The sequence below is a fragment of the Bos mutus genome, chromosome 7 (genome assembly GCF_027580195.1).
Source record: "Bos mutus isolate GX-2022 chromosome 7, NWIPB_WYAK_1.1, whole genome shotgun sequence".
In the NCBI taxonomy this organism is placed as follows: Eukaryota; Metazoa; Chordata; class Mammalia; order Artiodactyla; family Bovidae; genus Bos; species Bos mutus.
The window spans coordinates 94,045,343-94,333,700 of NC_091623.1; the positions used below are offsets into that span (position 1 = coordinate 94,045,343).

Consider the following 288,358-nt stretch of genomic DNA (forward strand, 5'->3'; position numbering starts at 1 on the left):
CATAGGTACGTGGATTTATCTCTGGGCTTTCTATCTTGTTCCATTGGTCTATATTTTTGTTTTTGTGCTAGTACCATACTGTCTTGATGACTGTAGCTTTGTAGTATAGCCTGAAGTCAGGAAAGTTGATTCCTCCAGCTCCATTCTTCTTTCTCAAGATTGCTTTGAGTATTCAGGGTCTTTTGTTACTCCATGTGAATTGTGAAATTTTTTGTTCTAGTTTTGTTGAAAAATGCCATTGGTAATTTGATAGGGATCACACTGAATCTGTAGATTGCATTTGGTCATGTAGTTATTTTCATAATATTGATTCTTCCAACCAAGAACATGCAATATCTGTCCATCTGTTTGTCAACTTTGAATTCTTTCATCAGTGTCTTAGTTTTCTGTATACAGCTCTTTTGTCATCTTAGGTAGATTTACTCCTAGATATTTTATTATTTTTTGTTGCAATGGTGACTGGGATTGATTCCTTAACTTTTGATTTTTCATTGTTAGTTTATAGGAATACAGATGATTTCTGTGTATTGATTTTGTATTGTGTGACTTTGCTAATTATAATAATTTCACTGATTAGCTCTAGTAATTTTCTAGTAGTATCTTTAGGGTTGTCTGTGTATAGTATCATGACAAGGAAGACACCTTCTTATAGGCTTTCCTGAAAATCAGCTGCACCTGCCTTTTGTATTCAAAGTACTTTGTACCAGGTGCTGATACAGTGAACGAAAGTTACACATTTGCTTACATCCACTCTTAGATATTGTGTGTGTGTGTGTGTGTGTGTGTATGCTACATACCATAAAACTTAAAGTGTAAATGTTAATGATTTTTATTAAAATTGCTGAGTTGTGTAGCCATCATTATAATCCAATTTTAAAACATTTCCATCTTCTCATAAAGTTCCCTCATACTATTTTCACTTGAGCCCTGATGCCGCCCCAGTCATAGGAAACCATTGACCTGCCTTTTGACTATAGCTTTGCCTTTTCTGGACATCTCATATACACGAAATCAAGTAAGATGTGGTCTCTTTGTGTGAATTCTTTTGCTTGAGGTTCATCCATATTATAGCATGCACCGCTGTCTCTTTTATTGTTGTGTAGTATTCTACTCTGCTTTGCTTATAATTATTTTCTATTGTATGGCTATACATAAGAACTGAAATATAGCTGTGCCACATTTTATGTGTTGATTCATTTGTTAATGTCTTATGTATTTATGTTGTTGGACATTTTGTTTTTTGTCTATTATGAAAAATGGTGCTGTGAGTATCTGCATGCAAGTCATTGTATGCCCAGGTTTTATTCCTTTTGAATAGATTCATAGCAGTGTAATTGTTGGACCACATGTCTCATCTTTGATTCCTTGAAGGCAGGAACATTACGTTGAAGTTTTTAGTATTGGCTTAGTGGTTGGTCTTTGAATTGGCTCCTCTAGCATGCCTGCCACACAGTGGGTCGGGCAACTGATCAACAGGTATTTAGGACATAATTTGATGTTCTGTGAACCCTTGTTTGGTTTTTATGCACACTATATCTCCTGTTATGCCCACTTGGAAAGAATTATTTTTTATCTCTATTCTTTGCAATGCTAGCAAACAATCCTAATGGTTTTGGATGATTTAGATTTTTATTTCCAGCATAACTCCATGTATACTCAAAGACAGTATGTGGTAAGACATACTCTAAGACAATGCCACATTAATAGTAACAAAAGCTATGGCTTATTTACACTGTGTATGCATATTATTCTGTTGATTTATGGAGAGGGTATAAAAGATGAATAATATAAACTGTCTTTTATTCAAGTAGGTTGGATAGAGTGAGGAAAGATTTTTGAGTGTCTGATGTGTTCTGTATGAACTGTTTTGTTCTGATGTTAGCTTGTCTGTGACCAAATAAAGTTAGTATGTCTGTGACCAAATAAAGTAAAAAATGTTTCCCTACCAAAGTATGGTTTCATTTTAACTGGGCAACGGAAGCCTGACATAAGAAGACTGGATTCTTTGCACTAAAGCAAATGCTATAAAGTTACTAATGCTGTTAAGAGCCAGGTACTGCCAGTTAATAGAAATTAGCTGAAGTTCTAAGAAAAAATACACTCAAAATTCAGGCTCTTATTTTACTTGCCAAACTAATCATAAATTTTGACTTACATCAGTTTTCATTTATAAATTACTCTCTTCCTCTGTTTGAGTGTAGCCTATATTCTCTACATAGCTTGAAGAAATGTGTTAATTTTCCTGTGGGTGTTAAGTGAGACAGGTTCCTTGTACAGTATATTTGACAAAACAAAGGGTATTGGACACATGGTAGAACACATGTTTTTGAGAAGGAATTATCATTGTTAAATGTGTAAGTCAAAATTGATATGGTTAAATTGATTAGGTTAAATGAGATTAGGTCAAAGGCTTGACATAGGATGCTCAACACTGGCTCATTTAATCTAGTTAGGAGCTTCATATTAATAATTTCTCAGTAACGTTTAAGAGCATGGACTCTGGAGCCAGATGTCCAGTATTTAAAAACAAACAAACAAAAGACAGACCTAAAAAATCCTGCTTAACCACTTGCAAGCTTTGTAACCTAGGTAAGTTGTTTAAGCCACAGTTGTCTCATATAAATACAGTGAGCTTATAAGAGGTCTATAGTAGCACTTTATAGAGTTTCTAAGTTTAAATGAGGTAATATATTGAAACATGATCCCTGGCGTAAAGTAAGTGCTCAGTTAATATAAAACACAAATTTAAAAACAGAAAAGCAACCCCAGTTCCCTTGGAATTTGTAGACTAGAGCCATATTCTCTGACGTGGTAAACAGCCTCATTACAAAGATTTTTCATTCAGATTTCAATAAAATGGGTTAGCAGCTATGAATCCGGTGTTTAAACTCTGAGCTTGTTCCCTTTTTATGAAATGGAGTTATGTTCCTTAGCATTTGTTTTTATTTCATTTGTTTATTGGGTAGGTGAGGATTAACTGCTATATGTGAAAGTATTCTACAAATGTAAGGCTAATACTTGGAGAGTAAAGCAATAATATGTATACATACTAGTAAGACACTGGGAAGGGAGGCTTCTTGCATACTTTTGCAAATGACTGAAGGTAGGAATAGTAATTTTCTTGTTCATATTTGAACTTCAATATTTATCATAGAGTGGGTACACAGCAAATACTTGGTACACATATGACAGGTAAGATAGACTTGGTTTTGACATTGTAATGCCTTTTCCTTAGGGGTGGAGGTCACATGTAGAGAGAAGAGTATTTATAGGGAAGTTTGTCGGCTCATCCAGTTTACGGATATGATTGGACACATTATGCTTTTGGAAATACCGTAAGTTGTACAGAATAACTGCTTTACCATTTGACCCCTCTTGCCTTTACTGTCTATAATATGCAGTATTGCTGTGTTCACCACATGTTTACGTCCTTTTTTGGAGAAAGAATTGATGTTAATTTAAGTAAGGTAAGAATCTTGATGAGCTAATCAGTTTGTTTACATAAAATAGCATTTTCATGGTAAAGACTGTTAGGTTTGGAAAAGGCTTGAATGAGTTCTTCCTTCCCTTAGTACCCTTTGCAGTAGTTGGCACATGACCGTTTGAGGCACAGATGGGACAGTTCTTGGGTCTTTGGTGCCAGGGTTAAGCTCATTTTGAATTTATGCCGTATTAGCATGTAAACCTGCCACATTGACATTTAAATGTCCTCTTTAGCAGCGTAAGCTCCCTGAAGTGATAACTCTAACTTCGATAGAAGAGGGAAGAAAAGCAGCAGGAAAAGTGAAACTGCATGAGTTCTACAAAAGCATGTTGGAGTCATATAATGAAAAAGCAGATTTTTTTTTTATTATGATGTTTCTCCATATTTGGCATTGCTGTAAATGGCTAACTAACATTTACTGCCAATTCAGTACAAATGTGTGGTTTGGTAATACCAGAACAGCAAATTTAAATGAAAAATAAAAGTTAAACATTTCCACACAAGATTTTACAGTCTGACATTTCACTGCGTAGGTAAAAAGACACTTTTTTTTTAAACTACATATTATTATTCAGCATGAATAAAAAACTACAACTTTTATTTTTTAAACAGGAGTCACTGGTTTTAATTTTTACACATTTTAAAATTACTGTGATAAAAAATAATGAAAAAGCTTCTTAATAATGCCATACACAGTATAATATAGATTTGTCCCCATTATATAGCATTTGTTTAATATACAAAATAGAATATTGACACACTTGAATCTATATGTAGTTAAGCAAGTTATTTGAGGAGGGTATTTTCATACAGCCTTTCGTCAGAAAATAAAATCCTTCTTTCAGGCATTTGCTAGAGAGAAGCTAATCCTTTCCCAAAAACCGGGTCACTAATCCTTGGTGGACCAGGCTGACTGACCATAGTCTGGAAAACGATAAACTTCCATTCCAAGTGGTTAACATGTCCTCCTTCCACTCTTAGTTTCTCTTCTAATTCTCAAACCAGGCACAGAAAAACACATTCATATACAGCTGCAGTCCTTTCAGTGATCTAGCAAGATCAAAATCTTACTGAGGGCTGTCTGTCACAGTTCTTAACTTTTGACAGATCAAAGTATAATAATGATGTCCATTCCATGGTGATGTAGTTTTAGGATATTTAACAGAGAACTAAAACGATAAGACTTAATGATAACTGGTTGTATTGGTAGATATGTAAAATTGGAGTTGCTCATTCTCCCATTCCTCAATTCTGAAGTGAGCCTGGCTTTCCTTTATATATGTATCCAGAGCTCATCCTATGCTAAATACAAAGTTCTTCATAGACACTAATCATATGTTTTCCTTTTGCTGTGTTATTTTTTTTTCCCCCAGGAGAAGGCAGGTGCACTTCTAGGTTCCCCTCACATAGTTTTAGACAATTGGGTATAAATATATATCCCCAAAACACTTGTCTTGTATCCTATAGCAAGACCTAAAAACACAGAGAGGGTCCCTTTTTCCACCAGTAATTAAAAATACTTTTCAGGATTTGTTGTGACTCATCTATGCATGTCACCTGTCACTAAAGTTACTATACACTTTTATAGTTTGGGATGGCAACATACCAGATATATAGAAAATGAAGCTCCTTTCAGATAGCACCATAGCTTTCTTCACTTAAGTCCATAATTACACTCACACACAATTAAGGTAAATTTCTTCTTTCCTACATTTTCTAAAAGGTCACGGCTTCTTTTTCCATTTAATGTACAGCTTCCTATAGTTTCATGAATGTCAGTCCATTTCCTTTTAACAACAAAGTGCACTTGTCTTTATTCATTGAGCTCGATTTTTTGGGAGCCAAGGTTGTTGGGGCTAAAATTAAGATTAATGTGTGGTACGCCTTCTGATTTTAACCAGATAATACTCTATAAATGATTAATAATTTATCTTTCAGAAGCTCTTTTTGAAACTTAACACTATCACTGATAATATTCAAGCAGTATTTCTTAGGCACCAAAAATTTCACATCCAGCTGGGTTACAAATCATTTTAAAATACTTTGAGATCAATTTAAAGAATTACAAAAGGAGTATTCCCTTTTTAGAGAGCATTCAAAAAGCAAATGATTACATTTTTATTAAATAACCTCCAAATACTGAAAAATAACAACATTCAAAAAGCATTCAAAGAAAACATAAACATGTCCTCATTTTATTAGGAAATGAACTCTTATAGTATAGAAAGGAATTAGTGTATTATTGGCAGCCTATGAGATTCTGCACTATTTACATATTGCTGGTACCTCTATGCATATTATTGCCAAACTGTTAAACTGTTGGGGAGGCTGTATGTGATGGTGCCTGTAAGTGTGTAAGCACCACCTTTCTGTCCTGTTAACACACTTTAGCGCAAGGGGAGATTTAGTAAACTAAACCTGTGCAGACAGACGCACTGTTGGAATGAAGAGGGTGGTCATTCTGGGAGGCAGAGGATTACTTCCTCTCCAATCTGAATGGGAGAGAGCCTCAATAACCTTCATGGTGCACAGGGCCAGTCTCCAATTCTCTCTTCCTCTAGAGCAAACCTGTTTGAGACCATTGCTGCCTGTATGAATGCTTGCACACGTTATAAATCATATAGGTTATCCATCAACATTTCTTTGACCCCTACAAAAAATATATAACATGTCATGATAAAACAATCTCATCTAAAAATCATTCTTATTTTACACTATACAAGCTATTTTACAATCATTTTAATAAATTGCATGTAAAGCTGCAGTAGCCCTTCCCTTCCCAGATTAGTGAATACCAATATGATATATATCTGAAACTATAACTAAATATAAAAATATATTAGAAGTTTCATATTTTTAATATTAGATTTTCCATTTTCTATTACACAAATAATTTGGCCACCTTGAATAGAAATCGGATTTCTTGTGGCTTAGTAAATGTAAGTTTTGAGTTTACAGAAAGTTGGTAAGGTGCACACAGAAAGGGCTACTACAGCTTCTATCTTGTTTAAAATGATAATTCTCAACAGTGAGAAGGAGAAATTCACGTGACTTTCATTGAACTCTATGGCACACATAAGGCTGTGAGGGATGTATAGTTTTATGAACATGGAAGTCTGACATACAGTTCTAAATCAGAAAAATCAGTAGCTGAGCTTTCCTGTATCCCCAGGAAAGAAAGACCAATTGGTGACAAATGGGAATGTGAAAATGGGTGTCTAGCCACTTTTGCCATATTAGAGATTTTTGGGAGGGGGTAAAGTTTAGTGGGAGGAATTACTTGGACTGGTTAAAAACACTCAATTGTGTTTCAGCTGGTTATCTGGAATTATAACTTTTAGGAAGTTTTACAAACTACAGCAGAAGGTCCTGAAAGACAGTTTACCACCTTTCTTCCCATCTAACCATTGCAGAGATAGGTAGGGCATTAGGTACAAACAGGGCCTCTTGATAGTTTTTTTTTTTTTTTTTTTAGTCTTTTGCAATCCACGGTTTACCCAGCAGGTTACTGGACTAGGTGCTCTACACCAGTTAGGACGGTTAATTTGCACAATCTATATAATTCTCCACTGAAGCAAATATATACAAAATGTGAGCTTTTTTGACAAGAAAACTGGAGATTTGAGTCAATTTTTGTGGTCTTCTGATAGCTAACTGCCATCAGGTTAGAAGCACCGACCCATTTTCACACAGAAGATTAATGTTTAGAGTTCAATTAGGAAAGCTATGAACTAGCTGCCCATCTTAAACAGCTGTACAATAACTTGAATACAAAAATTATGTAAGAAAAAATGAGCAAGCGTAGTTCACTGAATATAAAGGAAATTGTTAAAACCAGACAGTAATAGCTATAAAAGGCACAACTTCCCTTTTCTGATATACACTTGTAAACTTTGTTTCAGGTTTCCATGCATAAATCAAAAAAATGCTATCCTAGCTAAACAGGGGAAATATACCAACAAAAAGTCTAAAAAATTTTGTCCAGCCAACTGTGAAAAGTATGAGCAGAAAGTTTATCACACAGACTTCGGGCACTGGTGGTTTAGGTGCCATCCTTCTCTGAAAGTGGAGCTTATACACCCACGTTATTGGCTCTAATTTCGGGGATCCACCAACTCTCACTTTCTACGTTGCCCATCACTGAAAAGTGACAGCTCAACTGCTTCTGTTGCCAAGTCTTGGCCCTCTTTAAACCACATGTAGTGCATATTCAAAACAAAAACAAAATCCAGACAAAAACAAAAAAGTAAAACTGCTACAGGACAGATTGATAGTTTGTACAATAAAAGCTATAAATTCAACCTTCTTTAAGGCAACCTTTCTTATTAAGGCAGTCACTTTTGATGAAACAGAAGTTTTTTGATATTTCCACTTGAATATTTTGGTATCTGATTGGTGATGATTTCAGCTAACATCTCTGGGAATTCAATACTCATAGTCTTATCCAAAAATGTTTGGAAGCAATAGTTAAGAAGATTTTCAACCACCTGCAAGAGAAGATACAGTGATGATCAGTCTTAAGAACTTAGCAGTAGAGACATCTCATGCTTGTTTTGCCCCTCCCCCCCCCACACACTTTTTTTAAAATTTCTGACCTGGAATATACCAATCTGCTGGAATTGCCCGGGTAAGAAAGAAGTTTACTTAAATAAAATGAGCACTTGGTTACCAAAGACATTTTGAATTTCTTAAATTGTATATAGAATTACATGGAATTGAGTGTTTCATGATGAATTGTGATACCACAGTATATGAAGGACACATTCAAACTTACTGGATAAATTCATACAGAAACAGGGAATTATACCTTTTAAAAAAAAGTGCCATTACATTATGTACTAGTATTTTGATGTTAGATGCATATGACTAGATGAAATGGTATTTCATAATTGACTTTAGGAGAACTGTGTGCCAAACTGAACTTCACAGTCTAAAATTAAACCATGACCAAAATCAATGAGTGGGGGGACCCCAAAACTATTGCTATATAATTATATACACTAATCAGGACATACTTTATGTCTCAGGAAATTCTTTTGATACTTGGATTTTTTGTTTGACACTTACATCATGCATGGAGTCCAAGAGTTTTGTCAGTTGATAAAACCGCTGCCAGTTCTGACTGGAGTTTCCTTCCCTCTTGACAATGGCTTTTCCTAGCTCTTTGATATAGGTCATTCTAATTTCATCAAATAGTTCTTGACTCTTCAAGCCTTCCTTGGGAACTAAAAGATTAATTGTAATAAAGAATTTTCTTGTGATAACTTTTCATACATACAAATAGGACATTTATCAGTAATAGATCATTTCATGTTTTACACTGTATTTAATGCACTCTTAAAATATAAGCATTTTGAAGGATTATGAAACTATAGCCACATGAGAATATGGGATAATAGAAAATTGGAGGATGTAACTTTGGGTTTATCATGTTGTTTCTCATCTGTAAATGGATCTAGTAAACACCTTCCTCCTTAGTTCACAAAGCTAGTTTGAAGACCAAACAAATAATACACTGATTGTCATTCTGCCCTTGAGTTTAATTCTAGTAAAGACATAGGTGGCTTCAACAGTAGTGTTTATTCCACCAATTACATCTTGGAATATCTGTGATATAACCAATTAGGACCTTAAAATCAGCATGCAGTACATTTTATTAATGTGTAAACATACTGAGTTGATATGATTCTAATCTAAAAACAAACTTGATTTTTTTATGTGGTTTATATGTATACTTTACTGGGGAGCAAATATCTGCCTTTCCTTATGTATAGAAATACAGAAAATACCTCATGGATCATAAAATTAGTATAAGAGTACTCTTCAGGAAACAATACTAGGAAGAAGGACTGTGAACAGAGGATTAAGATTAATCATAGTTTCACTTGGTCTTGCAGAGATTATGACTTGTGGATACTACATTTCTTAAAGTGTGCTCCAAGGAACTCTGGTTCTGTGTTAATAATGATTAGGGGGAAAAAGGATTTGATGATCAGAATTTAGCAAAACTAGATGTTTCAATACCAAGTTAGGCAGATTTTTGGATTTCAGGACTTCTTAGAGCTATAATTATGCACTCTCCAGGGATCCCATGGACTGGGGCCTGTCAGGTTCCCCTGTCTATGGAATTCTCCAGGCAAGAGTATTGGAGCGGGTTGCTATTCCCTTCTTCAGGGGATCTTCCCCACCCAGGGATTGAACCTGGGTCTCCCACATTGCAGGCAGATTCTTTACTGTGTGAGCTACCAGGGAAGCCCACTCTCCAAGGAGGGGGAACAAATCCTTTTCCAAACGTAAACTTCATTTCTACTGACATCTTAGAAAATGCTAGAACAGAGGAAAAGCAGTGTGTTTAGGATAAGTCTTTTTAATTCTTACTTGCCAGGTGGACTTCAGTATAACCTCCCTGAGCCCTTGTTTCCTACTCCTTTCTTCCTCAGTGAGTTAAATATATTTTTAAAAATTTATTTTTTAAATTTAGATGTAATTAGTGTGTAACACTATTAGTTTCAAGTGTACACATGATGATTCAGTATTTGTATATACTGCAGAATGATCACCACAGCAAGTCTAGGTAACATCCATCACTATAAATTGTTTCAAAACTTTATTTCTTGTGATGAAAGTTTTAAAGTTTACTGTTAGCAGTTTTCAGATATACAATATCATATTATTAACTATAGACACCATTACATCTCCATGACTGGAAGTTTGTACTCTCTAAACCCTTCACTCATTTCTCTCATCCCCCAACACCCCCACCCCCAAACACACAGACCTCTGGTATTTGTTAATTTGTACTCTGTATCCATGGGCTTTTGTTTTTAGATTACATGTACAAGTAAGATGTATGTGGTATTTGTCTTCTTTGACTGATTTCACTTAGCACAATGCCCTCAAGGTCCATCCATGTTGTTGCAAGTGGTGAAGTTTCATTTTTTTCTTATGGTTGAATAATATCTCATTGAATCATCCATCAGTGGACATTTAGGTTGTTTTCATATCTTGGCTATTATAAATTATTCTGCAGTGAACATGAGGGTGCACGTATCTTTTCCAGTTTATTTCTTTGTATTCTACGGTTAAATACCCCGAAGTGAAATTGCTGGGTCATATAGTAATTCTATTTTTAATTTGCTAAAGAACCTCCATACTGTTTTCTGTAGTGGCTGCACCAATTTAAATCCCCTAAAGAGTGCACAGAGGTCTTCTTTTTCTCCACACCTTTGCCAATACTTTTTGTCTTGGGATGTTTTTATTAATAGTCATCCTGATTGATGTTAAGGTGGTATTTCAGTGTACTGTTGATTTGCAAGCATTTCCCAGATGACTAATAATGTAAAGCACCTTCTTATATACATATTGATTATTTGTATGTCTTTGTGAGATACCTGTTCAGGTTCTAAGCCCATTCAAAAAATCCGGATATTAGTTCTTTTGCTGTTGAGTTGTATGAATTCTTTTATTTGTAGATATTAACCTCTTATCAGATACATGATTTGCAAATACTTCCTCTCATTTGGCAGATTACCCCTTCATTTTGTTGATGGTTCCCTTTGCTGTGTAGCTGTCTAGTTTGATATAGTCTCATTTGTTTACTTTTGTTGCCTTTGCTTTTGATGTCTGAGCCAAAAAATCAACCTCAAGACTGACATCAAGGAGCTTACTGCCTATATTTTCTTCTGGGACTTTTATGATTTCAGAACATATATTCAAGTCCATATGATCCATTTTGAGTTAACTTCTGTGTATGGTGTGAGATGGTAATCCAGTTTCATTCTCTTGGATCCAGTTTTCCCAACATCTTTATTGAAAAGACTGCCCTTTTCCCATTGTATATTGTTAGTTCCTTTGTCATTAATTCATTGATAATACATATATTGTGGGTTTACTTCTTGGCTCTCAGTTGTGTTCCAATAATCTATGTGAATGGGCCTGTGCCAGTACAGTACTGTTTGGATGACTACAGCTTTGTAATATAGTTTGAAACCAAGATGTAAGTTCAGCTTTGTTCTTTCTCAAGTTTGCTTTGGCTATTCTGGATTTTCTGTGCTTCCATACAAATTTTAGGAATATTTGTTCTATTTCTGTGACACATGCCATAGGAATTTTATAGAGATTGCACTCTATCTGTTGATTACTTTGAATAGTAAGGACATTTTGACACTATTAATTCTTCTAATCCATAAGCATGGACTGTCCATTTATTTTTTGTTTTCTTCAGTTTTGTTCATCAGTGTCTTACAGTTTTCATTGTGCAAGTCTTTTGCCTCTGTGGTTAAATTTATTCCTAGGTTTTTAAATTCTTTTTGATGCAGTTGTAAATGGAATTGTTTCCTTAATTTCCCTTACTGCTAGTTTGTTTGGAATGCATTGAGACGCAACAGATTTTTGTAAATTGAATTTGTATCCTGAAACTTTATTGAATTTACTAGCTCGAACAGTATTTTTTGATGTCATTTTTAGGGTTTCTCTATATAAAATCAGATCATTTGCAAACAGAGTTTTACTTCTTAAAAATGTTTTTTTCCTAATGGTTTTACTTCCAGTTAAACAGGCAGTAATAATTAGAATACTCAGGATGTGCCAACCCCAATTGGAATTTTTACTTCTTCCTTTTTGATTTGGATGCCTTTTCTTTCTCTTACTTAATTGGTCTGGCTAGAACTTGGTTGACTAGAAGTGGCTAGAGTGGGCATCTTTGCCTCATTCCTTATTTCAGAGGAAGAGCTTTCAGCTTTTCACTATTGAGTAATGATGTTAGCTGTGGGCTTGTCATATATGGCCTTTATTATGGTCAGGTACTATACCTGGTTTATTGATATTTTCTATCATAAATGGATGTTGAATTTTGTCAATGCGTTTTCTGCACTTAGATTTTTATCCTTCATTTGGTTAATGTAGTATATCACTCTTACTGGATTTTGATTAGGATTAGACCAAAAACAACATATGAAAATATTTTGATTCCATAAAGCAAACTTGATACCTTTAGGATATCAGTGTTAGTGCAAATGAAGGCCACTTACTCAGGAGTGTTAGACCTGTGTTCAGAGTGGGTTAATTTTTACACATTATTATATTACAGGTAATCTAGTTATTGCTGATTTTTAAAGTAATGATTTCTTATTAATAACTTTTTTCCCATGCTGGTTTTCCTCATTGTAAAAAGTAGGTGAGAAACCTATTCAGTATTTATATTTAGAAGACTTTCATCCATCCCAAGTTACCACAAATATTCCTTGGGATTTTTGCTTTATGTTGTTTGGGGCCATATATTCAGAATTATTTTTCTGGTGAGTAGAATGCTTTATGTAGTGAAATCTCTAAATATAGAACTGTTTTGGGGGGGGGCCTTAGTGTTTATTTTTATAGTAATATAGCTGCTTCAGATTGCTTTTGGGTAAAACAGTGGTCAGCAATGGCCCCTTCCTACCTGTAGCCTGTTTTTGTAAATAAAGTATCATTGGAACACAGCCACACCTGTACTCTTTGAGCATCATTCATGACCATGTTCATGTCACAAGGGGCAGAACTGAGTATCTCTGACAGAGATTGTATGCAACGCTGAAATCATTTACCATCTGGCCTTTTACAGAAAGTATGCCACAAAGGCCATATACTACACTATGCATAGTATATCCTTTTACCTCAGCTACTCAACATCCATATATATATATATATATCCTATAAATAGCAGAGTTGGATTGTTTTCTTAAAACTAGTCTTGCACTTTCTGTATATTTTTATCTTGGAGCATTTAGTCCATCTACATTTAATGAAATTGCTGATATATTTGAACTTACTTATTTGTACAATCAGTGTATTTGTTACTTCCTCCTATCATGCCTTTGTTTATGCTTCCCCTCCGCCCTCAACTTTCTCTCATTTCTTTTATTCTTTTGTTTTTTTCTTACCATGTTCTCCCCCAAAGTCCTCATGGTTTGATAATGTACTTTGTATACTCTTTAAGAAATTTAAACACTCATCTTTAACTTTTCAAAGGCTCCTTTTTTCTTCTTTGCCTATATGTAATTATTGTGTAGTTCTATTTTATAACTTCCCAAAGACATTATTACTGTTATTTTACAGTTAGTTTAAATGTATCTAAATATTTGCCACTTTCTTTATTCTGTTTTCCATCAAGATACTACTTTCCCGTAGCCTAGGTATATCCCTTAATATTACTTTACTGAGGATCTATGGTGGCAAATTCTCTTTTGACCTTCATTAAAAAAAAAAGACTATGTATATTAGGCCTTTCAAATTTAAAGTGATTGTTTGAGATATCTACATTAATCTCTACCATGTTTGTAACTTATCTATTCATTTTTCTTATTTCCTTTTTCTGCCTTTTCTAGTCTGAGTATTCATGTGATTCTGTTTCCTCTTGGTGTATCAATTATGACTTCCTTTAAAAGTTGTTTTTAGTGGCTGCCCTAGAATTTGAAATATACATTTATAACTAATCTACATCTTCTTTCAAATAACACTTCAGTATTTTTATAGGTACTGTAGGTACCTTAAAACCTCATCAGTGGATGTTGAATCTATCATGGGTGATCTTTTTCTTTTAACGGTAAATAGTTCACTCTACTACTTTCCTGCTTGCATGATTTCTAATGAGAATTCTAATGTAATTTATATCCTTCCTTTATAAGGAATGGTAAGCTGTTTTCCCCTCTGGCCTTTTCCTTTATTGTCTTTAGTTTTCTGTAGTTTTGAGTACAATATGCCTAGGTGCAGCTTTTTTGGTATTTATCTATCTTTCTGGATATTTTCTGAGCTTCCTGGATGTGTTTTGCTGTCTGTCATTAATTTTGGAAATTTATCAGCATTTATTGCTTCAAATATTTCTTCTCTTCCTTTTCCTATCTCTCTTAACTGAGATAGGAAGGTAAAGGGGACTGGAATTGCCTATTTGCCCTTTCCCCTAGGATAGAAAGGGGATCTTCTCTGATTTTCATCATTAGAATTTGATGGGGTTTCTCAAGGTAAACTGTGAACTGTGGGGGGGAACAGAGAACTGTGGGGGGGAACCCCTAAAGACTGGGTCTTCAGAGTTCTTATATAGTGAAGTGAAAGTCGCTCAGTCATGTCCGACTCTTTGTGACCCCATGGGCTATACAGTCCATGAAATTCTCCAGGCCAGAATACTGGAGTGGGTAGCTGTTCCCTTTTCCAGGGGATCTTCCCAACCGAGGGACTGAATCCAGGCCTCCTGCATTGTGGGTGGATTTTTTACCAGCTGAGCCACAAAGGAAGCCCAAGAAAACTGGAGTGGGTAACCTATGCCTTCTCTAGCAGATCTTCGTGACCCAGGAATCAAACCAGGGTCTTCTGCATTGCAGGGGGATTCTTTACCAACTGAACTATCAGAGAAGCCCTGATATCAGGGTTCTTAACACTCCAGCTATTCCTTACTTGGTCTTCAGAAATACATCAAAGATACCATAAGTGTTTCTGCATTACTGGGTCCAGTAGCTTCTGTTTCCAGGAAACTGATCTTGGCGGTGGTCCTCTGTATTTGCCTGTTTCTCCAGATTTTGATGTTAGTGGTTTGTCCTGTGACCTTACTTCTCAGATGGATCTTTAAAAAAGTTATTGTCAGTTTGCCTAGCTTTTTCTTATTTGTGAGGATGGGAGCAATAACTGCAAGTTGTTTAATTGTGAGAGTTTAAATTGGAAATCCACTCTCTTTTTTCAGTTTTTCTCCCCCCTTAGCTTTTTAAAAAAAAGTAGTTCACTTTCTTCAATTGCTGCTGTTCTGGAAAGTTTCCAGCCATTATCTCTTTGTATAGTATCTTTTCACCTTTCATCTTGGATCTTTGATTATAAGATGACCATATGAATGGGTTACTAATGTGTTGTTAATGATCTGCTAAGCTGGTCACCACTGGTTGCAGGAAGCTTTATTCATTTACATCATTGTGCTATGAATGAATGTTATGTTTCTTATGTTATTATGATGTGAAAAGAGTTGTGAAGTATTGTTTTAGACTTTCTCTCTCAATCATGCCTCTTATCTTTGTTCATACATATACACAAATGCACATTAAAAATGTATTCTGGCTAACGTCTTTAGATGTATATTTCAGTTTAAATGTCTCTACAAATATGTCTAATCTGCCTTTAGATCCATTTTTTTTTTTTTTTTCCCCCAATTGCACTTGTCTTTAAATTTACTGAATATACTAATTTACCAGTCTTGGCAACTACCCTCTAAGAGAAAGCTAGCTTCAAGTGCAGCTCTTCTCTTCAGGTACCTGCCTGCATGTAGTGTTAAATTCTTTAAGTTCAGCATATCTTAATGGAAGGTTAGGACAGTTCTAGTGTTCTGTCAGGGTAGCAGTCTAATTGTATCTTAAGATACATATTTTCATCCTTCTAAGCACCGCCCCCCCCTTTTTTTAAACCAAAAGGTTAGTATCTTGGCACTGACCTGTACCTGGATATTATCAACCCTAATGATTGATTATCAGAACTTTCCCTGTTTACTTCAACAGTATCAAGCTCACTGCTTTAACAAGGGTACTGTTACAGGTAACCTTAAAAAATTAGCTTTTTTAAAATGGGTTGTGGAAAATTTTCTTACTTTGGAATATCACTAATATTCCTTAAGTCCCATGACATTAAACAGCAAAAATAGTATGAAAGCATTAAGGTTGATGTGTGGTTTGGAAACACTTAAATAGATATAGTCATGTAGTCATGTAAGGGGCTTCCCTGGTGGCTCAGACAGCAAAGAATCTGCCTGTAATGTGGGAGGCCCGGGTTTGATCCCCGGGTAGGAAAGATTCCCTGGAGGAGGGCATGGCAACTCACTCCAGTATTCTTGCCTGGAGAATCCCCATGGACAGAGGAGCCTGGTGGGCTACAGACCAAGGGGTCAGTAAAGAGTTGGACACAACTGAGTGATAAAGCAGTCATGTACACCATCTGTAGATTATTTAGCCACTTTGAAACCACAGTTACTAATGGAATGAAGGCTTTAAAAAATTGGAACGCTATTTATATGAAAGAGGTATTCAGCTATCAACTCCGCATCTTATAAAGTTTATAATGCCTGCTGGTTCACAGACCTTCTTTCATTAGTTGTTGAAAATGCCACATTTTTACTAATATAGACAAGATACTTGGTATTTTCCAGAAGTTTTCTAGTTTGCCTTTGCTTGCTGAAAGTAGTCTCACTGAAGTTCATATACCAATTTATGTAAACTTTCAAGATAGTGTTGTTCCTTTCTAGATAAAACACCTGTCCACAGTCCAGCTCCAGTGCTGCATTAACCTTCTTTAATAGTACTCAAGCTCACTTTTTGTAGGCCATCCTTTTCTTTCATAATTTCTTTCTTGTAAAGTAATTTTTATCGGGAGTATAGTTGACTCACAATATTCTTAGTTTCTGCTGTACAGCAGAGTGAACCAGTTATACATGTAGCCACTCTTTTTTTAGATTCTTTTCCCATACAGGTAATTACAGAGTATTGAGTAGAGTTCCCTGTGCTGTATGGTATGTTATTATATTTTATATACAGTAGAGTGTATGTTTCCCAATTTATCCCTCCCACCCATCCCCCTTGGTAACCTTAGTTTATTTCCCTACAACTATGACTATTTCTGTTTTGTAAATAACTTCATTTGTGTGTAAGCAATGTTGTTGTTGTTCAGTTGCCTAATTGTTTCTCACTCTTTTTGACACCATGGATTGCAGCATGCCAGGCCTCCCTGTCCCTCATCATCTCCTGGAGTTTGCCCAAGTTCATGTACATTACATCAGTACATGTAATGTACCATCCAGCCATCTCATCTTCTGTTGCCTTCTCCTTTTGCCATGTCATCTTCTGTTGCCCCCTTCTCCTTTTGCCTTCAGTCTTTCCCACTATCAGAGTCTTTTCCAATGAACTGGCTCTTCACATCAGGTGGCCAAAGTATTGGTGCTTCAGCATCAGTGCTTCCAATGCATATTTAGGGTTGAATTCCTTTAAGATTGGTTTGATTTCCTTGCTGTTCAAGGGACTCTCGAGTGTTCTCTAGCACCACAGTGTGAAAGCATCAATTCTCTGGCACTCTGCCTTTTTTAAGGTCCAACTCTTACAGTCGTACCATGACTACTGGACAGACCATAGCCTTGACTATATGGACCTTTGTCAGCAAAGTAATGTCTTTGCTTTTTAACACTGTCTAGGTTTGTCTAGCTTTCCTGCCAAGAAGCAGTTGTCTTATGATTTCATGGCTGCAGTCACCATCCACAGTGATATAAGCAGTATCACGTGATATTTGTCTTTCTCTGACTTACTGTGTATGACAGACTCTGGGTCCATCCATGTTGCTATAGATGGCATTATTTTGTTTGTTACTTTTTTTATGACTGAGTAATATTTCATTGTATATATGTACCACATCTTATTTATCCATTTCTCTGTGGATGGACATTTAAGTTGCTTCCAGGTTGCTGGCTATTATAAACAGTGCTGCAGTGGACACTGGAGTGCTGCATGTATCTTTTGGAATTGTGGTTTTCTTTGGTTATGTGCCCAGGAGTGGAATTACTAGATCATATGGTAGTTCTCTTTTTAGTTTTGAAAGAACCTGTATACTGGGGCTTCCCAGGTGGTGCTAGTGGTAAAGAACCCGCTTGTCAATGCAGGAAATATAAGAGATGCAGGTTCAATCCCTGCCTTGGGAAGATCCCTTGGAAGAGGGCATGGCAACCTACTCCAGTATTCTTGCCTGGAGAATCCCATGGACAGAGGAGTCTGGAGGGCTACAGTCTACAGGGTTGCAGAGCTGGACATGACTGAAGCAACTCAGCATGCACAACACATGCTGTTCTCCATAGTGGTTGTACCAATTGATACTCCTACCAACAGTGTAAAAGCGTTTCCTTTTCTCCACACCCTCTCCAGCATTTATTATTTCTAAATTTTGATGGCCATTCTGACTGATGTGATACCTCATTGTACTTTTGATTTGCATTTCTTTAATAATCAGTGATGTTGAGCATCTTTTCATGTGCTGTTTAGCCATTTGTATGTCTTCTTTGGAGAAATGTCTGTTTAGAGCTGCCTATCTTTTGATTTAGTTGTTTTGTTTTTGATACTGAGTTGCATGAATTGTTTGTGTACTTTGGAGATTAATCCCTTGTTCACTTCGGTTGCAAATTTTTTCTCTCATTCTGTGGGTTGTCTTTTTGTTTTGTTTATGGTTCTTTGCTGTGCAAAAGCTTTTAAATTTAGGTCCCATCCATAATTTCTTATACATAGTATAAGAAATATGTCATTGGATTTAATGTATTATTAGTCATTGTATAACTAAAATTTTTGACTAAGTAACTGAGTTTGAGCAAGCTCCGGGAGTTGGTGATGGACAGGGAAGCCTGGTGTGCTGCAGTCCATGGGGTCACAAAGAGTCAGACACGACTGAGTGAGTGAACTGAACGGTGTTGTATAGAAAAATCATTCAAGCTGGCATGCTTTCTCTGTGTCTTCTGTAGTGGAAGTGTAAAAAGTTGTAGGAAGGAAGAAGGCTATAGATATTCCAGATCAGCAGTGACTTCCTCCTTCCTGCCATGTGGTTCATATACCTCTCCATTTCTCCATGATACTTATCTATCTTATTAATCTTAACCTTTCTAAAATTTTACATTTATGAAAATCTAAAGTACCAGGAAATAGTAGAGGTATAATTATTTAGTGCTTTGTATACAAACAAACCTTTATTTCTAGACTTCTATGTTTTATGTTTTTGACATATTTCAGAAGTCAATTTTAGAAGAGAATAGGTGTTCCACCAACCTGAAGAGAGGAGCAGTAAGGTTTTCATACAGAGATACTCTTCGTAAGATACCTGAAGCCTGTTTAACTCAGAGGAAACATATAGCATATGTTTACATTGGTCATACATGCAGGGTAAAGCCATTCTCTGCCTGTGGAAGACAAATATCAAGTGTTTGAGTTAAACAGAAGTAATTCTTGTTCCGCAAAAAAGTACTTTTCTGTTTGATTTTGCAAAGCGTTCTATTAACTCATCTACCTATTGCAATTAACGTGAATTCCCTCTGATCTGAATTTTGGAAAGCTTTCCTTAAGTATTTAGAATTTATTCCTATAGAATCTATTATCAGTCATTCATTTAAATCAAGCTTTTATGGTAGTATTTGAATATGAGCAGTTAGACAACAGTTTTAAATCTTACCCAGTTGAAAATCAAGTAATTTTTTTTCATAGCACTGCATTCTAAAGACAACTGTGTGTGATAATGTTTACAGTTAGGTAGAGGGTCAGAAATAAAACTTGACTCTAGGCTTTCTGATACCCAAAAATCTGCCTCTGACCAATGTTATGTGACTGAATATTCTTCCGACTAAAGGTACTACGAAATGAATTTTCAGTTAGGGTTCTCAACAGTTAACGATCACAACTACAATTTTCAAGTAGATCTCTCAAGTTTCCTAACTTTTTAAATGACACACACAGCCTGAAACTGTGTCTCTTCATGGTTTAAAATAAGATGTTTTTTAATTTTTTGACAAAAAGTGACCTTGGACTTAAGAAAAAAATAAAAGGTTATTATCCCAATGGCATAAGGAGACAAGAATGGGAAATAGAATGCCCACTTAAAAACTATTGTTCTGTAAGCCATCCATAAAGTTGAACACTGAGAAAAAATTTCTGTAACTCCTACTTTATGTAAGAAATACCAGGTTATGCTATGATGGTTTAAATCTAAATTTGAGTACCCTCCCAAATAAATACTGAGTCAGATTAATTTTATGAAAGAAGATATGTTGGTGTTTCATAACTCTATTCACACTTTTATTCCAATTAATGACTTCAACTTTCTTTTTAGACAGTGACTATAGACATTGTCAACATGGTTTTAACTTCTAAAGTAAACATGGTCAGATTCTGAAATGAGCAGCAAGTACTTAAGAGATTCAAAGGTGTTTAAGCTTACATATAAGCTACATATTTTTAATTAAATTTAATCAAAAAACTTAAATCTTCTTAAGCCATGGCACGGCAGATTGAGCAGTCCTTTTTTGGCAATGGATGGTCAAGGTGCCATCTGTCTTTGAAGTGGACACCTGAAAGTATGTGTGGAGAGCGGGCCTGGTCAAGCACATGCAGTGCCTATTAACTGAAAATTAACAGAATTAAAGAGTTTGATTGCAGTACATATTTCACATGCCTCTTGTCATATTTCTTCTAACCATGAAGCCTGGTCTTTTCTCCTTCACGTCTCACTCAGTTACACCTCCTCCAAGAAGCCACTAGTGACTCATCTGAAAAAGACCTCTGTCTAGTAAAAACTCAAAATTATTTTGATGGTTATCTGTGTCTCCCCAACTAGAGTGTAAACAGTAAAGTTAGGGAACCCTGTTTGTCTTGTTCTCTGCTAGTACAGTAGCAGGCACATACTAGGAGTGCGGTACTTGATGTTCCCCTGTAATGCGTTTTCCTCTGTTTGAAACCGCCCCTCTCTCCTCCCAGCGCTGGCTTCTTCATGCTCCTAAAACAAAGTCTATCTTATGGCTTTTAAGATGCTGCTTGACTTGGTCCCTGTCCACTTATCTAAACTCGAAGAAAGTCCTTATTGGCTTTCTCTCAGTTCCTCACATATGCCAAGGATGTTTGTCAGCCTTTGTAGTCATCTCTTCTGCCTGAAATGCCCTACCTCTCCTATAAGCTTGTTCTTTTGTACTATTCAGTGCTCAGATATTTAGAGAGGTCTTCTATAGTACCCCACACTATAATGTTATGGCTCTCTGAAATAAATTTGGTCATTTGTTTGGTTTTCCTCATCTGCATGTTAGCATAGCCTTACGTATTACAGCTCAAGCTCTTAAAAACAGTGACACTTGGTAAATCCTCAAATATGATTAAATGAACACTGTGCTGGGAAACTTAGCCAGCAAGTTTAACTCAGCAGTTAAGCCTCTTTTAAAATATCTAGAGCTAGTATCATCCAGTCTCCTCTAAAACAGATACGACTTGACCTTTACTGTGTCATAAGGCAAGCCCTGCTGTTTAACACCTGGCTCAAATAGATGCTTTTTTATATCTTCTACCCGTTATTTTTGTGCTTGGTACACCCAACAGTGGAAACAGCAGGTTTGCTTGCTCTTCACAGGGTATCTCTTTAGGCTATCCTCATCATTCATTTTCTTCTTTACACATCCTCTGTTCATCCATTGATGTTAATTTCTAAACTTCTTGCCACTCTGGACATAGTTTTTTTTGCCAATCAGTGGCTATATTTATTTTTTTTAAACTTTACAATGGCATCCAGTTCTGAACAGAAACTACTAATGATGGATTAACTCACATGGAGTAGAGTGAGACTGTTATAACATGGTTGCAGATTTCATTAATTTTTTTTTTGGACCCCCATAGTCAACAGCCGGAGAAGGCAGTGGCACCCCACTCCAGTACTCTTGCCTGGAAAATCCCATGGACGGAGGAGCCTGGTGGGCTGCCATCTATGGGGTCGCACAGAGTCAGACATGACTGAAGCAACTTAGCAGCAGCAGGATAGTCAACAGCACCCAGAGCTCACAGTTTTAAAATCTTTTTCTCACATGAATACAGATCTCCTTCTGCCCAGATCAGTGGGTATGCATATGTGAGTGTGTGTGACTTCCCTGTTTGCTATCTAATAAAGGAGATAAGCTGTGAGTGCAAAAGTAGTAATAAAAGGTAGAATGTGATAAATGCTAGGGATATACAGGAGAGGTTTTTACCTGGTGGTATGACCATCATGAGCTAGGGGTATGTTTGAAGAACAGATCATCTGAGGGGAAAAAGAATATGTGAAGGAGAATAACAAGAGATAAAATGAGGCCAGATTCTGGAAAGCCAGAAACCATGCTGAGTACACACTGAGTGCTCAGTGAAGACACCTGTGTGTTAAGAAGAAAAACTTAGCATGATGGAGGATACACAGGCAGCAGAAAGCTGGTTAGAAAACAAGTGCAATGGGTACGGGGAATGGGTATCTGAAATATTTCACAGGCATAGACCTAGAGGACTAGAGAAAGCTGATTTATCAAATCTTAGTGTGGTTGGTTCTCTCCCATTTTCTTTACAACTCATACACATTGAGTGAGCCTTGCCATGCAAAGAGATGCTTCTTGTCTTTGGGTCCATATCTGTCATCCCTTCATCCTAGTTGTCCTCATCTGTTCATTGTCCCTGCTGAAAGTAAGATCAACATGAATTGTATTACGCTGTTTCCTTTCTGAAATACGATTACATAAATAAAACAATGCCACAGTAAGATTCCTTTTCCCTTGCTATAGACTTTACTGACCCCAAGAGATGCTATTTAAAAAATATCCTTCAGTAGGTCCTGGTCTGTAATAATGCCACATGCAATTTGCTCTGTAGTACATTCTGGCCTGCCTTAAGCATTGATAAATTCTGCATCAAGATACTTGGTAGGTTGCCCAGTTCCAAGATAATCTGGTAGGACTGATTCAGTCCTGAAGGAATATGAATAACAAATAACTTACTCATTAATAATCAGATCAGGAGCAAAACACAGCATATTTGCACATGATTGTCTGTATGATCTCCACCCCAAGGCAAATGCCATGAGGAACATCCATGAATATTGCAGTAGAGTCATTTGGTCATCCAGATGTAAGTTCCTGAATCCTGAATTAAGAGGAATAAAAGGTATGAGGAAGCACTCTAGTTGCCAAAGAGAAGATCCTCTCTCTGGGAACTGCCAGTTTTGGAAGATGCTAATAGAAGAAATGAAGTGTTAAGTGGACACAGTTCTCCTTTGTCATTTGACATGTAAGACCAAAGCTCTCAATAATTTTTTAATAGTATTCAATGTTAGAAAAAAGAGTAGCCAGTTTTTGTCACCTTTTGCTTATTTGAGTAAATATGGACTAAAGACTAAAATGCTATATTAAAAAGTACAACAGAAAGCCAAGAATCCTGGCAGACATTACTCATTCAGTGGATTTAAGTTAAAAAAATGCTCCTGATATTTATACCTCTTTACCTCATGGACGGAGGAGCTAAGAGTCGGACACGACTGAGTGACTTCACTTCACCCCTTGACTAAGTAGGGATGACAGGAAACCATGGGACCAAGGTGATACAGAGCCAGCGTGTTTTATGTAAAACATTCTAAGGTTTACACCTTAGTGCTGTTATCTTTTGCATCTTACCTGGTATTGCCTTTGCCCATTTCACGGCTGCAATCACCTGCCGCCCACCTAACATGTTGAGTGCGGTCATGATCCGCCAAGTTGAATCTGGAATAGAGCTGTCATATCCTGCATATAACACCTCGGGTTCAATGACTTCCAGCAGTGACACCAGCGTAGGTGTGAGTTGTGGTAATGTTGCAGGAACTATTGTTTTGTTAGCAGGATTTTCAGAAGTTTCTTGCGAGACTCCTGTAGTGGCCTGCTGAATTCCTTTTATCTTTTTCTTTGTTTTTCGAGCTGTGGGTATATTAAAAAAAAATACATAGAAATCAGCTGTAATGGGAAAGTTTGGAGAGCGTGGTTTATTCAAGAGGTATTTCAGTTGCTGAAACTAATTTGAAAAAGGAGAAATCTTTTATGTAGCAGTTATGATAAAGTGACACGAAAGAAGAGAAAAACAGTTTTTCCTGAAAGCAAAGAATCAAGAGGAACCCATTCATTTAATTTCCTCTACAAACAAGACAGTTACTTCTTCATTACAGTTAAATGTCTTACTATGTTAAAACAATATAAACATATCACTTACATATTCTTCCATTAAAGTAATTTCTGTCTCAATTTCACTCCAAAGTAAAAATTTCATTAGTTATACAAGGCAAATTACTATCAACTGAAAGAAAGAATTTAAGTTTGTAATACCAGTAACTGTGGTGGCTTAGGGTTAATCTAAATTGTGGGTGTAATGAAGAGAGTGATACTGTTTATCGTCTTGCACAAAGTCCCCTTCTTATCAAGATAGTAAGAAGATCTTGCACAGGAGATCATGCATGCAGAAAGATCCCCATTTCACCTTTATATTATGTATACTATACTATATGGGATTTAAAATCTTTGTGGCCATTCAGAGAAAATATATAAATTACCACTGGGTATAATTTCTTTTATAAGAGATTTTAACTGATGACTCTATAAGCCTAAAGTATCTATTTTCATATCATATATAAAGTAACTTTTATTTTTGACTTAGTTTGGAAAAGTATAATTGAATTAAAACATGGATTCCGTAGATTTTTTTAGCAGACATATTCATATTCTTGAATTTACTTGTTCCAGTGACAAATGAAAATATTATTCTTTTCTGGTTATATGTGGGGCCAAAGCAAGCAAATTATGGTATTCTTAAAGAGAAATTACTCAGAACTCCAAGGAAGGACAAGGAATGCAAGTTGTATGAAAGCAGAAGTGTATCTGTCTCAGTTATCAGGTATGCAGACCATTGTGTTAAGGAAAAGTAAATGATAGTCACATTTAAAAATAATTATTATATATTTTGTCCCTAAAATGACAAAGTACATAGTTTGCGGAGGACAGATGTAGGGGCAAGAACTATGTATATCCATGTGCAGTGTTGGGGGTAAAAAAAAAAAACAAACCCTGTCGTTTGGTTGGGTAGAATGGTCCCATTTCTTACTGTGCTCAAACATTTAAGAATTTTTAGTTAACGTTTCAAAACAGAGAAATACAATCACGACAGACATGCTCTAATTTATTTTACCATGCTCTATTGAAGACACAGTATGGTGCAGTAGAGAGCATAAATATGAAACCAACATGTTGGAATATAATCCTGGCTCTGCCACTGAGTAGCTGGGTATCTGTGCCCTATTCTCTGGGCCTTTGTTTCCTCTTCTATAAAATGAGGATAATGTCAGTACCTACCTCATAGGATCTGTTGATAATTAAATCAGTTAGAATATATAAAATGCATAAAACAGTTCTTGGCACATGATCACCGTCTCAACTGGTAGTAAAATACAGTTGGAAAATATTCTGAATTCACGTAGTCCAAGTTTAAAGAGGAGTGACAAAGTTAAAAATGGAAGAGCTCCTAGACATTAAGGGAACTCTTGAAACAACCAAAGTTATCATATCTTACTGACACCCAGGCCTCAAAATCAGGAAGTATATATTTTGTTGACAAATGAGAACATGCATGTCCCAAATAAATACACTGAAACAGTACTTTAAAAACTACTATTAACCATAACTTTAAATTTGTCTAGAATATGTGTTCTTACACTCTACATTAGAGCAGAAGAAAGAATAATGACAAACTGGAGGACTTTAAAGTATTCTCACCTTATCATAAAACTTCTATAAGAGAGCACAGGCAAAAGATTTTCTGACAATCATACCCATGTTTTCTTAGGTAAGTCTCACAAGGCAATAGAAATAAAAAGACAATCTAAAGACAGGAAGAAAATACTTGCAAATGATTCAACAGGGCTTAATTTTCAAAATATACAAACAGCTCATACAACTTGTCAACAAAAATCAAACAACCCCCCTTTTTTGGTGGCCTATAGGCATGTGAAAAGATGATTAACACTGCTTAGAGCTCCAGATGAAAGTTAAACTTGGTGTGTATTCGGGAAAGCATCTAAAGATGTTAAAGCAGCCACACTGTATTAGTGATAGGACCAAATGCTGAGTTTGTTCTTTGAATGAACTACTTGGGGAATTAAAGGAAAGCAGTAAAACTGGGGCTGGAGGGCAAAACATATAAACCAGTCAGTAAAACCTGGCATGCATTAATACATATTCATTTAAATGGTCAGAGAGAAGGAAGATGAAACTAAAATATGCACAGAGATGTAAGAAATGAGGAATAACTATCTGGTTTTGGTAATAAATTATCCTTGTGGCACTGAATGTCTACGTGAATTTGTAGTCAATCTCTGTAGCTTTGGTAACACCTATAAGACGATGGGCATTTATCATTTTCTTTAAATCAATGTTTAACACATTGGCACCCTGTAGTAAAGTTTAAGAACGTAGGCATGCTGGGAAAAAAGTGGGCTAAGTGATTGATGTGTCATGAATGTTTCTAAATATGGTGAAGACAAGACTAATCTTTTTTGCTATCAAAGTAATATGAAGAACTGAGAATGTTCTTGTGTGGATTGGGGAATTAAGACTGCAGTTACAGCCATAAATCTACTTTATGTTTTAAAACATGTAAGCAGTGTGTACTGGATAGCCCCAACAGTTAGTCTCTTTTCTGTCAGAAGAACCACATGGATTTCATCCTTCCTCTAATAGCGCCATATACAAGATTCAGTTCAGTTCAGTCACTCAGTCAGGTCTGACTCTTTGCGACCCCACAGACTGCAGTACGCCAGGCTTCCCTGTCCATCACCAACTCCTGGAGCTTGCTCAAACTCATGTCCATCAAGTTGGTGATGCCATCCAACCATCTCATCCTCTGTCATCCTCTTCTGCTCCTGCCTTGAATCTTTCCCAGCATCAGTCCTTGCAATGAATATTCAGGACTGATCTCCTTTAGGATGGACTGGTTGGATCTCCTTACAGTCCAAGGGACTCTTTCAAGAATCTTCTCCAACACCACAGTTAAAAAGCATCAATTCTTCAGTGCTCAGCTAGCTTTATGGTCCAACTCTCACATCCATACATGACCACTGGAAACACAATAGCCTTGACTAGATGGCCCTTTGTTGGCAAAGTAATGTCTCTGCTTTTGAATATGCTGTCTAGGTTGGTCATAACTTTGCTTCCAAGGAGCAAGCGTCTTTTAATTTCCTGGCTGCAGTCACCATCTGCAGTGATTTTGGAGCCCCCCAAAATAAAGCCTCTCACTGTTTCCACATCTATTTCCCATGAAGTGATGGGACCGGATGCCATGATCTTAGTTTATGGAATATTGAGCTTTAAGCCAACTTTTTCACTTTCCTCTTTCAGTTTCATCAAGAGGCTCTTTAGTTCTTCTTTGCTTTCTGCCATAAGAGTGGTGTCATCTGCATATCTGAGGTTATTGATATTTCTCCTGCCAATCTTGATTCTAGCCTGTGCTTCATTCAGCCGGCATTTCCCATGATGTACTCTGCATATAAGTTAAATAAGCAGGGTGACAATATACAGCCTTGACGTACTCCTTTCCCGATTTGGAACCAGTCTGCTGTTCCATGCCCAGTTCTAACTGTTGCTTCCTGACCTGCATACAGATTTCTCAGGAGGCAGGTCAGGTGGTCTGGTATTCCCATCTTCTTTAAGAATTTTCCAGTTTGTTGTGATCCACACAAAAGCTTAGGCGTAAGTCAATAAAGCAGAAATAGATGTTTTTCTGGAACTCTCTTGTTTTTTCCATGATCCAGCGGATGTTGGCAATTTGATCTCTGGTTCCTCTGCCTTTTCTAAATCCAGCTTGAACATCTGGAAGTTCACGGTTCACGTATTGCTGAAGCCTGGCTTGGAGGATTTTGAGCATTACTTTACTAGTGTGTTGTTGAGTGCCACTGTGCGGTAGTTTGAGCATTCTTTGGCATTGCCTTTCTTTGGGATTGGAATGAAAACTGACCTTTTTCAGTCCTGTGGCCATTGCTGTGTTTTCCAAATTTGCTGGCATACTGAGTGCAACACTTTCACAGCATCATCTTTTAGGATTTGAAACAGCTCAGCTGGAATTCTATCACCTCCACTAGCTTTGTTCGTAGATTAGTCTTTCCAAAATTCAAGTCTGATCCTGTCTCTGCCCCGATTTTCCATCTAACTCCTACTGAACATCTCTAGATTTAAAATTCAGTGTTGCCTTTTTTTTTTTTTGCCTTTTAGGACAGAATCAGGTGACCGACCTCTTGCTCCTGTTTATCTTATAGTGTGTTGTACCATTTTGTGTTGACTCTGCAACCTAACTAGACAGTAAAGTGCTTGAGTACAGGCACTATTTTACTGATTTTGAATACAGACACTGTTTTATTCATTTTATGTCTAATGCCTGCTTTGGTGAAAACTTGCTGAATTGAAGTGCACCACTACCACCTTCAACTAAAGCAAAATTCCAAACTTGCTACCCCAGGGAAAAGATTTCAAATAATATCAATGTTAATTACACTTGTTATATAAGCAAGAATATGAAACTCATTCATAACTAGTTTCACATTTCTTCTTTGCTTGAAAAAACCCATTGAAGGCTTTCCTCACTTTTTCCCCACTATAGGTTGGAAATAAAAGATTGATATATACATGTATATGCAAAGTAAAAGGTAAATAACAGAATAATTCTGACTTGTTTCTATACTAACCCTAGCCAATAGTTGTGTTTGAAAAAAGAAATAAAGACCAAAGTAATGTTTCTTCAAGTATTACAAGTTTGATTATTACATAATTTTCTTTCTTCATGTATAGTTTGGCTATAATGAAGTCAGTCTATGTAATAAGAGTTGATAACCTTAAACAGAATATGAAATACTCATTTAATAGACCAGTTAGACCTAATATCTATAGGATATTTCACCCCAAAACAATGAATTTCACCTTTTTCTCAAACGCACATGGAAACTTCTCCAGGATAGATCACATCCTGGGCCATAAATCTAGCCTTGGTAAATTCAAAGAAAATTGAAATCATTCCAAGCATCTTTTCTGACAACAATGCAGTAAGATTAGATCTCAATTACAGGAGAAAAACCATTAAAAATTGCAACATATGGAGGCTGAACAACACGCTGCTGAATAACCAACAAATCACAGAAGAAATAAAAAAATGCATAGAAACGAATGAAAATGAAAACACAACAACCCAAAACCCGTGGGACACTGTAAAAGCAGTGCTAAGGGGAAAGTTCATAGCAATACAGGCATACCTCAAGAAACAAGAAAAAAGTCAAATAAATAACCTAACTCTACACCTAAAGCAACTAGAAAAGGAAGAAATGAAGAACCCCAGGGTTAGTAGAAGGAAAGAAATCTTAAAAAATTAGGGCAGAAATAAATGCAAAAGAAACAAAAGAGACCATAGCAAAAATCAACAAAGCCAAAAGCTGGTTCTTTGAAAGGATAAATAAAATTGACAAACCATTAGCCAGACTCATCAAGAAACAAAGGGAGAAAAATCAATAAAATTAGAAATGAAAATGGAGAGATCACAACAGACAACACAGAAATACAAAGGATCATAAGAGACTACCATCAATAATTACATGCCAATAAAATGGACAAATTCTTAGAAAAGTACAACTTTCTAAAAATCCTACTTTTAATTATTGCATCTGCTTACTGATTTTTTTCAAAAGTAAAGTGATAAATTTTTATATGGTGCAAAGACATTCATTTTCGATATTTACATTACCTTCCAGGTTCATTCCAGCTTGAAGGCATTTTCTATAGCGGCATGCTGGGCAGTTTTTTCTTCGAATTTTATCAATGATACAATCATTTCTTCCAGCACAAAGATAATTGTGCTGTCCTACATGGAAAATAAAGGCACTGTTAAAATTTCCCAGGCCTTAAAGGATATTTTTATGGGGAGGCTCTTTTTTGTTGTTTTCGGGGAACATAGCCAAGGACCAAAGGCACTGATGAAGGCAGGCATACTGTACATCCAATACAAAGTGAGAGATCAATTTAAAAAGTAAAGTCTTTCACATTGTTTAACAAGTAAAGTCTTTCATATTGTTTAACAAGCATAGTTCATTAAAAAAAAATTACTGCAGTATACATACAGAAAAGTACACAAATCATAAATTTATCACCTAATAAACTTATTAAGAAGCAGAAAGTACCCCACAAACCCTCTTTTTGCCCCTTTCCAGTCACTACCTCTTCCTTGATAAACTGGTCTTTAAATTGTGCTTTAAACAGTTTCTTAACCATTATAGAAGACCTCTGTAATCAGTGTTTTATTATAACTTCTAATCTAATGCTTAGCAGGATTAAAGAAAGAGGAAACTGGTTTAAAAATATGGTGAGAGTACCAAAGGGAAAATTACTTTAATTCATCATTGCACCACCACATGCAAATAAAGTATGCTTCCCTTCCAAATTTTAAATGAAGTTATTAGTAAAGGCTTAATCTTAAATTGTGTTAAGGTGGCCAGCAATTAGGTAAATCACAGACTTGGCAAACTAAACTACTCTATCTGTAACTTAGGGAGATTTTTAAATTATTTCACATGTTTTTAGACACCAGCTACTGATGATTGTTACTGTCTAAAATCTTCTGGGACCCAGTATTAAATGTGTTAAGAGGTAGAAATGCAGTTTTTACCTGTCAAAAAATTTCAAGGGAAATTTAAAAGGGAAAGACAAAAAGTCTTCCTACTTTCCCTCTACCCTCAGTGTACCCTCTTTTGTTGAAGAAAGCTATCTGAGGATTTGCTAGCCTGGCATTAAAACTGAAAGGATCCTTCTACACAAGACCAGCATATCTAAATAGATACACTGGATAGTTAAGACTCCATGTCCTTACACTAGAGGGGGTGGTATTCAGAAGATTGCAGGACATTTGTCTTCTCAAAAATAAATCATATTCAAAGAAAAGAGAAACATAATAATCAATTCGTAAGGTTGAATATACCTAGTTCTGATATTAGGAAAAGATCCTTTATGTACAGAATAATCTACTTGATTTGGATAAAACAAACTATATTCACTTCTTCCTAACATGTTAAATCACAGGGCTTGTTAAGCATTAGTTTGGGGTAGATGGTTAACTACATCAGTTTCAGTTCTTTGTGAGGAACAGGCCACAGAATTTGACTACTGGTCTACAATTCAGCTTTGTTCCAGAGTTGTTCTCCAGTGCCAAGTGTCTGTACCAGTCATTTCTATTCCTTTCTGTATTGTGTAAGTTTCCTAGCTTCTTTTCTTGGACATGAAATAGAAGCTCTAACCCAATAATTCTATTATACAGAATTAAATAAGGAACAACAGATAAAATCATAGTTGAAGCAGTTATAATAATGAAAACGTTTTAACCCATAAGACTATCCCTGACTTATTGTTCTTCAGTAAACTAGAAGGGACAATTAAAAAAATTATTGGTAAACACAGAGAAAGTTTCAGTGCTTTATATCTAACCAAAAGCTCAGAATGTGCATGTTAAGCTAATATTTATTTTTTTTGGCTGTGCTGGGTCTTCCTTGCTGTGTGGGCTTTTCTCTGGTTGTGGCAAGCAGGGGCTGCTCTCTAGTTGCAGTGCTTGGGCTTCAGCAGTTGTGGCGCATGGGCTAAGTTGCTCTGTAGCATATGGGATCTTCCCAGATCAGGGATTGAGTCTGCGTCTCCTGCATTAACAGGTGGATTCTTTACCACTGACCCACCAAGGAAGCCCTAATAATGTTTTCTTTATCCCAGGTATATCTTCACCACAATTAAGAATCTGAGCTACAGAATCAGGGGGCAATGTACCTTCGTAAGTTCAAATGCTCTATCTGGTTATTAGTATGAAGTTGGACAAGTCTGTGGGTATCTTATCTATAAAAAGAGTTTCAACTAGTGGTCACTATTTACAAGGCATGGATATGTACTCCCTGTCAATACATATGATAAGACAAGACATTTCAGTTTGGAGTTTCTGTGTCTTCTACCACTTGGTAAATTTGTTTTCTAACGAGAGAGAGGGCAGATGTCAGGAGAAAAGCCTTCAGGCCAGCTGGGATTTCTCAGTATCATTTTGTTTGTATTGTCCTTATTTTTATAGTAAAAATGAGTTTTTGCACCCATTTATGATAAAAACTCTTCAGAAAGCAGGCATGGAAGGAACATACCTCAACATAATAAAAGCCATATATGATAAACCCACAGCAAACATTATCCTCAATGGTGAAAAATTGAAAGAATTTCCCCTCAATTCAGGAATAAGACAAGGGTTCCCTCTCTCACCACTGCTATTCAACATAGTTTTGGAAGTTTTGGCCATAGCAGTCAGAGCAGAAAAAGAAAGAAAAGGAATCCAGATTGGAAAAGAAGAAGTAAAGCTCTCACTGTTTGCAGATGACATGATCCTCCACATAGAAAACCCTCAAGGCACCACCAGAAAATTATTAGAGCTAATCAATAACTATAGTAAAGTTGAAGGATATAAAATTATTACACAGAACTCCCTTGCATTCCATACACTAACAATAAGAAAACAGAATGAGAAATTAAGGAAACAATCCCATTCACCAAGAATAAAATATTAAGAATAAATCTACCTAAAGAAACAAAGGACCTATGTATAGAAAACTATAAAACACTGATGAAAGAAATCAAAGATGACACAAATAGATGGAGAAATATACCATGTTCATGGATCAGAAGAATCAATATAGTGAAAATGAATATACTACCCAAAGCAATCTACAGATTGAATGCAATCCCTACCAAACTACCAATGGTATTTTTCACAGAACTAGAACAAATAATTTCACAATTTGTATGGAAATATAAAAAAACCTCAAATAGCCAAAGCAATCTTGAGAAAGAAGAATGGAACTGGAGGAATCAACCTGCCTGACTTCAGACTATACTACAAAGTTACCGGCATCAAGACAGTATGGTACTGGCACAAAGACAGAAATATAGATCAATGGAACAAAATAGAAAGCCCAGAAATAAATCCACACACCTATGGACATCTTGACAAACGAGGCAAAAATATACAATGGAGAAAAGACAATCTCTTTTAACAACTGGTGCTGGGAAAGCTGGTCAACTACTGCTAGCAGGATGAAACTAGAACACTTTCTAACACCATACACACAAAAAAAACTCAAAATGGATTAAAGATTTAAATATAAGACCAGGAACTATAAAAACTCCTAAAGGAAAACATAGGCAAAACACTCTTTGACATAAATCACAGCAAGATCCTCTATGACCCACCTCCCAGAGTAAAAATTAAAAAATGGGACCTAATTAAGCTAAAAGCTCTTGTACAATGAAAGAAGCTATAAGCAAGGTGAAAAGACAGCCTTCAGAATGGGAGAAAATAATGGCATAACGAAGCAACTGACAAAGAATTAATCTCAAAAATATACAAGCAGCTCATGCAGCTCAATACCAGAAAAATAAATGACCCAATCAAAAAATGGGCCAAAGAACTAAACAGACATTTCTCCAAAGAAGACATACAGCTGTAACAAACACATGAAAAGATGCTTAACATCAGTCATTATCAGAGAAATGCAAATCAAAACCACAATGAGGTTTACCATCTCACATTGGTCAGAATGACTGCTATCAAAAAGTCTACAAACAATAAATGCTGGAGAGGTTGTGAAGAAAAGGGAACTCTCTTACACTGTTAGTGGGAATGCAAACTAGTACAGCTACAATGGAGAACAGTGTGGAGATTCCTTAAAAAATTGGAACTAGAACTGCCATATGACCCAGCAATCCCACTGTTGGGCATACACACTGAGGAAACCAGAACTGAAAGAGGCACATGTACCCCACTGTTGACTGCAGCACTGTTTACTATAGCTAGGACATGGAAGCAACCTATATATCCATCAGCAGACGAATGGATAGGAAAGTTTTGGTACATATACACAATGGAATATTACTCAGCTATTAAAAAGATGCATTTGAATCAGTTCTAATGAGGTGGATGAAACTGGAGCCTATTACACAGAGTGAAGTAAGTCAAAAAAGAAAAACACCAATACAGTATATTAATGCATACATATGGAATTTAGAAAGATGGTAATGATGACCCTATATGCAAGACAGCAAGAGACACAGATGTAAAGAACAGACTTCTGGACTCTGTGGGAGAAGGCTAGGGTGGGATGATTTGAGAGAACAGCATTGAAACATGTATAATTACCATATGTGAAATAGATGACCAGTCCAAGTTTGATGCACGAAACTGGACACTCAAAGCTGGTGCACTGGGACAACCCAGAGGGATGGGATGGGGCACACATGTACACCTGTTGCTGATTCATGTCAATGTATGACAAAAACCACCACAATATTGTAAAGCAATTAGCCTCCAACTAAAATAAATAAATTAAAAAAAAAAAACAGAATCAAATGCCAAAAACTGATTATTTCTGGTAAAAGTTGTAGCCTGCCTCCAAGCTGACCCTCAGTGGTCTCTGTCTCTTGGTAATCACACTCTGATTACCCTTCCCACACTATACCAGGACTGGCGTGTGACCAACAAAATAGGGCCAAAGTGATTATGTCACATCTGAGATTAAGTAATAAAGAAAATACATTCTCATATTCATCACAGTCTCTCCCTGTGGATCATTTGTTCTGGGGCATGCCAGTTGCTATGTTGAGAGCAGCATTAGAAGAGACCCACATAATGAGGAACTGAAGCTTCCTGCCAAAAGCAGTGCTGATGAGCTGGAAGATTTTGTAGCCCCAGTCAAACCTTCAGATGACTGCAGCTTCCACCAACAGTCTGAATATAACTTCATGAGAGTCCTAGGACTACCCAGCTAATAAGCTGCTCCCAAATTCCTGACTCTTAATTATGTCACACAGTTTTCTTAACATCTGTTGTTTCTAGCCACTAATTTGGGGGGTCATTTGTTACACATCAACAGATAACTAACACAGTAGGGATAGTAAAACTAATAGTTATTTTAAATAAATTAAGTTATAAAAAAGAGTGATCCAAGAAAAATACTAGGTAGTAAACAGAAGAATGATACATGGACATGATCAAGATAATTAACAGAGTACAGGAAACGAGCCACACAGCAAATGGTATCATCTAGGGTTTTCTGTTATTTGTACATACTCTGCTGGAAGTACCCAAGTTTCAAATGTGAGCTGTGACTGTCAGCTTGAGTTAGACAGCCTGAAAGCTTCAGCTTCTTTGCTGCTCTCAAAACAGTGTAGTATAGTGCAAAGTACACTTGGCAAGGTTGCTAGGAAGCCCTTGGTCTGAATTGCAGCTCTGCTGCCTAGCTGTGTGATCTCAGTAATGTTTATTAACCTTTCTGAGCTCCCGGTTTCTCCATCTGTAAAGCTGGAAAACTAGCATCTACCTCACTGTGCTTCTGCAAGGGTTAAAGGCAGTTGTGAAGAACATTCTTAAAATAGTGCCTAACACATTGTAACACACTTATATGCAGAGTACATCAAGAGAAACGCTGGGCTGGAGGAAGCAAAGCTGGAATCAAGATTGCCGGGAGAAATATCAATAACCTCAGATATGCAGATGACACCACCCTTACGGCAGAAAGTCAAAAAGAACTAAAGAGCCTCTTGATGAAAGTCAAAGAGGAGAGTGAAAAAGTTGGCTTAAAGCTCAACATTCAGAAAACTAAGATCATGGCATCCAGTCCCATCATTTCATGGCAAATAGATGGGGAAACAGTGGCTGACTTTTTTTTTTTTTCTGGGCTCCAAAATTACTGCAGATGGTGATTGCAGCCATGAAATTACAGGACGCTTACTCCTTAGAAGGAAAGTTATGACCAACCTAGACAGCATATTAAAAATACTGCCATCTAGTCAAGGCTTTGGTTTTCCCAGTGGTCATGTATAGATGTGAGAGTTGGACTGTGAAGAAAGCTGTGCCAAAGAATTGATGCTTTTGAACTGTGGTGTTGGAGAAGACTCTTGAGAGTCCCTTGGACTGCCAGGAGATCAGTCCTGGGTGGTCTTTGGAAGGACTGATGTTGAAGCTGAAACTCCAATACTTTGGCCACCTGATGTGAAGAGCTGACTCATCTGAAAAGACCCTGATGCTGGGAAAGATTGAGGGCAGGAGGAGAAGGGGATGACACAGGATGAGATGGTTGGATGGCATCACTGACTCGATGGACATGGGTTTGGGTAAACTCTGGGAGTTGGTGATGGACAGGGATGCCTGGCGTGCTGCGGTTCATGGGGTCACAAAGAGTCAGACACAACTGAGTGACTGAACTGAACTGAACACATTGTAAGCACTCAATAAACACTATAAATAATTCCTTTGTTATTGCTTTCATCTCAGTATCTAACTAGATTATAAACTGCCAGGAGTTGAGATTTTTATCCTTTCAAGTCAGCGTAGCACTGAGGTTAAGAGCCTGTTTGCAGATAGCTATGCTTGAATCCTAAGTCTGTTGCTTAAGCTGTGAGTGTCAGTTCCCTAGTGTATCAAATATGGATCATAAGAGCATTTAAGAGCTCATAGAGCTGCTAATTTAGTAGTATGACATATATAAAACATAGTACTTGGGTGTGCTAGTCACTCAGTTGTGTCTCTTTGCTACCCCATGGACTGTCACCCGCCAGGCTCCTCTGTCTATGGGATTTCCCAGACAAGAATACTGGAGTGGGTTGCCATTCCCTTCTCCAGGGGATCTTCCTGACCCAGGGAAGTATGACATACGTAAAACATAGTACTTGGTAAATTATTAATAAAAGTAGCATGTGTCTGTCTCCATTATGACCCACCACAAAGATTATATGCAATTTGTGCTAAGGGAGCATAAGAAGAAGGGACTCAGTGAAAAAAGACCACTGAACTAATATACATCTGAAGAAAAGAAGCTATCCAAATTCTTTTCTGTACACAGAAAGTAACTTACAGAATAATGAATAAAATTCAAAATCTCAATCCTTGATCTGGCTTGTATGGATAAGTAAAACTTGTACAAATTTTCTAAAAATATTTAACTTTTGGATCTTTATGATACTATGTCTGGTGGATAATCTATAATTTCTGGCAAGTATTAAAAATGGAATGAATGTAGTGTAATGAAAATCACACAAGCTTCATCTTTGTAACTGTTCAAGAAAGTGCTCTAAAATCTGTATATGGGCTTAAAACAGATTCCCATCATATCTAGAAAGGGAAAAGTAGATCTGCTGTGAGTTAGGTTAGCAAGTGATTACAGAATTTTAGAGCTGGAAGGGACTCTGGAGAATATTTAAATCCAAATAAAGGATTTACTTAGGGCTTCCCTGGTGGCTCAGATGGGAAAAAATCTACCTGCAATTCAGGAGACCCACGTTCAACCCCTGGGTTGGGAAGATCTGCTACAAATTAGGTTAGCAAGTGATTACAGAATTTTAGAGCTGGAAGGGACCACGCAGAAAATTTAAATCCAAATAAAGGATTTACTTAACACAGTTTACATTTTAACCTTTTCTTGTTTATCATGTAATCTAGCTATCTCATATTTAACTGAAATACGTATATATATTTTGCAAGAGCATAGCTAATATTCACATACTCATAGCTAAAAGCACGTGTAGGAATTTAATTCTAAAGCAGAGAATTTAATCCTAAAGCCTAAGGGACATATGGCCTGCAGTGATGTCTTATTTGTAATATATTTAGCTTTTCATACTTGTAATATATTTAGCTTTTCTTTTCTTTTTAAATTGCATTTGGACGCTTTTAGGTAAGGCATGCTTGCACCCTCTAATATCAGTGACTGCCCTTCTTCACTCATTTGGTATTGTATTTGGCCAGAATGACACATACTCAATCCCTGTAGGCACTGGAACTGGAATTTGTAGCCCCATTTTAAAGAAATAATTTTAGTTAAAATGAGGGAGAGTGAAAAAAAATTTTTTTTAATACCTGTATTTCTTTTAGGGCTCCATTGTCTCATTCTGAATTTCACTTTCAGAATTAAATCTGTCAATATTACTTATTATATACAGGAATGCTGTAACACTGTTATCACATTTACACAATGGACAGAACTAATCAGTGAAGAAAGTGCTGAATAAAGTAAAGTGAGGACAAGAAGACGCTGTAACATCTACTTTGTCAGTAGCACTGCATTAATTAGGGATGAGCTTACTTAATGACTCTACTCAGTTGTTGGGTGATAACCAAGCTGGTTAAAGCCTGAATTCCTGTGCTCCCTATGGAATAACGTAAGTAATTTTATAGTTTGCTAATGTATTAAAAGCAATCCAAACAAAAGAAAATGACTCATCTAACCCTTAAGCATATGCAAACACAACTGAAGCCAAATAATAGTACTTCATGTACTGTGAATAAATATATTAATTTTTAAAAAATATAATTATCTAATCAGAGCTTTAGGTAATCCGTTCAGGCCACACTGCCTTCTAACTGCTTTACAAATAACTACTTTACACAACAGTTTTTCCCAAAAGGATTCACTGGTAATATTTAGTGTGACTTCAGTAATTTGCTTATGGAATGAATTTAAGGAGGTGACGGGCAGACTGAGTCTGTAACAAGGGTAAACATTATATGAATATAATATTTGTCAAGTGAAATCACTTTCTTTTAAACACTTTTACTGACCTCCCCAGGCAGTTTGTCACTTGATCCTCTGTATTATAATCTCTGTACCTTGTAACTATGAACTCATCTTTCACTTCCAAGTAGACTGTGACCTCCCAGAGGACAGTGGGAGGTCCTTACATCACATTTATATCACATAGCACAGCCCCGGCTTATTAGAAAACAAAACACTTTTCCCCCTCATTATCACTCATTTTTGCCAGACTACAATCGTTGGTGGCTCTCAAACTAGCTAACTGATGGGAATTAAAGTCGGTAATACTAATAAAATGAGCACTAGTTACTGCCGAAACCTAAAACCATCATTTCACATGCATAGCACTTTCTTATGGTTATTCTCCATTCTCTGACCATACTCCCTCCCTTCAATTTTTACTTGTCTGTTTTATCTTAGTTTGCTTTTAAAAGTATCTTTTTCCCACCAGAAGAGTTAGGAGCCACCCTCCTCTCCCTGATTTTAATGACTTATAGTGGTAACAGGCTTAGCATACAGAATCCAGTCTGAGAAAAAGGAACCAAATAGAGGAAAAATAAAACTCTTCAAAACACACACTACCTTCCACTGCTCTTTTGAAGAATACTTTACAGCTTCCACAAGTCAAGACCCCATAATGACATCCTGAAGCTTCATCAGAGCAGACTAGGCAGAGTTTGGGAGGTGGTCCCGTAGCTGCTGAGGAACTGGATGGAGGAGAACTTACGTCTGGTCTCATTCCAGGGCTAGAGAAGGAAGAAAGTAGTGTTAGGATTTAATTATCATGACTGTCAGAGAATTATCAAAATACAGTTCTCTTACCTTTTCACTCCACAGTAAACATGTTCACACTGAACGTATGTATTTCAAATACTGGCAAGCATTAAAAAAATCCTACCTAGACATAGTCAAATAATGTTTTATTCTTCTATACAAAATTAAGAGTCAGGTCATTTATTTTTAAGTATCCCTTAGAAGTTCCCTGGAGGTCTAGTGGTTAGGATTTGGCACTTTCATGTCCACAGTCCCAGGTTCAATCCCTGGTCAAAACTGAAATCCCACATCACGCAGCATGGCCAAAAAAAAAAAAAGAAACCCAAAAAACAAAACAAAAAAATCCTTTAAGAAGAATGGTGAAATTGTGCTTTGCTTAGATATAATTTTTAGTTGCTTAGCATCTGTTTACAATCATCTTTAAAGGAATAATTGTGTAATTACCACCATGATCAAGAGATACAGTATTACCCATCTTCCCCCCAAAGATTCCACCTATATAAGAAATTTCTCTCTGCAATATTCTTAATCAGCCTATTCTCTAAAAGAGATAGTATTTAGGAATAAACTTTGATTGGGTGTTAGTTGTCTCTTTATTAATGCAACTAATAACATGATTAAATATCAATTATAAATATGCTTAAACTAATTCACAGAACAAACTAACTTAAGAAATTGGGTTGTCAACATGGTTAGAAATTATATTTATTAAGTAACATCTTTTTCTTCTGTTTTAGGAATAAAAGTTATAATTGTAAATAATTGTAATAAATTGTAATAAAATAATTGTAAAGTAATAATTTCTTACTTTAAGCAGTTAGGCTGATAAACTCCAAGTTCAGTCACTCAGTTGTGTCCGACTCTTTGCGAACCCATGAATCATAGAACGTCAGGCCTGCTGGTCCAACGCCAACTCCTGGAGTTCACTCAAACTCATGTCCATCGAGTCAGTGATGCCATCCAGCCATCTCATCCACTGTCGTCCCCTTCTCCTCCTGCCCCCAATCCCTCCCAGCATCAGAGTCTTTTCCAATGAGTCAACTCTTCGCATGAGGTGGCCAAAGTACTGGAGTTTCAGCTTTAGCATCATTCCTTCCAAAGAAATCCCAGGGCTGATCTCCTTCAGAATGGACTGGTTGGATCTCCTTGAAGTCCAAGGGATTCTCAAGAGTCTTCTCCAACACCACAGTTCAAAAGCATCAATTCTTCGGTGCTCAGCTTTCCTCACAGTCCAACTCTCACATCCATACATGACCACCGGAAAAAACATAGCCTTGACTAGACAGACCTTTGTTGGCAAAGTAATGTCTCTGCTTTTTAATATGCTGTCTAGGTTGGTCATGATTTTCCTTCCAAGGAGTAAGCGTCTTTTAAATTCATGGCTGCAGTCACCATCGGCAGTGATTTTGGAGCCCCCAAAAATAGTCTGCCACTGTATCCACTGTTTCCCCATCTATTTCCCATGAAGTGATGGGACCGGATGCCATGATGTTAGTTTTCTGAATGTTGAGCCTTAAGCCAACTTTTTCACTCTCCACTTTCACTTTCATCAAGAGGCTTTTTAGTTCCTCTTCACTTTCTGCCATAAAGGTGGTGTCATCTGCATATCTGAGGTTATTGATATGTCTCCCAGCAATCTTGATCCCAGCTTGTGCTTCTTCCAGCCCAGCATTTCTCATGATGTACTCTGCATATAAGTTAAATAAGCAGGGTGACAATATACAGTTTTGACGTACTCCTTTTCCTATTTGGAACCCGTCTATTGTTCCATGTCCAGTTCTAAGTGTTGCTTCCTGACCTTCATGTAGGTTTCTCAAGAGGCAGGTCAGGTGGTCTGGTATTCCCATCTCTTGAAGAATTTTCCACAGTTTATTGTGATGCACACAGTCAAAGGCTTTGGCATAGTCAATAAAGCAGAAATAGATCTTTTTCTGGAACTCTCTTGCTTTTTCCATGATCCAGCAGATTTGATCTCTGGTTCCTCTGCCTTTTCTAAAACCAGCTTGAACATCAGGAAGTTCACAGTTCACATATTGCTGAAGCCTGGCTTGGAGAATTTTGAGCATTACTAGTGTGTGAGATGAGTGCAATTGCACGGTAGTTTGAGCATTCTTTGACATTGCCTTTCTTTGGGATTGGAATGAAAACTGACCTTTTCCAGTCCTGTGGCCACTGCTGAGTTTTCCAAATTTGCTGGCATATTGAGTGCAACACTTTCACAGCATCACCTTTGAGGATTTGAAAGAGCTCAACTGGAATTCCATCACCTCCACTAGCTTTGTTCGTAGTAATGCTTTTTAAGGCCCACTTGACTTCACATTCCAGGATGTCTGGCTCTAGGTAAGTGTGAGTGATCACACCATTGTGATTATCTTGGTCGTGATTATCTTTTTTGTACAGTTCTTCTGTTTTCTTGCCATCTTTTCTTAATATCTTCTCCTTCTGTTAGGTCCATACCATTTCTGTCCTTTATTGAGCCCATCTTTGCATGAAATATTCCAAGTATCTCTAATTTTCTTGAAGAGATCTCTAGTCTTTTCCATTCTGTTGTTTTCCTCTATTTCTTTGCATTGATCACTGAGGCTTTCTTATCTCTCCTTGCTATTCTTTGGAACTCTGCATTCAGATGCTTGTATCTTTCCTTTTCTCCTTTGCTTTTCGCTTCTCTTCTTTTCACAGCTATTTGTAAGGCCTCCCCAGACAGCCATTTTGCTTTTTTGCATTTCTTTTCCATGGGGATGGTCTTGATCCCTGTCTCCTGTACAGTGTCATGAACCTCCGTCCATAGTTCATCAGGCACTCTATCTATCAGATCTAGTCCCTTAAATCTACTTCTCACTTCCACTGTATAATCATAAGGGATTTGGTTTAGGTCATACCTGAATGGTCTAGTGGTTTTCCTTACTTTCTTCAATTTAAGTCTGAATTTGGCAATAAGGAGTTCCTGATCTGAGCCATAGTCAGCTCCCAGTCTTGTTTTTGCTGACTGTATAGAGCTTCTCCATCTTTGGCTGCAAAGAATATAATCAATCTGATTTCGGTGTTGACCGACTCCAAAGGTCCCCCTAAATTCTGTCTTCAAATGAAGCATACTGGACTTAGCCAACCCTATGTTTATCTAGAGGCTTAGTGAATAGGACAGCATTCCTACCAGCCCAGCTCTGGGAATAGACCCCAGGGTTTCATATTTTTCTCTCAACATTGTTGAAGAGAATTTCTGGATGCTTCTGTATCACAAGGTATTGATCCCAGCTAGATTTGGGAGAATAGACTGAGTGCATATTGAAAGCCTACAATGGAAGAGAATAACCTGAAATTACTCTGCTGTAGGTGTGGCACAAGCCATGTCTGATTAATGGAAACTTGTGACTAAGGCAGCGGAGCTGCTGCGGTTCGGAGTTTTACAGAGAAGTAGGAAGGTCTTGGCGGAGAAGGCAATGGCACCCCACTCAAGTAACTGTTGCCTGGAAAATCCCATGGATGGAGGAGCCTGGAAGGCTGCAGCCCATGGGGTCGCTGAGGGTTGGACACAACTGAGCGACTTCACTTTCACTTTTCACTTTCATGCCTTGGAGAAGGAAATGACAACCCACTCCAGTGTTCTTGCCTGGAGAATCCCAGGGACGGGGCATCCTAGTGGGCTGCCATCTATGGGGTTGCAGAGTCGGACACGACTTAAGTGACTCAGCAGCAGCAGCAGGAAGGTCTTGGAGTGAGTGAGCAGAGCAAAGTGTTAGGGAAGCAAAAACTTGTCTGGCTTTTGTTCTGAAGATGCTCCTACTCAAGTTCAGCCAATTTCTGTCATCTGACATCTATTTTTAGGGACCAACCAGTTGTTTTTATGTTTAGTTTATGGAAAATAAGTGTAATATTTAATGATTTCAAATGTTAATTCTGTACTGTTTCCTCAGCCAGTTATATATACATATATATAGTGTGTGTGTGTATATATATGTACATGATATATATGCACACACTGCTGCTGCTGCTAAGTCGCTTTAGTCGTGTCCGACTCTGTGCGACCCCATAGGTGGCAGCCCACCAGGCTCCCCCATCCCTGGGATTCTCCAGGCAAGAACACTGGAGTGGGTTGCCATTTCCTTCTCCAATGCATGAAAGTGAAAAGTGAAAGTGAAGTCGCTCAGTCGTGTCCGACTCTTCGTGACCCCATGGACTGCAGCCTTCCAGGCTCCTCTGTCCATGGGATTTTCCAGGCAAGAGTACTGGAGTGGGGTGCCATTGCCTTCTCCCATGCACACACTAGTATATATTAAAAATGTTTTCACAGTACTTAGGTGTAGTATTTAATAGTTTTGAAACACTTTCATGAATACAGTCTCATCCGTCCTCTCAACGACCCTGTGAAAAGGATGTTATCACCTCTAGATGAGGTCACTCAGCTGTCAGAGGTTGATGAGGGAGCCTGTTTGTGGTCGAACTGACACGTTTCGGATCTCAGTTCTACCATTTCAGAGCTTGTGTGACCTTGGATAGGTATCTACCACGAGCCTGTGTTTTCTCATGAGTACAGTGAGAGGATATCATGTGTGTCTGTGTGTTATGAAAATGAGAGAACACACTCAAAGTCTAGTGTACAACTCCTGCATTTAGCAGGCAGGCATTTGATAAATGTTCATTCTTTTTCAGGAAAACTGGAGATTTTATGAGAAAGCCTGGTGTAAGTATTATGTAAGTAGTATTAAGTCTAAAATCTAGGACAGTATTCCCAAATTCTCACTTATAATTAGAGCATATGCAAAATACATTCAGGCCAGTCAACTGTGAGCTAGAGATGACAAAAAGGAAAGTTAAAACTAAATGAACAAATGGATTGATCGAACTGCAACTAAGAATCTGCAACTTAAGTCAGGCTTTTGCCATCCCTTCAGGCAGTTATTCTAGGCTACATGAGGTAAGAATTGAGTCCACGGAAAGTTTCCAAGCATACCACAAACATCAGTGGAGAAAAACCAGTTTTTGTCACACTAATATGAGCACCAAGATGGCCTATAGTGAACACCACTGGGAGCAAAGGATGAACGCAAAATGGTCTTCAATTGTAAACATGACCCTATGATACTGCTTTAAAAGACTAGGGTTTAAGAAAATGGTTAGAACTCAAAAGGAAAACCATATGAAATCACTATATTTTAATAAGGATACATGACAGAAATAAAAATTACAACATAGTAACTGTGTATCACACTCACTCTGAATAGGAAAGCTAAAACGTCTTAGTCCTTGCTTAGTGTGTGTTTACAGCTGCGTCAAACATTCTGAAGATGCCAAGAGATTCTATTATGAACTGACTGTATCCAGAGCACTTTCTTTTAAGTGAGCAGCCAAGATAACAAAACGTGCTGTTTCAGATGAATATTTGAATGCTCTCTCCCATTCAGAATGGAGAGTATACTGGACATTGCTCTTCTTGAGGTCACTGAGTTTACATTTGAGAGACAAAGTAAGTATAAAGCAGGTTTTTCTAATTGTCTTGCAGAAAAAAGCAGTTAACGAGAGGAGGACCATGGATGGAGAATCATGGATGGATTATGAAAGTTCCTCACACACCTTGAAGAACAGGTAAAATGTGCAGGCAGATTACACCCTTTCACTCAGCAGATAATTCCTGACGTCTTATCATATATGGAAGTTGTCTCATACGTGAAAATGTGTTACTGAGATGATAGTAGACTTAGAAACTTTGATCTAGGTAGGAGGAGCAGAATTATTTTGGGTGCTTTGGTGTCGAGGTAGTACTTCTGCAAGAGATAGAACTAGGATGTATAGACAAATAGCACTGTAACAGCGGTGTCACAGTGGCTGACTTAACCCCCAACTCTGTTTCCTTATTAGTACCATTTCAGGAATTTTTAGGTAGATTATATATTTGAACTATATAAAGTACTGGTACACACTTGATGATAATCAAACAGTATGTTTTTCCTTAACACTCAGGCGTTACAGGCATCTTTTTTCCTCCTTCCCTCAATTCCTCTTTCCCTTCTGGAGGATCCCAAGGAATGAGAAGTGCTTTGAAGAATGTTGCTTGTGAGCCAGGGAAGGGTTAAATCCTCCAGAAACATCTCAATTGGGAGCAATTTTACTCTCCAAGAGATATTTGGTTAGTCTGGGGACATTTTTTGTTGTCACAACTTGGGGCGTGCCACTGGCATTGTGAGAAGAGGCTAGGGTGCTGGTAAACCTCTCATACGGCACAGCAGACAGTCTTCCACGACAAATAATTATCCAGCTTCAATGTCAGTAGTGATGAGGATTAAGAAATCTTTGCTATAAATCTTTAAGCAACATATAAAGTAGAGAAAAAGAAAATTCAACAAGGACCAGAAACTTACTGTAAAACCTTCTAAACTACATTTTATAGTAGAGCAACTGCCCTACTGAGGCAGCTGCAAATATTGTTTGATTCAAGACAAATCCAAAACGAGATTCAAAACACACCTGAAGTCAGGGGACTATACAGGTCTAGTGATTAGCTAGAGTGAGTAATTTTATTTTTCCCTTTAGCTCTAGCACTAAGAGGTAGTTTTTACACATTAATGTCACCTGCACTTTTCTTTTCTTTGTTCATTAGGTAAAATGTAAATACTCAGCTGCACACACCAAGTGATTATATTTTCTGACTGCCCATTTATCCCTGCATTAGCTAAAGGATTACTGAGTTGTTTGATAATAAGCTATGGGATAGTTTTCAAATCAAATAGAAAAATACTCTGGGGGAAGGCTTTCACAGTATTTCTGTTAAATGGTTTTAGCAGAGTGCATTTTATCTTATTTAGCAAGCCAAAGAAAGACTGAGTAATCTGCTTTTGCACTTGTTGACAGAAGTTTCTATTGGTTTTAACTTCAGGTGCATATTAAGACAGTTTCCTCCAACTTTGCATCATTTGTACTTACTCATCTTATGGAGGAGATTAGAGAACAAAGTCTGTACTGTAAACCTGTAATGTTCAGGAGCATTTTCAGTAAAGGATGTGTGATGGAGGAGATGTCTTTTTTCATATCTGAGACATCAATGGCGTGTCATTAAGATTTCTGCACTCGGTTTCCTTGTCTGTAAAAATAAAGGTGCTGAATAAAAAAACTCCAAAGAAGTTGTCCATATATCCTGAGGTAAGGGTAGGAAGTAGGGGAGAATACCCTTGGGTCTGTGAAAGCCTTCTTTGGACCTGTACATTTATTTATATGAAGAGAGAATACGTCACCTTATCTACGCTTCTTTCTTAAGTTCGTAACATGTTTTCTTGTGTTTTTCTTTTTCTTTAGAAGGATCAGTCTGCAGTGGAGTGATTGTGCTGCACAACTTAGTTCCTAACAGAAGAAATATTGTTTCATGTTTTCAGTTGTTTGCTTAGGCTTGCACTGAGGGCCATGCGTTCCAAGGATTAGTAATGATGTTCTAGTAACAGAACAAAGACCAAGAGTAAGTAGTAAGAACTGCGAGGAAAAACTTTCTTAAGCGAGGAAAAACTTTCTTCATTACATGGTTATTTGTAGAATGAAGACCTGATTTTGTTCTGATGCTTTCTCGCTTCGTAAGAGCACACAAGGATAATAACTATGATTTGGTACATGCAGAATTAGAAATGTGACATCTTCAACTAAGGCAGTAACAGGTTTGAGACAATGTTACACTCACTGCTTTCCTCATATGTGTGTGTGTATCTAGGGCTGAAACCAGTGGCTGTGGAGTGTTTTTGAGCTTGGATCTTACTTTGATTAATTTTTTTAAATGTCCTTTCAAGACTTCTTTTTTTCTCATAAACCATTGTATTTATAGTTTTACTTGGTTTTATTTTTAGGGAGTAGAGTGGTAATATCTTATCTTCCTACAGTGCTACTCAGTAGGTAACTTCAGAGTCAAGTCTTACTGCTGGATGCTGTTGTTACTGTAATCACTTGTAATTCCATTAGAAGCTTGAATTTGGGCTTGTATCTACATCTTGTATTTTGTACCTTCATTTATTAGATTTTGGGAGTCCTCTTTGGTTTTAGTCCTCTATGTCTACTTTGTAGATTTCATCAACTGTGGTCTATTTTAGGTTTGTACTTTGATTTAGAATGGCATTGATTGTATTTTATTTCATTTTACATTAGTTTGAAGTAAATTATTTAATTTTGGGATTCTGAAATTTTGATTATTTACTGAAATTTGTAATACAGAGCTGTGAAATACTTGACAGAAACAAAAACGCTGTTCATTTCCACCTCAACTACAACAACCACATATTTCTAAATACCTTATTACCTTCTCAGAGTTGAATTCTTCTCACTATACTTAGTAACTGGAGAAGGCAATGGCACCCCACTCCAGTGCTCTTGCCTGGAAAATCCCATGGATGGAGGAGCCTGGTGGGCTGCAGTCCATGGGGTCGCGAAGAGTCAGACACAACTGAGCGACTTCACTTTTACTTTTCACTTTCGTGCATTGGAGAAGGAAATGGCAACCCACTCCAGTGTTCTTGCCTGGAGAATCCCAGGGACGGGGGAGCCTGGTGGGCTGCCATCTATGGGGTCGCACAGAGTTGGACACGACTGAAGCGACTTAGCAGCAGCAGTCCTCCTGGCTCCGGCTGCTTTCCCTTCCTCTCTCCCACGATGCTAAAACTCATTCTTTGCATCGTGATTAAGTCTCCGAGGCTCTTCCATGTAAACAGTACAAGCCCAATGTGGTCTTCAATCTGGTTCCTCTTTCTTTCCCAATTATATGCCTTCCCATTCGTCTACACAAACCATTCTTCTACACTGCCATGTAGCACTTTACACATGATACATTCTGATTTATTAATATTTTTCCGTCAACAATTCCTTTTAGGTAGGGTCCATGTCTAGGTCTCTTATATCACCAGCATCTTGTACTGTGTCCAGTATCTGTTATTGTATTTAGCTTACTTATATATTACATCTTTATATGTTCTGCAGAAGAACTTGAGGCAACTCACATGTTAGATGTTTATGAGATTACACCCAGAATACAGGTATCACCTCACTGCTACTAGAAGCTGCTGTGCAAACCCCTTTCTTTAACCCCTTTAATCTTCTCCACAAACCTACGAAATGAGTACTGTTTCCATGTTTTACTGTAGGCAAGTCAGCTTCTCTGAATCTGTTTCCTCATCTGTGACACAGTAACTACCATAGACAGGATTCACATGCCTGCCTCTCTGATACCAAAATCAGCGTTCTTAACCAGTATTCTGCCTCATGACTACCTGAGAATCTGAGGTAGAGCTAGGTTTTCAAGCTGAGGAATAAACTGCTTTCTGCTCTTAAGGGCTAAGGTGTGATGTCTCAGTGATGTACAGCAAAAGGACGCCGATGTCCTGTGCCTTCTTCACACATGATCTGCAAAAGAGTTTTGCCCAAATAAGCCTTGCCGGAGCAGGTCAACAGGTAAAAACAACTGCCTTAGAACTGTATGACAGTCTATGGATCATTTGAAAATTTAGTCAAACTAATGTTTATCTCATACTCTACAGTTTTAACACAGTAACTCCTAAGATGTTTGTAAATGCAAACAAAAGGCAGAACAGCTGAGTCTATGAAGGAAGGAAAAAAACCTTTAACACCAACTTGAACTTGGTCTAAAGCCACATACTCCCTTGCTTTCTTCAATCCCTGGTGGCTCAGCTGGTACAGAATCCACCTGCAATGTGGCACACCTGGGTTGGGAAGATCCCCTGGAAAAGGGAATGGCTACCCACTCCAGTATTCTGGCCTGGAGAAGTCAGTCCATGGGGTCACAAAGAGTTGGACGTGCCTGAGGGACTTTCACTTTCCTTAGTCAAAAAGCCAAGACTTGATTCTTCAATTGTTATATTCTTAAATTAGTATGAGAACTTCCTTACTTCTGTGTATTTTCCTCAGGTTTTGGTAATGATACCCTCACTTCACACGCTAGTTCTTAGATACACATAGAAACAATCTAAAGGAATAATTAAAGTATTTACTATATGGTAAGTACATCGCTAAACATCCCTTTCTTCATCTTCTAGGGACAAGTTTACTGATGTTCTTACCATATAGTAAATACTTTAATTATTCCTTTAAGTTGTTAGGGACAAGAAAGTAGTCTCTGCAGTGATGTAAAGATTACTTATTCCTTTCTTCCTTCCTCTTCTAAGGATGTTTGCAATGCATGCAGTTAGATGAAAAATTTAAGACTGGGAAGGTTTTCTGATAGGTGGAACAAAACACTTCCTTCATAGTAATACTAAAATTTGACACCCACTGATTTCTTAGTTCTACAAGCCAAGATCGACGGCTAGGTACTTTAATAAATGGATTATATCAAATAATCCTTACTTCTAGTCCATTTTACAAACCAGAATATAGGAATGAAGCCATGTGCCTGCCCAAAGTTATATTAGCACAACCTGGAATTGAATTTGAATTCAGCACCATCTGATTCCAAAATCCATGCTCCTTACCCTCATCACTGTGTTATCTGGCAGGGACCTGCAGGGTAACATCTGTTCAGCTTGACAGAATTCTTTTTTTTTTTTTTTTTTAACTTTTTTTTTTAATTTTATTTTTAAACTTTACATAATTGTATTAGTTTTGCCAAATATCAAAATGAATCCACCACAGGTATACATGTGTTCCCCATCGTGTGGGGGTCATCAGATATCAGAGTCTTGATAAAGGTAAATATAAAAATTTGTTTTTCCCTCTTCTGATTATGCTTGATATCACACTGAAGTAGAAATTATTTATAATTAAAAGATATGAAACTATTCTGGTTACTTCTGTTTTTCCTTTAGATTATTATACTGACTGAAATCTTAAATTAGCATATTCACTTCTATACTATTAAGACAATGTCACACTAGCCATTAAATACTGAGTTAATAAAATGGAGACCTTGTATCAAAAATACAAAAATAGAAATCACTACTTTGCATACTCAAAATATCATTTTTGCCCTTAGAGGAGCTTTGTAGCAATTATGCAACTACCATATTAAGACCACAGAATTTTTTGAAATGCATTTAATTTTTCTAAAATACACTGCTCCACCAAAGTTTTCAGTTGGGAATATATAATGATGTGACTAATTTCTGTATTCTTCTGAAAAATGCATAACACTTTAGCCTTAGTTAGAAAGGAGCTGTCTGGTCACACTAACAATTTTACAGATCGAAGATTTATGTCTGTTCACTACACAGGCCAACTGTTAGAGCCAAAAAACTGTAGTTATTTACTGTAAAAGTGCTGAGGTAGCAGAATTTTATATTCAACTGGATTATGTAACACTTGAAATACTCTATAATCTCATCAATATCTGAAAGTAGATGTCACCAATCCCACTGTGTAGAAACAGAAAGTTAAAAACTCAGCAATTAAAACAGAGCTAGTTAGAGAACTACAGGACCCTTTTATACAAAATACACAGGAATCTGTATTTCTATACACTAACAATAAAAGATCAGAACAAGAAATTAAAAAAAAAAACAAAAAATAAAATTCCTAGGAATAAAACTACCTCAGGAAGCAAAAGACCTATTCTCTGAAAACCATAAGATGCTGATAAAAGGAATTAGATGGCACAAATGGAAAAGATATACTGTGGTCTCAGATTGGAAGACTCAATATTGTCAAAAACAACTGTACCACCCGAGGCAATCTACAGATTCAGTGTAATCTCTATCAAATTACCAATGGCATTTTTCATAGAACTAGAACCAAAAAATCTTAAAATCTGTATGGAGACACAAAAGACCCTGAGTAGCCAAAGCAATCTTGAGAAAGAAAAACAGAACTGGAGGAATACATTGTACAAAGGTACAGTCACCAAAACAGTATGGCATTGGCACAAAAAGAAATACAGATCATGGTACAGGATATAAAACCTACACATCTGTGGTCAATTGATCTATTATGACCAGAGAGGCAAGACTATACAATGGAGAAAGACAGTCTCTTCAATAAGTGGTGTTTGGGCAATGGGACAGCTACATTAAAAAAAAAAAAATGAAACTAGAACATTCTTTAACAACATACAGAAAAATAAACTCAAAATGGGTTAAAGACCTAAATGTAAGATTGGGTACTATAAAGACTCTTAGAGGAAAACACAGGCAGAACAGTCTTCAACATAAATCACAGCGATATCTTTTTTGATCATCTCCTAGAGTAATGGAAATAAAAAACAAAAGTAAATCAGACCTAATTAAACTGAAAAGCTTTTGCATAGCTATAAACAAAATGAAAAGACAACCCAGAGAATGAAAGATAATATTTGCAAACAATGTGACTGACAAGGGATTAATCTCCAAAATTTAATAGCTCATGGGGCTTAATATTAAAAAAAAATGGGTAGAAGACCTAAATAGGTATTTCCCAGGAGAAGACATACACATGGCCAAGAGGCACATTACAAAGATACTCAGCATCGCTATTGAATGGGAAATGCAAATCAAAACTTCACACTGTCAGAATGGCCATCAAAAAGTCTGCTAACAGTAAGTGCTGGAGAGGGAATGGAGAAAAGGGAACCCTCCTACACTGCTGGTGGAAATGTAAATTGGTACAGCCACTATGAAGAACACTATGGAATTTCTTTAGGAAACTAACAATAGAGCTACCATATGATGCAGCAGTCCCACTTCTGGGCATTTATCTGGAGAAGAAAATGGTTCAAAAGGATACATGTAGCCCAATGTTCACTGCAGAGCTACTTTCAATAGCTAAGGCTTGAAAGCCACCCAAATGTCCACTGACAGATGAATGGATAAAGATGACGAGGAACACACATAAAATGGAATACCACTCAGTCATTAAAAAGAATGAATAATGTCATGTTCAGCAACTTGGATAGACCCAGAGTATCATACTAAGTCAAGTCAGAGAAAGACAAACATCCTATGGTATTTGCTTATAGTTGGAATATTTTTAAGATACAAATATGCTTATTTGCAAACAGAAACAGACTCATGTACTTAGAGAAGAGACTTATGGTTACAAGGAGTTGGGGGGCAGCATGGGGAGAAGGGATAGATTGGGAGTTTGGGATTGACATGTACATACTGTTATATTTAAAATATATAACCAACAAGGGCCTACTGTATAGCACGGGAGAACTCTGCTCAATACTATGTAATAACCTAAATGTGAAAAGAATTTGAAACAGATACATATATAATAACTGAATCACTCTGGTGTACACATGAAACACAACGGTAACTGACTATACTTCAACGTAAAATAAAAAGTACTACTTCTGAGAGGCAAAGTAAACACTTGAATTCTAATATAAAAAAGTATTTCAATGTGTTTTCATTTTAAAAATCTACTGCTTTTTCAATTTTTTAGCACATACAGTATAGATTAAATTAGTACATTATAGTAATAATAGGATGTTATGAAACTAAGGTCAAGTGATGCCCAAATAGTTACCATCAGTCTAGAATTATTAACTTCCACCCATACTCGTTTATTATCTATTTGCCATACATTCTCCAGACATAGATAAAAAAGTCTGACTATATTTTGAAAACATAGGTGAGTTGTTTTAAAATTCAGTACTTTCCTTAACTTTAGTAAGATTCTTTGGTAAATTATTGGAGAAGGGAAAGGCTACCCACTCCAGTATTCTGGCCTGGAGAGTTCCATGGACTGTATAGTCCATGGAGTCACAGAGTTGGGCATGACTGAGTGACTTTCACTTTGACTTCACTTTGGTAAATTAAACATAATCAAAACATACTGAAAATATAATGTACTGTGGCACTGTATATAATGCATATGTACTATGACTTCAGTGTTTGTCTATATACAGATTTTTTCAGTAGAATTTTATAAATAACAGTGATAAGCAACATTAGCTATCGTGTAGTTTCACTTTGCTGAATTTAGTGATAAAGAACAAGCAAGCTTTGATTTGTTTTCTGTAGATTATTGCAGTTCAGTTTAGAATGTTATAGAAGTAACTTCTATTTCTTCCAAAATGGTGTATTTCAGAGACCTTAAAGGAATAGAAAAGAAACTTTGAAAGCAAGTGATGGCATGATTTTTGCCTTACGTTTTGGGCATAATCCTATAAAAATTTCCAGGGCATGAGCAGTACTTTTTCAAGAACAAATAAACGGTAGCTACTGTGGTACGAATCTTGCAGTCTGCAAGCTCTGAATCTGAGATGTAATTATGATTCAGTAATTAATTCTTTCTGTAAAATAATTTGCAGAAGATTTAAAAACAAAACCAACACTGTATTCTCACAGAATTATCTTAAACATTTTAACAAAACTTTGATCTTCACAGAAGTATTACAAAAACTGTTCTTTTAACTAACCCTTCCTTAAGAGCATATGAATAGTCAGCCATCAGAGAGTGTTTTAAAATTGAGTTCTTATGTAAGCAGCTAGTTCTGTATGCAGGAATCAGAATACCAGTGCAGATCTGACAACTTTGAAATTTTAATTTTTCTCACAGTGTCCAAAAAGAGTAATATGAAGGCAAGAATTTTATTTCTGAAATGTAGTATAAGCCTGAAAAAAATGATAGTTATAGGATAAAGAATCTGAAAGGCTCACACTTGGGTGCCACTGCAGTGGGTAGCTAAAATGACTGGCTGACTTCAAGTTTGCTTGTGGACTTGAAACTCTCATTTGGAATAGGAAAAAAAAAATTTTGGTTCTCTACCTGCTAGCATCAACAAATAACATCATGTACAGTAGAGTGTTACATGCTAAGGCAGTTCGATTTTTCATTCATGTGGAAAAGGAAAACTGAATAAACTCAATGTAACTATGATCTCCACACCAGAAAAACTTGTTATGGTGTCCATTCATAAAAAGCCCAGACTATCTATAATCTACCCCAAGGTTATTGCTTTACATTCATTTAGAAATGTGTAATAAACATTAACTTGCCAAATTAAACTGGAAGATACTTTTTAAAACTGTAAAAAATGATATTCAGTTAACAAATTTGGAAAACACCAGAAAGTTTAAATTAGAAAAAAGCCATCTTAATTTTTGTTAGAGAAAACCCAGCAAACACGTGCATGCTGCTGCTGCTGCTGCTAAGTTGCTTCAGCCATGTCAGACTCTGTGCGACCCCATAGACGGCAGCCCACCAGGCTCCCTGTCCCAGGGATTCTCCAGGCAAGAACACTGGAGTGGGTAAACACTTCCGTACAAATCCTTGTTTATTTTGGGGATAACGTTATAAATGGCTCAGCTTTTTATATGTGAGGCATGGTTCACTTGTTGCTAATTATTTAACATTTTTGAGGAAACATCCTATATGTCAATAGACATATTTCATTACATGGTTCTTTGACAGTTGCGAAGTTTAACTTGTTAAGCTGTTCCCTCACTGTAATAGTGAAAAAATAAAGAATGACCAATAAACACTACTGCATAAACCTTTGCAAACATCTTTGATTATACACTTAATTTCAATACCTCGAAGGGCAAGGAAAGACTGGATAATTGTCGGGCTTCACACACGTGTTAAACCGCCTACCCTCCCTCGTTCCAGGAAAGCAGGCACAGGCATGTCCCCACATCCACTCCTAATAGCAAACAAATCTGGTTCACTGTCAGGTAACCATCACTGCCGATTCCTCTACTAGGGTGTTTGTCTTCTCTTGATTTGTAAGAGTGTCCTTCAGTATTTAACACTTAGTCCAACGAGGATATATCTATAAAGCCCCAATTTTAAAATTGTTCAAGTCTGATAGTAAAGTCTATGATGATCAGACCCCATACTGTTGCTCACTTGATACTTCTTTTAGCCATATTATTATTTGAAGTGTTTGTGCGCTTGAAAATAAGATGATCAGACAGATACAGTTATGATTTAAAGACAGTATTTTTAACACAAGCTTTTATTTCAGCTCCCTCTGGAGCCCAGTAAAATGAAAATAATGACATTTGTTTTAAAAGGCATAAACCTCTAAGAATAAAAAGAAAAGAAATAATATTTTGTTATATTTAGGTTGGTGGAAAAGCAATTGCAGTTTCGGACCCTGAATTTTAAATCATTAAAACTAGACTCAAACACATTTTTATTAATCAAAATAGAAGCCATTACAATCAATACATTTTTGCCTAAGAGAAATAAATTTGTTTATTCCTGTAGCATAAAAATCCATGCTTCAGGATTCAACCAACTCTTTGGACAGCATTTTCTGCCTCCTGCTGGTTGTAGAAGTGTTCTCCCTGCAAAAGGCTGTTGAGTTGTTGAGATGCTTGAAAAAGTGCTAGTGAGGTTGGCGAGAGGTCAGGAATATGGCACATGAGGCAAAACTTCCGTAGCCCGATTCGTTCAAGTTTTGAAGCACTGGTTGTGCAGTGTGTAGCTGGGTGTTGCTGTGCAAAAGAAATGAGCCCGTTCTGTTGGCCAGCGCTGGCTGCAGGCGTTGCAGTTTTCAGTGCATCTTATCGATTTGCTGAGCATACTTCTCAGATGTAATGGTTTTGGTGGGATTCAGAAAGCTGTAGTGGATCAGATAGGTAGCAGACCACCTAACAGTGAGTGACCATGACCCTTTTTTGGTGTAATTTTGGTTGTGTTAAATGCTTTGGAGCTTCTTCTTGGCCCAGCCACTGAAGTGGTCATCAGCAGTTGTATAAAATCCACTTTTTGTTGCACATCACTAATCTGATCAATAAATGGTTCGTTGATGTTGCATAGAATGAGAACACTTCAAAACGATTAGTTTTTTTGATTTGTGATCAGTTCATGAGACACCAGCTTACTGAGTTTTTTCACCTTTCCAATTTGCTTTGAATGCCAAACGACCATAGAATGGTTGACACCGAGTTCTTCGGCAACTTCCTGCATAGTTGTTAAGGGGATCAGCTTTGATGCTCTTCTCGGTTAGTCACGGTCAGCTTCTGATGGCTGGCCACTACGCTCATCTTCAAGGCTCTCATCTCCTTTGCAAAACTGCTTGAACCACCAACTGCACTGTATGTCAGTTAGCAGTCCCTGGGCCAAATATGGTGTTGATGTTGCAAATTGTCTCTGCTGCTTTACAACCCATTTTGAACTTGAATAAAAAAATTGCTCAAATTTGCTTTTTGTCTAACATTATTTCCCTAGTCTAAAATAAATATAAACAGCAAGTAATAAGTCATTAGCAAAAATGCATAGAGAGAGAAATGTGAATTAAAATAATGTATAAATAATATAACCACGTTTACTTAAGAATATATTCCAATATCAAATGGCAAAGTTCAACAATGCCAAACCGCCATTACTTTTGTTATCAGCCTACTATCACAGAAAACTGAAGGGAAAAGAGAAGAGATAATACCAGCAACATTTTATATTGGATTTGGGTGTCTGGGGTCTGTTAAGTTACCAGTGGGGAAAGCTAAGAAGCTACCTATTAATATGACAGAAATTCCAAAAGGCTCAGAAACTTGGGATGAAGGTAGGGTCAAAATCAGGAAGACTGGTGCAAAGTCAGTTTTAGAACACATACAGGTTTCTTTTTATAGAAATGGCAGGCCAGGCTATGGGGCCAACTTGCCTGACAAAAACAAACTGTTGGATAAACATTTTTGAAAAATCATCTTAACAGCACGAGTGAGGTGACAAAATAATACAGGACTTAGGCTAAAATCTAAGGAAAAACACCGGATCCACTTGTACTCTGAGAATATTTACAAATTTAGGCAAATTTGGGTTTCAAATAAAAGGAGAGAAAACCTGCTAGGAAAAAAAAAAGGGCAAAAACTTATACAGATACTTTATAAAATAGGAACTCCAGCATTTTATCAGCTGTTGTTAGTAATCAGGGAGACAGAAAGTACAACCATTATGAAATACCATTACATACCTACTAGATTGGCAAATGTTAAATGAAAAGAAGGAACTGTGTTTAACTGGTCCATCACTTTTAAAGACAGTCTGGCGTTAGTAAGGATGAAGACAAGAATATCCTAAGACCCAGCAACTGCACTTCTTGACATATACCAAAAAATTAATGTGTATATGCAGTAAAATGTATAACAATGCTGACAACAGCAGTTTTTGGTAGTAAAGCAAGACTAGAAACTACTCAAATGTTCATAAAAATGGAACAGATGTATAAACAGTGGTACAATTCTAAACACCAATGGACTACAAGCTAAATATAACAACATGGATGAATTATACAATGTAGAGTGGAAGAAACAACACAAAATAATACATGTAATGTTATTCTATTCATTAAAGTTAAAAAACATGCAAACTAAGTTATATTGTTTAACAGAGTGTGTATGTTGTATATAATTTAGGAGAAGAAAATGGCAACCCACTCTAGTAGTCTTGCCTGGAAAATTCCATGAATGAGGGAGCCTGGTAGGCTACAGTCCATGGGGTCGCAAAGAGTCAGACACAACTGAGCGACTTCACTTTCTTTCTTTCTATAGTTTCTTTTGGAGAAGAAGATGGCAACCCACTCCAGTGTTCTTGCCTGGAGAATCCCATGGATGGAGGGGCCTGGTGGGCTGCAGTCTACAGGGTTGCAAAGAGTTGGACACGACTAAGCAACTAACACACACACACATATAATTTGTACATAGGTAGTAAGGGAAGCACAGAAGGCGATGGCACCCTACTCCAGTACTCTTGCCTGGAGAATCCCATGGGCAGAGGAGCCTGGTGGGCTGCAGTCCATGGGGTCACAAAGAGTTGGACACGACTGAGCGACTTCACTTTCCCTTTTCACTTTCATGCACTGGAGAAGGAAATGGTGACCCACTCCAGTGTTCTTGCCTGGAGAACCCCAGGGACGGGGGAGCCTGGTGGGCCGCTGTCTATGGGGTCGCACAGAGTCGGACACAACTGAAGCGACTTAGCAGCAGCAGCATTTGAGTACATGGGCTTCCCTTGTAGCTCAGTTGGTAAAGAATCTGCATGCAGTGCAGGAGACCAGGGTTCGATTCCTAGATTGGGAAGATCTCCTGGAGAAGGAAATGGCAACCCACTCCAGTATTCTTCCCCGGGAAGTCCCACGGACAGAGGAGTCTGGCAGGTTACAGTCCATGGGGTCACAAGAGTTGAACATGACTTAACTGAGTACTTTAAAAAATTGAAGGGAAGTTCTCTGATGGCTTATAGTAAAAGGAGGTCCTCTACTTAAGCAAAGTCATTATAACAACAGTGAGTTTGAACAGAAGAGTTAAAAACAGAAGTGAATCACTCAACAACCAGAATGCCAATGAACGATGAAGAACTATGTCCATGATTGGTCTTTTCAGGAACATCTCTATACATTTTCACAGATGCTCTCAGGAACATGCCTTTCCAATACCAGAAGACAAGTCTTCTAACTGCCTCAACTCTTTTAACATAACATGCTTCATATCCTTTAGTATTAATATAGTTATTTTGTTTCACAACAAAGTGAAAGGACATTAAATATTTAATGTAAACCTGTCCTTAAATATTCTTAGAGAATTCTTTCATAATCCTTGGGAAAGAAAAGATCTATTTGAAATAAATTATGACTGAATATAGAATTATTTAATTTACAACAGATAATATACACAGATGCCCTCAATTTTTATTATGAATTGAGCTGAACTGTTGTTACTATGGAAAATTTGGGCTTGACATAACTAGAGTTTTGTGGCAAAGAAAGCAGAGAAGAAAGGAGAAATGAATGTCTTTCATCCCATGAAGCCCTGGCCCAAACCCATCTGATGCTTGTCAGGGATGACATGATTGATGAATCATAAGCTCTGCTACTGACACCACGTTCAAAAATGACTATTTGGTCTCTCAGACCTTCAGCAGGAATCCAGGACAGCTACACTCAGAACAGTATGAATAACAAAGAGGTACCTTGCAGGTGTTTCACAGAACAGCTCTGAAACATGTTTTAACAGAATTTCTTTCCTTTTGGTACTATCTCATTTAATCTGTTAATTTACTAATTTTAATCTACAATTGTTCTTAATTTTCATTTAATATGTGTTAAACATTGTGCCAAATGCAGTATAGGAATTATCATGATTATTTTTATCTTGGTGACATCTTTCATAATGGGCTCTACTAATATCCTCACTTTGAAAATAAGCAAACAGGCCCGAAGGTCAACTGTCAAGGATCACATCATCCAGGTGGTAGCTCTCTGAGAACTAGAACTGATTCTCAGACCTATGGCTGAGGAGTCTCTTTACTAAATTCTGTTGCTTCTGTCTACTTTGATGACATATCAATAATATTTACTACACATTTGAAGAATCAGTTTTTAGGAGAAGTTGAAAAAGTCATCAAAAGGCAGTAAGAGAAAAATGTTACCAAAACCAATATGTTTTGAGATGGAATCAAAGTCCCGAGCAAAGGAAGGAAGGATGACTGAATTCTTATCCAGGAGCACGGAGCTAAGAAATGTGCTCTTATACTCAGGATTACAATGAGAAGTTAGACACAAGTTCTGTTTTCATGAAGCTTCATGAATGCCCATTATAGGAGACATGCAAGGAGATGGGCAGTTGTAATACTCTGTAAGTCATGCTGCCATGGAAGAATACACAAGGACCTTTAGGTAGAGACAGGTGTCTGGAAGTGTTCCTGGAGGAGATGACATCAATGCTAAGAGCTGAAAAGGTAAGGAGGAGAGAGAAGGGGGATCGAGGGAGAACAGATAGCATGTGCAGAAGTCTTTTGACATGAGTATGGCTCTTTTGGGAAATGGAAAGACAACAGAACAGGACTAGGAAAAATACTGAAGAGCATTAGAAGGTACTATCTAACCCAAGGTCCAAAGAGACCTGAAGTCACGAAGTGCAAATGTTCGATAGTGTCTCAGGAAAGGTAGTAAGACAGAAACTTTGGTAACACAGCGGTCACAGTGCGTTTTCATACTGAGAACGGCACAGCATTTCAGTGCAAAGCAGATCCCTGTCCCCTCTCCCAGACACGGGCAGGCAGAGAGATCCACATGTCCTGTCACCAACTCACTGGGTGACATCCGTAAGCTATTTAGCTTCCCTGGAATTTGAAGAGCTCTCTTCTGTGACAGATAAAGCCACTTCTCTTGCAGGTGGCAGGAGCTGAACCTGATACTTTTCTCAGGATTCTTTCAGTTCTAACATCCATGATTCTCTAAGACACATAATGGCAGACAACCAGAGGTGAACACCACCACCACCACCATCTTACTGAGAACCAGTAATAGTAGGTGTGTGTTAAGGGCCAAACAGTGTGAGTGAACTCAGTATTCCTTACCTTAAATCAGACCATATGAAGTAGGTACTATTAAGGCAGGTAATATTACTATCCCCACACAGACAAGGAGAACGCAAACTCAGACGTTACCTGTCCAAGATCCTACAGCCAGCTACCAATGGAGTCCAATTCCTCCTCCAGGCATCCCAGCTACAGAGGCCATGCCCCTAACCAGCAGCACGTGCTTGGCGCTGCCTCTCTCCACGCACCGTTAGAGCAGTCGTCACACTACCATCAGCATGATTATACTGAACCTTTCAAAGTCTGTTCACGTTAGCAATGCCGAAGAGTAGTATTATCCCTATTTAGAGATGAGGTAACTGAAGCTCTGCAAGGCCCTGAGGGATTTAGTGATGGCACTAAGACTAAGATTCAGGTTTTATAATCTCTATCTCTGTGCTCTTTCAAATACAGCAAATTATATAAATTTAAAAAGCCAACATCATAGAAAGATAAATTGCATATGTTCTCACTCAACCGTAGTTAATTAATTTATAAAAGGATGATTAATAAAAAGATTTTACTTTTATAAGTTAGTAACTTTAGGCGAGGATTTTTTTTCTGAATTACACTTCTATTAATTATGTTCCTATAAGGTATAACCTGGAGCAATCTTTAAGTTACTTTACTGTGATATAGTACTTAGCATTTAAATATTATATATTCCTATGTCTAGTTTGGGGAATCCAGATTTTAAAAGGACTGAGATAAATTAGCCATGAAAGAGAAAAACAAACTCCTTATAGTCTTCCATAACTTATCATCACTGTACAACAGTCTGCCTTTCTCTAACATGAAGTCAGTTCTTAAATTTTGTTTCAGTGGATGTTGTTAGCACACAAGTCAACCAAATAGAACCATATGAAAATAACAGCAATGACAACAGTAAATACTGAGTAATTACTATGTACTAAATACCGGTCTAAGTATTTCAAAAATATCAGCTCTTTCTAATCCTTACAAAAACCTTACCTTATTCAGTCCTCACTACAATCATATGAGGCAGATATTATTATTACCCCAAAGCAGACAAGGAAAATGCTTCAGAGAAGTTTACCTGCTCAAGGTGTTATAACTAGCAATTAGTGTAGTCAAATTTCTTATTTCATGCCTACATTATTATTATTGGCCCCATTTTATGGATGAAGAAATTTGACTCAGGTCAGGTAATTTTCCTAAAGAAAGAGATACAACCAGAAAATAGCTGTATCTGGATCCCAAATGAGGTAACACTCCAGATGCCACTGTTAACCACTATGCTAAACATACAATGATACAATATTATACCTTTAATAAAGAGCTGGTATTTAGGAAGCATCAGAATTCTAAATCTAGGTTATCAAGTTACTGGAAAGCTAGATAACAAGAGATTAAGCTGATAGCCACTTGGTTAAATAGCAGCTGTGGTCAGCCGAGGGCTATGTTAGGGTCACTATCCCACTGTTTTCCTTTCTTCCCCCTTCCTCACAACAAACTGATTTCCAGGGCATTTTCCATTTTAAGTATGGAAGTCTCCTAATTTGTTCCCACCTAGGTCCTACAGGGGCCTCCCAGGTGGTAAAGAATCTGCCTGCCAAGCAGGAGATGCAGGTTTGATCTGTGGGTCAGGAAGATTCCCTGGAGAAGGGAATGGCAACCCACTCCACTATTCTTGCCTGGGAAATCCCATGGACAGAGGAGCCTGGTGGGCTATAGTTCATGGGCTTGCAAAGACTCCGACACAACTCAGCGATGAAACAAGAGCGAGGTCCTACAGACCTCACACCCTCAATCCTTAGAGAGTGGGTCTCTCAAAGAAAAGGTGAGACAAGACAGAAGAGGAAAATAGGTCTCTATTCAACTACTTAAAAAGTCAACATCGGTTTGATTTCCTTATCTACTATGCCATGAGTATCTTAAAATAATTTGATAAAAGGCCTATGGCCTTGAACAATATATAGGAAACTGGATTTTTGTATTTTTATAATAAAATTATAAATCTAGAAAATTAAAATTTCCTAAATTTGGATACTCTCTAGATTATAAAGATTGCCACCAAAATAATTTTCAGATCCCAGGAATGGTTAAAGTGAAACATTCTTAAAATATATTAATAAAGTATAGCAGCAAAACTGAAATGACGAGATGCTTCAAAACTTTATAATACTTTTTTGAACTAAAAGTGTAGCAAGTAGTTCTTAAATTTAGGGGGAAAAATTAGAATCAGAAAATCAAATAAGATTCTTCTGTAATTAAAGACTGCTTAGCAGAAACACAGTAAATGTTAAAGAGTTACTGAAAACTGGTTTCTAAGGTTACCGAAGCAGCAGTAAGAGGGTGACCTTATATGTGCTCAGTGTTCATGCTTTACAGCACAGGCTTCACTCAGTAAGCAGCACTGTAAGGTACATCCCTTTTCAAAGGAGAAGCTCTTCTTAATGGGAAGTCTCCCACTTCCACTGGACTCTTCCTGATCCCTACATGTAACAGTATATAAAATGTATATATGATAAAGAAAATACCAAATATCCACATACCCATAAATATAAAAATCTCTTGCAAACTATGTTTAATTGCAATATATTCTAATTGTCTTTTATTATAAAGTGCTAAGAAAGTAGAGACTAAAATTCAAGATACTCTCATCTGGTTACAAAAGAGAACATTTTTATAAACTGCAGTCATTACCATTTGTAAAAAATGAAACTGGAATTAGTACTGGCATTTTCTCCCTATTTCTAACTTAAAACACAAAGAGAATAAAAAAAAAAAAAAAACTTGCACATGAAAACTGACTACTTAAGCCAGTGTCACTACTCGTGTAGGCCCCAAGTCTTATGGTAGTTATTTTTACAGGGTTATCAAATTGTTAAAAGAATTAAAGGTCTTCTTCTTCACTTCTAAGTCCCACTTAAATTACATGACATTTCGATCTGTTATAGACATCAGAGGGTATACACAAAGACTTTTTGGGAAAACTATTTTACTATGCATAGAAGTGGAGACTGCCAAAAGCTTAATTAGGCAGGATCTTTTGGTACCCAAGGATTTCAGCCTAAAAAGGCCACTTCCTCTCCCAAGGCAAGAATGTGCAATCACATTCCCACTGTAGAAACTTAAACCAAACTGTACATGGAGGAATATCATCTGGTGAAATGACACTGATACTTTCAGGCAGGTACAAGCTGTATCAAATATATGCTACTAAAATGCAGCTTTTATGCAACCCCTTAAAATCCAACAGCTTTGTTTTGTAGAGGATAAAGTCCTAATCTCTTCAGTTAGCAAATACAGCTTTCCACAGACTGTGCCCAGTCTGCCTTTCCAGGCTGAGCTTTTACTCCTTTAAGTACACACTCTAGTGTTAGCTTCCAAACTCTGTGCTCCAGCCAGGTTATCTGAATTCCTGTCCATTAGTGTCTTTTTTAGTCTGAGGCCTAGACCCTCAAAATACAAGTAGTCTGATAGAGTTACTCTGCACACAAGTCTTCAGTATTCATCTAAAATCTTGAGTCTCCATGCAGATTTAAAAATTTTCCAGCCCACAGTTACAATGATAGATTATCCATTGCTTTTGTCTCACATCTTCAGCTCACCTTTCTTACAGCATATTTTGGGACTTCAATTATAATATTTGAAATGTGATTTCTGATAAAACTACCGAAAATGCCCATTGAAACTATAAACTACAACATTAAGTGACTAAGAACCAGGGCAAGTTATAAGGTACTGTAATACTACTTTAAAAACTGATTTAATTATCAGATAAACTGGTAGGGGTGATTCTCATTATTTGAGTTTCCATATTTGCAAGTTCACCTACTTCCTAAAATTTATTTTTAACTCCAGAGTCAATGCTCACAGTGTTTTCCTGGCCTTTTGTGGATAAGCAGAGAATAGTGAAAATTTTGAGTTGCTTAATGAATAAGTTCCCAGCTGATGTCAAACAAAATGGCACTATGAAACACTCTTTTTGTTTCAGCTCTCATACTGCAAACAAGTGTCCTTTTTGTGGTATATTTAATGCCATGTTTTTGCATTTTTGTGCTTTTTGTTGGTGACTTTGCTGTTTAAAATGAAGTGGTTAGTATTCCTAAGCATAAGGTGGTTGTACATTAGGGAGGAATGATGTGTATCAGGAAAGCTTTGATCAGGCCTGATTTACAGTGCTACTGGCCATGAGTTCAATGTAAATAAATCAGTGATATTTATTAAAAAAGGTATCTTTAGGAACACACACAAAACAGGGTTACACACTGATACGTTGGTTAGAGTATTGTGAATAAAAGCTCATAGAAACCTAATCCTGTATTTCTCCTGGTAGCAAATGCCTCTCAATATTTGCTAATTCACATTGATACTACTGTGGAACCTAATTAGAGGGAATAGTGAGAACAGACATCCAGAGGATGAGTATCACACTCATTGAAAAGGATGATTAGATGAGGGGTCAGCTATTTGTTTCTGTAAAGGGCTAGACAGTAAATATTTTAGGCTCTGTGGGCCATGTGTCACATACTCTTTTTGTTTGTTTTTACTGTCCTTTAGATCTGTAAAAACCATTCTTGGCTCATGGCTTTAGGAGGGCCAGATTTGGGCTGTGGGCTGTAGGCTTGCCAACCTCTTAGGTGGATCTGGATGCAGTATCCACATCCGTCTACTCATCCGTTACGTACATCGCTCCATCTGTCCATTTATATACGTTAGCTCACTCCTTCAGTCAACAGATTATTATATGAGTATACTTTTTTCAATATATTAATTGATTTTCCTTTTTAAAAACAATCTAAGGGCTCAATTTAAAGTTTCTATATGAATATAAACAGAGAATGGGTTTTGGTATGTTTACGATATTTATAAATATTCTTCCAGAAATGGATTATTGGCAGAGGAAAGCATCTAAATAATTACTTTTCTCTCCATGCATGCCATCTGAGTGAAATGTTATACAAATTCCTAATTACTGTTGAGTAATATATGGTAAACACTGAAGTAAGGGATGGGGGTGGGTAGAGAAGCCTCTTAGAATCCAAAGGATTTTTCTCTTCTTCGCCCTCCTAAGTCTCTGAGAAAGAATGGAGAGGGTCAAAGATGATCATACTGTCTTTTTGTAAAGGTGGTTAAAAATGGTAACACAATCTTCCTTAGCTACACTGCTTTACAAAAACCCATGCTTCCCCATTGATACCATTTTCCTTACAATACTGTCTGATGATGGCTACTGCTTCTCTGTTTCCATTTCAGCTTAAAGGCCAAGAAAAAGAGTTAGAAACCTCTTCTTTCACTCCATCATTGCCGTTCCTCACTACCATGACTCAATCAGCCCTTAAGTGTGAGATCTGTATGCACATGGAGTAAGGCTTATCTTTCCCTCCCCTAATCCTTTTCTTGGTAGATTTATCATTTTACTCCTTCTCTAGGTCTACATTCATTCATTACAATCCCAAAGAAAGGCAATGCCAAAGAATGCTCAATGGCACTCATCTCACACGCTAGCAAAGTAAGCCTCAAAATTCTCCAAGCCAGGATTCAACTATATGTGAACCGTGGACTTCCAGATACTCAAGCTGGATTTAGAAAAGGCAGAGGAACCAAAGATCAAATTGCCAACATCTGCTGGATCATCAACAAAGCGAGAGAGTTCCAGAAAAACATCTAGTTCTGCTTTATTGACTATGCCAAAGCCTTTGACTGTGTGAATCACAACAAACTGGAAAATTCTGAAAGAGATGGGAATATCAGACCACCTGACCTGCCTCTTGAGAAACCTGTATGCAGGTCAAGAAGCAACAGTTAGAACTGGACATGGAACAACAGACTGGTTCCAAATCGGGAAAGGAGTATGTCAAGGCTATATATTGTCACCCTGCTTATTTAACTTATGTGCAGAGTACATCATGCGACGTGCTGGGCTAGACGAAGCACAGGCTGGAATCAAGATTGCCGGGAGAAATATCAATAACCTCAGATATGCAGATGACACCCTTATGACAGAAAGCAAAGAAGAACTAAAAAGCCTCTTGATGAAGGTTAAAGAGGAGAGTGAAAAAGTTGACTTCAAACTCAACATTCAGGAAACCAAGATCATGGCATCTGGTCCCATCACTTCATGGCAAATAGATGGGGAAACAGTGGAAACAGTGAGGAAACAATGGCAACAGTGAGAGACTTTATTTTTTGGGGCTCCAAAATCACTGCAGATGGTGACTGCAGCCATGAAATTCAAAGATGTTTACTCCTTGGAAATAAAGTTATGACCAACCTAGACAGCATATTAAAAAGCAGAGACATTACTTTGCCAACAAAGGGCCATCTAGTCAAAGCTCTCGTTTTTCCAGGAGTCATGTGTGGATGTGAGAGTTGGACTATAAAGAAAGCTGAATGCTGAAGAATGAATGCTTTTGAACTGTGGTGTTAGAGAAGACTCCTGAGAGTCCCTTGGACTGCAAGGAGATCCAACCAGTCCATCCCAAGGAAATCAGTCCTGAATATTCATTGGAAGGACTGATGCTGAAGCTGAAGCTCCAGTACTTTGGCCACCTGATGTGAAGAACTGACTCATTGGAAAAGACCCTGATGCTGGGAAAGATTGAAGGCGGGAGGAGAAGGGGACGAGAGAGAATGAGATGGTTGGATGGTATCACCGATTCAATGGACATGAGTTTGAGTAAACTCTGGGAGTTGTTAACAGACAAGGAGGCCTGGTGTGCTGCAGTCCACGGGTCGCAAAGAATTGGACACGACTGAGCGACTGAAACTGAAGATCTACTTGGGAGCTTGGCTGTTTCTGGCTGTTTCTCCCCATCCTGTCACCTACTGCTATCCATTGTTTGATGATTCTGCCCACACCCAGGCCTCAGTTTCTGCTTCATTTATAGTGGTCTAAACAGTATTTCCTAAAACAAATCCAACTCTTCTTCCACCTTTTATCTTGCTCCTTTCTACATCTTTCATAGTCTTGTTTTATTCTAACTTCCTCTCTCTTACTGCTCAATTTTTCATTTATTTGTATTTATTTTTTGCATAAATATTTTTACTTAATATTAATTTTATTAAATATTTATTGAGCACCTATCATGCAGGCACTAGGTATATCACAGTGAAGAAGACAGATATATAGTCCTTTCCTCTCACAGAACTTTTAGACTAATGGCAGATAGAGACAAGTAAACAGGTAATTGTAATACAGTGAGATAAACACTAGCATAGAGAAAATGCTGGATACTGAGGAGGGGCATCTAACCCATCACAGGGGATCAGGAATTGGCTTGCTTGAGGATGTGAATTTTAGCTGGGTTTTGGCTACCGAGGAGAAAGAGGTGGCTAGCCAGGTGGAAAGGATATGTGGTTAGAGGTGGGGTGAAGTATATGAAATAGCATAATGCAAAAGCCCAGAGGCAAGAAAGAGGGAAATAATATCAGTCTGGAAAGTTACACAATAAAAAGGTTATTGCTAGATCATAATAGTTCTTGAAGCCATCGTAAACTGTGAGACTGTCCTGAAGCAGCGGGGACCCTAAGGAATTATAAACAGGGGAATCATCTGATCATCATCTGCATGTATGAATGCTGCAGCTACAGGATAGCGTATGGATCAAAGAAGGAAGCAAAGGAAGCGTGGCCTGGAATAAGGTGATTTGTCATTTTGGACATGTTGAGTCTGAGAGGACTATAACTCATCAAAGAAAATATACTCAGCAGGTAGCTGGAAATAAGGGTCAGGAGGTTGAGAGAACATGTCTGAGCTGAGATACAGAAAATACAGGTGTCCACTGAATATGGACAGGTGGTAGCTGAAGCAACAGAAGAGGATAAGATTACTGAGAGAGAGGGAGAAAGTGAGAAGAAGGCCTTGGAGGAGCTCTGAGAAACACCAAGGAGGAGGAACTTGGAAAAGAGGAGGCCAGAGAGGCAGAAGGAGGGAAACCTAGAAGGAGTATTATGTTACGAAAATGCATGGACAGAAGCCTTTACAAGTGGGACCCTGGTATGGAGCTTAGGGCTGGTACACTGTAGGTTGCTGGAATGTGTCCACTGGATTTAACAAAAGCAGCTAACTGGTAACTTTGGAAAGATGTCCGTAGTGTAGACAGAAACTAAGGTCAATCCTATGCCCAAGTGACTGTCCACGTGTTTCCGTCTCCACTGCCACCACTCCAGTTCCTGCTTTTACTACCACTTCCCTGATCTTTATCAATGGGTCGTGGGACTACGTTTCTATTTAGTCTCTCTTCTACAACTCTCCCTTCCTCAGAACAAAGCAATATATAATTTATCTTACATACGACTGCTAATTTCTTTTTTAGGTACAGCTTGGAGCAAATCAATCCTGGGTCAAAACACAATGATTCTCCACCACCTTCAGGATAAAATCCAAGCTGCTTACTCATGATGTTCAAACACTTCCAATAATTTGTACCAATCTGCGTCCAGTCATTTTGCCCACACTCCACACACCTGACTTTTAAAAAATTACCTTAAAAATTATTAAACACTTTAAAAAGTCAAAATTTTAACTATAAGCATGTTGGTTAGAGTAATTTTTCTTTCATGGAGAAAAAAAAAGGGTTGGGGGTAGACGGGTCCAGGGCTCTATTTATCCCCCCTCGTGGTCTCCTAACTCAGATATTCCCTGGTGCGCTATGGCCTGAAACAGAAAGAAGAGGCAGTGGTGTCCTTCTAACAATTAACAATGCATTTTATAAACTGTTTTTAGAAAACATTTCCACCCTATTATCAGTTCATTCTACTACCTTCTCAGTGAAGTAAAATGACAAGAAAAAGAAATGATGGTTTTCTTTTCAAAGGCTTCCCCCTTCCCAGTCTTGGAGAAGCCGTCCAGCAGTTTCTAATAGGAAGACAGTAGTTTGTACACACTGCCCTAGACCAGCAAGTGTCATACTTGCCAGTTACACCACAGGCTTATTAGGAACTAATTACATGGGTCAGATTTTAATTTTAATCCAATTTTAATCCAAAAAGATCAGCGAGGCCTGTGACACACTGAAGGGAAATATTAAAGATGACCTAAAAGACCAAGTGGGTTTTGTTATGTAATCCCAGGGACAGCTGAATCCCCCACAACATTCCCATTCTCTTAATTTTGCTTTTCTTTGTAGCTTTAGAAGATTCTGCACAATCTCATACATGGGCAAACACACTTAATGCAGTGCAGTGATGATAAAATGCTTAGCAAAGTGCTGCCCTTTGATAATTTATGCTGCTTGCATTGGTACTAGATTACATGGTGAATGAAATAAATGATAAACAAATATAAATGCATGAATATGTTCACATATATAAAGATATATAAATGAAATGACCCTCAGATCAATGAGTAGATTATGTGCACTTTATCTTATATTCCCAAATAATATTTATGAAAATTTTCTTCTGAGATTGGTACAGTAAGAATTTATTATTGTGAACTTAAAATTTCACTTAATGGCATGAATTGATTATCCTGGACATATCTTCTTGGCTTTATAGAGGAAGTACAGAGTATGCCATGCAGTATGTTCCCCTACTTACTGTAACTGTAATTTAGAATGTTCTGAATCAGAGAAAAAACATTTCCATTCATATTGCTGAACATCTCAACATATTCTATAACATGTCTTTTTTACATGCTGGTTTTATCTTTCAGCCAGGAAACATTATTACTAATACTATCTAAGACGATATTATATTCCTATAATGGCCACAGCTATTACATTGCCAGTAGTTCTCAGAAGAAATACCTGAAGCATTTAGAGGACTTTCACAATACATAAATAACCAATCCTGAGTCCATTCTAATTTATTAAATCTGGTATGTAGCCTGAGAATTTCCCAGGGGATTCTGATTTGATGATTAGCTATTTTTTACTCATCACAGTCTTTGCACCAGTTAGAGGTGACACAATATGTAATTTACATTTTACATACTTGGGGCACACAATCTGTTTGGTGCCTCTGTTACTGCTAATTGTTTAGCTTAATTCATGTTAAAATAAATGTCTACTTAATTTTTTTTTGGTAAACTGCCATGAATACTTTAAGAGCTAATGGTCAATTTCTTAGTATTATTTACAGCATCAACTATATTAATTTTTAGCCTAATTGCTTAAGTTCAAAATAAGCAAAGCATTATTGGATGAAATGACAAATGCCAATCCTAGTTTTGACTTGTTTTTTTAGTTTTCAAGAGGAAAAAAGTTTCACATTATTTGAGTTCCTTAAACATTGTTAACAATAGAGATTTCAAACCTAGCCTTCTAGATTGTATTGTCTGCAATGTTGACAGACCCATAGGGCTTACTTATTGACTTGAGTTTCATGAATGAGCTTGAGTTAGTTCCAAGAATTTCCTCATTGATAAAATGATAAAATATTGTATGTATGTTTCATTTTTCTTTGGGAAAAGGTCAGTTACCTTCATTAGGTTCTCAAAGGGGGTTAATGGCCCAAGAAAAGTTAAAAATACTGATTCAGGGAGAACTGAAACATTCACTAAAGTACACTGTACACTAAAAAAAAAAATTTTTTTTTCTATTTTAACAGTGAAAGAAAGGCAGGCTATCTAAAATCAAAAGTCTTTCTGTTTCCAGCTTGCAGTTATGTTAGTTTTAAAGGCATTGAAAGGACAGACAGGGATTTCTATGAAATTTCTTAGAAAGCGAAACATACGCCAAAAGAAAACTTTTATGATGCAGTTAATTTTTATTGTTCAAAACATTTATTTTTTTAGATCTTAATGCTTTAATTTTTAGAATAAATTTCAATTTAGACAAAACTGCTTTCATCCAATTTACAAGTAAACAAAAATCTGTTAAAACCCTCCAAATTAGTAATTTGATTCCACAAAACAGGTCTAATCTTAATTTTAAAAAAACTAACCACAACCATCTTTTGCATTGTGGATACAATACAATAGAATATTCAAGAAGACCATTAGGCCTTGGCTAGTTTATCAGTTGGGCTTCCCTGGTGGCTCGGACAGTAAAGTATCTGCCTGCAATGTGGAGACCAGGGTTCGATTCCTGGGTCAGGAAGATCCCCTGGAGAAGGAAATGGCAACCCACTCCAGCACTCTTGCCTGGAAAATCCCATGTAGTCTTTAAAAGCTGTATTTAAAAGGTGGTTTAGTCACTAAATCGTGTCTGATTTTTGCAACCCCATGGACTGTAGCTAGCCAGGCTCCTGTGCCCATGGGATTCTCCAGGCAAGTAAGTATACTGGAGTGGGTTGCCATTTTCTGTCTGGAAAGGACAGTCTGACTCTGTAGGCGTTCATTCTGTGTGGTGTGATTGGTGGACGAGGAGTAAACAACTTACTGTAAATGGGCACCATGCCAGCTGGCTTCATGCAGCATCAAACTTGTGCTTTGCAGTTAGGGTTAGGAAAATGCCTTTTAACTTATTCATTTTAATTTATTAGTAAATATTAAATTTATTCATTTTAATTTATTCATTTAGTTTATCAGTAAAAAATTGTACAGAATTCAGGAGCCTCCACTTTTCATGTAGGGATGACATTCAGTTGGCTCAGGTGGCTGAATGATTCACCAGCTCCAAACAATTGCTTTGGGCATAATATACCTTTAGAGGAAAGGTATCTTTGGGTTTATCTTATCTAAGTAAAAAAAAAACCAAAAAACAAAAAAACTCAGTTTTTTTTATATCATATTTTTTTCCCAAAATAAATTGGCAAGTAAATTGAATTTTTTGAAACTAGGTCAGAGAAATTCCCAAATATAATCCCAAATACACAAGGTGAGGACAAACCAATTTGAAAAAATTCCTTTTAATGATTAAAACTGCCTTTTAAAACGTATCATTGTTATTTATGTGGGACGTATTCAGATCCTGTGAAATAGTACTAATAACTTCCGAGGAATTCCTAAAAGATCTTGTAAGCCTTAAAAGATCTTATGAGGTACTTAATGAATCAGTATAGTTGTTCCTTTTTCCCCCGTTTAAAAGAAGCGGAAATGAATAAGTTAAAAGGCATTTTCCTAACCCTGACTGCAAATCACAAGTTGGATGCTGCATGAAGCCAGCTGGCATGGTGCCCATTTACAGTAAGTTGTTTACTCCTCATCCACCAATCACACCACACAGAATGAACGCCTACAGACAGAGTCAGACTGTCCTCGCCAGACAGAGCAACAGAGAAAGAAAGGTTTATGAGCTTTATTAAATTCTTAGAGGTATTACTTTTAATACTGCTTGAATATTCTAATCCAGTTTCCATAACCTCAGCATTTTAAAGGCAAGTAACTGACTGACCAACACTTGTGGGCTTCCCTGGCGGCTCAGACGGTCAAGAATCTGCCTGAATGCAGGAGACCTGGGCTCAGCCCCTGGGTCTGCAAGATCCCCGGAGAAGGGAATGGCTTCCCACTCCAGTACTGCTGCCTGGAGAATTCCATGGACAGAGCAACCTGGTGGACTACAGTCCATGGGCTAGAAAAGAGTTGGACACAACTGAGTGACTAATACACACACAAAACCTTAATAACAGTACATCAGTGGAATGAGTGGTATCCTCTACTAAGTCTAAGTACCTTTGAAATATTGGAGAAGGAAATGGCAACCCACTCCAGTATACTTGCCTGAAGAATCCCATGGGCACAGGAGCCTGGCTAGCTACAGTCCATGGGGTCACAAGAGTCAGACACGATTTAGTGACTAAACCAGCTTTTAAATATAACTTTTAAAGACTACAATCTTAAAATGGATTTGAACTTAACTAGACTGAAACCTTTAAATATGCAGTGCTTAACATGAAAACCGAGAATCGTAAGAGAAACAGAATGTCCAGAGGAGGAGCAAAAAATAGAAAAAGTGAACTCTTATTATCAAGTGAGAAGTGGGTTAGAATAACACAGTGGTTCGAACAGTGATTCCTGGTCTGCCCCGAGGAATCATGTTTGCTACCTGGCACTTGGAGAGCCTCTCCCACCCACACTGGCTAGTTTAGAGAAAACCAGCAGTAATAAACCTTTTCTTCTGGATCAAACTTGTCTACTATTGCTTTTCTCTAAATGTCTCCCCACAGTTATCTGCCATCACTGGTACCAATGGCCACTGAAAGTTCAGAACATATCTTTCACTCAGTGTGTTCAATGAATGTTAAAATGAGTGATAAGACATAAAAAGGGAATGTCTCATCACATAATCCTAGAATCAAGTCACCAAGCATTTTGAATAAACCCTAGCTTAAAGGGCCTTAGGAACCAAAGGTACTTTTAAAATCATGTATCTGGAGCAAAAAGATGACCAACCACAGAAATTACAGATACTTTCAACATCCTCTGTGGAAAAGAAAGATGATGATAAGACTTCAGAAACATCCAAAGCTAGCCACTATAAAACATACAGCACAATTCTGTAGGAGTTTGCTTCTCTGGCTTCTTCCTTATATGCTTCTTGGGCCAACTTTTTCATGGGTTCTAAAAACATATCTTTTACTATTAGAGTACCCTAAGCAAATAATTTCATGACAACCATTTTCTAGATATCTTGGTAATTTTACCTAATTCCCAAGCCCAAAGGGCAGAGTGAGTAATTTTATTAAATGTAGGATTATTGAGGCCCTCAGAACTTGTATGGGTTGTTTTTTGTTTCTCCCTGTTCTAAGTCCATTATGCTCAATAAATTTGGGAGTGTTACTTCCTGCAACCTTTGGTTCTACGGTAATAATTCTGCCATGTCTTTAATTTTTTTCTATTTCTCATAATTTCCATTTCTTTAAAAAAAATCATGTGTAACTTCTGTCAAATAACTTAATAAATTATCCTGTACTACCTTCTAAAAAAAACTCTGAGGGGGCACTGAGTGCTAATGACCATCACAGTTGTTAAATTTCTCATTTAGGAGCTCAAGTGAGAAAGAATACACAGGGTGCTGGGACTAGGTATGGCTCAGAGCACATGTTATTTCTCATATCTCACTGGGGGTGAGGTTCAAATTAGACTTTAATCAGTAGGTAAATAAAACCAAATTCTATCTTTGTTACAATAGTTAATACCTGGAAAGGTGCCAGACTCATGGCCTTGGAAATTATATGGTGTATAAATAAGATTTTGAAATAATGCTGAGGCAAGAGTGGCACTTCCTCAGTTACTTCTAAACCCAAAGGACTAATGATCATCAGCTATTCATTAAATAGGTTGAAAGTTTTATTTTATATGGGTACTATATTTCCTGGTACATTTGCTGCTGCTGCTGCTAAGTCACCTCAGTCGTGTCCAACTCTGTGCGACCCCATACACGGCAGCCCACCAGGCTCCCCCGTCTCTGGGATTCTCCAGGCAAGAATACTTGCTATAGGACAGCAAGTTGGTTTGTTGATGATAAACATCTTGAAAAGAAGAATATGCATAGTATGGACAAAACTCAAATTTAATAGGTTGATAATTAAATATAATTTTTCTATAATTTCATTTCTCAGATAAATTTCTAACCTCAATTTCCCTTTCAATTTTAACCAATGGGGGGAAATTTTTTTAAATTACTCTTTTGTTAACAACTCTATCCGGTACAGAATGGAGCATCAAACCATGAGAAAGCTGAAACTGAAGATCAAAAGATGCACAATTTACCTATGGAGTGAAAAATAGTCCCACAATTAAAAAATTTAAAGTGAATTTTGTAATCTTCACTTTAGAGTTGAACTGAAAAAGGGTGATTTGGGCACTACAAATAGGGTCATGGGCTTTCCCCTCATTTTCTTCACCTCCCCCACTATTTTTATATATGTTTTCAGACTAGTACCTTCAAGTTAGCACTTTTAACACTATGAAAGAAAATTCTGTGATAGTATATTAGTCATCCTCACTGAAAAGTATATACCTTCCTAATTGTAGTTTAATTGTCTCATCTATTCCTAAGTATCTTCTCATCTTCCCTCAAGCCTCACTTTTCCTTACACTGTTGTTAGACATGAGAACTGAAATGAGTTCTGAAATTAAATAAGAAAAAACTTAAGCTTTAAAGATACTTTCTGGAACAAGTATCTTTTCAAGCCAAATGAACAGTTATTTCATCTAAAAACAGCCCAGTTAAGATGCCTTGATCTTTAGGTTATTATGTGTTACTGAATAGGAAATTTGTTTTCAGTGAAGTATGTTAGGATCTGGCTGAACGAGGTTGGGCTACAACGAAATAAAGGCAGATATCTCTCCTCTTCACATCCTCTTTTATCAGCATCTCTTCCCACACCCCACTCCAAAAAACAAAACATTTGTAGAATTGTTAAGTTTTGTTCTTTTTACTTCTTTATTCATCCATTTTCCAAAAGACATTATTATGTTATCATTCAGTGTGGTTCAGATGGAAAAGAATCTGCCTGCAATGCAGAGACCCTGGTTCGATCCCTGGATTGGGAAGATCCTCTGGAGAAGGGCATGGCAACCCACTCCAGTATTCTTGCCTGCAGAATCCCATGGACAGAGGAGCCTGGCGGGCTACAGTCAACAGAGTCATGAAGAGTCAGACACACACAGACTGTATCAGAACTCCCCACCAGAAGTTCTGCAGTGGACAGGTCACAAGAGGACAAGAAAGGAAGAAAGGCTCTGGGACACCTGCATTAACAAGCATTCCAAACAAATAAATGATATAATTTTGAAGAGAGATAGCCTTAATGTCATTTCAATCATGAGTCATGAATATTGTAGCATCCTTTGAACACTTCAGCCATTACAGCCATCTAATATCTGATATCATTAAATATTTATGAAAAGAATTCTACTGTGTAATATTACCAAAGAAACCTGAACACAAGAACCTCAAAACTATTCTCTTTGTTTGTAGTTTTAACCTGATCTACTTCATTTTCCTAAAAAAGGAATTTTCAAGCCCTTAGCAGCAAAATCCTGTTTTAAAAAATTAAACTTTATGCAGAACATTCAATACATGAGACAGGTAAAGTGGTATTATGCTGACAAAGCATATTTTATACATTTGGAATCATAATATTAATCTATACAGGAAGCAATCAAATCAGTGAAGCCGTTTTGCTAAAACCAGTAAAACTGAAACTGGAATGCCAGGTACCAGCAAACTTTGTATTTAAACAGAGTTTGGAAACCACTGCCCTAAAACCTCACATTGTTTCCATTATCAGCCCCAAGCCACATTTCCACATCTCTAGCAAACTGCCTTTTTGTTATAAAAATAAAGCCTGAGCAATAACAAGGCCCACCAAAATTTGTACTGTAACAACTCTCACCAACTTCTTTTTTTTTTCTATTTTAATTGGAGCTATTTACTTTACAATACAGTGGTGATTTTTGCCATACATTGACATGCATCAGCTACAGGTGTACATGTGTCCCCCATCCTGAACCCCCTCCCACCTCTCTCCCTGTCCTATCCCTCAGGTCATCCCAGTGCACTGGTCCTGAACACCCTGTCTCATGCATCGAACCTGGACTGGTGATCTATTTCACATATGGTAATATACATGTTTCAATGCTATTCTCTCAAATCGTCCCACCCTCACCTTCTCCCACAGAGTCCAAAAGTCTGTTCTTTATCTCTGTGTCTCTTTTGCTGTCTTGCATAGGTTATCGTTACCATCTTTCTGAATTCCATACATAAGCGTTAATATACTGTATTGGTGTTTTTTTTCTGACTTACTTTACTCTGTATGATAGGCTCCAGTTTCATCCACTTCATTAGAACTGACTCAAATACATTCTTTTTAATATCTGAGTAATACTCCATTGTGTGTATGTACCACAGCTTTCTTATCCATTCCTCTACTGATGGACATCTAGGTTGCTTCCATGTCCTGGCTATTATAAACAGTGCTGCAATGAACATTGGGGTACACGTGTCTCTTTCAATTCTGGTTTCCTCGGTGTGTATGCCCAGCAGTGGGATTGCTGGGTCATATGGCACTTCTATTTCCAGTTTTTTAAGGAATCTCCACACTGTTTTCCATAGTGGCTGTACTAGTTTGCATTCCCACCAACAGTGTAAGAGGGTTCCCTTTTCTCCACACCCTCTCCAGCATTTTTTGTTTACAGACTTTTTCGATAGCAGCGATTCTGACCGGTGTTCTCATCCAACTTTTTGCAGGGACTGTCTTCCAATCAGTATGTTTTCTCAGCACCCCTCAATAAGCCAGCTTCATTCCTTCATTCATTTACTTAATGAAATATGTTCTGAGTGCCTACAATGAGCTAGATTTTCACGTATTCTGCCCCTTTCACCTTAGAATCTTCCTCAATGATTCTCTACAAAAGCTTTCTCCTCTTATTTCCCAAAATACTCAGTGATTTCTGCCAATCATGAATTCTGAAGTGATTGCCTTTATTAATTTAATGGGCCACCTGATATATAGTTAAGACTAATAAACGTACCAAGAAATGTACCAAGTACACAATTGTTTCTTCAGTTTGGATTTTTAAAGATCAAACTTTTATTTCTATTAAAACGACTTCTGAATTTCAAAAATGAAGACTTGATTTCTGTATATTTTACAGAAAAAACACATATGAATGCATAGTTTAAGTGGTATGTGTGGTTTCAGCTTATTCAGTTAAATAATTAAAATCTTTAAAGTGTGACACTGTGAAAAACTCCTGGGTTGCAAAGGAAAAGCCATCATTTTTACACACATGACCAAAGAATAATCATCAAGGTATTTTTATAACACAATACTGGATCAAAATTTTTAAATATACTAAATGCATGAGTTTTACTACTATTTGCAAACTTAGTAAAATTACTTCTAGTGGATTATATATGATTCAATTTTGAAAGATGTTTAGGCTTTTTCTCCAATGTTTGTATACTATCAAGCTACTTTAAAAGAAAAATTGATAAAAGATGCCAGTCTTGTTTCAGCTTCAGAGGACTTGAGTCAGCTTTAAAAGACAGGTAAAATTCAAGGTGGTAAATTTAAAGAAGATGAAGTTTTCAAACTTACCAATTACATTTCTATAAGAGTAGCTTACTAGATCAACTTAAATTATTTAGAAACAAAATATTCAGGATACTCTCAGACTTTTTCTTTGCTGATTAAGACTAACCTAAAATGTACTGCTGCTGCTGCTAAGTCGCTTCAGTCGTGTCCGACTCTGCGCAACCCCATAGATGGCAGCCCACCAGGCTCCCCTGTCCCTGGGATTCTCCAGGCAAGAACACTGGAGTGGGTTGCCATTTCCTTCTCCAATGCGTGAAAGTGAAGTCGCTTAGTTGTGTCCGACTGCCACATAAAAGGAACAATGTCAACATAAGAATAAAGAAATATATTTAGTCACATAATTGCCAAAATTGGTACCAGGTTTTGTCTTACCTGTAACATTTAATGAAACATTAATGACATTGCTCCACCTACTGAGGTTTCTATGGTTTCTGTTATCTCGTTAAGGGAAAAGCAGCTGCTAAATGGCAAGCAGAGTGACTTCCAAGTTAAATATATGTAAGCACACAGCCTAGCTATACTGTAAATTTGTCTCCACAATCAATTGACGGCTGCACAGGACCTAAAAAGTTTTGTCTTGAGTCTCTCCAATGAAAAATAAAAACAAAACACACCGAAATTATGATGTACTGATCAGAATTTAAAATAAGGTAACCTTCCCACAGAAGGAAAAGTGTGGATGAAGAAAAGCAATCACACTGCAGAACAATTCTGGATGGAGCATTTTCCTTTTAGCAACTGGAGGGTACTGAATACTTAGTTTGAAAACAGTTTAGAGCTGTTTTTCTAAACTAAGTCGATAGCTTTATTTTTTGATTGTTAGATTAAGTTAGTTTCATTCATCATAGTCAACAAAAGAGTCCGAAATGCAGTACTTGGATGCAATTTTAAAAATGACAGAATGATCTCTGTTTGTTTCCAAAGCAAACCATTCAATATCACGGTCATCCAAGTCTATGCCCCAACCAGTAACAGTGAAGAAGCTGAAGTTGAACGGTTCTATGAAGACCTACAAGACCTTTTAGAACTAATACCCAAAAAGTTGTCCTTTTCATTATAGGGGACTGGAATGCAAAAATAGGAAGTCAAGAAACACCTGGGGTAACAGGCAAATTTGGCCTTGGAATACGGAATGAAGCAGGGCAAAGTCTAATAGAGTTTTGCCAAGAGAATGCACTGGTCATAGCAAACACCCTCTTCCAACAACACAAGAGAAGACTCTACACATGGATATCACCAGATGGTCAACACCAAAATCAGACTGATTATATTCTTTGCAGCCAAAGATGGAGAAGCTCTATACAGTCAGCAAAAACAAGACCGGAAGCCGACTGTGGCTCAGATCATGAACTCCTTATTGCCAAATTCAGACTTAAACTGAAGAAAGTAGGGAAAATCACTAGACCATTCAAGTATGACCTAAATCAAATCCCTTATGATTATACAGTGGAAATGAGAAATAGACTTAAAGGACTAGATCTGATAGATAGAGTGCCTGATGAACTATGGACAGAGGTTCGTGACATTGTACAGGAGACAGGGATCAAGACCATCCCCATGGAAAAGAAATGCAAAGAAGCAAAATGGCTGTCTGGGGAGACCTTACAAATAGCTGTGAAAAGAAGAGAAGCAAAAAGGAGAAAAGGAAAAATATAAGCATCTGAATGCAGAGTTCCAAAGAATAGCAAGGAGAGATAAGAAAGCCTTCCTCAGTGATCAATGCAAAGAAATAGAGGAAAACAACAGAATAGAAAAGACTAGGGATCTCTTCAAGAAAATGACAGATACCAAGGGAACATTTCATGCAAAGACGGGCTCAGTAAAGGACAGAAATGGTATGGACCTAACAGAAGCAGAAGATATTAAGAAGAGTTGGCAAGAATACACAGAAAAACTGTACAAAAAAGATCTTCACGACTAAGATAATCACGGAGATGTGATCACTCACCTAGAGCCAGACATCCTGGAATGAGAAGTCAAGTGGGCCTTAGAAAGCATCACTACAAATAAGGCTAGTGGAGGTGATAGAATTCCAGTTGAGTTATTTCAAATCCTGAAAGACGATGCTGTGAAAGTGCTGCACTCAATATGCCAGCAAATTTGGAAAACTCAGCAGTGGCCACAGGACTGGAAAAAGTCAGTTTTCATTCCAATCCCAAAGAAAGGCAATGCCAAAGAATGCTCAAACTACTGCACAATTGCACTCATCTCACACGCTAGTAAAGTAATGCTCAAAATTCTCCAAGCCAGGCTTCAGCACTACGTGAACCGTGAACTTCCAGACATTCAAGCTGGTTTTAGAAAAGGCAGAGGAACCAGAGATCAAATTGCCAATATCCGCTAGATCATGGAAAAACCAAGAGAGTTCCAGAAAGACATCTATTTCTGCTTTACTGACTATGCCAAAGCCTTTGACTGTGTGGATCACAATAAACTGTGGAAAATTCTGAGAGATGGGAATACCAGACCACCTGACCTGCCTCTTGAGAAACCTGTATGCAGGTCAGGAAGCAACAGTTAGAACTGGACATGGAACAACAGACTAGTTCCAAATAGGAAAGGAGTACGTCAAGGCTGTATATTGCCACCCTGCTTATTTAACTTCTATGTAGAGTACATCATGAGAAACGCTGGGCTGGAAGAAGCACAAGCTGGAATCCAGATTGCCAAGAGACATATCAATAACCTCAGATATGCAGATGACACCACCCTTATGGCAGAAAGTGAAGAGTAACTAAGGAACCTCTTGATGCAAGTGAAAGAGGAGAGTGAAAAAGTTGGCTTAAAGCTCAACATTCAGAAAACTAAGATCATGGCATCCAGTCCTATCACTTCATGGGAAATAAACGGGGAAACAGTGTCAGACTCTATATTTGGGGGCTCCAAAATCACTGCAGATGGTGATTGCAGCCATGAAATTAAAAGACGCTTACTCCTTGGAAGGAAAGTTATAACCAACCTACATAGCATATTAAGAAGCAGAGACATTATTTTTCCAACAAAGCTCCGTCTAGTCAAGGCTATGGTTTTTCCAGTGGTCATGTATGGATGTGAGAGTTGGACTGTGAAGAAAACTGAGTGCCGAAGAATTGATGCTTTTAAACTGTGGTGTTGGAGAAGACTCTTGAGGGTCCCTTGGACTGCAAGGCGATCCAACCAGTCCATTCTAAAGGAAATCAGTCCTGGGTGTTCTTTGGAAGGACTGATGGTAAAGCTGAAAAGCCAATATTTTGGCCACCTCATGCAAAGAGTTGACTCACTGGAAAAGACTCTAATGCTGGGAGGGATTGGGGGCAGGAGGAGAAGGGGACGACAGAGGATGAGATGGCTGGATGGCATCACTGACTCAATGGATGTGAGTCTGAGTGAACTCTGGGAGTTGGTGATGGACAGGGAGGCCTGGCGTGCTGCGATTCATGGGGTCGCAAAGAGTCGGACACGACTGAACTGAACTGACTGAAATAAACAGGCAGCACTGCTGAATAACAGAAGACCAAATAGGCAGCAGCAATACAGGAATTGATGTCACTGAATTAAAACTTTGGTGTGGATTATCGAATAATCCAAAATACTAAATTTTAGAAGAATTAGAAAAGGAAATGAAAGGTAAGTTAGTTGTCAAAAAGTTTTCTAGCGGTCACAATGGAGAGTCTTGATTCAGTGATAAGCATTCCTAGTTTCTGTGCACATGCCTTTTAAAAGCATTTGTGACAAGTGAAAAGACATATTTTACAGGGGGTTGTGGGGATGAGATGTGTAATGTTCTATTGCAAGAAAACTAAATAAAGTATACTACACAAAATTCTTATTTGTATTTCATTCTAAAGATACTGTATTCAGTGATATATTCCCATACTTTACACATGTTCTCTCATTTTTCTCCCTATATTACTGAACAAAATGTACATCTGATTAAGTGTAAGGAGCAAGCAGATGAAGCCAGGGATTGACTATCTGGTGCATATTCACAATTTCTAAAACTGTCCTAATTTTATTAAATATAGAAACCCAACATTTTTATCCCTATATCAGCACTGCAATTTTTCTATTTTCAGTTAACTTCACTAAATTCACATAAAAATATAATATGCCAAATGGCATTTGAAATAAAATTTAAAACCCTAGAATTCTTTCTTCAAAGAAAAGCGTCACTGGAAATGAGGTATGTAATAAAAGCTGGGTAGGTTTCTCTGTGCTAAATCCCAGCTTCTAGAGTTATCACTATAGTTCCTGACAGTTCTTCAGAGTAGTTTCAAAAACATTACTACAATAGTCAACTGCTCAGATACCACAATACAGATAAGGACATCACTCCTGCTACAACTGCTGGATGGCGGGAAGCACCACCACAGACTGGCTTGAAATGTCTGTCAGTTGCTATAAGACAGTTTGGTGAAGAAGGCATAAATATGTACTTTTCAGACAACTGCAACTTCTTTATAAAAAAGCTCAAAGCTCATCTGTTCCAAAGGTGAACTTGTGATGGTTCAGGACCACTTATACAGTAGTATACAGACAACAGATTGTAAAGTTAAGACAAACAGTAAAACGGTTTGCAAGAGCTCCAGTGCTGGCTTTTGGCGAATGTGAATTCATTTTCCAGCCATAACAGTATTTTCCATTATTCAGAACTGGGAGAGACTTCAGGGAAAAAAACAAACAAACAAACAAACAAACATTTGGGTTTCACAAAAAGTGCTTTATTATAGAAGTGGAATTAGCACTCTGTAATTACCTATATGGGAAAAGAACCTAAAAAGGAGTGGAAACATGTATAACTGATTCACTTTGCTGTACAGCAGAGACTAACAACACTGTAAATCAACTATATTTCAATAAACATTTTTTTTAAAAAAGAATGAAATTAGAAAAATGGTGGAGTAAGGAACTCCAGATTCCACCCTCAGATAAGAACAAAGAAAAAAGGCATAAACTGTCAGAATCCACTTTTCTTTGGAACCCTCAAAGGCTTGCAGCAACCCAGATGATGCTTATTTCAACACCCTTCCCCACCCACCCCCACCCACACACTGATTCTTGGTAAGAACAGCAAACTTTGCAGGGTTTTAACTTACCCAGTCCCGCCCCCTACTCTCCAGTTTACTAGTAGTCTTAAAAATAACAGCCCTCATTCCAAGCACCAGAGATAGCAAAATAAATTTCATTTGCAAAGAATTCTAAGTATTTGTTCTGACCATTCTGGTGGCTCCCTGGAAGACTACCTCAAAAAGACTGTCTTTATTTTCCCTAACTCGGACCTAGCTTAGTGCTAAAGTGCTACTATACTCTAGACATGGGGGCAAGTTTGTTGGCAGTGTTCATGCTGATGTCCTAGGTTGCTGTTGTTTGAGGTGATGAATAAAAATTGGGGCACACAATGAACTAACCAGAAAGCTTAGAAGGAAAGTCTAGAGCTTTGAAAAGGTCAGACATAATTCTGCAAATCTAGAAGACCACAAGCATGGCCTTAGGAAGGCCCTTAGAATTTCACCTCTTATTGACCTTGAAGCTCTATGGAAGCTGGAGGTAAAGGCTAAGGCAGAGTTGTAAGCTCTACGAGTGAGAGTTAAAGGCTCATCCTAACAAACACACTGAGCCCCTGGGCAAAGGCTGGAAGATGGTTTTGTTTGCAGATATTTAATAAAATCACTATTCAACCATTAGCTGACACCAAGCTAAGGGAACAGAGACTTCAGGGTCCACAATGAACAAAGAATGCAGCCTTTACAGAATTAGTTCAAAGAGTCAGACAGGAAGCTGCCTGAGGAAGCCCAGATGTTGATCTTCCTAGACAAGGCTATTTGTGTTCCATGACATAAGGTAAACTGTGTCTAAAGAACTAAAGGAAAGTAAAAACAAGAATGTGTCACTAAACTGAGTAGATTAATAAACAGATATTATAAAACTTAACCAAAATTTGGGAGCAGAAAATATAATAACTGAAATGAAAAATTCATTATTGGGGCTCACCAGCCGATGTGAGCAGGCAGAAGAATCAGTAGACTTGCAATGGACAAAAATAAAAAATATCCAAGAAACCCAACAGACTACATAAGAATAGACTTAAAAATATCCACACACAGACACATCACAAACTATCAAAAGTTTAAATACAGAAAACAGCAAGAGAAGCAACTCATTATGTTCAAGTGAATCTTAACAAGACTACCGAAGTGATGTCTCAACAGAAACTACGCCGGGTCAGGCCAGAAAACAGTACAATGACATGTTCAAAGTGCTCTAAGAATTCAGAATTAACCAAGAATTCTATATCTGGCAGTACAGTTCTTCAAAAATGAAGCAGAAACTACATTTTCAAATAATAAAAACTGAAGTACTTCATCATTAGCAAACCTGCCCTCCGACACTGCTAATGGGAGGTCTTCAGGCTGAAACGAAAAAAAAGTAGACAGTAAATCAAATACACATGAAGAAATAAAGTACACCAAGAAAGGGAACTACATAACCTCTGTCCATGGGGTTTCCCAGGCAAGAATACTTGAGTGGGTGGCCATTTCCTTCTCCAGGGGGTGATCTTCCTGATCCAGGAATCAAACCTGGGTCTCCTGCATTGCAGATTTTTACCAACTGAGCTAGGAGGGAATGCCTTGTAAATGCACAAAACAGTGTAAATATATCTTTTGTTTGTAAATCCTTTTCCCTTTCTTACTGAAAAGACAATAGAATCAACAATAATTATAAATCTAGGGGACAGGCACACAATATATAAAGAGGAAATCTATAACAATAACAGACAATCTGATATAGAGATACACAGAGACAATATGTAATCTCCAGGGCAACCAGTAAGAAAATAACCCAAAAAATATAATAAAAGAAATAACAAGGGAGTTAAAATTATAACACTAGAAAACTATTTAATACAAAAGAAGGTCATAATGGAGGAAGTGAAGAACAGGAGTCCTCCTTATCAGTAATTCCATTAAATATCAATAGATTAAATCCTCAAAAGGCAGAGGTTTGCAGAATGAATTTTAAAAAATGATCCAACTATATGCTGTTTACAGAGACTCACCTTACACACACAGATAAACTGAAAATAAAAGGGTGGAAAAACATATTCCATGTAAACAGCACATACGAGAGAGCTAGAGTGGCTACCAGACAAAATAAGACAACACAAAAATTGTCCCCAGGGACAAAGATGACTGTATAATGATAAAAGTGAATAACAAAAATATATATACACACACCTAACAACAGAGTCCCAAAATACATGAAGCAAAAGTAGCTGACAATTTTAATACTCTCACTTTCTGTATATTGACAGAACTAGACAGAAAATTAGCATGGGTGTGAAGACTTGAATACCACCCTACAACAATTAAATCTAAAAGAAAAACTGTCAAACACTCCAAATTACAAAGTAAGAATATTAATTCTTGTCAACTACACATGGAACATTCTCTAGGATAGATGATACATTAGGCCATAAAACAAAATTTAGAAGGCTGAAATCATACAAATTATATTCTCTGACCACAAGAGAATGAAGTCAGAAATTAACAGAAGTAAGCTTGGAAAATTCACACACACACATATAAATCAAACAAACATTCCAAATAACTGGCAGAAGAAAGAAAAAAAGTCACATTAAAAAAAAAAAAAAAAAACAGAAAAGATCAAGAAAACCCAAAGTTGCTGCAATGAAAAAAATTAATGAAAACTTTAGCTACATGGACCAATTGTGGGGGTGGGGGGAAGAGAAGAATTAAATGACCAAAATCAGAAGTTAAAGTGTGAATAGTTACTGCTGACCTTAGAGAAAATAAAAGGATTATAAAGGAATAAATGAACAATTGTATACCAACCAATCAGATAACCCACATGAAATGTACACATTTCTAGAAACAAACTACCAAAACTGTCTTAAAAAGTAACAGAAAACGTGAATAGACCTATAACAAAGAGATTAACTCAATAATCAAAACAATTCCAACAAAACCCAGATGGTTCAGCTGGTGAATTCAACCAAATGTTTAAAGAAGAATTAAAAACAGGAGAGGAGGGAACACCTCCTAACTTGGTCTGAAGCCAGTATCATGGTATCAAAGCCAGAAAAATATATTACAATGAGACTACAGAACACTATCCCTTTTAAAGACAAATGCAAAATTCTCAGCAAAATACTGGCAAACTGAATCTAGATGCATACAAAAACTGTTTTATGACCCAGCAATCCCACTGCTGGGCATACACACCGAGGAAACCAGAACTGAAAGAGACACGTGTACCCCAATGTTTATCGCAGCACTGTTTATAATAGCCAGGACATGGAAGCAACCTAGATGTCCATCACCGGATGAATGGATAAGAATTCATACACATATACACAATGGAGTATTATTCAGCCATTAAAAACAATACATTTGAATCAGCTCTAATGAGATGGATGAAACTGGAGCCTATTATACAGAGTGAAGTAAGCCAGAAAGAAAAACACCAATACACTATACTAACGCATGTATATGGAATTTAGAAAGATGGTAATGATAACCCGGTATGCAAGACAGCAAAAGAGACACAGATGTATAGAATAGTCTTTTGGACTCTGTGGGAGAGGGCGAGGGTGGGATGATTTGGGAGAATGGCATTGAAACATGTATAATATCATATGTGAAACAAACCGCCAGTCTAGGTTCGATGCATGATACAGGATGCTCAGGGCTGGTGCGCTGGGACGACCCAGAGGGATGGTATGGGGAGGGAGTTGGGAGGGGGGGTTCAGGATGGGGAACATGTGTACACCCGTGGCGGATTCATGTTGATATATGGCAAAACCAATACAATATTGTAAAGTAATTAGCCTCCAATTAAAATAAATAAATTTATATTAAAAAAAAAGAAAGAAAAAAAAACCATAATCAAGTTAAGAGTAATCCCAAGAATACAAGGTTGGTTCAATGTGTGAAATCAATTAGTGTAATAAACTATACAAGAAACTGAAAGCAAAACCACATAATCATTTCAACAGATGCAAAAAAAGCATTTGACAAAACCCAACGCCCTTTCATAATAAAAAAACAAACTAGGAAAAGACGGAACATATTTTCAATCTGATATAGTATATCTATGAAAAACCCACAGCTAACAACATATTTAAAACTGAAAAACTTCCCCCTGAATTCAGGACCAATACAAGCATGCCCACTTTCACCACCACTACTTAACATTACACTGGAGATTCTAGCTAGGGCAATGAGGCAGAAGCAGAGGTAAAAAGAATCCAGATTGGAAAGAAAGAAAAATATTTCTCTTTGCAAATTACAGTATCTTACTTATAGCAAATCTTAAAATTAGAGTCAATAAATTCAGCATTGCAGGATACAAAGTAACACAAAATATCAGTTGCTTTATTATACCACAGATATGAATAATCTGAAAATGAAACTACAAAATCATTTACGATAGTTTAAAAAAGTATAAAATACTTAGAAATAAATTTAACCAAAGAAGCAAAAAGAGTTGTATACTGAAACCTACAAAACACTGTAAAGAAATTAAAGATCTACAGAAATGGAAAAGATATCCTGTGTTCACAAACCAGAAGACTTTATTGTTGTTAACACGGCAACATACCCCAAAGTGATCTACAAGTTCAATGCAATTTTTTAATCAAAATTCCAACTTTCATTTTTCAGACTTGTAAGAAACGCAGAGTAGCCAAATAATTTTGAAAAAAAAAAAAAGTTAGAGGGCTCATATTTCCCAATTTCAAAACTTAGTATGAAAAAATAGCAATCAAGCAGTGTAGTACTGACATACAATTAGGCATGTAGAGTGATGGAATGGAATTGACTGTCCAGAAATAAAACCATACATTTATGATCAGCATGGGGTTGCAAAGAGTCGGACATGACTGAGCAACCGAACTGAACTGATTTCAACCAGGGCAATGAAATCATTCAGTGGAGAAATTAGTCTTTTCAACAAATAGTGGTGGGACAACTGGGTATCAACATGTAAAAGAAGAAAGTTTGGTCCCTGCCTCATATAAAAATTAACTTAAAATGGATCAAAAAGTTAAATTTAGGAGCTTAAACTATAAAAATTCTTAGAAGGAAACACAGGTGAAAAACACAAGCAAAGAAAAAAATAGGTAAATTGGACTTCATTAAAATTAAAAACATCTGTGATTCAAAGAACACTATGAGGAAAATGAATAGAACCCTCAGAATGGGAGAAAATGTCTGCATATCATGTATCTGGTAAGGGTCTAGTATTTGTAATAAATAAACAACTCTTACAAACAACAATAAAAAGACAAGCCAATGAAACAGGCAAAGGATTAGAATAGACAGTTCTCAAAAGGTATACAAATGGCCAAGAAGCACTTGAAAAAATGCTCAACTTCATTAGTCATTTGGGAATTGCAAATCAAAGCCACAATGAGACACACCCACTTGGACAGCCCTTAAGAAAAAGACGGAGAGTAACAAGCATGGGCAAGGATACAGAGAAGTTAGAATTCTAATGCATTGTTTGTGGAAACGGAAAATGGTATAGTCACTGTGGAAAAGTTTGGCAGTTCCTCAAAAGGTTAACATAGGTATCTATTACTACCCCTAACTAGGTTTCTATCAAAGAGAAATAAAAACCATAAAAATGTGTTATAGGAATATTATTTAGTCATAAAAAGCAATGTAATACTGTTAATTGAACACAACACAAATGAACCTTGAAAACATTCTAACTGCAAGAAGGCAGGTGCAGAAGGCCACTTACTGCATACCATTTATGTGAAATTTCCTAAATAGGCAAATTCACAGAGACAAAAAAAGTAAGGTTAAATAAGGTTGCCGGGAGAAATATCAATAACCTCACATATGCAGATGACACCACCCTTATGTCAGAAAATGAAGAGGAACTAAAAAGCCTCTTGTTGAAAGTGAAAGAGGAGAGTGAAAAAGTTGGCTTAAAGCTCAACTCAGAAAACTAAGATCATGGCATCCAGTCCCATCACTTCATGGGAAATAGATGGGGAAATAATGGAAATTGTGGCTGACTTCATTTTTTGGGGGGCTCCAAAATCACTGCAGATGGTGACTGCAGCCATGAAATTAAAAGACACTTATGGAAAGAAAGACCTTGGAAAGAAAGTTATGACCAACTTAGATAGCATATTAAAAAGCAGAGACATTACTTTGTCAACAAAGGTCCGTCTAGTCAAGGCTATGGTTTTTCCAGTGGTCAGTATGAATGTGAGAGTTGGACTGTGAAGAAAGCTGAGCACCGAAGAATTGATGCTTTTGAACTGTGGTGCTGGAGAAGACTCTTGAGAGTCCCTTGGACTGCAAGGAGATCCAACCAGTCCATTCTGAAGGAGATCAGTCCTGGGTGTTCATTGGAAGGACTGATGCTAAAGCTGAAACTCCAATATTTTGGCCACCTCATGTGAAGAGTTGACTCATTAGAAAAGACTCTGATGCTGGGAGGGATTGGGGGCAGGAGGAGAAGGGGACGACAGAGGATGAGATGGCTGATGGCATCACCGACTCGATGGACATGAGTTTGAGTGGATTCCGGGAGTTGGTGATGGACCGGGAGGCCTGGCGTGCTGCGATTCATGGGGTCGCAAAGAGTCGGACACGACTGGGCGACTGAACTGAACTGAACTGAATGTTAAATATCCTACAATGAGCAGACATCCTCCACAACCCAGTCCAAATGTCAGCAGTGCTGAGGTGGAAAAATCCTGTCCTAAAGGTGAAGCATAATCTATTAAATAGGAAAAAACAATCAATCATGTAAAATTGTGTTGCTGTCTAGTCACTAAGTCATGTTGGACACTTGCGAGCCTATGGACTGTAGTCCACCAGACTCCTCTGCCCATGGGACTTCCCAGGCAAGAATACCAGAGTGGGTTGCCATTTCCTTCTCCAATGCATCTTCCCAACCCAGGAATCAAACTCACATCGCCTGCACTGGCAGGCGATTCTTCACCACTGAGCCACCAGGGAAAGTGTAAAGTCAAAGTCCCTCAGTCGTGTCTGACTCTTTGCAATCCCATTAACTATACAGTCCATGGAATTCTCCAGGCCAGAATACTGGAGTGGGTAGCCTTTCCCTTCTCCAAGGGACCTTCCCAACCCAGGTGGATTCTTTACCATCTGGGCCACAAGGGAAGGGAAGCCCCCAAGTAAAATTACATTAGTAACTATTCAAGACAACTACTCTGAACTTTTCATACTGTTCTTGGGGTTCTCAAGGTAAGAATACTGAAGTGGTTTGCCATTCCTTCTCCAATTAAATAATTTCCAATGAAATTAAAAGATGCTTGCTCCTTGGAAGAAAACTTATGACCAACCTAGGCAGCATATTCAAAAGCAGAGACATTACTTTGCCAACTAAGGTCCACCTAGTCAAGGCTATAGTTTTTCCAGTAGTCATGTATGGATGTGAGAGTTGGACTGTAAAGAAAGCTGAGTGCCAAAGAATTGATGCTTTTGAACTGTGGTGTTGGAAAAGACTCTTAAGAGTCCCTTGGACTGCAAGGAGATCCAGCCAGTCCATCCTAAAGGAAATCAGTCCTGAATATTCATTGGAAGGACTGATGCTGCAGCTGAAGCTCCAATACTTTGGCCACCTGATGCGAAGACCTGATTCACTGGAAAAGACCCTGATGCTGGGAAAGACTGAAGGTGGGAGGAGAAGGGGAGGACAGAGGATGAGATGGTTGGATGGCATCACTGACTCAATGGACATGAGTTTGAGTAACCTCCGGGAATTGGTGATAGACAGGGAGGCCTGGCGTTATGCAGTCCATGGGGTCGCAAAGAGGCCAACACGACTGAGTGACTGAACTGAACTGAACTCTGAACTTAGTAGAGCTGTAATTCCTTATTCATTTTGACAATATCAAATTAGATGGTGAAGGAGTGTTCAAGTATCAGTTTCAAGTTTAGAGTGTACCTTAAAGGTCACCTATTTTAAGACATCTTTAAGATTTTGCAATTCAAATTTCTTTTTCTGAGAAGAGTTCAATCATATTGTATATAAGAATTCTGGGAAATTTGAAAGCCATCACAGTATTTTTAGAACTTGTTTTAAGGATATTTCATTTGTAGAAATCTTCCTATTGTACATTTACCCTCCACTCATTAAAGACAATGAGATTATTGGTTTGAGGCTGGGATCCAGGACTTCACAACTGGCTTGGTCATCAGGTCAGGTGTGCATCTTGCTGTAGAGGTGCTACACAATTATGTGTGTTACCTGTAAGAAAGTGTGAGCACACTAGTACCCGTGTGTCTTTTCTAATGTTTTCCCTGGAACTGGAATCTGACCAATCACTAGTCATTTTTCCTTCTTTGAAAGATGAGACAAAATATGTTCAGGAAAACTTTCAAAGGGAGCTCTTTATCGATGAGTGTTTGAAAACCAGGAACATGGGCAGAAACGGCTTAGTTTACCAAATCAATGCACTTCTGAATGAAAAATATGAGAAGTAAATTATCATGCTTATAATTCCGTGAAGCAGAAAGCACTGAAATATAGTGCGAAAAGGCACAGATTCAGAAGTAATGACCTAGTTTCAAATCCTGGCACTGCTGAATTAACATTCAAGTCACTTAATCTCTCTAAACCTATTTTCTTATTCAAAAAATAGGGATAATTTTATATTTGCTCTAAGTACTTCACCAGATTATGAGGATCAAACAATAATATAATTTATAAAAGGTGTTGTAATAATCACTTGCCTAATAAAGAATGTATTTCAATGGAGAGGTTTGGTGTTTTTTTTTTTTTTTCAAATGAGCAAAGTTAAAAATTTATGGAAAAGGAGATTAAGATGGAATATGGCTCTTTGGTTTAAGATATTATTACAATACTAAAGCAGCTCAATGGGATCTTTGTAACAGTAGCCCCCCAAAACCTCTTCCCCCAACTCTCAAAAAAGATGGTGCTAATATTTACTCAAAAATGATAGCTCAAAAACACATTACAGATGCTATCAACTGATTAAGTTCACTCTCTTTAGCTGACTTCATGTCATCTTGGGCTGGCAGCCAGGAGCCAATGGCAAATGGTACACCTGCACAGCCTCCAGGCAGAGGAAATCTACTGACTTTTTGTTTTTAAAAGACCTACAAAATGGTAATGATGCATTACTGTCATCCTTATAAAGAGTCACTAATAAATATGCCATTATTATTTAGCTGACTTGACTTAAAATGAGGGAATAAGTTAATTTGGGGATTTTTCTAGGGCAAAATGATAATGAGCTGCATATTTATGAAAGGGAGTCTTGAGACATGAAGCCAGCACATTAAGGACTCTGGCTACAGATCTGTACATTACAACACACTGGTCTTCCCAGGCTTTGGCAATGGCTGTACTGACTTCAGACTATTACTAGTTGTACCCCTACTCAAAAACCTGCCTGCCTGAGCAGCTTTATGACAGATGCAGAGGCCCCAAAGTTGTCACTTAGAAATTTTTACTGACTCCAAGAATTTCATAAAATAGCAACTGAAGAAAATAAAGCTCAAGTTTAAAAAAATGAAATTAGGTGTATATATATATATAAAAGCACATTATCAACTATAAGTTGATAGTTGTACCAACTATAATTAGTTGGAAGCTTAGTATCTGAGATCATGAATGCAAGTCTGATACTAAAGATGTATTAATTCATCTTTAGAAAACCTGTTAAAATTTGTTCTTTAAGTGTCCATGAATTTTTAGACCACAGCTAAATGAAAAGTCAAATGTATATGGAGGGTTACTAACAAAAGTATAGAAATACAAGAAAATATTTTCTATGAGTCTTACTCATAACTAAATATGGCAACTGACCAAAGGCAAAAAGAGGGAAAAACGATATTTTAGATTTGGGTAATGGTCTTTAAAAAAAATTTTTTTTTCATTATGTGTACACCCCTGTTACACTGGGTAGCTACCTGAAGTGACCTGACAAATAAGTATTACCTTAAATAACAGAATGAAAAGTATTTTTCTTAAAAGTCAATTTGAATTTTGAAAATAACTTTAACTTTCAATTCTGACTTTTTTATTCCACTCTAGAAAGTGCCCTTGATTTTGAGTTATAACTAAAGCAGAATTTTACTGCACAATCTAGCACTTAATCAGAAACTACTTTGACCTCTTCTTGTTTCATATCACTCTTTTTCATCATTCCACAATTCTAAGTTCCTGAGTAGGAATTTGTTTTTTTCTTTTTGGTCCTTTGCAGGACATCGTGTGCTAAGAAGGCAGAGGAGCAGTGCTTGCTGACAGACAGTATCCAGAGCAGAACGTGCAGCTGTGATGCTCAGGTGTCAAAAAAGCATGAAGCAAAAGAGCAGTGAGCTGGTGAGGAAGAGCCCGGTCGATTGGCAGATGGGTGTCAATTTGTTTCACCTCTCTTATCTTTTGTCTCTTTATCAGTAAAACAGTGGTAAAAGGCACTTCCTTCTAGCATTATCACTAAATGAGATAAGAATGGGAATGTTCTGTATACTGTAAGAGTTCTTTGTTACTATTAAGTGAAGTGAAGTCGCTCAGTCGTGTCCGACTCTTTGCGACCCCATGGACTGTAGCCTACTAGGCTCCTCCATCCATGGGATTTTCTAGGCAAGAGTACTGAGTGGGTTGCCATTTCCTTCTCCAGGGGATCCTACCAACTCAGGAATCGAACCCTGGTCTCCCACATTGCAGGCAGACACTTTAACCTCTGAGCTACCAGGGAAGCCTACTTTCTCTGCCACTGTTGCTAGGGTAAAACACTAATCACATTTTTTTCCTTTCTCAAATAATTGCTTTGCCTACCCCCAAACTGCCTACCTGATCCTTTCCAACCTTTTCCCTGCCTCTTTCTCAGCCTTCATCTGACACTTTATAGTAAATTTCAAAATTTCCTGAAGTAGTCTCCTGTATTTTCACACAGCAGGTCACCACCATTCTCATCTTATACAAGTCTTTAGACCTTGTGGGAACTTTTAGCAAATAAAAGTTGGGGAGGCCGAAACAGACCCACAGCAAGAGACCTTAGAACAGTCACTCAGAACAGCTTACTGTCATTCTGTCCAATAAGCACAACGATTGCTCTGACTTTTAAACCATGCATGCATAATTCAACATACTAGTTTTATTCAGTGAGGCAGAGGAGCTTCCAGAATACCAAAAAGATTTCCTTTTAGGCACTTTTGTAATCTCAACTTCTGCATTAAAAGAAAACAAAACAAACAAAAATCCTTCCTTGATTTCTTTGTATTAAAAAACAAACAACAAACTACTTATATGGTAAAATGAAAAGTTAAAATGTAAATATTTTGCATACACCAAACTGGCACGAAAGACCAGCACTAACACATGTTGGTGAGCATGTGGGGCAAACAGATCCCTTGTAACACCGCTCAGAGACGATCTGGCATTCTCCAGAGGTTGTCAGTGTGTGTATCCTCTGAGCAAGTTATTCCACTTCTAGATAGAATTCCCTAGGAGAACACTCTCACACTATATACACCAAGAGACATTTTCACAGCAATATTGTTCAAAAAGCAGAAAACTGGAGACAAAACCAAATGTCCATTAACAGTAGAAAAGATAAATATACTATATTCATTCAAACATGTAACATACATCTATATTAATATAGTTAAGATTACATGGATGATCTTTACCACGTTGAATTTAAAAAATGTTGTAAAGACTACATTCAATGTGAGTCTATTACATGAAGTTAAAAAATATCTAAAACTAAATAATGTATCATTTGGGGATATACAATTAGGTAATAAAATCATAAAACAAAGCAAAAGAAGGGAAAAACACAAAATTCAGTATTATAGTTACCAGAGGTTGCGCAGGAGGGTGAAATGCCTGGGAAGAGGCACGCAGTGAGCTTAAGAAAGAATAGTAGTGATCTCTTATACTGGGGTGAGTGTAAAGAAGTACTTGCTTTATTTTTCTGTAAATCATACATATAACTTATATACTTTTTCCAGTATATATGAAATAATTCACTTAAAAAGGTACCTATGATAAAACAGAAAAATGGTTTTTGAGATATCATATAAATTCTTTTTTTTTCTTTCCTGTCTTTCAGCTTCTACAACTTTTTTTTTTCTATTTTTTTTCTACAACTTTTTAATGTAAGTCACTCTATTAATATATAAAATATGCCGCTGACTTTATTGTCTTTTCCTGATGTTTGTTCACCATTCAAGATTTATATTGCTTAACTTTCTCATATTCTAAATCATTAATAACTTGCCTCGGCCTCACACATGCCTGGGCAATGTTTTACAGAGCAGTAGGATTAAAAACTTACAGTGAATCAAAAAGAAAGAGAGAAGGGACTTGAATTCTCAAGTCACGTTCTTATTTAGTATCTAGATTATGCTGCTTTTCTTAAGCTCCTTGGGCCTTTACATCCTACCTGTTTTCAAAGGCCCCATCTTATAACTTGGGATGGTTATCATGGAGTGATGAAAACCACACATCTCAGTAGTGGGATGCTGGCATGCAGGTGGATGCTGGATTCAATAAAGCACCTTGTCAGGCTCCAGGCTGACATCAGGTCAGCCCCTATATTTGAACTTTCCCAAATCCTTCTCAGGTCCTTACTCTTGGAGCTAAGAAAGTCTAGTCATTTCACCTGTTCTTACACTGAAGATTTCAGGAATTTCATGCAGAACATATCAGTGACAGCTAATCATATAGAGGATACTATTTTTTAAGAAAAATACAAGAAAGCTGTTTAATGTTTCTGTTGTTACTTAAGGCAGTTTTAGAACTATTCCTTTGTTAAGACTCAAACCTACGGAACACTTGAAAGAAAGAGTGAAAATGTATGCATACATACACACAAACAGAGATGTACATTGCAACACTGGAATAGCAACAAATAAATTAATCTAAATTCTCTTCAATGGAGGTCTAGTACATATAGTATATCCATTTAGCTGTTGGAAAGAAAGCAGCAGACCTACCATATGATCCAGCAATCTCACTCCTGGGCACATATCCAGAGAAATTCATAATTGGAAAACATACATGAACCCCAGTGTTCACTGCAGCACTATTTACAATAGCCAAGCCATGGGAGCAACATAAATGTTCATCAACAGGAATGGATAAAGAAGATGTGGTATGTATATAAATGGAATATTGCTCAGCCATGAAAATGAAGTAATGCCTTTTGCAGCAACATGGATAGATCTAGAGATTACCATACTGACTGGTCAGACAGAGACAGACAAATATCGTATGATTATTTATATGTGAAATTTCAAAATAAAAAAGGGTCCAAGTGAACTTACCTACCACATAGCAACAGAGTCACAGAGGCAGAAAACAAACATGGTGCCAAGGGGTGAGCAGGAGATAACTGGAAGACTGGGGCTGACACACGCACACCACTTAACAGACAAATACCAAGTCTACTGTGCAGCACAGGAAGCTCTACTCAGTACTCTAACAGTCTATGTGGGAAAAGACGATCAGAAAGAGTAAGTAGATATACAAGCATAACAGGTTCACTCTGCTGTAGACTTGAAACATTGTGAATCAACGATACTCTAATAAAAATAATTTCTAAAAAGTAGATTTGACATAGAAAGATATGTTATACACTTTCAAGAGACCATTTATATATATATTTATATATACACACACATGTATTTTACAAAGTAGAATGTTATTCAAATTTTAAAATATTTTAAAGAATTGAAGATTACATACTTTTATCTACAAGTAAATCATCAACTTCTGGAAAGCACAAAAAAATACCAAAAGTAATCAAAAGATCAGCGTCTATCATAACAGCACACGATCACTTAACAATTTCTGTTAATCCACTTCTCGGAGAACTGACTGTTTCACTTTCTATCATTTGCCCAATTGATTAATGAAAGAGGAACAGAAGAGTTAAAACGTAAAGTGCTTTTTCAAAAAACTAAAAAAAAAAAAAAAAAAAAATCCTAAAAAAAGTCCTGTTAGTTTCTTAATAGTCTCTGGATGAGTATTTGAGACACACAAAACGCAGGGCAGGGCTCGGGCCTTGCACCTTTTCGCTGTTCTTCCCCCTTTAAAGGAGGCGCGATGCTCTACTCCATTTTCAGAAACACTCAGTGCTGTTTATTTAGCTTTCAAGCGAGTCTTCCTGAAATTAGGTCTGTGCCACTTAGAATTTTTCTAAGGCAAAAGAGCAAAAATCGTTACCCATTAGAAAGTTGAAAGGTGTACAGAAAGAAGAGTAAACTTAGATGATGACAGGAAGCTGAAAAAATTCTCATACTTCACATACAAGAGCAGTGAGAGAAACAAACTTAAAAACTTAAGGGGGTTGAAAAGCACAGTTTCTCTTGGTCTCCCAAACGCAGTAACAATTTGATTGCTAAGAAGGGGAAGGAACCTTAGGTAAGTTCTCAGGTAAGGACTTGGAGGCCCTACAGACCTAAGACACGAGGGAGCCCCTCTACAGGATTCGTTCAGTCACACCTTCCCCATCTGGCCCTGGAGCACCTGTTAACAGTTCACTGTTCCTTAATTACTTCACGGATGGATATACATCATGTCTCCCCCACTAGATGGAGGCGCCTTTGAGGTCAACAAGAGTGTGATTTCACCACTTCTCTGGAGCACAATGTCTAAGAGTGAACAGGTGGGAAGGTCCTCAGTAATACATATATTGACCCACATGATCAGCAGGCAGTAGAGGGAGAAAAACTCTTCTGCTGCTGTCTCTTTATGACCATCCACTTTTGAGCACTGAACTTTGCCTGACAAAATTTCTTCTTTCCAAGTTATTGTTGTTTCAAACTAAGGTTCTTTCCTTAGCACAGTCTATTTTTGTTGGTTTGGCAAACATGTACTGACATGAAATTAGCATTAATATTTTGGGAAAATATCCCTGGATCCTAAATATATTTGGGGAAGCTGGTTTCCCCTGGTTTATGGTTTAAAATGGTCCCCGTAAAGGATGAAATTGGGAAATGATTTAAAAAAAAAAAAAAGCAAAGATTGAAATCCATAATCCAGTAGCTTAGCCTTAAAAAACAAGGGCTTCTAAACACTTTTACTGTCCACAGTAAAATATTTTATTATCATTAATCAAATGAGTACAGCTGACCCTTGAACAACAGGGTGCCAACCCCATGCAGTGAACAGCTGACCACAGCTCTACCGTTGGCCCTGCATAGCCCCTGTGCCCTGGTTTCTGCACTTGGTGGACTGTGTAATACGGTAGTACACACTCCGATTTTTTTCAAAACATAAATGGACCCCCAAGGTTCAAACCTGTATTGTTCAAGGGTCAACTGTATACTCAAATGTTCTTTTCTTAGAATAATTAGTATAATTATTAAGCATGAAATGTGGCTAAAGTGAAAGTCGCTCAGTCGTGTCCAACCCTTTGTGATCCCATGAACTATACAGTCCATGGAATTCTGGCCAGAATACTGGAGTGGGTCGCCTTTTCCTTCTCCAGGGGATCTTCCCAACCTTGGGATCGAACCCAGTTCTCCCACAATGCAGGTGAATTCTTTACCAGCTGAGCCACCAGGGAAGCCCAAGAATACTAGAGTGGGTCGCCTTTTCCTTCTCCAGGGGATCTTCCCAACCCTGGGATCGAACCCAGTTCTCCCGCATTGCAGGTGAATTCTTTACCAGCTGAGCCACCAGGGAAGCCCAAGAATACTGGAGTGGGTAGCCTATCCCTTCTCCAGGGGATCTTCCCCACCCAGGAATCGAACTGGGGTCTCCTGAATTGTAGGTGGATTCTTTGCCAGCTGAGCTACCAGGGAATCCCATGAAAGGTGGCTAAAGTGAAAGTGAAGTCGCTCAGTCGTGTCCAACTCTTTGGGACCCCTTGTACTGTAGCCCACCAGGCTCCTCTGTCCATGGGATTTTCCAGGCAAGAATACTGGAGTGGGTTGCCATTTCCTTCTCCAGGGGATCTTCCCAACCCAGGGACTGAACCCAGGTCTCCCACATTGTAGGCAGACACTTTACCATCTGAGCCACTGGGGAAGCCTCTAAGATACAGACAAATCACCTGTGTTTACAATTTGCTTGTGTAATTACAAATTGCTTGTGTTCACACCCTTAGCTAAAATCAGAGGTGGTTCAGGCTCAGTTCTCAGATCTTTGAGGACACGAACCTGGTCCTTCTCCTAGAAGAAGTTAACATTTCTGACTATTTGGATTCTGAAATACCTGGCTCTTTGAGCTGACCTGATTTAATTTTACTTTTACCATATATGTATGTATGTGCATGTATATGTATGTGTGAGAGAGAGACCTTTTCTATTCCCCACTAGTAGGACAAAGATCTGTGTCTAGTTAATTTATTTGACAACAGTTTTCAGCACGATGAAAAGATATTCATGCTGTTTTATTTCTATGTGGCACCTTTAATTTTTTAAAAGCAGCCAACTTAAATGTGGGATGGTACTATTCTTTTCCATATCACAAGTAATACCTGATTCAGGTATGACAGTTCCCAAATCTAACGTTAAGACACCCAGTGTGTCCAAGAGAGGCCAGAATTCTTTTTTTTTAAATGTAGATTTGGATTGTGTCTAATGTTACAACTCTCACCCCATGAATCAGTGAATTCTACCCAAAGAGACCTATGGATTTTCCTCTCTTAACTATGGGTCTCAGCCATTCTTTTCTTATAGGGAAATTCCCCAGTTAGCAGTCACTTCATTTTGAGGTCACAGTTAGTCACGTATTCTTCCTTCCTTCCCTAACACACTTTCCCTTCCCTTTTATTCCAAAGAAATAACTGAATCTGGCACTTTGATTGGACTATGGGAGCTGGGAATAAAAGCAATTTTGGCTTCCACGAATAAAAGCAATTATCTAAGTACTTCGTAGACATCCAACCTAACCCCTTCTTTATAATAAATTACACACAAAGAATCAAGTGAATCAACCATTACAGCGTGCCTATTAGGAAGGTTAAGTAAATTGTGCAGGACTGCAGAAATAAGCGATAAATCTGGAGTTTGAACCACAATTGGTCTCTAAATTTCAGGCTTTTATCCTTTTGATTGCAGTGACTCTGCCTCTCCACCATGGGCAAGCTTCATAAGTGATCAGAGTATCAGCAACTGAAGGATCACACTTTCAAACGCACCCATCTCCCATAACTACTGGCATACAGTGCAAAAGAGAACCGCCCCCCGGCCCCCGCCAAGTCATGCCCTCTGTAGCATAACTTCGCAGCTCCTCCACCTCCTGCCTGCATCTAGACCAGACATTCTAACTTGAATTGATCAACAGAACCTTTGACAATAGGGAGAAGTAAGTCTAGGCCTTAAGAAGCTTTGCATGCTTCTGCTGGTACACTCATAAGCTCTAGAGAGCCTGTCGGATGAGACACGACTGTCAGGCTTCACGGCCACAGTCAACCAGCCGGCTGCCACAGACACACTGAGTGAGCCTGGCTGAGATCAGTTAAGCCTGGCCAGATGAGCAGAGTTGCCCAGTTGACCTGAAGACTCAGGAGGAACGAAAAAATGCTTGTTATTTTAAAGGTACTGAATTTGGGGACGGTTTGTTATAGAGCAAGTACTACCTGATACAACTATCAAACAAATTAACTTTGAGCAAGCAGAAGTGAAACAAAAAAAATCTTCCTTCCAAAAGATGGTTCCAACATGGAAAAGGTCATTGATCTATAATAAATTTAGACATCAAAATAAACAATTAGGTATTTTAAAATCTACATCTGGAAAATAAAGTCCTTTTAATTGTGATAGTTAATTCACTTTGAGTCATTACAAAACTATTTTCTTAAAGTCTATCTTTGAAGAGATAGAAACTTTATATTATAAGATGATTTTTAGAGTTAATATTCTCTTTAATAAGGAGCTAAAGATATATAGAGATCAGATGACTGAAGCAATGAACTTATTTATAAAACCACAAGAATTTGTCAAGACATGAAAGGGTTGCTCTTCTTCAGTTACCTTGATTTAGCTTAACTGAGTTCCTAAGAGGATCAAATAGTGGGAGAGTGACTCGGAGTAGAAAAGCGTGGAGGCAGGGAGGACAGATTGGAGAGAGCACCTCAAAGGGAGCACTCAGTACTCATTTGAACACAACACCCATTGTACATACATTTTTCAGTTCCTCTTCAAACTTATAGGCAAGAAATCATAACGGTACCAGGGGTGAAAGTCTCCATTATGTAACCATAATTACTTAGTTTGAAAGTTAAGATCATAATGAAGCTAGTTGAAGAATTATCTTAATTGAAAATGGCTTATGACTAGCATGGTATGGCACAACAGACAGGGTTCTCAAGCAGGAACCTTTGGCATTTAAGGAGCTGACTCATCTTAGCCGCATCACTAAAAATACCACCTAACAGTTCATGAATGCTTTACAACTGCCAGACACTGTGTTATGAGGTCATCTCATTGTGCCCATTTTAAAGGTGAGGGAACTGAGGGCTTACAGAGTTTCAACCTTGCTCAGGGTCACACAGCTGTTCAACAGATTCGTATCCAGGGAACCCGAGTGGGAATCCGAATGCTCACCCACGGGACTGTACTAACTACTCAGCCTTAGTGTCCTCACATGAGAAGTAAGGACTAGACAGCAAGACTGGCTTCCACTGGGCTGAATGTCAGGAGCAACTCCCTAATGGTTCGTGCTTTGCAGCAGTGATGGGGATTGGCACCTTTCCTGAGCAAGGAATGCCCTGGAGCACACACTAACGCTCACTGCTCGGTCTGTCCCTTCGCCACACACACAGATGTGGGAGAGGCAGCGCTGGTTTGGGGACAGGTCTGCCGCCAGCAGCAGTCGCCTGGGCTGGTTTGCCGCCTTCCAGCAAACGTCTGGCTGCCCTGGGCTTTCTCCTCAGTGCCTGGCAGAGTTGTGCATGTGTGCGCTAAGCCACATCCACCTGTTTGCGACCCTGCGGTCTGTAACCCTCCAGGCTCCTCTGTCCGTGGGATTTTTGAGGCAAGAATACTGGAGTGGGTTGCCATTTCCTGTTCCAGGGGATCTTCCCAACCCAGGGATCGAACCCGCGTCTCCAGTATTAGCAGGGGGATTCTTTGCCACCCTGCCACCTGGTAGAGATGGCACTAAGTAAATGTTGAATGAATAAATATTCCACAGCCTCTGCTGGAAGGAGCCTGAAACTGGACACCACTGTTTCAATGTTTCCTACAAATCTTTTAAGTATAATTTCTATAAGACCATAAGTTTCGCAAGGACAGAAACAACATCAGCCTTGCTCACTGCTGCATCCTGCGCAATCTGACTTATGCCTCACATACTGTAACTGCTGAACACAAGTGTTCTTATTGTTACTGCTGGCACTGGAGTCTTACAGTTCCAATTTGTCCTGGGTAAAATATATGATTAAAGGTAGAGTCATGTTATTTGCTCTTTTTCTCTGTGGTTCCTTGTTTAAATAGTCAACCTAAATTGAGTATCTTAAGTGCTAAGTGCTATACTGAAAACATTCCTTGCGTTCAAGAAGAATGAATCTAGTTGAAGAGGTAAGAAATATATAAAGAAAACAGCATTAGTCCAATAAATATTTATTGGGCATCTACTATGTCCTCTATCACTGAGTGACATATAAAAAACTTGCATGATTAGCAGCTGCCATTGCACACCATCAGATGAGGAACATGGTTGTTACGGGCAGGGCTCATAAAGGAAAGTTAACAGAGTGGGCATCAAACTGATCTAGAAGGTGACACAGTGCTGAAAGCCGAAAGGATGAGCCTGAATCCCAGACAACAGTAGTCCTCGGCTACACCATACAGCACACTGCTACGCTGTGATCAATTTCAGAATCTGTGGCAAGGGATTTGTTATTAATAATGATTTATGTATTTTCATTATAAAGTGTAAACACTGCCAGGTTATACTGACCTGCTATAATCCTTGTGGAAAGTAATCTGGAAATACCTGTTGAAAAATGTAAATGTATATACCCTTGACTCAGGGTATATACTCTACTTGGAGGAATCTATGTTTAGAAGCAAAGTTGCTATGTGTAAGAATACACAGAAAAGGATGTCTACTGGAGCCTTGTTTGTAGTGGTAAAATCTTGAAACAACCTGAATGAAATACTGTACAAGTGATTTTAAAAAATCAGTTCTACATCTGTTGATCTGGAAGGATGTTCAGAGTGTACTGTTAGAAAAGCAAGCCGCAGAGAAACTGGTATATGATGACCCTATTCTTATTTAAAACAAACAATCCAGATGCCTTATATGTATGTATGCTTATATGATTATGCAGAAATGTGGAAGATAAGGAGAGACAGGAAAGGAAGAAAGAGGAAACGAAGAAAAAGTTTATTAAATGTTCTTGGTATAATTTTGCTGAAGGGAATGAACACATTATTTTTGTAAATTTTGAAAAGGCTTTAGTGAAAATAATAATAATAAAAACAATTTTTAAAAAGCCAACTCACAGACTATCCTACCATCTCATCCTACACTCAGATATGCTTTCTTGGATATGACAGATCAGGACAGAGCTGCAGGAGCTGTGCGTAACCCACATTCTCCAAGGTTCCGGAGTATCCACGCGGCTGCTATGTGGATACAGGCTGTGGTGGAAAGAGGATGGAGAACCACAATGCTATGAGCAACAGAACCACAGACATGTTTTGATTAGAGGAATAATAGCGAAAGCAGTGTTGTACTGGGGTATGGCTAGTTTTTGTTTTGTTTTGTTTTGTTTTTTCTGTTGTACTGGCTTCTCCAGAAACAGAAACCTAATTCCCTCCTGGTTTCCAGCCTTTTGTCTCTTACTTCTAACTCAGTGTCAGGGTCCCAGTGGTGTCACAAGTGTGTCACCACTTTAATTATTTTATCCACATTATCCACTTTAATATTTTCACCTAAACTTGAAAGACTGATCAGGCTCTAACTTAGGGATAATCAAATTAAGTCTAGTTATATTGTTGTTCCATTTAGGATTTCACTGATTTCTCTGGCTTTGACTTTTGAGAATGTTTATATATTTTACAGATTGGCTTCAACAGCAGCCTCTCAAATTTATGATGATCTATTCTCTCTCTTCTTCCCTAGTTGACTTGACAGTATATGCTACTTTCTCCCACCTCAGTTTAAAATTGTTGGTCTCCTAATTCTCCAGCTATTCATTATCTTTTGTGGCTGCTTTCTCTGGATGCCTTCCAGAGCCCTGTCCTTGGTCCTCCCCTCTTTCTTTCTGAATGCTAAAGCAGTTCGTTCTTAAACGACCTCATCTGATTTTCTTGCTTTAGTTAATACCTACTTACCTTACATTTTCTCTTTTCTATGACTGCCTTCACCATATTAAGTTGAACTCTATTACCATTTTTAGTAGACGAGATATCTTACTAGCTTTGAATTGCTGCTATGTTCTATAGATAAGGTCAAAACTAGAAACAGAGTAAGTCAAATCTAAATAAGCTAAATAAGCTTAAGAATGATAACTGGGAAATTCAGACAAAAATAAGACACCTTCTCTCTTTATTCAGTCATTATACACACACTTATCTGAAAACGGGCAAATTGGTTTCTTGCCTGACTTGTTCTAGATAAATCAACACAAGTGTATACATTACATGTCTGCAAGCGTAATCTCAATTCTTAAACAAATGAGAAGTAAGATGAAAGCCATGAAAGGTACTATCTAAAGCAAGATAAATTTCAAAAAGCCAGACCTCAAACTCTTATTTTCAAAGCTTTGGCTGCCTTAATTTGCCCAATGGTAAACGTACCAGACTCAAAGGACATGAATTTGAACAAACTCTGGGAGATACTGAAGGACAGGGAAGCCTGGTGTGCTGCAGTCCATGGGGTCGCAAAGAGTCAAGACATGACTGACTGACTGAACAATAATAGATGTACCAACACTGTTCTAAGAGTGTGAAAAAGCAATCCATTTCGAAGTCTTAGAGCAAGTTTAAAGGCCGACAGCAATTAAAAACACATTTTCTTTATGTACACATTATCTGCATAAGCACTAATCCATCTTAAAACCTATTGCCTATCTGGAGAACCTAACTTGGGTTGTCATCTCTCAGTGACACTATCTGCTAACATTTCTTTTCTCTGGAAAGACAGAGATGCAGTCCATCCCTACACATCTGAGTCTGTATGTCAGGTTTGTTTATTCATATATTCAATGTGCATTTATTGAGGTCTTACTATGCGTTAGACACTCTGTGACTTGCTGGGATACAAGAATAAGCAAAGCCAACAGCATCACTGCTCTTAAGCAACTTAGATTTCAGCAGGTGAATAGATAAGACATAAACAATTAGATATATAATGTTGAAAAAAGGTGCTACTATTTCAGATAAAGCAGTCAGAGAAGGTCTCTCTTAGGAGCTGACATTTAGGTGGAGACCTAAATAAAGTGAGAGAGAGAGAGCCGTGTAGATATGTGGGGAGGAGAACGTTTCCAGGCATAAAATGCATCAGGGGACCTAAAAAGAGGGTTATGCTTCTTGTAGAGAATAAGGAGATACTCTCAAGGGACTGGAAGAAAAGAAAAACGTCTTAACATCAAGGGTGCAAGTCGTGTGTCCTCCTCCTTATATCACATAACGTATAAGATGACAGTACTGCATATATTGGGCTTCCCTGGTGGCTCCGTGGTAAAGAATCCACATGCCAATGAAGGAGACGTGGGTTCGATCCCTGGGTCAGGGAAATCCCCTGGAGAAGGGAATGGCAACCTGCTCTAGTATTCTCCTCTGGGAAATCCCATGGACAGAGGACCCTGGAGGGATGCAGCCCACGGGGCACAGAGAGCTGGACGTGACTGAGCGACTGTGCGCATTGGTTTCCTGCACGGGGGAGTGAAGTCTCCCGCTGGCTCACTCCCAGCTGTGCACTGCTCATCTGATTGGCTCATTCTTTCCACCTCTCTCAGACTCCTTGTTGCCACCTTTTTATTCCAAATAGCTGAATCAACTGCTACTTCCCATTCATCCACAGACTCTACTCCATGAAGTTTCAGTTATGCCTTCTGGGGAAAGTGGACATTTCAAAAAGCAAACTGGGTGTGGAAAGTGATGGGGGACGCTGGAGTCGAGGGCAGAGTGGAAGAGGTATGAAGATCTCTAGGTCTGTGAGGTTCACAGTTGGAGATATTTATCTTCACCTCCAGACGCCCAGTGCCTAGCTCGTTAAGTGTGTGCTGCGGCCAGTGCTGTTGGGAGGCACTTTGAGACGTAGTTAACCTCCCACTCCACCCATCTCAAGAATTCCCTTCCTAAGACATGCCTTTGTAGCTCTTCCACCTATTACCACAATGTAACTGGAAGCTTATGTATTTCCCCGTGTTCATACAGAAACACTTAGGCATAGGAAAATCAGATTTAACCAGACCCTGGAACTGGCATTTAGAACTTTCATTTTCTTCTTTCATTGGTTTCTTAGTTCTAACTTTTCCTTCTGGCTTCACTTATTTACTCTACTTTCTCTTTTAAATATGTCTGTGGTACCCCCAAAGTACTGTACAGCCTTGTTAAATGATTATTATCAATTAAAGGGTTACTCATCCCTAACATATTGAGTTAGAGATTATTCCACCTACTTTTCCTACCTTTCTACTAATATTATTTCTTATATTGAAAACTTAGTGCCCGTAGACTGCACCTGCACCAGCCCACTGTATATGTTTAGTGATAAGAAGCATTTTCTACTGAATAGAAACACCAACCAGGCTCCTAGCTAAAAGAACAAGCTAGAATATTCCAGGCTAATAAACGAGTAAAAAAATAAAAGTGAATTTACTAGTAGAGCACCCTGGCCACACTATAATGGCTCTTTATTTCCTTTCCTTAGCCATCAAAAACTTACAGATCATTTTGAGGCAGAGAAAGAATAACTATTTGAGAAAACAGGTTGTTTTCAATATAGACATGGGAAACATACGAAAGTTATTAAGCAGAATCATCTCAAAAAGAAAATTCTCACAAAGAATTTCAGCACTAACAGAATGCTTACAAAAGGTATATCCTATTTTTAATGCCACTGCATGTATCTTCATGATTTCAAAGACTGGGATCCATTCCAATTCTAGCATTTTATGAATAATAAACATGGCTAAATTAAAAAAAAAAAGAGTACTGACAACCAAAATTTATTTAATTTTTAAAAGTACTTTCAGTAGGAGCAGAAAATTTCTTTTCAGCTCATAAGGAATAAAAGTAGAAAATACATGTAACTGTAACTCTGTTAAACTATTTTACGGATATAAATAATTTTAGCGTACTTGGGTTATTCTTCCTATATATGCTAAGTTGTTTCAGTCATGTCTGACTCTGCAACCCCACGGACTGTGGACTGTAGCCCGCCAGGGATTATCCAGGAAAGAATATTACAGTGGGTTCCCATGACCTGCTCTAGGGGATCTTCCTGACCCAGGGATCAAATCCAGATCTTTCAGGTCTCCTGCACTGGCAGGAGGGTTCTTTACCACTAGCACCACCTAGGAAGCCCTTGTTCTTCCTATAATTACCCTCAAATAGTTAATTCTCTGATACACTGATTGGAATGGGATATGAATTTTTTTGGATTGGGAAGTAAGATTGGATTTGGATTTTGGAAAAGGAAACGTATTGCTGTAGGAATTTACATTTATTGTACACCTGCTAACATCAGATTCCCTTCAAGTTCAAGGCAAAGACGGGCCCACTTTACTTGAATATAAAATATATATTAATTTCTATGAAAAAAATCCGGGTAAGGAGTAAATCTATTATCTTCTACCCTATGTTAAGAAAAGGGAGTATGTAAATTGATAGCATAAAGCTCCTTGACAGCTTAAATAAAGCAATCCAAACTTAGCAATCGAGCCACATTCACTTCAAATTAGTTATGTTGGGAGGAGCTCAGTGGTGTCAGACTCTTTTGTGACCCCGTGGACTGTAGCCCACCAGACTCCTCAGTCCATGGGATTCTCCAGGGAAGAATACCAGAGTGCGTTGCCATTTCCTTCCCCAGGGGATGTTCCTGACCTGGGGATCGGACCCTTGTCTCCTGCATTGGCAGGAGGATTCTTTACCACTGAGCTACCAGGGAAGCCCTATCTTGGGAGGCCGGGCACTTATTCCAGGGGTATTCCACAAACTTTAAAATTTAAGTCTTCTACAGAAATACCTACATGAGTTCTTTTAGATAATCTCAATGAAAACAAATGTTATAATTTGGGAGAGGATTACATTTCTACATTATTGGAAATACTCAAATCATTTGGAATCACATAAGTAAGGTAAATGATCAAGCTAAGGAATAAACACATTTTCTGAGTAAGCAAGAACATTCAGGTGCTACTATAGGAGGCTATGGTTTTTCCTGTGGTCATGTATGGATGTGAGAGTTGGACTGTGAAGAAGGCTGAGAGCCGAAGAATTGATGCTTTTGAACTGTGGTGTTGGAGAAGACTCTTGAGAGTCCCCTGGACTGCAAGGAGATCCAACCAGTCCATTCTGAAGGAGATCAGCCCTGGGATTTCTTTGGAAGGAATGATGCTAAAGCTGAAACTCCAATACTCTGGCCACCTCATGCAAAGAGTTGACTCACTGGAAAAGACTCTGATGCTGGGAGGGATTGGGGGCAAGAGCAGGGAACGACAGAGGGTGAGATGGCTGGATGGCATCACTGACTCGATGGACGTGAGTCTGAGTGAACTGTGGGAGTTGCTGATGGACAGGGAGGCCTGGCGTGCTGCAATTCATGGGGTCGCAAAGAGTCGGACACGACTGAGTGACTGAACTGAACTGATAGTGTAATAAGTCTTATAAGGTGGTTTTGAAGGCAATTTCAAAAGAGGAATGTATATCCCAAGGTAGAGGCTTAAAAAGAAAACATTCATTCTATGTTTTCTGTTTTTAAAAAATCAGTCTAGCTATTTTATAGTCACACTTTGTCCTTAGTAAACTCAGCTGGATTCCAGATGACAAATTTCACATTTAGTTCTAACTAAAAGTTTTAGTTTCCCTATAAGAAAGCTGCCTACAAACCAAGTTATTTTTTATATTACCAATTTAAATAAGCATATTACCAGTTTAAATTATGTTTTATATTATCAATTTAAGCAGCTTACCCGTTTAAACTGTCACTTGTTTCTGAACTTGACTGTTATCCAAAGAGATTGGTTTCATCCACTAAATTTGTTTTTCTAAAGTTTTTTTCAACCACTTTATCAAAAATAAAAATGTTAGTAAATAAAGTCAAGTCAACTACATAATTCTCCCAGATTTACGCCCTTAGGATACATTTTGGTATTCATTATAATCAGAAGTTCTTTTGCACACAGCTTTTCAGGTTAAAGTTTCTTAATGACAATCTTTGCATACTTGATTTTAGAAGAATACCAGACAATCAAACAGAAAGAGGGATATTCTAGCATTTATTTAAAAGGACAACAATGTGGCTGAAGTTATTAACATGGCTATTAAATTTACATCACATTTAAAAGCTAACAAAAAACCCAAACTGAAAAAAAAATGCAATAAAAAAGTGATTCGGCCCTTGAAAGCTTTAAATATATTTAGTCCTTATAAAACCGGGATCCATGACCCTTCGGGGATTATACATAATGGCACTGAAAATGTCTTAATGCTTCATAAATAGGAAACACCTACACAGGCACAGATGTCCCAATGTACTTAAGCCAGTGAGGGTCATGTTGGTTTGAGCTCAGGAGACTTGGCAGAGCTTTAAGAATTCCACACTGAATTTTTATAGTACTTTTTAATTTTCAAAGTAAACAACCATGCACAAATCCCTCAAGCAAGAGTGCTGAGTGTTCTCACTACTTTACAGAAGCTGAAACTGTGACAGAGAGCAGAAAGAGACTACACAAATATATGCAAGAGAGATAAGTGGCTTGATCCCACTTCTCCTTTACATATTGTTTAAAAATTCACTTATGACAAATAAATTTCACTTAAGACAAATAAAAAGTATCAGTTGGTAAAGAATCCACCTGCAATGCAGGAGACTCCAGTTTGATTCCTGGGTCAGGAAGATCCCCTGGAGAAGGGATAGGCTACCCACTCCACTTCTCTAGGAATTCCCTGGTGCCTCAGCTGGTGAAGAATCCACGTGCAATGCAGGAGACCTGGGTTCAGTCCCTGGGTTAGGAAGATCCCCTGGAGAAGGGAAAGGCTACCCACTCCAGTATTCTGGCCCAGAGAATTCCATGGACTGTATAGTCCACGGGGTCGCAAAGAGTCGGACACGACAGAGCGACTCTCACTTCACTTCAGAAAGGATTTCTAACACAATATTAAATACTCCCCCTTCAGATCACAATTAAGTATTCCTATTATTTTCTCTTTCTCTATAAAATGTCTCAAATTTCCCCACCTGTAAAATTAAGGTAAATAACAGCTGTCTTCTATACTACAAAGTTACTAACACAGTCAGTAACAATACAGAAACTAGAATTAAAAACCTTCATAGGGTTGTTAAGGGGTTTAAATAAGACGAATGCACACAAAGTTTTGAGCATACTGGTGACAGAAAATTACAGAAAAAATTATTAGAAAAAAAAGTTCAAAACATACAGGAAAGAATATGGATAATATGCATTAAAAAAATCTGACGTAGTTAACTTCATCATAACTTTTACAAAATATCTGACTAATCTGTATTTTGTTTCAGATCTCTAGAGACCAGATGTTAAGCGAGGCCTGCTGGGGAGCTTAGACTACTGAGAATTAGGCATTCTTAGTGTAATTGTTGCTACCGCTTAGTTGCTAAATCGTTTCTGGTAATACCACTAACTAATCCTGTGCTGTTTCTCTAAACACTTTCCATAGGTCTCATTTCCTCTTCTGAAAAAGTAAGTGGGGGCTGTAAAAGAGCTCTCAAGTCCCTTTAACTTCTAATCTAAAATCATCGTGCCTGACACGAAAGCAAGCTTCGAGAACTCGAGCCCTAAGCAACAACAGTGTTTACATGTTATTTTCTATGTACCACCGACTACATTATTTTAAATTACTATTTTGTAAAAAGACTGAACCTGGTTTCATTCTTGTCTTACACTTGACAGTGTACAAAGAATCAATTTTAGTTTTCCATTCCCTTCCCCAGGTGCCTCATTCACTAAAATAATAAGTTAAGAGGATTGTAGGATTTTAGAGACAGAAGTACATACATGTTTTGAAAATAATTCATGTATAATTGTAAGGAAAATATTTTTACTCTAAAACACCTGATTATTCAAGGTCACAGATCAGTTCAGCTCAGCATTAGAGCGTGAGTTTCCTCATTTTTAGTCTATCTCTTTCTACTACTTCTACTATTAAGTAACGGAATTGTCTGGAAGGGATTTGAAGTTTTTTTTTTTAATCCACCAAATTCGCAGTTTATGTCATCTTAAAATTAAGGAAACCCTTATCTCCAATAATTACAAAACAAAAACACAAAACATTAAAACAATAATAAAGTAAAACAGTGTCTACAGCAAACAGGGAGAGCTTTAATGTTCAACATGTGACAATCATAAGGTCATAAGTCACACATTGCCCCAACCAGCATGAAATAATAAATCGTGTACTAAATTAAATGTCATTTCACAACAGCTTTAAAAAATTGGCTATCAAATATACTTTCATAATAGCCACAGCTAAATATTAAGGACAATTATGAAATCAACCAGAATAAAGGTTAATTTTATTATAAAAAAATTAACATTTATTGCCACAAACCGTATGTCCTATATACTACATACTTAAGTTGAACTTAAGTTTAAAAAATAAAAATTCAATGTAAGATAATGGGCTAAATATTTACAGCTAATCATATTATTAAACCTTTCTCCCCTGAAGTATATATACTTGGAGCTCTACAGTGCAAATGAAAAAAATTCTAAAATAAGAGACATCTTCACTAAATTTGTTGTATTATAGACATTATTAGTCTTGTTGAAACTTGCTCAAAATAAAAAAAATTTAAAGCACTCAAAATTAATATGTTACTCTGAAAAAGTATATTTAATGCAGCTCCTTTAAGATAAATCATTACTATTTAAGCCGGGCCAGAGATAAAATTAGGTGATGACACACTTCTATTCAAAATAATTGGCTTTAAGGACTATATTGCAATATAAATAGTTTAAATGACCATCTAGCAACTGGAGAATTCCATAATTTATTATAGGCTTCCTCAATGGTTCAAGCGGCAAAAACTATCCCTGCAATGCAGGAGACATAGGACACTCAGGTTCAATCCCTGGGTTGGGAAGATCCCCTGGAGGAGGAAATAGCGCAACCAATTCCAGTATTCTTGCCTGAAGAATCCCATGAACAGAGTTGCCTGCAAGGATATAGTCCGTAAGGTTGCAAAGAGTGGGACATGGCTGAGCATGCACACACACATAATTTATTATAAATAGGTAAGATTAAATAAGAATCCATTTCCTTACTTTTCAACAGAAAAATACACACCCCATGGAAATACGTTACTACTACAGAAGAGGGTTCTACTCCTGGAGTGTCTGACGGGGTCAGGGGACAGTGTACGTCAAAGTGCACTAGGAAATGTACAGTGCTTATATCCACACAATGTATCATCACTGCTTCAACTACATGCCAGTAGTTAGACTTTTTTGAGTAAACAGCAGTCTAAATAAAAATGGGAAAAATACAAACTTGGTCTTAGCTGAAACAATCTAAAAGGAACTAAAATTTCCATTCCATCCTTTTTTTTTTTTTTGTAATAAAGGATAGCAAAAGACAACAAGGATACCTATAAACATCAGAGCTATATTGCCACAATTAGCTTTAGATTTTTACGTCAAATAAAAGAAACTAAATTGTAATCCTGGTTAATGCACTTCTTTATGTGCAAAGAGTTGATGTGCAAACACAGCCCCAAATTTCTCTTTTTTCAGTCCTCTGAATTCATGGCAGCTGATCCAAACTGTTGGTTTTTGGAACGTTCTTGATGTTTCTAAACTTCTCTTCCACCTTTTCATATCTCTACTGCTTCACCCTCTCACATCCCTTCCCTCAACACCTGTAATCCATAAACTCCACTGGAAGCCTGTATTCAAGGGATATATGTGACAGTGGTAGTCAGGAATAAAAAGGCAGTCTATCAAAATCTGGTGTTTGAGGGTAGAAACCACTCTCTCCAACTAATTTTGAACTACTATATTTTCTAAAATATACCTTCGTGGGTAAAAATCAATACAAAAATTTACCATTAAAACTCATACTCTAATCCAGTTTAGCATAAAAGTGATCATGTACAATTCAGAGAGAGAGGAACACTTAACAGATCTTTTTTTTTTTCCCCCCTAAATGGAAGTTCTCCATAAGGATATTTTTATTTACTTGAAAAATGCAAAACGTAAGTAGAACAAGCCAGAAGAAAATGAGGGCAACTGACTCTCTGAAATCATAGAAATAGGAGTTCTTCTATAAAGGTCAATAAGTCATTGATTTTTTTTTTCAGTTATAGCTAAATTCAACAAAATATTTCTTGAAAATTCTTTTGCAACACAATTCACCAATATACATTTTTCATGACTTAGAAGTATGGAAGCAAGTGCCCATTAATTTGGCAAACACCTATAAATATTGCATTACACAATTATCAGAATGTCCTCAGAAGGGTATATGCTATCAGGCACAAACCTATTTTGTGTATTTAATTTGCTCACATAAACAGTAGTACAAAATGAAAACTTTTTGCTCACTACAATTAGGTATGATGTTAAAAGTAAGAAAAAATATGTTTTAAGAAATATGCCCCAGGCTAATTTTAAGCCCAATGTAAATTAAGCGTTCCTAACAACTAGGCTATTTCAAATCACCTGCAGCCCAGAGTGGATTAAAACTTATATAATCAACCAAATAATACAGATATTCTTTTACAGTAGTCACTCATACTAAACACTTTTGATCCAACCTCTCCTTCACTAAAATCTCTAAAAGCCACCAATGTGATCTCTATACACATATGAATTTTACTGCTGTTACAATATACATTTAACCTATATATATGCGAGAAATGTTTCAGAATAAGTCTCTTATAGTTTGTAAAATTTATACACAGTCTATATAATAGTAAAAGTGGCCAGATTAACTAAAATATCTGTAACATCAATAGATAAAAGGCAAAACAGCACTGTAATATAAATTATTTTTATCAACTATAAAAATATAACGGAATAGCCAAAGAAACATCACAAGAAGTAATTTCAATAAAATCTGACCACATGCTAATCACACATCTCTGTACTGTAGTGATTTCAAACTAAACTAACACACCTGAATACACAATGTGTTTATCTTGTGTTTTTTTCTTTTACTAATAATAAAGCCATAACAATGCACAGGGTTTTAAAAAATGAAGACAAACAGCCAAAAGCTAGCCTCCTTTAACATTCAGAAATCATTTTATGAGTGAATATCAGAAATATTAAGCTTAAAAAGACACTGATTGAAACACTCGCTGCTAGAACATTTGGAAGGAGAGAAAAAAGGTATAAAGTATCCATTAAAAAAGGAGAGAAATGAGTAAAAATATCTTCCTCAGGTCTCCTCTCTCTCTGAGAATACCATCAACACAATGTTACTAAGAAAAATGTTAAGGGGACACAATTTGCTTCCTTCATCCTGTGTTTGTACAGGTCTTCATTCCCAGTATGTTAATAAGTGAGGCACAGATGCAAATAATAATGAGATGTTAAAATCTACATAAATTTTCATAGCTTCATTAAATGCCAATCAACAGAGCCTTAAACTCCACCTATGACTTAGGTTACAAATTCATCTTGCATCATTCTTTCTCTTCAATAACCATACCCTTCAGAAAACGATCAACTTTTTTATACTAAAGTTTCAACGTAGTTCCAATAAGAGCTCTTAATTCCACCGAAACCATTTACTTCTATGCCTCCTTTCAGCAGTTGCACCATTAATACTCAAGTGAAACGATGTTGAAAATCGAATTATGCAGAAATGTGCCTTCATCAATGTTACAAGTTTATGCTAAATTTTTTGAATTTCAGTATTTAAAAAGTATATGAAGGTAGAATGGCTACTGCATTTTACTTAAAGAATGTATCTGAGTATCAATAAGGTTCCTCTCATTTTACTATCAATTAACTTAAATCTTCAAATAGTCTACTATGGCCTATCGTGATATTCATAATTTTACAACAATGTAATAACTGGATGTTGTGCTATGCTGATACATCAGAAGGAATTGCCTTCCCTCACAAAAGAGAGTGAAAAGTGTTTTTAAGTGTTTTAAGAAAAAGCAATTTTAGGTGACATCTTAAAAAGTCAAATTACAATTTATGCTTTAAAAGAATTTAAACAGAATGCAAGTGAAATTATCAGTGGATTTAATATTTCTGTATCTCAAGTCAGAAAGGCATTACTTAACATAGTTGTGGTCTTAACATGTTGAATTATCTGCTGATTACTCAAGGTCATTGGTCATAAAATTTGGCTAGAACCATGTAACATATAGAGAAGAGAAAGCAATGGATTTTAGTTATATCAGGGTTACTGTTTGAAAACAATAGGCTAATTCAATGATGGTAAAAAGAAACACTGTTTCAATTTACTTAGAAGAAGCTTTGTTCTGGGTAATCACAGTTACCAATGTTAAGATAATGCCACGAAGCACAAAATTTTCAAACCTTCTCAAACTATCCTGTAAAGATATTACATCTTTTCATACGACACAAACTACTGATTATAATTCCAAACCACACATCAGCCTACAATAATCATTTCACTAAATATTAAAGAATCTGAAAGAGCCAGATCATCGTTTTGCCTACCATCATATGGTTGTTGAGGCTGACATACCTTAAATGTTACCAACGAATAGAAAAAGTATTAAAGCTAGCTTTAATGATTTAAGAATAACTATACTAAGATTTATTCTCCAGATCCTAGATTTTATAGGGCTTAATGAAAGTTAACTGACTAGAAAATGGGAAGTTCTTGTTCCACGCCTTTTTTACAGTAAGGAAAATGAAAACAATACCATGCTGAGTATCAGAACAAAAGCATTAATTATCACCAAGTGTTTCCTAAGATATATTATTTTTCTTTGTACAATTAAATGTTTTATAAATCAATGTAGCAGTTTCCTACAAATACCTTAGTCAAACCAAATGTACTTATTCTTTTAAAACAAATAAGCAAAATCATGAATTCCACTACCAAAAACTGAGATTGAAAAATTTAAAACACAGCATGTCTTTTAAGACTGAAGCACAACAGGCTAATGTAGTAACATCTCAAATCTTCTTACTGAAAACATTTTAAACCTTCAGTTCAGAATGACAGCAATAAAAAGTTGAAATGTTCTACATAAAAGATAATTAAGTAACAGATTAGTAGGTAGTTTACATTAAAACACACAAGAACCAAGGATTTTTTTTTCTTTTATAAGAAACGTGTAAGCCTTTTAAAAGGAATAGACCATAGCCTAAATATAAAGTTTTTCCCCAACGAGCAAAGCTTCCTACTTAAAGAGGAAAAAAATGAGTCACCTCAGTATTAGGGTATATCACCTCAGTATTAGGGTATATCATTAATAGAAAAAGTATTTTAAAAAGTTTTAAACAAAATTTTCAATGACTAGTTAGTGGGAAGTGACTACCATTAACACTTTAGAACTTGAAATACTTACGTACAAAGAAATCACGGTGTCTACTATGCCCTCCTCCCGGCTCAAAAAGTCTCACTGATTAATCAGTCTTGTGTCTCTACAATTAATTTTTATATTTTCCTTCACACCTAAAATGTGATACATATTTATCTGAATTGGCAATGGGCATGCAGGACAGAGCATTTAACTCCTACCAACAGATTCACGTACATTTAGAACTTTTTCTTGGTAATTACATTTTTACAGACCTTTTTGAGTCAAACAGAAATGTCAGTATACTTATAAATGATAGAGAATAAAGAAGATAGGAACAAATTAAACATAGCTGAGACTGAAGCTTAACAATGCTGGCCATTCGTTATATATGTGAGAACTTGCAGGAACATTTGAAAGTCAACTCAGCACCAATTTCTTTCTTAAAGAAACCAATCAGCAGACATAACTTATCTACGCTGGGTCAGGAACTCTATCCTACATCTAATACTCAGGTCAGGTAAACTGCTCACTGCATTGCTTTAGTAACCTCACGACTCAGTTTCTTCAACAGGAAGGTTCACAGTTTGAAGAAGAGGGTTCATTGTTAGTACTTCTAATTTTCCCCAGGCTAACACTTCACAGATGTACAAATACAGCACAAGGTTTGATTATGTAAGTATTAAAGGTGTTTTTCATTGTAATGTAAGAGCATATTTTAGGACAACTTAAAATTATGCACAATAAATACGTTTCCACACATTATCCGCCTCTGAATTTACATCACTTTTACTAAAGTTATTTGTTAATGAGCAATATTATTTTAAGTTTTCACATAAAATTTTCAATCACTGCCCAATGGGATACCAAATACCACTATTTCGGAAAAAACAAACACAAAACTTGAAAGGGTTTTGTACAGATAAATCACATAGTTTGTCTACCAAGCCTACTTTCAAAAGACCACTTAAACTTTTTCACATGAAAAAGCACTTGAATTACAGTCGAATACATTCAAATAAATGTTTAAATCTATCAATGGATCTTAAACATACCATTTTCAAGAAACAGAAAGCGTTAATCTTACCTTGAATAGCCGTTAGAAAAAACAGATCGACCAGAGAAGTTCAAAGTCCCCAAGGAAGTCAAGTTATCATCTCCAGACCCTTGGCATCTATTCCAATTTTCTGAACCAACAGGAATTGGTGGAATGACATTAAAAATAGGTTTCTGATCCTGCTGTTGAGAAAGGGATGCTGTATTCATGTCGTAGTGGTACATCTGGCCCCCAGAGGTACTCACACCGTGAACAGAAATGGCAGACATTTTATTACCAATTATATTGGCCCCAGAAAAGCTGGCCTGACAATAAACTGGGCCCAGTTTCTCCTGCTTAATTACCCCAGGGGTGCAGAGTTCGATAAAATCTTCTTTTTCTGTTTTCACTTGGGGCAGTGGCACACTGCTAGGACTTGGTAAGATCAAATCTCCATTATCTTTAATTTTAGGCTTAGTGTCCGGTAAAACAAGAGGCTTACAGTCCTCATTCGAGCTTCCTTCCAGAAGGAATGGATCATCCTCTCCTGCCAAAGGAGAAAGCAAACAGTTTTCATCTATCAAGAGGTCTGAGCTCCAAGGACTCTCACTTGTCTCTTTACTTGGGGACCCAGAAGAAAACTCCAAATCCTGGAGCTTTTTCCTCCAAATGTCAAAGGTGCTTTGGTCTGTGGTATACAACTTCATATTACCCCCGTTACTGCCCTTCTGGCCTTTCAAATTCTGCTGTTCTGAAGACACATCAGAGTGAGTTTTTGGAAACTCCTTCTCTGTGGGGGCAGCAGAAACAGCAGTGGATGCCGAATTCTTGGGGTTCTCTGGAACACTGGTTGACCTATTGAGGTTTGCGATGCTTTCTTCCAGAAGACGAAAGTCTGTTTCCCCAGAGGAAAGGCTGATTTGGCCCTGCTGTGGGAATCCCAGGTCATTTCCCATCACTTTTGTCTCTGTCTCTCCCATGTACAGTCCCATGGACAGTGAAACTGCCTTGGACAGATCTGGCTGCTGCGCATTGCTTCCTGAGCCTTTTGGAAAATCAACCAGAAGTCTTTGCTGCTTGGAGTCTGACTGAGAAGCAGCAGCCAGTGAGGGGGAAGATGCAGAAACCTTCACAGTAGCTCCTCCCCTTAGGGTTTTATAGAAGTCCATCACATTTCCCCTCTCTCGACCAAGCACACTGCTGGGGATTTCTTCTCTACTGGGGGTGCTTAATGACTCCTTGGGGTCCATCAGTGAGTATCAGCTACAAAAAAAGAAGGGGACATAATAAGCTACAAAATCACATTATCTCTGTGATCCGATTAGTAAGAGCCTGTTAAATGAACCTTTTAGTTAACACCGGATCTAATTCCTTGTTATCAAGAATAGATAGATTCTGTCTTCCAGAATACAAAAGCAGAGGCTCCTGCTCCCATTCAGTGCACCACATTTAAAAGTACAATGCAGTCCATTTGCACAGCTCTGAACAAAATTGTATCAATCTAAGCCTGGGTATTCATCCTGCCACTCACAAACTGGTAACTTTGTTAATCAGACATTATAATTCTGATTATTCTAAAGTTCCAGCTGATGTCAAAGTATTTAATTTTAAAAAAGTATGATCATTTCTTTTCAACTAATCAAGGTTATCGGCTTTTCTGAGAACCAATAAACATAAAATTTGATAAACACTATGCTAGAATTCTCTGTTTCTAATTACTCCCCAATTCCCCTCCTACTGGCTGGTCACACATCCAAACCTTTTAGTCCAACCTACTGGTGAACCATGTATTTTATTTGAAAAATAAACAATGATGGTCTGCTCATTTTCCAACAGAGTAGGAAAAGGCTCTTATTTTAACCCATATTTCCTACTGAATGTGCCTAATAGTGCCTGCCTTCAAATTTTGGACGTATGTAATGAAAGGCACTGTACACAGGCTAATCAAAATTTAGATTTAAAAAAGTAGAATAGAATGCATAGTAGCTTCACACTAAAATTTTAGCTTATTTAAATACTGTACAAGAACTATAGCTCTCTCAAACCCTTACAATAGAATCTATGAAACTACATGTTTTTAAACTGCTTAAGACCTCAGTATGAAATACTATTATAATCTCGAAATTAAATGTTGTCCTTTCTGAATATCTAAGTATTGAAAAAAACAAAGAAAAACAAAAACAAAAAAACACCCCAGACCGGTAAAATCACATTTATATAAATCCAAGTAAAATGCTCAGAACAATTTGCTCCGCATTCTAAAGCTTCACCTATCCTAATTCTGAGCCTTCTTTCAAGAGGGTTAGGTTGATAGGTTATTGACAATCAAGATGTTTTAAGAGGCAGGCAGAGTCTTTGATAAGCATTATTTGCGACATTATATTCAAATCCCGTTCAAAGAAAGAAAACTTTTCCTGTACGGAGACTTTAAGATGCTCAAACTTCACTGGTCCTCTCTAAAAGTGGAATGTGATGATGGTAGACAGTGGTAGGCACCCGCCTCTACAAATCTCAAGGGTAAACTGCTTTTCTCCCCGCCCCTCTGCTGTATTTATCTGATAACGATCTCTAAACATAAGGTATCAAATGGAGCCTAATGAATTTCCACGCCGCTTTGACAGCTGCCTTCAAACTCGAAACCAAAACAAAACTTCATAAAACGAAAAGATACCTCAAACGACTTTATCCCCCCGTTTAAGTTGCAAATAACCCTGTCACAGTAATCGGCGTTAACGAACCATGCCAAGGGGTCTTAAGCGGCATTACACGGCTGCAATCGTCAAGTCTGCAATCCCAAAACGTCAAACTAGCACTTGTCAAAAATTGCACCACAAAACTACAATGGTTAGGGAGGGTCTTTTTTCTAAAAGGGGCTACTTCAAACCTTCAGGCGCGAAGTGATGTCAAGCGCTAAAGAACAAACCCGGGGCCGAGGGAGGCGAGAGGGGAAAAAAGTGCGAGGTTAAGAGAGAAATGTGTCCAGACCTGTTGAGTTCTTTTCTCCGACACGCCCACTTCCACCAGATAACGCCAGCCCCGGCCGAAGTCTCCAAGTCGCAGACTGTCAGCCCCCTGCGTGTGTGTGTGTGTATGTGTGTGTGTGCGCGCACACACACACACACACACTGCGTGCCCGCCAGAAAGGAGACGCACTGGAGCCTCGACACAAACCCTGCTCGCGCTCGGGCGCACTAGGGTGGAGTGGAAAGATTCAGGCGAGGAGAATTCAGACGCCACTCAACGTTCACCAGAAAAATGGGTGTCAGGGAGGCCCCCCTAGGAGGGAAAAGAAAGGGGACTAGGGAAGGGAAAAAAAAAAAAAGCCCAGGATTCCTTGCCAGGGAACGCGAGACCCTGGAAACCTGGGGCGGCTCGACGAAGCTCCACTCGCAGGGAGCTCGGGTTCCTCCCCCTCGGCCCGGCCGGGGGACGGCGGCCCAGAGAGAGGAAGAGGCCAGCTCTGTCACCCGCGCGCTGCCCTTTCGTCACCGTCACCCGGCCCTCGCCAGCCCCCACCCCCACTCCCGGAGGCTAATAAAAGTTTGCGAGCTACCGCGGCGCCCCCGAGCCAGCCTCTAGGCCCCGGCCCGCACCTCGGGGAGCAAGCGCCCACGCGGGCCCCAGCCCCCGGCCCTCCCCTTACCTCTGCCGGCTGCGCCGCTCACCCGCTACTGTCCGCGGCTCCCACCGCAGCCGAGATAAACAACTTAGCGTGTGAAAGCAGGAGGAGCAGGAGGGAGAGATTTTTTTCTCTAAAAAAAAGGAAGTAAACAGCCGCCCCCTTCTCCATGAGGGGGAGGGGAGAGCCCCTATTTGAGAAAGTCTCCCATTTCCCGGCTGACAAGCCAGACCCCCGCCCCGCGCACGTCTTCGCGGGCCGGGGCTCTCGGGCGCGCGTCCTCCGTGCCGGCGCTCCGCCGCTCCGGCTGCAGCGTCTCTTTCCACCCACTAGAATCCGTCCCCGACGGGCGGGCGGTGACTCGGGCTCCCGTCACAGACTCGAGCTCGCAAAATGGAGGAGGAGGAGGAGGGGAGGCAGCGCGGACACGCGAAAGGGCCGCCCGGCCGCGGCGAGCGAGCGGGACCGAGGGGGGCGGGCGGAGGCGGCGCCACGGCGCGCACACACACACACGCGCACACACACCCGCGCGCGCGCGCGCGCTCCCACTCCACCCCCGGCCGCTCCCCGCCCGAGGGGCCGCGCGGCAGCGCGGGGAACGGTGCAACCTGTTGGCGACGCTCGGCAACTGCAGGAGCGGCCGCGGCCCCGCCCCACGCCCTCCGCGCGGGCCCCGCCACCCCGGCCGCGACGGCGCCTGCCCGCCCGCGGCCCCCCGGCGCGGCTCCCGCCCAGGCAGCCTCCTCGCCCTCCACCTCTCCACCCCGCAGGCAAAAGGAGATGAGGCGCCGGCGGGGCCGACCTGGCCTTTCTGGGGCGGGCTTCCGAGGGAAACCGAGTTTTCTCTATAGTTTCTCTTCTTGCCGCTCCTTCCCGCCCCCGCCCAACTCCGCCACTCCAGATCCACTCCGGAGCTCGCCCAGTCCTTCGGCGGTAAACGCCGTCAGCGCCCCTGCGGATGACAGCGGGCTGGCTGGGGGAGCCGGGGCGCGGCCGCAGCAGAGACGCGGGGCCGGTCCGCGCCTCCGCCCCCGGGCCGAGTTGAGCGAAGTGTGTCACTTCGAACGGGGCTACGGGGTTGCACGGAAACGGTGCCGCAGCGTCTCGGCCGCTCGCGGGACCGGACAGCCAGACACGCCCTCTGGGGAGGCTTCAGGGAGGGGCGGGCAGGGAAGAGGGTCGGCTCAAATGTACTCTTGGCCCACGGGGAGTCGCGTGCGGGCCGGTCCCCCACCCCCGCATCGTCTGGGCGGCCCAGTCTGCACCCGCCGAGCGCGCTCGCACCCAGAGTGAAGTTGCAAAGCAGAACCCACCCTCCCCCGCGCCGCGACAGTCCCCCACCCTCTTCTCCGAGTCTGCGAGGCGGCGACGGCGGCAGAAGGAGGCGCCGCCTGCCAAGTTCAACCCCCATCCCTCCCTCCGTCCTAGCGCGCTCACACTTGAAGGAAGTTGCACGCCAAATGCAAAACCTCCGGCGAACTAGATTTCTTTGCACTTTTTATTATTTTTAAGGAAAGCAGGAGGTGGCAGGCCTAAAAGCAAGTTGCAAGCGAAACAGTAAGTTGCTTGCAAAGTACGCCCTCCTCCCCCGCCACCCCCAACTCCTGACCTCTCCTTCCACCCCCCTCGGGGGCCCACGTTCAAGTTTCCCGCGGAGGCCCTTCCCCAGAATCTTGACATTTGCTGCACTCGCCTCAATGCGTTGCTCACCATTTCGTGTTCATGGGACCCTAGTCCCTCCAAATAAAATTGAACACACGCAGCTTTAAAATGTCAGCGTGAAACTCCTTCCAGCTGTTCCCGTTACGCACCTCCCCCTCCATCCGAGGGAAACACGTGGCTTGTCCCCATAGAGAGGGGCGTGGGGCGAGGGGAGTCGGCGCGGGAGGCCCCCGCCCCAGCCCCCTCCCCAAGCTCGCCGCCTCGGGAGGGCTAGGGCGACGCCGGGATCTAGCCTCCTACCTTGGGCGGCACATACTATCATTTGTGTGACTCGGGGAAAGGTTGTGTTTGTGTTGCTTTAGGGTTTGGGGAGGTAACTTTTGCGCCCCTACAGGTGACATCGCTTGCCTGCTGCTGCCAGGGGCGGAGGCTGCGGCAGCTCCACCTAGCCCTGCCCGGGCGCTCGGCTGCAGCTACTCTTTCCCCCAGCTGCACCCAGACTGGCAGCGGCTGCTCTGCCCTGACATTTGCAGAGGATTGGGTAAGCGCGTGCCGGAAACCTCTCGTCGCCATCTTGGTAAAGGCAGCTGACGCCGCTTGGCTGCGCGTCCACCATCTTGGCCGAGGTTCTCATTACCCGGCAGCCGAAGTCGCTCGCCTTTGGTTCAGAGGTGGTGGACGCTGCCCCGTGTGTTGTCCAAGGATGACAGGGGAGAACTAGGCTATTAGCAAGCCACCTGTGCGGAGGCGATCTGCACTGGCCGCCTCCAGATGATGCCAGGGCCACCATCTTGGCAAAGGAAAAGACGCTCACAGCCGGAGGCAAGAAGGGACCCAAGACCTTTGCCAGCGTAGAACCTTCAGCCAGGAGAATTTTTATGAAGAGCACTGAGCAACCCAGTTGCTAACAAAACCCCTTCTGTTAGCAACACCTCTTCTGATCCGGAAGAAATGACTTCTCTTTTCTTTTCCTTGTCAGTAGTCAACTGGAGGGAAGCCCTACTCTTGGGTGCTCACCGTGGCCTCTAAATGAGAATTGACTCCTAGCATGCTACTTTGCCTACTTTCCAGGCTTCTTACCTTCTAAGTTTCAAATACCAGAATCACATGTCTTTACCCAGTGGGTCCCTAAACAACCAACAGCTTCATGGAAAGAAAGTCAAGACCCAAACCTACAATGTTACCTTGCTGCTGCTGCTAAGTCACTTCAGTCGTGTCCGACTCTGTGTGACCCCAGGCAGCCCACCAGGCTCCCCCATCCCTGGGATTCTCCAGGCAAGAACACTGGAGTGGGTTGCCATTTCCTTCTCCAATGCATAAAAATGAAAACTTGCACTGAAATGAATATCCTTGTACATCTGCTTAGACGTCATATTAGGAATTATTTAAGTATTCAAACATATATAAAGGGAGAAGGGCAGACTTCCCTGGTGGCTCAGTGGTAGAGTCTGCCTGCCAATGTGGGAGATGCAGGTTCACTTCCTGGGTGGGGAAGACCCCCTGGAGAAGGGAATGGCTACCCACTCCAGTATTCTTGCCTCGGAAACCCCATGGACAGGTGAGCCTGGTGGGCTACAGTTCACGGGGTTGCAAGAGAGTCCCAAACGACTTAGCAACTAAACAACAAAACATGTAAAGGGACCCTAACATATCTAATCAAGTGTCTCTTCCCATACCATAATCCTGTTTCATGGTTGAATCTCTGCTTTTAAAAAACAAACAAAAAAACACTTCATCCCTCTTACCTGTTCATATTGCAGGTTGCTGGCACCCTGCATTTATGTAACATCCGCTTTTACAAGAGTTCCCAATTCTCCCCTCTCATTTTTTTCTTGCAGGTCCAGTGGATCACTTTAAAATGGGAGAGGACTCATTGTTTCAGATTAACAATCACCATTGAAAATACTTTCAGTGGAGCAAAAGTGTTAAATTTTCCTGATTCGTTTCTTTTCAGTGGTCTAAGTATGCCTATTAATTTTTTAATTTGATGGGAAACCTCTCATTCTTTAGTCTTTCATGTTTATCTGAAAGCAGGCATAAACTTTAGCCCTGTATCTGCTTTTCAGAGTATTAAAATTGTTGTGCTTTGTGGCTAACATTTATTGATTCCCCCAACACACCCCCCGCCCCCACACACAGTCTGCTGCCCACTTCTGCTGACAACAGCTGAATAGATAGGTATATATGGTTTTAACATGAGAACCCGAGGCTTACAGAGTTTGAAGTTTATCTAAGATCACATAGCTAAGCATGGAGGGTAGAAATAGACAATATTAAAGAGATATTTGTTCACTGATCTTGTAATTTCCACAAAAGAGTTTGCAAATCCTGTGATACACCTGCAATAAATGTGTATGGAACTTAATTTAAGAAATGAAATCCTGTGTACCAGAAAGGACATGAGATTAAGCATTGTAATAATAACAGCAATTCTAACAGTAAACATTCACTGAACTATCTACCAGGCACCACTGAAAGTGTTTTATATATATGATCTTATCTTTAAATATGAAAAATTACTAATAGATAGAAAATTATTAATCTGTAACACTGGGAAGTTATAATTACCAAAAAAGAAGAAATAGGATGAATCCCTATCTGAGGGGGAAGATATTTGATTGTCTCAGAAGTAAAGGTGGGAATGAGGTGATATATCCAAACTGTGACAAGGCAAGGACCTTCACTGTCTTGTTCATCACTATATGTTCCACTCTTAGAATAGAGTCCAGTACATAGTTATAATAAAACATTGGGTTAACTAGACATAATATCACTTTTACTGCATTGTTGCATTGTTGTGGAGGCCAAATGAGTTAATGAAATGTGTCCAAATATTACTCAAGGTCTTCATTTTAATTGACTTATGTTTAAACACCTGAGTACGCCTTCCTAAAAAAATTAAACAACAAACAAAGACCCATTACTGTTTGATCCTATAGTGTCCTGTACTTTAGCTTGGTAGCACATTACAGTGATCGTTTGCTATTTCTGGATTCGTTTGTTAAATTTCTTCTCCCCCTCTAGAATCTAAGCTGCTCTGGGACTTCCCTGGTAGTCCAGTGGTGAGGACTCTAGGCTCCCAGTGCAAAGGGGCCTGGGTTCGATCCCTGGTCAAGAAACCACATGCCACGTGCTGCAACTAAGACCCAGCACAGCCAAGTAAATAAATATTAAAAAATTTGTAAAAAGCTCTTTGATGGCAGAGCCTGTGTCTGTCTTTTTCAACACTGTATCACTGCTGCTGCTGCTGCTAAGTTGCTTCAGTTGTGTCTGACTCTGTGCGACCTCATAGACGGCAGCCCACCAGGCTCCTCTGTCCCTGGGATTCTCCAAGCAAGAACAGTGGAGTGGCTTGCCATTTCCTCCTCCAATGCATGAAAGTGAAAAGTGAAAGTGAAGTCGATCAGTCATGTCTGATTCTTCGCGACCCCATGGACTGCAGCCTTCCAGGCTCCTCCATCCATGGGATTTTCCAGGCAAGAGTACTGGGGTGGGTTCCCATTTCCTTCAACTGTATCACTAGTACATAGTAGGTACCCAGTGGCTGTCTGTTAAATGAATAAGTAAATGAAGGAAGGAAAGAAGAAATGGAATGGGTCTGAGACTATATCCTAAGGTGAATAAAACCTTAAACCTGAACAGTAACTAAACCACTTTTTTACATTTATACAGCAATTGATTATCAGAGTGAATTCTCCAATTCTGTTCATCTGTTGTATCATTTTAGATAGCTAGTTGGAACCTGATATAAGCACAGGAAGCTCTGCTTGGTGCTCTGTGATGACCTGGATGCGCAGTGGGATGGGGGATGGAGGTGGGAAGGAGATCTAAGAGGAAGGAATATATGTACACATTTAGCCTATTCACTTCATTGTATAGCAGAAATTAACAACATTGTAAAGCAATTGTATACCAATTTTAAAAAAAGAAAAAATCCAGGCCTCACTGCCAGAATGCTCCTCCAAATCATCAATTAAGTCCTGTCACACTCCTGCTTAAGCATCTACAATAAATCCCTATCAGTGTATACAGACCTCAACTCTCATTCTGGTTAGTATTTAAGACTACGACTTTCACCTTTGTAGAAGGCAAAACTTTGTCACCGATGTGATTGGACTGGTATTAAAATAAAGTCAGTTAAAGCAAGGGAATCATAAAAAATTATAGTTGTAAATTTGAAGCTTTAAAACCTAGAATTTATGACTGAATATTTAGTTGTTAATCCTTTGATGAGGGTCTAAAGCTTTTGAGAGTCCAGTGACTGGCATTTTGTGTTTTCATTCATGTATAAAGTACACCTGCATTGCATCAGCATAGCTGTTAAAAGCCAGACTGGCTGGCTGGCCTCCACCTCTATGAAGAACGTAACCTTGGGCAACCTAACTCTCTGTGCCTCAGTTTCTATTGTCTGTAAAATGGGGATGATATTGGGTTGGCCAAAAAATTCGCTTGGGTTTTTCCATAAGATATTACGATAATAGTACTAACTCAAATTATTATAAAGATTAAGCAAATGTGATATATATGAAATGCTTTGACTAATTCTTAGGGTATATTAAATGTTCAGTCATCATTAGCAGTTATTAATATGCGGTATTACTATTTTTCAAGTTTTCTTTAAAGTAGAGCAAGAAATTAAAAATACTTAAAAATAATATGAGTATAGATTTCTAAATTTTTATAATTCATCCTCTCTATCCTCACCCCGATCTTTTAAAGTAGTCTTAAATTCACCTAGTTTGACAGCAATTATTTATAGGGTGTTTTTCCATTTGGATTTTATAAACCAAAAAGTTTCATTACTCATGTTTCATCATTTTACTTAATATTTAATTAAATCAAGTAATTACTAGAACAATGCAAATGGAATAAACATAATTTGGGGGGAAAAACTGCCAGGAACTGTTGGAGAGCATAAATGGTAGAAACAGCAATGTGTGGAGCATAGGAAGTAACTGCGGCCCCAGTGTTCAGCCTGTCCTGCATCAGTCGGTATGTTTCCAGGGAGAATGGAGAACCTGGATTAGTTGAGATGAATGCCTTTAGTAGTTTTAGTTAGGAGAGAGCCTGATGAAGAAAGAGCACAGTGTACATGCCACATTCATTTCCACCTTTACCATTGTTTACCACATGTATTTCCTTTTACATAAAGAGACCTCCTTGTAACTTATTTTCCTACAGCCCATGATTCCTTGTCATGACTGAACTTTCTGGTTATTCTATCCTTTTATCCCCCCACCTCACTTTAAATCTATGACATTAAATGTAAATTAGAATCAATAAATTTTTATCATATTCATATGTATTAATTTGGAGTATGGCAGTTCATTGAATATGTTAATTTTACATTAAGCCAGCAAAAGCAGATTTCATGGGTTGTTGGAACTTACTTAAAAAAGATTACTTCTACAGCTACCATAGCTATTAGATGCCTCTTTAAAACAGTGTCCTGTCTTTAGGAAACACTTGTTCTTGTTTAACTTTGTAAGGTCAGAATTTCAATGGAACCCAGCTGAGTTCCAAAAGCCCTGTCTTTCTTTGCTTCAATATTTGCATTTTACACCAGACGTGCTTTTTATAAACAATTCACATTTAGAACAGCAAGTTCTTCATCATAATGAATTCCACTTTGGTACTTCTTTTTGTAATTGGAATTAACATTCCCACATGAACTGGGAAATGCTAAACTGTTACGGGCATCCCTGGTGTTTTGCTGATTCTCATGATGTTTCAATGGTTTCATCATAAGCTACCTAAAATATCACAATTTATATTCATATGCATGATATGCTTATGGGTGTCCTATTAAGTCTATATTCTTTATGCTGCAGAACTTAGTTTAAGCAATACCTGATTCAAAGAGGAGGTAAATATCAGCAGATAAATGAGATAAATGTTGCAGTGAGCAGGAACCTAATGTTTTCTAGTGTTTGCAGACATTAGAGCAAGCACCCTGTATAACTGTAACAAGTATTACGTACCTTGTTTTTCATTTGTGGCATTTGTGGCTGGCCATTATGTCATTAGCTTTCTTCCTCTTTCTGATTTAATCTCCTTTTCTATTCCATGTTCCTTTAGTAGAGATTGTTTCTATCGGTTCCATTTCCAGGTGGAACCTTTCAGCTCATTTTCAAAAACTTACATTTCCATTTTGGTGCTTATGCCCTGTTTGTTTATTAGGTCATGCTGGATGGTGCATACAAAAGGAGTTTTTAAACACTAAGCTTGGGAAAACAAGTAGGGGTGTGTATAATTTTTCATTGTTAGTTCATCACAACAAAAGTAATTATTAATTTTATTGACAATCATCATTGCCTCTCTTCACTCCTTCCCCAGATAGTGCAATGGGTGGCCTGACAATTCCAGCAGAGGAGTGGCAATTCATGAGTGCTGGAGCCGGATGCACCTGCTTGGGGAGCTGATTGCTAAGTTTTCAGGAATTCTGTAAGTCAGTTGTTCATCATGGCCAAGATTCAAAACTAAACCATTTAGAAACTTACAATTAAACAAAATACTTAAAAAACCAAGGTAATAAATGCTCAAAACTTTACTTCTTAATTGCTTTACCATTATCTATGCTTTAAAGTTGTTTCTGTCCATCCTTTATAATGCATATCCCATATAATGGTGTGATACAACATCTCTTCCCAACTCTGCATTCAGAAATGTTATCTCAGTAGTTTGAAATCTATCATGATGGAGTATGTACACTATAGAAATTGGAAAACACTGCAAATCAGAGCTTGACTTATTGTGTTATTGTATAAACCTGAGAAAATGATAGAAGAAAATTTAGCAATAAAGATTGAACGTCAATGTGTGTTCATTCATGAATAACACAAAAAATTGATGAAATATTTTTCCAGTACTTGAAAACTATCTGATCAACAGAGAAGCACTCACATCATTGCCAAAGTGTAGTCCAAACATAATCTTTGTTGTTTTACTTTCATCTTGCTCATTAATGTAAAAAAAAAGTCATCAACATTCATGTTTGAACTTCAGTGGCATGAGTGACTTCTTTGCTGAACTGAATATTAACCAAATATGATCTGCTTTTGCCAAACATAATTGAATTGCATCTGTAGGCTGACTGTGGGTACAAGAGTTTAGCAAAAACCATTGAAACCAATCTGAAAATCAATGGGCTATATAGAATTTACTCTAAAAAGTGTTGTGTATTTTATTATTTTTTGGTAAACTGTATGCTATGCATTCTTTGTATCAGTAAAACTGTATAACAGATACAGAGATACTCCCTCGCAGCAGCTGTTACACATTTATCAGCACACTGATTATGGATGTAATCTAATTTACTATTTGAAAGCTCATTCCACCTGTCATGTGGAGCCTGCGTTGTAGGAGCTAAGGCAGGAAGCAGGGGGAACAGTGAGGAGGCGGGCTCACAGGATTCGAGGACATACACAGATTTGCTCTGGGGTGGTGCCAGTGGAGGTGGGAAGCTATGGCTGGACAGGGGAAGCATTTTGGAGGCAAAGGAAGGCAAACCAGTCATGTGGCAGCTCCATGGAAGAGACAGACGTGTGCAGGAACTACCCGTGCTAAAGGAAGATTGTCTGGCAAAGACTGAGAAGGCTCAGTGGTTGGAGGAAGTGAGTGCTTCTATGAGTTGCACCTGAGAGCAGCATGAAGGAAGCAGCGTGTGGAAGGAGAGAAGTAAATGGTCAGCTCAAACTCATATCTTTGAAGCACATGCAGAAAGTTAGGCTTGACTGCCTTGCAGTGGGAGAAAGGAGGGAAAACCTAAATACCAGTAACATGTCCTATTGCTACTGCTAAGTCACTTCAGTTGTGTCCTACTCGGAAGTTTTCTTACTCATCTAGAAATTTTATTAAGATTTTTGCCCATATATCTGGAGAAAACCTTAATTGGAAATATGCATGCACCCCGTTATTTACTGCAGCACTATTTACAATGGTCAAGACATGGAGGCAACCTAGAAGTCTGCTGATTTAAAAATGAATAAGAAAATGCGGTATGTATATACAATAGAATATTGCGTGTGTGTTCAGTCACTAAGCAGTGTCTGCCTCTTTGTGACCCCATGGTCTGTAGCCCACCAGGCTCCTCTATTCATGGGATTTTCCAGGCAAGAATACTAGAGTGGGTTGCCATTTCCTCCTCCAGGGGAGCTTCCTAACCTAGGGATCTAACTTGCATCTCCTGCATTGACAGGCAGATTCTTTACCACTGAGCCACCCACGGAAGCCCACAATGAAGTATTGAAAGTGAAAGTGAAGTCGCTCAGTCAGTCGTGTCCGACTCTTTGCGACCCCATGGGCAGTAGCCTGCACCAGGATCCTCCATCCATGAGATTTTCTAGGCAAGAGTACTGGAGTGGGTTGCCATTTCCTTCTCCAGGGAATCTTCCCGACCCAGGGCTCGAACCCAGGTCTCCCACATTGTAGACAGACGCTTTACCATCTGAGCCACCAGGGAAGTCACTTAGCCATAAAAAAAGAATGAAGTACTGTCACTTGCAGCAACATGGATGGACCTATAGATTATCATCCTAAGGAAGTCAGACAAATATCATATGATATCACTCATATTTAGAATCTAAAAAAGGGCTACAAATGAACTAATCTACAAAACAGAAATAGAGTTACAGATTATGGTTACCAAGGGGGAAAGGGTAGGGGGAGGAATATTGGGAGATTGGGATTTATAGATACACATTACTATATATAAAATAGATAACTAATAAGGACCTACTGTATATCACATGGAACTCTACTCAGTACTCTGTAGTGACCTATATGGAAATAGGATCTAAAAAAAGAGTGTATATGTGTATATCTTTGCTGTACAGCAGAAACTAACACAGCATTGTAAATCAACTATACTCCAATAAAAATTAATTAAAAAAAGATTTTGTCCACATAAAGGGATTGTTATTCCAATGCCTTGATCCTATCCCAATGTACAGTAGATTTTTCCCCCCATCATTTGCCCATATTAACTGTAAAACTCACTCAACCACCCTGTGCTACAGAGATGGTGCCGCCTCTTTTTATTCTCCTCAGGACCTTGTTATTCTTTGCTTTGTCACAGAAGACCCCTACCATAAGCCACCTACTATACTGCCTACTGGTTAGCAGCAAGATTCTGGTCACCATTGCTCTCCTGCTTCCTCCCTTACAGCATAAAACCTATACTCCACATTGCAGGTTGTACATTTCAGTTTTAAAACATGTTGCAAGAGGTTATTAAATTTTATGGATTTTTAAACAAAGTTTTGCCGAAAAAAAAAAAAGGACCATCTCCTCCACATTCACCCAGCTTCTTAATCCTAATGATCAGAGAAAGGACAATTTCTCAACTAGACACCCACTAATAACTGACAGTTTGAGGATTCCATGTGAATATATTAATTTGGTTTACTCTGGCCTTCTGATACTAGTTATTTTATTGACAATTTCAATCATGGAATCTTCATTAATAGAAGGGATTTCCCCAACTATTTTCCTCTCCCATTCATTCATTTCTTCAGGAAAACATAATTTATTCAACAAAATAGCAACTATTACATGTTAGGTCCCAGTGTAAGGTTGCAAGGATAAAAATGATCAAGATACAGCCTGGACTCTGGAAGAAATGGAGACAGAGTAACAAGTCATTATCAAACAAGGAAGATGTGTAGAAATGTGGTAACAGCTGCATGGAGCACTACATACCCATCAAATCACCTGGATGTTTAAGGACAGGGAGGTAGTTGTGGGTCTGGAGGTGGTGGTCAGGGAGAATTTCCAGGAGGTGAATAGGTCTTGTTTAAATTATGAAAGTTCTCCTCCAGGTTATTTCTTATGGAAATAACACAAAGAAAACTTGCCATTAGGATTTTATCAAGATTTTTTTTTTTTTTATGGATTTAAAAGAAACCCAACTGTTAAATAGGAAGTTTACTGATTTGCTTAAAAGTCAAGAGGAAATTTAGTTTTAGGCATGCTTGGATTCAAGGGCTCAAATGATATCAAAATGACTTGAGAACTTCCCTGTTGGCCCAGGGATTAAGAATCTGCCTCCCAGTGCAGGGGACGTGGGTTCCATCCCTGGTCTAGGAAGATCCCACATGCCACAGGGCAACTTAGCCCAAGCACCACGATTACTGAAGCCTGTGCACCTAAAGCCCGTATACCAAAACAGAGAGTAGCCCCTGCTCACCGCAACTAGAGAAAGCCCACCTGCAGCAATGAAGACCCAGCAAAACCATAAATAAATACATTTTAAAAACTTCTTTTAAAAAAGGACTTGACTCCTATCTCTTAGCTTTACTTTCCTCTGTTTTGGCTTTATTCTTGAGAAGGTCACCCCCACCTGGTGCCCCATAGCTCTTGGATTTAAAACTCTACCAGCTTAGTAACTTCAATGGAAAGAAAGTTCTTCTTTTCCAAAAATTTTAGTGGATGTCCCTGGGAGTAGCTCCATGGATCTCGCTGGCATGGATCTGACTGGCAAAGCCTAGGTGAAATGCCCACCACTGATACTTAATAGTGGGGTACAAATGAGAGAGAAAGAGAGAGAAGGAAAAAAAAAAAGAGGAGAGAGATGCTCTTTCCAATAATTAGGGTTTTAAATTAAAGTAGGAGAAAAGGCCACACAGAAAACAACAGATGTCTACTGTGACAGCTATTTATCAAAATATTAACAGTGACACAAATATCATATTTTACATTTTAGGGGAATTAATCATGACCTAAAATTTTTGCAATCATGACCTAAAATTTTTGCCAGCAATGAACGCTGAAAATTAAGTATAGTTGTTGTAAGTCCTATTGATTCCCCTTCCCAGCTTTAATAGGAAAAGCATAAGGATTTTTGTTGTAAACGTTTCAAATAGTGCACAAATGAATTAACTATTACTTTGCAGAAACAGTACCTCTGCTAACTGGCCCTTTTCAGTTGATATAGTGATATTCACAATTTGTAAGCTAGGTTTGTAGTCTTTCACAGAAGGACTTTATCTTGCTTGCTGTGATCCCAGTGAACGTGACAGGGTACAGAAGGCTGCTGTGAGCCTCTGCCTGCTTATTTGGCTCCTTCTGTCCTGACAGGCTGACTGTCATGCAATTGTCTCCAGCCTGGGCGCGGGGCAGGCAGGAAGCCAGAACCAGTAAAAGAAGCAGGAGGCACTCTGTGAATACTTGCTGATTAATTTTAGCTCCATAGGCCTGATGGGTTTTCCATCCCTATAATTACCATCAGCAAATAGTTACTGAATGATGTCCAGCATATTTTTATTCCCCTTTCCTTGGTCCTGATTTTCATCTCGTATTTTACCTCCCTGTGATTTTACCAACAGAGCCTCCTTGATCTGTTTCAACTTGCTCAATTTTATTCCACATATGAAATATCTATGTATCCATCCATCTATCCATCCCTGCATTCATCTTCCCATCCATCTATCTAAATTTAGTTTTATTATAAACAGTTTAAGTATTCTCTGGGTTAGTGAGGGGATAAATTGTGAGGGAGGAAAGAAAGAAAAGGATACTGAATGGCTACTCTGTTAGTACATTCCACATACACCTTACAAGTCAATCTTTTTTTGTTAGAAATAACGCCTAATAAGCCCGTAAGTCCTGACTGGGTCTTTCAATAGAGCAGCAGTCCCCAGCTCGCCAACTTTTTTGGCATCAGGGACTGGTTTCGTGGAACACATTTTTTCCACGGACTGGGAATGATTTCAGGATGATTCAAGTGCGTTCCATTTACTGTGCACTTTATTTCTATCCTTTTTATTGTATCAGCTCCACCTCAGATCATCAAGCATTAGATCCCAGAGGTTGGGGACCCCTCTATAGACCAAATGGAGAGCAGTGAAGGGTGACAGTATGAGTTATGAAAATGACAAGTGGAGAAAGATCTTACAGAGAGAAGATTGGGGGCTCTCAAGAAAAATGACTGTCTTTGTGTGCAGCATGGCATTAGAAGAATGACACAATTTTAGATATTACTTCTGTCTTTTAAAAAACTTTAAAATATACATGCTAAAATACATCCTTGTTTTTAAAACGTGTACCTATTAACAGTCACTCCCAATTCCCTTCTTCCTAACTCACCTGGCAACCACTCATCAACTTTCTTTCTCAATGGACCTGCCTATTCTGGACATTTAATATAAGTGGAATCATATAATATGTGGCCTTTTATGTCTGTCTTCTTTCAATTAACATAGTGTATTAAAGATTCATCTGTCTTATAGTATTTATCAAGCAGTAGTATATTCCCTTTTATCACTGAATAAACTTCTGTTGAATGGATATACTACATTTTGTTTATCCATTCATCGGTTGATGGACATTTGGGTTATTTCCACTTTTTGGCTATTATGAATAATTCTGTTCTGAACAGCCATGTGTAAGCTTTTGTGTGAACATGTGTCTTTATTTCTACCTAGAAGTAGAATTGCTGGGTTATATGGCAGCTCTGTGTTTAATTTTTAAGGAACGGCCACAGTGGGTGAACCATTTTATAATCCCATCAGCAAAGTTTGAGAGTTCCAATTTCTCCACATCCTTACCAGCACTTATTATTTTCCTTTATTTCTTATTAATTCTAGCTATCCTAGTGGGTTTGAAGTGATACGTCTTGTGTTTTTTATTTGCATTTCCCTAGTGACTAATGATACTGAGCATCTTTTTATGTGTTTATTGGCCATTTGTCTGTCTTCTCTAGAGAACTGTCTATTCAATTCATTTGGCTATTTTTAACATAAAATTGTCTTTTTATTGTGCTGTGCTGTGCCGCTGTGCTATCATGTCCGACTCTTTGTGACCCCATGGACTGTAGCCTGTAAAAGTCACATGGTAAGAAATGGCAGAGCCAGATTCAAACCTAGGCAGTTTTGCACCAAAGCTCACACTCTTAGACTGCTTCTAGAAGAAAAAGAAAAAGAAGGAATGAAAGATGAGACCATTAATGGGATCAAATTTTCAGGAGACATGAACACACAAGCCCTCTGAGGCCCACTGATGCTGGCCCCGCTCTGGCAGGAATGTTCAGAAGACCATGGGAGCCCAAAGGGCACTTAGCCCCTCCCCTGAGAGACTATGGGAGCTACTACAGGTGGCTGGTCATTTGACCTCCATGGCAATAGAGACAAGCCAAGACCATTCCAAGTTTCTAAGACTCCCAAATAAGGGCTAACTGAGTCTCTTTTTGGTAAATTTCATTAAAAAAAAAAAAAGCTATCCAAAAAAAGGGGTATTTGTCCTGAATTATCTCAGTAAGGGAAAATGACTTTTTAAAATTATCATTACTTTGGTAGCAAGAAAAGTCTAAATGATGCTATCAGGGGCTCTGAAGGACTTTTATTTCTGCAGATGTTGAAACATGTATGATGTCTGTAGGATAAACGTTCACATCTGAAATTTAGATCTTGAGAAGCACTGCTTTGCTGTGTTTCCTGATGGTGACTGAAAGCCAGCTGCAAGTGGGTTACATCAAGGGCAGGGATTGTTGAGCTCTGCACTGTAGACATTTTAGGCTGGATAATTCTTTGTTGTGGGGACTATCTCGTGCATTGTGGGATATTTGGCCACATCCCTGGTATCTAGCCACCAGATACCAATGAGATTCCCCCTTCCAGCTATGATAACCAGTCATTGCCGACTGGGCAAAAGTTACCTATAGATGACAACTACTGATCTAGGAGAAACCATTATAATTAATGGCTCCTCCATGATCTCTTCAAGCTTTGCATGAAATGTTCACTTTTTAATCACAGTGCTTCAAATACGTGGGTGTTATCCCTAAAAAATATTTATAAACAAAATATATTTAGTAGTGGGATATGAATATGTTTGTGTCCTTAGAAGAGTGAAAGGAGGCAATATGTTCTTAGTGATAGTAAATTGGTAATATTACCAGTATTATTATTATTAGCTATTACTAACTGTAATTAATGTCAAGTACTGTGCTAAAATTGGCATAAATAATCTCATTGAATCCTCACAACGTCCCTAAGAAGGAATCTAGTCATTATGCCTTTTTAATAGACTGGGAAACGGGGTAACTGGGCCAAGATCACGCAGCTGGAATCATCAGAGCCTGTGTTCTTGTAGTTCTGCGTAGTTCTGCCTTCATCCAAGCCAGTTTCTTTCTCTTAGCATGATCTTGTCATCTTACAGGAAGCTCAGACTCTATCTATCTGCCCTACCCGACACCAACTCTTGCTTATCCTTTAAATCTCAACCTTCTTCCTCCAAGACCTTCCCTGTTCCCTGACTTCACCCTCTGACGTCTATGCTCCTGTCATACCCTGTACACATCTTTATTATTGCATTTACTATATTATGTCATCTCTTTGTGTTTCTGACCCCTCTTTACTGGGAGAGCTTTGAGGGCCAGAAGCTTCCCTTATTTATCTCTATCTCCAGTGCTTTACATATAGGCATACAATAGGAGCCAAATGGCAGAAGTGAAGAGGAAACTAAAGAGCCTGTTGATGAAGGTGAAAAGAGAGAGTGAAAAAGCCGGCTTAAAACTCCACATTCAAGAAACTAAAATCATGGCATCTAGTTCCATCACTTTATGGCAAATAAAAAAGGGAAAAGTGGAAGCAGTGACAGATTTTATTTTCTTGGATTCCAAAATCACTGCAGGCTGACTGTAGCCCTGAAATTAAAAGACACTTGCTCCTTGGAAGCAAAGCTATGACCAACCTAGACAGCATATTAAAAAGCAGAGACAGCACTTTATCAACAAAGGTCTGAATAGTCAAAGCTATGGTTTTTCCAGAAGTCATGTATGGATGTGAGAGTTGGACTATAAAGAAGGCTGAGGACCAAAGAACTGATTATTTCAAATTGCTGAAGAAGACTCTTGAGAGTCCCTTGGACAGCAAGGAGATCAAACCAGTCAATCCTAAAGGAAATCAGTCCTGAATATTTATTAGAAGGACTGATGCTGAAGCTGAAACTCCAATACTGTGCACACCTGATTCGAAGAGCCAACTCATTGGAAAAGACCTTGAGGCTGGGAAAGATTGAAGGCAAAAGGAGAAGAGGGCAGCAGAGGATGAGATGATTAGATAACATCACTGTCCCAGTGAATGTGAGTTTGAGCAAACTCTGGGAAATAGTGAAGCATAGGGAAGGCTGGTGTTCTGCAGTCCATGGGGTTGCAAAGTGTTGGATACGACTTAGCGACTGAACAATAAAAGGAGCCAAATAAATATGGGCTGTCTAGTAAAAACTTCACAGTCGAAACAGAATTACTTCTGTTTGGGTTGAAAGACATAGGAAGTAAAAGTCCAGGGACCTAATCAAAGAAAGACAGTTAAAAAGATGAAAAGAAACCTACCCAAGATCATGTAGTTGGGGGTGGGGTGAGGCAAGAAGGGGTCCCCAAAACCAAAACCCAGTCCCCTCCCCACTGCTCCGTGTCTTGTCCACTTGTTATACAAACACTGATGGTGAAGTGAAAGGAGTTTTCATGGCACTGATATAAGTAAACAAATGAATCTGTGGGTTGACACATGGCCAGCAATAAATTCATAAAAGGTAAATATTGACATATGAAGATTATAGATCACTGTATTTACCATGTAGAGAACTCAACCAGTAGTTAGGATAGCTTGTGTGTTCATTTTGGTTCCTTGGCAAATTAGTGAGATTCTAGTCAAATTATTCCAGTTCTTTGTGCTTGTATTTCTTTTGGCTGTAGGATTTTGCTGATTAAAGAACATACGATCCATTTCTATGCTTTTAAATGTCTTTCTCTATTTGAGCATGCTCAGCTGGAAGTGGAAATATGTGGGCTTCACAAGGATAAAATCCCACCATGATCTGTAACTTGTGTGGTTTACAGAATTATTGAACTCCAAAGCTTTGAGGAGCCTGATGCACTGAAAATTTCCAGCTAGTGGCTGAATTTCTTTTGCAGAATCCCCAGCGGGTGCTTAGCGAGTCTCACCTCACAATCTGTGATGTGAGGAGGAAAGTGATTTAGACTGAAGGAAGCTAGGGTAGTGTGAGTGTATGTGTGTGTCTTTCTGATGGGCGTATGCCTACATGTCCATCTCACTTTCTGCAGGGTTATGATTTGTTGGTTTCTTTACATTACTAATCTTTAGCACAGGGCTTAGTAACAACAATCATCATGTAACATAACAAGCACTTATGTCAGAGACTGTGCTAAATGTTTGACATAGAATAGCTTTATTCTGTATTCTAATCTGTATAAGAACCTTATGAAACAAATACTATTATTACCTTTATTTTTCCAATAAGGAAATTAAGATTCAGAGAGGTTAACTAATTTGCCTAAAGACACATGTCCTCCAAGAGCTAGAGTCTCAAGTTTATTTCCGACAGAGCTGGAGTTATCAATAACTAAATAAATATTTACTGTGTCTAACTAATGAAATCCCCATCCACCACCATGCCTTATTTCCCTGCTATAGATGAGAGAAGAGTATAAAGCTTACATATACCAAACAGTAACAATATTTGTATAAATGTTGTAGGTTTAATTCAGCTGAGGGACTGGTTTTTCATATTATTGGAGGTTTTTCTTCAGCTATCAAGTTTGAGTTTCAAAAACACAAGTTAGAAAATATATAAAAATACACATTTTTATATATATTTAAAGATATAAAAATATATAAAGTATTTCAATATGTACTTCACTAGGCCATATTTACAAATGCTGTAGTTAAGTTAATATATTATTAAGTCTACTATTATCAAGTCTACTATAAACAAAGCAGTAAAATATAAGGCTGGATCAATAAAGCAGGATAGTAATTTAGGCTTCCCTAAAGAGAAACTGGGGCATCTCTAGTGCCTCAGCAGTAGAGCATCCACCTGCCAATGCAGGAGATGTGGGTTCAGTCCCTGGGTTGGGAAGATCCCCTGGAGAAGGAAATGACAACCCACTGTAGTATTCTTGCCTGGGAAATTTCATGGACCAAAGAGTCTGGTGGGCTACAGTCCATGAGGTCACAAAAAGTCAGACACGACTTAACATTTCTTTGGGAATATTACCAGCCTTTATTTTTTCTGTTAAAGCACAACCTAAAGTAGAGAAGTAATTTCTATATTAATTTTAAACAATGGAAATCTAAGGCAGATATAGCCAAAATGAGTAAATTAACTGAAGGTTGATGTTCTCATTTATGGATATATAAATAAAGAAGTTTGGCCATCTCACATAGTTAATTATTAATGGGGAAATGTGAGCCAAACTCATGAAGCAGGTAAAGTTTATTTTTAGACATTCAGCTGGCTTCTCTCTCTGGCTTCTCTTTTGGGGTCACCCTAGATGCCTAGTAACCTTAGCCTGCTTCTGTCTTCCATAAGAAGAAATGTCCTATGTTTTAGACCTTTACTTCTTCTGTCAGGATCCTTTCTGATGCCAGTGTTACAGAGCTAACACCAACTGGCTGAAGAGAGGAAAAATAATTTATCAGAGTGTGTAATTGTCAAGTCTAGGGGTAGCCCTAGGCTGAGGACCTAGATATTCAAATTACATAACTGAGAAGCTGTCTGTCTCCAGATCCCTTTCCTGTTTCTTTCTTTTTTTAAACCTCTTTCTGATGGAGGTTCTAAGTGTTAGAATACAGCTGCTCCACATAGACATCTTACCAACTTAGGGGCTCCTGTTAAAAAAGGGCAAGTTTCTGAATAGTCCCTGCAGGCCTCGACAGGCTCATTTGGGCCTGTCATGTGCCCATCTCTGACCTAAGGACAGGCCTGTCCTATCTATAGACTTTGGTATCACAAATACGTATCACAAATACGTGGACTTAAGTTGGGAAGACGATAGTCTTCCAAGGAAAGTTGAGGTCCTAGCACCATACGTGGAGAATGAGTGTGTGGCAGTCACAAACAATATCTACACCCATCTGGTTATCATAGAGAACATAACAGGTACCCTCATAGGATGGAGACTGACCATCAGAAGCATTGTGGTATCCCTAAATGACCACACGCAGGTGACTCTTCACAGTTCATACGTAAACCAATCCTCTTGAATTTATAATATAGTTAACATAAGGATGAGTACAGCAAAACTGGATCATAGCAATACACGAGGAATCTTTAGGTAGTAGCCTATTCTGCATAGCCATCCGTGACCCCTGCTTTAATTGAATCTTACTGTAATATCTCAAGGAAGATGAAAGTAGAAAATGAGCTGGTAATGGACAAGCAGTTTTCTAACAAGCCCACTAGTGTGCCACATTTGGGTGCTTAATGATTGTTATGAATCACATTTGTCTGAGTAATTTCAATTATATAGTACAGAAATACTTTCACAATGGTATGTAAAGATATACAAAGATATTCATTGCAGCGTAGCTGACAATTGTGAAAAATTGTGAATGACTTAAATATTTATCAATAAGGTAAAGGTTAAATGAATTATAGCCAAACAGTAAGAAGCTCTGCTGGTGTTACCTGAAAATGTTGACATGGAGCGATGTCCCCAAACATCTTATTTGATGAATAAAGTTGAAAAAAATATATAGTAAAACCGTAGCTTTGTTTTCTTAAGAAACTATATGTATGTGTATACATAGACAAGAAAGGTCTGGAAGAATGTACCCCAACTTGTCAAAATTGTTACATCTGCAAAATGGGATCATATGGAGGAGAGTTTTTACTTTTTCATTTATGCGTTTCTCTCTTCCATATGTTTGAATTTTTATTGTTGGGCTGATGGAAATGCTCTGGCAATAGATAGTGGGGCTGGTTGTACAAAACTATGAATATAGTGGAACTCATTGACTTGTACTTTAAAAAGTGGTGAAGTTTACATTATGTGAATTATGTCAACAGTAATAATAAAAAAGAAAAAAATGATTAGAAACCAACCAACATATGCTTTCTATTTTCTTTGGAATGTTGATACATTGATACAAATCAGCTAAAATAATAAAGCAGAAGAGTTATTCCATTAATATTTGTTTTGTAAGAATACATGTGTTCCATACTAGGTGAGAAGTTCATTTATATTGTTATCAAGAGTAGTCAAGTGAGCAAGGGAGGGCAGAGTTTAAAGGACTTGATTGTTAAGACTCTTCTGACTAATTTTTAAACTCCTGCATGATAATTCAACTGTTCATTAAAACAGCACGTTGAAAAAACAAATTTTATTACAACTTTATGGTACACTAATTCGTGGGTCAAATACTGTCTTAAAGGGACAAGTGAGTTATTCTTAGAGACGTACAAGCTCTGGGAGGGTACTTAAGGGGGGTATCTGGGGCCAACCTGTGGGTTCCTGTGATTACTGCCTCCCCTCAGCTTGGTTCACCGTGAAGACTCCACCAATAGTACCCTGCTTGCTCTTTGAATGGAGGAGCATGTCTGTTAGTGGATGTAGGATCTGACTTGTTCTTGGGGATGTAATTCATAAATCATAAGGACCCAGTCTTGTTTACTGAAGCAGGTATATTCATTTCTGCTTTCTTTGAAAGAGTTCAAAAGTTGAGACACTCTCCCCAGTGAACATGCCTAACCCTTGTCATTTGAACCTCCATGGCAATAGAGACAAGCCAAGACCATTCCAAGTTTCAATGGGCCTCAGAGGGCTTGTGTGTTCATGTCTCCTGAAAATTTGATCCCATTAATGGTCTCATCTTTCATTCCTTCTTTTTCTTTTTCTTCTAGAAGCAGTCTAAGAGTGTGAGCTTTGGTGCAAAACTGCCTAGGTTTGAATCTGGCTCTGCCTTTTCTTACCATGTGACTTTTACAGGCTACAGTCCATGGGGTCACAAAGAGTCGGACATGATAGCACAGCAGCACAGCACAGCACAATAAAAAGACAATTTTATGTTAAAAATAGCCAAATGAATTGAATAGACAGTTCTCTAGAGAAGACAGACAAATGGCCAATAAACACATAAAAAGATGCTCAGTATCATTAGTCACTAGGGAAATGCAAATAAAAAACACAAGACGTATCACTTCAAACCCATGCCTAACCCTTGAGGAAGAGTCCTAGTCTACACTGTTGGAGTTAAGGATTTTCATTATTTAATGGGACAAACTGTTCTTATTGACCATTCCACTCCAGATATGGCTTATTTCTTTTCTTTCCTTAAAAAAATTTTTTTTTTAAGTGAGGATACAAATAGAGATTCTGAAGCACTTTGCATCTTACTAGATAGGGATGATTAATCGTATTTGGGGACTGCCCTGATGGTGGAGTGGGGTGGAGTGGAAGGAATTACCCCTCATAGTTTGACTATGAAATTTACATGAAATAGATGCAGTCATCTAAAAGGAAAGAATGGCAGATAAGACCAGATGCAGAGGGAAAAGTGTTGGTAAAACAAAACTCAGTAGTGCTTTCTCGGGCCCCATCTAGGGGATAACAGGATTTGGGAATTCCTGTTTGAGTGGCAATGTCACAGCCAGTGTGGAGCTGGATGGAGGGTTGTAACCAAAGGACTTTGTGAGCTGAGGATCTGCTGGTGAAGTCACTCTTCTGTGAAATGGATGCACCTGAAAACTGGATTCCCTGCTTTCATTTCTCTATGGATTTAATGTCTTCTAGCAGCCTTCTGTGGAGAAGGCAATGGCACCCCACTCCAGTACTCTTGCCTGGAAAATCCCATGGATGGAGGAGCCTGGTGGGCTGCAGTCCTTGGGGTCGTGAAGAGTCGGACACGACTGAGCGACTTCACTTTCACTTTTCACTTTCACGCGTTGGAGAAGGAAATGGCAACCCACTCCAGTGCTCTTGCCTGGAGAATCCCAGGGACGGGGGAGCCTAGTGGGCTGCCATCTGTGGGGTCGCACAGAGTCGGACACGACTCAAGTGACTTAGCAGCAGCAGCCTTCTGAGCATATTTGCCTTCTATAGGACGCTATGGTGTACAGTTAGGAGCCCCAACTCTGGTTTATACCACGTGGTTCAGTTCCCGGCTCTACCGCCCACTAGATTTGTCATATTACAAGTTATATAACCTCTGACTTTCTCTGTAAAAGGGGCTTAACCACAATTCCAACGTGATAGGCTTGTGGTGAGGACCAAAAAAGGTTATCACACTGAGTGCTTCATGCTATGCTCAGCACATTGTGAATAAATGACAACCATCATAATTATTGTTATGTTATTCCAATGTAAGTATATCAGGGGAGACAGCTCACACGTGGCAATTATGTTTTTCATTGACAGTTACTATGATGAGCTTCTGACTTCATATGTCGATCACTTTAACTCAGTGTAAGTCTGACAGGGAGAAAGAGATGTGGGCTGACAGATTCAAGGTTCTGATCCTGGCTTGGATTAGCGGTAAAAGCCACAGCAAATTCACCAAGGTTATCAGTGCTGCCTTGTGAGGTGCCTTAGGGTTAGCTGCTGGTCATACCCTGAAGATACCGTCTCAATCAGGAGTGAATTTCCATAGGAGGAGACTCTACAGAGAAACTAACCAGGTGGGACCAGTGATTCACACGGTGATTGCAAGCTGAAATACTGGTCAGCTGAGGGCAGGGCTTATATATACCAGGTCATATTCTTTCCAAAACTCCATGAAGGCTTCCCTTCTACTCTTTGGGTAAAAAGCAAACTTAATGCTAGGGTACACAAGATCCTTCCTGTTGGCAATTTCTGCCTTTCCCACCCTGTGGTACAACTCTTCCTCGCTTGTTGTTCTCCAGTCCAGGGGCTGACAAGCTACAGAGAAGTTCTGGAAGGCTGTAGGGGACACAACCACACACATTTGTTTGCGTCCTGCTGAGGGCTGCTCTCATGCAGCAGGGGCAGAGGTGGGTGCTTGAGACAGAGACTACAATGCCTACAAGGTCACATGGGAACACCTAACTGCACGGACCTGGGAATAAGGTCCACTTTTGGGTCCATGGAGAAATGGTTTTGCTCATCAGCTAACAATTTTGAACTGATGATGGCAAACAATTTTTTGCCATGAAAGCAAAGCTATGTTCTTGGCTGGGGGTGGGTGGATGGGTGGTGATGGTGGTCTTGAAATTCCCAATTGTCCTTTCCATTCTGATTACCATACTGTTTCCCATCAGGTCCCTGCAAAACTGATATCTTACAGGCACACCTTTTGAAAAACACTGGCTTTACTAATTTGCTTAGGCCTTTTGAATAAAGTTACCTTTGTATTCTGATAACATTTGTAATTACATGATATGGATGTACTCACACTGTCAGTGCTTTAGGAACATTCAACAGAAAGCCAGTGACTTCCAAAGGGCTTCAAACACACTGAATCTAAATTCATTGCTTAATAATAAGCAACAATGATAAGAGTAACTTGCTACATACTTTAAAAGCATGATCTTATTAATGCTCACCTATAAGGTGCTTTGCATTCATCTGATAGATGAGGAAATGGAGGAAAAGAGAAGTTAAGTAACTTGCCTAAGTTATATCATAATAAGTAATGAATGATGGATCCAGAAGTCAAAACCAACCTCTGATGCAGAGCACTGATGAATTCCCTTAGCCCTATAAGCACCTTACATAGTTAAACTAATACATTATCCTTGTGCAATAGTTTATAGTTTACAAAACTGATGAGATGATCCTTGTTTTCTAAAAAAGGGAACCAAGGCAGGTAAGTTGTGATTTGACAAGGTTATGTACCTGGTTTAAGGGAGAACATTAGGAACTGGGTAATGGATTCCTCCCATCAGAAACAAAATCTGAAGCTGAACCATGTGTAGCTGCTCATTCTCCAGGCCAGTCACCCATCTAGAACCCGGTACCACATTACAACTGGCTGTCTGCATGGCATTATACTCCCAAATGCCGAATATCTATCCTTGGAAGTTCCATTCCTAACAATACATCCTACCTCACTAAGAATAAGAGGGGCATTGTGTGCTAATAAAAACTAGAAAGCACCCTGATCTCAACGCATGGGAGAACGGTTAAATATGTTGCATCCATAAGATTGAATGATGCCATCAAAAATCATGACCACTATGTTGTTAAAAACACACAAGAAATTAACAAGTGATACAGTATTATTAACTAAAGTACAGATTTTGTTCAAATTTTACAAAATTTTATGCTAGTGTCCATTATTTGTTTTCATGTCTTATTTAAGACTCCACACTCTATTCAGTTGCATCAAGCAGCTTCAGCTGCATGCAACAAATTCTGGTAAATTACCTTTTCATGTTTATTCTACTACAAATGTTTTCTAAATTCTTTTGTTTCAGCTGCTCTGTGCATAGGATTTTAGTTCCCCTACCAGGTATCAAATCCACACCCCCTGCAGTGGGAGTGCAGAGTCTCAACCACTGGACGCCAGGTCCCAGCCTGTTTAGTGCTGTTGAACATTTACACGCAACCACTAAAAACACATCCCCATTTTGAACTTGTAAATAATTCTGACTTCCAGTTAGGAACTTCCAGTTGACCATTAGTAACAGCTAAGTGTGTCTTGAATTTAATCATGTACAATGTTCCTTGAGCAGAGATGTGGGGAGGAGAGAGGAGGTTTAGTTTTTGTGTCTTCATGGGATGTAGTGTTTGGTGTCTTTTCAGAGGAGAAGAGGGAAAAGATTCAGACATAGTTTAGGACCACAGTATCCAAGACCAGACATGGCCATCTGATGCAAAAAGCTGACTCACTGGAAAAAAACCCTCATGCTGAGAAAGGTTGAAGGCAAAAGGAGAAGTGGCAACAGAGTATGAGATGGTTAGATAGCATCACCAACTCAATGGACATGAGTTTGAGCAAACTCCAGGAGATAGTGAAGGAAGGGAAGCCTGGTGTGCTGCAGTCCATGGGGTTGCAAAGAGTTGGACATGATTTAGCAACTGAACAACAATAACCCAGGACCAGATATGAACTGTGGCCCTGGAGCTTCTCAGAGGGAGTTAGTCCACTCTCTTCCCCAACACCTTCATCTGTTTCTACTGATTTTCAACAGGAGGGCTTAGGAACGTCCAGAGGAAAGACTGGAATCCTGCTTACCACCGCAATTGCAAACTGACTTCTGCAAAATGAGGTGCTCCCAGGTGGAGGACAGGTGTGGAGGAACAGGTACCTCCAGAGAAGAATGAAACTGGCACTGCAATTCCAGGAGTAAAGGTTGATGGGTGTGGAGAGTAGGGATTACAGTTAGTCTCTCAACTGAGCCCAGAACTTGTCCTGACCTAGGCCGCCTGGGGCCTATCTGCAGCCTTGGTGAAAGGGACTGTGGGTAAAATATCCCGATTTGCCTCATGTCGTAAGTGTTTCTCTGTCATTTGGAGGAATGATACCCTATAATGGTAGGAACACATTGGCACTCAAGCAGCTTTGCAGGGGGGCCCCCCCTAGATCAGTGTACTATGGCCGTGACATGCTCTGCCTTTGAATCTCACTTATCTTGTCTTGGGCACAGAGATGATTCTACCCGAGGAGATGACCGTGGCCACAGAAGTGACAGCAGAGTTTCAACCTTGGAGACATGGTGCATAGGGAGAGGCAGGGTGTGGGCTGAGAAGTGCCCTGCTTGGCTCCCCGCACCTCCAGTGAGGAAGCCCTGCCATGGCCACTATGACAGTTGAGGCTGAGCAAATCTGCTGTGGAACTTCTAGCCGAATGTCACCCCGTGTGTCCTTCCACTTTGCTGAGTGGGCAGGTGACAACTGCTTCCAGTTTAGGGAACTGGCGGATATTTCAAATTTACCAGGATTGCAGGCAGTGGTCTCTGTGACAGCCATGGGGCTGGGGACAGATTTCTAGTCCTGAGGGGGAATCTTTGTGGAAGCACTGAAGCCTGGATCCATGGATTCCCGCCATGATGGGGACACTCAACCAAATTATTTCTGGTCACATTTAAGTACCCTTGGCAATTCCAGAAATATTTAGAGGGAAAGGGCTCTTTAAAAGGCTGAGGTAAAGCAGGGACATTCATAATTAGAAAAGAGCGAGATGCCTGGGGCAAGTTTATTTAAACAAAGCAAGCCAAAGGGGCCACTGAGGCAAGTTGAAAGTGAAAGTGAAAGGGGGAAAGTGGCTCAGTCGTGTCTGACTCTTTGCAACTCCATGGACTATACAGTCCACGGAATTCTCTAGGCCAGAATACTGGAGTGGGTAGCCTTTCCCTTCTCCAGGGGATCTTCCCAACCTTAGGGATCAAACCCAGGTCTCCCGCGTTGCAAGCAGATTCTTTACCAGCTGAGCCACAAGGGAAGCCCAAGAGTACTGGAGTGGGTAGCCTATCCTTTCTCCAGTGGATCTTCCCAACCCAGGAATCAAACCAGGGTCTCCTGCATTGCAGGCGGATTCTTTAACAAACGGCATGTTTTTCTCTACAAATTCAACGTTTTTCTAAAGCAATTTGGCTTCCATGGCTACTTGTTATAACTGTTCCAAGGAGGTGCTCTTGTAGGACTTCATTTTTTATCAGATGAGACAAACACTATGATGTGAGGCAAGTCTGGATAATATTTCATTGACAGAGTTTATTTTCAGAGGTTCTCCCCGCAAGGGATCTTCTCAATCTGCCCACAGTATACTCAGCAACCCCCCAAATGTCACATCTCTGCCCCATATTTATTCTTTCCTTCCTCCCATTCAAACTTAAGCCAGCTATCATGGCAGAGATGTGATGTAAATTCACCTAAAATGGCAAATGACTGACGGTAGCTCGAGTTTCTGTCTTAAAGGAAGATGTCTGGGGTCCACAGTGCCTGAACAGGGAAGAATCAGGCTAATTGTGAAATTCTTTCATCCCGAGAGGCAGTTAGAAGGAGTCTTCTGGGCTGGGGAGCTTCCTGGAATCTATTAATGATACCCCAAAGGTAACTCAGCTGACTCATAAAATTAACTCTGAAGGTGCTAATGATGTAAGTAATAATCCCTAAACCTGAGCTGCCTAAACTCTAGTTTTGTTCAATGACTCCTTTTGCAGTAGGGAGAGCAGAAATGACCATCCTTAATTCTCAGCCAAGATACTGAGGAGCGGAGAGGGTCCTTCATATGCCCTAGTCTCTCACCTAGTAATGGGTGGAACCAGGATTAAACAGACAGTCTTCTTGTTAGGCCAAAAGGCCCAGCATCCAAGAGAAGGGTGTTTTCCTTGGCCCTGATGGGTATCATGGAATATGAAGCTGTAAGGGATTAACAGCTCATCTAAGTTTTCTGATCTGTAAGCCTCTTTTTCTCTCACATCCCATATCCCAACCTCCAGCCTGTTCTACAGACTTCATGTTGGGAATCCACAGTGAAACGACCACCTTCACCAGCCCCTGTGTTCCACCCTCACCTGGGTCTTCACCGTCTTTCCTTTACGGTATCAGTTTTAGCATCGGCTTCCTGGCTACCTCCCTGCTTCACACTTGCCTCACCACAGTCTGTGCACACACCAGCCAGAGGGATCCTGTTAAACTAACCCAGGTCGTGGCAAGTCCTCCTTGGCGTAATACTCTCAACGGCTCCCCATCCCACTCAGCATCACAGCCAGAGTGCCCCTGGCTGCCATGTTGGCTGCATCTCCCCACCGCCCCAAGTTCTCTGCACTCCTGCATGCTGCTCCTCTTGCTGTTCCTCAACCTTGACAAACACCTTCCTTTCCACTTGCTCTTCCCCTGCTCCGAGTCCCCCAGATACCACATAATGAACTCCTTCCCTTTCATGAGATCTCTGTTCAAATGTCACCTCCTCAGAGAAGCACCGCCCCCTCCTCTCTATACACAGCCTCCTCCCAGCACGCTCTACCCTCAGTGTTTTTGCTTTCTTCATAGTATTTTTCATCTGACACATTAAATATTTTTTCAATGCTTTGTCTGGCTCTCTTATCTAGCACTGTGTGAGTTTTGCTGTATCTCCCATTGCTAGACTAGTACCTGGCACCTATTTGCTGAATAAATGAAACTGAGAAACTCAGAGCAACCCATTTCTTTTTTAGATAAGAATGTTTTCTTCCTTTACAGTTTAAACTACCCAGCACATGACATCAGTCTTGTGATCATTTCTTTTCTGAAGCTCTAACCTCTGGGTGACTTTAGCAAGTAACCTGACTTTGTTAGAACTCACTTTAGCCAGCTGTGGAATGGGAATGAAAAGACTACATACCTTTCTTCCCTGACACTTGACTGGAGCAGGCTCTGAGAAGCCTTCTCTGTTCTGAGAGGGAAGGAGCCATGAGAAAATTCTCCTCATGAAGTTGCAATGAAAGTCCCAGGAGGGTAGGGGCTGTGCTTTCTCTCCATTCTCGCACAAAGTAGGCATTCACTAAGTGCTTATCCAAGTTAGGATCTGTGGGACATCAATTACACCTTCTTCTGCAGCCCTGCTCACAGAAGCTGGCCCCTTTCTGAGCTAACGCTCTGAAATAGCAGAAGAACGAAGTCTAGCTTAGAGGTGACGCAGATTCTTTTTCTAGAGGAAGACAACTGCACAGCCCTTGATGGACTGTGGTCACGTCATGACTTTCCACGTGGTCTTTGCTTTGAACGTGAAGCAGGGAATTTCACAAGAGGAGAAAGGTTCACATCAGAGGATTCTTCTTCTCGGCTATAAGTTTTTCTGGAGTGACTCTGACTGATACCGTTACTCTCTTAATTTGGGTGACTGTTCTGGTTCAGTTCAGAGCTACTGATTCAGCAGATATTCCCAGAGTCAGACCCTAGTGGAAACTAATATATATGTGAAATCTGGTGCCAGGCACTTCCTGATGTTCAACAAGGATTTCTAGAATAGATGAGTGCATGGATACTCATGCCACACTACTGGCTTGTCATCACCTCTTAGTCTTTCCTTCTTCTCTTCCCCTTCTGACTCTTTTGATTCCTTCCCTACTCATGCCTCAGTGCTTCTTTGAGATACGTGGGCATTTTATGGTTTTGTTGGACTTGACAGATTACTGACCTTTCAAAGTCCAGTGATTTGGTGTCAGAAGATCTAAGTTTTCTCCTTTTTCTCTACCCTCTAAAGACGCACGCTGTAATTTCCCCAGCAGAAGTGAAAGTGATTTCAGGCAACTCAGATGTCTGCACAAGCACAAGAAAGAGGGGAAGAGGGCACAAGAGCAGAGGGAGAGGTGACCTTTGGAGGGGCTGAGAGCAACCCCCTACACATACTGCCCATCCAGCGGAAAGAAATGATATCTTGCAGGAAAATAATTGTCATTTGGATTTTTGTACATTCATTTTAACGACTGAGACGTTCTCATTTGCCTGAGGAGGAGCTGTATGAGCATGCACACTTTATAGTTGATTTGAAGATGAATAAAATATTAACATACCCTTTGCTGCCCCTAAAACACAACACCCAAATTAGCACTGTGCTCTGCCTGCTGTCCCACACACGCATTTAGGTTGTAAATGAGCTCGGTTTCAAGCACATTTGTAACGGTTGAACAAGTGAGGGACCAATTAGGTGGCCATATTGATACTAATGAGGGTGACCTCCAAAACTGTCCCAGCCCAATAACGCCCACAACGGAACCAACGATCCTGGCTTTAGTCCCAGTCTGGAGGCTTTCATTCAGTCCTAACCATAGCAGAATCTGTCAAATGGATTTGTTTCCAGAAAACTTCCTTGACACAGGTCAAATGGCAGAAGTTGCAGAAATGTTGTTTTACATAAAATTTCTGCAAAAATTGTGCCCAGAAACTGCTGCCTTTTTAACCCATTAACTGGTGGATACAAAACAGCCAGCTCCAATGGCTACCATAGTGTCAAGGGTTATTTTATGGTACGTTTGTAATTGTTCTAAAAAAACTGATATGAAATGAAAGTTATCAGGATTAAGATGTTTTCCTTAAGAAGTAGAAAAGATGAACAACTTATTAAGAGCCTAAGAAGAAACTGGTTCTATAAAACATGTTATTGTATTTGTTGGAAGAATATTGTCAAGGTCTTGATCCATATTATGTGGCTCCTCAGAACATAGTTTCTTCAGATTTTAGTCTTAAGTTCTGCAGGAGTGCTGATTTGTTTTAATCTTGTAGAAACTACAGGTTTTTATACATATTTTCCTCTTTGCTTTGGTTGGTAGGGAGCTCAGAATCAGACTTTCTGATTATCTCTAATTACTCTGTGAACTTCATCTTTGCATTTCTTTTTTCTTTTTCTTAGGGAGATTAGTGATTGTTCATTAATTTTATCCTTGGCTTTATTTTCTTCTCAATATTTTCTCTTTGCTGTGATTCCTTCATTTGTTACTTTTCTGCTTTTCTACTATATACATTCTTAAAAGCTATCATACAAGGATATGGAGCATGAATATGTAAGTATTAGTAAATCTGGTCTCAATGCGATAAGACATCCAAAATCATCATCCTGGTGCTACTATTTATCCTATCTTGCTAGCTTTTTAGAACATTTAAAATGTTGTTCTCCTTCTTGAAATTATAAAAACATTTCCCTGAATTAGCATATACTGAACTCAGGCATTCCTCTTAGTCTTTTAAATTTTGTTCTCTCTTTTTTTATGCTTTGCCTCAAAATAAGTTCACGTGAACCATTACCTAAGTTCTATTAATCATCAACTTAGGGACACAATCCTGCTGCACTGGCAGTGAGTATCTTCGTGTTTTTGATAGTTCCAAGAGGAATGATGAATCTATCCTGAGCCATCACATTCTTCCACTCTGTCTGCCCAATGGATGTCTCCTTGCATTTACTTCTTTACTTTCCAACTCAACTTACCTATTTATTATTTGGCCATTTCATATTATCTCTCTTCCTCTCTTTCTCTCTCTTACCCCCTTCAGCTCTTTCCCTTTATCTCTTTATTTTTTTTTAAATCTAAGTATAGTTGATTTACAATGTGGTGTTTGTTTCAGGTATAACACAAATATATATATATATATATATATTTTTTTCTTTTTCAGATTCTTTTCCCTTATAGGTTATTATAAAGTACTGACTGTAGTTCCCTGTGCTATACAGTAAGTCTTTGTTGGTTATCTATTTTATATACAATAGTGTGCATATGTTAATTCCAACCTCCTAACTTAGTCTCCCCCCACTTTCCCCTTTAGTAACTATCAGTTTGTTTTCTATGTCTATGGGTCTATTTCTGTTTTGTAAATAAGTTCATTTGTATCATTTTTTAGATTCTACATATAAGTGATATCATATGACATTTGTCATTCTCTGTCTAGCTTACTTCACTTAGTATGATAATCTCTACGGTCCATCCATGCTGTTGCAAATGGCATTATTTCATTCATTTTTATGGCTGAGTAATATTCCACTACGTATATATACACCACATCTTCTTGATCCATTTCTCTGTTGATGGACATTAAGGTTGTTTCCACGGCTTGGTTATTGTAAACAGTGCTTCAGTGAACATCAGGGCGCATATATCTTTTTGAATTATGGTTTTCTCTGGATATATGCCCAGGAGTGGGATTTCTGGGCTGTTTGGTAACGGTTTACTTAGTTTTTACAAAATAATGTTATTTATTTATTGAATTTATTTTTGGCTGTGCTGGGTCTTCATTGCTGGATGGACTTTCTCTAGCTGTGGCCAGCGGGGGCTACTCTCTAGCTGCGTTGGATAAACTTCTCAGTGCAGTGGCTTCTCCTCCTGTGGAGCATGGACTCTCGAGCATGTGGGCTTCAGTAGTTGCAGCTCCCGGGCTCTAGAGCACAGGCTTCATTGCCCTGCGGCAAGTAGGATATTCCTGGACCAGGGATTGAACCCGTGTCGCCTGCATTGGCAGACGGATTCTTTACCACTGAGCCACCAGGGAAGCCCCATATTTAGTTTTTTAGTGAAAGTGAAAGTCGCTCAGTCACGTCCAACTCTTTATGACCCCAGGGACTCCATGGAATTCTCCAGGCCAGAATACTGGAGTTGGTAGCCTTTCCCTTCTTCAGGGGATCTTTCCAACCCAGGGATTGAACCCAGGTCTCCTGCATTATAGGTGGATTCTTTACTGAACCTCCACATTGTTCTCCACAGTGGCTGTACTATCCCTTTGTCTCTTTCCCCATCCATCCATCCCTTCCTTCCCTCCCTTCCTTCTTCTCTCCCTTCCTCCTGTATATGCTTTTCTAGTTTAAAGTGAAAGTGAAAGTTGCTCAGTCATGTCCGACTCTTTGTGACCCCATGGACCCCATTACAGTCCATGAAATTCTCCAGGCAAGAATACTGGAGTGGGTCACCTATCCCTTCTCTAGGGAATCTTCCCAATCCAGGGATCAAACCCAGGTCTTTTCTAGCTTAAAAATAACAGAAGCTCATATACAATCAAGCCATGAAAACATAAATAAAATTCTAGAAACCACAGAAAAAGAAGAATAGACACATACAACAAAAATCTAGTTATGACTACAGTCTCAAACTCAGTTTGGACTCTGTAAATTCATATAAAGGGAAAATCAGAAGAGATTATATATTTCCAAATGGCAGACCACTTGTGTTAACATCTGGGCCTGGGGCGGGTGAAGGTCGAGAAGAAGTGGGTTGTGGTAAACATTGAAGATTTATGTGACTATATAATGGAATGAAGATAGCCGATCCATTTTGGAACCATCCCAACTCCTCCCTTTCTTTCATACCTCACATGTACTTTGTTGACAGATTATGTCATTTCTGGTCTCAGTATATCAGGATCTGCCACATACTTCCAGTACTGCCATGACATGAATCATCACCTCCTGCCTGGTCTGGCTTGGTCCCTTTTGGTGGTCTCCCCTTCCTTTCCTGCTGTTCGCCACCCAGTAGCCAATGTGACAGTGTGAAAACGTGGGTCATGCCCTCTGCTCAAGCATCCCCAGTGCTTTGTCTTTTCATCTAACTCACAGAGCTGAAGTCTTCCTAAAGGCTGCTCAGCCCTACAAGCTCTGGGGACCACCTCCCTGCGCTCCCCTGCTCACTCACAGTGCTTCTGCCACGCAACCTGAATGCCTCTCCTCAGGGTCGTTCCCTTCTCCTGAACAATGCCTCAAAGTCAGCCCTCAGTATCCACGGGTTCCATATCTGATTGCAATTTGATCATTTCACATAAGGGGCTAGTGTATCTGTGGATTTTGGTGTCCACCATGGATACTAGAACCAAGGGGCTAGTGTCTCCTTATCTCTTTGAGGTCTTTGCTCAAGCATTTTCTCATCAGAGAGACCACCTGCCTTGACTCTTTCTCATCCTACCTAAAATTAAGGCTCCTCCACTAACCCTGCCCTCTCTAGCCCTTTGTTTCATTTTGCATTACAGCACTTACTACTTCCTAACACACCATATGTGTTCATACCAATTTGCTTATGGTTTATCTCTGCCTACCAGCAACCCACTTGAGTGCCAGCTCTGTGAGGGCAAAGTTTTTAATCTGGTGTTTGTGCTGTATGCTCAATACCTAAAACAGTGCCCAATGGGCACTTAGCTCAATACCTATTTGTTGAATGAATGGATGAAACTAAACACTCTGACCTTGTTGGCACAAATCTTAAACAGCTAAGATAATATAGCAGAGTGCCATTCAAAATAAATTAATAGGATGGAACAAGCTCCCCACTGTCGAAGTAAAATAGAAAGTTAAAGCAATAACTGTTAAGTAGGGCAAAGGGGCTTTTATTTTTTTCTGTTAGAGGATCATATAGTGTCATAGGCAGTTCTCATTCTGTCCTGCCCCCTGACAGCAAGAATGAGGGGCACATTTACATCCCATGAAAGGGGATCTTTTCTGTATTTAAGGGCATTTGGAGAAATACTTTGGTTTTCCCGTCGTTCACAATTTTTCCTTTTGATGTTCAACCACTCACTATTCCCTCCCCTTCTTAGAAAAGTCATATCTTGAACTGAAATCATGCTCACTGAAATGAAAAGCCAACTGCAATTACATCCGCCTCCTGCTTCCCTTTCTCTTTGATTATCTGGCCCTAAACAGCAATAGAAAAAAGCACAGTGTTCCTCAAGTACCTATGGCACAAAATCAAAATTCTACCAAATAGTACTGAAGACTCTGGCCTTTTCCTAAGTTGTCTTAAGTCATTTTCTTTGAAATACATTTTTCTATCAGAGTTTGCAAACAATTTTCTGTTTTACTTTTTTTTAAGTAGGGAGGAACTGTTAGCCCATTTGCCTTTTGATGTTTACACATCATAGGTCAAATTCTGTTATGACAATATGTTACAACCTAAAAAAATCACATGGGGGTGGATTTTCTGGTCTATCAAAAGGCCCACTTTTGGCTATAATATCATTTATGTTGGAAGTTGTTTGAAGTTAACTCAAACCAATAGCAAGTTTCCAGTGAAGCAAAGGTGTGTGAGAAGGTATATTAGACTGGAAGTCAGGAGACTGGGCTGGAACCTGATTCTCATTCTGTTATGGACATGCTTTGTGAGCTTGAGGTAATTTGCTCAATATTTCTGGGCTTCAGGTTTAACTCCTGCAAAAGAAGAGCTTTAAAGGAACTTTGCATTCTCTTTCATCCCTAGGATTTATGATTCTTTGCGTGGTTGAAATAAATTTAGTCTGAGGATTTATATTTTGATTTCTTTCCTCCCTCCCTCTCTTCCGCCATCACTTCTCCCCACTTCCTCCCTTTTCTTTCCTCTCATCTATCCATCTATTCACCCATCCATTATATTTTGATTCCCTTTTTTCCTTCTATTCTTTCTTCCCCCTTTTAATTTTTCCATTGTATTTCAATAACTTTCTTTATCTTTTTCCTATTTCTTTCCTTTTCTTTTATCCCTTTTTCTTTATTTTACTCTCTGCCCTCTTTTCAGCTTTCATTCATGCTTCTCTTTCTTAAATTCTTTCTCTCAGCAGCAAATCACTCGACATTTCAACAAATTCATAAAGTAGCCATGGTTTTATGGGCTGGTGTTAACACCTATTCTAACCAACCAGGCACTGCAAACTGATGTGAGTGCTGATAGTGCGGCTTCAAGGCCTGGTATGGAAAGTAGCCAAATAGCACATGGCTATTATTTAATGATGCCCGGAGACTAACAGGAAGCCTTCTGCAAATTGCCTCACAAATTACACAGTGGCTCCCTGCCTTCTTTACTGGCACAAAATAGACTTGTGAAACTAGGCTTAACATCCAAATTCTTTCCCTGTTACAGGAAGCATCAAAGTTACCTTTTTAAGCATAAAAATGAAAAATAAATTTATACAGAAAATGCCACAAACAAAGAAAATATAAATGACAGACTTGGGAAATACAGTATAATGTGAGTCAAAAGGTCTAATTTTCATAATATATAAAATGCTCTTGTACATCTTTAAACATAGCTTTTAAAAAATACTTTCTCTTAATAAATGACTTCACCAAATCTACTCCCCTTCCTGTTCTCTTAAAAATGTAGGTTATAAAGAAATGCGGGCTATTTTTCTAAGTAATGTTTTATTTAAGCCTAATTCTTCAGACTGGGTCACCAATTTTTATTCCTCATTTCCCATCCTTACTGAAATTCTCAGAATATTAGGTATCACTACAATTTTTCAAATATATGCTTTAAAAACTTCATGAAACAGGAAGGAATTGGGCCACCTTTGAGATCCCTTCATGCTTATCTCTTGCTTAGTCAGTACAATGGCAAGGTAAGATCACAAGATTTGGAGTCAAATTGAGCCTGAGTTTAAACTTAGCTCTGGTATTTAGTTACTCTATATCTAAGTTACTTACTTTCTGAAGCTCAATTTTCTCATCTGTAGAACGGGACTAACACAGTCTTTCACAAGGTTGTGGTGGGGCATAAATGACACAAGGCATGTGGAGACTTAAAGCAGACACAGTAACGGAGGACCAGATAAATACATTGCTGAAACAATGATGGTGATAATGATGACAGCTTAAGAGAGTGAGAAAGCTCATCAGAACTATGCAAGAAACTCCACGCGGTATTTGCTTCATTTAGAAGGAAAAGATGGAATCTCACCTAAATGCTAAGAAAAGAACTTTGCAATTTATTCAAGCAAGGTTTGAATATAAACCCACTGAAATCCCACTGAGTCAGTATGTACAGAATGATATCTCATTCTGGGAAAGAGCCAAGCTTTAAAATCTTTCACCAATTTGAATGCAGTAGAATGAGGGAAGCAGACAAGAAAGGAGAGGGACAGTGGTCAGAACATTAAGGGAGGCAAACATACATCCAGGCCCGCGTATAATTTGGCACAATATGGGTCAATCTCTAATAATGTGCCAAAGATGATGAGAGGTAACCTTGACAACCCAGATGATGCAGGCTGAAAGAATAAGAGATTTGCAGGGGGACATAGGAGAAAATCTGGGCCATTTTCTTGGTTGACTGATGGCTTGTAGCTTTTACTCTATAGAAAACTTGCTATAACTAGTAAATCAGTCTTTTTAACATCATCAATAAACATCTATTAAACATTCATAACATGCCAAGACACTGTGCAAGGGATACAGAGATATTCCCTGCCCACAAGAAGCTTAAGAAGGACATTCCCATTTATAGGCAACTAAAAAGCACCATGGTGTGATCACTGACCTAGAGCCAGACATCCTGGAATGTGAAGTCAAGTGGGCCTTAGAAAGTATCACTACGAACAAAGCTAGTGGAGATGATGGAATTCCAGTTGAGCTATTCCAAATCTTGAAAGATGATGCTGTGAAAGTGCTGCACTCAATATGCCAGCAAATTTGGAAAACTCAGCAGTGGCCACAGGACTGGAAAAGGTCAGTTTTCATTCTAATCCCAAAGAAAGGCAATGCCAAAGAATGCTCAAACTACTGCACAATTGCACTCATCTCACATGCTAGTAAAGTCATGCTCAAAATTCTCCAAGCCAGGCTTCAGCAATATGTGAACCATGAACTTCCTGATGTTCAAGCTGGTTTTAGAAAAGGCAGAGGAACCAGAGATCAAATTTCCAACATCTGCTGGATCATGGAAAAAGCAAGAGAGTTCCAGAAAAACATCTATTTATGATTTGTTGACTATGCCAAAGCCTTTGACTGTGTGGATCACAATAAACTGTGGAAAATTCTGAAAGAGATGGGAATACCAGACCACCTGACCTGCCTCTTGAGAAATCCGTATGCAGGTCAGGAAGCAACAGTTAGAACTGGACATGGAACAACAGACTGGTTCCAAATAGGGAAAGGAGTACGTCAAGGCTCCTTTTTCCAATGAGTCAATTCTTCGCATGAGGTGGCCAAAGTACTGGAGTTTCTTGTCCTGTATATTGTCACCCTGCTTATTTAAATTATATGCAGAGTACATCATGAGAAACGTTGGACTGGAAGAAACACAAGCTGGAATCAAGATTGCTGGGAGAAATACCAATAACCTCAGATATGCAGATGACACCACCCTTATGGCAGAAAGTGAAGAGGAACTCAAAAGTCTCTTGATGAAAGTGAAAGTGGAGAGTGAAAAAGTTGGCTTAAAGCTCAACATTCAGAAAACGAAGATTATGGCATCCGGTCCCATCACTTCATGGGAAATCGATGGGGAAACAGTGTCAGATTTTATTTTTGGGGGCTCCAAAATCACCACAGATGGTGACTGCAGCCATGAAATTAAAAGATGCTCACTCTTTGGGAGGAAAGTTACGACCAACCTAGAAAGCACATTCAAAAGCAGAGACATTACTTTGCCAACAAAGGTTCGTCTAGTCAAGGCTATGGTTTTTCCTGTGGTCGTGTATGGATGTGAGAGTTGGACTGTGAAGAAGGCTGAGCACTGAAGAATTGATGCTTTTGAACTGTGGTGTTGGAGAAGACTCTTGAGGGTCCCTTGGACTGCAAGGTGATCCAACCAGTCCATTCTAAAGGAGATCAGCCCTGGGATTTCTTTGGAAGGAATGATGCTAAAGCTGAAACTCCAGTACTTTGGCCACCTCCTGCGAAGAGTTGACTCATTGGAAAAGACTCTGATGCTGGGAGGGACTGCGGGCAGGAGGAGAAGGGGACGACAGAGGATGAGATGGCTGGATGGCATCACTGACTCGATAGACGTGAGTCTGTGTGAACTCCGGGAGTTGGTGATGGACAGGGAGGCCTGGCGTGCTGTGATTCATGGGGTCACAGAGAGTCGGACATGACTGAGCAATTGAACTGGACTGAATTGAAAAAGCACCAACACCCCCAACCCCTATCCCCGACCCCACTCAGAGCCCCTGCAAGCCTTGGCTTATTAGTGCTATTTTATTGTTCAAGGAAACTGAAGTTCAGAGAAAATACAATTAGAAAGAACCAAGGCTAACATTTCAACTTCACTCTGCCTAGGTTCAATTCTCAGGAGGAGAGTGACAAAAATAAAATGATTTATTTTTATTGGGATAATGGTAATAATGAGGATAAAAATAGGCTGTTTGTTTTAGCAGCAACATTAAAAAAAAAGCGCCTCAAACCTCAAAAAAGCTTCAGTTGTGTGGCTGAACACAACTTCATTTCCCGATCATGGTCCATCTGTGTAGGCCAGCATAGGACCCTACAACATGGAGCCACTGAGCTGCACCGTCTCAGTGGCCAGTGACCTCCTTGGCTGCAGAGGCAAAGGAGAAGGGCATGGAGATCATCTGGTATTGGCTCTTAAGGGTCACTTCCAGGTGCAGCTCACTGGCCAGCCCTTACCACATGGTCTTACTCAGGGTTAGGATGAGGCTGAGAGGAGTGAAGCCCTTAGTGTGACATCTAAGCAGGCACAGGCTCTTTGGGTCATGCAAACACAGGGTTGGCACTAGTGTGACCCCAAAAGCCAGCGGCTCCTTATATTTTTAATCTTAGGCAACTTACTGGTCTCACCCTTGTCTGGGTGGTGGCCCCACCTAACTGATAGGAGGGGAAATGCAGTGTCTCTCATATCTGGGAGGGAGAGGTAAGGTGGGTACTGGTGAGGACTAGAAAATCTAGTAACCTGGGCTTGAAACCTCAGCTTCATAAATGATGCTGCCTTCTGCTCCATTTCTCTCCCCTGCTCTTTAATTCAGGAAGTTGCCAACCTTGGGATTTTAACCAAATATAGCAAACGCTGTATGTCAGATGCTTGCTATGTGTCAGGTATTACACTATCTACACTCATGCTCATCAACGCATCTATTCATTCCTCACAACAGCTCTCTGCAAAAGTTCCTATTTCAGTTTTTAAATAAGAAAACCGAGGCTTACAGAAATGGAATAACTTGCCCAAGTTCGTTTCTATAAAAGTTAACAGTCGCGATCTGGACTCATATCTAACTGTGAAGACTTTTCTCTTGCTCTTGGGAGATTACAATTGTGTTGTATTCCAAGTGTATTAAATGAAAGTGTGGCTACGTTAGCCCAACTCATGACATAGTTGGAGCAAAACATTGACTTGCCACTGGTTGGGAGTGTATGTAGGCATCATCCTCAGTGCCAATGTAACTGATATTAATAAAAGATGAAGGAATTTTGTTATTTTGTTTTGGGTTTCCACATGAAAATTCAGTACCATCTGTTATTAACAGATGTGGAGTAGAGAATGAGAGTCAAGATGTCTTTACTAATCAGATGTATGATTGGGGCAACTCCCTCTGTTTTGCTAGATACCAAATAAAGGGGCCAAATCAGATTTTCTAAGGTTATCTCCACTACTGACCTTACAAAATTCAGCATGGATAATAGCAGAGATAGGTAAGATCATAAGCATGGAAAATATTTTAGAACACACAAAAGTATTTCTCTAGTAAAGCTGAAAACCTTATTATCTGAAATAAAATAGAGCCTGACTGCTAATATGGATGCAAACTTATCACAGAGTGTAGACTCATCCCTTAATCAGACAAAACTGTACGGCTATCTGGAGAGAGAATAGTCATCTCACATGCTAATTTGCCATGAATGAATTTTTGTCAGTCAAAGAGCTTAAGTGTTTATTTTGGATTTTAAACAGACAGGATGAGTATGAGTGGAGCTAAGTTTGATTCCCTCTGAGGACACACAGGACAGACACACATGGCTGAAATGCTGAGACGTTGTGAAGACAAGAGACAATAGATACTCTTGACACAGGAACTGGTGGGTGGGGAGGGGTTGGGGGGGTTGGAGGTGGGGGGAGGAGGAACTAATTCTCTTAATTAAGGAGGGGGAGCATTTTGAGGCAGTCATTAAGGATGAAGTCATATGCACCAATGCACAAAAAACCTTTGCCTTTACACTTTTTTGTGTGGAAACATCTGGCAAAAACATGTTGAGAAAAGAGAACTTTTGTGCAGCAGGATCTTGCTGTGAAGAGATGAAAACTTAAGCTAATTACAGGATGTCTGTAAAAAGAAAGGGCTAGCTTTATATTTTAGGCCCATTTTTCCCCTACAGGGTAGACATCTAATGTAAAAAGCAGTGGTATGCTGTGGGAAATGAATATGGGGTAAGAAACAATGAATTTCATCTAATATATAATACTACACCATAAAGATTATTAAAATAGCTTTCAATTTATACTTGCCTTTATAACTCTGCCAAGAGAAAACCAGACAAGTCTGAAACCTGTATGATACAGACCACAAAACTGTACATTTTCTTATATGTAAAATGTTTCAGACCTCTTAATTAAAAATGACCCAGCTATTGTCCTATTTAGAAGTAAATAATGCAGTCTGGAATTTTTCTTCACATCTATTTTAAAACTACAATCACCTCACACTCTTTTTGAAATCTCCTCTCTCAATGTCCTTTAGTTCCTTTTGCTTTTCTTTATAATCCTACCTTCATTCTGTTCCTTTTCCAGAGTTCTGTGATGCTTCAGCTTAAAGACCAAAATTACAAAAAAGAAAAGCAAAGTTGAGTGCAGCCTGGTCCTAATCTCAAGATTGAGGCATCCCACGTGACTCTATCAAGATTCTAATCATAGGCACCCAAGAGGCTAAGACCAACCATAGGCATTCAACAAGTTCTTCTGATATTAACCATTCTAAGAGCATTAGGATTTAATCTAGCAGAGGAATGTTTGACCCTACTACAGGCTTCTTCCTGCAGGAACAAGGTGCTTACAATCACCTGGAGAGGACATTTCTGACAGTCTTCTCGAGATGAATGAAATTTGCTTTCCCTCTTGCCCATCTCTATAATTTGGGTGAATATTAAGAGAGATCCTTATAAAGAGGCAGGCCAGTTGAGACCTTCCTCCTAGTTGGGCAACATCACTACACTGTCAGGTACTGGCTGAGACATACGGGCTCACAGACTAGGGGATCTGGCTCCTAAAACCCAGTCCTGTGGGGATCATATTGTCCCTAGCTCATGGCCCTCACAATGGCCTGCCATCCTCTGTCCTTTATAAGTACCCCACTGCTGGAAGTCAGTTCTCTTCAGACTGATCTGAGCCAGAATCTCAAATCTATTTGGAGACTGTGTCACCTTTACTGTTCAATAGGGACATTCTCCCCTGCAGTGAGCCATACTTCTTACCAGGCACTATTGTCTCCAAGACTGAGACTGTAGCATCTGCCATCTACTCCATTAACTAGCAAGTCTTCTAATGTTGGTTTTCTTAAAACCGAGAATGATTTCTTTATGACTACCTGTCTATCATAAGTGGGAAAGTTAAAGAGGCCAAAAAGATTATGTGACTTTTCTGACATCTTCCTATTCCCTGGGAATTTTTGATTTGCAGTCTTTGTAATGGGACTACCTGGGAGAAGGCAATGGCACCCTACTCTAGTACTCTTGCCTGGAAAATACCATGGATGGAGGAGCCTGGTAGGCTGCAGTCCATGAGGTCGCTAAGAGTCAGACATGACTGAACGACTTCACTTTGACTTTTCACTTTCATGCACTGGAGAAGGAAATGGCAACCCACTCCAGTATTCTGGCCTGGAGAATCCCAGGGACAGGAGAGCCTGGTGGGCTGTCGTCTATGGGGTCGCACAAAGTTGGACACGACTGAAGCGACTTAGCAGCAGCAGCAGCAGATAGCATATTCAAAAGCAGAGACATTACTTTGCCAACAAAGGTCCGTCTACTCAAGGCTATGGTTTTTCCTGTGGTCATGTATGGATGTGAGAGTTGGACTGTGAAGAAGGCTGAGCACTGAAGAATTGATGCTTTTGAACTGTGGTGTTGGAGAAGACTCTTGAGGGTCCCTTGGACTGCAAGGAGATCCAACCAGTCCATTCTGAAGGAGATCAGCCCTGGGATTTCTTTGGAAGGAATGATGCTAAAGCTGAAACTCCAGTACTTTGGCCACCTCATGGGAAGAGTTGACTCATTGGAAAAGACTCTGATGCTGGGAGGGATTGCAGGCAGGAGGAGAAGGGGACGACAGAGGATGAGATGGCTGGATAGCATCACTGACTCGATGGACGTGAGTCTGAGTGAACTCCGGGAGTTGGTGATGGACAGGGAGGCCTGGCGTGCTGCGATTCATGGGGTCACAAAGAGTTGGACACGACTGAGTGACTGAACTGAACTGAACTGAACCACCTCCATGAGGGCTATGACTGCACCTGTTTTTGCTTATCTTTGTTCCTTCTTTCAGACCCTGGTACTGATTTGGGTATCTGGTAGATGCTCAGAAATTTAACCTGTCCAGTAGAGGATTGAATGCATCTACTTTGGCTGTGCACTGTCCTAGGTGCTTTGAATATAATATGTATAAGACACAGTTCTTGCCATCAAAACCTGACACAGGACTAATCTTTCCAACATGTCTTTCAGTGCTTGAGCAAAACAATTTAAATGGAAATTCCTGTTAAACCTCTGGTTTAGGGATTCTAAAGGAAATTCTGCTCCCAAATGTCTCTCCCATGAGCCAGGCAACTCATGATATTTTCTGCATTTATTAACAATGACGACAGGGACTTCCCTGGTGATCAGTGCCTAAGACATTGAGCTCCCAGTGCATGAGTCCTGGGTTTGATCCTTGGTTAGGGAACTAGATCCCACATGCTATGACTAAGAGTTCAGATGCCTCAACTAAAGATCCTACTTGCCACAACTAAGACCCGGCACAGCTAAATAAATGTTACAAACCAAAACAGGGCTTCCTTGGCAGCTCAGTGCAGGAGACATGGGTTCAATCTCTGGTCCAGGAAAAACCCACATGACACATAGCAAATGAGCCCATGCGCCACAATGATTAAGCCTGTGCTCCACAGTCAGGGAACTGTGACCACTGAAGCCCGTGTGCCTCTACTCCACAAGAGAAGCCATCACAATGAGAAGCCCACACACTGCAATGAGAGAGTAGCTCCTGCTCAACACGACTAGAAAAAAGTGTGTGCAGCCATGAACACCCAGCATAGCCAAAAACAAGTAAATAAATGCAATTATAAAATAGACATCCCCCCAAATGATATCAGTCATGGCAAACAGAACTTATGGATGCTTTCACTGTGCTTGACACTTGTACAAAGTGCCTTGCATATATTCTATAATTCTCACAATCCACCCTATATATTAACAGTAGGTATTATAATAATTTTATTGATAAGGAAAGATAGGCTAAGAGAGGTTATATGTCCCAGTCGGTATACCAACTACACAGCTGGTAAGTGGAGACAGTTGCTTTCAGCCTTGCCTGGTCAGATTTCAAAGACCAGACCTGTAACCATGCTCTGTTCTGCCTCCTACTCCTTCCTTAAGAATAAAGTAATATTTTCAAAAAAGGGAAATACATTGACAGGAATTACTTGGTATGACTCTGTCCCTTGTGGAAAACAAAACTGGGGACTTTTTGATTTGATTCTTCTCAGTATTCATTATATGGGGACCAATTATTGTACCTGTACTTTGTGAGGGACCTGGGCCTCTCCAGGGTCACACAGGGAACAAGCGGCAGACTGCTGGTCTGACTAGATCACTTTATAGTATTCTTTCTACTGTATGGGGAGCGAAGCCTCTGGGCATTTCAGAAAGAGATTTTCTGTTCCATGTTTTTACCAGAGATGGGACTGCATGGAGAATTTTTGCATCTGGTCCAGAGTAGTTTAAGGAGACCAAATTGGTGACTGGAAAAATATATGCCCATCCACATCTCTACAAATGGTGTGATTTCATTTCCTTTTATGGTTGAGTAATATTTCATTGTATATATGTACCACATTTTCTTTATTTATTCATCTGTTGATGGACATTTAAATTGCCATGTCCTAGCTATTGTAAATAGTGCTGCAATGAACACTGGAGTGCATGTGTCTTTTTGAATTATGGTTTTCTTAGGGTGTATGCTTAGAGTCTATCAAACAGAGTGAAGTCAGAAAGAGAAAAACAAATACTGCATATTAATGTGTCTATGTGGAATCTAGAAAAATGGTACAGATGAATCCATTTGCAAGATAGGAATAGAAATGCAGATGTAGGGAATGGATGTGTAGACCTGGAGAGGTGGAGGTGAGTGGGATGAACTGGGAGATTGGGATTGATGTATATACACCCCTATATATAAAATAGATAACTAATGAGAACCTAGTGTATAGCACAGGGTGCTCAGCTCAGTGCTCTGTTGTGACCTAGATTGGTGGGATGGAGGTGAGGGGGTGCAAGGGAGATCCAAGAGGGAGGGCAATATAGGTATACTTATAGCTGATTGACCTCACTGTACAGCAGAAACTAACACAACATTATAACACAACTATACCCCAATTAAAGGAACAAAAAGCCGTTGTACTTCTCTGATGATCCAGTGGTTAAGAATCCACCTGGAAATGCAGGGGACACAGGTTCAATTCCTGGTCCAGCAAGATCCCATATGCCATGAAGCAACTAAGCCCATGTACCACAACTACTGAGCTCAAGCTCTAGAGCCCAGAAGCCACAGCTCCTGAGCTGGAGTGCTGCCACTACTGAAGCCCACGTGCCAAGAGCCCGTGCTTCACAGTAAGAGAAGCCAGAGCACCAGGGCAAAGAGCTGTGATGTTGGAGGAGACTCTTGAGAGTCCCTTGGACTGCAACTACAGAAAGTCCTCGGGGAGCAATGAAGACACAGCACAGCCAAAAATAAAGAAAAAAGAAAAATATACCAAAAAGGCCAATGATGGTCTTGTCTGATCTAGGTCTGCCTTTCTTGAAGGATGTAGAAACAGTCTGCCTGCCAGCCTCTCCCTCCCTCTAAACCAACAGTTCTCAATGGTGATGATTTTGCCTTCTAGGACATGTGGCAATGTGGTGGGACATTTTTGATTTTGTAACTGTAGCCCATGTGTGCCACTGGAATTTCATGGGCAGAGGCTAAACATCCTACAAGGCACAGAAAATCCAGACAGTTAACAGCTAGGATATCTAAATTAATTCTATAAAATACGCTGTGTAGGCCCAGACCACCTTATCTGCCTCCTGAGAAATCTGCATGTAGGTCAAGAAACAACAGTTAGAACTGGACATGGAACAACAGACTAGTTTCAAACAGGGAAAGGAGTACGTCAAGGCTGTATATTGTCACCCTGCTTATTTAACTTATATGCAGAGTACATCATGTGAAATGCTGGGCTGGATGAAGCACAAGCTGGAATCAAGATTGCCGGGAAATATCAATAACCTCAGATACGCATATGACACCACCTTTATGGCATAAAGTGAATAAGCACTAAAGAATCTCTTAAAGTGAAGGAGGAGAGTGAAAAAGTTGGCTTCAAACTCAACATTAAAAAAACTAAGATCATGGCATCCGGTCCTATCACTTCATGGCAAATAGATGGGAAAACGGTGGAGATGGTGAGAGACTTTATTTTTTGGGGTTCCAGAATCACTGCAAATGGTGACTGCAGCCATGAAATTAAGAGACTCTTGCTCCTTGGAAGAAAAGCTATGACCAACCTAGACAGCATATTAAAAAGCAGAGACATTACTTTGCCAACAAAATTCCGTATAATCAAAGCTATGGTTTTTCCAATAGTCATGTATGGATGCAAGAGTTGGACTGTAAAGAAAATTTAGCACTGAAGAATTGATGCTTTTGAGCTGTGATGTTGGAGAAGACTCTCGAGAGTCCCTTGGACTGCAAGGAGATCCAACCAGTCCATCCTAAAGGAAATCAGTCCTGAATATTCATTGGAAGGACTGATGCTGAAGCTGAAACTCCAATACTTTGGCCACCTGACGTGAAGAACCGACTCATTTGAAAAGACCTTGATGCTGGGAAAGATTGAAGGTGGGAGGAGAAGGGGACGACAGAGGGTGAGATGGTTGGAATGCATCACCGACTCGATGGACATGAGTTTGAGTAAACTCCGGGAGTTGGTTATGGACAGGGAAGCCTGGCGTGCTGCAGTCCATGGGGTCGCGAACAGTAAGACAGGACTGAGTGACTGAACTGAAGCTGACTGAGGCCCATTAAAGAGAAGGGAGATGTTTTACTTATTTATTTGAACACGATGTTCTTTAAAAATATTTCTCTCACTCCCAAGTATGACAGACACGTAATAGTATCCTGAATTTTTTTTAAACTCCTGTATTTTGAAAACAAATTATTATACAGCAACTAATAAAATATTAATTGGGGTCCTTTTTCTATCTAAATAACCTAGAACAAAACAGAATGATGAAGCTACTTTTTAATACAGTCAGTGAAGTAAACATCAAACAGATGGTCATGGAAAATTAAAATAATTTCCTGTAAATGAAGAGAAATGTGAAATGAGGTTAATATAAACCTTTAATTCACTGACTGCTTTCTGGGACTTTAAGAAGCATTCCGTTTAGCAATAATTCCACTTACGTGGCACGCAGTCTGTGTTTTTTTCCCTCTGCTATTTGTTTTGGGGATATATGTGGGTAACCAAGAGTTCACCTTTAAGTATCCTGCGAAAGGAAGTGGGACCCCAGAGCTGCAGTTGCTCAGGGCCTTGGGTGTAACTGGACCAAGAGCTTGAAGCCCAGAGACTGGGTGGGATCTCTCCAGGGACAGCAATAGCAACCTGTTTTCTTCTTCTTTTAAAATTGAAGCATGGCTGATTTACATTATTATATTACCTTTAGATGTACAACATAGTGATTCAATACTTTTATAGACTATACTCCCTTTAAAGTTATTACAAAATAGTAGCTGCTTTCCCTGTGCTTAACAATATATTTTTGTTGCTCATCTATTTTATACATAGTAACTTGCATCCTTTTCATCCCATTTGCTTATCTTGACCCTCCCCTCTCCCCCTCTCAACTGGTAACCACTAGTTTGTCAACATGGCTAATTGTCAGGGAAATGCAAATCAAAACCACAGTGAAATATCACCTCACACCTGTCAGAAAGGCTATCATCAGAAAGGCCACAAATAGCAAGTGTTGGGTAGGGCGTGCAGAAAAGGGAACTCTCATACATCGTTAGTGGGAATGTAAATTGGTACAACCACCTGTCTTCTGAAGCCAGCCTCCTCATTTTAGGCTTCTCAAGGCTGTGACCTCTGCAGAGTAAAGCCTTCTTCTCATAAAATACTTTAAGAAATATTTATTTTATTTTGATGCAAAACAGAGACTGTGTGAACACTGAGAGTATGTACAGTAAGAAAATGATTGATGTGACCCCTGTCAACATGGAGATTACAGCCCAGCCAGGGAGAGACAGAGGCAACTGAAAATCTCATAAATGACTAACTACAAATGTGGTAAGTGTGATGGGGTAGATACCAGAGGATTTGATGAAGGCATACACTAGGGAACCCTGACCAAGTCTTCGTATCTGGGGATAGGAGTAGGGTAGGAGGATAGGGAGGTTTGTTTGGAGGTGATGTTTAAACTGAAATCTGTAGGATTAATGAGCAGTCTGGGGAAAATGTGTTCCAAGCACCACAAGCCACCTCACAGCTTCTGCTTGCTTATACTTTTGGTTCAAATGTAAATTTACCCCACATACGGTCTTCATGCCTTTTCAGCTCCAGTTATTAATACTTCCACGTATAGCCTGACTGTTGCATAGTTCTGCCTTCCCTTCATAAAGGAAGCTGACTAGGTCAGTTCACTTTTTACCCTTGGCACGTAGGACTTGCAAGTTATTCCTATTTCTGCAACTAGAGTCAGATTTCTTCATGGGCAGAAGCCAGGGTCTTCCGATAACCTTACTTTGTGTACTCTGGAAATCTTCCTGGCCCTTGCCATATGACAGTTCCTCTTTCACATGGGCAAAGAGGGAGTTGTGGACTGCATGGCAGTGCAACACTTGGGCTATTCCAATATCATGTGTAATTTCCCTTGTGACAATGAGCGTGAAAAGGAAAGCATGAAACACTCTTCTCCATCTTTGTGTCTTTCTCTAAATTGGTCATTCTGTGCACAAAAGAGAGAGGCATGTCCTTGCTCTACATCTCCACTGAGCTCAGCTACAGATGCACTTCTCTATCTGTGCTGCTGAAAACAGAGTATGATCTTGTTTGGATTTCTCAAATAATTCAAGTAAGAAGCCTTATAGTTAGAAGCAGAGAAGCAGTAGAGATAATATTTTTATTTAATATTATCTTGAGTAGAAAATAAAATGACTTCATTGAAAAATGCCTTTGGATGACGCCCACCCTTTAGAGTTCACAACCTTTCACCAAATGACTTAATTTAGGTTTGACAAAAAGAAGGGGATCTCTTATGTTAGGCCATGAATTACCCTAAAACAGGCAGGGATGCGACCTGATACTTCTTTGGTATTCATGACAATGCACACAGTAGGGGTTGAATAAATGGTGATGCCTGAGAAGACTGCCCTGTAAATATTTAGTTTAATGAACAGAAGTGGGACAGCATGAAGTCTTAGCCCCGTTCAACTCTTTAGGATCTCGTCAACATCCTTTCCCAAGACATTTTTTTTTTTTTGGGTCATTCTTCCATTGTAGCATTTATATTACATCATCATCAATATTATTATTATTGTCATCATCATCACCAACACTCACTCTGAGTTGCCTAATAAGAGTTGTTATTAAGGGTGACCTTAACATGTGTACAGAAGCTTGGTTGTCTTGCTCATTCATCTGTCTGTCCACCCATCCAAACACTGAGCATTTTAAGTAAGACTGTCTTGGTTCTGAAGCTATTTAAAGTCTGGTAGCACCATTTTGACCACAGGCAAGTACTTCTTAGTGGTTTACATTCTTCAGTTCAGTTCAGTCGCTCAGTCGTGTCTGACTCTTTGCGACCCCATGAATTGCAGCAGGCCAGGCCTCCCTGTTGGAGAAGGCAATGGCCACCCACTCCAGTACTCTTGCCTGGAAAATCCCATGGACGGAGGAACCTGGTGGGCTGCAGTCCATGGGATCACAAAGAGTCGGACATGACTGAGCGACTTCACTTTCACTTTTCCCTTTCATGCATTGGAGAAGGAAATGGCAACCCACTCCAGTGTTCTTGCCTGGAGAATCCCAGGGATGGTGGAGCCTGGTGGGCTGCCATCTATGGGGTCACACAGAGTCGGACATGACTGAAGTGACTTAGCAGCAGGCCTCCCTGTCCATCACCAACTCCTGGAGTTCACCCAAACTCATGTCCATCGAGTCGGTGATGCTATCCAGCCATCTTAAGTTACATATAATGGGAGAGTGGGGTAGAGTGGGGGACATCAGAGAACTGTGTGTGTGCGTGTGGTGTGTGTGAATATGAGTATACTTAGTAGCAAGCAGGTACAGATTTCCTTATCAGCTACTTTTGAATAAGACAAATGAATATGTAAAACTATTTTGGAGATTTATATGGCTTTCCTTGGGAAAACCCCAAGGTTTTTTCTTGAACAAAGACCTTTTATGAGAAGCCACAAATAATAAAAGCCACTCATTTAAAGAAAGTATGCACAAATAAGAGACTCTAACTCAAAGGAAACATTGAGAAATAGGGAGGCCATTGAGAAATAAGGAAGAACCTTAATGAAGAGGAAGTAGGGTAGGAAGGGGGTAAGCAAAACCTATCATGCTTAAAAAAAATTAGTACAGCTCTCTTACGTCTCTGCCAAAAATAGTCTCAGACATTGAGGCAGAAATTAGGACTCCAGGAGGTAAAAGGACCCTGACTTTAGCCCTAAAGAATTCCCTGTGGTTCCCCTAGACTCTCTGCACCCCAACTCTGCCACTCAAAACCACCTAAAGTCTGTTTTTCAAAATTTCTATGAAGCTGTCCTTGATGCTTCAAGACAGTATAAAGTATAATCTCATTTCTGCAAACATAACTCCCACACTGCTCATCTCTCTCCTAAGGACTCCTTATTTTATTATATGTTATTTACTTCTCTGGACCTGCTAACCTGGCTATGGATTTGTATACAGGCAGGAGTTTTGTTCAGGTTGTCTTTTAATTTCTAGAGCTTAGCACAGATACCCTATTGATACAATAAACATTTGAGAAAGGGAAGAGAAATAAAGGAGTACTTAGATGACTTTTATATTAACTAGATAAAAAGACATATTCAGTGAGACTTTAGACATTCATTCATTGTTCAATCAACCAACAAATACCAGTATTAACTAAATGCCAATCATTGGGATAAGACATGGTTTTAGCCCATAAGGGTTTAATCTCTATTAGGGGATTCAGTCATGTCCAGGTGTTTGTGACCACGGGGACTGTAGCCTGCCAGGCTTCTCTGTTTCTGGAATTCTCCAGGCAAGAATACTTCAGTGGGTAACCATTTCCTTCTCCGGGGGATCTTCCCAACCCAGGAATCAAAACTGGGTCTCCTGCATTGCAGGCACATTCTTTACTGTCTGAGCCACCAGGGAAGACCCTGATGCTGGGGAAGATTGAAGGCAAAAGGAGAAGGGGAAAGCAGAAGATGAGATGGTTAGATAGCATCACCAACTCAATGGATATGAGTTTGAGCAAACTCTGAGAGATAGTGAAGGACAGGGAAGCCTGGTGTGCTGCAGTCCATGGGGTTGCAAAGAGTCAGACAGAACTTAGCGACTAAGCAGCAATAACAAAGTGGACTCAGACTTATCAATAGGCAAGTAAAATGCAATGTGATACTAAGAGGTAGGTAGTGGTAATGGTGAATGTGATTAATGCCACAAAATTGTATATTTAGTGATGGCTAAAGTGGCAAATTTTAGTGAGTTGGTGATTACATGGGTGTATACAATTTTCAAAACCCACCAAACTGAATATTTGTGATCTGTGCTTTTAATTGTATGTTATTTCTAAATTAAAAAGACAATTAAAAAAATAAGAGGTATTTATATGAGCAACAGGAGGGGCACCAAATCCTAAGTGTTGGGGGTCAGAGAATGCTTCTTAAAGGACAGAAACCCAACTACATGTGACATCAAAGAGAGGTTTATACATTTGAAGGAAGTGAAAAAAGAATCAGAGATAGGAAGTGACATGTCCAAGGTCACATCCAGCTGATGGCAGAGCTGGAAACAAAACCCAGTGTTTTGATTCCTAAGCCAGGGCTCATTTCATAAACCCATTGTGCCAGTTATTGTCTAATGGCTTTCAGTCCCAAGCCCACTGCTCCATGTTCTGCTCTGTGATGCTGCATTTCCCAGACACTCGAGTTTCCAAGTTAGGTCCTGCCGGTGAGAGGTAGTGGTAGAAATTTTTAGGCAGGAGGCAGGGAGAGGAGGCAGTGTGCAGCTCTAGTCAGAGTTCTGAGTACTGGCCCTGTAGTGACCCTTTGGAGATCCAAGTACTAGCCATCTAGTGATCCCATCAAGAAGCCCTAGTGCCAAGCCCCTAACCCCAGAGTATGAGTTCAGGTCTGAATGGAAATGAAATCAAACTTATGATCTTTCTCCCCAGACTGAGTCTTCTAGTGCTTCCAAGCTTGGGGAATGACAGGTTATCCAAGGAGTTACTCTTGACATCTGCCTTTCCCTCACTCTGTCTGTCCAAAACCAACACCAAGTCATGGCCATTCTACTTCCTAAAAGCCTCTTGCTGCTAAGTTGCTTCAGTCGTGTCCGACTCTGTGCAACCCCATAGATGGCAGCCCACCAGGCTCCACCATCCCTGGGATTCTTCAGGCAAGAATACTGGAGTGGGTTGCCATTTCCTTCTCCAATGCATGACAGAGAAAATTGAAAGTGAAGTCACTCAGTCGTGTCCGACTCTTAGCGACCCCATGACTGCAGCCTACCAGGCTCCTCCGTCCATGGATTTTCCAGGCAAGAGTACTGGAGTACGGTGACGTTGTCTTCTCCGAAAAGCCTCTTAGATATGTTCATTTCTTATCCCTACTCTCACCATAGGCTAGGCTACTACCACCTCTTGCCTGGACGTCCATAATCCTTTCCTAACTGATCTGGCATTCACTCTGCCCATCCTTCTTGACTTTCCATTCTCCCTTGATTTAATGTAGTTTTCAGCCACCTAATCAGGAGACTTAATGTCCAGTTACAGTTCTGTTGGTATCAGTACAGTCTTGGGCAAATTAGTTCATTTTACTTGTTTCTAGTTTCCCCAGTTATAAAATAACAGGATTTATATGTATACCAACAGTTTTATGATGAAGGTAGGTTTAAAAGAGGAAGTAGCACTGTACCTGGACATTGAAGGATGAAAAGGCCTTTGATTTGTGTTTCAAGAGAAAACTATGGCCCAAAGGATGGATAAAGTGTTCATATGTGTGTGTTTAGGAATAGCACAAAACCAGAAAATAGCTGGCAACTGTATTATAAAGTTGATTTCCTGGAATATGTGATGAGATGGCCTACAACACTGTTCCTTATTGTCTTCGTCATCTTATTAAATGCCACGAGCATCCAGGACTATGACAAGGCTGTATATTGTCACTAAGCTTATTTAACTTGTATGCACAGTACATCATGTGAAATGCTGGGCTGGATGAATCACAAGCTGGAATCAAGATTGCTGGGAGAAATAACAACCTTAGATATGCAGATGATACCACCCTAATGGCAAAAAGTGAAGAGGAACTAAAGAGCCTCTTGATGAGGGTGAAGAGCAGAGTGAAAAGTTGACTTAAAACTAAACCTTAAAAAAATTAAGATCATGGCAGCCAGTGCCATCACTTCATAGCAAATAGATCGGGAAAAAGTGGAGGCAGTGACAGATTTTATTTTCTTGGGCTCCAAAATCACTGTGGACAGTGACTGTAGCCATGAAATTAAAAGATGCTTGCTCCTTGGAAGGAAAATGATGACAAACCTAGACAGTGTATTAAAGAAGAGAGACATCACTTTGCCGACCTAGGTTTGTATAGTCAAAGCTATGGGTTTTCCAGTAGTCATGTATGGATGTGAGAGTTAGACCATAAAGAAGGCTGTGAGCACTGAATAACCGATGCTTTAGAACTGTGGTGCTGGAGAAGACTCTTGAGAGTCCCTTGGACAGCAAGGAGATCCACCCAGCCAATCCTAAAGGAAATCAGTCCTGAACATTCATTGGAAGGAATGATTCTGAAGTTCCAATACTTTATTATTATTATTATTTTTTACTTTTGGCCTTTGTATTTAGTTCACATGCAGTGTGCATGAGAGAGAGAGAGAGATTATCTAATGCACATGTCTTTTGTCTTGATGGTGATGCTGTCCCATAATAAATCTCTTAGGCTTTCTTAACTCTTTTTCATTGTTTTCCCTCTTGTTTTATTGAGTGTGCTGTTAAAGTCTCTATTGATTTCTTCAACTCTAGGGTTTCTTCTTTTTTTTTTAAAGGCTTGTAAGATGATTGATGCGAGACAGCAAAAGAGACACAGATGTATAGAACAGTCTTTTGGACTCTGTGGAACAGGGCGAGGGTGGGATGATTTGGGAGAATGGCATTGAAACTTGTATAATATCATATGTGAAATGAATCACCAGTCCAGGTTCGATGCATGATACAGGAAGCTTGGGGCTGGTGCACTGGGATGACCCAGAGGGATGGTATGGGGAGGGAGGTGGGAGGGGGGTTCAGGATGGGGAACATGTGTACACCCATGGCAGATGCATGTTGATGTATGGCAAAACCAATACAATATTATAAAGTAAAAAAAAATTAAAAAAACACCAAAAACCAAAAAACCAACTACATAAATGAATCAATCATCTTACAACCCTGTTCCAATACTTTAGATGTGAAGAGCTGACTCCTTGGAAAAGACCCTGATGCTGGGAAAGATTGAAGGCAAGAGGAGAAGGGGACAACAGAGGATGAGATGGTTAGATAGCATCACAGACTCAATGGACATGAATTTGAACAAATTCTAGGAGATAGAGAAGGACAGGGGAGCCTGGTGTGCTGCAGTTCATGAGGTCACAAAGAGTCGGAGATAACTTAGTGACTGAACAACAACAACCAACTAGAAACTGCTTAATCCAAAACCTCAATCCAAAGCCATTGTCTATGATTCCTCTATTTTTTTCCCACCTACCCACATTCTTTGAGGAGATAGCCCATGTCCAGGGTCAGAGAAGCCCCAGCAAGATGGTAGGCGCTGGAGTGGTGACTGTGTGGCACTGGAGCGACTTTGAGGAGATACCCCACATCCAAGGGCAAAGGAGAAGCCCAAGCAAGATGGTGGGAGGGGAGCAAATTTGCATTTAGAATCAAACTCCATTCCCGCCAGAGACGCTCAGAGGGCTCAAACAAACCTTGTGCACACCAGGACCCAGAGACCCCACAGAGACTGAGACAAAACTGTTTGAGTGTCTCCTGTGGAGGTACGGGTCAGCAGTGGACTGCTGCAGGGGCAGGGGCTCTGGGTGCAGCAGACCTGGGTATGGCATAAGCCCTCTTGGAGGAGGTGCCCATTAACCCCACCATAGAGCTGCCAGAACTTATACAGGACTGGGAAGTAGACTCTTGGAGGGCACAAACAGAACCTTGTGTGCAACAGGACCCAGGAGAAAGAAGCAGTGACTCCACAAGAGACTGACCCAGACTTGCCCGGGAATGTCCAGGGGTCTCCAGCAGAGGCATGGGTTGGTAGTGGTCTGCTACAAGGTTGGGGGGCACTGAATATAGCAGTACATGCGTGGGACCTTTTGAAGGAGGCTGCCATTGTCTTCATTACCTCCACAATTTGGCCCCAGGTAATAACAGGGAAGGGGAGGGAACACAGCTCCACCCATCAACAGAAAATTGGATTAAAATTTACTGAGCATCAGTTCAGTTCAGTCTCTCAGCCCTGTCTGAAACTTTGTGACCCCATGGACTGCAGCATGCCAGGCTGCCCTGTCCATCACCAACTCTTGGAGTTCACTCAAACTCATGTCCATTGAGTTGGTGATGCCATCCAACCACCTCATCCTCTGTCATCCCCTTCTCCTCCCACCTTCAATCTTTCCCAGCATCAGGGTCTTTTCAAATGAGTCAGTTCTTCCCATCAGGTGGCCAAAGTATTGGAGTTTCAGCTTCAGCATCAGTCCTTCCAATGAATATTCAGGACTGATTTCCCTTAGGATGGACTGGTTGGATCTCCTTGCAGTCTAAGAGACTCTCAAGAGTCTTCTCCAACACCACAGTTCAAAAGCATCAATTCTTCAGCTTTCAATTTCTTTATAGTCCAACTCTCACATCTGTATAAGACTATTGGAAAAACCATAACTTTGATTAAATGGCCCTTTGTTGGCAAAGTAATGTCTCTGCTTTTTAATATGCTGTCTAGGTTGGTCATAGCTTTTCTTTCAAGGAGCAAGAGTCATTTAATTTCATGGCTGCAGTCACCATCTGCAGTGATTTTGGAGCCCCCAAAATAAAGTCTGTCACTGTTTCCACTGTTCGTCTATCTATTTGCCATAAAGTGATGGGATCAGATGCCATAATCTTAGTTTTCTGAATGCTGAGCTTTAAACCAACTTTTTCACTCTCTTTCACTTTCATCAAGAGGCTCTTTAATTCTCCTTCACTTTCTGCCATAAGGGTGGTGTCATCTGCATTTCTGAGGTTGTTGATATTTCTCCCAGCAATCTTGATTCCAGCTTGTGCTTCTTCCAGCCCAGCGTTTCTCATGATGTACTCTGCATTTATAAGTAAAACAAGCAGGGTCACAATGTACAGCCTTGACCTACTCCTTTCCCTATTTGGAACCAGTCTGTTGTTCCATGTCCAGTTCTAACTGTTGCTTTCTGACCTGCACACAGATTTCTCAAGAAGCAGCTCAGGTGGTCTGGTATTCCATCTCTTTAAGAATTTTCTGCAGTTTGTTGTGATCCACACACTCAACGGCTTTGGCATAGTCGATAAAGCAGAAATAGATGTTTTTCTGGAACTCTCTTGCTTTTTCAATGATCCAGCGGTTGTTGGCAATTAGATCTCTGGTTCCTCTGCATTTTCTAGATCCAACTTGAACATCTAAGTTCACGGTTCATGTACTGTTGAAGCCTGGCTTGGAGAATTTTGAGCATTACTTTACTAGCGTGTGAGATGAGTCCAATTTTGTGGTAGTTTGAGCATTCTTTGGCACTGCCTTTCTTTGGGACTGGAATGAAAACTGACCTTTTCCAGTCCTGTGGCCACTACTGTGATTTCCAAGTTTGCTCGCATATTGAGTGCAGCACTTTCAGAGCATCATCTTTTAGGATTTGAAATAGCTCAGCTGGAATTCCATCACCTCCACTAGCTTTGTTCATAGTGATGCTTCCTAAGGCCCACTTGACTTTGCATTCCAGGATGTCTGGCTCTAGGTGAGTGATCACACCATCATGATTATCTGGGTCGTAAAGATCTTTTTTGTGCAGTTCTTCTATGTATTCTTGCCACCTCTTCTTAATATCTTCTGCTTCTGTTAGGTCCATACATTTCTGTTCTTTATTGATCCTATCTTTGCATGAAATGTTTCCTTGGTATCTAATTTTCTTGAAGATATCTCTAGTCTTTCCCATTCGATTGTTTTCCTCTATTTCTTTGCACTGATCACTGAGAAAGGCTTTCTTATCTCTCCTTGCTCTTCTTTGGAACTCTGCAGTCAAATGGGTATATCTTTCCTTTTCTCCTTTGCTTTTCGCTTCTCTTCTTTTCATAGCTATTGTAAGGCAAAATGCTTTTTTGCATTTGTTTTTCTTGGGGATGGTCTTGATCAGTCTCCTGTACAATGTCATGAACCTCTGTCCATAGTTCTTCAGGCATTCTGTCTATCAGATCGAACCCCCTGAATCTATTTGTCACTTTCTCTGTATAATTGTCAGGGATTTGATTTAGGTCATACCTGAATGGTCTAGTGGCTTTCCCTACTTTCTTCAATTTCAGTCTGAATTTGGCAATAAGGGGTTCATGGTCTGAGCCATAGTCAACTCCCGGTCTGGTTTTTGCTGACTGTATAGAGTTTGTCCATATTTGCCTGCAAAGAATATAATCAGTCTGATTTTGATATGCACCATCTGGTGATGTCCATGTGTAGAGTTTTCTCTTGTGTTGTTGGAAGAGGGTGTTTGCTATGACCAGTGCATTCTCTTGACAAAACTCTATTAGCCTTTGCCCTGCTTCATTCTTTACTCCAAGGCCAAATTTGCCTCTTACTCCACATGTTTCTTGATTTCCTACTTTGCATTCCAGTCCCCTATAAAGAAAAGGACATCTTTTTTTGAATGTGAGTTCTAGAAGGTCTTGTAGATCTTGATAGAACCATTCAACTTCAGCTTCTTCAGCATTACTGATTGGGGCATAGACTTGGATTACTGTGATACTGAATGGTTTGCTTTGGAAATGAACAGAGATCATTCTGTTGTTTTTGAGATTGTATTGCATCTCGGACTGTTTTGTTGACTATAATGGCTACTCCATTTTCTCTAAGGGATTCTTGCCCACAGTAGTAGATATAATGGTCATCTGAGTTAAATTCACCCATTCCAGTCCATTTTAGTTCACTGAATCGTAAAATGTTGATGTTCACTCTTGCCATCTCCTGTTTGACCACTTCCAATTTGCCTTGATTCATGGACCTAACATTTCAGGTTCCTATGCAATATTGCTCTTTACAGCATCGGACTTTGCTTCTATCACCAGTCACATCCACAACTGGCTGTTGTTTTTGCTTTGGTTCCATCTCTTCATTCTTTCTGGACTTATTTCCCCACTGATCTCCTTTAGCATATTGGGCACCGACCTGAGGAGTTAATCTTTCAGTGTCCTATCTTTTTGCCTTTTCATACTGTTCATGGGGTTCTCAAGGCAAGAATACTTCAAGTGGTTTGCCATTCCCTTTTTCAGTGAACCACGTTTTGTCAGAACTCTCCACCATGACCTGTCCGTCTTGGGTGGCCCTATATGGCATGGCCCATAGTTTGACTGAGTAAGACAAGGCTGTGGTCCATGTGATCAGATTGGTTAGTTTTCTGTGACTGTGGTTTTCAGTCTATCTGCCCTCTGATAGAGAAGGATAAGAGGCTTATGGAAGCTTCCTGATATGAGAGACTGACTGAGGGGGAAACTGGGTCTTGTTCTGATGGGCGGAGCCATGCAAAGATAGGCACAATAAAGGACAGAAATGGTATGGACCTAACAGAAGCAGAAGATATTAAGAAGAGGTGGCAAGAATACATAGAAGAACTGCACAAAAAAGATCTTTACGACCCAGATAATCATGATGGTGTGATCACTCACCTAGAGCCAGACATCCTGGAATGCAAAGTCAAGTGGGCCTTAGGAAGCATCACTATGAACAAAGCTAGTGGAGGTGATGGAATTCCAGCTGAGCTATTTCAAATCCTAAAAGATGATGCTCTGAAAGTGCTGCACTCAATATGCGAGCAAACTTGGAAATCACAGTAGTGGCCACAGGACTGGAAAAGGTCAGTTTTCATTCCAGTCCCAAAGAAAGGCAGTGCCAAAGAATGCTCAAACTACCACAAAATTGGACTCATCTCACACGCTAGTAAAGTAATGCTCAAAATTCTCCAAGCCAGGCTTCAACAGTACATGAACCGTGAACTTAGATGTTCAAGTTGGATCTAGAAAATGCAGAGGAACCAGAGATCTAATTGCCAACAACCGCTGGATCATTGAAAAAGCAAGAGAGTTCCAGAAAAACATCTATTTCTGCTTTATCGACTATGCCAAAGCCGTTGAGTGTGTGGATCACAACAAACTGCAGAAAATTCTTAAAGAGATGGAATACCAGACCACCTGAGCTGCTTCTTGAGAAATCTGTGTGCAGGTCAGAAAGCAACAGTTAGAACTGGACATGGAACAACAGACTGGTTCCAAATAGGGAAAGGAGTAGGTCAAGGCTGTACATTGTGACCCTGCTTGTTTTACTTATAAATGCAGAGTACATCATGAGAAACGCTGGGCTGGAAGAAGCACAAGCTGGAATCAAGATTGCTGGGAGAAATATCAACAACCTCAGAAATGCAGATGACACCACCCTTATGGCAGAAAGTGAAGAAAAACTAAAGAGCCTCTTGATTAAATTACTGGCATAAAGACATAAATATAGATCAAGGGAATAAAATAAAAAGCCCAGAGATAAATCCACGCACCTATTGACACCTATCTTTGACAGTGGAGGCAAGAATATAGAATGGAGAAAAGACAATGTCTTTAACAAGTGGTGCTGGGAAAACTGGTCAACCACTTGTAAGAGAATGCAACTAGAACACTTTCTAACACCAAACAGAAAAATAAACTCAAAATGGATTGAAGATCTAAATGTAAGTCAGGAACTATAAAACTTCTAGAGGAAAACATAGGCAAAACACTCTGTGACATAAATCACAGCAGGATCCTCTATGACCCACCTCCCAGCGTAATGGAAATAAAAGCAAAAATAAACGAATCGGACCTAGTTAAACTTTAAACCTTTTGCACAACGAAAGAAACTATAAGCAAGGTGAAAAGACAGCCTTCAGAATGGGAGAAAATAATTGCAAACAAAGCAACTGACAAAGAATTAATCTCAAAAATATACAAGCAGCTCCTGCAGTTCGATACCAGAAAAGTAAGTGACCCAATCAAAAAATGGGCCAAAGAACTAAATGGACATTTCTCCAAAGAAGACATACAGATGGCTAGCAAACACTTGAAAAGATGCTCAACATCATTCATTATCAGAGAAATCTAAATCAAAAGCACAATGAGGTACCATCTCATGCTGGTCAGAATGGCTGCTATCAAAAAGTATACAAACAATAAATGCTGGAGAGTGTGTGGAGAAATGGGAATCCTCTTACACTGTTGGTGGGAATGCAAACTTGTACAGTCACTATGGAGAACAGTGTGGAGATTCCTTAAAAAACTGGAAATAGAACTGGCATATGACCCAGCAATCCCAGTTCTGGACATACTCACCAAGGAAACCAGAATTGAAAGAGACACGTGTACCCCACTGTTGATCACAGCACTGTTTACAATAGCCAGGACATGGAAGCAACCTATATATCCATCAGCAGATGAATGGATAGGAAAGTTTTGGTACATTTACACAATGGAATATTACTCAGCTATTAAAAATGATGCATTTGAATCAGTTTTAATGAGGTAGATGAAACTGGAGCCTATTATACAAAGTGAAGTAAGTCAAGAAAGAAAAACAGCAATACAGTATATTAATGCCTATATATGGAATTTAGAAAGATGGTAATGATGACCCTATATGCAAGACACAGAGGTAAAGAACAGACTTCTGGACTCTGTAGGAGAAGGCTAGGGTGGGACGATTTGAGAGAATAGCATTGAAACATGTATATTATCATATGTGAAACAGATCACCAGTCCAGGTTCAATGCATGAGACAGGGCACTCAGGGCCTGGTGCACTGGGATGACCCTGAGGGATGGGATGCAGAGAGAGCTGGGAGGGGGCTTTAGGATGGGGGATACATGTACACCCATGGCTGATTCATGTCAATGTATGGCAAAAAACACTACAATGTTGTAAAGTAATTATCCTCCAATTAAAATAAATACATTAATTTAAAAAAATAGAGCTTCTTGACGAAAGTGAAAGACGAGAGTGAAAAGTTGGCTTGAAACTCAGCATTCAGAAAACTAAGATCATGGCATGTAGTCCCATCACTTCATGGGAAATAGATGGAGAAACGGTGGAACAGTGACAGACTTTATTTTTGGGAGCTCCAAAATCACTGCAGATGGTGACTGCAGCTATGAGATTAAAAGATGCTTACTCCTTGGAAGAAAAGTTATGACCAGCCTAGACAGCATATTAAAAAGCAGAGATATTACTTTGCCAACAAAGGGCCATCTAATCAAAGCTATGGTTTTTCTAATAGTCATATACGGATGTGAGAGTCAGACTATAAAGAAAGCTGAGTGCAGAAGAATTGATGCTTTTGAACTGTGGTGTTGGAGAAGACTCTTGAGAGTCCTTTGGACTGCAAGGAGATCCAACCAGTCCATCCTAAGGGAAATCAGTCCTGAATATTCATTGGAAGGACTGATGCTGAAGCTGAAACTCCAATACTTTGGCCACCTGATGGGAAGAACTGACTCATTTGAAAAGACCCTGATGCTGGGAAAGATTGAAGGTGGGAGGAGAAGGGGATGTCAGAGGATGAGATGGTTGGATGGCATCACCGATTCAATGGACATGAGTTTGAGTAAACTCCAGGAGTTGGTGATGGACAGGGCAGCCTGGCATGCTGCAGTCCATGGGGTCACAGAGTTGGACACTACTGAGACTGAATTGAACTGAACCCACATTCACTCCATCAGTAAATCATATTGTCACTATGGCCAAACCCTTCCCACCTCCCACTTGTCTCCCCTGCCACCACTTATGTGCATGCCACCCCTGCAACTGCCTCTTAAGTGTCTTCTCTTCCTCCACACTCTCCCACACTTAAAAAACCCAGATAAAGCAGCCAGACCACTCTTCAAAATGGTCAATCAGATTATTTATGACTTGCTTAAAACTCTCCTTTGGCCTCCTCCTGCACTGGGAATAATATTAAAACTGTTTACCATAAGCTAACAGGCCCAGAGGGATTTGGTCTTACTGTGTTTCGCTGCCCAGGTTCCCTTCCAGGACGAAGAGCTGATCCTCACATCTGCTGGCATTGCTGCTACCTGACAGCCCTGACCTAACAGCAGTGGCTGGCAGAGAGCAGCCCATGTCTAATGACTATTCAACATGGAGACATGAAGGCTGTTCCCTTGGCCCAACACTGAAGGGCCATCCCAGTTCAGAGCTCCCTGCGGGGTTGGCTGAGGTCTTCCTGTGATCGCACCATGGCACAACTTCTCTATCCACTTTGTCTTACTCCTTCCTCCTCTCCTCCTAATTAGTGATCCCAAGAGTCAAGGAACCCAACTGACAATAACCCGTGTGTAACTTGTATGCCATTTCCCTCCTCTAAGTCAATCACCTCACTCTTCCTTCACTTTCTGCATGGCACCATGCTCCTTCTGGCCTTGGAGTCATTGCTGTTCTGATTTTCCCACTCTCCTTTTTGCCTGATTAGTTCCTACCTCATCAGAATTCAGTTCCAAAGAGACTTCCTCAGGGAATTCATCCCTGATCTGTCAGACTAGGGCAGGGGTTCCTGTTACAAACTCTCACAACACTTTATAACTTTTCCTGGCACTTAGCTGTTATGACATCTTTAAGATCAACCTTTCATATTAGAATATAAACTTCAGGCATGTAGTGACATTGTGGGCTTTTTTTCATCATGTTTGCTTAACATAGAGCATGCTGCCCTACCTTCAATCGATGCTTAACACATTCATTTGTTGGAAGAGTGAGTGAGTGAATGATTGAATTCTTTTGTTTTGGACCACAGTGATAGGTAGGAAAGGGCAATGATAAGGATTTCTGAATAACTGTGGCTGACACTTGCTTGTTTTTCCTATTCATGAGAAAACAAAGCAATGCAACTAAAGAAACAAAAGCAGCAACTTAGAAAAAGTGTCTGGACCACACTCAGAGTGAGAAACACGAGTTCCCAGTAAGAGCTAAAGTTATGTTTTAGACAACAGGACAATCAAAGTATGTCCCCAGGCAGGATTAGCAAAATTCTTTCTCTGTGTCTAATGTCAAGTTAGTGTGTCCCCAAACATGGAAAATCTGTCAGTTAAACTGGACTCAATTCAAGTCAAGAAGCATCTGTCTTTTCTTTTAATATTCCCAAAGTTTCCATTTTTATCTTGAAATCTTCCATCTTTTTGGAATGTGAGCTGTTGGACAATGAAACAACCAACTCAAAAAAAAAAAAAACAGTCTTACTATGAGTCAAAATGTAGAAGCCATAAGACAAAAGGTTAATAAAGTATGTAAAAATTAAAACCACTTTGTGTGGCAGAAATCACAAGAGCAGAGAAAAAATTCAAAGGACATACTGAGAAACTACAATTCATACTGCAAAGTAGTTCTCTTTCTGATATATAAGTGATGACTGGAAATGAAAAAAAAAAGACCAGGGACCGTGTAGAAAAATGGGCAAGGGATAGGTACAGACAATTCACAAAGAGAGCAAAACAAACAGGGTCTCAGGTTCCTATACGAGAAACTACATTGAGACACCATTTTCTACTTATGATTTTGGCAGAAATCTAAGTGTTTAATCACTCATTTTTTATTATTTAAAAATAATGGAAATAACCTATAGCACATTAATCAATGGAACATTTCATAACTGATCTCTAAGTAGTGATCTGCAAAGAGGTTTAAAATGTATTGTTAGTTGGGAAAGAAAGCCCCACAAATGCACAACTGATGGTAGCTACTTTTTACACAACAAAGAGGGAGAAATAAGGATAGATATCATAATTTCATAGAGAAATGCATGGAATAATTAGTTTTTTCTTCCTATTTTCTTTACTTTTTTGGTGGTGTTGGGGTCTTGGGAACCAGGTAAAAGAGATTGCAAAGAGATTGGGAGGAGATTCTTCATTGAATAATTTTTATTATTTAAAATTCTTGAACAACATAAGAGTCATTACTGAAATCCCTTCATAAAATTTTGTTTTACCTATTCACAAAGTAAATAACAACACGGAGAAGCACATATGGAACACCACAGGGCATGGAAATGGCAGAGAGAGCTCTGGTCTCAAGAAGCCTGAAGTCTACTATGGGGGTCACATTTAGACACATGGAAAAAGAGGAAAGTGCTAGAAAGATAATGACTTTATCAAAATGTGAGGTGAAGGAACAAAGTGCTGAGCGAGAGAAGGATCAAGAACAAAGTGGTGAGAACTAGAGTTTAAGGGGGTGACTTCATAGAAAAGATACAAGGAACTAGTTCTTCAAGCCTGAGCCTATTTGGGAAGGCAGGAGACCAGACCAGGCACAGTGCAAAACCCTTTTCAGGGGCTACATTCTTTAATCTTCTCAACAACCACAATGAGATAGGTACTATCATCATTTCCATTTTTAGATGAGGAATGTGAGTTATGGAAGGGTAAGTAATTTGCTCAAGGTCACCTAGCTAGTAAGTGGTAAAGCCAGGACTCATAGGTACCTCTTCCTTCAGCAGCACCCTGTCCCCCCTTTAATGGAAAAGAGATAATTGTTTTCACTGAGGTAAATTTTATGTATGAGAGATGCAAAGATCCTAAATACCCGTTCAATTTAGTGAGCTTTGACGAATGTATACACTTTTGTAACCAATACTCTAATCAAGATACAGAATGCTTTCATTACTTCATTATTATTTTATTACCTTAGAAAGCTCTCTTGTGCTTCCTTCCAATCAATCCCAATCCACTGAAGAAAACCACTGCTCTGATTTCTATCACAATAGCCTAGCTTGTCTACATGGTTGGACATATCAGTACTGTGTTCATTTTTATTGCTGAGTAGTATTCCATTATATGAACATACCACAATTTGTTTATCCATTCTCCTTCTGATGGATATTTGTTGACAAGTTCTGAATATTAAGAATAAAGCTGGTTTGAATATTCTTGTATAGGGTTTGTGTAGACATATATTTGGCAATGGCACCCCACTCCAGTACTGTCGCCCGGAAAATCCCATGGACGGAGGAGCCTGGTAGGCTGCAGTCCATGGGGTCGCTAAGAGTCGGACACAACTGAGCGACTTCACTTTCACTTTCCACTTTCATGAATTGGAGAAGGAAATGGCAACCCACTCCAGTGTTCTTGCCTGGAGAATCCCAGGGACGGGGGAGCCTGGTAGGCTGCAGTCCATGGGGTCACACAGAGTCGGACACGACTGAAGTAACTTGGCAGCAGCATATTTTTATTTCTCTTGGATAAATACCTAGGAATAGAATTGCTGGGTTATAGAATAAGTGTATCTTTAAACTTATAAGGAATTGCCAAACAGATTTACAAAGTGGCTATCACATTTTGCAATTCCATCAAAAACATATGAGAATGCCAGCTGCTCTACAATGCTTACCAAAATTTGGTATTGCCTTTTTCAGTTTAGCTGCTCTAGTGAATATGAAATGGTATCTCATGGTTTTAATTAAAAGTATTGAGTACTTTTATGTGTTATTGGCCCCTCACACATCTTTGTGAGATATCCAAGTCTCTTTGTTCATCTTTACTACTTTTTAGTTGTTGTTGATTTGCAATAGCTCTTTATATATCTGGATACAAACCCTTTGTATATGATCTACACATTACAAAAAATTTATCCCTATCTTTCAATGAGCAGAAGTTTTAGATTTTCATGAAGTTTAATTTATCATTTATGATTAGCATTTTTTGTTTCATCTAAGAAATCTTCATTTATCCCAAGCTCATAAAGATAGTATTCTAAGGTTTTTTCTTTTTTTTTCCTAGAAGTTTACATGTTTAGGTCTAAAGTTCAAGCTTTTATGTTCAGCTCTAGGATCCATTTAAAAATAATTTCTGTATATGGTACGAGATAAGTCTCAAAGTTGTTTCTTTCTGCTTTTCCTATATACTTATCCAGGTTTTCCAGGACAAATCACTCAAAAGAGTTTGTTTTCCCCAGTAAATTGCCATGGATTCTTTGTTGAAAATCAATTGAAAAATATGTGTAGGTTTTTTTCTGGACCCTGTATTCAGATTAATTGATTTGTTTACACTTATACCAATGCCACACTGTCATGACTCCTATAGCTTCATAGAAAGTCTTGAAATCATGTAATGTGAGGTCCTCTAAATTTGTTTTTCTAGATCAAAACTGTTTTGGGTGTTTCAGGTTCTTTACACTTCCACATATATTTTATAATCATCACTTTCCTCAAAAAGCCAATTTGACTTTTACTGGAATTGCTTTGGATGTCTTTCAAGGAATTTGTCCAATTAATCTAAGATGTCAAGTTTTATTGGTATGAAGCTGTTCATAATATTTTCTCATTACCCTTCAATGTCTGTAGGATCTGTAATGACATGCCTTCCTTTACTTCTAATATTTGTAATCTGTGTTCTTTCTTCATTAATCAGGCTTGCTATGGGTTTATCAACTGTATTATTATTTTCAAAGAATAGCCTTTTTGTTTTGTTAAATTTTTTCTATTGTTTGTTTTTTATTTCATCTCATTGAATTTTGCTCTTATATTTATTATTTCTTTCTATTACTTTGGTATTGATTTGTTCTTCTCTTTCTAATATCTTAAGGTTTAAACATAGATCACTAATCTTTGCCCTTTCTCTTCTTTTCTAATACCGGCATCTACATTCACAATTTTCCTTCTAAATGCAGTTACCAACATCTCACACATCTTGATATGCTGTATTGTCTCTAGCATTCATTTTGAAATATTTCCTAATTCTTCTTTGGTTCATGTATCATTTAAAAATGCATTGTACAGTTCTAAAATATTTGGGGAGTTTTAAGATATTGAATTGGTATTAAGTTCTAACTTAATTTCATTGTGGTCAGAGACTATGGTTTTATCTCAATCTTTTATAAGTGATAGAGACTTATTTTATATTTGACAATATGGCATATTCTGGTGAATGTTCCACATGCACCTGGAAGTAATGTCTGTTCTGCAGTGATTTCATATGGTCCATAAATATCATTTAGGTCAAAACGATTAACAGAATTTGGATACCCTATATATAGCATTTGCTCTATCAGTTATTGTCTACTTATTTTGTTAATTACTGAAAGACGGAAGTTAAGATCTCCAACTATAATTGTGATTTTTATATTCTCTCTTTAGTTCCATCAGCTTTTGCTTCACATTTTTTGAACCTCTATTTCTAGGTTAATACACATTTGTAACTTCCATGTCTTCCTGATGAAATGACCCTTCTATCATTATGAAATGTTTGTCTCTATCTCTGATGTTACTCCTGATTAAGTCATCTTTGATATTATATAGCCATGTTGGCTTTTCTGTGCTTACAATTTGCACGGTAAAATTTTCCCAATCTTTTGCTTTTAATATAACTTGATATTTAAAGCATGTTTCTTACAGAAAACAAATAGTTTGCCTTTGTTTTCAGTTTAAAAGTCTTTTGTTTTCAGTTTAAAAGTCTCTTCCTCTTAATAGGAGGCTTAGGCTATTTATTTTTAAAGTACTGATTGATAAGGTTGGATTTAATATTACTATCTAATTATTTTTCTTTCATTTGTCCATTCCTCTGTGTTCCTTTATTCTTTCCTATTTCCTGTTGGACTAATCAGATATTTAAAAATATTCCATTTAATTCCTTTCTTGGCTTTTTAGTTTTTTTCTCTAGGGATTTAAATAGGTATTATCTCCTAATGGCAGTCTACTTAGATTAAATATTGTACTACTTCCTACAAAACACTTAGAAAATTATTTTATTTTCTCTATGTCCTTTGTGTTATTCCTGTTTCGTTTCTTCCATCTGGCACATAGTAGGAACATGATGAATATATCCTAAATGAATGGATGGCATATCAGAGTAAAATATCTAAGAGAAGAGAATGTTTCATTATAACGTTGACCACAGTTAGTCTTGCTGTGTTTGCTAAGTCCAGTGTTAGTGATATTCTGATAACTTCACTGAGAGCATCATTTTCAAGTAACTGCTTACGAGAATCAGGGGGTACAGAGGTGACAGAGCTGAAAGAAGAGGAAACAGAGTCAGGACTCTTTTTTGCAAGTTAAAGAAACCCAAGTAAAACTGGTCAAGCTAAGAACGAAGAAGGACAGGTATTTATCAGTTTTCATAAGTGAGATGTTTAGGGATGCTGCCTCTGGAGGCTTAAACAATGCTGTTAAACCTCTTTATGTCTTTCTCTCTCTCCTCTCTCCCCTGTTTCTCTCTGCTTCCCTTCGTGTGTTGGCTTCACTCAGTCAGCTGGAGGTAGACCCTCCCTACCTGTCAGAAAAATATTTTCTGGAATCCCCAGGGCTGTATTTTTTCGGCTTGGCAGTTACAGATTCTGACTGGCTCCACTTCAGTCCCATGATCTGTGACCCCATCACTGTACACCAAGGAATGTGGTATTGTGATTGACTTTGAGTCATGGGCTCTCATGCTCACTGGTCAGGGAATAACTGATATTCCCAACAGGGTCTCATGGAATGAGGGATGAGTTCCTCTAAGGAATCTGAAGAAGGCAAATGGGAACACATATTGGGCAAAAAAAAAAAAAAAAACAACTGGCCACTGAAGGCTCCTATGTGTGCTATGCTCAGTTGTTCAGTCATGTCCAACTGACTCTCTGAAACCCTTTGGACCGTAGCTCACCAGGCTACTCTGTCCATGGGGTTGTGTTCAGGCAAGAATATTGGAATAGGTTGCCATTTCCTCCTACAGGGGATCTATCTGACCCAAGGATTGAACCCTTGTCTCCTGTGTTGCCTGTATTGCAGGCAGATTCTTTACCACTGAGCCATCAGAGAAGCAGAGTACTATTAATAGAATCTCTTTTAAAGTCCTTCTCCACTAGTTTCTCTATGACTTTAGCCAAATCACTTCCCTTGCTTAGCTACCTTTTCATTATTATCATTTGTATAATGATCTCTGAGATTTATTCTATCCCTACTTTGGAAGCAATGTAAAGGTCTATGAAATGGAATGAATAAATTAAAAAAACACTCATATAATGAAATACAACACAGTAATGAAAATAGCTTCCCTAGTGGCTCAGTGGTAAAGAATCCACCTGCCAATACTGGAGACACAAGAGACAAAGGTTCAATACTTGGGTAGGGAAGATCCCCTGGAGAAGGAAATGGCAACCCACTCCAGTATTCTTGCCTGGGAAATTCCAAGGACCGAGGAGCCGGGCAGTTATAATCCATGGGGGTCACAAAGAGTCAGACACGACTTAGCAACTAAACAACAGTGAAAGTGAATGAATTAAAATTACATATTCTAACATGGGTAAATCTCAAAAACATAATGTTGACCAAAAATGCAATTTGAAGAAGGCTATAGACAGTACTATATCACTTAAATAAAATTTCCAGAACACAAAAGTACAAAAAAAAGCATGATTCATAAAAAACGGGACTGTAGATACTGCTCTGAAGGGAAGGATGGGAATGGGAGGTGGGAAGAGTACAGAGGGGACTCCAACTTAGTAACACCTGGAATGTTTCACTTCTTAAAAAGATATGAAAAAATATGGCATAATATTATGATCTGACAAAGTTGAGTGCCTGGATGAATATTTGTTACTTCCCATGCTAAACTTTTCTGTGTGCTCAAAATACTTCAAAATGACAATGCCAACAGCTATCAGTACAATACTATTGACTGTGTTCCAGGCACTCAGGTAATGACTTTACATAAGTCATCTAATTTAATCAATATATTAGTTATCAGTACACAGCATGACTGTGCAGGTAGGTAGTGCGAGGCAATTCTAGAACTACAGGACATAGTGGAGTGATGGAGGCCAAGAATACCAGCACAAGGCCGAAGGAGGTCTACAATGATAGCAAGGTGGAGAGAGATGCCTCAGAGCTGGGCTTTAGGAAGGACAAGGGAAAACTGGCAGGGTGGTGGCGGGGGGTGGGGGGGGCGTAGAGGGAGGAGCCTAAAGTATGGGAACAGCTGTGAGGGTGTCCAACAAAGAGGAGGGAACAGAGGTGGTGGCTGACAGGTGGACATGGCCCAAGAGTGTCTGAGAACTGAGTTAAGCATTCTGTTTGCTATCTTCTTTATTTCTCACTAAAGCCCTACTGGGGAAGTTCTATACCACCTATTTTGTTGATGAGGAAACTGAGTTCCCACTGCCAACTTTCTGAGGCCTAGTTCCTGATGGTGTAGAAAGAAAAAAAAATATCTATGACATCTACCTTCTGTCAGCTCTTTTCCAACTTGAAGTTTCTGAGAACTTCCCTTCAATGACCTAAAAAAAAAAATTCCTTGATGCCAAATATAGACCAGTGAAATTACTCATTATTAGATAGTTCTTGCCTTAAAAATAATCCACAGATAGATTCCTGGAATGGTGGAGTAGGGCAGAAAATAGCCTCGTTTCTTTTAAAAGTAAATGGGCCTGCTGGAGGTGGTTCATGCACTGGCGTTTCACAGGAGAATTAACCCCAGGTAAAACTGTGTGTGGCAGGAAGTTTGCTTTGGTGGTGCCCTACCTCTGTGCCAGGGGCTTTTAGGAAGACAGGCAGTGCTTCCCAGAAGTTTTCCCCGAAAGAGACTGTCACCAGCTTTGATGAAGACTCATGGGAGGCCAAGCCCTCTATGTGGCTGGGTGGGAAAGGATCCTGCCCTCAAGCTGCTGATGAAAGCTCAGCCACAGATAACAGCAGGGCTCAGAGAACCTTCACAACTTAGGCTCATAAAGCTAAGTTTCTGTTAGTCTGCCTGTCATCACATCCTAGGAAACAGCTGGATAGACTTTTATGATATCCAGGGGGTATGTGTGGGATAGTCTGACATAAAACATAGGTTCTATGGAATAGACAAAAATTAACTTTGAAGGCCAAGGAGGACATTTCAAATAGATGGGCAGTTGCCCTCCAGGGCACCTGAAACTGGATAGAACAAGTTTGTGGTGGGGAGAAGTATGGTGCTATTGATAGTAATAATGCTACTAAGAAGAACTAATGTTCGTTGAGTGCTTACAATCTGTTAAGATGAAGCGGACAAAGAATGGAAACAATGGTTTTATGTGAGCCTCTAGAAGACAGTCACTGACAGCAGATGCTCCCAACTGTCGACACTTATTAGCAATGTCCTAGATGTTCTCACTAGGGCAAATATACACAGGGCTCCAGGGTGAGTAGCAACAGGAATTTGTTTATTTCACTATATTTATTCATTCTTCTGAGCAATGTCAAAGAGGCCTATTATTTCTTCTATTACCACCGTTAATAATAGCTACCATTTGCCATGGGCTTGCTACATGCCAGGCAATGAGCCACATGCTTTTACATTGGTTATTTATCCCTCATAACAACCTATGATGCCCATGCTACAGAGAAGGAAACAGAGGCCAAGGAATGAACCAGTAACATGTGCTAGGCTGCCACAGTAAGGGTAAAATATTCTCAAACCCCAATCAGACACATGGAATGACATTCTTATGACTTCACTGAGAGCATCATTTTTAAGTAACTGCTTACAGAGTATCAGGGGGTACAGTGTTGACAGAGAAGAAAGAAGAGGAAACAGAGTCAGGACTCTCTTTTTTGCAAGTTAAAGAAACCCAAGTGAAACTGCTCAAGCTAAAAACAAAGGAGAGAGGACAGGTATACATCAGTTTTCATAAATGAAAAGCTTAGGAATGCTGCCTCTGGAGGCTTAACCAATGCTGTTAAGCCTCCCTATATCTTTCTCTCCTCTCTGTTTGTCTCTGTTTCTCTTTGTCTGTTGGTTTCCCTCAGTCAGCTGGAGGCAGACCCTCCCTATCTGGCAGAAAAATAATTTCTGGAATCCCCAGAGCTGTATTTTTTCAGCTTGGCAGAGTTACAGATTTTGATTTGCTCTGCTTAAGTCACATTATCTTCTCTGACCCTATCACTGAATCAAGGAATGTGGTATTGTGATTGACCATGATTTATGTACCTATAAGAGTTATAACCAAGGTATAAACATTGACATATGCTTATTCAATAATGAATCATTTTTATTGAAAATATTAAAATGATATCAAATTAACTGTCCTTAGAAAGTCTCAACTGGAGGGTGACTAGTTTGGGGTACAGAGGGGAAGTCATCCCTATCAGAGGGCTGCCACTGCCACTTGACTTCTCCCTGTACCACCTCTGCCTTGAGTATCTGTGCCCAGACTTCTGTGGTTTCCAGCATTTCAGTTTCTTTCCATTGTCACTGCTAAAATTCAGGTCTAATTTTACTCTTCTGCTTAGAAACTTTTAATGACCCATTAAAGAGAAGACACTACACATGGACATCACCAGATGGTCAATACGGAAATCAGATTGATTATATACTTTGCAGCCAAAGATGGAGAAGCTCTATACAATCAGCAAAAGGAAGACCAGAAGCTGATTGTGATCATGAACTCCTTATCGCAAAACTCAGACTTAAATTGAAGAAAGTAGAGAAAGCCACTAGACCATTCAGGTATGACCTAAATCAAATCCCTGACAATTATACAGTGGAAGTGACAAATAGTTTCAAAACTATGGATGGAGGTTTGTGATGTTGTACAGGAGACAGGGATCAAGACCATCCTCGAGAAAAAGAAATACAAAAAGGCAAAATGGCTGTCTGAGGAGGCCTTACAAATAACCAAGAAGAGAAGAGAAGCTAAAGGCAAAGGAGAAAAGGAAAAGAGTTCCAAAGAATAGCAAGTAGAGATAAGAAAGCATTCCTCAGTGGTCAATGCAAAGAAATAGAGGAAAACAGTAGAATGGGAAAGACTAGAGATATCTTCAAGAAAACTAGAGATACCAAGGGAACACTTCATGCAAAGATGGGATCAATAAAGGACAGAAATGGTATGGGCCTAACAGAAGCAGAAGATATTAAGAAGAGGTGGCAAGAATACACAGAAGAACTATACAAAAAATATCTTCTTGACTCAGATAACTACGATGGTGTGATCACTCACCTGTCCATCCAGACATCCTGGAATGTGAAGTCAAGTGGGCCTTAAGAAGCATCTCTATGAACAAAGCTAGTGGAGGTGATGGAATTCCAGTTGAGCTATTTCAAATCCTAAAATATGATGCTGTGAAAGTGCTGCACTCAACATGCCAACAAATTTGGAAAACTCAGCAGTGGTCACAGGACTGGAAAAGGTCAGTTTTCATTCCAATCCCAAAGAAAGGCAATGCCAAAGAATGTTCCAACTACTACACAATTGTACTCATCTCACACTCTAGCAAAGTAATGCTCAAAATTCTCCAAGACAGGCTTCAACAGTATGTGAACTGTGAACTTTCAGATGTTCAAGCTGGTTTTAGAAAAGGCAGAGGAACCAGAGATCAAATTGCCAACATCTGCTGGATCATCAAAAAAGCAAGAGAGTTCCAGAAAGACATCTATTTCTGCTTTATTGACTATGCCCAAGCCTTTGACTGTGTGGATCACAACAAACTGTGGAACTCTTAAAGAGATGGGAATACCAGACCACCTTACCTGCCTCCTGAGAAATCTGTATGCAGGTCAAGAAGCAACAATTAGAACCAGACATGGAATAACAGACTGGTCTCAAATAGGGAAAGGAGTACGTCAAGGCTGTATATTGTCATCTTGCTAATTTAACTTATATGCAGAATACATCAAGCGAAGTGCTGGGCTGGATGAAGCACAGGCTGGAATCAAGATTGCTTGGAGAAATATCAAAAACCTCAGATATGCATAAGTGGTGTCATCACTCTTATGGTAGAAAGCAAATAAGAACTAAAGAACCTCTTGATGAAAGTGAAAGAAGAGAGTGGAAAAGTTGGCTTAAAACTCAACATTCAAAAAACTAACATCATGGCATCCAGTCCCATCACTTCATGGCAAATAGATGGGGAAACAACGGAAACAGTGAGAGACTTTATTTTTTGGGGTTCCAAAATCACTGTAGATGGTGATTGCAGCCAAGAAATTAAAACATGCTTGCTCCTTGGAAGAAAAGCTATGACAAATCTAGACAGCATATTGAAAAGCAGAGACATTACTTTGCTGACAAAAGTCCATCTAATCAAAGCTATAATTTTTCCAGTAGTCGTGCATGGATGTGAGAGTCGGACCATAAAGAAAGCTGAGTGCCGAAGAAGTGATGCTTTTGAACTGTGGTGTTGGAGAAGACTCTTGAGAGTTCCTTGGACAGCAAGGAGATCAAACCAGTCCATCCTAAAGGAAATTAGTCCTGAATATTCATTGAAAGGACTGATGCTGAATCTGAAACTCCAATACTTTGGCCACCTGATGCAAAGAACTGACTCACTGGAAAAGACTATGATGCTGGGAAAGATTGAAGGTATGAGGAGAAGGGGACAGCAGAGAATGAGATGGATAGCATCACTGTCTCAATGGACATGAGTTTGAGCAAGCCATGGGAGTTGGTGATGGACAGGGAATCCTGGCGTGCTATAGTCTATGGGGTCGCAAAGAGTCGGACACGACTGAGCAACTGAAATTAATGATCCATTGTCTTTAGAATCAAATTCAAATTCCTTCACACATCTTCTGGGACTCTTCATAATGTGCTCACAGCCTGCTTAATCATCTCTATCCATCCTCACACCACGAATAATTTTAAATATTTAAAAATAATTTAAGTAAAAATTTAAATAATAGTTTTATTGAAATAATATAACCTTGAAATCCATTTTATATTCATGGTATACATCAGAATTTAGCAAGTCACTCACATTAAGCCATTTGTTATTCATAGTGACCATACAGGGCAGGCAAGCAGATGAGCATCTCTGTTTATTAAAATAAACTTTTAATTTATAACAGATTTAGATTTACAGAAATGTTTAAAGACAATGCAGAGACAGACTAACATCCCGTAGTCAGTTTCTATTATTATATTTTGCATTAATATGGTACATTTGACACATTTGTGAGTGAGTATTGATCCACTGGTATTAGCTGAAGTCCATACTTCATCCAGATTTCCTTACTTTTTCCCTACTGTCCTTCTTCTGTTCTAGGATCTCATCAAGGAAACAACAGAGCATTTAGTTCTCATGTCTTCATAGGCTTCTCTTGGCTGTGACAATTTTTCCGACTTTCCTTGTTTTTATGACCTTTATGAGAGCTTCCGAGGAGTACTGATCAGGTATTCTGTAGAAAGGCCCTCAATTGGGATTTTTCTAAGTTTTTTTTCCCTCTTGATTATACTGAGGTGATGCATTTTTAGGAGGAAGATCCCAGAGAAGTGCCTTTCTCATCTCATCATTCTAAGGGTGCACAGGATCAAGTGTGGTACACACATACAATGAAATATTGCTCAGATTTAAAAAGGAATGAAATTTTGCCATTTGTAGCAACATGGATGGACCTAGAGCTTATTACACCAAGTGAAGTAAGTCAGATAGAGAAAGACAAATATTACATGGTATCACTGAATATGTGTAACCTAAAAAAGTCATACAGATGAATCTATCTGCAAAACAAAAACAGACTCACAGACATAGAAAAAAACTCATGGTCACCAAAGGGGAAAGAGAAGCATTAGGGAGAAATTAAGAGTATGGGATTAACAGACACATACTACTACATAGAAAATAGACATGCAACACGGATTTACTGTGTAGCACAGGGAACTACATTCAGTACCTTATAATAACCTATAATGGAAAATAATCAGAAAAGATAGAAAACGGAGTTACTGTGCTGTACCCCTCAAGCCTGAAATTAACACACATCTGTAAATCAACTGTACTTCAAAAAAAAAAAAAAGATGGCTTATCACTATTGGTGCAAGTTTTGGTTTACCTGGCTGAGACAGTGTTTGCCAGGTTTCTCTCCAGTAAATTGAGCTTTTCCCCTTCGTTTTTCACACTGTACTGTTTGGAAGGAAGTCACTAAGCATAGCACACCCAGTGGTAGGGAGTGATGCCCTCCTTCTGGAAAACATATACTTAAGTTGTTTGGAATTCTTCTGGATGGGAGACTGATGCTAGGAAAGATTGAAGGTGGGAAGAGAAGGGGAATACAGAGGATGAGATGGTTGGACGGCATCACTGACTTGATGGACATAAGTTTGAGCAAGCTCCAGGAGTTGGTGATGGAGAGGGAAGCCTGGCATGCTGCAGTCCATGGGGTTGCAGAGTCAGACTATGCTATCTAGGTTGGTCATAACTTTCCTTCCAAGGAGTAAGTGTCTTTTAATTTCATGGCTGCAGTCACCATCTGTAGTGATTTTGGAGCCCCCCAAAATAGAGTATGCAACTGTTTCCACTGTTTCCCCATCTATTTCCCATGAAGTGATGGGACCAGATGCCATGATCTTCGTTTTCTGAAAGTTGAGCTTTAAGCCAACTTTTTCAGTCTCCACTTTCACTTTCATCAAGAGGCTTTTGAGTTCCTCTTCACTTTCTGCCATAAGGGTGGTGTCATCTGCATATCTGAGGTTACTGATATTTCTCCCGGCAATCTTGATTCCAGCTTGTGTTTCTTCCAGTAAAGGTGTAGTTAATTTTGGCAAAAATTTTTCTTGGGCTCCAAAATCAGTGCAGATGGTGACTGTAGCCATTAAAGATGTTTGCTCCTTAGAAGAAAAGCTATGAGAAACCTAGACAGCATATTAAAAAGCAGAGACATTATTTTTCAGACAGAAGTCTGTATAATCAAAGCTATGGTTTTTCTAGTCGCAGAAGGCAATGGCACCCAACTCTAGTACTCTTGCCTAGAAAATCCCATGGATGGAGGAGCCTGGTGGGCTGCAGACTATGAGGTCGCTAAGAGTCGGACACAACTGAGTGACTTCACTTTCACTTTTCACTTTCATGCATTGGAGAAGGAAATGGCAACCCACTCCAGTGTTCTTGCCTTGAGAATCCCAGGGATGGGGGAGCCTGGTGGGCTGCTGTCTATGGGGTCGCACAAAGTCGGACACGACTGAAGTGACTTAGCAGCAGCAGCACCAGCATGGTTTTTCCAATAGTCATGTATGGATGTGAGAGTTGGACCATAAAGAAGGCTGAGTGTGGAAGAATTGATGCTTTTGAACTGTGGTGCTGGAGAAGACTCTTGCAAGTCCATTGGACTGTAAGGAGATCAAACCAGCCAATCCTAAAGGAAATCAATCCTGAATATTCACTGAAAGGACTGATGCTGAAGCTGAAGCTCTAATACTTTGGCCACCTGATGCTAAGAGCTGACTCATTGGGAAAGACCCTGATGCTTGGAAAGATTGAGAGCAGGAAGAGAAGGAGGTGTCAGAAGATGAGGTGGTTGGATGGCATCACTGACTCAATGGACATGAGTTGGAACAAATTCCAGGAGATAGTGAAGGACAGAGAAGCCTGCTGCTGCTGCTGCTGCTGCTGCTGCTAACTCGCTTCAGTCATGTCCGACTCTGTGCGACCCCAGAGACGGCAGCCCACTAGACTCCTCTGTCCCTGGGATTCTCCAGGCAAGAATACTGGAGTGGGTTGCCATTTCCTTCTCCAATGCATGAAAGTGAAGAGTGAAAGTGAAGTCGCTCAGTCGTGCCCGACTCAGCGACCCCATGGACTGGAGCCTACCAGGCTCCTCCGTCCATGGGATTTTCCAGGCAAGAATACTGGAGTGGGGTGCCATTGCCTTCTGCACAGAGAAGCCTGGTCTGCTGCAATTCATGAGATTGCAAAGAGTTGGATACGACTTAGCGACTGAACAACAACGGCTCTTTGCAAACCAATTATTTTTAACCAGTCATAACTCTGGCACCAAGTCCCCTTAAGGCTGTAACTTTCCATTCTGTGAAACATTTTCTTCCCAAGTTCTGTTTTCAATATTCTCTGAAAGGTTCAAATCACTCAGAAACCCAGAAACTTAGTGCAACTTTTTCCCAAACTGTGCTGACACAATGGGAAGAAGTCACGTGTCAAGTCCCCATGGATCGCTATCTCCCTCATGGTACCAGCACCCGCTTTTCCTATATAATGAAGAATCTGCCAATGTGGTAACTGTGCAGAAAAATGTTTTCCTGTGTTTGGTTATTGATGTTTCTGGAATGAAAAATTGTTTCCATCATTCATTTAGCTTCCTCTTGACCTAAAATATGATTCTCTTAATTTTACATTCAAGAGTGGTGTGGGGAGGAAGCTACAGTCTAACAAAATCACATCATAGTGCTTTTAGAATAGAGAACATATTTTCCAAAAATGAGCCATTCTTAACACCAAGTGGTTATGAGAGCAATTTGATGGTGTTTTTCTACCTCACATGTAAGTTCCTTCTTTCCTTTAATTGGTCAGCAATATTTAAGGAGTACTTCCTGTGGAGGTTGTCACTGCTTAGTGAACAAAACAGACAAGATCCTTGCCTTCATGAAGATAACAGTATATCATAGAAGGTGTAAAAACAGAAGAACTATTTTTTCAATTTTCTTTATTGACACATACTATGATTTTCCCTAAATCAATAAGAGATGAATAAACATTTTTGTTTTGAACCTTTGTAAGGATGGAACGGCCTCCATTTCAGTTTGGGCTAGCTGATTTCAGTCAGTTTTCCTGTGGTTACAGAAATAAATCTCTCACCTACCAAACCTTTTGCAAAATTCATTCTATTGATTGCAGAGGGCCTGCATGATAGAATATAGATAGATGAATCTGCCCTTATCCTGATTCCTAGACCAAGAAATTAAAGTGTGTGCCCTATGGACTGACTGATAATGCATCTAGATGGCTGATCTATCATCAAATGCCATCTGATTGCCTCTTCATCATGCCTCCTAAACACTTGCTAATAAACAGAATTCAATGTAAACTAAATAATGGAGAAATAGATCATCTCTTTATGTCTCTTGGAGTTAAACTTAAGTCTCATGCAGAGGCTTCAAAGTTCAAAAGTGAAGACAGTATATTTAGCACTAGAGAATGTAACATTTCCATTTCGCTATCAAAATAATTCCCATCTTTTATACTGAAACAATAGAACTCACTATTCATCTGTTCTTTCATTCACTAACTTATTCTTTTCACAAGCACTTTTTACCTGTCTGTAATAGGCCAGAATGCAATGGAGGAGACCCCGGTTTGATTTCTGGGCTGGGAAGTTCCCTTGGAGAAGGTATAGGCTACCCACTCCAATATTCTTGGGCTTCCCTGGTGGCTCAGTCAGGAAAGAATCCACCTGCAATGTGGGAGACCTAGGTTCCATCCCTGGCTTGAAGATCCTCTGGAGGAGGTCATGGCAACTCACTCCAATATTCTTACCTGGAGAATCTCCATGGGCAGAGGAGCCTGGCGGGCTGGCTTCCATGGGGTTGCATCCAAAGAGTCAAAGACAACTGAGTTACTAAGCACACGATGGGCCAGAAACTACGCAAGCACTGCCGAAAGAAATATAAATAGTATTTGGTTTGTAGTTTAAAGCACCTTGCAAACTGGAGGAGGAAAACACAGCATGCAATGCAGGTGTTAAGTGTGTGGGACTTAAAGCTTGAATAGAGGCCTGGTCTGATGTTTAGGGAGGGTTCAGAAAGAAAACCAAGCTGTGAGTGAGTTTTAAAAGATACGTAAAATTTTTTCCCAGGTGGAGGAAGGGGACTGAGGAAAGTGTGAGAAACAGTTTATCAAGTTTTGCAAGCAACTTGGAGCAAGGCTCAGCATAGATTGAGTCAGGGGAGATTAGTAGGGAGGGCTGCCAGAGAGGAATCCATCAGATGTAAGATGTAGGAAGTAAAGAGGCGCCTACAGCATACGTCTGATTGCAGAGTTTTGCAAGTTAAAAACTTCTTAGAACCAAGTTTGTAAAAGTCAATTTTTTTTCCCTCCCTCTTTGCATTAGTATCACAGGCTGTTTGAGTTCTGTTTTGTTTCCACTTGAACAAACTTTGTCCTACATCATAACGCAGTCTCATTGCTGTAATTTTATGTTTTTGACTGTAACCTTTCCAAGCAGGTCAGAAGTACTATAGCAGGAAGGGAAACTTACACAGTTCAGGAACTTTGTACCTCAGATCAGAGAGAAAATTAATCCTGGGACTGCCAAACTGGCAGGTTTCCTGGTGCTGAAATCAGTGTAAATTTGTCAAATTTCTTACAAAGAAATTTAAAAACATCAGAAATTATGTAAGCTGACTTTGAGAACTGTTTTCTCCTTTTGGGGGTATTGGGCCTCTCCTCTTTGCCTAGTGTGAAGAAATGTGCTCATCTGAGTTGCTCCCAGAATGGGCCTCATGCCCTCCTCCTAGCCCTTCAACCATGGTAGATTTTTCTGATCGAGCAAAGCCCCTTTGTTGGTGAGTCAGATATGCCCAATGGATATGGATCTCCGATATGCATCTCTTTTGTCTGAATGTGAGTTACATATATAAACTTTTCTAGGGCTTCCCTGGTGGCTTAGTGGTAAAGAATCTGCCTGCCCGTGCAGAAGACAAGGGTTCAATCCCTGGTCCTGGAAGAGCCCACATGCTGTGGAGCAGTTAAGCCCGAGAGCCACAACTATTGACCCTGTGCTCTAGAGCCCGGGAGCTGCGACTACTGAAGCCGGTGTACCTAGAGCCTGTGCTGCACAACAACAGAAGCCCCTGCAAGAGAAGCCCACACACCATGACTAGAGAGTAGCCCCTGCTCACTGCAACTAGAGAGAAAAATTTGTGCAGCCACAAAGACCCAAAACAGCCATAAATAAAAACAAACTTTTCTAATATCGACATTAGGACACATCCCTAAAAAGGAGGCAGGGGAAATTAATTTTAATCATAGATTTTATTTGACCAGATGTACCCAAAATATTACCATTTCAAGTTAGAATCTATGTGAAAAACTATTCATGAGATATTTTATACCCATATATTCCCACTAAGTTTTCAAAATCTAGTGTGCATTTTTGTATTAGTAACACATCTTAATTCACACATTTCAAGTGTTCAAGATCCACATGGGGATAGTAGCACATCTCTTTGACAGTTTGGGTCTCAATGTGACCTCAGGTCACAAAGGGGAAGCTGAGAGAATGGGTTTGGAAACACTTCTCTTTCTTTTGTGACTGAGCCCTTTCTGTGGTGGGGAGGGGCCCCAGTGGGGTGAGACGAGAGAAAGCCCACTTTGACACTAGCCCCAGAGCGTGTTCTAGGGCAGCAGGAACTGCCCTCTACAAAAAAAAAAAAAAAAAAAAAAAACAGGGAATGTCTTTAAACTGGCAATTGACAGAGCCAATCAAAATCACATATTTTCCTACAGATGTTAGAAAAAGTGTGTGATCAAAGTGAAAAACATATGTTTCATGGAGCTTTTGCTTCTTTTTTTTTTTTTTTTGCTTCTTTTAAGAATAATTTAAAGTTGGAGATCATAAGAGGACTATAAACAGAATACTGGTGTTTAGAGAAGATATTCAGAAGAGATCAAAGACTCCAGAATGTTAGAACTGGAAAAAACTTTGAGGTCGAATTTACATGCTTGGACACTGAGAGCCACAGAATTTAAGAGGCTTTATCAGCCAATGGCACCCCACTCCAGTACTCTTGCCTGGAAAATCCCATGGACGGAGGATCCTGGTGGGCTGCAGTCCGTGGGGTCGCTAAGAGTCGGACACGACTGAGCGACTTCACTTTCACTTTTCACTTTCGTGCATTGGAGAAGGAAATAGCAACCCACTCCAGTGTTCTTGCCTGGAGAATCCCAGGGATGGGGGAGCCTGGTGGGCTGCCGTCTATGGGGTCGCACAGAGTCGGACACGACTGAAGCGACTTAGCAGCAGCAGCAGCATCAGCCAATAGCTGGGGAGAGACAATGCTGGGTCTAAGACTTAGTTCCCTCAAATCCTTACCTTAATAAAGGCATGTTGGCCCTGTATCATGAGGTCATTTGATGTTAGGAATGAAACATTACTGGAGGAATATGCAGCTAATTTTAGGACTGTAGTTCATAGCAGAATTATTTACAATTGCCAAGGTATGGAAGCAATCTAAGTGTCCATCAACAGAAGAATGGATAAAGAAGATGTTGTATACACACAAAGACACACAGACACACCAAACAGACTACTACTCAGCAATAAAAAGAATGAAATGTCATCTGCAGCAACAAGGATGGATTTAACATCATCATACTAAGTAAGCCAGACAGAGAAAGACAAATATCATATGACATCACTTATATGTGGAATCTAAAAAACAACAAACTAGAGAGTACAATAAAGAAAGAAGTAGACTCATGGATACAGAGAACAAGCTAATGGTTACCAATGGGAAGAGGGGCAATATTTGGATAGGGGAGTGGGAGACACGAACTAAGGGATGTAAGATAGGCTCAAAGAATGTATTCAGCACAGGGAATATGGCCAATATTTTATAAGTGTAAATGGAGCATAATCTTTAAAAGTTGTATTAAAAAAGATTGTGACTTTTTTAATACAAAAAGCCAGGTGACAGCTGCTCCTTCCCATCTCATTTTGTTGGACTTCAAAACCTCGAGGGTTCCCATCAACATTAAGAGCCTAAGAGTCTAAGATCTGTTTGACATTGCCTCCCAGAATTAGGAGGGAAACGTTTCTGAGTGATTTTTAAAGAGAAAAAAATATAAGCAGATGATTTAATTACCAGTCCTTGAACTGATTTATTTTCAGCAGTAACAACAAAGTCATACCACCCAGTGACACAAATCAAGTGATTACTCCTTAAATGTGGGCAATGAAGAGGAGAGGGGGAGAGAGAGAGAGAGAGAGAGAGAGAGAGAGAGAGAGAGAGAGAGAGAAATCTCTGACTTCATATGATGGCTTCAAGCCAGACTGCAAAGAAGGAATCTGTGAAATTCAAGGTCCTGGAGTCTATTATTTCTCTTTGCTATTATTTCTGAAATAAGACCTGGGCAAAATCAATTCAGGTTCAGAAAGAATATGACTTTAATTTTCTACATAAAATTGTCAGGAAGTCTGATTTAGAAGGGGAGAAAAGACAGACAACTATCACCCAAGAAGAAATTAAATGAATAAATTAAACAAAGCAAAGTACATTTATACTACCAAAACTCTTGGTCATGAGACAAAACACATTTCCTGGCACAAACACAGAGGGATTTAAAACACAAACCGCAACACAGATGATGAGGTAATGCTCCTGAAAACACACTCCTCTTGCGTGTTAGAAAATCAGTGATGGATCAGTCAAATAGAATTAGTTTTATTTTGATGCAAATGCATCCTTAATGCTTTGATTATATTTAATCCTAGAATATGTGATCTTCTTAAAATTTTAACTATATTCCACCCTCCTCAAGTAACTGACATTCAGTTTTTGAAAAATCAGGAAGCTCTTCAGCCCGTCATTCTGCTTTTTTTTTTTTTTTTAAACTTTACAATATTGTATTAGTTTTGCCAAACATCGAAATGAATCCACCACAGGTATACCTGTGTTCCCCATCCTGAACCCTCCTCCCTCCTCCCTCCCCATACCTTCCCTCTGGGTCGTCCCAGTGCACCAGCCCCAAGCATCCAGTATTGTGCATCGAACCAGGACTGGTGACTCATTTCATACATGATATTATACATGTTTCAATGCCATTCTCCCAAATCTCCCCACCCTCTCCTTCTCCCACAGAGTCCATAAGACTGATCTATATACTGACTCTTTTTGTCCTTCTTTCAGCATAGGTTTTCCACTAACCATAAATTCTATCTGCCTCTCATTCAATCTCTATCAGATGTCAAAAGAACAGCAAAGAAATCTGAAGAAGTGGGTGATAACAGCAGATGAGACTTCCTTGGAAATATTCAAGTGGTTTACAGTCTGCTGGGACTATCTCATTGCTCTTAAGCTTTTAGCATTTTATGGGACTTCAGTTTTCACTCTTTATTTTTTGCCTTTCCCTTTTGGCTAGCAGAAGCTTTCTCACAGGTTTTTCAGCTTAAACTACAGGTCTGGTGGGAATCCATCAGCATAGTGCGTGGTTGTTTGTATGACACAAATACATGTTCCCTTGACTCTTCCCTTACCAGGCAAATGCCAATCCATCTTCTGGGTGGAGAAGCAGAAAAAGTTGGGCTTTGGCATTCCATTCAACAAAATTGTTGAGTGCTCACTCTGTGACCAGTGCCCACGAGATGCTGTGTCTCTAGTGGCCACGTGCTGTACGTGGGCATCTTACATCTTGAGATAAAACAGCTTTACTTTCCATCACTTTGTTTTGGTTGCACACTAACCTTATTCTCTCTTAAGTATACAGAATTCATGTGCTGCCCAATTTGGGCCATGATATTGTCTCTTGATTACTTATTCTGAATCTCTGCCCCTAAATCAAAACTCACCTTCTCTGTGTCTCATTCTTTCCTGATCTTTCTCTCTAGTGACAAGAGCTGGAGTGATCTGTGACCATTCAGAGCTAGAAGGAATCTCGTAGCTCATACAGTCCAAAGTTCTCATTTTAGGTAAGAAGGAAAGGAGTCCTGAAATATTCAGTTCAATAAACATTTAATAAGCATCTCTTTGGGGCCAGTGAGCATACCAGCACCTGGGTGACACATATAAGAAAGACAGGATTTCTACCACAATTCTTTTGTTGGAATAGAATCACAAAAAGGTAATTAGAATACTTTAAGTGCAAAGAAAAGAGGTATGTTTAGGGTAAGATGGTGCTCATGGAAGGACAGAGGGGAGGGCTTCTAGGAGATGATATCTAGGCCAAGTTATCAAGGATGAGACGGAATGGGTAAGATAAAAGTTCGGTGAGGAAAAGTGGAGGGTACTACAGGGAAAGGCACAATTAAATTCATGAACAGACTTAGCTTGGTGTGCGCATGTGTGCTACAGGGAGCTCAGGGTGCTGGGATGGCAGTCTGAAGCCGAGGGAGATAACGCTGAAGAGCAAGTAGAGGGTGTTGCATGCTGTTGAGAGCCTTTGCGCTTGATCCTGCAGGCCGTGGGGCTGGGGTTGGGAGATAGGTGTGGGGTGGGCAGCAATGAAGAATTTCAAGCTGAGACATAGTTAGATTTGCGTTTTAGCTGGATCATCATGGTAATACCATGGAAATGAATCTGGGGATAGATCAAGAGGCAGGAGGACTAGTGAGTCTAGAACTCTGGTCTCTTCTTTCTGAGTCCGGGGTTTCACCTACTACACCACGCTGAGTCCCCCAAGGACTCAGCTGGAAGCAAATATCTCCAGAAAGCCTTTAAGTTATTCCCTTGGTTTTCTGGGCATCTGCTATTTTTGCCTGATGGGCATCCATTCCTTTATTCTTTTTTTTTTTTATTTTTTTTTCATTCCTTTATTCTTATGGCAATAGTATTTCAATTTCCTTTTGGGGGAACTATTCCCATCCCAAACTCAATCTGAGCTTCCACAGGAGGCCCAGGCTCCGTAGACTGGTACCTGACCCAGATCAAGCTACTCAATATATTCTGTCCTCCTAGAAAAGTGACCGGGTCAGTGACGGACATGGGACTAGGCCAGACCAGTGAGACTCAGTGATACTCAGGACTTTTCGGCTATGCAAAACACTCTATTGACTTCAGCTTCATTAGCTATTCAAAGGTTTCTAACAAATACATCAAGAAACATTTCTGAACAGTTTCTACATCCCTAACTTTCAGACCCTACACAGTGAGTTCAAGTTCCATGGCATGAGTCACAGCTCCTGTCACTGAGGGAGCCACTCGGTGATGACTGGTGGATTGAAGACATCACTGAGTGATCCCTTTCCTTGGTCCCTCTAAGGTGCAGTTTGAGATTTTAAGGAGCAGAGTAGCTTGGGAAACCCAGTAAGGCATAAAGAATAATAAAAGTATCACCACAGTCCCACTATGCAAAGTTACCTACTATTAAGAGTTTTGTGTATTGACTTCTATGCTTCTTTTCTATGCAAACATATTGATGCATATCTCTAAGTACTTGAGCACATAGAGACACCCAGGGCACTGGATGCTGCCTCTGTTGCTTTGCCCCTGGCTTTTTCCACCGCACAGTGTAGCTTGGGCATTTCCCTCATATGCATGGCATTCTTAAGCGGGCTCATTTAACCTCTAAACAGTTCCAAGATGCCCTTATCTGACTCCCACATTTCTAAGTGTGTGCCAGCTGCCTGAAAGCAGTTTCTCTTGGCCACTATTCCAGGGGAACATCTGCCTGCTGCCTCTTTCTCCTGCAGCAGCCAAGTGATCCATGTAGTGGTGGTGGTGTAGTCGCCAAGTCATGTCCAACTTTTTTGCAACCCCATAGACTGTAGTCCACCAGGCTCCTCTGTCAATGGGATTTCCCAGTATAGAATACTGGAGTGGGTTTCCATTTCTTTCTCCAGGTGATCTTTCCCTCTGGGATGGAACCCTTGTCTCCTGCATTACAGGTGGATTTTTTATCATAGCCCGGAAAAAGTACAGGGCCAGGACCAGGGTCAGGGACAAACCTAGGCAAAGGAAGAGGAGGAAGCATCCTGGTAACTCAAATATGTATGACATGCTAGTTGCAGTAACCTTCACATGCTTATTGTTATTGTTGAGGATTCAAATATAAATCTGATCTTGCCATCCACCTCCTGCTTAAAATGCTCCTTGGCTGCTCAGTGCTTTTAGGATAGCTACCTATATCCTGATCAGCTGCGGGGTGGCACACTGGGTAGTTGGCCTGAAGACCTCCCCAACCTGACCTTGTGGTCTGGCCTTTCTTCCTCATTCTTAGCAGTCAGTATGCACTCATTATGTTTGCAAATGCACATCAGTCCATGTAATCGCCTGAATCTCTGTTTCTTCCTCTAGACTGCAAATTCCATGAGGGTAGGGAGACCATCTGAGCTGTTCCCTGGGTGATCTTTAGTGCCCAGGTCAGAGCTGAGTGTGTAGTAAGTTCTCAAAAGTCAGTGAAGGAAGGAAGAATGTTGGGAGAGGAAGGTGGCAAACAGAGAGAACTCTGCTTCATGGCTGTCCCTCTCTTCTTGCCTCTCTTGACTGCTGGGGCAGCTCCTCTGCCCCACAGTCCCCTAGAAAGGACTCCAAACTCCTTTATCTTGCTTTCTTCCTCTATTTCCCTGCTAGAAATGGGAGGCAGGAGGCAGGGGGGTCAGGACCACAGTATTTTGTTTCTCAAACACACATGTGAATCCCTGCTCACAACTGCCCTAAGGGCCTTGAGTGCACCAGAGCAAGCAGAGACCTCACGGTAGTCAAATGAGCCAAGGTCATGGAGGCAGAGGAGACTAAAGCCCTGCTGTGGGAACCCTGGACCCAGTACAGCCCCTCCTTATGTAACTCACTCAGTCAGAAATTATAAGAGGAGAGTTGTTACTGTTTTCCTACTTTCTGCCTGGGGCTCTGGTTTTTCTACTCTTTCTCTTGGAGGGAGAGGCAGTGGCTATTACTATAACAACAACATCTCTAAATAGGGCCTCCCTCAGAGGGTGGAGAGTTTCCCATCCATGAGCTCATAAGACGGTACAATAAATCTGCCCACTCAAGAGTGTTTTTGTCCTTTGTTACTGAATCTTAGCTTGATTTTGTGTTTTGGAAGTGTGCCTCCACCCAGTTCGTGAGTAGGACTGCATCTCCCATAACTACCAAGCGTGTGTCATGGCTTTACAGAGTCACTTCTAGGCTCAGGAACCAACGATGGGTCTTTTTGGTTAGAAAGGAAAATCCAAGTTCTTTGCCAGACACCCAAGGCCCTCCTAGTCCAGGCTTCTTCTCCAGTGTCCCCTTCTGGAAGGTGACTAAATGGGAAAGTTCCACTGTGACACACGTCAAACCCCAATGGCTACTCTGCTGTCCGGGTTTTAGGTGGTGCTATTCCCCTTCCCAGAATGCCTGTGCTCTTCCTCTCCATGTCTGGGTACCATCCTCAGCCTGCACTTCGCAATCAGCAAAAGCCCTGACCTCACCATCTCAAACTAAAGCTAGTAACCCCTTCCACACCCTCATTTACTTGGCATCTTGGCAGCATTCAACTCTGCTGACCTCTCCTGTCCCCCTACCTCTTTGTGATACCCACCTGTCCTCCTCTGCCTCCTCTGAGGATACACCATTTTCTACCCAGCATTTTCCCCAAGTACAGCCCTAGGCTCTCTCTTCTCCTTTGCCACATATGTACAAACAACTCACAAATTAGTATCCTGTCCCAGATATTCCCTCTATGCAATAAACTCTTATATCCAACTCTTGGACTCTCAATCATATCCCCAGTACAGCCAAGACAGATTCAGGATTGTTCCGCCTGTTGCCCGCTGCCTCTGCTGTCCATCTTGACCTTGCCAGAGTCCCTTCTCCCAGTGAATGGCTTTACCATCCACCCAGGCACAGAAGCTAGAACTCTGGACTCCTTCCTGGGCTCTCTCGTTACAAACACACTTAATGATGCTGACTATGGACCAGACTCTGGCTTCCATTCATATCTATGATAGTGTCTCTGTTCTCTATATATGTGACCTCTCTCTCTCCACTAAGGCCAAAAGTTCCTGGAGAGCAGTGACTCTCTTACGACCCAGCCAGGTCCTAACTCCAGCACACTGAAAAATTCCCAGCAGGCACTCCAGTAAGTGTTTACTGACCACTTAAGCGGCCATACAGCCATCTACGGTGTGCAAACAAGGCAGATATTCAGAGGAGTGCTCTTTGATTCTTCAGTGCCGCCCAATACCAGAGGCCTGACTTGCGTAAACGTAAAGGATTTTATGGTCTCCTCCTCTTTAAAATCTGTGATTCTAGGAGAAACCGTGTGTTTTTAAACCAATGGGGAGCCTAATTCCATGCTTGATGCTTCTATGTTTTCAGGTACATGTATGGTAACAGAATGTTTGGATTCAGAGCAGTAATTTTGTTCCTTATAAAGGAGTGCTGGGGTAGGAAGCCAGTCTTTCTTCACCTTTTCTTAAGCATTAGGGTGTAACACAGTAGGTCAACTGCATTAAATAAAAGGTTGCGTCCATTCCGTTATAATGTGAAGAGTTATGTAACTTGAAAAGGCTATAAAGAAAATGATTTATGAAACTTATCACAGGCATAAGAAAAGGTCAGATTTATGGCATTTTGTGAATAATTTCAGGTATTTGAATATGAAAATCATCAGATGGACAGATATGAATTTTATACTTAATTATGAGCAATAGTTTTAAAAAGTGGAATCTTGAGTTAACTAAAATGATGCATTGCATTTTATAAAATTTCAGGGAATAGAGAAAGACCTTACCTGGTGCAACTCCTTATCTGATATTCTATTCCTTTTACAATGGGTTTGCTCAGTAGTTAATCAGGCTGTACTTGAATACCCCAGTGGTGGGGGTATTCACTACTCTATCTTTGAACATATCATTATTAGAAAGTTTCTGTTATGTTTGAGCCCATATCTTCCCATGTAGCTTTTATCTGTCTAAAATTACTTTTCCCTTTAGACTGATACAGAGTAAGTTTGAGGACTTGTCCACACAAAGACCACAGAGACAGCTCTCAGATTTCTTAGAATTGTGTTTATTGGTTATTCATTCAACAACTCTCTTTATGTGCCAAACATACGTGAAGAATATAAAGACATAATAACAACTTCAGGGCAAGGATCTGAATCTCCAATGCTTCCACGGCGTCTAGCATATACACAGTGGATATTAACTGAATGAATGGTGGAAGCCCTGACTCAACTAGAGATGCTCACTAGTCTGGTTGGGGCAGAGAGATATAGAAAGATGTGAAAGATAGGGAAAAGATAACACACTCATGGGAAAATAGGCAAATGACATCAGCAGGAAATTAAATGAAGAGGAAAGCCAAATGGCCAATAAACATCTTGCATAATGCTCAGTCTCACTAGCAATCAGGGAAATTAAAGATAGTACACCCACACTCATGAGATTGGCATAATCTGAGAAGTCTGACAATGCCAACTGTTGACAAGAATGTGAAGCAATTAGAACAATAACACCTTGTGTTGGATGGCTAACTGAGAGACCAGTTTGGAGAGCCATTTGGCACTGTTTTGTAAAATTAAAAGTTGAGAGAACCTTTGACCCAGCAATTCCACCTCTGGGTATATGCCTCAGAGAAATAATTTCACGTAAGCAGAAAGAGGCATGTACTAGAAATTCATTGCAACATTTTTAGAGTAACAAAGAAATAAATAATAATAATAAATATAAATAATTCAAATGTCTATCAGTGAAGGAATGGGTAAATAAATTATGCTATATTCACCAAATACTTATTATACAGCTCTGAAACTGAATGAATTAGATCATATGTATAAGCATGAATCTAATTAGCTAAGACAGGAAGTTGAAGAGGGCAGGCTAAGTTACAGTATTTGCACAAATTTTAAAACAGCCCAAGCAAGATTATGAGAGTACCTATATACAGTGAAAATATGTGTGGGAATAATAGATTTCAAATTCAGGATAGTGATTGGTTATGGGGTCAGAGTAAGGAAGTGCAGCTGACAAATATACAGGAGCCTTCAATTGGATTTGCAATGTCATTTTTTTTTTTTAGCTGGGTATGCTTGTTTGGGTGACATTACAAACATTTTTTATAGTAACAAACCTGCAGTTGTGTCTGTATCTTAGCCATAGCTGATGAATCAGGGAGGATACTTGTCTAAGCTAGACCAGCAAGACTCTCTCTTTTGTATATCCTTGAAATATTTCTTTCCTTTTTTTTCCCAAAGGGAGAGGAAATAATGGCAATTGTGGCAGATAACAGTGTTTGGCTGAAATACAGCTCTTATAGATCTCATTCTTCCTAGGTGCCTTCCACCCAACATATCCCCAGCTTTTCTTGCATTAAAGATGATTATGAGACACAGTTCTAATGAATGAGATATAAGGGAACATCTTCTTGGAGTTTTCTCAGAAAAAGCTTTTGCTTTTCTGATACTGTGAACAGATCAAGTCAATAGCCTGCCTTCTCCCCTTTTTCCTTCTGTGAACATAGATGACATGTCTGGAGTGCTGATAGACATTTTGCAACCACAAGGAAAGGTTAGCTGAATCACAGAGATGCCAGCCTTAACATCATTGGACCAATGACCCAATGCCAGAAAAAACCTTCTTAGACTCTTTGCTATGTAAAAATAAATAAATACATACATTTCTGACTGTTTAAGACCCTGTGGATTAGAGTTTGTTTTTTTTTTTTTTTAAAGCTTTTCTAATTCATATGAAGATATGCTGTAAAGTAGCATTATTAAATTTCACCATGGTGGTGGTAGTGGTTTATTTGCTAAGTTGTGTCTGACTCCTATGACCCCATGGACTGTAGTCCACTAGGCTCCTCTGTCCATGTGATTTCTGAGGCAAGAATGCTGGAGTGGGTTGCCATTTTCTTCTCCATAGGATCTTCCTGATCTGGGGATTGAACCTGGATTTCTAGCACTGCAGGTGGATTCTTTCCCAACTAAGCCACCCAGAAAGCCCCAAATCCCAGCATATCTTACTTCAATTTGCCAATATCTATTTTAGTGAGGTATCTCAAACAGAAGACTATTCTAGGAGAATCCGATTTTTATCCAGTGGAAGAAGGTTGTCGTTCAGTTCAGTTCAGTTGCTCAGTCATGTCCAACTCTTTGCCACCCCATGAACCCCAGCACTCCAGGCCTCCTTGTCCATCACCAACTCCCAGGGTACACCCAAACCCATGTCCATCGATTGCTGATGCCATCCAACCATCTTATCCTTGGTCGTCCCCCTCTCCTCCTGCCCTCAATCTTTCCCAGCATCAGGGTCTTTCTGATGAGTCAGCTCTTCACATCAGGTGGCCAAAGTATTGGATTTCAGCTTCAGCATCAGTCCTTCCAATGAACACCCAGCACTGATCTCCTTTAGGATGGAGTGGTTGGATCTCCTTGCAGTCCAAGGGACTCTCTAGAGTCTTCTCCAACACCACAGTTCAAAAGCATCAATTCTTCAGCACTCAGCTTTCTATATAGTCCAACTCTCACATCCATACATGACCACTGGAAAAACCATAGCCTTGACTAGATGGAATTTTGTTGGCAAAGTAATGTCTTTGCTTTTTAATATGCTGTTTAGGTTGGTCATAACTTTCCTTCCAAGGACTAAGCATCTTTTAATTTCATGGCTGCAATTACCATCTGCAGTGATTTTGGAGCCCAAAAAAATAAAGTCTGACACTGTTTCCACTGTTTCCCCATCTATTGCCATGAAGTGATGGGACCGGATGCCATGATCTTAGTTTTCTGAATGTTGAGCTTGAACCCAACTTTTTCATTCTCCTCTTTCACTTTAATCAAGAGGCTTTTTAGTTCCTCTTCACTTTCTGCCATAAGGGTGGTGTCATCTGCATTTCTGAGGTTATTGATATTTCTCCCAGCAATCTGGATTCCAGCTTGTGCTTCGTCCAGCCCAGTGTTTCTCATGATGTACTCTGCATATAAGTTAAATAAACAGGGTGACAATATACAGCCTTGACGTACTCCTTTTCCTATTTGGAACCAGTCTGTTGCTCCATGTCCAGTTCTAACTGTTGCTTCCTGACCTGCATATAGGTTTCTCAAGAGGCAGGTCAGGTGGTCTGCTATTCCCATCTCTTTCAGAATTTTCCACAGTTTATTGTGATCCACACAGTCAAAGGCTTGGGCATAGTCAATAAAGCAGAAATAGATGTTTTTCTGGAACTCTCTTGCTTTTTCGATGATCCAGTGGATGTTGGCAATTAGATCTCTGGTTCCTCTGCCTTTTCTAAAACCAGCTTGAACATCTGGAAGGTCATGGTTCACGAAGCCTGGCTTGGAGAATTTTAAACATCACTTCACTAGCGTGTGAGATGAAAGCAATTGTGCAGTGGTTTGAGCATTCTTTGGCATTGCCTTTCTTTGGGATTGGAATGAAAACTGACCTTTTCCAGTCCTGTGGCCACTGCTGAGTTTTCCAAATTTGCTGGCATATTGAGTGTAGCACTTTCACAGCATCATCTTTCAGGATTTGGAATAACTCAACTGGAATTCCATCACCTCCACTAGCTTTGTTCGTAGTCATGCTTTCTAAGGCCCACTTGACTTCACATTCCAGGATGTCTGGCTCTAGGTCAGTGATCACACCATCGTGATTATCTGGTTTGTGAAGATCTTTTTTGTACAGTTCTTCTGTGTATTCTTGCCATCTCTTCTTAATATATTCTGCTTCTGTTAGGTCCATACCATTTCTGTCCTTTATTGAGCCCATCTTTGCATGAAATGTTCCCTTGGTATTTCTAATTTTCTTGAAGAGCTCTCTAGTCTTTCCCATTCTATTGTTTTCCTCTATTTCTTTGCATTGATCGCTGAGGAAGGCTTTCTTATCTCTCCTTGCTATTCTTTGGAACTCTGCATTCAAATGGGTATATCTTTCCTTTCCTCCTCTGCTTTTCGCTTCCCTTCTTTTCACAGCTATTTGTAAAGCCTCCTCATACATTACTCTCATTTTATTATATATACTTATTATGAGCCAAGATGATGATTGCTTTTTTTGGCAGCCTCATAAGACTTGTGATTCATCTTAAACTTATAGTCAACTTAGGTCCCCAATCCTTGACTAGTTGTTTAAAGTTTACAGAGCCGTGATCCTTACAATAGGAAGTTCAATCTAGTTCACTGAAAAGCTGTGGCTCACAGAGGTGAAATTATTTTCCCTGAGGTCACACAAGTGAGATAATTCCTTTAACCCTTCTTTCCTCTGAGAGTATCTTTTCAGTCACCTGGGTGGGCTCCAGGTACCCATGCTTGCATTCTTGGTCCTAGTTATTTGGCTCAGGAATGGATACCTGACTGAAGCTGGACTACTTATATTATCTGTTTAGAATGCCTTCAGGATTGGAAACTGGCTTTGGTTTTTTTAGAATTCACTGCTATGAATATGAAGTGAGACTCACAAGTCCAAATATTATTTTAGGGACATGTTAATCTTATAGAGCTGGCATGCACAGTTAATCAGAGATGGAAATGAAAAATGCCTTCTGCAGAAATTGGTGTGCCTCTCTTATTCTGTCCTCACACCTCACCTGACCCAGCCCTGGTAAGCATGTCCATCCTGCCCAACACCACTGTGGTTTAGGTACCCCATGTCCCTTTCTATCTCCTGTTCTATTTGCCTCTCCACATCCAACCTAACATCTTTCTTTCTTCCTTTCTTGAAGCAACTGTGTGCTATCACATCTTTTATCATGGAGTAAGAAATTAACATCTTTTTCCTAAATAACGTATACTTATTTTGCCTCTCTATCTACCTATGGTCACATCTACAAAAAGAAAGCAATGGGAAGAAAACACTCTTAATGCCAACATAGGGAAAGACTGAACAAATTGCGAGTAATTAGGGATTGATTATATTTTCCCTCCTGGATTATTAGGAATTATAAGGCAGCTTTCACAGAAGGTAGAATTTAAGCATTAGAGGAAAGTAGATTTTAGGGCCTTTCTGGCAACAAAGCGACAGCACCTATGGGTTGGCCTCCCTTGCTTGTGCGTGTGATTAGCCATGAGTACAAGCCAAAACTTTATGTAATAACTTGGGTGGATCTTGGACTTTCATTCTTGAGGAGTGCAATGAACTTTTTCTCCTCAGAAAGCCTACATTTGAATGGCATGTTTTAGATCACAAGAGTCCTCGAATTTCAATTAGATGAAGCAATCTGACATTTTTTGGCATAGAAGACTTGAAGAATAATGATTATTCTTTGTCTCTGGAATAGCCTTTAGGAAAAACAAAATAGTTAAAGTAATTTCCATAAAGACCCCTGTGCATGGCAGCAAACCTCATTGATAGTTAAACCCATTCAGAGAGATGAATATGGAATTCAGCTAACATCTTGTTTTTCTGCAGGAAATGTTTAAATATCTCCATGCTGCTCACTTTCACTTGGGACTAAGAAAATTTTAGTCTATAAGGGGAAGACAGAAGAGACCGCTCGGAAGCAAATCAAACAGTCTATTAGGTCAAGATGATCATGCAGAGAGCCCCAGTGGGTTTTGCATTGAATATAGCTTTATAGAAAATACAGATTGAGGCAATTAGTCCCTTCCAATTTTAAACAAGCAGTAGCAGTGGGAAGTATGCCAGGAAGGATGATTAAGGATTAAACAACAGCATGGGAACTTGATCAGAATTTCCAAAATTTCACTGCCAGCACCTGATCTTTCTACATCACCACCTCCTTGATTATGAAAGGCGGGGGCCCTTCTCCTGGACCCCACCCCACCCAGTCCCTTACTGCTTAAGGGAAAGTTAGGGAAGAGAAGGCTTCTGTCTCCACCAACTTCTAAGAGGGAACACAGCCAAGAGAGGCAGGAAGAAGCATGCTCACTTCCACCCTTTTTGGCAAGCTCAAGTGGGAGCAAAAGCCACTGCCAAATCTATTTTTTAATACAGATTTCAAAAGGGTTGTGTCTACACATGCAAAGGGAAGTGCACAGTGCGCTGTGTTAAACAACACAACAATTTTTAAAAATCAAACACACAAAAAAAGCCTAAATCTTTGCCTGACTATCCAGGTATTTGTTTGCCATATGGTAGGTGCTCACTAGGGTGAGAGTCTGGATTTGCAGCAGTGTCTTCTGCAGTCATATGAATGGGACCCAGCCGCAGAGCTTTCACCCTATCTGGCCCAGCTGGGCAAGACACAAACCCTGGTACTTCTTAATCTGATCCAGGAGGGAGGAACTCTCTTTGCTTTTGGAGATAGAGTTGAGTTCCTAGATCTGGTGTACCCAGACATGATTGGCACTTTGGTACTTAGAGTTGGATAGCCATCAAGTGAGAGGAAGATACCAAAGAGAAGCGGGGGTAAATTAGGAGGCTGGAATTAACACATGGACACTACTATATATGAAACAGATATCCAACAAATACCTACTGTGTAGCACAGGGAACCCTACTCAATATTTTGTAATAACCTATATATAAGGAAAAACAGGGCTTCCCTGGTGGCTCAGATGGTAAAGAATCTGCCTGCAATGCAGGGGACCCAGGTTCAATCTCTGGGTTACGAAGATTCCCCTGGAGAAGGGAATGAGTAGCCACTCCAATATTCTTGCCTAGAGAATCCATGGACAGAGGAGCCTGGTAGACCACAGTCCATAGGGCACAGAGTTGGACATGACTGAGCAACTAATATTTTCTTTCACTTTCAAGGAAAAACAACCTGAAAAAGATTACATATATATATTTTTTTTTTCATACACACACACACAATTGAATCACTGTGCTGTACACCTGAAACTAATATGGCACTATGAAGCAACTATATTTCAATAAAGTGAAAAAAATAAGTTACAAAAAAAGAAGAGAGAGAAAGAGAATGAGAGGGAGAGATACATAAGTCCCAATTCTCTCCTCCAGTCTCTGAATATTTCCCATAGCTTGTTCCCCAACAATATTTAGAGAGTCAATTTTCCATGAAAATTTGTGCTTAAAAGATCACATGGGGAGAAACATTTATTTATTTAGTTTGTCCTAAATTTAACAGTCTTTTTAACAGTCTTTTTATATTCCAGTCTTTTTGCTGAAAATGTATCCTGGTCTGATGCCATCACAAATAATGTTGCAATGAGCATTATCCCTGGGCCTTTATGTACTTGTTCCAGTTTCAGTCCAACTCTTAGAAGTGAGACTGATGATCAAAGTACATTTCTGTCTCTTGAACACTCCACAATGCCCAGCAGCACTTGCCGAGTAACGGACACATGGCCTGTGCTTAACAAGAGGTAGTACAGCAATTGGAGCATCGGCTCTGTGACCAGCCAGTGCCAGCTCTGCCACTCATGGCCTGTGTGACCTCGGGTAAGTTATTCAACCTTTCAAAGCCAGGGTTTACCATCTATTAAGTGAACTAACAGTAATAACACATTGAGGGAGTCATGTGCCAGGTACTGTTTTAAGTGCTCCATTCATTACTTCTCAAACTACTTCATGATGAAGCTTCTATTAGTATCTCCTTTTACAGATGAGGAACTAGGCACAGGAAGGCTGCACACTTTGTCCAAGGTCATATAGCTAGTAAATAGTGAGGCCAGGCTTATCCCCAGAAAGTCTGGCTCCAAAGCCTGTCTTTTAAATACTTTCTTATAGGGGATTTGCATATGATAATGAGAACTGATAGTGAGAAGAATATGGGAAAATACGTAGGTAGGTGGGTAGGTAATAGACGGAGAGAGAGGGAGAGAGAGAGAATGGATTTAGCATGATGTGCAGCCCTCAGTGAATTCATGTGGCCTGGCTGGAGCAGAGATGTGATGCCAATCCTTCCTCCTGCAATGCGCATCTTTTAAGAATGGACCATCAGCTACTCTCTCCATTCATCTCACCCTCTCCTTCCTTCCCGTCTACCATATGCAAAATGGATAGCCAATGAAATTTGCTGTATGATTCAGGGAACTTACACTGGGGCTGTGTAACAATCTACAGGGTGGGAAGGACGTTCAAGAAGAAGAGGACATATATATACCTATGGGTAATTCATGTTGATGTATGGCAGAAATTAAACCAGTATTGTAAAACAATTATCCTTCAATTAAAAATAAATTTTTTAAAAAGAATGGATAAGCAGCAATATAAAACAAACAACTCAGTTAAAAAATGGCAGAAAATCTAAATAGACATTTCTCCAAAGAAGACATGGGCTTCCCTTGTAGCTCAGTTGGTAAAGAACCTGCCTGCGGGGTTGCGAGAGTCAGACACAACTTAGTGACTAAACCACCAGCACCAAAGAAGACATACAGATGGCCAACAGTACATGCAAAGGTACTCAACATGCTAATTGTTAGGGAAATGCAAATCAAAACCACAGTGAGGTATCACCTCACTCCAGTCAGAATGGCTATAATCAAAAAGTCTACAAATAATAAATACTAGAGAGGGTGTGGAGAAAAGGGAACCCTTCTGCGCTGTTGGTGGGAATGTAAATTGGTACAGCTGTTATGGAGAAAAGTACAGAGGTTCCTTAAAAACTAAAAATAGAATTTTACAATCCAGCAATCTCATTCTTGCACACATATTTAGAGAAAACCATAATTTGAAAATAATAATAACCAATGGTTATTACAGGCTATTACATAGCTAAGACATGGAAGGAACCTAAATGTCCATTGACAGATGAGTGGATAAAAATGTGGTACATATATAAATGGAATATTACTCAGCCATAAAAAGAAGGAAATAATGCCATCTGCAGCAACATGGATTGGACCTAGAGATTATCATACTAAGTGAAATAAGCCAGACAAAGACAAATATATGATATTGCTTATATTTGGAATGTAAAAATAAAGACAAATTAACTTATTTACAAAAGAGAAACAGGCTCACATACTTAGAGAAAAAAACTTATGGTTACCGGGGGGTGAGGGGGGGCTAAGTGTGGGAAGAAGGAATAGATCAGGAGTTTGGGATTGATGTGTACACATGGCTATATTTAAAACAGATAGCCAACAATGACCTACTGCATAGCACAGGTAACATAGTCAATGTATTATAATAACCTATAAAGGAAAAGAATCTGAAGAATAATTATATATATACACACAACACACACACACACATGTATATATATGAATTGCTGTGCTATATACCTGAAGCTAACATGATATTGGAAATCACCTACACTTCAAAAAGGAAAAAAATAGATGAGCTGACTTCATGGATTTCCTTAAGATTTCATTTCTAGGAAGAGGAAGGTTGGGAATGGAGAAGCATGTTACTCTGGAAATCAGTTAAATCTTCTAGCCCAGAAAGCAACAGAATCATTGGAATATGTATATTTTTTAGACTGGGGAGATTAAGGAAGTTGTAATGACTATAAAAAATTCATGTTGATATATGGCAAAACCAATACAATATTGTAAAGTTAAAAAAAAAAAAACAAAACCTTCTGTCCAAGGAAGCCAAAACAGGGGGGTGGAACTAGTTATGGAACATGACCTTGGCTGGGAACAACGAACTGTTGGGCCAGACCATCTGGGGAAATTCTTTCCTATCAAGTGAAGCATGATATTCCAGAAGGGGTGGGCGGGGTTCCTAAAGAGTGAGGCTGCTTCTTCCAGGTTAAATGCTTTACATGTATCATTTCATTTAATTCTCATAGCAGCTAACTGAGGCAAATGGGATTATTGTCCCTGTTTGATCAATGAAGAAACTGAAGCACAAAGAGGTAATATGACTTATCCTGGAGTCTGTGCTCTTATCCATCACAGTTAGCCTGAAGAAGACGTGCCTGTTTGTCATAAGGAGAGCACAGTCAAGACTACAGAGATGGGGGTTTGTCCAGGTGTGTAACCTTGGGCAACATACCTCACAGCTCCAAGCCTCTGTGTTCTCATCTATAAAATGGGCACAGATCTGGTATCCAACGTACAGGTAGAGTGATAGATAAGGGAATTCATATAGCACACTGAGCACAGTGGCTGGTACGTGGCTAGTGACTGGTACTGGTACACGGTACTCGTACTCTTGAGGAATACGTTAAGAACCAGAATATACAGATTTCTTCTTCTGCTTCTTTTTTTTTTTTTTTTTAAACTGGTATCAAAAGTCACAGTGATTAAGATTAGGCCCTTTATATATAGATTGTAACTATTTTATATTGTAATGAGTACCAAAGTGTCTCCTGCTCAGGAAGTAGAATAGATACAGCATAGATCATATGTCACTAGTTCTAATGATGCCAAGATGACAGTTATGGATTGACTGTTTTTACCAGCAACTTGCCAGACTCCATGTGGTTTCAGAATTTTCCCTCTGTGGGACTCAATTGTACCATCCACAGAATAAGGATTCAACTATAATTTCTAATTTCTTAACAAAACTGAGAAACCTAAAGAAAATTCTAAAAAATAATCACCCAGCATATAGAATAAACTCTTGCTTGGCTCTTACTGATGGAAGAGTTTGTTCTAGGGGTAAAAAGTGTGAGTTACAGAAGTTTTTTTTTTTTTTTTTTTTTAAAGAGAAATGCTATTTCATCATGATATGATAATAGTCACTGTTTATGAGCCCTATGACTCAGCCTGGGCCATGTGCCTGACACTCATCAGTTTATTCAGTCCTCCCAACAGTCCTGCAAAGTCAAGAGTTATAGCTTTTCCTTCTTAAATAATAAAGAAGCTGAGGGTCTCAGAGAGAAGTGACTCACAGGATATACCAGTTTCTCTGTTATCTTGTTTCCCCCAAACCTTACCATAACAGATATTCGTATTATGAAGTCCCTATAACTGAAACAAGACAGCCAAAAGAGCCCTATAATGGATTATTTAAAAATTATTCTACATATAGTTTTTATTGTATGGCATGCTGCTGCTGCTGCTGCTGCTGCTCAGTCGTGTCCGACTCTGTGCGACCCCAGAGACAGCAGCCCACCAGGCTTATAAATAGTTTCCTGGCTTAGTTCAAATTACAGACATTCTCAATTATGTGCAATAATGAGCTTCAACCATGTATGCTATGCTTCTTTTGAAATCCTGAAACAAAGAAGACAGAGAAATACATTTGCTGAGTCTCTGTGCCCCTAACTCAGCAAGGTTTCCTCCTGGGTGAAGTTGGCCCAGGGTCATTCTCCCCTCCCACAAGCTCAGGAAGACCCCTTTAGGATAAGTCCCCCTGCCCTCCTTGTGTTTGCGCCGGCCAAGACTGTTCAGCCTTCTGCTTGTGTGCAGTGAGGGAAGATGAACAAATAAACACCCTTTAAGTTGTTAAAAGAAAAAGCACTTGGGAAAAGATTATCCTGGAACTAAGAACTTGGGGTCGCACAGAGTGGAACACGACTAAAGCAACTTAACAGCAGCAGCAGCAGCAAGAACCTTTATGGCGATTCCTAAGTCGAGGTCAGCAAGTTTCAGAGAAGCCAGCTTGGATGGAGATTCAGATCAGGACAAGCCTACTGCAAATAACAAACAGATGGGGGTGAAGCGCAGGCTCCCTGTCATCTTGGTGGACTGCCTTCACCCTAAGAGGACCAGGCTGCAGAGGAGGTGATAGACTCACCATGACTAAGGGCCAGCTCCAAAGGGTCGCAACAGTTACTCTGGCCTTAAATGGCTTCCATTATGTACAATTCTATGCATGATTTTCAGTTTTCTCCCTTACATTTCCTTGAGCACTTCATACGCTTGCTTTCTCAGTGGCTATTGGCTTGCATCTCCTCTGACAGAAAATGTTTTTCCTCAACTCCTCCTATTTCAGGTCTCCCCTCCTCACAGTTCTTCCCTGACCTTCTTCCCTGTAAGGTCGTTCCTGCTCTCCTCCCTTTACTGCTTGCTCCCTTCATGGCATGTGGTGTGAGTCTAATTCCAAATCTTTTTGTTTGTCTGTTTATTGTCTGTTTCTGCCATCAGTCTGTAAGTCCCAGAAGGCATGTCTGACTGCTCACTGTTGATTCCAGGGCTGACTGCGGAGCTGGAGACAGAGTATGTGTTCAATAAATGTTAGCCAAGTAAATTGCTCCCAACTGCCCCCAACATATTTGGAAGAAAATTTCAGTGCAGCCAAGGAGTAAGGGATTATTAAGGGCCTTTGTAAAGATTTTAATTCAATTTTTACGGTATCCTCAGAGATGAATCCCAGGAGGAAAAGTCACATAAGTTGGTCTGTGGTATTTCCTGAAAATGTCTTGATGAGATTGCTTAGCTGGCATCCAAAAGCTATGGGAATGCTGCCCCTTTCAGAGTTTGTCTTTTCTCAGTCTTATTTCCAACACGTTTATCATGATACAAGTTCTAGAAATACCAGAAGAGTTAGGTTTTCCATTATCCTGGGATTACATTCATGGATTTGAAGGGCCGTCGTGGCAATGCTGTCATCTTGGCCACTTTACCACTTCTCAGAGTGAAAAAATGAACATGAAATCTGTTATTAACAATTCTAGTCAAGATGTGGGAGGAGAGGGTATAAAAGTTATTGGCCAGACTGAAGTTTATATTGAAGCAGTAAGTTTCATTTATTTGGATATTCCTAGGCCCCATGACCACATTCTAAGATTTCAGTCAGTTCAGTCGCTCAGTCGTGTCCGACTCTTTGTGACCCCATGAATCACAGCACGCCAGGCCTCCCTCCTCCATCACCAACCCCCAGAGTTCACTCAGACTCACGTCCATAGAGTTGGTGATGCCATCCAGCCATCTCATCCTCTATCGTCCCCTTCTCCTCCTGCCCCCAATCCCTCCCAACATCAGAGTCTTTTCCAATGAGTCAACTCTTCGCATGAGGTGGCCAAAGTACTGGAGTTTCAGCTTTAGCATCATTCCTTCCAAAGAAATCCCAGGGCTGATCTCCTTCAGAATGGACTGGTTGGATCTCCTTGCAGTCCAAGGGACTCTCAAGAGTCTTCTCCAACACCACAGTTCAAAAGCTTCAATTCTTTGGCACTCAGCTTTCTTCACAGTCCAACTCTCACATCCATACATGACCACTGGAAAAACCATAGCCTTGAGTAGACGGACCTTTGTTGGCAAAGTAATGTCTCTGCTTTTGAATATGCAGATAGCATATCTAGGTTGGTCATAACTTTTCTATTTAGGAATATTGAATTATAAACCCAGCTCCAGAATGAGCCAGCAGTGGCTGTAGCTGTGATTGACTGGCGCTGGGCCTGGTGGAGCCTCACAAGTGGTTGCACTGACCTGCTGGTTGAAGTGCTGACCCTTAGCTTCAGGGCCATGATTAGGGCTGCAGAATTAATTTGAGCACAAGAGTGGACCTACTCCTTGGAATATGGGCCATGCATTCAGATGGGAAGGAATTGGCAAGGGAGGAAGGGAATATTCTCTTTCATCCCTAGTATTTATATAGAATTCACTCATTCCCTCACTCATCCAATTCAAAATATTATCTGTGAGTGTGTGTATAGAAACTAACTATACTACAGCAGTGCTCACTCTGTACAGTAGTGCAGGACCATAAAAATTGCCCTGCAAACTGAAATCGGAAAAGTGACCATTGGAATCAATGAGAAAAGTGTGACTGCTCCATGACCTTTAAAATTCTCTTACTATTAGTTATAAACGTACAAGGAAATGAAAAAAAAATAGTAAGACTATTATTTAGTCAGTACTCTAATTTAAAACATTAGAAACTTTGAGACTTAGTATAAAAAACTTCTCAAGAGTCATTCGAACAGAGCTTGCCTTCTCTTTTCATCATATAACAACACAGAACAAACATACTCTCTCTGTCTTGGCAAATGATCATATTCCCTTTAAAATCGGATCAGCTTCTAACAGTTTACCCTTTGCTCTTTTTATATCATTGTGAAGTATCTCTGAGAGTTCCTTCCACGTGAAATGGTTTGCAGAATCACTTCTCCTGGGACATCATCTTCCCTTCTGTCATGAACACTTTGCTTATTTATGTCAATAAATTTGCCTTCACCAAGTTCCTCTGGCTGCAAATCTAGACCATGTCCAATGGGAAAGATGTCATACAGTCCACGGCCAGCTATTTCTTCTATAACTACATTTACATTTGATTTACGTTTGACTTCTAGGATAATCACTCTTCATTTCTTTGCTGCACTTTATCTTTTTCTGGCTAATCTCCTCTTTCAATTATCCATATTCATAAATTGCCATATGGGTTTATCACCAGGAGACAAGGGGCAACACAAGTACTGCTTTTGCTGTTTGTGTGTTAAGTGAATAACAGAAGTGCAATGACCGCTCACCATGTCACTTCAAAAGTGACATAATTTGTTACTGATCATCATAACAGTAACATAATTTGTTACTGATGTGAATCTGTTATCCACAAAGTGATCTCTGGACTGAAAACCCAGCTGGCAAGTTTATCCTGCGCATAACTATTCACAGTTCATATACCATGGCAACTGTATTGTTGGAGGACTGATGTTATATAACTAAACCATGGTCCTGAGTTCGTGCACCTGAGCTATGTAAAATGAGGACACATAACAGGGGTAACTAGAGAATGTCACGGTGGGTACGCAATAGAAATTCCCAACTTGTAGAGGCACAGAAGGTTACTTGGAGAAGCTGACACACATGCTAAGACTTGATAAATAAATAGAAACTAATCTGACACAGGAGGGGTGTAGGGAAGATTGTTCCGGGCAGAGATTAAAGTAGGTATAAAGCTCCAAATGTAAGACAGTGCATGGAGTGTAGGGTGGCAGTCATGGTTGTTTCAGGCTGATTGTGGGTGATAATCCCAATACGTTATTTTCAGGCTGCAGGCTGTTGTCCCTGGGAACCAGGCAGCACTGGCTGGAATTGGGAATTTGGAATGCTGTTTCACGACAGTCACCTGAAGAAGGTGTTGAAGGACCATCAACTACTGCCCTCAGACCAAGAGGCCCACCTTTGGCAGCTAGGAAAGTCACCAGGAAAATGAAACCAAATCAAACAAAATGACCTTAGATGCTGGTTTGCATACATGACCCAGGGAACACTAATGGTTCAGATGCAAATGCCCTAAGTATAGGATGGTATAAAGCAAAGAGAAAATTCCCTTTCAAAAGTCACAATTCAAAAGGCTGGTTCAAATCTTTAAATGACAAATTGTATTTCTAGTCAATACAGAGTACAGTATCTTAATCTATTTGGCTAAAATCGGAATGGTTTCAGCCCAGGCAATGCACTGAAAATATTCTCACTTAATTTCCACCACACTCTTATGAAGTTGCTATTTTTATTCCCATTTTACAGATGAGGAAACTGAGGTTAAGTCACCATGGGATCACAGAACTGGTCACATGTAGGATTTATCCTAAAGCTTGTACCTTTACCTAATATACCATCAGTATGTTTTATTTCAATACATGGAGATAAACACAGATGCCAAACTGAGTGATTATTTCGTATAAGATAAACAGACCAAGATAAATGTTAAAGAATAGGGCAAAAAATTCCATTCGTATAGAAACTCTGAGAAAGGGAATGCACAAGAGTAGCAGTTTTAAGAAAAGTTTTGTACAACTGTGTGGCGTCTCAGACATGAGCAATGCATTTAAGATTCTCCTAGGAAAACAAAACAATGAGATTATCTCAATTATTGAGTTAACCATGAGATTTCACCATCTACGTTCTAGCTATGAGTGAGACATTTATTTGAATTAGATAAGAAGATATAATGTCATTTGAAGAAGGCCCAGTAAATTTAATAACAGAGATAAATGAAACTGACAATGATCTCACACTTTATAAATCTAAACATGGGACCAGGGTTAGACACAGGGACCCTAGCAGTTGATGAATGAGCTTGAATTCTGCTTCTTACACCATCAACTGGAGGCCAGACATGATTTTTAATGTTCCTTCTAACCAAGGGGATTAAAAAAGAATTAATTCAATTCCCTTTAAACCAAAGCACAGGAGCAAGAAACAACCCTGAACCTTCCGTCCTCAAACAGCAGCTCTGTTGATAATTTAATCACTAACTGAGTTGTGTAACTTGCCTATGACAAATGGTAAAACACCTACAAATGTGGAAATCTGCCAGAGCCTTCTTTCATAGGAAGGGGAGGGAAAACCTTATCCAGCTCACATATACTTTCTATCTCCCTGTCTTTTGCTCCCTGCCCACAACCGCTGAAACTGCTTCTGTATTAGCGGAGAATATGGGAACTGTTCTGGATCTAGCAAGGAAGTGAAGTCACTGAAACATTTAGGATTCTCTGCTTCCCTCCCGACCCTTTCCCACCCTCACTCTATACTTGTTAGCGTGTAGCCCCATACTAGGCTCCATCAAGCTGAAATGGCAGCACTACGGAGAACACCATGGAGATCCCTTAAGAAAGACAATCTCTTTAACAAGTCGTGCTGGGAAATCTGGTCAACCACTTGTAAAAGAATGAAACTAGAACACTTTCTAACACCATACACAAAAATAAACTCAAAATGGATTAAAGATCTAAACATAAGACCAGAAACTATAAAACTCCTAGAGGAGAACATAGGCAAAACACTCTCTGACATACATCACAGCAGGATCCTTTATGACCCACCTCCCAGAATATTGGAAATAAAAGCAAAAATAAACAAATGGGACCTAATTAACCTTAAAAGCTTCTGCACATCAAAGGAAACTATTAGCAAGGTGAAAAGACAGCCTTCAGAATGGGAGAAAATAATAGCAAATAAAGCAACTGACAAACAACTAATCTCAAAAATATACAAGCAACTCCTACAGCTCAACTCCAGAAAAATAAATGACCCAATCAAAAAATGGGCCAAAGAACTAAATAGACATTTCTCCAAAGAAGACATACAGATGGCTAACAAACACATGAAAAGATGCTCAACATCACTCATTATCAGAGAAATGCAAATCAAAACCACTATGAGGTACCATTTCACACCAGTCAGAATGGCTGCGATCCAAAAGTCTACAAATAATAAATGCTGGAGAGGGTGTGGAGAAAAGGGAACCCTCTTACACTGTTGGTGGGAATGCAAACTAGTAGAGCCACTATGGAGAACAGTGTGGAGAGTCCTTAAAAAAACTGGAAACAGAACTGCCTTATGATCCAGCAATCCCACTGCTGGGCATACACACTGAGGAACCAGAAGGGAAAGAGACACATGTACCCCAATATTCATCGCAGCACTGTTTATAATAGCCAGGACATGGAAGCAACCTAGATGTCCATCAGCAGATGAATGGATAAGAAAGCAGTGGTACATATACACAACGGAGTATTACTCAGCCATTAAAAAGAATACATTTGAATCAGTTCTAATGAGGTGGATGAAACTGGAGCCTATTATACAGAGTGAAGTAAGCCAGAAGGTAAAACACCAATACAGTATACTAACACATATATATGGAATTTAGAAAGATGGTAACAATAACCCTGTGTACGAGACAGTAAAAGAGACACTGATGTATAGAACAGTCTTATGGACTCTGTGGGAGAGGGAGAGGGTAGGAAGATCTGGGAGAATGGCATTGAAACATGTAAAATGTCATGTATGAAATGAGTTGCCAGTCCAGGTTCGATGCACGATACTGGATGCTTGGGGCTGGTGCACTGGGACGACCCAGAGGGATGGTATGGGGAGGGAGGAGGGAGGAGGGTTCAGGATGGGGAACACATGTATACTTTTGGCGGATTCATTTTGATATTTGGCAAAACTAATACAATTATGTAAAGTTTAAAAATAAAATAAAATTATTTTAAAAAATTAATAAATAAATTAAAAAAAAAATAAACATAAAACTACCATATGATCCTGCAATTCCACTCCTGGGCATTTATAGAGTAAACCATAATTCAAAAAAAAATATATGAATGACAATGTTGGTTGCAGCACTATTTACAATAGCCAAGACATGGAAGCAACATAATTGTCTATTGACAGATGGATAGATAAAGAAGATGTGATATATATACACACAATGGAATGTAACTCAGCCATGAAAAAGAATGCAATAATGCTATCTGTGGCAAATGGATGGACCTAGAGATGATTATATTAAGTGAACTAAACAAATATCATATCCTATTACTTATGTGGAATCTAAAAAGTACAAATGAACTTATTTATACAACAGTAATAGACTCACAGACACAGAAAAACTTATGGTTACCAAAGGGACAAGATGGGGTAGGGATAAATTAGGTGTTTGGGGTTAACATATACACACTACTATATATAAAATAGATAACCAAGGATATACTGTATAGTACAGGGAACTCAATGTCTTAAAATATTCTATAAGAGAAAAGAACCTGAGAAAGAAATGTGTGTGTGTGTGTGTGTGTGTGTATCTGAACCACTTTGCTGTACAACTGAAACTAATAACATTGTAAATCAACTCAACTTCAATAGAAAAAAAAAAAAAAAAAAAAGAAATTGAAATGGCAATCAGGAAAGAATATGAGGCCCTGCATGATCTGGTTTCTTCCTCATTGTCCAGCTTTATCTCATGCTTCTTTCTGCCATGCTTGCTCCAATGTGTAGTTTTAGACATGGACACTTAGAATACAATTATTCTAGGCTGTTCTTCCTTTTCTTAATAACTGAATCTTTTCATTCTTTAGTCTCGGCTTAAGTTGCATTCTCTCTTGGAAGATTTCTTAGGTCATCTAAACTACACTGTCTCTATGTCACAGACTTCCATGCCAAAACCTGCTTCTTCTACATTCTCTACCAGATTAGAGGGTCTGTGACAACAGGTGGGGCATCTGCCTTGTCACCATGGACTCCAAAACCCAGCACAATGCCTGGCATAGTTACTGCCCTTAGCCAGAGTTTGCAGAGTGAACAACCGCCTTCTTCACTTTCCTTTCTGAAAAAGGTATTAAAAAATATTTAAGACATACACAAATGTGTAAAGAGGGAGAGGGTGGGGAGATTTGGGAGAATGACATTGAAACATGTATACTATCATGTATGAAACGAGTCGCCAGTCCAGGTTTGATGCAAGATACTAGATGCTTGGGGCTAGTGCGCTGGGACGACCCAGAGGGATGGTACGGGGAGGGAGGAGGGAGGAGGGTTCAGGATGGGGAACACATGTATACCTGTGGCGGATTCATTTTGATATTTGGCAAAACCAATACAATATTGTAAAGTTTAAAAATAAAATAAAATTAAAAAAAATAAAAGAAAAAAAAGAAAAATATCACAACCCTCAGGTATCCACTATAGTTGCGAGTTTAAATCCCTGCTTATCACTCCTTGATTACATTCTGCTCTTTAGAGGCAACTAGCAGTCTGAATTTGGTTACTATTTCCATACATTTCTTAGTACTTTCATCACACACATATGCAAACCTATAATATTATTTTGTGTTTTTATAGTCTATGTAAGTGTTATATGTATTCTGCAACTGGCATTTTTCAAGTTCTTGTGATTCATCCACACCATTGAATTTAGCTAGAGATTATTTATTCCACTGCCGTGTAGTATTCTATCGTATGACTACCCCAATATTCATCGGCTTTCTTGGTGGGTTATTTTCTAAGTTCTACCTATACCACAATGCCATGAATATCCTTACTTGCAACGTTATTTTTCTTTCAGGTAGCACTGTGGTATCCAATACATTGAATCTTTACAGTATTTACCTGTCAAAACTGATAAGGATTGGGTCTCTGAAAGCTATATGAGACAGATAATTGAACAACCCAATTTATGTTTGAGTGAAAGCGTGCATCGATGGATTTTATGAGAAGCAGTATGGAATAGTGACGACTGATAGAGCACTGATTTGGGAGTTAAACGTGGTGGACTGCAGCACCCACTCAACTGCTTAGCCACTATGCCACATCCAAATACAAAGCCTCAGTTTTCCTTCTGTAAAACTGGAATGATGGTCTCCTATCTGCCTACCTCACAAGGGTGTTAAAATGATCAAATGAAATAATGTTGCTGAAACGATTTTGAAATCTGATGGATTATGCAACACTGGAACACCAACAACCAAATTTTATTACCCAAGTGTAATATCACAGAAGAGTTGTCATAAAATAACAAGACCATGAGAATATAAAATAATTTACCAACATCTGTATTTAAATTTGTCATCACCTGTATCTTATTATCTCCTATCCATATTTAATTGGGGTGTTTTAGAGATAATACTTTACCCCCAAAGGGCAGAACAGAGAAAACCAGGCTCTTGAGAGAAATATGCTTAGGTCCATGGACTTCTACTGTCTATAAAATCCTACCGAGATTACTGAAATGAATCACATTGGTTCCAGTAATGAATTTATTCCTAGTTCGCTTCACTGACTATGCAAAAGCCTTTAACTGTGTGGATCACAACAAATAGTGGAAAGTTCTTAAAAAGATGGGAATATCAGACCACCTTACCTGCCTCCTGAAAAACCTGTATGCGGGTCAAGAAGCAACAGTTAAAACCAGACATGGAACAACGGACTGGTTCAAAACTGGAAAAGGAACATGATAAGGGTGTATACTGTCACCTTGTTTATTTATATGCAGAGTACATCATGCTAAATGCCAGGCTGGATGACTCACAAGCTGGAATCAAGACTGCTAGGAGAAATATCAATAACTTCAGATATGCAGATGATACCACCCTTATGGCAGAAAGTGAAGGGGAACCAAAGAGCCTCTTGATGAAGGTGAAAGAAAGAGTGAAAAAGCTGGCTTAAAACTCAACATTAAAAAAACTAAGATCATGGTATCTGGTCCCATCATTTCATGGGGAATAGATGGGCAAAAAGTGGAAGTAGTGACAGATTTTTATTTTTCGGGGCTCCAAAATCACTGTGGATGGTGACTGAGGCCATGAAATTAAAAGATGCTTGCTCTTGGAAGGAAATCTAAGACAAACCTAGACAATATATTAAAAAAGCAGAGGTAGCACTTTGCTGACAAAGGTCTGTGTAGTCAAAGCTATGGTTTTTCCAGTAGTCCTGTATGGATGTGAGAGTTGGACCATAAAGAAGGCTGAGCACTAAAGAATTGATGCTTTTGAATTGTGGTGCTGGAGAAGACTCTTGAGAATCCCCTGGAATGCAAGGAGATCAGACCAATCAATTCTAAAGAAAATCAACCCTGAATATTCACTGGAAGGACTGATGCTGGTGCTGAAGCTCCAATACTTTGGCCACCTGATGCAAAGAGCCAACTCATTGGAAAAGACCCTGATGCTGGGAAAGACTGAAGGCAAAAGGAGAAGAGGGCAGCAGAGGATAAGATGGTTAGACAAAATCACTGACTCGATGGACATGAGTTTGAGCAAACTCCAGGAGATAGTGAAGGACAGGGAAGCCTGGCTTGCTGCAGTTCATGGGGTCGAAAAGAGTCAGACATGATTTAGGGACTGAACAACAAAGGAATTTATTCCAAAGGTTCTGTCTTCATGCTTAGATGTATGTTATGAACTTAAAATGGTTATAGGAAGGGGTTTAGAGCTTGAAAGATGGGTTCAAATCTTCCTCTACTTCCCTCTCTGTATTGAGGATGAAAAGTTAATCATGTAGGACAATTGTTGGGAGGATTAAATGAGTTCATGTATATAAGGCAGCATCCCCTTCAGGATGTGGCTGAAAATTAGCCTTAGTTGAAATTTCCCAACAGATGAGGCAAGGTTGTTGGGCTATTATTCTTAAATTGTGATCTCAGTTACCTCAGTTTAACTCCTCTTCACTTTTAAATTTAATTTTATTTATTTACTTTACAAATTTATGTCTCACAGTTCTGGAGGCTGGGAAGTCCATGATCAAGATGCTGACTGAGTTGGTTCCTGGTGAGGGACCTCTTCCTGGCTTGTGCGTGAACACTTTCTTACTCTAATCCCCAGGTTTGGAGAGGGAGATCTCATCTCTCTTATTTTTTATGCTTATTTATTTTTTGGCCATGCTGCGTGGTATATAGGATCTTAATTTCTTGACCAGAAATGGAACCTGTGCCCCTTGCACAGGGATCAAACCCATGCCCCCTGAAGTGGAAGCACAGAGTCTTAACCACTGGACTGCCAGGGAAGTCCTCCTCTTCACTTTTTAAAAAGTGTTGGTCTAGCCATTCTGTCAGGACCTTCAGCTATCATATGTCTAACTGTCACTTCTGAGTATACGACCGAGGCAGCTATGATATGTTCAGTGCACAAAGAGTGTTGCCACCACTACAAAATTTTATAGGCGCCAAGTGCTTCTGAAATCTTGACTTCTGATTTGGAAACTGAGAAAGAGCAGCCTGGTTAATTTGTCTGATTCATTAGCAAGGAATCAGAGAGAGGTTTTCAAATAAAATCCAATTCCAGCCATGCCATCTTGGTCTCATGTAAATGCTGGAAATAGATAAGGTTAAAACACAGTGTCACAGCTCTAGGTTTCTGCAGAAATTTTGCTCTCCATATTCTGCTGTACTAGAATTCTGTTTTCTCTTACAGTGATAATGAGTCAAAGAATAGATTTACTCTGTGCATTTGCACACTGATAACTGGGTTCCTGGGAATTAGTTTGCTTTGCAAAGTACACGTTTTTCTCTATAAGTTCAGTTCAGTTCAGTCACTCAGTCGTGTCTGACTCTTTGTGACCCCATGAATCGCAGCACGCCAGGCCTCCCTGTCCATCACCAACTCCTGGAGTTCACTCAAACTCATGTCCATCGAGTTGGTGATGCCATCCAGCCATCTCATCCTCTGCCATCCCCTTCTTCTCCTGCCCCCAATCCCTCCCAGCATCAGAGTCTTTTCCAATGAGTCAACTCTTTGCATGAGGTGGCCAAAGTACTGGAGTTTCAGCTTTAGCATCATTCCTTCCAATGAACACTCAGGACTGATCTCCTTTAGGATGGACTGGTTGGATCTCCTTGCAGTCCAAGGGACTCTCAAGAGTCTTCTCCAACACCACAGTTCAAAAGCATCAATTCTTTGGTGCTCAGCTTTCTTCACAGTCCAACTCTCACATCCATACATGACCACTGGAAAAACCATAGCCTTGAGTAGACGGACCTTTGTTGGCAAAGTAATATATCTCTGCTTTTGAATATGTTATCTAGGTTGGTCATAACTTTCCTTCCAAGGAGTAAGCTTCTTTTAATTTCATGGCTGCATTCAGTATCTGCAGCGATTTTGGAGCCCCCCAAAATAAAGTCTGACACTGTTTCCACTGTTTCCCCATCTATTTCCCATGAAGTGATGGGACCAGATGCCATGATCTTAGTTTTCTGAATGTTGAGCTTTAAGCCAACTTTTTCACTCTCCTCTTTCACTTTCATCAAGAGGCTTTTTAGTTCGTCTTCACTTTCTGCCATAAGGGTGTTATCTGCATATCTGAGATTATTGATATTTCTCCCGGCAATCTTGATTCCAGCTTGTGCTTCTTCCAGTCCAGCGTTTCTCACGATGTACTCTGCATAGAAGTTAAATAAGTAGGGTGACAATACACAGCCTTGACGTACTCCTTTTCCTATTTGGAACTAGTCTGTTGTTCCATGTTCAGTTCTAACTGTTGCTTCTTGACCTGCATATAGGTTTCTCAAGAGGCAGGTCAGGTGGTATGGTATTCCCATCTCTTTCGGAATTTTGCACAGTTTATTGTGATCCACACAGTCAAACATATCTCCTATAAAGGTCTCTCCATGACTAGGAAGGAGGTGAAAGAGCTAGGAAGAGGGACAACAGAACAATGTCCCTTCTGTTCTAGTAATATGGGGTGGATTCCTGGAGGGCATATGCCTGGAAAAGATGGGTGGAGATGAACAGATGGAATTTTACTGCCATAGATTTCTTTGTTGCACTACATATTTTGTTTACTCAAAGAAGTTTATTAAGGTCCCGCTACCAGGCAACACATCCTAGTAGCTTGGGAGCTAGACTCCTGTGTTTAAATCCCAGTTCTGCCACTACAACTTGTATGACCTTGGGCAAGTTATCTAATCTCTCTGTATCTCAATGTCCTCATCTGTAAAATAGGAATAATAATAGTACCTGTCTCAGAGAGTTGTTGTTGGGGTTAAGTAAATTAATTATTGATATCTCTCTATGTCTGTGTCTTTTAAGCATGGCTAGGCCATTGTAGTGATAGTCGCTCAGTTGTGTCCAACTCTTTGCAACCCCATGGACTGGAGCCCACCAGGCTCCTCTGTCCATGGAATTCTCCAGCCAAGAATACTGGAGTGGGTTGCCATTTCCTTCACCAAGGCCATTGTAGGAGTTCACTAAATATTAGCTATTATTATTACTCTCACCTAATGTCTGTAATTGGTATTAAAAATAGGAGTTCTGTGGATCTTATAGACAGAGATTTTATGATAGGTTATCAGTCTTCGGGGGTAAGAGGCTAAAGCAAAACAAAAACACTGAGGTTATAATCTCCTCAGTCATAACAAATAGTTCAAACTTGGGAGGCTGATGCCTAGAACTGATTTAGGAGGCAGAGACCAAACTATGTTTAATGGTAAAGAAAATAAATGCTATTATGTATCTGCTAAATAAGCCATCCTTTCAAAATGGAAAACATCATAGTCATTTCAGTTTGCCATTGAGCTTGGCCAATGCCATTTGAGCAGCACAAATGGAACGTAATACAAAAGTATACACATAATGTACTGTTCTAAATTCAGAGTGCAATTCTCTAACATGGCTATTCTCTGAAATTTTCAGAGAGATGATGCATAGAATAAGGTGGCTATTAAGCTAAAAACGAACAACAGTAAAACAGAGAAGGGACTGCAAGGCCTGATGGAGTTGAAGAGAAACCATTAAATATCTAGGTAGGAGAGATGGAGGTGGACTGTAAGGAACTGTGTTTCCTTCTTACTTTACGGGAATGCTAAGCCTACTGCAGTTGGAGTTCACAGATAAAAATCTTTAAGGAAACTAAAAAACGAATAAGATGTCCACAGATGGAAAGCTTCCATGTTTGCTCAATAATCCACTGTTCAGCAATACTCCTAAGAAAATAACTTTTGTGTAACCTAAATTCCTTACCCTGTGGCCAACATCTGCCTAAAAGATGCTGCTTCAACTATAGGAAAAAACCCAGATAGCTAGAATTCCTGGGGAATGGGTTGGTTTTATTGTTGTTTTAGTTGCTCTGCTTAGTTTGGACTAAGAAGAAAATTTATTTCAAGCTTTCTGTTCATAGACCTTTTGGGAGTAAGGGGGAAGGCTTAGAGATACAGTAGAGAGAATCTTCTGTACTTTTGTACAATTTTAATCTTCTTTGAATAATTCAGGACTCTCCAGGGCCTCAGGGCTCATCAGGAGGAAGGTGATTATGACTGGGCAGGACAGAAATGTAGAAAGTTTAGAAGACCTGAACTAATCTTCATTTCTACCCCCTCAATCTTGGAAGTAGTGCTTTTATGGGAGATGGAGGGCTGGAAAGACATTTAATATCAAAGTCTTTCCTCATTATCTCAGTGTGGGGAAAAAAAAAAAAGCAGTTCTATCCTCCTACACTGTTGTTTGGGAATGTAAATTGGTATAGTCACTGTGGAAAACAGTATGGAGGTTCCTCAGAAAACTAAAAATAGAGTTACCACATGATCCAGCAATCTCACTTCTGGGCATATATCCAGACAAAACTCTAATTTAAAAAGACACATGCACCTCACTGGTCATAGTAGCACTATTCACAATAGTCAAGACATGGGGACAACCCAAATGTGCATTGGCAGATGAATGTATAAAACATATGTGGTACATACATACAATGGAGAACTACTCAGCCGTAAAAAGAAGGAAATGCCATTTGCAGCAACATGGACGGACCTAGAAACTATCACACTAAGTAACGTCAGTCAGAAAGACAACTATCATATGATATCACCTATACGTGTAATCTACAGTATGACGCAAATGAACCTACCTACAAAACAGAGACGGACTCACAGAGAGTAGACTGGCGGTTGCCAAGGTGGAGGGGGGTGGAGGAAGGGATGGAGCGGGAGGCTGGGGTTAGCAGATGTAAGGCATGATGCATGGAATGGATAAGAACCATATTCAGTATCTTGTGATATACCATAATGGAAAAGAATATAAAAAAAGAATACATATATGTGTGTGTGTGTGTGTGTAGTGTATGTGTGTGTATATATATATCTACACAAAATATATATTGGAGTAGGAAATGGAAACCCACCCTAGTTTTCTTGCCGGAAGAATCCCATGGACAGAGGGGCCTGGCAGGCTATGGTCCATGGGGTCACAAAGAGTTGGACACAACCAAAGTGATTAGCATATATATATATATATATATATATATATATGTATAACTGAGTCGCTTTACAACAGAAATTAACACAACATTGTAAGTCAATTATACTTCAAAAAGGCAGTTATAGTAAATTTGAGGATTGTGGCAGTAGTTCTAGTTCTAAATTTAAAAAAACAACTTTAGTGAAATATAATTTACATACTATAGAACTCATCTATTTAAAATGTACAACTTAGTGATTTGTAATATATTCACAGAACTGTGCAACCATTACTCTGGAAAGCAACCTATTAATATTGGCAGCCATTCCCCATCCCTGTGCCAACCTCAGGCAACCACTAATCTACTTTCTATGTCTATGGATCTGCCTTTTCTGCAGAGTTCACACAAATCGAATCATACAACATAGGGGCTTCAGTGATTTGCCTTTTTCACTTAGCATAATGTTTTCAAGTTTCACTGATGTTATAGAGTGTGTCAGTACTTCATTTTTCTAACTGATGTATGATATGACTTTATAGTCTGCCCTCCATATCTTTGGGTTTTATATCCACAGATTTAATCAACTGTAGATACAAAATATTCTAAAAAAAATTCAGAGACTTCCAAAAAGCAAAACTGGAGTTTGCTACATGCTAGCAACTATTTACATAGTATATATGTTTTATTTACAACTATTTACATAGTATATATGTTTTATTTACAACTATTTACATAGTATATATGTTTTATTTACAACTATTTACATAGTATACATGTTTTATCTACAACTATTTACATAGTATATATGTTTTATTTACAACTATTTACATAGCACTTATACTGTATTTTGGGCTTCCCTGGGGGCTCAGTCAGTGCTAAAGAATCCACCTCCCAATACAAGAGATGTGGGTTTGATCCCTGGGTTGGGAAAATCCCCTGGAGAAGGAAATAGCAACTTATTCTAGTATTCTTGCCTGGGAAATCCCATGGACAGAGAAGCCTGGCAGGTTACTGTACATGGGGTCACAAAAGAGTTGGACATGACTTAGTGACTGAACAATATACTGTATTAGGTATTGTAAGTTATCCACAGATGATTTAAAGTATACAGGGGAATGTGTGTAGGTTATATGAAAATACTATGTGATTTCATATAAGGGAGTTGTGCATCCCAGAATTTTGGTATCTGCTGGGGTTCTTGGAACCAATCCCCGGTGGATACTGAGGGACAAGTGTACATGGATAGAATATATTTTATTTATCCATTCATCAGTTGATAAACATTTAGATTATTTCCACTTTTTGGCTGTTAAGAATACTATTTCTATGCCATCTTGAGAAAGAAAAATGGAGCTAAAGGAATCAACCTTCCTGACTTCAGACTATACTACAAAGCTATAGTCATCCAGACAGTATTATACTGGCACAAAAACAGAAATATAGATCAATGAAACAAATAGAAAGCTCAGAGATAAGCCCATGCATCTATGGGCACATTATCTTTGATACAGGAGGCAAGGATATACAATGGAAAAAAGACAGCCTCTTCAATAAGTGGTGCTGAGAAAACTGAGCAGCTATGTGTAAAAGAATGAAACTAGAATATCTCCTTATACCACACACAAAAATAAACTCAAAATGGCTTAAAGACTTAAATTTAAGGCCAGAAATTGTAAAGCTCTTAGAGGAAAACACAGGTAGAACAATCCCTGACATAAATCACAATAAGATCCTCTATAGCCCACCTCCTAGAGTAATGGAAATAAAAGACAAAAATAAACAAATGTGACCTAATTAAACTTAAAAGCTTTTGTACAGCAAAGGAAACTATAAATAGAGTGAAAAGACAACCCTCAGAATAGGAGAAAATAATAGTAAATGAAACAAATGACAAAGGATTGAATTCCAAAATATACAAGCCGCTCATGCAGCTCAATACCAGAAAAACAATTTAATCAAAAAGTGGGCAGAAGATCTAAAGAGGTATTTCTCCAAAGAAGACATATACACAGCTAATAAACACCTGAAAAGATGCTCAACATCATTCATTATTAGAGAAATGCAAATCAAAACTACAATGATACCACCTCATACCAATCAGAAGGGCCATCATCAAAAAATCTACAAACAATAAAAGCTGCAAAGGGTGTGGAGAAAAGGGAACCTTCTTGCATTGTTGGTGGGAATGTAAATTGATACAGCCACTATGGAGAACAGTATGGAGATTCCTTAAAAAACTAGGAATAAAACTACCATATGATCCAACAACTCACTACTGGGCATATACGCCTGCTGCTGCTAAGTCGCTTCAGTCATGCCCGATTCTGTACGACCCCATAGACGGCAGCCCACCAGGCTCCCCCATCCCTGGGATTCTCCAGGCAAGAATACTGGAGTGGGTTGCCATTTCCTTCTCCAATGCATGAAAGTGAAAAGTCAAAGTGAAATCGCTCAGTCGTGTCCGACTATTAGCGACCCCATGGACTGCAGCTACCAGGCTCCTCCATCCATGGGATTTTCCAGGCAAGAGTACTGGAGTGGGGTGCCATTGCCTTCTCCATATAGCCTGAGGGAACCATAATTGAAAAACATACATGTACCCCAGCGTTCATTACAGCGCTATTTACAACAGCTAGGACATGGAAGCAACCTAGATGTCCACTGAGAAAAGAATGGATAAAGAACTTGTGGTACATATATACAATGGAATATTACTCAGCCATAAAAGGGAACACATTTGAGTCAGTTCTAATGAGGTAGATAAACCTAGAGCCTCTTGTACAGAGTGATGTAAGTCAGAAGGAGAAAAACAAACATCATATATTAATGCATATATGCTGACTCTAGAAAGCTGATACTGATGAACATATGTGCAGGGCAGCAGTGGAGACGCAGATGTAGAGAACAGACTTGTGGACACAGTGGGGGAAGGAGAGGTGGGACAAATGGAGAGAGCAGCACGGAGACTTACACGCTACCACATGTGAAACAGACAGCCAGAGGGAAGTTGCTGTGTAACACAGGGGGCTCAACCCCGTGCTCTGTGACAACCTAGAGGGGTGGGATGGGGGGCAGGCTAGGAGGGAAGTTCAAGAGGGAGGGGAGATATGTATATCTAAGCCTGATTCATGCTGATGTATGGCAGAAACCAACACAATATTGTAAAGCAATTATCCTCCAATGCTTCTATGAACATCTGTATACAAGGTTTGTTTTATTTTTTTGGCCATGCCACATGGCATATGGGATCTTAATTCTCTAACCAGGGATGAAACTCATGACCTCTGCAGTGGATGTGCAGGGTCTTAACCACTGGACCACTGGGGAAGTCCCTGTGCATAAGTTTTTACGTAGATATACATTTTCATTTCTCTCCATTAGAGTTGAATTGCTTAGTCATACGATAGCTCCACATTTACCAGTTTAAGGAAGTGCCAAACTGTATTCCAAAGTGGTTCACCATTTTATATCCCCATCAGCAATGTACATTTCAATCTCCACATCTTTGCCCAACATTTTTTTTTTACGGCCATCCTTATGAGTATGAAGTGGCATCTCACTGAGGTTTTGATTTTCTAGTTCCTAATGACTAATGATGTTAAGCATTATTTCATGCTTTTGGCCATCTGTATATCTTCTTTGGAGAAATATCTATTAAAATCCTTAGTGATTAAGATCACTAGTGTGATCTTCCCTGGTTCCTCAGTGGTAAAGAATCTGCCTGCTAATGCAGGAGATGTGAATTTGAACCCTGCATCTGGAAAACTCCCTGGAGAAGGAAATGGCAACCCACTCCAGTATTCTTGCCTGGAAAATCCCATGGACAGAGGAGCCTGGCGGGCTACAGTCCACGGGGTAACAAAGAGTTGGACACAAGTGAGCGACTAACACTTTCCACTTTTCTACACTTTCCACATTTTCCACTTTCGTCCACTTTAAAACTGGGCTATTTGTTTTTTAATCGTTGAGTCGTAAAAGTTCTTTATATTCTGGATACAAGTTCCTTGTTAGATGTATATGATTTGCAAATATTTTCTTCTATTCTGAGGGCTGGTTTTCTGGTTTCTTAATCGGGTCTTTTGAGGCATCACCATTTTAGACTTTGAGAAAATTCTATTTTTATGATTGCTTGTGCTCTAGATGCCATATATAAAAAACTGTTCCTTATTCTAATGTCACAAGGATTTGCACTTATGTTTTCTTCTGAGGGTTTTTATAGTTTCAGCACTTATATTCAAGTCTGTGATCTATTTTGAATTAATTTTGTGTATAATGTAAAGGAGAGGTGTGACTTCATTCTTTTTTATGTGACACTCCAGTTTTTCTATCATCATTTGTTGAAAAGACTAGGAAATGGAAGCCCACTCCAGTATTCTTGGCTAGGAAATCCCATGAACAGAGGAGCCTTGCGGGCTACAATCCATGGGGTTGCAAGAGTTGGACGTGACTTAGCAACTAAACAAAATTCTTTCCTCATTAGTTCATATACAGTTGATCCTTGAACAATGGTGGGGGGGGGCAGTGGGGACTAGGGGCGCAATCGAAAACCCTCATAAACTTCGCAAAAGATTCAACCAACCACAGATTGAATATTGATATGAAAAACTGATTTCATGGATTTTTTCCCCCTCTCTAGTACATTTGTTTGACATTGGCTCAAACAGTTTTCACACATTTGTCCACTTTTTTCATTATTAGTGATGTGCCGAATGTGTATTAGGCAGCAGTGGGCACACAGTGAAGAACGTGACAGTGGGTGGATCCAGCCTGAGGCTAGTTCCAGACAAGGAGAAGGGATGATGACATTATATGCTTGTTTCAGTAGATTCTTGAATCTTCTGCCTCTTCCCCTCCAATATACTACTATTTCTTAATAAGTCAGGGTCTTCAAATATATTGCTATTCCCCTCTTTCTGAAATAGTTTCCCCCTTCCTCCTCTCCTGGTTAACTCCTTCTCACTTCAGTTCTCAACTGAACCATCATTTTGTCAGGGAAAAATATCCTGATTCCCTCAGGTCATCTCCTCCTGTCAACGTGTATTGGGGGTCCTCTACTTCAACTGGGTAGTATGCTCTATGGTGGTTTAGTTGCTAAGTCATGCCCGACTCTTGCGACCCCATGGACCATAGCCTGTCCAGCTCCTCTGTCCATGAGATTCTCCAGGCAAGAATACTTGAGTTGGTTGCCATTTCCTTTTCCAGGAGATCTTCCTGACCCAGGGGTTGAATCTGGGTTTCCTGCATTGTAGGCAGATTCTTTACCAACTGATCTATGAGGGAAGTCCCCAGTATGCTCTATAATGGTAGGAAATAATTATTTGGTTAATCAGTGGCTTACTGTACAGCTCTTTTGCTGTTGTGATAGATCCTATGAGGTGGGTATCGTGTCTATCTTTTCATGCACACTATTCCATAGCATTTGGGAGAGCAAATTCCAGAATCAACAGACAGACTTGGTGAGACTCCCAGCTACAGTTAACAGCTTTGACTTTCTTTTTTCCCATCTATGAAATAGAGATAATAATGGTACTTGCTTCTTAGGGCTCTTTTGAGAATTAAAGAATAGTAGTAGCATGTGAAATGCCCAGGTTGGTGCTTAGCACATGGCAGTTAGTTGGTTAAAATCTACTGAATGAATGAATGCATCAGCCCTATGGGACACCTGCTATGCCCCATAGGGCATATGTGGGAATGTGCATTTCCCATGGCAGCTGGGCACAGAAGGCTGAATGACTGAGTGGCTCAGTGACTCCTTAATAACATTCTGGAATCACAGGCATTCCCCCGGCACCCTGAGTGGAGGTCAAATCTCTGTTAAGGGGGGGATGATGACTTTCTGAGGCACTGTCTGTAAAGCCATTAAAAACAATTAGCAAAGCCTAGATACCCTTTCTAGCTCCTTGACTCAACATCTAGGCAAGTTACACAGCCTTATTGAGCCTCAGTTACCACCTCTGTAAAACAAGATTATGCATCATATCTTCATTGTGAGTTTGGTGAGAAGATTTGGTGGGACAGAGTACACAGTGCACTTAGCTCAGTGCCTGACACATCCCACAGGCTCAGAGAGCTTGAGTTCCTTCCAGTTGTTAGTGTTGGAGAGGCTCTGGTTTCTTGTTATGAGAGATTTAAATCCCCAAGTATTAGTTTCATTAAACCCTTGACAATCTTCCAAGGAGAATGGGAAACAAAGGGCATATAAAACACCCATTTAGTGCTAGTTTATTGTAAGCCACAGTTAATCGGATTGCCAAATTTTCCATTCATTCTCAAGAAGTCATAATTAGGAAAACAAACAGTGTGTGTGTGTGTGTGTGTTATTTGGTGGTGGTTAAAATTCAGCCAATTTTTTGGTTTCAGTTTATAGAACATGAAACAAGCCAATCGCTTAAGTATTTCCATTGTCCCAAATTAAGGTAAAAAGTCAGTTTGCATTCCTGATCTTCAGGGAAATTTCTTTTGCTTTACGCCTTCCATGGTCATTTTTCCTTTTATCTTTGAAGAAAGCTGAGAGCTTTGCCGCTCTTTTCCTCCTTCCTTTCCCTCCCCCTCCCTCCATTCTTTTCTTTCCTCCTCCTTTCTTTTTTCCTCTGTCCCCCTACCTTCCTTTTCTTCTCTCTCTCTTCCTCCAAAGTGACAGCTTGGCATCTCTATGTCAAATGGGGATAATTAAAATAATAATGACTTCACAGGATTATTGGGAGAATGAAATGAGGCATATTGGTTCTTAATGCAGGGCCTAGCATATAGTAAGGCCTTCTACATGTTGGTCAAGATTATCACCGTTTGAAAAAAGGCAGGTTGCCTATATTATTCCTTTCCTCTTGGTTCTTCTGTTTTGTCTTTTCAAACTCCAAGTCTTGGGAACAATTTGCCTGTATTTCTTTCCCTAGTTCTTTCCACTGAGGCCTGCTAGTGGCTCTCAGTAACAGGAGAACAGCAGAACTGCTAATAAAATATTTCTGTATGAGACACCTTAGGAGACAGAGGATGAGATAGTTGGATGGCATCACCAACTCGATGGACATGAGTTTGAGCAAGCTCCGGGAGCTGGTGGTGGACAGGGAAGCCTGGCGTGCTGTAGTCCATGGGGTTGCAAATAGTCAGACACGACTGAGAGGCTGAACTGAACTGAACAGCTTAGGAGCCTTGCATTGGGCCAGCATCTCACATGAGAATTGGTTCCTGGCTGGATATGCTCACAGCATGGTTAGTGTCTGCTTAGGTCCTGGCTGCCACTGTCATGTTCAACCTGTCCCAAGGGTGCTGGGGCTATACAGCAGACAGGCAAAGGCAGGCTCAGAACCAAGGCCTGTTTCCATAGGAACAGGTCAATACCACCCAGGGTCAATTGTGAGTGCCTGCAGCCTTGTGCACCATATTAAGTAGCATCAATGGATCTCTGAAGTTCAATATTTTAAATTAATGCACAGAGAGGGGCCAAATTCAATTCTTCATTGTCTGACTGCCAGTTGTTTAGCTTATTGGAGATGTTTCTCTCTGGTCCTCAGGACTGGGGCCATAAGAAAAGTAGGAAAGATGTCGGTGTTCTTCTCTGATTCTTCCTCTGCACTTTGCTAGGGGGAATAGTGGTTCCTAACTTCAGAGAGCATCTGAATCACCATGTTAAATGCAGATTTCCAAGATTCCATCCACAAGACTCATACTCAGTAAGTCTTGGGGCAAGACCAGAAACTGCACCTTGAGAAGCAACCCAGGTTTGCCACTTTTGAAATCCTTTCCTTATCTGTGGTCTGTTTCATCTCCCTCAACCAGTGCGGTGGCTGCTGGAAGGCAGGACTTTGTCTAGGCTGTTTACTACTGTATTCTTGTGGCCTGCCTTTCAGGAAAAGAGTGAAATGCAACCCAGCATCTCCCAAACTTCAATTGGCACACAAATCACCTGCCAGCTTATGAAAAGGCAGATTCTCATTGGTTAAGTCTGGAGCAGGGTCCAAATACATGCATTTCAACTCTCCTTGGCAATGATGCAAGGTTGCCACTTTGAGTAGGTAGGGTGGCATCTTTCAGAGTATAAACCAGGGTCAGACCACCTGGATTTGAATCCTGCTTCCACCTCCTGCTAGTGGGGAAGCCCTGGGACGCTCTCTTCTCCTATACAGTAGAGCCAGTAACAGCAACTTTCTCACAGGGTCCTTTTGGGGCACTTAGGAAGTAACATAGTGGAAGTATTTAGCCCCATATATGGTGAGTATTCAGTTAATATCAACTGTTATTATCACTGTCATGAAAAGTACCAGGAAGTTAAAGCTCAGTCACAATTTGAGAAACTGGCATTGTGGTCAACACACAAAGTTCAGCTTCAGATTGCTTGTATTTACATCCTGATTCCACCACTTACTGTGTGTCCTTGGGCAAGCTTCTTCACCTCTCCATGCCAGTTTCCTTATCTGTAAAATGGGGGAAAGTGGCAGCTACCTCCTATGGTTGTTGGGAAGATCAGATGAGATGATGCATCCAAACTCCTTACTGTGGTACCAGTCATCTAGGAGCCCCTTTTACTGTCGTTATTATTATTACTGATCAGCTGTAGCTGAACAAATTTGGGGTGAGGTTGTAACCTACTAGGACCTCTGGCTTGGCTGATCTACATCCTTGCCTCGTCTTAAGATGTCAACGCAGCTACCACCCTTCAGCTATCCCTTTAGATTAATCACAGTTGTATTTATTATGTGTGCTCCTTTGAGAGTTATTTAACGTCTGTGTACCTCACTTTCTTGATCTGTAAATAGGAAAAATAATAGCAGCTGACTCATAGTATTATTATATGCATATAAGCAAAGAATAAGTAGAAAGAGAATTTAGCACATGGTAAGTGCTCAATAGATGTTAGCTATAGTAGAAATATGCCAGCAAATTTGGGAAACTCAGCAGTGGCCACAGGACTGGAAAAGGTCAGTTTTCATTTCAATCCCAAAGAAAGGCAATGCCGAAGAATGTTCAAATTACCATACAATTACACTCATTTCACATGCTAGCAAGATTATGCTCAAAATCCTTCAAGCTAGGCTTCATCAGTACATGAACCGAGAACTTCCAGATGTACAAGCTGGATTTAGAAAAGGCAGAAGAATCAGAGTTCAAATTGCCAACATCTGCTGGATCATAGAAAAAGGAAGGGAATCCCCCCCCAAAAAAAATCTACTTCTGCTTCACTGATTATGCTAAAGCCCTTGACTGTGTGGATCACAACAAACTGTAAAATTCTTAAAAATATAGAAATACCAGACCACCTTACCTGCCTCCTGAGAAACCTTTACGCAGGACAAGAAGCAACAGTTAGAACCAGACATGGAACAATGGACTGGTTCAAAATTGAGAAAAGAGTATGTCAAGGCTATATATTGTAACGCTGCTTATTTAACTTATATGCAGGGTACATCATGCAAAATGCCATGATGGATGACTTACAAGCTGGAGTCCAGATTGCCCAGAGAAATATCAACTACCTTTGATATGCCAGTTTAATGGCAGAAAGCAAAGAGGAACTAAAGAGCCTCTTGATGAAGGTGGAAGAGAAGAGTGAAAAGGCTGGCTTAAAACTCAACATTCAAAAAATGAAGATCATTTCGATATTTGGCAAAACTAATACAATATTGTAAAGTTTAAAAGTAAAATAAAAAAAATGAAGATCATGGCATCTGGTCCCATGACTTCATGGCAAATAGATGGGGAAAAAGTAGAAATAGTGACAGATTTCATTTTCTTGGGCTCCAAAATCACTGCAGATGGTGACTGCAGTCATGAAATTAAAAGATGCTTGCTTCCTGGAAGAAAAGCTATGACAAACCTAGATAGTGTATTAAAAAGCAGAGACATCACTTTGCCGACAAAGGTCCCTCTAGTCAAAGCTATGGTTTTCCAGTAATCATATATGGATGTGATAGTTAGACTATAAAGAAGGCTGAGCATCAAAGAACTGATGCTTTCAGACTCTGGTGCTGGAGGAGACTCTTGAGGAATCCCTTGGACAACAAGGAGATCAAACCAGGCAATCCTGAAGGAAATCAACCCTGGATATTCATTGGCAGAACTGAAGCTGAAGCTCCAATACTTTGGTCACCTGATACGAAGAGCCAACTCATTAGAAAAGATTCTGATTCTGGAAAAGAATGAGGGCAAGAGGAGAAGGGAGCAACAGATGTTGAGATAGTTGAATGGCATCACCAACTCAATGGACATGAGTTTGAGCAAATCTGGGAGATAGTGAAGGAGAGGGAAGCCTGGAGTGTTGCAGTTCAAGGGGTCTCAAAAGAGTCAGACATGACTTAGCAACTGAATACAAAAAAAATAATAGCAACTATTATTATTGTTAGATTATCATTACATTATAATATAGTGTATGAAGTAGATGTTAGCTATGATAATAATTAATGCATATGTTATACAAAGTATGTGTTATAATAGTATCATAGATTGAACTGTAATAGTTTGCATTATTTCACCTGAAAATATCTTATCTTCATTCAAAAAATCTCAACTGTGGTAAAATACACATAACATAAAATTTATCATCTTAACCATTTTAAGTGTACAGTTCAGTGGTATTGAGTGCATTCACAATGCTATTCAATCATCACCACCATCCATCTCCAGGACTTTTTTCATGTCGCAAAACTGAAACTCTATACCTGTTAGACAATAAATCCACATTATCGCCTACCCTCACCATGCCTGGCAACCACCACCATGCTTTCTGTCCCTGTGAATTTGTCGACTCTAGGTACTTCATATAAGTGGAATCATACACTATTTATCTTTTGTTACTGGCTTATTTCACTTAGCATGATGTCCTCAGGGTTCAGCCCAGTTGCAGCATGTGTCAGAATTTCCTTCTTTTTTTAAAGCTAAACAATATTCCATTGCATATATTTTTTTTTTGTTTATCCATTCATCCACGAATGGACACTTGGATTGCTTCCACTTTTGCCTGTTGTGAATAATTGTGCTATGAACATGGGTGTGCAAAATCTTTTCAAGATGGTATTACTTTTGTGGTCAAAGAAGTTGTATCTGTTCTTATAACTTCTGACCCTAGTCAGAGATGTTTCTCCTTTACACTATTATACATCAACAGAAAGGAGAAAGCTGAGAAACAACGAAAACTTCTCTCACTTATTTATTCAAGCTCTTATCTACTCATTCCCAACATTTCTTTGATAATCTCCTGCATAGTAAGGTATGTGCTAGGTGCTGCTGGACTCCAACAGTGGCCAGTATTATAGTTGGCCACTGTATAGTGTAGTAAAGTTATATTTAAATAGTGACTTTTCTTCTTTCTCACAGGGCTACCTGGAAGCTCCTTCCTTTGGGATATGGATAGAATTCCAGCCTTGGGCACACTCAGAAACTCTGCCTGAGTCCCAGATAGAATAGCCCTCTCAGATGAGGCTTTTTTTTTTTTTTTTTTAACCCAAAGCATTTAAAAATAGTCTCAATCAAGACTTTGCAGGAACTCCAGTCTGTAGAAGTAAAACTTGTGTAGAATTAAAAACTTGTGCTCATACTTTCTATCATTCAGAAACATATTTGGAGAGATTTGGGGTTGGGAGGGTAGACTATTTAAATTTAACTTCAGGGCAGTCACAGGCATAAACTTCTACACAAAAGCACTCTCTAGTCCTCTGTATCTTAATACTCTTGGGGTGGCAGGAACCCGTGCCTTCGGGGAGGTACAGTGGCTAAGAATGTGAGTGTGCATGCCAGAAAGCCTGAATAGAAATCTCAGCTTACTTAAAAAAGGTGGGATCTTTGGTTCAGGTTTAATATCATGAATCCTAACGTTCCGGATTCACAGTTTCCCCTTCAGTAACACGAGGTGAACCACAGTCTCTAGCTCAGAGGGCTGCTGTGCAGATTTAATGAGCCAATACTCATAATGGGTCTGCTTGTCACAGGGCCTGGCACAGAGTAAGTGCAAATTAATGTTGGATATCCATCACCAAAATGAATGTGCTCCCCGCTGCAGCTGCACAGACCATTTTTTAATCCTTCAAATATGCCACGCTCTTGCTCCTCATATGGCCCTTTGCCCATGCTTTCCTCTCTCCTCTTCCCCAACTGTGAGCCCTACTGTCTTTCTAACTGTATTCATTCCTCCTGTCCCATCTGAGATATTTTCTCCAAGAAAACTGGTTACATGGTTCTTCCTTGAGCTCCACAAATACCCTGCATGTATCCCTGCCAGGGTACCCATCCCTCTGTACTGTTGCTCTAATCCAGTCACCCTTTCACTAAGCTGTGAGCTCCATGAGGCCAGATGGACATCTCTGGGGGATCTCAAATGAAAGGAATTAGTGAAAGTGGGGTCAGCTTCCACCAGCAAGACTGCTACTTTGGACCCCTATCTCAGGCACCGCAGAGATCCCCTGGTGCAACGTGCCTCATGACCCTCCCTCACAGCATGCTGTAGAAAGGGTGTTCGTCAGTTCCCAGGGCACCCCTGGTTGGTTACCAAAGACCTAGCTTCTAAGGACTCCGATTCAGCTTTTAGAGGGAGTCATGAAGATTTTCAGATATATGTTCTTGTTCTGGGCCACTGGCCAGAGGTTCTGTCCACTGCAAATAGATTGGCCTTTTTTTTCTTCCTCAAACCACTGTCTCAATCCTCATTAGCAATTCTCCATCCCAATTCTTACAATGGTGTATTTGTCTCCCTTTCATTTCAAATGAATTGTAATTAAGCTACTGGCCTTGCTGGGCAGATGATTTCTCAGAAAGGCTACGTTCTGTGATAAGACACTTCTGTGCTATTTCTACTCAATCTATCAACCTTCCTACCAAGTTAATTCCTCTCGGATTAATGTAAGACACATAGCTATAATAACAAGCATTCATTGCTTCTCTGTGCCAGGCAGTCTGCGAAGACTTTATCTGGGTTATCTCATTTAATTTTTATACCCACCCTGTTAAATATTATAGAAACTGCTAGTGTTGCCTTTACAGCTGAGGAAATTGAGGCACAGAGAGATTAAATAATTAGTTCAAGGCACACAGAAAAAAAGTGACAAAACAGGAACTCAAACTCAGTTCTGCTAAACCTCAAAGGCTGTACTCTTAACCATGAGGTTCCATCACTGACCTATAATTTTCAGTTATTATAATGTCCTGATTTGAAAGCACCAGGTACACTCAAAAATATACACTTTGTACCCAAAGTGACTTAGCTTCTGTGATCTTACTAAACCTGTGCTTTTCATATTGCATCCTAGCTTACGTTTTGTCTTTTGTTTGAAAAGTAAATGAGCAGAAATACTTCATTTTCCCCTTGTCTTCCTTTGGAATCAGGCACTGCTTTGTTTGTTGTGGATGAATGCAGATAGTTATAAGATTGTCAATGGATGGTTAGCTGGACTGGTACCTGGCTAAGCAAGATTAATCTGATGATTGTGTTTTTATGGGAAGCATTTTGCTCTTCTTTGATCCAGAGCTCTGGCCTAACACATACCTTCCATTTAGCCCCCAAATATTCTTGTACATGAGAGGAATCCAAGGGATAGTCTGGATAGTTCCATTTCTGTTACTGAACAAAGTACTCTGACATACTCACCAAACTGCCTCCATTGCCTGTGTGTGTGTTTCAAGGCGAAGAGAGATGAAAGGAGATGAGAGAAACTGAAAATCAGTAATTCCAATCTTTGATTTCAAAATAAATCTTTCTGATTCAGCAACTCCAGAAAAATAAATTTGATAAACAGCAAACCACATTACCTGCCTCCTGAGACATCTGTATGAAGGTCAAGAAGCAATAGTTAGAACTGGACATGGAACAACAGACTGGTTCCAAATTGGGAAAGGAGTAGGTCAAGGCTGCATATTGTCACCCTGCTTATTTAACTTCTTTGCAGAGTACATCATGTGAAATACTAGGCTGGATGAAGCACAAGCCTGAATCAGGACTGCTGGGAAAAATACGAAAACTTCAGATATGCAAATGACACCACCATTATGGCAGAAAAGAGGAACTAAAGAGCCTCTTGATGAAAGTGAAAGAGGAGACTGAAAAGTTGGCTTCAAACTCAACATTCAGAAAACCAAGATCATGGCATCTGGTCCCATCACTTCATGGCAAACAGATGGGGAAACAATGGAAATAGTGACAGACTTTATTTTCTTGGGCTCCAAAATCACTGCAGATGGTGACTACAGCCATGAAATTAAAAGACACTTGCTCCTTGGAAGAAAAGCTATGACAAACCAACACAGGGTATTAAAAAGCAGAGACAGCACTTTGCTGACAAAGGTCCCTCTAGTCAAAGCTATGGTTTTTCCAGTAGTCACGTGTGGATGTGACAGTTGGACCATGAAGAAAACTGAGCACAGAAGAATTGATGCTTTTGAACTGTAGTTTTGAGGAAGACTCTTGAGAGTCCCTTGGACAGCAAGGAAATCAAACCAGTCAATTCTAAGGGAAATCATTCCTAAATATTCATTGGAAGGACTCATGCTGAAGCTCCAATACTTTGGCCACTTGATGCGAAGAACTGACTCACTGGAAAAGACCCTGATGCTGGTAAAGATTGAAGATGGGAGGAGAAGGGGACCGACAGAGGATGAGATGGTTGGATAGCATCACTGACTCGATGGACATGAGTGTGAGCAAGCTGTGGTTGCTGATGGACAAGGAAACCTGGTGTGCTATAGTCCATTGGGTCGCAGAGTCAAACACAACTGAGCGACTGAACTGAAACATAGAAACTTGTTCATTTTTATTCAAACTGCTTTTATATAAAACTGCAACATAGGAAAAAGTTAATGCTACTCAGAAAAAAATAAATAATTGTGTAACGCTCCTGTTCATTCATTCATTCAAACCACCACTGGCACACTCAGTATTGGGTTGTGGAGCTAAGTCAAGACTCCCACCTTCACTAAATTTACCGTCTGTATACAAATACTTAGAGGTGATGAACAAGATCAAGCTGACAGTGGAACATGAGAAAGCAAGAGCTATCTCACAGATGTTGATAATGCAATGGATAAGACTCTTGGATGGAATATAAAACAGAGGACGCAGTCCTCTCTTGCCTTTGGTCTATACAGTCTCTGGGTAGGAAAGTACTTTCCGTGTTTTTCACCTAGGCTTCTATCAGTAGAAATGGTAATGAATGTCTACTGCTTTTTATTTTTTCTTGACAAGTATTTGATTTGCTTGGGCTTTATCAGTCAAAAATTATGGGGGAAAACCCCACAAGAAGTTCCCACTGTTTTTCCAATGAGCAAATGGCCACTGATTGGTGATGTGGAAAGGATGAGAGCCTGGGAGAAGGTGCATCTGCCATTAAAACTAGGTGATTCGAAGGACTCCACTGTGTGTCCCAGGTTCTGGAAATAGATTTCAAATGACCTGAGCAGGCTTGCTATGGCAGAAACTCCAAGAGATCTACATCAAGAGACATAGGTTACTTAAGATTGTAACCTTGACTGCCTATTTGTGAATAATTCCAATGAAGAGAAAGGTGAATACCTAAATCAGGCACAGTGAATAGATATGCTCTCAAATGCCAACTCAGAATAATTAGTAGCAGGCACTGGAACACTGAGAAGGATTCTGAGTCTTATCTAGAATATCACTGATAACAGACTAACCACTAAATGCATGGATATTAGACTCAAATCTCCTTGTAAAATGTAATCTCCTCCTAATGTCTGACTGAGTTAGGATTCAGAATAATCTTAAGGTACTAAAGCAATGAATCAAAACCAACAAGATGAAGGCTAATGAGGATAACAATATATACCTGTATTTAAATTCAAAATTAAGTCATGGTTTCCACTGTAGGATTGGGGAAATTTGGCTTGATAGCAGCTCAGGAGAAAAGACTCAACCCTAAACTCCATATGAATCGACAGGATGACTACAAAAATTTTTCAGAGCAATGGTGGGCTGCTAGAGTTGAACAGGGTAGCCCAATACTAGCTACTCCACTGGAAATGAATTTCAATTTCTCTTTTCCCCAGCCTGCTACTTTGCTTGTAGACTTGAGAGTATGGATAAGCTTCTTGTTTCTGAAGCTGGACATTTTCTCTCACTGAGGAACATGAAAAAGAAGGAAAAAAAAAAAAAGGAAAGTACTTGTATAGAAACAAAGGAGGAAGGTGCCTAAAAAAGATCAGAAATTCTTTGACCTTGAAATAGGCTAGATTTGGAATCAGTTTTTAAAATGCATCAAGTGAGTTTTGCAAATATATGGATTTTAGAAAAGCTTGGAAAGTCTTTTGCCCCTAAGTGCCCTACCCTCAGACACACCCACATGCATTTCAGGAAGATTTTCATCCATGTGGTATATTCACTGACAGTTAATGCATCAGTTATCTGTTGTATCAGAACCATTTGATTTTTAAACTTGCCATTTAAATCATTTAAAAAAAAAAACACACTCCTGAAAGCTTATTTTATTCAGTTAGGATATGGAGTTTGGTAAAGGAATAAAAAGAATGTAAAATTTTCAGTTTGAATTTAACTCAGAAAGAAGGTTCAAGAATTTTAAACTTGCTGGAATCTGTTTATTAAAACCAAGTTGACCTTTGCCACCATCTTATAAGGATGATGATGATGATGATTGTGGTTATTTAACTGATTGGGTTTGGATTATTTTCTGATTGTTCTTGGAACAAGTTTTTCCTAACAATTATGCTATAAAAATAGAACAGGCATAGGAACTGGAAGGGAAAACTAAGAAACAGTCCGGGACGGTTAGGCTAAAAGCAATGGCACACATAAGGAACATTAAGTTTGAAGGCAGAAAATCCAGTCTGTGAACTGACTTCCTGAGGAAAAAGTATCTTACGAGCTTTCAGTTAGTCTCCTTGCTGGAAGGTAAGCTCCAAGGTTGGGAAGGCAGCAACTGGGTTAACTCCTATGCAGCAGCTATCCGTTTGACATTCAACTGATAAGAAGGAATAGGGACCTGGCTTAAGCTAAGACAGTAAATTCAGGTTGGAGCACAAATTTCCAAAGGCTGTTTAGTGGACATTTGCTGTTTTTTGATGAATTTTTACATTCTCCTCATTTAATTGCTTTTTAAAGAGCATATAAAAAGACTAGAGGAATTCTGGCATCTTGTAAAGTAAGTACAATTAACCCATGTGCAGAGCTGAATCCACAGTTTTAGTCTCATCAAGATTTGGTCTAATGATTGGTTATAGTCTTGTTTTCAGGTCAGAGCCCCAGCTGCCTTCTGACTTAAAAGATGGTAGGGAGAGAGGGGTAAGCAATTTTACTTTATAATCTTTGAATTCACTTTTCTCAACTGGTATTTGAAAAGAGGGTTACGAAGAATTTTACCTAAATTGAGATTCATGAAAAAAGTTACAGAACAGGTACCAAATCAGAAGAAAAGGCATAGGTGGTTGTAAGTACACCTGACTCTTGAGCAACATGGATTTAAACTGTGAATCCACTTACACACAGAATTTTTCAACAGTAAATACTATCAGTTCAGTCACTCAGTTGTGTCTGACTTTTTGCAACCCCATCGACTGCAGCACACCAGGCTTCCCTGTCCATCACCAACTCCTGGAGCTTGCTCAAAATCATGTCCATCGAGTCAGTGATGCCATCCGACCATCTCATCCTCTGTCGTCCCCTTCTCCTCCCACCTTCAATCTTTCCCAGCATCAGGGTCTTTTCCAATGAGTCACTTCTTTGCATCAGGTGGCCAAAGTATTGGAGCTTCAGCATCAGTCCTTCCAATGAATATTCAAGACTGATTACCTTCAGGATTGACTGGTTTGATCTTGCAGTACAAGGGACTCTCAAGAGTCTTCTCCAACAATCTGCAGATGGCTGAATCTGTGGTTGCTGACCTGAGGATATAGAGGGACCTTGAATACTGATGGCTTACTATAAACAGACTTTCTACTGTTAAGAGAGTCAGAACCCCTAAGCCCAGTGTTGTTCAAAGGTCAACTGTAATATCAACATGGGTATTTCTGTGATTACATAATGAAAGGCCATGGAATAATAGTTAACTGTTGGATGGTAAGGGATCAAGAGGATTATAGCATGTCACATTTCAATCCTGGCATCCTCTGGAAAGTATTATCTGTTATGCACTATATGATTATTCTAGAAGGATAGTTAACTTCAAACAGGCCATGCCTCATCTCCTACGCTTTGTCTAGCCAAGGAACTTTCAACATTTTTAGTGACAAGAAGTCATCACTGTAAGTTGTAAGTTATAATAGATACAAACAAGTTGCAGGTTTATGGCTGCTAGGTGTTCATATTCCCAAGGATGTCATAAAAAATACATATTTACCCTAGCAATTCTCCATAATATTCTGTTCTATGCTTCCTTGTGATATTTTAATATTTTCTCTAAGGCCAATGGAACTGTTAAACTGGCTTCAACATTTTATAAAACAGCAAAGGTGGTTTTGTTTGAAAACAAAAATGTAAATATACTTGCCCAATGGAAGAAAACTCACTGTCTTAGGAAGAAACTTCCAAGTACCTGGCTAAACCAGACTTACTTCACGAACAATTTCTAAGAGAAATCTAGACTTTTTTAAAAGCCTGAGATCTATTCATGCACTATAGATTTTCTCACTGATCTATTGGTTTGGTCACTGGTTCCAACCTCTTTTGGGCAAAGAATGTTAAGTAAGTGAGAGAGAAGGGAAGCTTTTGGTTACCATACTACCTGGCCATAAAGAATCAGATTTCAAGGAGCTTACTTTTCCCATATTGTCCAATGAATTCTCTGACCAACATGGTAGTGTTCTTTGAATAAATAAAAAAGCACTGAGTTGTTTTTGTTGCTGCTGCTGGTAAGTCACTTCAGTCGTGTCTGACTCAGTGCGACCCCATAGACAGAAGCCCATTAGGCTTCCCCGTCCCTGGGATTCTCCAGGCAAGAACACTGGAGTGGGTTGCCATTTCCTTCTCCAATGCATGAAAGTGAGAAGTGAAAGTGAAGTCGCTCAGTCGTGTCTGACTTTTAGCGACCCTATGGACTGCAGCCTACCAGGCTCCTCCATCCATGGGATTTTCCAGGCAAGAGTACTGGAGTGGGGTGCCATTGCCTTCTCTGAGTTGTTTTTAGGAAATTGAAAATCATATAAAAATGGTAGAGTTCTGTTTTGCAGTGACTGAAAACTATCACTTTCTTTGGCAAGCTCTGTTTATTTTCCTTTCTTAATGTTTAAAGATCTAGCCTTATTTCCCTTTATTTTACTCTTCCCTACTTCTGTCATTTCTAAATCCAATTTAAAAAATTTAATTATGTGAATTGCTATGTTTATTACTATTTTTCCTTCTATTAGCATTAAATCACTCTTTGAAGCACACTTATAGCCACAGAATAGGAAATCATAACATATCCCCTAAGAATAGAGGAAATTCTCAGTAAAAGTTTGTTATATCAAGTAGGAAAAATAAGGTCTAATGGAGGAATCTATTTACCTAGGAATGTTTCATTCATTCATTTGTTTATTAACTTAGCAAATATTTGTTGATCACCTATCTACAACCAGACACTGTTGTGGGTGCTGAGGACTTTGAGGTGGACAAGAAAGATAAGGTCCTTGCACACATGGAGTTTACTTTCTAGTAGAGGGAGACAGACAACAAGCAAGCCAACCAAACAAGAGTGTGCCATGCATCGTTTAATTTTATTAAAGAAGGTGATGAGATAATTGGGTTACTGCTTTAGACTGGGTGGTCAGAGATGGCCTCTCTGAGGCCATTTAAGCTGAGGTCTTATTTCAGCTACCTGTGGCTGCATACTGAAGTACCATGAACTCAGTAGCTTTAAAACAACAGCTTCTTACACGCATGGATTCTCTGGGTCAGGGATTTTCAGAAGGCACAGTGGAGACAGCTTGTCTCTGCCTCATAATGTCTGGGGCCAAGCTGGAGGACTCAAAGTCTGGGTTTGGAACCACTTCAGGGCTTGCTCAATCACATATCTGGTGGTTGCTGAGTGCTTAACTGGGACTACTGGCCAGCACACCTCCTCAGTGTCTCTCTACATGTTTGGTCTCCTCACAATACGGTGGCTGGGGTCCAAGGGTGAGTGTCCCGGGAGAGTGAGTGAGTGGTGAGCCAGGCAGAAGCACTATCGTTTCATGCGGCCCAGCTTTGGAAGTCTCTTCTGCTGTGCTCTGTTGGTTAGGATGACTGAAAAGATCAATAGGGAGCAACAGAGACCCCACCTCTTGAAGGAGGCATGTCATCCTTACATTGTAGGATATATAGTGGTGTGGCCATCTTTGGAAGGTCTAATCTGCCACAGGTCTGAATGACAAGGACAAGGAGGAACATGAAAGTCAAGAAGAACATGCCAGGCAAAGGCCCTAAGTGACAGGTAACTTGAATATCTGAATCACAGCTAAGAGCCAAGAGTAATAAGATAAAATGAATAAGGGAAAGAATAGTACAAGAGAAGTCAGGAAGGTAGGTAGAGCAAGATCTTAAAAAATTAAGAACTACCTCTATTCTAGGCAAAAGGAAAATGAAGGCTGGGTTTGTCTTGGAATCATTCCTACCTTCTTTGGGGAAATCTTACTTCTTTGGGCCAGTGTGTCAATTTGGACCTATAACTTTTTAGATCCCCACACTACTCTTCTTGGCAGTGTTCTAATTTGAAATTCCCTCAAGTTTAATTTTTTTCCCTTTCTAGATACTGGACACTGTGGAGTGGGGTATGTAAAAAAGCAACTCATTCCTTCAGCCATTCAAGTTGCTTTTCATATAGTTGGAGAGATTAATATGCACACAGACACACATACATAGATGTTAACTAAAATATGAGTCAGTAAAAGTATCAAATTTGGGCCAAGAATCATACAATTTGAGAATTCTGAATTCTTGACTTTGATTTAATAATCACAACATTCTGATTCCAGTATCAGAAGTCACAAGAAGAAGATATCATCAAATGCCTGACTAAAATGAATATATCCCAGCATTCATAAAGGAAAACCACATAAATGAAATACTTCTGTAGTATAAAAATGCCATAAAGTAAAAAAAATAAATAACAAACTAGGAATACAAATTTGCTGCACACATGACAAAGGTTATCTTTGTATAGAGATAGCTTACACTGTACAAAACAGAAAAATTTTTAAATGAGCAAAAATTACAAACAAGAGGCTCATGGGAAAAAAGTGACTAATAATCATGAAAACATGTTCAACTTCATCATAATGAAATACAAAGCAAAGCAACATACCTCACTAGATTGACAAAAAAGATCAAACAAAATCATTTTTACTAACTTGACAATAAATACAATGCTTGATGAAACTCAGTATCAGCGAAGATGCAGGGGTATATTGGTACTTTTGTACACCATTGGTATAAATGTTTTCAAAAACTTGGTAATGTTTATGAGTTTAAAATGCATATTTTCTTTGCTCTAGGAATGCCACTGTTTGAGAATAATTTTATATACATACTCAGCTCTAGATACAATTACATATACTTGAGGAAGTTGATTTTCATATTATTTATAATAGCGAAGTAATTAAAATTATTCAGATGCCTATAAGTAGAGGATCAGATTTCTAAGTTATGGTCTATGGACCTCTGACATACCATGCAGCTGCTTAAAAGAATGTGGAAGATAAAAAAGTACTGATTAGAAAGATGTCCAAAATGTATTAGGTGAAAAAGTAAGGTATAGACAGTATAGATAAGATGATATTATTTGCTTGAAGGGCTTTTATGCACTATTTTAAGCTACCACTAACATTTATACATCTGTGTATATATCTCTCTTTATACATTATCTGATTTCTGAAAGGATATATGGTTTATGAAAGGTCAGTGGTAGCTTTTAAAGTATGGAACTCAAGGCTGAAGGAAGTGAAGAAAGAATTTTAGCTTTAATCATATAGCTTCTGTAAGGTTAAATATTTTTCTGTATAATCCTGTGTATATATTAATTAAAAATTAAAGACTAATACTAAAACATCATGAGCATGTCTCCACTAGGCCTTAGATAGTGAGGTTAATGGCGGGAATTTCAGACACTGATTGTTGTCATACTTTAGGCCCTTTGGTGCCCCTTAAATTATACCATTTGCCATCCTTGCTGGCTGGGTGTGCCAAAGCGCAGACCACAAACAATACTCTCAGTTGAAAGTAAAAAAGTCATAAACCATTGTTCCTTCCTCTTTGACTCCTATTACCAAATCTTAAACGTTTCCATCCTCTAGGAAATTATACTCCAAGGTATAATTGCAAAAAGTCCCCTGCTCTAATTTCAGTGACAGACGCTTATGTCACAACTCTACTCCTTCATTTTAGTTTGGGATCAGAGTTGTGGGGGGAGTCGGGAGTGAAAGGGGAGGTATGGGAGGTGGGTGGACAGAAAGAACTGTATTATGAAAGAGGAGGCATTAGTCCTTCTTGGTCTCCCTGAACCTTTAGCACCTGTAGATGTCCATCTTTTGCTTACCCATTTTCTAAAGTTCCATAATATGACACATCATCATAAGACCTCGGTGCCTACATTTTGCAAGAGACAAGTATCATGAGTCACGGTGGGCTTACAATTATCTATAGATTTAAAATTTTTAATTTAGATTTAAAAATGTGAAGTCTGAGGTTTAAATGTTCTTGAGTTTAGAAAACCTAATTGAATACAAATAGCTTACTAGTTTCTTCCGTGTAAACATCCTACTGCTCTTCAGTGCAAATCTATCATCTTCTGTGAAAATTCATCATTGTGACATGTATATTCTTTTTTTTCTTTTTACTCAGTTTAACAGTATGTGAGCTGGCTGTCACTTATCCACTTCTTTCTTACTAAATAAGAATTCTTTAGTTTCCCTCAAACATAATTCAATGTCATGTTTCAATTCAATGGTAAACTTTCAATGATAATACATGTCTATCTTCCTCACCCACATGTGTGCACACACACACAGTCAATAGCAGGTTAGATCAAGATACCAACTTAAGAAGAATACGAAGGAGAGTCTGGAAGGAAAGAGGAAAGCCCAGAAAGGCAGAAGGCAGCCTTTGGGTTGAGAAAAAGTCACCACAGCTTTAATCTTGACAGTGAATTGGTTTTGGGGGCTATTGGCATGAAAAAAAAATCTCAGAGAACTTTCAAATCAGCTAATACATCCACATCCTTCATCTCCTTTTTGACTTTCTTGAGTCCTTGTGGAGAGCCCTTCCCTTGACCCTCTTACAAATAAGAATGCTTTGCTCACAGCTTGGCAACACCATTTAAAAATAAATATGTGACCCATGACCCAGCAGTAACATCTCTAGGAATCTACCCCAGTGATCCCTTGATTGTGCTCAGGGGACCACAGACAAGGATGCTCAGCACTGAATAGCCTAGAACAGTCCCACTGTGGAAATAACCTCTTGGTCCAACAGAATGGAAATAGATAAACTATGGTGAAATCATAAGAGGAGATGCCACAGGACACTTGAAAGGAATGACTGGATATGTATCATTACAATAGATCTCCCAAACACATTTTGCACTAAAAAAAAAGCGAGGTGTAAACATATGATACTATTACTATAAAAAATCCAACTCTATATATTTTATAAAAATTATAAATAAGTGTGTTCATACAAGTATATGGGTGTGCTGTATATGTACAAATAGGGGACAAAACACTCTTTTTTCCTCTGAGACAAGGGAGATGGGACTGGGAGTAAGGAGACTGGCCAAAGGGAATCTTAGTTTTATTGGCAACACTTTTATTTTTTAAAAAGAGAATTAAGTCATGTGTATTACTTGGGGAATAAAAATAATTTTAAATACTTAAAGAACCCTTAACATTCCACCTTTACATATGTCCTGGATAAGGTAAGATAACATTCCCCAAACTGGGTTCTATGACACATTTGTGCTCTGTCAGGGGTCAGTGGGTATTTGTTGAGTTTTAAAGGTATTAATCTAACAGAAATCAGAAGTTAAAATAGAATTAGCAATAAACTCAGAGGAAGCAGAAAATTCTTAAACTTTCCTCCCATCTTTAACCCCTGCCAGGATGATTCTGATGGCTCCAGCAGCTTCCCTTTCTTTTAACTGCCTTAGAATATTTCTGTTAAACAAACTCCTCTTTAGAGGTTGGGACGTTAGGCCTCTGTAAATATGGGTGAGGAAGGTAAAGAATGCATGTCACCATCTACCTATATACTCACGATTCTGAAATCTAGTAAAGGTTCCGAGGAGCCTTGCCATGGCCTGCATGCAATATTAAAAGAAGAGATGAGACCTAACAGGAGAGGGATTCAGTCTCTCTTGGTAAGCTTTGCCTCCTCCTCCCCAACTTCATGTCGTCATGACAGTGTCAGTTAGTAGTAGGTTGGAAATAACTGCTGGAGGAGACTGTGGGCATTTGTTTTCATCCTGGATCATTGTGAAAACCTTTCTGGGTCAGTATGTTTCAGGACTCTCAAGAAGGAGGTGGGGTGCCATGAAGTCAATGGAATTCCTTACAATTCCCCAATTCCACTGGCCTCTGTGTGAGTGCTGTCTTCTTCATTTTCATGATCCCAGAATCCAGGGGCCATGGACACTTGGGAGAACGTGGCTTTAGAGCCACATGAACTTCCATTCTGCAAAAGATTTGGGTACTCAAATAAAGCTGGGCAACACCAGAGAAAACAAAGCTAATGGGTGTCCATGCTGCAGGTCTCCTCAGAGGTTTTGATATGTCAACTCCCACCAAGAATCTCTAAGAGGGGAGGAGCAAGTGTAGTGAGTTTCCAACTGTTTTTGACCTTTTCTCTTCTGGCTCCTTGCCTCATCCTATAGCAGAGAGCACCTCTGGAACACAGGTTGGTAAAAGGCAGAATCAGGAAGGATGATCTCATCTCAGTGAAAGTAAAGTTCCCAAATTGCCTACTAAAAGTTAGACATCCTGGTCTCGGTAACTGGCTCCCACTTTGATTCTAGTGAGAAGAGATGAGACTGTGTTAAACTTTGCTAATAAGAACTTTATGGCAGAAAGTGAAGAGAAACTAAAAAGCCTCTTGATGAAAGTGAAAGAGGAGAGTGAAAAAGTTGGCTTAAGGCTCAACATTTAGAAAATGAAGATTATGGCATCTGGTCCCATCACTTCATGGGAAATAGATGGGGAAACAGTGAAAACAGTGTCAGACTTTATTTTTTCGGGCTCCAAAATCACTGCAGATGGTGAATGCAGCCATGAAATTAAAAGATGTTTACTCCTTGGAAGGAAAGTTATGACCAACCTAGATAGCATATTGAAAAGCAGAGACATTACTTTGCCAACAAAGGTCCGTCTACTCAAGGCTCTGGTTTTTCCAGTGGTCATGTATGGGTGTGAGAGTTGGATTGTAAAGAAAGCTGAGCACCGAAGAATTGATGCTTTTGAACTGTGGTGTTGGAGAAGACTCTTGAGAGTCCCTTGGACTGCAAGGAGATCCAACCAGTCCATTCTGAAGGAGATCAGCCCTGGGATTTCTTTGGAAGGAATGATGCTAAAGCTGAAACTCCAGAACTTTGGCCACCTTATGCGAAGAGTTGACTCATTGGAAAAGACTCTGATGCTGGGAGGGATTGGGGGCAGGAGGAGAAGGGGACGACAGAGGATGAGATGGCTGGATGGCATCACCGACTCAATGGACATGAGTTTGGGTGAACTCTGGGAGTTGGTGATGGACAGGGAGGCCTGGCATGCTGCAATTCATGGGGTTGCAAAGAGTCAGACATGACTGAGCGACTGAACTGAACTGAACTGAATAAGAACTTGCAATTCTTCTCGTCTAAAAGCCTGCTGTCAAGGACAGCTGAAATACAATGCTCTTGGTATGTGTGGCTGCTGCCAACATGGTTGGCACATGGCGGGCACATATCAACTGTACTCCTGGCCTCTGATCATGAGGTGAGGAATCGGGTAGCCAAGTGGGCAGCTCTGCTCCACTCAGGGAAGCAAGTCATGGGCAGAGCTAGAGCTCAGGTTTGGGAGTTTGGGAATTTGCGGGCCATGAGCAGAATTCAGTTCTGCTCTTTCTTCATTTCCTGTAGGACACTGTCATTTTAGCCATGACTGATGGCTGAGCTGTATGGGAGCCCATGATGACAGATAACCAAAAAGACTGAGGCAAATACACATTTAATTTAGGCTAAGCACCTACAGAAGGTGATAGCACCCCACTCCAGTACTCTTGCCTGGAAAATCCCATGGATGGTAGGGCCTGGTGGGCTGCAGTCCATAGAGTCGCTACGAGTCGGACACGACTGAGCAACTTCACTTTATTTTTTCACTTTCATGCATTGGAGAAGGAAATGGCAACCCACTCCAGTGTTCTTGCCTGGAGGATCCCAGGGACGGGGGAGCTTGGTGGGCTGCCGTCTATGGAGTCGCACAGAGTCGGACACGACTGAAGCGACTTAGCAGCAGCAGCAGCAGCAGCAGCAAGCACCTATATTATCTTTGATTCCGTAAAAACGGCTTTTTGCTCGCTATAGAGCTCATCTATTACTGTGACTGCTGTGTAATAAAAAATGATGATATAAAGCAGAGGATGCCTGGGTCTTGAAGTCTACATCTGCTGGCTGACAATGAACAGCTCAGATAAAGTGTGACAGGTTGTAATTAACACAAAGTGTCTAAATACATCTGAACCTTGCAGAATACAATATGTAAATCTCAGAATGGCCATCAGGGCAGTGGGAGCTTGTGGAGGATTTCCAACGTCTATTTTCTTTTACCAGTGCTCTGTGTTAGATGATGTGCAGAGATGTGGTTCCAAGCAGGCTCTGGAGTCAGGGACCTGAGGCCACTTCTCAGGCCTGCCGTGTTCTGGCTGTGCATGCTTGGATACTTGGGCAGGATTTGCGTGTGTACGTGTGTTTGCCTTACAACACAAAACCCGTGGCTTGTTGAAAGAATGACAAGGGTCAGTGTGAGCATCCTAGTGACTGGTACAGGAAACAAAAGGAGTCACTGCTGCTGCCATCACCACCATCATCATCATCATTATCATTGTGTAACCATCACAAGGAGCTGTCTGGATAGGAGTACAAACTAGTTTGATAGAACTGTTGAATAGATGTTCCAAACTGATCTAATCCTAGTCAACTATCTACGGGAAAGTGGCTTTTTCCTTATTATGTTCCAGAAATTTTTTTTTTTTTACATTATGGTTTAGTGGTTTAGGTGGGTGTGTGGAGGGGAAAACACAACTTCTTATTCTCATGAACTTGGGCTTGAATTCTAGCTCTGCTGCTACTGCTGCTAAGTCACTTCAGTTGTGTCCGACTCTATGCGACCCCATACATGGCAGCCCACCAGGCTCCCCCGTCCCTGGGATTCTCCAGGTGAGAACACTGGAGTGGGTTGCCATTTCCTTCTCCAATGCATGAAAGTGAAAAGTGAAAGGGAAGTCGCTCAGTCGTGTCTGACTCTTAGCGACCCCATGGACTGTAGCCTACCAGGCTCCTCCATCCATGGGATTTTCCAGGCAAGAGTACTGGAGTGGGGTGCCATTGCCTTCTCCAGTTCTAGCTCTACTCCTGAGCAAGTAAGTGACCGTGGGCAGTTTGCTTCACTGCCCTGAGCCTCAGTGGCCTTATCGGCAAAATGGGGATAATGGTTTCTTGGTGTCAGGGAGAATTATGTGTCAGATAACATCTAAATGGTAAATTCAAGCACAACCATGTTCCATCACTCTTAGTTCCCATTTCCAGGGGGACCTGGATGAGATCATGGGAGTTTTAAGGGAGCATTTTGAATTGCCTTACAACATGAACACCTGGCTCACAGGTGGCTGGATTTAGTATTTCAGCAAACCTTAACACCACTGCTAAATCACAGTTCAGCTGATCCAAGCCATGGGTGTCCCTTAACCCAGAAGAAATACCCATAATGACACAACAGAGCAAGATATTCTTCCGACAATGCATGAGTCCTCTGCCCATAAAAAGCATTCTTATTCCTGAAACAGGTTAAATCTGTGGCTGGGGTCCCTGCCAGAGTTGTTCTCCAGGTCATGGATTAAAACATCTGGGCTACATCTACAAACTGACTGCTACATCTACAAACTGACTGCTACATCTACAAACTGATTGCCTGGGTATTTTTTTGTTTCCTCATCATAGTCAAAATGCCTTCCTGGTACATTTCTGCTGGTTCCACCTTCATTCCCACGCCTGGCATCATAACAGTAGTGTAACTTCAGGATGACGGTGTCGCAGGGGCTCTGCCCTCAGCAACCCAGCAGCCAGCTGGTTCTCCTCAGGACTCAGAGGGCTTTTGCTCTGGTTTGGCCAGCCTGACAGGGGAGGGATTGAGGAAGGGGGCAGCAAGGTGGAGGTGACCTGTGCAGGAAATCCTTGACTGAGGAGGGGTCTGGGGCAAGGAGCAATTAACATGCAAAAGGGGAAGGGCAGAACAGGCTGCCTTGAAGGGCTGAGGGGGACAAGGATGCTGCTGAAGCATTTGTAGGGGTAAAAATCCGGACCCAAGCAGAATGCTCATCAACTGGGGAATGGCTCACTAAGAAGGGATGCATCCCTGCTACTGGAGAATATTACCCAGTTCGCAGAGTTAGTGATAGCTCTATCCTTCTACCCAGAGGAAGGTCAGTGCTGCAAGGAAAACAATGCTCAGAGAAATGCATGTAAGAATAACCTGTATATGTGCAAAATAATAATGGTTTACATTTAGTATCGTATGCCAGGGAGCATGCAAAGTGCTTCTCATGTATTAACTAATTTGAATCTCACAGCCATCTGACTGCAGGTGTTATTGTTATTCTGATACAGACAGGAGAAAGATTCTAAGGCCTAGGGATGCCTGTGGACACAGAGTTGCTAAGAGATGAACCAGAATTTGAATCTGGATGGCAGCCAGAGCTCTTGACCTCTTCCTGTACTATTTCTCACATATGTTTATATGTGCACAGAGGAAGCTGTGGAAGGATTTATATCAGAAACCAGGCCACCCGTGGTTAGCTGGAGGAGATAAGGAGAATATATTCTCCAACAATATGCTAAAACTTTATGATTTTTTTCTACTGTTATCTATAATTACTGCAAATATGAAGAAAAAAAACCCAAAAAACTAATGTCCACAAGGACACAGTTCAGAAGGGAATGGAAACAAATGAAAACTTGGATTTGACAGGAAATGAGGCTATGGCAATTTAAACTTTGGATTTAACTGATTATTTTAGTTTTGTTTTGGCCATGTAGTAATTTTTAAAGGGGATAATCCATATGGTTACATTTGTGATATGCAAGCTGCTCATTTCTGTTCTCAAAGCCTGGTCTCTGGACCAGCAGCGTTAGCATCAGTTGGAAGCTTGTCAGAAACTCAAATTCTCCAGGCCTAAGCAATCAGAAACTTTAGGGGATGGGCCCAGTAACCTGTGGTTTCACAAGTATCCTAGGTGATTCTGATGTACAGAAGTTTGCAAATCACTGGGTTAAACAAACAAATGAACCAACATACCATTCCAAGGGAGAAGAGGTATTAATAAAAGGTGGCACTTACAGAAAAGACAGAGGGCACCTCTTTGCTAGTTTTTTCCCTTGGCAGAATGCATTTCATTCTTTGGTCATCTCTGAAAGTACTCAAGTCATTTTGGCGAAGTCCAGCCTTTGGCTATGCATATTTTCATGTGGTCCTGCCATTATTTTAGATGAGTCATAGTACAAAATGCATTGGTAGATTCCACCACATCCTCTTCATCTGGGGCAGAGCAAGACTAACAGTCACTAACTAATGGACTTCCCTGGTGGCTGAGATGGTAAAGAATCTGCCTGCAGTGCAGGAGACATGGGTTTGATCCCTGGGTTGGGAAGATCCCCTGGAGAAGGAAATGGCTACCCACTCTGGTATTCTTGCCTGGAAAATCTATGGATAGTGTAGCCTGGCAGGCTACAGTCCATGTGGTTGCAAAGATAAAGACATGACTGAGTGACTAACAGTTTCAGTTTAATGGTCACAAAAATGGTGACTTGTTAGCTGCTGCTGTTTCAGGTCACAGAATTGACTCTGAGGTTCAAATTTTTTAATTTGGTTGAACTCAGTGATCAAATTAATCAGACACTTGATTAATCTCCCTTTCTCACACTTTGGAAATGATCTTTTGACTGTCTTCTATTATGAAAATAATAGATGCTTATTTTTAAAATTTTAGAAAATACAAGTAACAATAAAGAAGAACATGAAAGTCACTTGTAGTTTTATAACCCACCAGAGGTAAACACATTAACATCAGCTCAACATTTAAGATACAGATTTCTAGGCTATTTTTTTAAATCAATGTGCACATTATCTTGTAAAATAAAAATGTGATATCATCAATTGTCTTATAGTATGATTGTTTTCATATAACAACACAAGTATCTTTCCATGTCAACAAAAACTTATTTAATGACTACAAAATTATTCCAATGTATGGATAAGGTATTTTAACTAGTTCCCATACTTATGCAGATTCTAATGTTACTTATATACAATATATGATTATAATTTATACATACATATTACAAAACATTAGCCTGATTATTTCTTTAGGCTACATTATTAAAATCGATGTTTCCAGGCCAAGGGATTTTTAAGGATATTGATACATATTGCTAAATTGGCCTTCAGAAACATCCTAAAATATACTCCTATGAGGTATATATATTGAGTTGGCCAAAAGTTCGTTTGGGTAAGATGTTATAGAAAAACCTGAAAGAACTTCTGGCCAGTCTAATACATAGACTGTCGCTCCAACTCCTTGGTAATACTGTGTTATCACTGCTTGCATCTTTGCCATTCTAACAGGTCAAATGTGTTTTTTCATTATTTTAACTACCATTCTTTAATAACGTTTTAGGTAGACAAATTGATATATTTTCTGGCCATTTATAATTGTATCTTCCATTCTTTTACTGATTTTTCTATCAGCTCAGTCCTTCCTTCACATAGTACCATACTGATAAGGTAATTTCTTTGAATGTGTTCCTTTAAAATTATAGTCCATAATAGTATTTACTGACCAGTTATGTAAGTAACAGATGTGGTAGTAGTAATAATGACAATATCAGCTAGAATTACTCTAAGTATGTTTAAAATATTAACTAATTTAATCTTCACAACAACCATATAAAGTAGATACTATTATTATAGCCATCTTACAATAAGGAAAGTGGTTACAGTTCAGAGCTAGTGTTCTAAGAGTCAACACATGCAGCAGGCTCCTAAAGCCTTTACTTTGAACCACTGCACTTCACTATCAGCCTTCTACCATCATCACCACCATTGGCAACTTGACCACCACCATTTCTACTGCCTGTAATCATTGTCATTCTGTACTATTTATTAGGTACTTACCAGGTACATTTCAGTTAGTAAATGCTCTTTCTTTTTATTCAGCATTCATTCAACACATGATACTTTTGTTGAAAGCCTACTATATCCTTGGCACTATTTTAGTCACTGGAGATGTAATAGTGAACAAAACTAACAAAGTTCCTTGCCCTGATGAAGCTCACAGTTTAGTGGGGGAAACAAACAAAAGTTATATACATAACTATGCACTATAACCATATAAAATATGGTGACTTAATAGGTTTTCTCTAGTCAGCCATAAAAAGGAACAAATGTGAATCAGTTGAATTGAAATGGATGAACCTAGAGTCATTTATACAGAGTGAAGTAAGTCAGAAACAGAAAAACAAATATCATATATTAACGCATCTATATAGAATCTAGAAAAATGGGGCTGACTTATTTGCAGGAAAGGAATGGGCACGCAGACATAGAGAACAGGACTTGTGGACATAGCAGGGGAAGGAGAGGGTAGGACTAACTGAGAAAGTAGCATTGACATATATATACATTACCATGTGTAAAACAGCTAGAAGGGAGGCTCAAGAGGGAGGGGATATACATATATATACACATATACATATATAGTTATGATTGATTCACACTGTTGTATTGTAGAAACCAACACAACATTGTAAAGTAATTACCCTCCAATTAAGAAAATTTAAAAAAGCAGGTTATCTCGGTCAATCCCTATGGCAACCACATGAGTTAGGTGCTGTTATTATCTCATTTTGTAGATTAGAAGACCTAAGCTAGAGAGACTGAGTATTTTGCTCAAGGTCACTGAGCTAAAAGTTGACTGAGCCTGTGCCTTCAGACTCTTCCTCCTTTAACATTTTATATGTCCATCTAATGGTGAGTTGGACACATCTGTCCTGTGCCACATTCCCAAAACCATGTTCTCTTTTGGAAGATGAGGGCAGAGAGTTCTGTGATGTGTGGTTTCTGTTGCTGCTGCTGCTGCTAAGTTGCTTCAGTCGTGTCCGACTCTGTGTGACCCCATAGACGGCAGCCCACCAGGCTCCGCCGTCCCTGGGATTCTCCAGGCAAGAACACTCGGGTAGGTTGCCATTTCTTTCTCCAATGCATGAAAATGAAAAGTGAAAAGGAAGTCACTCAGTCGTGTCTGACTCTTAGTGACCCCATGGACTGCAGCCCACCAGACTTCTCCATCCATGGGATTTTCCAGGCAAGAGTACTGGAGAGGGGTGCCATTGCCTTCTCCAATATATACACATGCATATATGTAAAATATGTATACTACATATGTACATAGGTATACCTACATACACATATATACATATATATAATATGTATGTCTAGAGAACTAAAGACATTTAATTGAAAAAGGAGGATGGTAAAAATGCCCCCCTTATACATACTCTACCTCTCTTTTTCGTTTTAAAATGTATGCTAACTAGCTGAATTTGTTTGTCTATGTCTATTCAATAATTAGATTTAAGACATGCTGTCCAACAGCTTTTTCCACCAAAAAAAACAAAAAAGAAGTAGATTCATTGAATCCTCAGGACCTACACACAACACGCACTAAAAACCAAGTATAAGTAAGGTACCATTCACTCCAAAATACCATCAGAGGTTTTTCCTCAAAGAGTAATTTTTGAAGCCTTAAGTGAAATATACACTGCTTAATAAAACCCATACTTGAGTGGAAAATGTCTGCATGCTCAGTCACATCTGACTCTGCAAATCCATGGACTATAGCCCGCCAGGCTCCTCTGTCCATGGGATTCTCTAGGCAAGAATGCTGGAGTGGGTGCCATTTCCTTCTCCAAGGGATCTTCCCAATGAAGGGACTGAATCCCATGTCTCTGGCATTTCCTGCATTGCAGGCAGATTCTTTGCCACTGAGCCACCTGGGAAACTCCCTGTGTAGAGAGTAAAGGCAGTAAAAAGACAAACAGGACCAATAGTTGTTGTTCCAAGAGTTCAAATGCAAATTAAAAAAAATACCCATGATTAACTATGTTAATACATCTTTTTATATCAAATAAACTGGTTTAAACTCAAGAAAGCCAAATAGCACTTGTTAATTATTATTATTTGTAACATATTGGAAGTGCACAGGGAGATTAAGAGCCATGTAGAGGTTATGGTCTCCCCTTGGTAGTGTTCTGTTTGTTTACAGGTAAATTTAGTGCCGGAGGTTTCACCAAGATCCACCTCCCAAGGGGGCATGACTGTTTGAAAATATCTTCTGAAACTAGGTAGTTTTGTGAATTAATTTCAATGCAAAATGAAAATGCCTAGGTTATTTCTGATTACATAAAAGCAATACCCTATGCATGTAAAGTATAATGAAAATAACATGGAACAAATTAAAACATAGAAACTATCTTTAATTCTACCCTCAGAGATCATTTCTAACATTTTGCTATATTTCTATTATCATAGTAAGTTTTATGATCAGTTATAATCCAATAATTTTGATGACCTAGTTAAATGGATGAAGTCCTGGATAAATTCCTATATAAACTATGATCTGCCAAAATCAGTATAGAGAAGAACTATAGAATTTGATACATCAGTGTGTACTGAATAATTTGAAATGATGAACAAAGACTTGTCTTCCTCAAAAAAGTCTAGGCTCAGATGGTTTGACTGTAAAGTTCTACCTAATTTTTAAGCAATATTAACTTCTACCTCATACAAAGCTTTAAAAATAGAAAAAGGGAAATATCTATGCACATCACCTTACAAGGCTAGCATAGTCTTATTCCAAAATTAGATAAGGACAACATATAGAAGAAAATAATAGGCCAACTTTACTTATTTTAACATAGATTAAAAAACCGTAAATAAAATATTAGTTAATCTACTATAAATCTGATAATAATATATTAAGATCAAGTAGAGTTTATCTCCTGAGAAAGCAATGGTGCCCACTCCAGTAATCTTGCCTGGAAAATCCCATGGACGGAGGAGCCTGGTAGGCTGCAGTCCATGGGGTCGCCAAGAGTCGGACACGACTGAGCGACTTCACTTTCACTTTTCACTTTCATGCATTGGACAAGAAAATGGCAACCCACTCCAGTGTTCTTGCCTGGAGAATCCCAAAGACGGGGGAGCCTGGTGGGCTTCTGTTTCTGGGGTTGCACAGAGTTGGACATGACTGAAGTGACTTAGCAGCAGCAGCAGAGTTTATCTCAGACATACAGGAGAGTTCAACAGAGAAAATGTACTTATATATGTTAGTATATTAACATACCAATGAATAAAAAATTGTATTATATCAATCAAGATAAAAATACATTTGATAAGATTCTATTCAAATTTATGTCTAAAATTCTTAGCATTAGAAATAGCAGAGAATTTCCTTAACTTGATAAAGATTATTTATACTAAGAACCTATAGTAAGTATTATACTACCAGTAGAAGCTCAGGATTCATTCTAAGATAAAAGTAAAGCAAGGATGCTTACTATTATCATTAGAAGTCTTGGCTAAAGAAAAAAAAAAAAAAACTAAAGACAAATAATAAGAATGAAGGTTAGAAAGGGTGGTAGATTATAGTCTTGTAGACAATTATTTACTATCCTTTTCTCTGTCATGTAATTTGTAGAGCCTTTCTCTGGGTGGAGGAAACTTTAAACCCTGTTGTCATCAGCCTTGACCATGAGATTTGCTTTTGCCAATAAATATGAATGGATTTGATGCTGCGCCAGCTGTGTGCAGAAGCTTTAACAGCCATTGTGTGGATTAGCTGGCTGCCTTGTGCATTTCCTGATTAGGCAGAGCTGTAGCCAACATGTATTTCAACACATTATATGAGTGAGAAACAAATTTTTGCTGTTGTAAGTCATTGGGATTTGGGGAACATTTGTTATCATAGTATGACTTACTGAGAGCTGACTAATAGAGAATCAAGGTCAAGGTTTAGTTGCTAAGTTGTGTCCAACTCTTGTGACACCATGGACTGTAGCCCGCCAGGCTCCTCTCTTCATAGGATTTTCCAGGCAAGAATACTGGAGTAGGTTGCCATCTCCTTTTCCAGGGGATCTTCCTGACCCAGGGATTGAACCTGGGTCTCCTGCACTGCAGGCAGTTTCTTTACCGACTGAACTACCAGGGAAGCCCCAATAGAGAATGTAAGGGATAAAATTATCTTCATTTGCATATGATACGATCATTTATCTAGAAAAACCAACAGATTCAAAGGACAGACTATTAGAACAAGCCTAGAACTAAGTAAGATCACTGACTACAACATCAACATTTTCAACACTTGAAACAGTAATCAGAAAATGTAACAAATAATAATATACCATTGTCTATCAAGAAATCTGTTAAACATCTAGGATTTAATTATATTAATGAACAATGTAGATACAGAGAAAGCAGAAAACTTTAAAATATTAATGAAGGACATAAAAGATGATCTGAATAAATGAAGAGAATCCTTTGCTTTTGGATGAGATAACTTAATATTATACTATAATGGTATTACTTCTCCCATTTAATTGATAAATTTAATACAACTCCAACAAAAATTCTACTTTGACTTTTTTGAGGAACATGATAACAACTTACTTTAAAATTTATTTGGAGGAATAAGAGTTTATGAATGGCTAATTTAAAAAAAAGAACATAAATAGAAAGGAAGCTTGCCCTACTGGATGTAGAAACACAAAGTGTTAGCCACTCAGTCATGTCTGATACTTTGTGACACCATGGACTGTAGCCCACCAGGCTCCTCTGTCCATGGAATTCTCCAGGCAAGAATATTGGAGTGGGTTGCCATTTCCTTCTCCAAGAAACACGAAACAAAGCCATAACAACAGAAACAGTGGTGCACTGGTAAAACAACAGATAAGTAGGCCTATAAAATACAACAGAGTTCAGATACTGATCTGTATATGTGGAAAGCTAAATATGATGAAAAGGATATCATAATTTAGTACCTAGCAGTTCACGCTGGGAAAACTGGCTCACTGTAAAGACAAAATAAAATTGAATCTTCGTCTCATGTCATACAAATGTGAACTCTACATGGATTCAAAACCTAAGAGAAAAGGGTAAAACTATAAAGTTAATGGAGCATAATGTAAGAGAATATCTTGGTGATCTAAGAGCAATGGAAAAGCTTTGCAAACAAAATTTCAAAAGCACAAATCATAAGGCAAAGTACTGATAACTTTAGTCTATTTACATCAAGGCTTCCTGTTCAAAGCCATCATGGACACATTTATCACACAGAGGCAGTATGAGAATACTCAAAATGTCTAAACCCTACTACATTAGTAATACAAGTAACTCCTGAAAATTAACAAAAGAAAGGCAGTAACCCCAATAGAAAAGTAGGCAAAGGATACAAAAAGGCAATTTACAGAACAGTAAATGTTAATTACTACTACACATGTGGAAAGAAGTAGTACCTCAAATTGTTAGTAGTCTGAGAAATTTTAAAGAGATTGCATTGAATCTATAGATGGCTTTGAGTAGTATGGATATTTTAACAATATCAATTTTTTTGGAATATCTTTTAATTTGTTTGCATCTTCTTCAATCTCTTTCATCAAAGTATTAATAGTTTTCATTGTACAGATTTTTCACTTTTTTGGTTAAATTTATTTCTAAGTATTTTATTGATTTTGATGCTATTGTGAATGGGGTCATTTTATTTGCTTTACATTTCACTGTAAAAAGCATGTAAATGCATTTTTTATGGAAAAATGCAACTTTATTAGTGTATGTTGATTTTATATCCCATAACTTTACTAAATTCATTGCTTAGTTTTGATGGTTCTTTGGTTTAGTCTTTAGAATTTCCTATATTTAAGATTGTATCATCTGCAACTGAAGACAATTTTACTTCTTCCTTTCCAAATTGAATGCCTTATATTTCTTTCTCTTGACTGCTGTAACAGGACTTCCAGTACTATGTTGATTAAAAATGGTGACAGTGGGCACATCTGTCTGTTCCCGATCTTAAAAAGCTTTCAACCTTCCACCAGTGAGTATGATATTAGTTATGGGTCTCTCATACATGGTCTTTATTATATTGAGGTGTGTACTTTCTATACCCAATTTGTGGAGAAAAATAAAGTTTGAGGCATTACTTCCTGATTTCAAACTATAATACAAAGCCTTAGAAATCGAAACACTATGGTACTGGCATAAAATTAGGTGCATAGAACAGTAGAACAGAATAGAATAATGCCTCCCTATGGCACCCCACTCCAGTACTCTTGCCTGGAAAATCCCATGGATGGAGGAGCCTGGTAGGCTGCAGTCCATGGGGTCGCTAAGAGTAAGACACGACTGAGTGACTTCCCTTTCACTTTTCACTTTCATGCATTGGAGAAGGAAATGGCAACCCACTCCAGTGTTCTTGCCTGGAGAATCCCAGGGATGGGGGAGCCTGGTGGGCTTCTGTCTATGGGGTCGCACAGAGTCGGACACGACTGAAGCGACTTAGCAGCAGTATATGGATAACCAATATTTGACTAGATAGCCAAGAATACTCAGTGGGAAAGGGTAGTCTCTTCAATAAATGATGTTGTGAAGACTGGATAACCACATGCAGAAAAATCAAATTAAACACCTTCTTACCCACTCACCGAAATCAAGTGAAAACTTAAACATAAAACTCAAAGATGTAAGAAGTCTATGGAAGCTTCCTGATGGGAGAGACTGACTGTGGGGGAAACTAGGTCTTGTTCTGATGGGTGGGGCTGTGCTCAGTAAATCTTTAATCCAATTTTCTGTTGATGGGCGGGGCTTTGTTCCCTCCCTGTTGTTTGACCTGAGACCAAACTATGGTGGAGGTAATGAAGACAATGGCGGACACGACTGAAGCGACTTAGCAGCAGCAGCAGCAATGAAGACAATGACGACCTCCTTTGAGAGGTCCCCTGCACGCACTGCCACAGTCAGTGCCCCTGACCTTGCAGCTGGCCACTGCTGACCCAAGCCTCCGATGGAGACTACTGGACACTCATAGGCAAGTCTGGATTAGTCTCTTGTCAGGTCACTGCCCCTTTCTCCTGGATCCTAGTGCACACAAGATTTTGTTTGTGCCCTCCAAGAGTCTATTTCCCCAGTCCTGTGTAAGTTCCGGTGCCTCTAAGGTGGGGTTAAAACCCTTCAAGAGTGCTTATGCCACCCAGGTCTGTTGCACCCAGAGCCCCTGCCCCTGCAGCAGGCCACTGCTGACCTGTACCTTCATAGGAGCTACTCAAACACCTAAAGGCAGGTCTGGCTCAGTCTCTATAGGGTCTCCTGGTGTGCACAAGGCTTTGTTTGAGCCCTCCAAGTGTTTCTGGCAGGTATAGGGTTTGATTCTAATTGTGATTTCGCCCCTTCTACCATTATTACTTTGCCAACAAAGGTCCGTCTAGTCAAAGATATGGTTTTTCCAGTAGCCATGTATGGATGTGAGAGTTGGACCATAAAGAAAGCTGAACACTGAAGAATTGATGCTTTTGAACTGTGGTATTGGAGAAGACTCTTGAGAGTCCCTCGGACAGCAAGATCAAATCAGTGAATCATAAAGGAAATCAGTCCTGAACATTCATTGGAAGGACTCATGCTGAAACTGAAACTCCAATACTTTGGCCACCTGATGTGAAGAACTGACTCATTGGAAAAGAGTCTGATGCTGGGAAAGATTGAAGGCAGGAGGAGAAGGGGACAACAGAGGATGAGATGTTTGATGGCATCACCAACTTGATGGACATGAGTTTGAGCAAGCTCCAGGAGTTGGTGAAGGACAGGGAACCCTGGCGTGCTGCAGTCCATGGGGTCATAAAGAGTTGGACATGTGTGAGTGACTGAACTGAACTGAACTGAAATGAAAGATGTAAACCTCCTTGAAGAAAATATAGAGTAAAAGCTCCTTGATATTGATTCTGGCAATGATTTCTTGAATATGACATTAACAGCTCAGACAACAAAAGCAAGAGTCAGCAAGTGGGACTATATCAAACTAAAAACCCTCGCTACAGCAAATAAAACAATCAACAAAATGAACAGGCAACCTACAGAATGGAAGAAAAAACCTGCAAGACATATATCTGAAAAGGAATTAACATCCAAAACACAGAAAAAATTCATACAACTCATTAACAGAAAAAGAAACAGATTAAAAAAAGAGCAGAGGAACTGAATGGACATTTTTCCAAAGGAGACATAAAAATGGGCAACAGACACATGGAAAGATACTTAATATTACTAATCATCAGGGAAATGCAATAAAAACCACAATGAGATATCACCTACACTTATTAGAAAGGCTATTATCAAAAAGACAAAATATAAAGTTTGGTGATGATGTGGAGAAAAGGGAACTCTAGGTGGGAATGTATATAAATTGGTGCAGCCACTATGGAAAATAGCATGGAGGTTCCTCAAAAAATTAAAAATCCAAGTAAGTACCGTATGATCTAGTGATTCTACTTTGGTGTATATAAGCAAAGGAAATGAAAACAGGGTATTTGCACTCCATGTTTATTGCAGCATTAGTCACAGTAGTTAAAATATGGAAACAACCTAAGTGTTCATCAGTGAATGAATGGATAAAGAAGGTATAAATGCACACACACAAACAATGGAATATTATTCAGTCATGAGAAAGAAGAAAATTCTGTCATTTGTGACATCCTGGATGGAATTTGAGGGTATTATGCTAAATGAGAGAAATCAGACAAAAGAAAGACAAATACTGTATGATATCACTTACATGTAGAATCGGAAAAAGCCAAATTTGGAGAAACAGAGAGCAGAATGGTGGTTACCAGGGGTTGGGGTGGGGGAATTGGGAAGATGTTGGTCAAAGGGTACAGAGATGAATAAACAGTACAAAGCTGCACTGTGATTACAGTTATTGATAACAATACTGTATTATATATTTCAAAGTTGCTATGAGATTAGATCTAAGATGCTCTCACCTCAAGAAAGAAATGATAATTACGTGACAGGATGGAGGTGTTAGTTAACACTGTGGTGCTGATCATACTGTAATATACAAGCATCAAATCAACATGTTGTATACCTTAAACTTACACACTGTTCTATGTCAGTTACATGTCAATTAAAAAAAAAAAGACTTCTGGGTGATGTTGAAAGATGCTGAAGGAAGATGATAAATTTCAGTCATGTGGGTTAATTTTAGCAGTCTAAAAACAATAATGCCCTCAATGAATTTTCTGGGCATGGCTCACAAGAGCTTATTCTTCTCAAGTAGATAATAATAGCTTCAAAGGATATAAGCTCACCAGAAGAGAAGTATTTTAACAGATTGTGCTGGTTATTCTTTGTAATAATGACAGCACATTATTACATTCGAACAGATCTTTACACTTCTCAAACTAGCACAGACACTGGTCCATCTGATCCTCACAACAACCAAATGAGAACAGGCCAGGGATGTGACATTATCACCTTCTTGAAGATGAGGAAATTGAGGCTCTAAAGATTTAAGAGATGTCCCCAAGTTCACAGCAGTATCTTCCTAGGAACTTCAAGTCTAGTATTCTTCCTACGACCCCAATACTTGCATACTTCCCCTGAACCTGAAAGGGAACAGCATTACTTATGCTGAATTATACAAACTTAATAACTTAAAAAAATGATGTAGAGGATGTACAGTGGCAGGAAATATCAGAACTGATTTCTGTGCTTGTTTACATGAACCTGTTGGGTAGTGCATAGGTATAGCAAGCTGATGTGCAAACAAGCATTTTAACCAGCAGAATGCAGTTCAATAGTTAATAACTTGTCTGCATTCCCTCAGGGGATTTTGGTTGCAGAGTGAGGTGAGAGATGGTGGGAATTTTATATTGTTTTGAAGTACACAGGGTGGAGTTTATCTGAGAGGTCAAGTGTTACAGCTTTTGTCTTTTGGTTCCCTTGTGGGTTGGACAAAGGTCATTCTTTGTGATGTCTTGTCAAACAAACCCAACAACAATGCAGATTTCCTTCAGATCTACTACAAAGAGCAGCTTTATAGAAGACTTTATGCTGAGAAGTAACAGTCCATTTAAGACACCAATGTTGAGTAACTGCTCAATTATCAGTGTGGTATTTTGCAAAGGTAGCAGAAATACTTCAATTGATATTTGGTAAACAGAAGAATACAGCTTGGTATTCCATTAAAATTAGAGGTACCAGGTACTATCGGAGAAGGCGATGGCACCCCACTCCAGTACTCTTGCCTAGAAAATCCCATGGACAGAGGAGCCTACTAGGCTGCAGGCCATGAGGTCGCCAAGAGTTGGACACAACTGAGTGACTTCACTCACTTTTCACTTTCATGCATTGGAGAAGGAAATGGCAACCCACTCCACTGTTCTTGCCTGGAGAATCCCAGGGACGAGGGAGCCTGGTGGGCTGCCGTCTATGGGGTCGCACAGAGTCGGACACGACTGAAGTGACTTAGCAGCAGTAGCAGCAGCAGCAGGTACTATCAAAACAGAGAAGAGAGATGGATCACAATGCGGGGAGGTGGGAGAGTAGGGAAAGTAATCTGAATTGGACTCTCAGGTCTAGGAAATAGTTTAAAAGGAACAGATGGAGGGAATAGGTAGGATGGGATTGTATGACCACCTAAGAGGTCAGAGATGGGGTACTTGAGGTATTATCAGCAAATCCCTGTCGAGCTGGTACAGCTGTGGCCTCCTAAATGTCCCATAGTTTGTCCTATACCCATTCTGTTCCTTCTTCCTCCTTGCTCTCGTAGAAAATCCCTATTTATCCTCAAGCACAGGCATCTCCAATTTTTGAATGACCCTTTTCTGACCATCCCAAACATTGCTCATCCCTCTCATTGTATTTAAAAATACCTTCTGTAGTACTGGGATTCCGATAGTTCAGTTGGTAAAGAATCTGCCTACAATGCAAGAGACCCTGGTTTCATTCCTGGGTTGGGAAGATCTGCTGGACAAGGGACAGGCTACCCACTCCAGTATTCTTGGGCTTCCCTTGTGGCTCAGCTGGTAAAGAATCTGCCTGCAATGTGGGAGACCTGGGTTCAATTCCTGGGTTGGGAAGATCCCCTGGAGAAGGGAAAGGCTACGCACTCCAGTATTCTGGCCTGGAGAATTCCATGGACTATATAGTCCTTGGGGTTGCAGAGAGTCAGACGTGACTGAGCAACTTTCATGTTCCTGTAGTATCTTATCCATTTACTTGAGCACTAGTTTCTTCCACCAGCCATTTGGCAGAGGACAGTGGGAACACCACATCTTATTAGCTTCTTTATTTCTACTATGCAGCAGCATCCTAGCACGCTGTAGGCACTTAATAAAACATCCTTAAATAGGTTTCTAATTTTTCTTTTTTTATTTGTAATTAACTTTTATTGCAGTATAGTTGCTTTACAATCTTCTACTAGCTTCTGCTGTACAGTAAAGTACAGCAAAGTACTTTTTTACAGTACTGATTTACAGTAAAGTAAATCAATTATATGCATATGTGTAATTTTCTACATAAAGATTTACACATCCATTGTAGGACTTGCTCCTCAATACCTTCTATTTCAGTATTATAGTGGTGTCGTTTTAAAAAACATACATTTTCTACCTGCTTATAGCTGTCATTAGATTTGCAATTGACTTTGGTATACTGATCTTATATCCAGTAACATTGCTAAACTCTCTCGTTAATTTCAAGAATTTGCCTGTAGATGTTTTGGTGCAGTCTATGTAGATAATTCTATCTGCTCTAAAAATGAAAAAATTAAGGTTTTTAATACTTCAGTCAGTCAGTTCAATCGCTCAGTCATGTCCGACTCTTTGCAACCCCATGAATCGCAGCATGCCAGGCCTCCCTGTCCATCACCAACTCCGGGAGTTTACTCAAAATCATGTTCATCGAGTCAGTGATGCCATCCAGCCATCTCATCCTCTGTCGTCCCCTTCTCCTCCTGCCCCCAATCCCTCCCAACATCAGAGTCTTTTCCAATGAGTCAACTCTTTGCATGAAGTGGCCAAAGTATTGGAGTTTCAGCTTTAGCATCAGTCCTTCCAAAGAACACCCAGGACTGATCTCCTTTAGGATGGACTGGTTGGATCTCCTTGCAGTCCAAGGGACTCTCAAGAGTCTTCTCCAACACCACAGTTCAAAAGCATCAATTCTTCGGCGCTCAGCTTTCTTCACAGTCCAACTCTCACATCCATACTGACCACTGGAAAAACCATAGCCTTGACTAGATGGAACTTTTTTGGCAAAGTAATGTCTCTGCTTTTCAATATGCTATCTAAGTTGGTCATAACTTTTCTTCCAAGAAGTATCTTTTAATTTCATGGCTGCAATCACCATCTGCAGTGATTCCGGAGCCTGAAAAGATAAAGTCTGACACCGTTTCCACTGTTTCTCCATCTATTTCCCATGAAGTGATGGTACCAGATGCCATGATCTTTGTTTTCTGAATGTTGAGCTTTAAACCAACTTTTTCACTCTCCTCTTTCACTTTCATCAAGAGGCTTTTGAGTTCCTCTTCACTTTCTGCCATAAGGGTGGTGTCATCTGCATATATATGGGGTGTTTAATCCAAATTCCACCTGATCGTGCCTTATTCAAAGGCCTCTAGTGACTTTCTGTCATACTTAGAACAATATCCAAAGTCCTCACTGTGGCTGGGAAGCTTGCAAAATCCGACTTCCTACTGCTCCTCCAACCTCATCTTCTCTCCCTTCCTCGTCATTCATGAAACCATACTGGCTTCCTTCCTGGTCCTTGAGTATGGCCAAGAATATTCCTGCCATAGGGCCTTTGCCCCTGTTCTCGCATCCACTTGGAACTCTCTCTAGATATTCATATGCCTTGCACTCTCATTTCATTTTGGTCTCTTACCTAATTGCACCTTTTCTGAGATGCATTCTACTTTTATATCTTTATCATCTCTCATCTTTCTTTATCCCCTTTCTCTACTCTGTTTTTCTTCACAGTAGATGGCCTTTTATATCTACTTATTTGTGCATTTGCTTTTTCGGATGTAATCACTATGAAAGTGTGTCTGTGTTGTTTGCCACTGCCTTCCCAGTGCCTAGAACAGTACTGCACACAAATAGGTACTCAGATATTTGCTCAATCAACAGATGAATATCACTATAATAAAAAATTGAGTCATTTTCTTTTAGAAGGGAGCTATATTCTAGGGCATGTGGCTTAGAAACTAACACTAAAAGAATATCATGTAACACATGGAATAATTTTTTTTAATGGGTCAATTTGGTCCTTGCAAAATGCACCATTTCCAAGCAGTTGCTTAAAAATGAGGCAATTCATTTCCAAGTGGTTTCCTGCAAGTAATTTGATAGGGTTAAATATTTATTAAGTGCCAGGGTGCTAAATTAGGTAATGTTGGAGAGTGATCACATTTCAATGCAGCTAGTGTGGGTCTGGAGAACACGGAAGAGAGCTGTGGAGTTGGCCTGGCTCCCTTCCTCAGAGCCTTCAGGATTCACTCCCCAGGCGGGGAGGGATGGTTTTAGAGAATGCAATTATTATAAGTTGAACGCTACAGTAGCCCCAAGTGTTTTGCCCCAGTTCAGTTTTCCTTGTTGCAAAAGTAATTTAGAGAAGAAAGTAGGTTGGGACATTCTTCCAGGCCACCTTTTGTTCCTGGAATGACTAGGTGCTTCTAAGTAGCAGGAAACTTAATGACTTCATGGTATAAGCTTGCCACACATTCCTGAAAATGGGCATTACACCTGATTCTGCTCAGAACGGAGCTGTTAAAGTATGGTCCTGGGACTGTGCTTTCACACGTATTTTCCTAGTTCCTTTAAATCTGACTTACTGTGGATTCCAGCTGCTTCCAGCTGCAGGTCATCCTCCCAGATGACAGTGACGTTTTCTACGTTCTAGGTATTGGTGCACAATTTCCATAAATCCCCAATTACCTGCTGAACTTAGCCCCCTGTTTTGTCAACCATTTCCTCAAAAACACATTGAGCCTTCATAAAACTTGCATTTTAGCATCGTGTTCTACCTTCCTTAATTTCTTTCCTGTGAGTCCAGCTCCATTATCTGCCAAACTTGTGAGCCATTGTGAGTCAGAATTGTCCACCACGGCTTAACTGAACTGCAGGAGGAGGCCATTCATGTGTGGTAACAACCCACTCTGTTGGCCCACACTCAGCTCAAGATGGTGCAGTGGGGCTCCATTCAGCTGAGAGGGTAGGCTGTGTGGTGCAGTGAAATTTAACAGCTAAAGTGGGGGAGTACTATCTCCAGTTCTGATTCGAGTTTAAAAGTGTACATTCAGTATACACTGTAAAGGATCATTTTACCTCTTCATTTAGGAAAAGTTTCCAGAGGAATATAAAGAATTGGTACTATACACAGTGGCTTTAACCAGAAAATGCATATCGTAGCTGGAATTCTATTACACAACTGACTTTAGCTGTGGTCACACACAAATGAGTACTATGGGCTTTTTATAGTTTGTATGTGGGAAGATACAGGGCATGGCCTGTCCTTTTAGGATATCCACCCATATAGGAGATTTATATAATATGTACATGTATATAAGCATATATTAAAATATATATACCTTTTTGCAGGAATCCAATTTAGTCCAGTAAAAATGCACTGTGTGCAAGACTATTTTCTAGGATACAAAGATGGATCAGGAATAGATTCTGCCCTCAAGGAATTCACTGACAGATACTCCTTCACTCCTTCTTGGCAAGGGTAGGTATAAGTTTCCAAGACTCAAGAGGGGCTGAACCATTGATTTATTGTTACAATAACCACTTTGCTTCCAAAGTTGTTATTTGGCTTGGGTTGGTGGTAAGTTACAGTTTGGGTTTTTCTTATATTTTTTCATAAGCTTTCAGCTAAAAAGTATCCAAACCCTGCAACTGATTTAAATAATTAAATTACTGCTTAAAGTTTTTTTTTTTTTTTTTTTCTATTTTGGCATATAGCATGGAAAATCTTTGATTATATAAAGTTAAAAACCACTTAGGTTGAGTGTTTAAACTAGACTCACACCAGCTTGGTTCCACTTATCCAATATCACAGATAGTTAAGAAAAGAAGGAAGGGTGGGAGGAGAGGAGGGAAAACAAAAAATGGAGGAGGAACAAACAGAAATTTATCAGTGAACTGATGATACTTTCCATGTCCTTAGAAATAATCTTTGAAGGCAGAATATGAACTGAAGAACACACTGGGTAGAAGATAAGCTCTCTCATCTCTCCCTTTTGCAATAAACTTTCTTTTTAAAATTAATTTTTATTGTACTATAATTGTTTTACAATATTGTGTTAGTTTCTGCTGTACAGCAAAGTGAATCAGACATACATAAACATGTATTTCCTCTTTTTTTCACTCAATAGACAATGAGCACTCACTATGCCAGGCACCTTGGTGGGCACCCAAGAAATGGAAATAAACCAATTATAGTTCCTATCTTCAAGGAATATATGCTTTAATAGGGGGTACTAGTCACATAAAAATATATACTAAGTGAAAAAAAGAGGATGAAGCAGAGAGAAAGAGATTTTTTTTTAATTAAAAAAAAAACCCATTTACAAGGATAATCCTGATGATGGTCAGAACTTTTCATCTCTGTAGGGACATGATAATTTTTTTTTAAATAAAAAACCTTGCTCATGGCATTTCATGTGAGTAATCTACTCCATTTGACTAAAGAGAGTACATGTCATAGAAATGGACTATGACCAGAGTTCTAGCTTATGGCTGAGTAGCCGTGGAGCAGTCACCTCACCTCTCTGAGCACATTGCCTCACTCGACACAGATGGAGTCAGCTTTGTATGGGAGGATGCTGATAGGAGAGAAGTTCTTCGAGAATGAGAAGTATTCTAAAGTATGACTACATTCTTCACTAGATGACCCTTCAGCAGGATGAATTCTAATATTTCCAGCTGCCCATCTTTCATGTCCAGTAGATCAAAGGGTCTTAACCAAGGTCCACTGATTGATTAATTACTGTCTCCCAAATTTCAGATACTAGCTAAGATCATTGTAAAGTTTTGTGTAGATATTCACATGAACATTTTATTAGTTCTACAGTTTTCATCAGATTCTCAAAGGGGTCCATGGCTGCAAAAGAGGTTAAGAACTGCTGGTCTAGACAGAGTCATTTGGGGGTGGGGGTTGGGGGGTTGGGGGGTGGCATCCCTGGTGGCTCAGCAGTAAAGAATCTACCTGCCAACATAGGAGACATAGGTTCGATTCCTGGGTAGGGAAGATCCTCTGAGAAGGAAATGGCAACCCACCCCAGTATTCTTGCCTGGGAAATCTCAAGGACAGAGGAGGCTGGAGGGCTACCATCCATGAGGCTGCAGAAGAGTCGTACATGACTTAGCAACTAAGACAACAAATGGTATCTTATTTATCTCTGTATTCCAATATCTGTGTCACAGTGCCCTGTACATGGTAGGGGCTCCTAAATTTGTTATAACAATAAATATAAAAACAGATAATTGTTATGATGGCAAATATTAACACTCATAAATGAGTCTGGCTTTATCCTAGGGATGACATATTGACTTCTGATGAAGTCTGCATTGGTCAGTAGGAACAGGTGCCAAATTTAGACTGCCTGACAATGGCCCAATTTTAAGCAACTGTTTTCAGAGGTCTTATTTCTTTCCTTGTGTTCTCAACCAATTTGGAAGCTCCATCTTTCCTCTTTGTTGAACTTTCAGATGCTTTAATTTGTTTGTTTGTGTCAAAGCTGAAGGATGCTCAGTCATGCAGGCCCTCTAAGACTCTCCTCCCAAAACAGGGGAAGGATCTGATAAGCACGTTCTCCCTCCAGGAGAAACCACAGCTTACAAGCAGGGTCAGCTTCAGGGGAGGAGATGCAAGCCTTTCAGTAAGTTGCTTAAGTTTGCTCTGACTATACATTTCTTGTGGTGGTGGTTTATTCACTAAGTCATGTCTGACTCCTGTGACCCCATGGACTGTAGCCTGCCAGGTTCCTCAGTCCATGGAATTCTCCAGGCAAGAATATTGGAGTGGGTTGCCATTTCCTTCTCCAGGGGATCTTCCTGACCCAGGAATTGAACCTGGGTCTCCTGCATTGGAGGCAGATTCTTTACCAACTGAGCTACGAGGGAAGCAAAAATGCAAATCTGCTAATAGAAAAACTTTCCTGGACATAGTTACCAGTGATTGTAAAGTTTAAAAATATGACTCATATAGAAAAACAACTGAATCACAGGTAGAGGTAAATGGACAAGGCCTTCCATGGCATCATTATCGTAATATTGAAAAACTGGAAAATAACCTAAATGTCTATCAATAGGAGACTAGCTAGAACAAGTACTGTATACTCTAACAACAAAACGTTAGTAACGCATTCAACAGAATGAGGTAGCTGTAATGTACTGAAGTGACCCTCTAACTAGGATAGATACATTTTTTAAAAGTGAAAAGTTTACTGCTTTTTAAAAAACATCTTATTCTGAAATATTTATGGACTCAAGAGAAGTCAAAACTAGTGAAATAAGTTGTATGTACCTTTCATCCAGTTTCCCCCAATGGTACATTTAAATAGGTTTTAAAGACAAACAAAATAGGTTAAAGAATGGCATATATGGTAGGATTCTATTTATGTAAAAGAAAATCAAAAAAAAAGTAATCAAATTGTTAGCACTGGTTTGTTAGCACTCTCTGGGTATGAGATGTGATAGGCAGCAGTAGCAGGAGAAAATGAATTTCAGTTTTTAATTGGTAAATATATGTACTATTTAGTGTAGATACATTATATATCTATATCAGTCAGGTCAGATCAGTCGCTCAGTCATGTCCTACTCTTTGCGACCCCATGAATCGCAGCACGCCAGGCCTCCCTGTCCATCACCAACTCCCGGAGTTCACTCAGACTCACGTCCATCGAGTCAGCGATGCCATCCAGCCATCTCATCCTCTGTCGTCCCCTTCTCCTCCTGTCCCCAATCCCTCCCAGCATCAGAGTCTTTTCCAATGAGTCAACTCTTTGTATGAGGTGGCCAAAGTACTGGAGTTTCAGCTTTAGCATCATTCCTTCCAAAGAAATCCCAGGGCTGATCTCTTTCAGAATGGATATATCTATATATAGACGTATGTTTCAATGAGCATATATTGCTTTTATGTTTGAAAAAACACCCAAAATAGTATATTTAGGAGAATCATTTCTCTGATGCAAATCCATGCAAATTAAATCAAGCTTTAAAAAAATCAGTGACTCTAAGTTTGTCAAATTAAAAAAAAAAAAAAGCTACAATTCAGAACTGTATTATGGGCATTTGATGCCTCTTGCCCCAGAACTCACCACAACACTGCTCATAGAATATGTCCTGGAAAAGACATATTTCATGAAACACAAAACCCATTTTCCATGATTCCATGGATGTTGGACCCTTCAGGCATGACTATTTACAAACTTGGAAGCCAAAGTATAAGGGAATTCTAAAATGTCTTCATTTCTATATTTAAATATAATTTTACCAGCAGAATTATAATACTATGATGATTTCTCCCTAAGCCAGATTTTGAATGGGCACAAACCATTCATAGCTAGAATTCAAACCTGGCCTTGGTATGCAATCTTGACTATTTTAAGCTCTCTGGTTCCCCACATGCTTTTTCTCAACCTTTCTCAATTCTACATCTATTTGAATTATCTGGTATACAATCAAAAATGCATTCCCAGCTGTATTGTACCAGTCAGTAGAGAATGACAGGGCTTTCCCATATCATTTCTCATTAAGCTTCAGCATCGTATTTGGGCTCTTCATTCTATCTACTTGGAGCTGTCCCAAATTCCACAGGCTGCTCCACTGTGGGGAGGTGGAGAGGAAAAGGGGAAATGAAGAGAAGTGACTGCTGCTGTATGTGCAATGTAACACTCCATCGGACACTATTAATGTATTTGAATGTTTGTTTATTGAGTAATTTATTTGTGGCACTTTAGAAGGTTGTTAATGGTGTTAGAAAGGAGTAATTGCTGTTTCTGTGATTAAGTGGAAATGAACACAGACACATAGTTAAAACAAGATGTGATATTTATATGATATTTGTGAATTGTATAAATAGATTTTTCTTCCTTGAATGTTAACTAGAGGCACATGAATCATTCATGATGTTTATGTGACTGAATGAATGCTGATTCCATAAGTAAAATTAGCAAAGAAGTTGATTCATATGAAGAATACTAGCATTTTTACTTTTCATTGATCAGAATAGCCTTAAAGAAAACCAAAAATATATATTCAGCAAGTTACATTAACAATATTTCCATTTACACACACACACACACTCTTTCTCACACACACATACACTCGAACACAGTCATGTGTATTTATCCATCCAACGTTAATTGCAAGCCAACAATGTATCAGGCTCTCTGTACAAGGTTGACAACCTGATGCTGAGCAAAAATAGATCCAGTCTCTGTTTCCACTGCTGCTGCTGCTGCTAAGTCGCTTCAGTCGTGTCTGACTCTGTGCGATCCCATAGATGGCAGCCCACCAGGCTCCCCCATCCCTGGGATTCTCCAGGCAAGAACACTGGAGTGGGTTGCCATTTCCTTCTCCAGTGCATGAAAGTGAAAAGTGAAAGTGAAGTCGCTCTTAGCAACTCCATGGACTGCAGCCTACCAGGCTCCTCCGTCCATGGGATTTTCCAG

At 39.4% G+C, this 288,358-nt stretch overlaps 1 protein-coding gene across 5 annotated transcripts; it reads right to left on the reverse strand.

The window, feature by feature from the left end:
• Positions 1 to 3,827: 3,827 nt before the first annotated feature.
• NR3C1 (nuclear receptor subfamily 3 group C member 1) lies at positions 3,828 to 123,620 on the reverse strand. 5 transcript variants are annotated; one of them, XM_070374550.1, is made up of 10 exons: positions 121,786 to 122,332; positions 121,128 to 121,418; positions 118,194 to 119,405; positions 39,230 to 39,396; positions 29,797 to 29,913; positions 23,670 to 23,948; positions 22,998 to 23,142; positions 19,279 to 19,409; positions 8,552 to 8,709; positions 3,828 to 7,971 (listed from the first exon to the last, which is right to left on the reverse strand). In XM_070374550.1, exons 3-10 carry the CDS (start codon positions 119,390 to 119,392, stop codon positions 7,819 to 7,821), a joined length of 2,349 nt encoding a protein of 782 aa, XP_070230651.1. In that variant the 5' UTR covers positions 119,393 to 119,405; positions 121,128 to 121,418; positions 121,786 to 122,332; the 3' UTR covers positions 3,828 to 7,818. The 5 variants fall into 5 exon arrangements, with proteins under 5 accessions (XP_070230651.1, XP_070230652.1, XP_070230650.1 ...); XM_070374551.1 differs by lacking the exons at positions 121,128 to 121,418; positions 121,786 to 122,332 and adding an exon at positions 123,472 to 123,620; XM_070374549.1 differs by lacking the exons at positions 121,128 to 121,418; positions 121,786 to 122,332 and adding an exon at positions 122,564 to 122,849.
• Between the last annotated feature and the right edge of the window lie 164,738 nt (positions 123,621 to 288,358).

Coding starts and splice junctions, on each gene's coding strand:
- NR3C1 (XM_070374551.1), bottom strand. CDS start 119,392: ATGGACCCCAAGGAGTCATTAAGCACCCCCAGTAGAGAAGAAATCCCC. Junction 23,949..29,796: donor AGCTGGAATGAACCTGGAAG/GTAATGTAAATA, acceptor ATATACCCACAG/CTCGAAAAACAAAGAAAAAG. Junction 8,710..19,278: donor CTTACTGCTCCTCTCTTCAG/GTTGGTGGAACA, acceptor TTAATCTTTTAG/TTCCCAAGGAAGGCTTGAAG.